At 44.2% G+C, this 211,207-nt stretch overlaps 1 protein-coding gene across 3 annotated transcripts; it reads left to right on the top strand.

The window, feature by feature from the left end:
• The first annotated feature begins 36,873 nt into the window (after nt 1–36,873).
• Nucleotides 36,874–210,889, top strand: MCF2 (MCF.2 cell line derived transforming sequence). 3 transcript variants are annotated; one of them, XM_069747026.1, is made up of 30 exons: nt 36,874–37,641; nt 110,726–110,794; nt 112,426–112,540; nt 118,399–118,489; nt 145,549–145,668; nt 154,496–154,612; nt 156,977–157,126; nt 158,386–158,510; nt 162,654–162,768; nt 169,773–169,892; nt 170,175–170,366; nt 172,707–172,898; nt 173,397–173,568; nt 175,539–175,627; nt 178,805–178,893; nt 179,810–179,876; nt 181,477–181,592; nt 186,261–186,330; nt 187,735–187,827; nt 190,138–190,230; nt 190,969–191,094; nt 195,172–195,393; nt 195,487–195,579; nt 200,556–200,634; nt 200,733–200,796; nt 202,164–202,267; nt 204,219–204,331; nt 204,654–204,766; nt 206,290–206,390; nt 210,303–210,889. In XM_069747026.1, the coding sequence occupies exons 1-30, from the start codon at nt 37,545–37,547 to the stop codon at nt 210,341–210,343; spliced, it is 3,348 nt and encodes a 1,115-aa protein (XP_069603127.1). In that variant the 5' UTR covers nt 36,874–37,544; the 3' UTR covers nt 210,344–210,889. The 3 variants fall into 3 exon arrangements, with proteins under 3 accessions (XP_069603127.1, XP_069603128.1, XP_069603129.1); XM_069747027.1 differs by having other exon boundaries at nt 37,412–37,641; nt 200,736–200,796; nt 210,303–210,482; XM_069747028.1 differs by lacking the exons at nt 36,874–37,641; nt 110,726–110,794; nt 112,426–112,540; nt 118,399–118,489 and adding an exon at nt 139,958–140,363.
• The last annotated feature ends 318 nt before the right edge of the window (nt 210,890–211,207 follow it).

Here is a 211,207-nt window from a genome sequence, read left to right as displayed (position 1 = left end):
GCTAAACCAAGCAGTTATATTACCAAGTTCTTAAAGAAGCATACTATATCCCCCACCTATTTATAATTATTCTTTCTTCTATATAAACTACAATATAAGTATACGATCAAGGAGGCTGAACTGCCGTCTTCAACATTATATCCGAGTGACAGGAGCTGTGCAATCATCATCACTACCTGTGATAGGAGTTTCTTCTCCACCCTTTGTAGTGATATTTATTGGGGGACTAGTGACTGTCCTGCAGCACTACTTTAACTGTATACTGTTGGTCATAGACACTGCATAAAATTTGCCATCCATTATACCTGTACCAAACAGCATTTTTATTACTCTAAAAACCATGCAACTGTGTAAGGCATACGCTGCCGGAAGGTCAGTTTATCAATAGAAAGGTTTCAGCATGATTTCTCAACAGATTTGATACGACTATTTTTGTGATATGTTTAACAGTCACTATTATCCTATATGTCCGTTAGATTTTAGGCAAAATACCACTGTGAACCTTGGTTTTGGCTGGCTGCTTACCATGCTTTCTTACGGTTGATTCACTCTACAGTCGTGCTGGCGGCAATGGCCTTAGATTGGTTGAAGCCCTTTGCTGAACCATTCTAGATAATAAAGTTGAACAGTATAGAAAGATCCGGTCTGTCCTGTCTTACACTGCCTATGGATTTGAATGGGTGCCGTGTAAGGTTTAATTTTCTGGAGTGGTGCCTTAGGGAAATTCAACTTTTACTTCTAGATTTCCCAAAATTCCTTGACAATAAGATGATTACAACATGTCATCCTGTTGTTGTCCCTAAAACAAAGGATTTTGCAAACCTCAAAACGCTGTATACTTGAAGAAGACTTTGTCCCAAAACGCGTTGTATTTTGAGACTGTACATTATATTTACATTTCATAAAGAATATCATTTATTTTCCTGGTAACTATTATGCTCCATGTGGGATCCATTTTCCCCTCCATCTGAAGTCTGTGGCCCCCATCGCAGAATATTTCTTTTATGTTTCCTCCTTAGCTGAGAGTGACGACTCTGGGTACAAGGACCTTGGCACAGAATGCGCTCAGTAATAAATTATGCCATGCTGAGCCCTCACTACTATCTCTCTATATCTTCTTTGTCATTATCACCTACTAACCCGAAGTGTTTTTTTTTGTTTAGTTTCTTTTATATCTCTGCTACACACCAAAATAGGAAAAGTAGAAAATAATATTGCCAGACAGTTGCCTAAGTAATAATAATAATTATTATTTTTATTTATATAGCGCCAACATATTCCGCAGCACTTTACAATTAAGCGGGGACATGTACAGACAATAAATTCAGTATAAGTTAAGACAATTTAAACAGTGACATTAGGGGTGAGGTCCCTGCTCACAAGCTTACAATCTACAAGGAAATGGGGGGACACAATAGGTGAAAAGTACTTGTTATTTCAGGTCTGGCAATTGTAATAAATAGGGATTTTCGTATAAAGCTGCATGATCCGGTCATCAGCCCGTGTGTTTAAGTGCAATAGTCAAGTATCGAGTGCAGTTATCGTGTGCATGGAGGGTGTGGAGACAGATGAGTAGTAGGGTGCAGATTCAGAATAATATTTGAAAGGAGTGAACAGGGCAAAGTTAGTTTACTGAGTAGTTGATGTGGTAGGCTTGTTTGAAGAGATGGGTTTTCAAAGCACGCTTGAAAAGGTCGGGGCTAGGTATCAGTCTGATCGTCTGGGGAAGTGCATTCCAGAGAGCTGGCGCAGCACGAGAGAAGTCTTGAAAACGGAGGTGCGAGGTTCGGATTACAGGGGATATTCGTCTTAGGTCATTTGTAGAACGGAGGGCACGTGTAGGGCGATAGACAGAGATGAGAGCGGAGATATAAGGCAGTGCAGAACTGTGGAGAGCTTTGTGGGTGAGAGAGATGAGTTTATATACTGGACCCTGTGACGAATGGGTAGCCAGTGTAATGACTGGCACAAGATGGAGGCATCGGTGGAGCGGCTGGACAAAAATATGACTCTGGCTGCAGCATTCAAGATGGATTGGAGAGGAGAAAGTTTGGTAAGAGGGAGACCGATCAGAAGAGAGTTGCAGTAGTCCAGACGGGAATGAATAAGAGCGACAGTAAGAGTCTTAGCAGTTTCAATGGTGAGAAAAGGTCAGATTCTGAAGATGTTTTTAAGATGCAGGTGACAAAAGCGAGTGAGTGATCAGATATCTTGAGTAAAGGAAAGTTCGGTGTCGAATATGACCCCAAGACAGCGGGCATAATGCTTGGGAGTTATGGTTGAACCCTCCAGGGTAATTTCGATGTTGGGTAGAGTGAGGTTAGTAGAAGGGAGAAACACAAGAAGTTCCGTTTTGGAGAGATTTAGTTTCAGATAGAGGGAGGACATGATGTTAGAGACAGCAGACAGACAATCCTTGGTATTTTGAATTAGGGTAGGGGTGATGTCGGGGGGAAGGAGTGTATACTTCGGTGTCATCAGCATAAAGATGGTACTGGAACCCAAATCTGCTGATTGTTATTCCAATAGGGTCCGTGTAAAGAGAGAAGAGGAGGGGGCCTAGGACTGAGCTTTGCGGAACCCCGATAGTAAGGGGATGAGGAGAGGAAGAGGAGCCGGCAAAAGAAACAGTGAAGGAGCGGTCAGAGAGGTAGGAGGAGAACCAGGAGAGGGCTCTGTCCTTGAGGCCTATGGAGTGGAGCATAGTGAGAAGGAGTTGGTGATCCACAGTATCAAATGCGGCAGATAGATCCAGGAGAATCAGCAGAGAGCAATGACCTTTGGATTTAGCGGTTATTAGATCATTAGAGACTTTAGTGAGGGCAGTTTCAGTGGCGTGTAAAGAGCTGAAACCAGATTGTAAGGGGTCAAGAAGAGAGTTATCCTAGAGATGGCAGATTAGACCTGTGTGGACCAAGCATTCCAGGAGTTTAGAGATGAAGGAAAGGTTAGAGACAGGACTGTAGTTAGCAGTGCAGTTCTGGTCCAGGGATGGCTTTTTAAGTAAAGGGGTTATGATGGCATTTTTAAATGAGGAGGGAAAGATACCTGAAGAAAGAGAGAGGTTAAATATTTTAGTCAGGTGAGTGGTGACCACTGGTGAGAGAGACTGCAGGATATGTGAAGGAATGGGGTCACTGTTGCAGGTTATAGGCCGAGCAGAAGCGAGGAGCTTGGAAACTTCTTCTGAAACAGGCTCAAAGATGTCTAGTGAGCTTGAGGTGCGGCAGGGAAGGGGATCCAGGCACTGATGAGATAGCACTGAGATATTCTGATGGATGTGGTTGATTTTTTTCTAAGAAATAAGTGGCCATATCCTCACCGCTGAGGTTGGTGATGGGGGCCTGTACTTTAGGTTTCAGGAGGGAGTTTAAGGTTTCAAAAAGTTGTTTTGGGTTGTTGGATGGTGAGGTGATGAGGGTGGCGAAGTACAGCCATGGACAAAAATTTTGAGAATGAGACAAATATTAATTTTTCCAAAGTCTACTGCTTCATTTTTTCTAATGGCAATTTGCATATACTCCTAAATGTCAGAGTGATCAGCTTAACAGCAATTTCTGTACTTGCAAAGTCAATATTTGCCCAGAAAATGAACTTTAACCCCCAAAACACATTTCAACATCATTGCAGTCCTGCCTTAAAAGGAGCAGCTGACATTGTTTTAGTGATTGATCCATTAACACAGGTGTGGGTGTTGATGAGGACAGGGCTGGCGATCAATCAGTCATGATTGAGTAAGAATGACATAACTGGACACTTTAAAAGGAGGCTGGTGCTAGGTATCATTGTTTCTCTTCAGTTAACCATGGTTATCTCTAAAGAAACACGTGCAGCCATCATTGCACTGCACAAAAATGGCCTAACAGGGAAGAGTATAGCAGCTACAAAGATTGCACCTCAGTCAACAATCTATCGCATCATCAAGAACTTCAAGGAGAGAGCTTCCATTGTTGTCAAAATGGCTCCAGGGCGCCCAACAAAGACCAGCAAGCGCCAGGACCGTATCTTAAAACTGTTTCAGCTGCGGGATCGGACTACCAGCAGTGCCGAGCTTGCTCAGGAATGGCAGCAGGCTGGTGTGAGTGCTTCTGCACGCACTGTGAGGCGGAGACTCTTTGAGCAAGGCCTGGTTTCAAGGAGGGCAGCAAAGAAGCCACTTCTCTCCAGAAAAAACATCAGGGACCGACTTATATTCTGCAAAAGATACAGGGAGTGGACTTCTGAGGACTGGGGCAAAGTGATTTTCTCTGATGAATCCCCTTTTCGATTGTTTGGGACATCTGGAAAACAGCTTATTTGGAGAAGAGGTGAGCGCTACCACCAGTCTTGTCTCATGCCAACTGTAAAGCATCCTGAAACCATTCATGTGTGGGGTTGCTTCTCAGCCAAGGGAATCGGCTCACTCACAGTCTTGCCTAAAAACACAGCCATGAATAAAGAATGGTACCAGAATGTTCTCCAAGAGCAACTTCTCCCAACCGTCCAAGAGCAGTTTGGCGCCCAACAATGCCTTTTCCAGCATGATGGAGCACCTTGCCAAAAAGCAAAGGTGATAACTAAATGGCTCATGGAACAAAACATAGAGATTTTGGGTCCATGGCCTGTCAACTCCCCAGATCTTAATCCCATTGAGAACTTGTGGTCAATCATCAAGAGACGGGTGGACAAATAAAAACCAACAAATTCTGGCAAAATGCAAGCATTGATTATGCAAGAATGGACTGCTATCATAGTAACATAGTAACATAGTTAGTAAGGCCGAAAAAAGACATTTGTCCATCCAGTTCAGCCTATATTCCATCATAATAAATCCCCAGATCTACGTCCTTCTACAGAACCTAATAATTGTATGATACAATATTGTTCTGCTCCAGGAAGACATCCAGGCCTCTCTTGAACCCCTCGACTGAGTTCGCCATCACCACCTCCTCAGGCAAGCAATTCCAGATTCTCACTGCCCTAACAGTAAAGAATCCTCTTCTATATTGGTGGAAAAACCTTCTCTCCTCCAGACGCAAAGAATGCCCCCTTGTGCCCGTCACCTTCCTTGGTATAAACAGATCCTCAGCGAGATATTTGTATTGTCCCCTTATATACTTATACATGGTTATTAGATCGCCCCTCAGTCGTCTTTTTTCTAGACTAAATAATCCTAATTTCGCTAATCTATCTGGGTATTGTAGTTCTCCCATCCCCTTTATTAATTTTGTTGCCCTCCTTTGTACTCTCTCTAGTTCCATTATATCCTTCCTGAGCACCGGTGCCCAAAACTGGACACAGTACTCCATGTGCGGTCTAACTAGGGATTTGTACAGAGGCAGTATAATGCTCTCATCATGTGTATCCAGACCTCTTTTAATGCACCCCATGATCCTGTTTGCCTTGGCAGCTGCTGCCTGGCACTGGCTGCTCCAGGTAAGTTTATCATTAACTAGGATCCCCAAGTCCTTCTCCCTGTCAGATTTACCCAGTGGTTTCCCGTTCAGTGTGTAATGGTGATATTGATTCCCTCTTCCCATGTGTATAACCTTACATTTATCATTGTTAAACCTCATCTGCCACCTTTCAGCCCAAGTTTCCAACTTATCCAGATCCATCTGTAGCAGAATACTATCTTCTCTTGTATTAACTGCTTTACATAGTTTTGTATCATCTGCAAATATCGATATTTTACTGTGTAAACCTTCTACCAGATCATTAATGAATATGTTGAAGAGAACAGGTCCCAATACCGACCCCTGCGGTACCCCACTGGTCACAGCGACCCAGTTAGAGACTATACCATTTATAACCACCCTCTGCTTTCTATCACTAAGCCAGTTACTAACCCATTTACACACAATTTCCCCCAGACCAAGCATTCTCATTTTGTGTACCAACCTCTTGTGCGGCACGGTATCAAACGCTTTGGAAAAATCGAGATATACCACGTCCAATGACTCACCGTGGTCCAGTCTATAGCTTACCTCTTCATAAAAACTGATTAGATTGGTTTGACAGGAGCGATTTCTCATAAACCCATGCTGATATGGAGTTAAACAGTTATTCTCATTGAGATAATCCAGAATAACATCCCTCAGAAACCCTTCAAATATTTTACCAACAATAGAGGTTAGACTTACTGGCCTATAATTTCCAGGTTCACTTTTAGAGCCCTTTTTGAATATTAGCACCACATTTGCTATGCGCCAGTCCTGCGGAACAGACCCTGTCGCTATAGAGTCACTAAAAATAAGAAATAATGGTTTATCTATTACATTACTTAGTTCTCTTAGTACTCGTGGGTGTATGCCATCCGGACCCGGAGATTTATCTATTGTAATCTTATTTAGCCGGTTTCGCACCTCTTCTTGGGTTAGATTGGTGACTCTTAATATAGGGTTTTCATTGTTTCTTGGGATTTCACCTAGCATTTCATTTTCCACCGTGAATACCGTGGAGAAGAAGGTGTTTAATATGTTAGCTTTTTCCTCGTCATCTACAACCATTCTTTCCTCACTATTTTTTAAGGGGCCTACATTTTCAGTTTTTATTCTTTTACTATTGATATAGTTGAAGAACAGTTTGGGATTAGTTTTACTCTCCTTAGCAATGTGCTTCTCTGTTTCCTTTTTGGCAGCTTTAATTAGTTTTTTAGATAAAGTATTTTTCTCCCTATAGTTTTTTAGAGCTTCAATGGTGCCATCCTGCTTTAGTAGTCAGGATTTGGTCCAGAAGTTGATTGAGAGCATGCCAGGGCGAATTGCGGAGGTCTTGAAGAAGAAGGGTCAATACTGCAAATATTGACTTGCTGCATTAACTCATTCTAACTGTCAATATAACCTATTGGCACTCATAATATGATTGCAATTATATTTCTGTATGTGATATAAACATCAGACAAACACTAACAAAAACCAGAGAGCAGCAGATCATGTGAAAATATAATTTTGGTGTAATTCTCAAAAATTTTGGCCATTACTGTAGAATTGTTTGGCCAGATAAAGGGCAGAGTTATAGGTTTTGAGCATGAACTTATAGTGGATGAAGTCTTCTGCTAAGAGAGATTTTCTCCACTGCCGCTCTGCACACCTTGAGCAACGCTGAAAAAAGCGTGTTTGCATAGTGTGCCAGGACTGCCGTTGTCTTTGTCGGGTCTTTCTGCATGTAGAAGGTGCTGCTTCATCTAGGGCATTCTTCAGTGTATTATTGAAGTGTGACAATGCTAAGTCTGGACAGGAGAGGGAGGAGATGGGGGTTAGAGATGTGTGGAGATTGTCCATAAGCTGCTGGGTATTAATGGTACGTGTATTCTGATAAGTGTGGTAAGTGGGGGTGTCCCGGGTGAGGAGACAATTCTTGACAGAAGGAAAGAAGGTTGTGGTCCGAGAGCAGGAGAGGGGCGTTAGTAAAGTCGTGCAGCGAGCCGGGACGGGAGAAAACCAGGTCCAGAGTATTCCCGTCCTCATGCGTAGGAGAATTAGTAAACTGTGAGGCCGAATGAAGAAGTTAGTAAAAGATGAGAGGCAGATTGGGAGAGGGGATTATTGATGGGGATGTTAAAGTCTCCCATGATGAGGGCGGGGATGTCACAGGATAGAAAGAGAGTAAGCCAGGTGGCCAAGTGGTCTGGAAACTGGCGGGAGGCGCCTGGAGGGCGATAAACAACCGCCACTCATAAGGAGAAGGGCTTAAAGAGTCTGATGGGGTGGACTTCAAAGGAAGGAAATGTGAGTGAGGGAACTGGGGAGTTTTCACATAAACAGCAATGCAGGAAATAATGGTAATAGAACAAATAAGCAAGCGTGAGGCATTGCAGTTATACATAGCTTTCTGGCAGCAGAGGATAAATGTCCACTTACGTTTGCCAATTTACATATATATTGGTCTTTGTCCTGCTATTAGGACAAACCACAGAACACATTAAAAGTGCAGAAAAAAAAGTTGATGTTCCCTGGATAATTATAGTCATCAAGCGTTGCGTAGAAGGATCATCTTTATTCTCAGTTGCACAATGAAACACTAGAAGCAATGGGATGAAACTGAAAGGGAGAAGATGCAGATTAGATATTAGAAAAAGCTTTTTGACAGTGAGGGTGATCAATGAGGCTGCCAGGAGAGGTGGTGAGTTCTCCTTCAATGGAAGTCTTCAGAGACTGGACAGACATCTGTCTGAGATGGTCTAGTGAATCCTGTGTTGAGGAGGAGGTTGGACATGATGACCCTGGAGGTTCCTTCCAACTCTAACATTCTATGATTCTATAAAATCTTTTCATTTACTGTAGTCCAAATTAAAATGATCCTGCCATTACTCTCCTATTCTTGTCTCTTTACCTTCTTTGTAGACACATACGGTTTATGGCATAAATTAGGCACATAGCTGAGGAGACCAGGTGGGTGGGCTGAGTCTCACAGACGTGTGGAACCGACCTGAGGCAATTTTACATCTGCAGAACTTGCATTTCAGATTTGATCATTGTGATCATTACATTTGGGGGCCACATCATAGGACTGATGACTCTTTATTTCATAATGCTTAACTTAGTCTAAGTCCACATCTGTGTCACTGAGATATGCGCCTGATGGTGGACACAGTCAGGATGAGTGCCGAGGGATCTGTCCACCAAGTGGCCTACTGTAATGAATCAGATACTGCAGTATATGCGTTTCTTTGCAGTGGCCCTATATACGGGTGAGCGCAGTCCGCTGTGCTTTTCTATACAATTAAACAAAAGGTATGCATTTGCATACCAGTCAGAGGTCACAATTTTAGCCTCTGTCTCACTAATGGCGACATTACAATATGTGTCAGGAAAAGCTCTTGTGCTGTAGACACAGTGTGCACCTAGCCTAAAGGTACCGTCACACTGAACGATATTGCTAGCGATCTGTGACGTTGCAGCGTCCTGGATAGCGATATCGTTCAGTTTGACACGCAGCAGCGATCAGGATCCTGCTGTGCCATCGTTGGTCGCTGCAGAAAGTCCAGAACTTTATTTCGTCGCTGGACTCCCTGCAGACATCGCTGAATCGGCGTGTGTGACGCCGATTCAGCGATGTCTTCACTGGTAACCAGGGTAAACATCGGGTTACTAAGCGCAGGGCCGCGCTTAGTAACCCGATGTTTACCCTGGTTACCAGCGCAAAAGTTTAAAAAAAACAAACACTACATACTTACCTTCGCTGTCTGTCCCCGGCGCTCTGCTTCTCTGCACTGGCTGTGAGCACAGCGGCCGGAAAGCAGAGCGGTGACGTCACCGTTCTGTTTTCCGGCCGCTGTGCTCACAGTCAGTGCAGGAAAGCAGAGCGCCGGGGACAGACACCGGAATGTAAGTATGTAGTGTTTGTTTTTTTTAACTTTTACGATGGTAACCAGGGTAAACATCGGGTTACTAAGCGCGGCCCTGCGCTTAGTAACCCAATGTTTACCCTGGTTACCGGCATCGTTGGTCGCTGTGGAACTGTCTGTGTGACAGCTTTCCAGCGACCAAACAGCGACGCTGCAGCGATCGACATCGTTGTCGGTATCGCTGCAGTGTCGCTTAGTGTGAAGGTACCTTTAGTAAGGTAATTATGGTTTTCCTACTGCATTTTGGCGCACACTCACCATAGGCTGAGATTTATTGTTTTCTTTAGATTACAGCTTTGCTGTGTAGACTGAGACAAAACAGCAGAGTAATAGCATTACTATTAAAAACAAATGGCTGCAACTAGTGATGAGCGAACGTGCTGGAATAAGGTGTTTTCCGAGCATGCTCGTGTGCTAACCAAGTGTCTTCGGCGTGATAGAATAACATGTTTGAGTCCCCGCGGCTGCATGTCTCACGGCTGTTCGACAGTCACAACACATGCAAGGATTGGTTAACAAACAGGCGATCCCTGCATGTGTTGTGGCTGTCGAACAGCCGTGAGACATGCAGCCGCGGGGACTCAAACATGTTTTTGAAGGACGCCGAAGTCACTCAGTTAGCACATGAGCATGCTCGGAAAACCCCTTATTCCAGCATGTGTGTTCATCACTAGTTGCAGCCATTTATTTTTAATGGTAATGCTATTACTCTGCTGTTTTGTCTCAGTCTACACAGCGAAGCTGTAAAATCTGGAGAAAGCATTAAATCTCACCTCAACACCTAACACCTGCTAATTGATTTTCTCATTTGTCTTCCCTGATTAAAAAAAACGCTTGGAACTAAATGCATACAAATAGAAGGAACACCTGTCCGTCAAGGAACAAATATTATTCCAGGCTAAATAAATAATATACTCTGCGACAGGTAAAAAGGAGACATTTATATTCTACGTTCAGCAAAACCAAATATATAGCAGAAAATAAAGAGATCAGAAAAACATTCATGTCCTCTTTAAGAAAAACGTAACGCCACGCCAGCTTCTTAAGGGCTTTCATTTGTGACTCGCTCCAAATTACTCCTGGACTCATTTACTGACTTTGAACTATCTCCAGAATTGGAGGAAAACCTACTTAAGAGATTATTGCATTAGATAAATGTATATACTTTCAGTGTCACATTGATTTAATTGATTCTATTCGCGGCGCTGTTTAATTAAAGTGGCGCGGCTAAATGTTCTCTGTCTTTGATGCTTCATATAATCAGCTTAGAATCACCAGACACAAAAATGGGACTATTTTTGGTTTCTCTAAGGAGTATATGTAGTAAGGATTTACAATGTACAGTAACGTTTCCTGTATCTCCGTTTAATATTTAAGGCATTGTCGCGTCTGAAAAGTATGAACTCAATGGTCTGCGCCTACTTTGTTGCAGCACTGAGGTCTTTGGTTCGGTCAAGACAACGTCAGCATGGAGTTGAGGACATACTGGTCCAATGTCAGTTGCCAGCATATGGCGCAGTCTCAGGAGCTGAGTCTGCAACATATCCAGAGGATGTCATCTGTGTAGCACAGCCAGCATCCGCCTCTGATAGCTGATAACTTCTTAAAGGAAACTTGTGAGATGGGAAAACGCTATTAACCAGCAAATTTATGGGTAATCTGCAGGTTAATAGCATTAGAAATGTGCACGAAAAAATTAACTTTATTTCACAATTATCCATTTTGAAGTATATGGGGGGGGGAGGGGTTCAGTGATTTTTCTTCTTTTGTCTTGTGTTATTCGTTGCTATTTTCTGCACCAAATTCTTCAACATGTTGCATGCAGCTTGCTGAATTTTGCACCGAATCAAAGATGTTCTTTAAGGTTTTCTTTTGCCTTTTTACCTGATCTACTCCCGCCTTACCCATTACCTCTCTACTCACTCCCTCCTAGACCCTTCACAGTCCGGCTTCCGCCCCCTACATTCGACAGAAACTGCACTTATCAAGGTGACCAATGACCTTCTGACAGCAAAATGTAATGGTGACCACTCTCTGCTCATTCTTCTCGATCTTTCTGCAGCTTTTGACACTGTTGACCACCCTCTCCTTCTCTCTAGGCTCCAGTCACTTGGCATTAAGGACACAGCTCTTTCCTGGTTCTCCTCCTATCTTTCTGACCGCTCCTTCAGTGTTCTGTTCTCTGGCTCCACTTCATCTCCTCTTCCTCTCGCTGTCGGGGTACCTCAGGGCTCAGTCCTTGGCCCCCTTCTTTTCTCCCTCTACACGGCCCCAATTGGAGAGACCATCAGCAGATTTGGCTTTCAGTACCATCTTTACGCTGATGACACACAAGTATACACATTATCCCCTGACCTTACTCCCGCTGTACTACAGAACACCAGTGACTGTCTGTCCGCAGTCTCCAACATCATGTCTGCTCTCTATCTGAAACTCAACCTCTCCAAAACTGAACTTCTGCTCCTGCCATCTACTAACCTCCCTAAATCTGACATTTCCCTCTCCGTGGATGGCACCATAATAACACCCCGGCAGCAGGCGCGCTGTCTGGGTGTTATGTTTGACACCGATCTCTCCTTCACATCCCATATACAGTCTCTTGCCTACTCGTGCCGCTTACACCTAAAGAACATCTCTAGAATCTGTCCTTTTCTCACCATGGAAACAACGAAAAAACCCTCCCTGTCGCCCTGATCCACTCCCGCCTGGACTACTGTAATGCTCTATTAACTGGCCTCCCCCTCACTCAACTTTCCCTTCTCCAGTCTATCCTTAATGCAGCAGCCAGGGTCGTCGATCTAGCTAATCATTACTCGGACGTCTCCGCTCTTCGCCAGTCGTTACACTGGCTACCCATTCATTATAGAATCCAATTCAAAGTACTTGTTCTCACCCACAAAGCTCTTCACAACGCAGCACTCCCTTTCACCTCCCCCCTCATTTCGGTCTATCAACCTAACCGACTGCTGCGCTCTGCAAATTACTTTCGACTAACCTCTGCACTAATCCATACCTCCCACTCCCGACTCCAAGACTTCTCCCGTGCTGCGCCAATCCTCTGGAATGCTCTACCCCAAGATATTAGGACCATCCACAATTTGCATAGTTTTAGGCGCTCCCTCAAAAGACATTTGTTCTGAGCGGCCTATCACGTTCCCTGATCAAAGTCATTTTATGTTTGTGTGTAGCCCATTCACTATCCCATCTATTCCCCAACCCCTGAAGATGGCTGGACCATCATTGTAAATACATCATTGTAAATATTCACCTGTACTTTGTATCTCCCCCACCTCATTGTAGATTGTAAGCTCTCACGAGCAGGGTAATCTTATTTCGCTTTAATTATTGTATTGTTAACATTGTTACTTATGACTGTTGTGTTTGAAACTGTTAAACTGTAAAGCGCTGCGGAATATGTTGGCGCTACATAAAGATTATTATTATTATTTAGAGCAAACAGTCGCACAATCCTTTAAAATGTTGCACGTGAGTCCTCAATGGTGGAAAAATAAAATTAGACAGATGTTGTACTTGTTAGGTAGATGTTTTGATGTTGTAGATGTTAGGATCAGGAGAACAATTTTGCAAAACATTTGCAGCATGTCAAAAAGTTGCAGATGATTCTACAACATCTGGATAAGGAAAGTCCCATCCACCTATTGAACAAAAAATAAAACACAGACCAAAACCAAGTGAAGTTAACTTAAGTGTTGTCCACTACTCGGACAACTGCTTCTTAAATACTTGTAAAATTAAAAAAAAGTTATATTCACCTTCTGTAGCGGCACAGTGATGTCAGTGCCCAGTCCCCTGAGGCTCGCATGACATTATTATGTCTTGTGAGCCCTGCAGCCAATCAGCCGCTTCTAATGGGCTGCAGGGCTCATACCCTCTCAGGACATTCAAGGTTCATCCAAAGTGAAAGGCTATGTGCACACGCTGCGGATTTTGCTGCGGATCTGCAGCTGTTTTCCATGAGTTTACAGTACCATGTAAACCTATGGAAAACAAAATCCGCAGTGCACATGCTGCAGAAAAAAACGCACGGAAACGCAGCGGTTTATATTCCGCAGCATGTCAATTCTTTGTGCAGATTCCGCAGCGGTTTGCACCTGCTCCTCAATAGGAATCTGCAGGTGTAAAACCGCAGGTGGAATCCACACAAAAACCGCAGTAAATCCATGGTAATTCTGCAGTAAATCTGCAGTAAATCCGCAGTGCGCTTTTCCTGCCGATTTACCAAAATCAGTGCGGAAAAATCCGCACACCATTTTGCAGCGTGTGCACATACCCTAACCGGAGCAGTTAAACAGCAGCCACTGACTAGCTGCAGGGCTCACGTGACATAATAATGTTATGCAAGCCCCGGGGAACCTGGCACCAGTTTGGGAGGGGAATTGTTGTTGTTGTTATTTTTAACAAGGTGGACTATAGTATTTAAGATGGGGTTGCCTGGGTAGTGGACAACCCCTTTAAAAAATCACATAAATTAAATAATGCATAAAGTGCAAGCATAAAAGTCACTTTTAGAACCATTTTTACTCCAGAAAAAAAGTTGCAAAAACAGAGATGAATCCAGGCCTTCGAATTTTCCCAGTTTTGACCAATGTTTGTAAATTACTCTATTACAGATTTACATTACTCTCCAAATATTGGACATCTCATCAGTCCTGCTTCTATCTACTATGGATAGAAATTATTTTTCACCATTCCATTAAATAAAATATTCCATTTAAAGTTCATCTTTACAAGAAAATAGCGGGGGGGAGGGGTTATACTCTACTTCATTTATTATGGCTCAAAAACGAATCGCCAGAGGCCACAGTGTTAGGGTACCTTCACACTGAGCGACTTTAGAACGATAGCGATCCGTGATGTTGCAGCGTCCTGGATAGCGATATCGTTGTGTTTGACACGCAGCAGCGATCAGGATCCTGCTGTGAGATCGCTGGTCGGAGCTGAAAGGCCAGAACTTTATTTGGTCGCTGATCACCCGCTGACATCGCTGAATCGGCGTGTGTGATGCCGATTCAGCGATGTCTTCACTGGTGACCAGGGTAAACATCGGGTTACTAAGCGCAGGGCCGCGCTTAGTAACCCGATGTTTACCCTGGTTACCATTGTAAATGTAAAAAATAACAAACACTACATACTTACATTCCGGTGTCTGTCGCGTCCCCCGCCGTCCGCTTCCTTGCACTCCTTCTGCATCCTGTGTCAGCGCCGGCCGTAAAGCAGAGCACAGCGGTGACGTCACTGCTCTGCTTTACGGTCGGCGCTTACACAGTGCAGGGAAGGTGACGGCGAGGGACGCGACAGACACTGGAATGTAAGTATGTAGTGTTTGTTATTTTTTACATTTACAATGGTAACCCTGCGCTTAGTAACCCGATGTTTACCCTGGTTACCAGGGGACTTGTGACAGCTCTCCAGGGACCACACAACGACGAAACAGCGATGCTGCAGCGATCGGCATCGTTGCCTATATCGCTGCAGCGTCGCTTAATGTGACGGTACCTTTACTTTTATATCAGAGGCAGATATAAGGACAGGTCAGCTCTACAGAGTGTGTACCCCACTAAATCCTCCAGATCTCACCTGGTAGCACAGGGGGAGGTGATGTTAATGAGTCTTCACTGTGTCATGGCTGTCATTCCTTGGGCTCGTCTTATGCGCTGTCCTAAGCTACTTGTGAGTCAGATGAAGTGCACTTATATCTGGGAGGAGGTGATGCATGATGGCGATCTTCAGGGATAAATCTGCTAAAAATAAATACTATGGGCTTGTAGACAGTCAGTAACACTGGAGGGAGAATGAGGTGTTAGATTCTACACCTGTCACTTACAGTGACTGAATTCAGTTTGCATCCTTATTATGTCCCTGCCTATAGAGCACTTAGCTCCTTATGTCAGGTTATTACAAAGGAGACGGACAGATTTTTATCACTTTTATGCAGACAGCACAGTTAGACTTAATTGTGACAATGAACTTCATTATTAACTGTGATGGCATCATGTACAAACTAGAGCCCCCATGTTTCCAATGACTTTAATGGTGTTTCCTACAAACAATTATCCAGGTCCATATTTTACACATTTACATTGCCCAAATTTAACCCCATCACCTAGTACGGCATGGAGCAATAATAAAAATTGTTATTTTAATTTTGAAATCTGTTCCTCCTTTGTCCCAAAAGAGAACATTATTGTAATATGCAAATTAGCATTCTTAGTTGCCCTTGGTGTAGCTAAACGCCTTGGCGCACAATTACACCCACATATTTAGCATGCTGCCTCCTCCGTGAATGTTGATTGACAGCACTGACTTGCCAAGATTCAGTGCCATCTGAGAATAAATCTCCATTATGCGCTCACTATTGCTGTGCTGGAGTGAGAAGACACATCACTCTCTCCTCTCTGCTGACATTACTCTTATGCTATCGCTTCAGTGCACATATAAGAAACATCATTCTCTCCACTCTCTCCTCATTGCTTACATCGCTCGTCTCTTGTGTTATCACTTCAGTGCAGGAGCGAGCACACACATTGTTTTCTCCACTTTGTTGGCATCACTTTGTTATAACTTCAGTGCAAGAGCGAGAACACATCTCTCTCCCCTCTGCTGGCGGATCCCCTCTGCTATCACTTCAGTACAGGAAGGAGCACACACATCACTATCTCAACTCTGCTGGCATCCCTGGTCTTCTCTGCTATCACTTCAGTGCAGAAGCGAGCACACACATCACTCTCTCCACTCTGCAGGCATCGCTGGCCTTTTCTGCTATCACTTCTGTGCAGGACCAAGCACAGACATCTCTCTTCACTCTGCTGCCATCACTTGTCTTCTCTGCTATCACTTCATTGCAGAAGCGAGCACACACATCACTCTCTCCACTCTGCTGGCATTGCTCAGCTCCTCTGCTATCACTTCAGTGCAGGAATGAGCACAGACATCTCTCTCTTCACTCTGCAGGCTTCGCTCTTCTTTTTTGCTATCACTTCAGTTCATAAGTGAGAACACACATCTCTTTGCTGGCGTCACTTGTCCCCTCTGCTATCATTTGAGGGCAGAAGCGAGCACATACATTGCTATCTCTACTTTGCTGGCTTCACTCGTCTTCTCTATCACTTCAGTGTAGAAGCAAGCACATATATTACCCTCTCCTCTTGTCTGATATTGCTTACCTCAAAACTACTTTGAAGTATAGCTGTGTAGCAAGCGATGTCAGCAGAGCTGAGAGTCAAGTGATGTGTGTGCTCTCTCCTATACAGGGACAGTTGGAGGTTTACTTTATCTTCAGTCAGCACTAGCTTTGAGAAAACTAGTGCTATCAATCAACATAGAAGAGGAGGCAACAAGCTCAATTCTAAAAAATTAAAAAAACAGTCCTGTCCGGAGAAAAATAGAAGGTGATCATTACTAATTTTCTTATAAGTTTTTTTTTTTTTTAAATAATATAATATTGTGACATATAATTAGGACTTTTTTGTATATAAAAGCTCTTGTAGGGTTACATTGCCGCATAGCATCTACACCGTGAACCTCTTGTAAATGAGAAGCCGCAGGGATATAAGGGCAGCAAAATTTACCACTGCAAATATCATTGTGAAGGAGGAGCCGTGGAGACATAGATTGCACCATTTGCACCTTCACCTGCTCCATAAACAGACATGCTGCGGAGCTCAAACCTGCTGCTCTTGTCAGTTTGTGTGTGGATATATTTTTCAGCGTGTGCAGGATGTTTCTTACGTTCCACTGTTTAGGTACATCAGGGGGTCTCCAAACACGATAGCCAATTTTGCGCTCAAAAAGTCAAATGGTGCTTCCTCCCTTCTGAGCTCTGCCGTGCGCCCAAACAGTGGGTTACCCCCACATATGGGGCATCAGCGTACTCGGGATAAATTGGACAACAACTTCTGGGGTCCAATTTCTCTTGTTACCCTTGAGAAAATAAAAACTTGGGGGCTACAAAATCTTTTTTGTGGAAAAATATATATATATATATTTTTTTTATGACTCTGCATTATAAATTTCTGTGAAGCACTTGGGCATTCAAGGTTCTCACCACACATCTATATAAGTTCCTTGGGGGGTCTAGTTTCCAAAACAAGGTTACTTGTGGGGGGTTACTACTGTTTAGGTACATCAGGGGCTCTGCAAACGCAACATAATGCCCACAGACCATTCTATCTAAGTCTGCATTCCAAAACGGCGCTCCTTCCCTTCCGAGCTCTGCCGTGCGCCCAAACAGTGGTTTACCCCCACATATGGGGCATCAGCATACTCAGGATAAATTGGACAACAACTTTAGTGGTCCAATTTCTCCTGTTACCCTTGTGAAAATAAAAACTTGGGGGCTACAATATCTTTTTTGTGAAAAAAAAATAAAATTATTTTCACGACTCTGCATTCTAAACATCTGTGAAGCACTTGGGCATTCAAAGTTCTCACCACACATCTAGATAAGTTCCTTGGGGGGTCTAGTTTCCAAAATGGGGTCACTTTTGGGGGGTTACTACAGTTTAGGTACATCAGGGGCTTTGCAATCACAACATAATGCCCACAGACCATTCTATCAAAGTCTGCATTCCAAAAAGGCGCTCCTTCCCTTCCGAGCTCTGCCGTGTGCCCAAACAGTGGTTTACCCCCACATATGGCACATCAGCGTACTCGGGATAAATTGGACAACAACTATTGCAGTCCAATTTCTCCTGTTACCCTTGTGAAAATAAAAACTTGGGGGCTACAATATTTTTTATTTTCACGACTCTGCATTCTAAACTTCTGTGAAGCACTTGGGCATTCAAAGTTCTCACCACACATCTAGATAAGTTCCTTGGGGGGTCTAGTTTCCAAAATGGGGTCACTTGTGGAGGGTTTCTACTGGTTAGGTACATCAGGGGCTCTGCAAACGTAACATAATGCCCGCAGACCATTCTATCAAAGTCTGCATTCCAAAACGGCGCTCCTTCTTTCCGAGCTCTGCCGTGCGCCCAAACAGTGGTTTACCCCCACATATGGGGTACCAGCATACTCAGGACAAATTGGACAACAACTTTTGGGGTCCAATTTCTCTTGTTACCCTTGTGAAAATAAAAACTTGGGGGCTAAAAAATCTTTTTTGTGGAAAAAAAAAATATTTTTTATTTTCACGGCTCTATGTTATAAACTTCTGTGAAGCACATGGGGGTTCAAAGTGCTCACCACACATCTAGATAAGTTCCTTAAGGGGTCTAGTTTCCAAAATGGTGTCACTTGTGGGGGGTTTCTACTGTTTAGGCACATCAGGGGCTCTCCAAACGCGACATGGCGTCCAATCTCAATTCCAGCCAATTCTACATTGAAAAAGTAAAACGGCACTCCTTCTCTTCCAAGCTCTGCGGTCCGCCCAAACAGTGGTTTACCCCCACATATTGGGTATCAGCGTACTCAGGAGAAATTGCACAACAACTTTTGTGGTCTAATTTCTCCTGTTACCCTTGTGAAAATAAAAATTTGTGGGCAAAAAGATCATTTTTGTAGAAAAAATTCAATTTTTTTTTTCACGGCTCTACATTATAAACTTCTGTGAAGCACATGGGGGTTCAAAGTGCTCGCCACACATCTAGATAAGTTCCTTAAGGGGTCTAGTTTCCAAAATGGGGTCACTTGTGGGGGGGTTTCCACTGTTTATTAAAACGGCACTCCTTCTCTTCCAAGCTCTGCGGTGCGCCCTAACAGTGGTTTACCCCCACATATTGGGTATCGGCGTACTCAGGAGAAATCGCATAACAACTTTTGTGGTCTAATTTCTCCTGTTACCCTTGTGAAAATAAGAATTTTTTGAGCGAAAAGATAATTTTTGTGTAAACAAAAGCGATTTTTTATTTTCACGGCTCTACATTATAAACCTCTGTGAAGCACATGGGGGTTCAAAGTGCTCACCACACATCTAGATAAGTTCCTTAAGGGGTCTAGTTTCCAAAATGGTGTCACTTGTGGGGATTTCAATGTTTAGGCACATCAGGGGCTCTCTAAACGTGACATGGCGTCCGATCTCAATTCCAGCCAATTCTGCATTGAAGAAGTCAAACGGCGCTCCTTCACTTCCAAGTTCTGCGGTGTGCCCAAAAAGTGGTTTACCCCCACATATGGGGTATTGGTTTATTCAGGAGAAATTACATAACAAAATTTATGGTTACATTTCTGTTTTTACACTTGTGAAAATAAAAAAATGGTTCAGAATTAAGATGTTTGCAAAAAAAAGTTAAATGTTCATTTTTTCCTTCCACATTGTTTCAGTTCCTGTGAAGCACGTAAAGGGTTAATAAACTTCTTGAATGTGGTTTTGAGAACCTTGCGGGGTGTAGTTTTTAGAATGGTGTCACACTTGGTTATTTTCTATCATATAGACCCCTCAAAATGACTTCAAATGTGATGTGGTCCCTAAAAAAAATGGTGTTGTAAAAATGAGAAATTGCTGGTCAACTTTTAACCCTTATAACTCCCTAACAAAAAAAAATTTTGTTTCCAAAATTGTGCTGATGTAAAGTAGACATGTGAGTAATGTTATTTATTAACTATTTTTCGTGACATATCTCTCTAATTTAAGGGCATAAAAATACAAAGTTTGAAAATTGCAAAATTTTAAAAATTTTCGCCATATTTCCGTTTTTTTCATAAATAATCGCAAGTAATATCGAAGAAATGTTACCACTAACATGAAGTACAATATGTCACGAAAAAACAATCTCAGAATCAGCGGGATCCGTTGAAGCGTTCCAGGGTTATAACCTCATAAAGTGACAGTGGTCAGAATTGCAAAAATTGGCCTGGTCATTAAGTACCAAATTGGCTCTGTCACTAAGGGGCTAGTCCTATTCCTCTGTCTGTTTATATCTGTCTTGGTTTGCCTTTTCTGCTCTGTTCGTCACTGTCTGTGGCTTTGCTCTCTGCTCTGCACTCTGACCTTGCTTCGCACTCTGTGGCTTTGCTCTGTGGCTTCGCTCTTTGCGGTTCTATCTGGCTCCGCTCTTTGCGATTCTTCCTTGCTCCGCCTCCTGCATTTCTGCACTTGGCTCCATCTCCGCTCTTGGCTCCGCCTCCAGCGTCTCCGCTCTTGGCTCCGCCTCCAGCGTCTCAGCTCTTGGCTCCGCCTCCAGCATCTCCGCTCTTGGCTCCGCCTCCAGCGTCTCCGCTCTTGGCTCCGCCTCCAGCATCTCTGCTCTTGGCTCCGCCTCCAGCGTCTCCGCTCTTGGCCCCGCCTCCAGCATCTCCGCTCTTGGCTCCGCCTCCAGCGTCTCCGCTCTTGGCTCCGCCTCCAGCATCTCTGCTCTTGGCTCCGCCTCCAGCATCTCCGCTCTTGGCTCCGCCTCCAGCATCTCCGCTCTTGGCTCCGTCTCCAGCATCTCTGCTCTTGGCTCCGCCTCCAGCGTCTCTGCTCTTGGCTCCGCCTCCAGCATCTCCGCTCTTGGCTCCGCCTCCAGCATCTCTGCTCTTGGCTCCGCCTCCAGCGTCTCTGCTCTTGGCTCCGCCTCCAGCGTCTCCGCTCTTGGCCCCGCCTCCAGCATCTCCGCTCTTGGCTCCGCCTCCAGCGTCTCCGCTCTTGGCTCCGCCTCCAGCATCTCTGCTCTTGGCTCCGCCTCTTGCGGCTCCGTCCTTGGCTCTGCCTTCTCCTTCTCTTCTCTTTGCTCCACCTTCTACTCGTACTCAGCCTCCTGCGTTTCTGTTCTTGGTTCTAGCTCTTGTGCTTTCGCTCTGCATCCGCTCTTGCAGTCTTTCTCTACTTGTTACTTAGTCCTCCTGTCTGAACAGGTTCCAACCTGTTTCACATACCTGCCTGCAGACCGGTCCCTACCGGTTCTTCCTATGTTCTAGCCGTACCCGCCTGCCTACCAGAGACCCAGCCGTGTCCGTCTGCCCGCCAGTGTCTCTGTTGTACCCGTCTGCCTGCCTGTGTCCCAGCCATGCCCGCCTGTCAGCCAGAGTGCCAGCCATGCCCGCTCCTTTCCTTAGTGGGATCAGCAGCCACAGCCAGACATCACCCTGGAGTGGCACCTGGTAGCTTCATATTGCACAAGTCTGACCTCACCATCAGAGGTTCCAGCGAACACCTAGGAAGCTACTTAGTTACGCCCCTTCCAGGGAAGTTTGGTATGTGGTCCAGTGGGGCCACACCCCCGTATGCCCGCGCCAACCAGTCTGGGCGCGTGCGTGACACTGGTGAGTGGAGACTAGCTGCAATGATTTCTCTCATGCTCACTGTGCCCGGAGCCCAAGGAAGACCTGGAGGGGCGTAACTAGGAGCCTACCCTAATCTGACCACAGATACGCAGCAGCATACGATACTGAAATCTGAGGAGAGATAAGGGAGGTGGTTCAGGTGCTATTCCAAGACCGATCTTGGGTAGGTGGCAGCTGACCCCCTAGGAACAGGAAGCTTGAGCGGCCTGAGTGAATGTCCAACAGAAGTAGGAAGACAAAGTAAGAGGACAGGAACCATGGATACAAACTCGACCGGCTTATGGCGAACTGGCCACTAGCAAATGCAACTGGACCAGGTGATGTAGAGATGAGCACTGGCAGGTGCCACAGGACTGGCTGAAATTGAGATGTGAACTGGCAGGTGTAGCTGAACAGGCTGATGTTGAGATGAGCAATGGCAGATGTGGTGGGAGCGGCTGACGTAGAGCAGAGCACTGGCAGGTGCAGTGGGACTGGCTGATGTTGAGATGAGCACTGGTAGGTGCAGCAGGAACAGCTGAGGTGGAGATGAGCACTGGCAGGTGCAACAGAAACAGCTGATGTTAAGATAAGGACTGGCAGGTGCAGCATACAGGGACCTGAGGAGTCACAAGAGTGTTAGGAAACAAGCTCACAACATTGCACAAACACGTCCATATTGGAGGAGGTGCCTAAAATAGTAATTGTCCTCCAGCTATTGGCTTGGGACACCATAGGGGGACATACGCAGCCCTTTAAGAAAGGGGAAGTGTGTGCGTGCATGCCCTAAGCACAGGGACCTTTGTGCAATGCATGCACCCTGGGCACCTGCAGACCCAGACGGAGGAGACGGAGTAGGACGGGCCGTGGCGGTGAGTACGCTGGCATCTCTGCAGGGGGAGGGATCGAACGCAGAGATGCCAGTGCAGCGCCCCAGAGTCCTGGTCGTTGCAGTAATGTCGCTCTGCCACTGAGGGGAGTGATGTTATGTCTGATTGCACTAAAGGAGTTCACCTGACCAGGTATCACAGTCACACACTACACTTCACACTCCGGCCACCAGGGGGAACAAAAGGCACTATTAGGCCACTCCTCACACTTTGGTAAAACTGGGGGTTGGACAGGAAGTTAGACAGAACGCAGCCTGGGAGAGCTCCAGTGAGGACCTGTCAGGGGTGGGTTCCTGGCAGGCACCTAGCAAAAAGGACAGACAGTTATGGAGCCGCGCCTGCACTACCTTGCGGCGGCATCCTAAGGAAGGACACGAAGTGAAGGGTATTGTGGAGAAGTGAGAAACGAAATCGCAGCACAAGGAGATAAACCAGTAGGAGTCGTGCCCCGAGATCGTCAATATCCTACTGAGGCGCGTAGCCGGTGGCCGGAATGCTGAGGAAGTAACAGACTTCAAGCATTACTTCAAACAGCGGCAGGACAGTTGATTATAGGTTGGATGTCTACCTTACATCACCTAAGCAGACATAGGGGGCAAAGTTGGAGAGGGGCATCTCTAGGGTCCCAGAATAGCTCCGAGCTACCCGTCATACGGGTGCGTCATAGCCAGATAAACTTGGGGGACGGAGAAGAGAAAGAACGAACACAAAAGTTGTGAGGACTATCCCGAATGCTCAGCAGGGAAGGACTACAACATACAGGCGCTAGTTGATAGGCACTGATTTCCACCTACAAAGGGAACTCTGGATGTGCCTTCGGACCGGCCGGACTCAGCCAGCCCAGTTAGCAGTGCTAACTGAGCGCAGAGCCGACAGCGGTGAAGAAGTGGAAGTCGGAGCTGTGCAGGAAGGTCGCACTGGAAGAACCGTGGTCCGTGCCGCAGCCGACTCCAGCGTCCTCATCAGCGGAACAGATCGCCATCGGTGGAACCACATCAGACGTAGTACCAAAAACGACCCTGCCCCACCGATCGACCCAGCTTCAATGACCGCACCCCATCCTGTCTATGAACGGTCTTCCGCTGCCGAGATTGTGGTGGCCGCCCTTTACGCCATGAAGGGGATACTGCCCCGATAGACGTGAGTCACGAGGGGGTGATCTTTGAATGGGATGCTCCAAGGATCCAACCAGACGGGTCCAGACAGGAGGGCCTCTACGTCATCGGGCTTACCTGGGAGCAGTATAAACGATGCTTAGTTTCACAATGGGAAGACCGGGGGCGAACAGAACAGACTGCCCGATCAGGGGTACAAACGCTCCTCTTCAACTGCTGCCCTGAGAGTGCAGTGAAACAAGGGATAGTACTAGCCTTTCACCTGAGAAGGGGTTGTGCTTTATACTGGAGCCAGGGCTGCCGACTGAAGTCTTTGTTACTAGCTGTAATGTGGAAGCCCAGTTCCACAGCGTACTGCCTACACCAAAAACTTGCCCAGAGGGGACCATGTGACCTACACCCGCCACTGGAGTGAGCGAGGACAGGGCCGCCATCAGGGCATTACAGCCGTGACTGGCGTATGGGGCCCGGTGAGCAGAGGGGGCCCGCATCGGGCCCCTCTTACCTGCTCACCGGGCCCCTACCGGCAGCCGCAGGCTGAACCGGGCCCTTAGCGACGGCCGGCGCTACTGCTGTACGCTATTGACGTGCGGGCCCGCGCCCGCACGTCAATAGTTAACAGCCGCCAGTCGCAGCGTGCAGGTCGCCGGCGTCTGACGTCATTGTCAGTCGCCGGCGAGTGCACGGTGCAGCTGCGTGGAGAGAGGAGCGCGGCAGGTAAGTAGAACTTTTTTTTTTTTTTGAGAGAGGCGATGGGGGGGGCCCAGGGCAGTAAAGCTAGACACAGGGTGGGGGCCGGGGGGCAGTAAAGCTGGACACAGGGTGGGGGCCCGGGGGCAGTAAAGCTGGACACAGGGTGGGGGCCGGGGGGCAGTAAAGCTGGACACAGGGTGGGGGCCCGGGGGCAGTAAAGCTGGACACAGGGTGGGGGCCGGGGGGCAGTAAAGCTGGACACAGGGTGGGGGCCCGGGGGCAGTAAAGCTGGACACAGGGTGGGGGCCGGGGGGCAGTAAAGCTGGACACAGGGTGGGGGCCCAGGGCAGTAAAGCTAGACACAGGGTGGGGGCCCGGGGGCAGTAAAGCTGGACACAGGGTGGGGGCCGGGGGTCAGTAAAGCTGGACACAGGGTGGGGGCCCGGGGGCAGTAAAGCTGGACACAGGGTGGGGGCCCGGGGGCAGTAAAGCTGGACACAGGGTGGGGGCCCAGGGCAGTAAAGCTGGACACAGGGTGGGGGCCAGGAGGCAGTAAAGCTGGACACAGGGTGGGGGCCGGGGGGCAGTAAAGCTGGACACAGGGTGGGGGCCGGGAGGCAGTAAAGCTGGACACAGGGTGGGGGCCGGGGGGCAGTAAAGCTGGACACAGGGTGGGGGCCGGGGGGCAGTAAAGCTGGACACAGGGTGGGGGCCCGGGGGCAGTAAAGCTGGACACAGGGTGGGGGCCGGGGGGCAGTAAAGCTGGACACAGGGTGGGGGCCCGGGGGCAGTAAAGCTGGACACAGGGTGGGGGCCGGGGGGCAGTAAAGCTGGACACAGGGTGGGGGCCGGGGGGCAGTAAAGCTGGACACAGGGTGGGGGCCCGGGGGCAGTAAAGCTGGACACAGGGTGGGGGCTGGGGGGCAGTAAAGCTGGACACAGGGTGGGGGCTGGGGGGCAGTAAAGCTGGACACAGGGTGGGGGCCGGGGGGCAGTAAAGCTGGACACAGGGTGGGGGCTCGGGGGCAGTAAAGCTGGACACAGGGTGGGGGCCCGGGGGCAGTAAAGCTGGACACAGGGTGGGGGCCGGGGGGCAGTAAAGCTGGACACAGGGTGGGGGCCCAGGGCAGTAAAGCTGGACACAGGGTGGGGGCCGGGGGGCAGTAAAGCTGGACACAGGGTGGGGGCCGGGGGGCAGTAAAGCTGCACACGGGGGGGCAGAGTGCTGGGCAGAGTGCTGGACAGAGATGGGGCAGAGTGCTGGACAGAGATGGGGCAGAGTGCTGGACAGAGATGGGGCAGAGTGTTGAACAGAGATGGGGCAGAGTGCTGAACAGAGATGGGGCAGAGTGCTGGACAGAGATGGGGCAGAGTGCTGGACAGAGATGGGGCAGAGTGCTGGACAGAGATGGGGCAGAGTGCTGGACAGAGATGGGGCAGAGTGCTGGACAGAGATGGGGCAGAGTGCTGGACAGAGATGGGGCAGAGTGCTGGACAGAGATGGGGCAGAGTGCTGGACAGAGATGGGGCAGAGTGCTGGACAGAGATGGGGCAGAGTGCTGAGCAGAGTGCTGGGCAGAGATGGGGCAGAGTGCTGGGCAGAGATGGGGCAGAGTGCTGGGCAGAGATGGGGCAGAGTGCTGGGCAGAGATGGGGCAGAGTGCTGGGCAGAGATGGGGCAGAGTGCTGGGCAGAGATGGGGCAGAGTGCTGGACAGAGATGGGGCAGAGTGCTGGGCAGAGATGGGGCAGAGTGCTGGGCAGAGATGAGGCAGAGTGCTGGGCAGAGTGCTGGACAGAGATGGGGCAGAGTGCTGGACAGAGATGGGGCAGAGTGCTGGACAGAGATGGGGCAGAGTGCTGGACAGAGATGGGGCAGAGTGCTGGACAGAGATGGGGCAGAGTGCTGGACAGAGATGGGGCAGAGTGCTGGACAGAGATGGGGCAGAGTGCTGGACAGAGATGGGGCAGAGTGCTGGACAATGATGGGGCAGAGTGCTGGACAGAGATGGGGCAGAGTGCTGAACAGAGATGGGGCAGAGTGCTGGACAGAGATGGGGCAGAGTGCTGGACAGAGATGGGGCAGAGTGCTGGACAGAGATTGGGCAGAGTGCTGGACAGAGATGGGGCAGAGTGCTGGACAGAGATGGGGCAGAGTGCTGGACAGAGATGGGGCAGAGTGCTGGACAGAGATGGGGCATAGTGCTGGACAGAGATGGGGCAGAGTGCTGGGCAGAGATGGGGCAGAGTGCTGGGCAGAGATGGGGCGGAGTGCTGGGCAGAGATGGGGCAGAGTGCTGGGCAGAGATGGGGCGGAGTGCTGGGCAGAGATGGGGCAGAGTGCTGGGCAGAGATGGGGCAGAGTGCTGGGCAGAGATGGGGCAGAGTGCTGGGCAGAGATGGGGCAGAGTGCTGGGCAGAGATGGGGCAGAGTGCTGGGCAGAGATGAGGCAGAGTGCTGGGCAGAGTGCTGGACAGAGATGGGGCAGAGTGCTGGACATAGATGGGGCAGAGTGCTGGACAGAGATGGGGCAGAGTGCTGGACAGAGATGGGGCAGAGTGCTGGACAGAGATGGGGCAGAGTGCTGGACAGAGATGGGGCAGAGTGCTGGACAGAGATGGGGCAGAGTGCTGGACACTGATGGGGCAGAGTGCTGGACAGAGATGGGGCAGAGTGCTGGACAGAGATGGGGCAGAGTGCTGGACAGAGATGGGGCAGAGTGCTGGACAGAGATGGGGCAGAGTGCTGGACAGAGATGGGGCAGAGTGCTGGACAGAGATGGGGCAGAGTGCTGGACAGAGATGGGGCAGAGTGCTGGACACTGATGGGGCAGAGTGCTGGACAGAGATGGGGCAGATTGCTGGGCAGAGATGGGGCAGAGTGCTGGGCAGAGATGGGGCAGAGTGCTGGGCAGAGATGGGGCAGAGTGCTGGACAGAGATGGGGCAGAGTGCTGGACAGAGATGGGGCAGAGTGCTGGACAGAGATGGGGCAGAGTGCTGGACAGAGATGGGGCAGAGTGCTGGACAGAGATGGGGCAGAGTGCTGGACACTGATGGGGCAGAGTGCTGGACACTGATGGGGCAGAATGCTGGACACTGATGGGGCAGTGTTATGAAGGCAATCCAGTAACACAGTGTGCCAGTAATCAGAGCACATACAGTGATTTGACAAAAACCCCAAAACAATAGAACGAGCTCTGAGACGTGGAATCTCTGTAGACCGCAATACCTGAACCTATCCTACACACAACTAAAGGCAGCTGTGGATTGCGCCTGACACTACCTATGCAACTCGGCACAGCCTGAGGAACTGACTAGCCTGAAGATAGAAATACAAGCCTGACTTGCCTCAGAGAAATACCCCAAAGGAAAAGGCAGCCCCCCACATATAATGACTGTTAGCAAGATGAAAAGACAAAACATAGGGATGAAATAGATTCAGCAAAGTGAGGCCCGATATTCTAGATAGAGCGAGGATAGCAAAGAGAACTTTGCAGTCTACAAAAAACCCTAAAGCAAAAAACCACGCAAAGGGGGCAAAAAGACCCACCGTGCCGAACTAACGGCACGGCGGTACACCCTTTGCGTCTCAGAGCTTCCAGCAAAAACGAAAAGACAAGCTGGACAGAAAAAACAGCAACAAAAGCAAAGAAGCACTTATCTAAGCAGAGCAGCAGGCCACAGGAAAGATCCAGAAGCTCAGATCCAACACTGGAACATAGACAAGGAGCAAGGAAGACAGAATCAGGTGGAGTTAAATAACAAGGCAGCCAACGAGCTCACCAGAACACCTGAGGGAGGAAGCCCAGAAGCTGCAGTACCACTTGTGACCACAGGAGTGAATTCAGCCACAGAATTCACAACAGTACCCCCCCCTTGAGGAGGGGTCACCGAACCCTCACCAGAGCCCCCAGGCCGACCAGGATGAGCCACATGAAAGGCACGAACAAGATCTGGAGCATGGACATCAGAGGCAAAAACCCAGGAATTATCTTCCTGAGCATAACCCTTCCATTTAACCAGATACTGGAGTTTCCGTCTAGAGACACGAGAATCCAAAATTTTCTCCACAATATACTCCAATTCCCCCTCCACCAAAACAGGGGCAGGAGGCTCAACAGATGGAACCATAGGTGCCACGTATCTCCGCAACAACGACCTATGGAATACATTATGTATGGAAAAGGAGTCCGGGAGGGTCAGACGAAAGGACACAGGATTGAGAATCTCAGAAATCCTATACGGACCAATAAAACGAGGTTTAAATTTAGGAGAGGAAACCTTCATAGGAATATGACGAGAAGATAACCAAACCAGATCCCCAACACGAAGTCGGGGACCCACACGGCGTCTGCGATTAGCGAAAAGTTGAGCCTTCTCCTGGGACAAGGTCAAATTGGCCACTACCTGAGTCCAGATCTGCTGCAACCTGTCCACCACAGAATCCACACCAGGACAGTCCGAAGACTCAACCTGTCCTGAAGAGAAACGAGGATGGAACCCAGAATTGCAGAAAAATGGAGAGACCAAGGTAGCCGAGCTGGCCCGATTATTAAGGGCGAACTCAGCCAACGGCAAAAAGGACACCCAATCATCCTGGTCTGCAGAAACAAAACATCTCAGATATGTTTCCAAGGTCTGATTGGTTCGTTCGGTCTGGCCATTAGTCTGAGGATGGAAAGCCGAGGAAAAAGATAGGTCAATGCCCATCCTACCACAAAAAGCTCGCCAGAACCTTGAAACAAACTGGGAACCTCTGTCAGAAACAATATTCTCAGGAATGCCATGCAAACGAACCACACGCTGGAAGAACAAAGGCACCAAATCAGAGGAGGAAGGCAATTTAACCAAGGGCACCAGATGGACCATTTTAGAAAAGCGATCACAGACCACCCAAATGACTGACATCTTTTGAGAAACGGGAAGGTCAGAAATGAAATCCATCGAAATATGTGTCCAAGGCCTCTTCGGGACCGGCAAGGGCAAAAGCAACCCACTGGCACGTGAACAGCAGGGCTTAGCCCGAGCACAAATCCCACAGGACTGCACAAAAGTACGTACATCCCGTGACAGAGATGGCCACCAGAAGGATCTAGCCACTAACTCTCTGGTACCAAAGATTCCTGGATGACCAGCCAACACCGAACAATGAAGTTCAGAGATAACTTTACTAGTCCACCTATCAGGGACGAACAGTTTCTCGGCCGGACAACGATCAGGTTTATTAGCCTGAAATTTTTGCAACACTCGCCGCAAATCAGGGGAGATGGCAGACACAATGACTCCTTCCTTGAGGATACTCGCCGGCTCAGATAAACCCGGAGAGTCGGGCACAAAACTCCTAGACAGAGCATCCGCCTTCACATTTTTAGAGCCCGGAAGGTACGAAATCACAAAATCGAAGCGAGCAAAAAATAACGACCAACGGGCCTGTCTAGGATTCAAGCGCTTGGCAGACTCGAGATAAGTAAGGTTCTTATGATCAGTCAATACCACCACGCGATGCTTAGCTCCTTCAAGCCAATGACGCCACTCCTCGAATGCCCACTTCATGGCCAGCAACTCTCGGTTGCCCACATCATAATTACGCTCAGCAGCAGAAAACTTCCTGGAAAAGAACGCACATGGTTTCAACACTGAGCAACCAGAACCTCTCTGTGACAAAACCGCCCCTGCTCCAATCTCAGAAGCATCAACCTCGACCTGGAACGGAAGAGAAACATCTGGTTGACACAACACAGGGGCAGAACAAAAACGACGCTTCAATTCCTGAAAAGCTTCCACAGCAGCAGAAGACCAATTAACCAAATCAGCACCCTTCTTGGTCAAATCGGTCAATGGTTTGGCAATGCTAGAAAAATTACAGATGAAGCGACGATAAAAATTAGCAAAGCCCAGGAACTTTTGCAGACTTTTCAGAGATGTCGGCTGAGTCCAATCCTGGATGGCTTGGACCTTAACCGGATCCATCTCGTTAGTAGAAGGGGAAAAGATGAACCCCAAAAATGAAACTTTCTGCACACCGAAGAGACACTTAGATCCCTTCACGAACAAAGAATTAGCACGCAGGACCTGGAAAACCATTCTGACCTGCTTCACATGAGACTCCCAATCATCTGAGAAGATCAAAATGTCATCCAAGTAAACAATCAGGAATTTATCCAGATACTCACGGAAGATGTCATGCATAAAAGACTGAAAAACAGATGGAGCATTGGCAAGTCCGAACGGCATCACTAGATACTCAAAATGACCCTCGGGCGTATTAAATGCCGTTTTCCATTCATCTCCTTGCCTGATTCTCACCAGATTATACGCACCACGAAGATCTATCTTAGTGAACCAACTAGCCCCCTTAATCCGAGCAAACAAGTCAGATAACAATGGCAAGGGATACTGAAACTTAACAGTGATCTTATTAAGAAGGCGGTAATCAATACACGGTCTCAGCGAACCATCCTTCTTGGCTACAAAAAAGAACCCTGCTCCCAGTGGTGATGACGATGGGCGAATATGTCCCTTCTCCAGGGATTCCTTCACATAACTGCGCATAGCGGTGTGTTCAGGCACGGATAAATTAAATAAACGTCCTTTAGGGAATTTACTACCAGGAATCAAATTGATAGCACAATCACAATTCCTATGCGGAGGTAGGGCATCGGACTTGGGCTCTTCAAATACATCCTGATAATCAGACAAGAACTCTGGGACCTCAGAAGGAGTGGATGACGAAATAGACAAAAATGGAACATCACCATGTACCCCCTGACAACCCCAGCTGGATACCGACATAGAGTTCCAATCCAATACTGGATTATGGGTTTGTAGCCATGGCAACCCCAACACGACCACATCATGCAGATTATGTAGCACCAGAAAGCGAATAACTTCCTGATGTGCAGGAGCCATGCACATGGTCAGCTGGGCCCAGTACTGAGGCTTATTCTTGGCCAAAGGTGTAGCATCAATTCCTCTCAACGGAATAGGACACCGCAAAGGCTCCAAGAAAAACCCACAACGTTCAGCATAATCCAAATCCATCAGATTCAGGGCAGCGCCTGAATCCACAAACGCCATGACAGAATACGATGACAAAGAGCATATCAAGGTAATGGACAGAAGGAATTTGGATTGTACAGTACCAATGACGGCAGACCTATCGAACCGCTTAGTGCGCTTAGGACAATCAGAAATAGCATGAGTGGAATCACCACAGTAGAAACACAGACCATTCAGACGTCTGTGTTCTTGCCGTTCAACTCTGGTCATAGTCCTATCGCACTGCATAGGCTCAGGTTTAATCTCAGACAATACCGCCAGATGGTGCACAGATTTACGCTCGCGCAAGCGACGACCGATCTGAATGGCCAAAGACATAGACTCATTCAAACCAGCAGTCATAGGAAAACCCACCATGACATCCTTAAGAGCCTCAGAGAGACCCTTTCTGAACAAAGCTGCCAGCGCAGATTCATTCCACAGAGTGAGTACTGACCACTTCCTAAATTTCTGACAATATACTTCTATATCATCCTGACCCTGGCACAAAGCCAGCAAATTTTTCTCAGCCTGATCCACTGAATTAGGCTCATCGTACAGCAATCCGAGCGCCAGGAAAAACGCATCGACACCACTCAATGCAGGGTCTCCTGGCGCAAGAGAAAATGCCCAGTCCTGAGGGTCGCCGCGCAAAAAAGAAATAATAGTCAAAACCTGTTGAACTGAATTACCAGAAGAATGAGGTTTCAAGGCCAGAAATAGCTTACAATTATTTTTGAAGCTCAGAAACTTAGTTCTATCACCAAAAAACAAATCAGGAATAGGAATTCTTGGTTCTAGCATAGATTTCTGATCAATTGTATCTTGAATCTTTTGTACATTTATAACGAGATTATCCATTGAAGAGCACAGAGCCTGAATATCCATGTCCACAGCTGTGTCCTGAAGCACCCTAATGTCTAGGGGAAAAAAAAGACTGAACACAGAGCTGAGAAAAAAAAATGATGTCAGAACTGCTTTTTTCCCTCTATTGAGAATCATTAGTTTTGGCTCCTTGTACTGTTATGAAGGCAATCCAGTAACACAGTGTGCCAGTAATCAGAGCACATACAGTGATTTGACAAAAACCCAAAAACAATAGAACGAGCTCTGAGACGTGGAATCTCTGTAGACCGCAATACCTGAACCTATCCTACACACAACTAAAGGCAGCTGTGGATTGCGCCTGACACTACCTATGCAACTCGGCACAGCCTGAGGAACTGACTAGCCTGAAGATAGAAATACAAGCCTGACTTGCCTCAGAGAAATACCCCAAAGGAAAAGGCAGCCCCCCACATATAATGACTGTTAGCAAGATGAAAAGACAAAACGTAGGGATGAAATAGATTCAGCAAAGTGAGGCCCGATATTCTAGATAGAGCGAGGATAGCAAAGAGAACTTTGCAGTCTACAAAAAACCCTAAAGCAAAAAACCACGCAAAGGGGGCAAAAAGACCCACCGTGCCGAACTAACGGCACGGCGGTACACCCTTTGCATCTCAGAGCTTCCAGCAAAAACGAAAAGACAAGCTGGACAGAAAAAACAGCAACAAAAGCAAAGAAGCACTTATCTAAGCAGAGCAGCAGGCCACAGGAAAGATCCAGAAGCTCAGATCCAACACTGGAACATAGACAAGGAGCAAGGAAGACAGAATCAGGTGGAGTTAAATAACAAGGCAGCCAACGAGCTCACCAGAACACCTGAGGAAGGAAGCCCAGAAGCTGCAGTACCACTTGTGACCACAGGAGTGAATTCAGCCACAGAATTCACAACAGGGCAGAGTGCTGGACAGAGATGGGGCAGAGTGCTGGACAGAGATGGGGCAGAGTGCTGGACAGAGATGGGGCAGAGTGCTGGACAAAGATGGGGCAGAGTGCTGGACAGAGATGGGGCAGAGTGCTTGACAGAGATGAGGCAGGATTGGAAACAGACGGGGCAGAGTGCTGGACACAGATGGGGCAGGATTGCACACAGACTGGGCAGAGTGCTGGACACAGATGGGGCAGGATTGGACACAGATGGGGCAGAGTGCTGGACACAGATGGGGCAGGATTGGAAACAGATGGGGCAGAATGGAGACAGATGGGGCAAGATTGGAGACAGATGGGGCAGGATGGATACGATGGAGACAGATGGGGCAGGATGGGGAAATCATATGGGGCAGAATGGATACCCATGAGGGCAGGATGGGAGAACATATGGCTGGAGCCTGGAATGAGACACACGGGGGCTAGGATGGCGAACATTACCATAGGGGCTAATTAAGGGATATTATTATTGCAGTGATGTATTTATTTTATTTTTTGAGTATACTGTTTTAAATGGGGGGGAGGTCCTGTTACTGTGTAGAGTGATACTATGTTGCCTTCTTCATGTGGTGTAATGTAGAAGTTGGGAAAATTAAGTAATGTGTTCTACAAGCGGAACTCGAAATAACTGTTTTATTTCCTGCAGAGACGAGTCCTGGCTGGATGAAGTGATGGCGGTCTGTGCTGGATGAAAGATGAAGGACTTCACCTAGAGACGTCACTGGTGAGTCAGTGTTACCTATACACTGACACTATACACTGTATACTATATACAGAGGTCCTGTGTACAATGTCACCAGTGATCACTGTATTACCTATACATTATATACAGAGCTCCTGTGTATAATGTCACCGGTGATCACTGTATTACCTGTACACAGACACTGCTTACTAATTACAGATCTCCTGTGTATAATGGCACTGATGGTGATAGTATTGTGGGGTTTTTTTTATTACTGATCAGTATTGTAGTATTCAGTCATTGGAGGTAATATGCGGTCTGGTCATGGTGTAGCGGAATTTGTACCTTGTATTTTATATTATTCAATCACTGTGGTGGTAATATGTCATCTGGTCATAGTGCTGTGGTATTTGTTCCTTGTATGTGATATTATAGGTCATTTTAAAAATTGAAAAATAAATAAAAATATACCTAAATTGTATTGCATATTTTAACAAATATTTAGTAGGTTACAGTAGAGTAGGGCCCGGCCAAAAGTGTCTACCGTGCTATGGTGGCGGCTTAATAAATCTTTTGGCCAAAACAAAAGCTGCCGGCTATATGTGTGATCTGGTGATGGGAACTGTCAATGTGTGATAGGTGAGAAGTGGAGATTCTCCAAGAGAGAGCGGTGGGACTGTGGACAGTTCGTGGGGTGGAGCCTGGAGGCGGGGCTGGGGTGGAGCCTGGGCGGAGTTTCAAGGGGGCCCCGAAAATTTTGCCAGTATGGGGCCCCAAAATTTCTAGTGGCAGCCCTGAGCGAGGATGGTATGCCAAAAGAGTCAAACGATGTAAGCCTGTGGTAGCGCCATCTACTGTCACGACCGAAACTAGTGACAGTACCCCTCCAGTCCTTGAGTTGTGAGGACTATCCCGAATGCTCAGCAGGGAAGGACTACAACACACAGGCGCTAGTGGTAGGCACTGATTTCCACCTGCAAAGGGAACTCTGGATGTGCCTTCGGACCGGCCGGTCTCAGCCAGCCCTGTTAACCATGCTCTGGATTGCGGATCCTGAAGCCTTCAGTAAAGAGGTAAAGAGACTGCAACCCTGTGTCCTCGCTATTAACTGCGCCTCAGATCATCGCCACCTACACTACTGGGAAGCCCTGGGGATATACTTCACCTGTGGGAAGGTATATCATCTAGCTGCCATTCCATCACCCCAGCGGACCCCCAAGCAGCGTCAGTCACCCTGACCGAAGACCACAGGTGGCATCACGAACCCTTGACAAACTTTCATCACCCCTTTTATTGGACGCCCCTTAGCAGGGTCACGGACTGGGTCCAGCCACCGTGACAACCCCAGGACCGAGACAGAGAGGACCGGTACCGAGTAACCTGCGGCCCTGCGTCTGGGGGCGCTCCACCAGCGCTTCCTCAATGTTACTGGTGGGCCTTAGCCACCCCAGTCAGATGCTGTCTGTAGCACATAGAAGCAGCAGCATGGAGGACATATACAGTAGTACTGTGCTGTGTGAATCCAGCACTGTGGATGTGATAATTAGTTGGTAGAGAACCTCAGACACATATCTATTGTCTGTCCTTGGTCCTCATTTCTCCTTCTCCCTGATTATGATACATATAGTATAGTAGGAGGTGTAATCTATCAACTAACTGTGCTGAGAATCCTTCTAGCATTGATCAAGATGGATTTGATCTCCTTTTCAGACTGGATGGTGAGTTGAAGAGACAAGGGAGAAGTAGATGTGGCTCATAAGTGGAGAAAGAAGTAGATTTATTTGATAAGATGTATTACAAAGTCTCTTTCATCCACATGAACTATTAATTTGTGCAGCGTTTGTAGAAATGACAGAAGCTGTTTAAATTGTCCTGCGCCCCCTGGTGGCGGCTGCAGACAAATGCTATAACTTTGTGCTATGAGTGAAGGGCTCCCTCCCACTAGGATCCAATCTGAATGATCATATATTAAGTGCAAATCATTCAGGAGAGACCAATCAGTAATAATAAGGCACAGTCAGACCGACGTATAAATCAGACCGAGATCGGAGCGCAGCACTTGGACTCTCCAGAGCCGAGCATGACAGCTGCATAGAAATACATGAAGCCGTCACTTTTGGGTTGGGAGAGCCGCCAGCCAGTCCGTCCATTGCGTTCACATTGGGAGAGCCGCCAGCCAGTCCGTCCATTGCGTTCTGATCTCGATCCGATATATACGGCCGTCTAAATGCGTCCTAATAGAATTCTTTTAATCCGTCATCGATGCCATCTGTGCCGTTCTAGATTCTCAGATTTTCTGGATTATCAGATGATAGAAGAGTAACAAAGATTTAATCCGCTCTGTTTATAAATCTCCTTGGTTTAACGAGAAGTTACACGTTTTCCGGTATATTTTGTTCTTCACATCTGTTAAGATCTCCGCTTGCATTCATACACTAGAAACCACCTATACCGGCGGCGGCGGCCATGTGATGGACACAGGTAGAATAGAAATATTCCTGTACATTACGCCGGCACATGCAGATGTAGGACAGCGAGATTTTCATACAATATCACTACTTCATTTTCTTATTCCGCGACTTCTCTCTGCTCCATCTTTGTTCTGGGCTTCATGTAATTACTGCTTTCAATTTTCAGAATTATCTGATGCCAGATTACAGGAAGGTAACTTTATCTCTAAATTGAACGCCGGCCGGTTTCTAGATTTTCTCTGGTTGATCAAATGGGTACAGAAAATGACGACCGGACAGAATATCCGCGTGAAAAAATATCTCCGCATGCACCGATCTCTTCCGTATTTTGGCCCATTCAAAAAAAAGAAATCGGATCACGTACGGATCATCCATGTTGCATTTTTTTAAGGATAAATTGCAATTCTTAACATAAGACGCCGCGTATTGCTTTGTAAATGTTAATAACCGCCGATGTCTAAAATATAAACGGATGAGGATGCAGATGAAAAGTCGCCTGATTTTGGGTGATTTTTTTTTGTGATCTTAGCTGTATCGTTACAATTATCCATTTGTTGGTTCATCTAGACTGTACCATGCTGATACAAAATCTGGAATTCTTCTCCCTTTAAGAATCCGAGCCCCAGTGTGTATGTATGATGCAGAACGACGGTGAAGTGCGCCGCGCGCTGTCGCATTCCTGGCTCTCTATGTAACGCAGCCCTGTGGTGTGGGCATTATTCCTGTTTATGGTGCCGGGGGCCCGGCTGATTGGATGTGACGGGGAAGTTAGCAGCAATTATAGTAGGTTCTGGGCAGGAAAAACTACAGGGAGGAGGGAGGAGTGAACTTGAGCTCTGGCTGCTCACAGCTATCATTAACACTGATGTGATCAACTTGCGTGGACTCAAATAGCTGCTGCTGTCACATTCTGTGCTGGAGAGGCTCGCCACCGACCGGGGGGACGTGTAGGGTCTTTGAAGATTGGGTTTTTTTTCTGGTGGTGGGAGAACGCCTGGTTGGCACCGTGGATTCCTATTTTTTTTCTCAGGCACTGACAGATCTGCAGTCTCACTGCACCTTAGTGGATGTGATGCACCGAGAGCTGGCTTATGGGATGCCCATCACTGATATGTGGCCCTTGCTGAGGCTCGGGTGATCTTTAATTTGGGGACAGGTACTACAAGTGGTCTCCCTGGAAAGTTGGACTAGGATTTCTACCACAAATCACAGTCAACGCACGTTACTTGAGGAGCCCATCCATGAGACATTGCAGTATGACATGGGGGCACATCTGCGCTGACCCTGCCCAGCCTCATTGACCTAGGTTGGACATGGCATCCCTGGAGACAGTCCGGATATCAGAGGTGGAAATGGAGAAGTATTACAGTCTTCAGAAGGCGGCCTCTCTTCTGTACACATTGCTGGAAAGTAAGTACACCTCTGACCTCCTTCCGGAATAGTTTTCCTCCTCCTGCAGTCTAGATACGGCATATAGCATCCTGTACCCGAGCTTCCATGGTGTAACTGCAGTGCTGCGCTAGATCCTCCCTGTCAGCAATGAAAACTTGTATCACTGGAGTCCGAGCTCATTGATGGGACGTCAGGAGAAGCTCACACTAAGGCCACGTTCACACCTTCAGTATTTAGTCAGTATTTGTAGGAACAATCAGAGGAAAAGTATAATAGAAACACGTCACCACTTCTGTATTTATCACCCACTCCTGATTTCGGCTTACAAATACTGAGGTAAAATACTGACCACATACTGAAGGTGTGATCATGGCCTTAAAGGGATATACCAGCAAAAAAAAAGATCAATGATTCACTCAAAACTTAAGAATGGCTTGACTGGGTGGAACAGACCACTGGGTTTGAGAAGTCTGAATTGGGGTCACCCTTTAATAAAAGTCTTTATAATTGTTGCACCTTAGATTCCATATTTCATAGCACTGTATAGAGATTGTCACCATTCACACCAGTCCCTGCCCCACTATGGCTCCCAATCTACCTTACCCAGGCTGCCCCATGGAAATGTCGGAAAGTCCCATAACCGGAGCTGTAGTTGGTTTAATAGGCATTATTCATCTGATTTTCTTTAAGGGCTTGTGCACCCGACCATATTTTTGGCCAAAGTGGTGTCCATTAAATAAATGGATGTCACTCACTGTTATTCAATGAGATAGTACAGATGAATGATTTTTTTTTTTTTTTTTGGCTGACTGAATCTGCATGTGAAAAAAAATGCTCGATTTTCATCTGAAAATTAGATGAGACTCACCCATTCATGTCTATAGGTACGAGAAAAATATTGGATGCCATATGGAGCCACAGTATAGGATCTGATTTTTTTTTTCGATATATTGCAATTCTGTAACATGGGAAACTGTAAATGGTCCTGTAAGTGATCAATAGCTGCTGCCGGAAAAAAAAAAAACAGATTGTATACTAATGACAAGTGAGAAAAAAACTGGATGAAAGTTTTTTTGATACTGTTGTGTGATCCTAGACTCAAGGTTTATTCCCATCATGTCAGTTCAGGAGCACACAGCTCCCCGGCCTCCAGACTTCCTGCTTCCTTGGAGGGGAGTGCTTCCGTGCCTGATTGAAAGTCCGGACAAGCATCATTGTTGCACCACTGGCCAATACTGTGCGCTACTAGATGAGCATGAAAACAGAAAGAAAAAAATAAGAGTATACGTCCACAATTTTTTGATATAAAATTATTTTCAAATTTTATTACAGGGAATAAATACAAAACACATCACATAACAATACCAGTACTACAGAATGATAATGAGGGAAAAACTAGAACAACACTGAAAAAGACAACACACATCCGGGGAGAACCCCCTGGAAATGTCCGTATAAACAAGTAAAGTGCCACTAGTGCATATCATAGAATTGGGCAAGCAGGAAGTTACTGAGAGAGAGTAAGCAAGCTGTGCTAAATACTGTTACCCAAATCAGGGGTTGCCATACAAAGTAACATACTAGATGCTCACAATCCCTATCAGGATCTTACCCATCACTGCCCCCTGATGAAGCCGACGCGAAACGCGCGTTGGGGCTCCGGTAGTAACTCCTGGTGGTCCGGAAAATGGGTAAGATCCTGATAGGGATTGTGAGCATCTAGTATGTTACTTTGTATGGCAACCCCTGATTTGGGTAACAGTATTTAGCACAGCTTGCTTACTCTCTCTCAGTAACTTCCTGCTTGCCCAATTCTATGATATGCACTAGTGGCACTTTACTTGTTTATACGGACATTTCCAGGGGGTTCTCCCCGGATGTGTGTTGTCTTTTTCAGTGTTGTTCTAGTTTTTCCCTCATTATCATTCTGTAGTACTGGTATTGTTATGTGATGTGTTTTGTATTTATTCCATGTAATAAGATTTGAAAATAATTTTATTTCAAAAAATTGTGGACGTATACTCCTATTTTTTTCTTTCGGTTTTCATGATTGTCTCTTGGAGTGTCCAGAGTATTAGCATATATGCAGTCTCTGTTTTTCATGGTATGAACACATGGCTACATGCATGTGTATGAGATCGCATATGTTTTGGTCCACTGTGGGCTGCATTTATTATTGCGCTACTAGATGAGGCAGGTTTGCCTCTGCAGCATCGGAAGAGCAGTATCTCTGTAGTTGGCCGGGATCAGGAGCTAGCAGCACTCTCTCCAGCAGTTCCAGACTCCAATTTTACAAGCAATTTTGCAAATTCCCCCATCTAAGAGCATAAGAATAATCATTCAAGGTTATGCAAACAACCTTTCTTTTTTTTAAAAAAACAACAACATATCATGCAGAACGATGGGGTCCTTTTGCTAAGACCCCACACTGATAATTAAAAAAAAAAAAAACACTCTGAAATGCGTTGCGTTGCAGACAGGAACAGGAGTGCTCCTGCAGAAGCTCAGCACCTCTGCCTGCTGAGGGTTGTTGTTTTTAAACAATGATTGGGGGTCTCAGGACAGGAGCTCAGCGCAGACCAGTGTATGGACTCAATGTAAAGTCCATGAGCCCATGTTCTGTGCACATGGTGATGCAACGCAGACATGTATACATGTATATATACATACATATCCAGGTACTCTGTAAGCATTAAATATCAGTTAGCAAATAATCTAAGCAGAAATATCATTACTCTGTCAGAGCCAGTGGAGCGCTGGCAGGATCTCTCCTGAAATACTTGGATGACTCCTACTGAGGGTCATGTAAAATCCTCTCTTTATTGAATATTTTGAAGAGTTTAATTTTAATTTGAATTCTGAATAAAGGGGGATTTGTTTCATTCCTTTTCACAGTTTATCTCTCTCTATACTTCTGTGTGCTGAAATGCCTATATTGCCTATATAAAATCTATGTTATGGGAAGTAATTCTGCTCATACAAAGCTGCCCCAAAGCTGTGACGGGCTGGTAGGAGGTCGGCCGGCAAGACTCTGGAGCTCACTGTTCACTCTTCATCTCATCCAGCTTCAGTGCCATTGCATGGCTATTGCTGCCTCATGTAGGAGCTTCAGGAGCACCTGCGGGACTATGCTACTGGCCTGAACTGTCACTCAAGCAGAAGCCCAACCTCCCCCAAACAAGCAGGAAGTTAAGTGCGCTCCTGACAAAAAAATCCTTATAGTCGCGCACGCAACATAGGGGTTCACAAGTCAAGCCTCTTTTGTATTTGATAAAACAGAGACCAGCCATGTAGTCACCAATTGTGGTGGACCCAGCATCTCCATGAATGACATTGAGAGTCCACTGATTTTATTGGAACTGTTCAATTCTTGCACTATAGGGGCAGTGAACACTCACTTTCAGATTCCCCCTCACATTACAATTAATCACTGGGTGGGAACGTCTCCTTGGCAGCTTAAGGATGAGGGGGACTCGTCTAATAAAAATGTAATTGTCCAAGGAAGACCATTGGAAAGGAATCCTCTGCCTATGAATGAAATGTTGCCGCTTTATTTCACAATTATATCCCCTTGCAGGTTATACATTTCCCAACAGTCCTTTCTGTTCTTCACTTTTCATCCTGACGTTTCCTTGAAAAACACTTTGCCAGTTAAGTGATGAGCTGCCATTTGCTTACAGGAAGCGCCTATCAATACTAATGCTATAGAGTGGATGGCCCCGGAGCTGGATTATAGGTTGACGAGTCATTAATCTGCTGTGACAGGCTTTTGGCCGAAGCAAACCTTAGACTTATTCCCCGAGAGAGTCGTCGTCATTTGTACAATGAAATATTAGAGTCATTGCTCTAAAGTTTAGTTAATTTCCATTTATCAATTATTGATTGACAATAATAGATTATAACTTTCCAGGGTAATTTGATGGTGGTCAGTCCTGTGACCTGCACCTCTCATCATTTCGCTTGGCTTTTTGCGTTAGTGATGTTTATATAGCACTTGCAATGTATAGCGGGGGTCCCCAACCTGTGTCTCGGGAACCACATGTGGATCACCGGCCCATGATGTGTGGCCAGTGGCTTCCTGCCAGCTTGGTGTATTAGCCCTAGGTCTAGCAAACAGCTATGAAGTGCAGGTTTAAAGATGGTGAATTTTGTTAGTGGTCCTGCACAGAACAGCAAATCTGAATATGGATATTCTGTCCCTTGGGAGTTGGGGGATAATTTAAGTATGGTAAACTGGAGATTGGATGATGCATCAGAGGAGGTGCTTGAAGCTGGATGCAACAGTGCGGTGTGAGTGATTGATGCGAGAATACTAAATGGCGGAATCGTGGGAACCTTTGGATCTTGATATACGGCATTGTTGTGGTTTCTGTGGAAAAGCTTTGGCTGTCATTATACCAATAATATTGGGGGCTCTATGTGTTACTACTGTGAGGTCGGCAGGTGCTGGTTGTGGCTCGCGACTCTCTCTTAGACCTAAATGTGGCTCACAAACCTCTCTCAAACCTGAAAGTGGCTCTCGAGGTCAGAAAGTTTGTTAACCACTGATGTATAGTGATCAGTCAAGCTAATAATTCCAAGAGCCAGAAGCAAGGGCAGTATGACCGTGACTGTCAAGTTCACAAAAAAAAAATCCTTAATAGTTTTGTTCTAGATTTTCATTAGCTCTTCCATCTCTTGTGATAAAGAAGATCTGGTGTACTTAGTTTGAAAATCCAAGTCAGAATGGCTTTATAATCCCAAAATTAAACTGAGCATTTTATGAGTCCAGCTAAAGAGTAAGAGAACTCATGAGTCCAAGTGTATTCACTCTTCAGCCTTACTGCCTTACAGCAGCTTGTACTGAGCAGTGTGAGATCTCAGCAGGGAGCAGGGACACTGAGGAGCTGTCAATCAGGCTAGGTGGACGAGGATTGAGTATAACTTCCATAAAGGATCATGCTGTACAGTAACTCTGACATAAAATTTAACATTTCGTAAACCAGCCTCATCAAGTCTAAGATAGCTATTTAACCCTTTCACCGCAGGGCAAATATTCATTTTAGCACTTTTATTTCTTCCTCTTGTGACTTCTTTTTCCATCAGAATATGAAACCTTTTTTTTTTTTGCAGGACAAGTTGTAGTTTTAAACTACACAATTCACTTTAGCATATATAAAGTACTAAAAAATGTGAAAAAAAAATTCCAGATGGGGTGAAATGGTAAAAAAAAAAGTCTTACAAATCTGCAATTTTTTTGAGGTCTTGCTTTTTACTCAATTTATTATGTAGCAAAAAATAACTTGGCAACACTGAGGTTACGTCATCTAGGTCACTGAGATTCCGATGATGACAAATTTATACTTTTTTATTGCTTTTAAAAAATTCATAAGTTTGTGAAAAAAAAATTGGTTTGTGTCGCCATATTTTAAGACTTACATTTATTCTGCTTTTCTCTCTGAGGAGTTGTATGAGGTCTTGTCTTGATCTATTTTTATGAATTAATTATTCATTAGGAATGATGACCAAAAAAAACACACATTTCTTTTCCGTTCCCTTTACAACGTTTACAGATGCAGCAAAACCGAATATGCTTTTATTTTAACAAACTACTAAAAGGGGGGTGGTTTGAACATTTATTCTCATTTACATTTATTAAATATTTTGTTTAACTTTTTTAACTTGTTTTGTTCACATTTTTATAGCCCCCTAGGTTCTAGTCAATAAAAGAGAACCTGTCAGCACAATTTTGTAAAGTAGAGAAAGGTCATGGCTATAATGGCGCTGTGATACTGATTACATTGATACCTTTGGTAAAGAAACTCGCTTTGTTGTTTTTTTTTAGTTTTCTGCTAATTTAGATTTTAATGCACATGGGCCGGACTGTGCACTGGGTTTTCTCCTCCCTGTCTGTTGTTCCCCAGCTCCTCTACCTGTCTGTGCTTTACACTACAAAATTGTGCTGACAGGTTTTGTTTAACCCCTTCACGACATGTGCAGTACATGTATGGCGCATGTCGGGTCTCCCCCTTTTGATGTGGGCTCTGGCAATGAGCCCGTATCTTTCCCGACACATGCCAGGTAGTTTCATCATGCATGCTGAAAATTGGTAACAGATTATCTTGAACTTCATAGTGGAAATAGATGGAAAACAATTAGGTGGGAACGTGCGCTGAACTGTTTCGCCCCACCAATGGGGTGAAGAGTTCCTGGGCTTGGATTTAATGGTCATGTTGTGTTGATGTGCTTTCTTTAAGGCCTCATTCAAATGTTCGTGTTTAATCATGAACGTGAAAAATGGAACGAGTATAATCAATGTTGTGCATCAGTGTGTCTGGGTTGGCTTTTAATAAGCCGGGGCGTAAAGGCAGCAAATTATCACGGTGGTCTCGCCGGCCAGTTGTGGAAGGGATGCAGAATCCGACCGTCTCAATAAGCCATGTCCAGACCTCAGGTGCCACAGGAAGAAAAACTCACTTTTACTGCAGCAGTTGTTGATAATGATTACAGATCTCCACAGTTATTCATTACACTGAGCCCAAAGCCCCTCATGGTGTGATGACCCCAGCACAGCCACTCATGGTGTGATGACTCCAAGACAGCCACTCATGGTGTGATGACCCCAGCACAGCCCCTCATGGTGTGATGACTCCAGCACAGCCCCTCATGGTGTGATGACTCCAGCACAGCCCCTCATGGTGTGATGACTCCAGCACAGCCACTCATGGTGTGATGACTCCAGCACAGCCACTCATGGTGTGATGACTCCAAGACAGCCACTCATGGTGTGATGACCCCAGCACAGCCCCTCATGGTGTGATGACCCCAGCACAGCCACTCATGGTGTGATGACTCCAAGACAGCCACTCATGGTGTGATGACCCCAGCACAGCCCCTCATGGTGTGATGACTCCAGCACAGCCACTCATGGTGTGATGACCCCAGCACAGCCCCTCATGGTGTGAGGACCCCAGCACAGCCCCTCATGGTGTGATGCCCCCTGCACAGCCCCTCATGGTGTGATGACCCCAGCACAGCCACTCATGGTGTGATGACCCCAGCACAGCCCCTCATGGTGTGATAACCCCAGCACAGCCACTCATGGTGTGATGACCCCAGCACAGCCCCTCATGGTGTGATGACCCCAGCACAGCCCCTCATGGTGTGATGACCCCAGCACAGCCCCTCATGGTGTGATGACCCCAGCACAGCCCCTCATGGTGTGATAACCCCAGCATAGCCCCTCATGGTGTGATGACCCCAGCACAGCCCCTCATGGTGTGATGACCCCAGCACAGCCCCTCATGGTGTGATGACCCCAGCATAGCCCCTCATGGTGTGATGACTCCAGCACAGCCCCTCATGGTGTGATGACCCCAGCACAGCCCCTCATGGTGTGATGACCCCAGCACAGCCCCTCATGGTGTGATGACCCCAGCACAGCCCCTCATGGTGTGATGACCCCAGCACAGCCCCTCAGGGTTTGATGACCCCAGCACAGTCCCTCATGGTGTGATGACCCCTGCTCTTTTCCGGCACTCTGTAGTAGCTCCCCTGAGTGTCAGGACTATTGTGAAGTCTGGTGGGTAGCAGCCCCCCCTGCCCGCAGGAAAAGTACTGAGCCAAGGAGAAGCAACCCTGCACCCCTCAGATTGAGAGGTGCTGGAGACCACCCAGTGCCTTTGCTGTGGTCGCTGTCGGGAATCCAGGGAAATAGGTGCAGCCGCATGGTACATAGTGTCCTGCATGGTTCAAGAGGTACATAACTGCGAGATGACGTGAGTTAGGGATCAGAGGAGAGATGTCTTGATACAATCCTTGGTTGCCAGTGATGGGAAGAGAGCTGAGGTACTTTCTTGTAACCCTGAGGTGTCGTGGATGCCAAGGTCCAGGCTGAGGGGAGACGTTTTAGTGCAGGTAGTGCTATATGCAGCGGGAGTCATTACATGTGTGTGTAAATATGGCTGAAGAGCTGGCTTCTCACACCATCAGCGTTCATAGACATTTGTAATGCCTACTTCGCAGGGCCCCACAAGTATGTCAACATTGTGCTCATTTTTACTATCAATGTGTCATCCATGTTTTTCACAGATGGAGAAAGTAAGAAATTACAAAGCTTCTCTAATAATTTGCTAATATTGAACACAGATGACACATGGAAGCCACCCGTCTGCTGCTCGTGCTTTTCATAGACCCATAGACTTGTATTGGCTCTAGTCATTCGTGTTGCCGGAAATAAACGGACTTGTCTGCGTGTCTTTTGCTCGGTCACATGGTCCCTTGAATAACACAGACATGTGAACACCAGCGTAGGTTATAACTTATAATAGATACTTGTGTTTGTGGAAAACACAGACATGTAAACACCATGTCTATAATTTATGTGTAATTTATAATACACTGCTCAAAAAAATAAAGGGAACACTTAAACAACAGAATATAATTCCAAGTAAATCAAACTTCTGTGAAATCAAACTGTCCACTTAGGAGGCAACACTGTATGACAATCAATTTCACATGCTGTTGTGCAAATGGAATAGACAACAGATGGAAATTATTGGCAATTATCAAGACACCCTCAATAAAGGAGTGGTTCTGCAGGTGGGGACCACAGACCACTTCTCAGTACCAATGCTTTCTGGCTGATGATTTGGTCACTTTTGAATGTTGGTTGTGCTTTCACACTCGTGGTGGCATGAGACGGACTCTACAACCCACACAAGTGGCTCAGGTAGTGCAGCTCATCCAGGATGGCACATCAATGCGAGCTGCGGCAAGAAGGTTTGCTGTGTCTGTCAGCGTAGTGTGCAGAGGCTGGAGGCGATACCAGGAGATAGGTCAGTACACCAGGAGATGTGGAGGGGGACGTAGCAGGGCAAACAACCCAGCAGCAGGACTGGTACCTCAGCCTTTGTGCAAGGAGGAACAGGAGGAGCACTGCCAGAGCCCTGCAAAATGACCTCCAACAGGCCACAAATGTGCATATGTCTGCACAAATGGTTAGAAACCGACACCATGAGGATGATCTGAGGGCCCAACGTCGACAGATGGGGCTGTGCTCACAGCCCAACACCATGCAGGACGCTTGGCATTTGCTACAGCAGGATTGGCAAGTTGGCCATTGGCGCCCTGTGCTCTTCACAGATGAAAGCAGGTTCACACTGAGCACATGTAACAGACATGACAGAGTCTGGAGACGCCATGGAGAGCGATCTGCTGCCTGCAACATCCTTCAGCATGACCAGTTTGGCAGTGTGTCAGTAATGGTGTGGGGTGGCATTTCTTTGGAGGGATGCACAGCCCTCCATGTGCTCGCCAGAGGTAGCCTGACTGCCATTAGGTACCGAGATGAGATCCTCAGACCTCTTGTGACACCATATGATGGTGCGGTTGGCCCTGGGTTCCTCCTAATGCAGGACAATGCCAGACCTCATGTGGCTGGAGTGTGTCAGCAGCTCCTGCAAGATGAAGGCATTGAAAGTATGGACTGGCCCATCTGTTCCCAAGACCTGAATCCGATTGAACACATCTGGGACATCATGTCTCGCTCCATCCACCAACGTCACGTTGCACCACAGACTGTCCAGGAGTTGGCAGATGCTTTAGTCCAGGTCTGGGAGGAGATCCCTCAGGAGACCATCCGCTGCCTCATCAGGAGCATGCCCAAGCGTTGTTGGGAGGTCGCACAGACACGTGGCCACACACACTACTGAGCATCATTTCCTTGTCGTGATGCATTTCCACTGAAGTTGGATCAGCCTGTAATTTGATTTTCCACTTTGATTTTGAGTATCATTCCAAATCCAGACATCCATGGGATATTCATTTTGATTTACATTGATAATTGTTATGTTTTATTGTTCTGAACACATTGCACTATGCAATGAATAAAAATTTGCAACTGGAATATTTCATTCAGAGATATCTAGGATGTGGTATTTCAGTGTTCCCTTTATTTTTTGGAGCAGTGTAGATACTTGCATTTGTGGAAAAAACAGACATGTGAACAGGAGCTTAGATGTAAATGGATACTGGTTGTGAATAAAAATGGATTCAAACAAGTAGGTCTGAATGAGGCCTTAAGATACAATACGTGCCCACAATAATCTACTGTATGTTGCTGTTCACATGTACATTTTTTTACAGCAGAAAGTATGAAAAAGACCAAGTCTAGGGGTCCGTGTAAAGTGTACAGCACACGGATGGCTACATTGTAACGTATAAGAGAAGCTTTGGCATTTATGTAATTTATTCACTTTTCTAGCACCATGCTTTTCTGACATCACCATCGCTGTCCCCATTGGGGCTCACAATCTACATTCCTTATCAGTAAACAAAATAAACAAAAGTTGGCTTAGCCATTAATGGCACTTCCACATTAAATACTATACCTATAAATACATAGGAAGCAGATGCCAAGTAAGATAAAAATGACAAGAATCTTTATTAAACACTGTAGAACAAACACTTTAAAAATATTTTTTTTTATATTTTTCAGTGGGTATACACCAAATGGGTCTGCAAACACAGGAATATTCTTGCCAAAATATATGTGTACAATATTATTTTCTTTTAGATAAGTTGGTCTCTTGTTGCTAAGTTAGGACAGAGGAGGAAAACAGCATTAATAAAATCAAATATTTGAAAAAAATGTTCCTGCGGTTAGTGCTTGTAAAGTTCGACGTAAGTATGTAAATACAGGATTTTCCCTACATCACTAGACTTCTTAAAGCAATAAATTCAAGTGATTTAATGATATTAAAGGGGTCAGTAAGCCATTTGTGCTAGTCTATTCACCAAATAGTTTCCAACAAAACAGGATGAATCACATAGTAGTGAGAGAACCAAAGAACTAAAAGGCGCACTCCTCATACAGAACCTCAGGCACCCGTCACATGATAATAGTGCTGTTTTCAGTGCTTGCTAGTGCTGCATATAGTTCTACGTAGTAGTTATACCAGAGTATAAACAGCGCAGTATACAAGTTTAAGGTGCATAGTGCTATTCAATCATTAGTGACAAAGAGGAGAGAAAAAGTACTAAATAATACATAACCTGGCTGCAGAAGGCTCCCCCGCCTTCAGTATACCCACTGAAAAATATAAAAACATATTTTTAAAGTGTTTGTTCTACAGTGTTTAATAAAGATTCTTGTAATTTTTAACTTACCTGGTATCTGCTTCCTATGTATTTACATTCCCTATCAGTATCTGAGAGGAAACTGAAGAACACGGAGGAAACTCACAGAAACACAGGGAGAACATACAAACTCCTTGTAGATGTTGTCCTTGGGAGGGATTAGAAACCAGGACACAGCGTTACCAGGCTTCAGTGCTAACCACTGAGCCACCGTGCTAACCACTGAGCCACCGTGCTAACCACTGAGCCACCGTGCTAACCACTGAGCCACCGTGCTAACCACTGAGCCACCGTGCTAACCACTGAGCCACCGTGCTAACCACTGAGCCACAGTGCTAACCACTGAGCCACCGTGCTAACCACTGAGCCACCGTGCTAACCACTGAGCCACCGTGCTAACCACTGAGCCACTGTGCTAACCACTGAGCCACCGTGCTAACCACTGAGCCACCGTGCTAACCACTGAGCCACCGTGCTAACCACTGAGCCACCGTGCTAACCACTGAGCCACCGTGCTAACCACTGAGCCACCGTGCTAACCACTGAGCCACTGTGCTAACCACTGAGCCACCGTGCTAACCACTGAGCCACCGTGCCCATTTATCTATTAGTTCATCCATTGTGAGAAGCACCGATGACACACTGATGGAAGACACCGATGACACCAGCACCATTTTCTCACACACGTGTTTAAGAAGTGTGTGAGGCCCAAACTGGTATAATACCAATAGATATATCCAAAACAAACGACGAGAACATTACACATATGTCACAGTAAGTATTTCCATAAATTAGATGTTAGTTGGCCTATACAGGAATCATGACCTCACAGATAATGAGGCGCAGACAATTAGAGGACGTCTGACTCACGTCTGTACTTGGCATGTAAGGTTGTGATCGTGCCTGACATAAGCCAGGGCTAACAGGAGGTTAGCGGTGTTCTGCGGCAGTGATGACACCACCACTTTCACCACTTTCACCACTTATGCTCCTGTAGTTTTTGTCTTGACTTGATTTTGTAAATTGAGGAATGTACATACAAATAATAAAAAGAAGAATAAATCTCATCCACCATTGTGCTGAACACAGGGAAATCATAGGCCTGGCTTAGGTGCAGTCAAGGTTCAGTTTTCCTTCCCAGAGGGTAAAGATTTCGTCTGCTGCCGTACCTCGGTATCTAACGACCCCCCTGCTCAAGTCATTGTGGCTTCTTGGCCCCTCGGTGCAGATATTTGTAGGACAAGGGCAATTCATGACCCTGATCACTAAAAGGGCATAGTCAGTGCTAATTTGCAAGAAATGTGGGTGTTTTGGGCCTTTCCTGGGGTCTTCAATGTGTCTTCAATGTCTTCAAGATTTGGGGCCCCCCGAAGGATTATACCACTTTTTCTACATACCATTAATAAATTAAGCATAATTGCAAAAAATTTTAAAAAAGTATTCCCATCTCTGACTTTCATAGCTGAACCAGGTACAACTGATTGAGGGTCCCGGCCGCCTCCAGAGGTGGGGTACTACAACATCATCTGCAATAGGTTGTTTGCGCAAATGTCATAGAAATGAATGGGGATTACGTAAACTTTACTTCTGCAACTTACGTGTTGCACCAACAGCGCTGCTCGCTTTACTATGCTGTTCCGTAACTCCCATTCATTCATGAAAGTTATGTAATCAGCGAAGCCCAGCTGCACTCCGCTGTTTTTGTAACTCCACCTCTGGTGGTCAGAAACTTAAAGGGTATTCCCATCTCCAAGACCCTATCCCAATATGTAGTAGGTGTAGCAATAATAATAATAATAATATTAGCAAATGCCTCCAATTAGAAATGTAGTATAGTTCTTCTGATTAGTTATATCTCTCACCCCATGTGCAGGGCATCGCAGTAGCTTAGGTATCCACGGTTATTATGACCACTAAAATAATGACATATATATATAGGTATATATATATATGTATATATATATATATAATGTCATTATTTTAGTGGTATATATATATATATATATATATATATATATATATATATATATATATATAATCCCTAATACCTGCCATTGTATTAGTGGTCATAACCTTGGCTATCTAAGCTACTGCAATGCCCTGCACATGGGGTAAGAGATATAACTAATCAGAAGTACTGTGCTACATTTTCTAATTGGAGTTTGGAGGTATGTGCTAATATTATTAGTATTACACCTACTACATGCTGGGATAGGGTCTTTTACATGGGAATACCCTTTTAAGGCATTTATTCCACCTTTGGCTAAAAAAGGCATGGATGGGAATAACCCTTTAATTAAATAGCTATCATTTTATATCTACAGCTCCAATGCAGACCATTGAGTTTCCATGGCAACTGTAGTCATATTGGCATCTATCTCTTACTTAACTAGGTCAAAGTGTGTTAGCAAATAGTAGGGGCAAATAAAAAGAGCATGACTGCACAATCAGAGTGCGCGAGGTCTAATTCTGCTGCATCTATATATATGACAAGTCTGGGTCCGTAGACAATCTTATTGGGCGTAGGCCTGAGTTACTACTTCACAGCTATAATTATAATATTGACAGAACATAAAAACTACATTGTATTTTACTTTTACAAGCTTAGCAGTTGTATTCTTGCATGGCTTCCTGGCTTGGGAATATGTGTCTTTACTAGTATTCTCCTAGGTTGCTTACATTATACTGTGATTTATATTGCTAAAACGAATGTTCATCCTTTATCATCAAAATTTTAGTTCCAGCTTCTTGTACTAATTAATTTCTTATAGCCGATTTGTCACCAGATTTCACAATAAAGACTGCATGCAATGCAAAATAGATCTCTTGGACCTGGAGAGGCTGGCATGCTTACTTTGAAAATCCATTTCAGAATGACTGTATAATGATTTATGAAAATTTTACTTACAGCAATTAGTCTGATAATATCTATAATATAACGCTGGGAGCGTCACTCTGTCCGAAGCCTTTATAGACTGCGCAGGCGCAAGCGCCGGCGCAGTCTGGCCCCCACAGAGTGACGCTCCCAGGAGATCGCGGTATGCATAAGCACTGAACGCATACCGCGATCTCCACCGGAGAGTCAGGGACCGCCAGGAGGGTAAGTATATTCACCTTTCCCCGTTCCAGCGCTGCGTGCGGCTCCGTCTCCCGGCTCCTCTGCTGTGACAGTTCAGAGGGCGCGATGACGCGCTTAATGCGCGCCGGCGCCGCCCTCTGACTTACCAGTCACAGGCAGAGGAGCCGGAGTGTGTCTTCAAGAAAATGGCGCCGGAAAGCGCGGACTGCGCAGGCGCCGATTCCTGCTGCTGGAATCGGCGCCTGCGCAGTCCGCGCTTTCCGGCGCCATTTTCTTGAAGACACACTCCGGCTCCACTGCAGGTGTGTCTTCAAGAAAATGGCGCCGGAAAGCGCGGACTGCGCAGGCGCCGATTCTTGCTGCCAGAATCGGCGCCTGCGCAGTCCGCGCTTTCCGACGCCATTTTTTTGAAGACACACCTGCAGTGGAGCCGGACGATAGGTGAGTATGGTATATTTTTTTTTTATATGGCAGCAGCATACGGGGGCATACACACTGGAGCGTCTTATGGGGGGCATATAATACAATGATGGCGCAGGATGGGAGCAGCACATGACAGAACGGGGGCAGGATGGCAGCAGCACATGACAGAACGGGCGCAGGATGGGAGCAGCACATGACAGAACAGGGGAGCAGGATGGGAGCAGCACATGACAGAACGGGCGCAGGATGGCAGCAGCACATGACAGAACGGGCGCAGGATGAGAGCAGCACATGACAGAACGGGCGCAGAATGTCAGCAGCACATGACAGAACGGGCGCAGGATGAGAGCAGCACATGACAGAACAGGCGCAGGATGTCAGCAGCACATGACAGAACGGGCGCAGGATGGGAGCAGCACATGACAGAACAGGGGAGTAGGATGGGAGCAGCACATGACAGAACGGGCGCAGGATGGGAGCAGCACATGACAGAACGGGCGCAGGATGGCAGCAGCACATGACAGAACGGGCGCAGGATGGCAGCAGCACATGACAGAACGGGCGCAGGATGGGAGCAGCACATGACAGAACGGGCGCAGGATGGCAGCAGCACATGACAGAACGGGCGCAGGATGAGAGCAGCACATGACAGAACAGGGGAGCAGGATGGGAGCAGCACATGACAGAACGGGGGCGCAGGATGGGAGCAGCACATGACAGAACGGGGGCGCAGGATGGGAGCAGCACATGACAGAACGGGGGCGCAGGATGGGTGCAGCACATGACAGGATGGGAGCAGCAAATGACAGAATGGAGGCGCAGGATGGGAGCAGCACATGACAGAATGGGGGCACAGGATGGGAGCAGCACATGACAGAACGGGGGCGCAGGATGGGAGCAGCACATGACAGAATGGGGGCGCAGGATGGGAGCAGCACATGACAGAATGGGGGCGCAGGATGGGAGCAGCACATGACAGGATGGGGATGCAGGATGGAGCAGCACATGACAGAATGGGGGCGCAGGATGGAGCAGCACATGACAGGATGGGGACGCAGGATGGAGCAGCACATACCAGGATGGAGACCATATACCAATATAAATGCTCGCCACCCGGGCGTAGAACGGGTTCTATAGCTAGTATATATATATTAGTGATGAGCAGATTGATTCCGGTCCAGTGTCCTGGTCAGTGACACTTGGCAGCTATGATAGATGACATCACGTCAGACCTTGCAAATTAAAAGCCACACTGGGTACTCCTCTAGAAATCGGTGGGCCTCTCATCTAACTGCCAGGAGCCACTGACCTGGACACTGGACTCTTGCAAATAGATCCACTCCTCACTAACTACCGTATATATATATATATATATATATATATATATACAGTTAGGTCCATATATATTTGGACAGAGACAACATTTTTCAAATTTTGGTTACAGACATTACCACAATGAATTTTAAACAAAACAATTCAGATGCAGTTGAAGTACAGACTTTCAGCTTTCATTTGAGGGTATCCACATTAAAATTGGATCAAGGGTTTAGGAGTTTCAGCTCCTTAACATGTACCACCCCTGTTTTTAAAGGGACCAAAAGTAATTGGACAGATTCAATAATTTTAAATAAAATGTTCATTTTTAGTACTTGGTTGAAAACCCTTTGTTGGCAATGACTGCCCGAAGTCTTGAATTCATGGACATCACCAGACGCGGTGTTTCCTCCTTTTTGATGCTCTGCCAGGCCTTCACTGTGGTGGTTTTCAGTTGCTGTTTGTTTGTGGGCCTTTCTGTCTGAAGTTTAGTCTTTAACAAGTGAAATGAATGCTCAATTGGGTTGAGATCAGATGACTGACTTGGCCATTCAAGCATATTCCACTTCTTTGCTTTAATAAACTCCTGGGTTGCTTTGGCTTTATGTTTTGAGTCATTGTCCATCTGTAGTATGAAACGACGACCAATCAGTTTGGCTGCATTTGGCTGGATCTGAGCACACAGTATGTTTCTGAATACCTCAGAATTAATTTGGCTGCTTCTGTCCTGTGCCACTGGCAGCCATGCATGCCCGCGCCATCACACTGCCTCCGCCGTGTTTTACAGATGATGTGGTATGCTTTGGATCATGAGCTGTACCACGCCTTCACCATACTTTTCTCTTTCCATCATTCTGGTAGAAGTTGATCTTGGTTTCATCTGTCCAAAGAATGTTCTTCCAGAACTGTGCTGGCTTTTTTAGATGTTTTTTTAGCAAAGTCCAGTCTAGCCTTTTTATTCTTGATGCTTATGAGTGGCTTGCACCGTGCAGTGAACCCTCTGTATTTACTTTCATGCAGTCTTGTCTTTATGGTAGATTTGGATATTGATACGCCGACCTCCTGGAGAGTGTTGGTCACTTGGTTGGCTGTTGTGAAGGGGTTTCTCTTCACCATGGAGATTATTCTGTGAGCATCCCCCACTATTGTCTTCCGTGGGCGCTCAGGTCTTCTTGCATTGATGAGTTCACCAGTGCTTTCTTTCTTTCTCAGGATGTACCAAACTGTAGATTTTGCCACTCCTAATATTGTAGCAATTTCTCGGATGGTTTTTTTCTGTTTTCGCAGCTTAAAGATGGCTTGTTTCACCTGCATGGAGAGCTCCTTTGACCTCATGTTTACTTCACAGCAAAACCTTCCAAATGCAAGCACCACACCTCAATTCAACTCCAGGCCTTTTATCTGCTTAATTGAGAATGACATAACAAAGGGATTGCCCACACCTGTCCATGAAATAGCCTTGGAGTCAATTGTCCAATTACTTTTGGTCCCTTTAAAAACAGGGTGGCACGTGTTAAGGAGCTGAAACTCCTAAACCCTTCATCCAATTTTAATGTGGATACCCTCAAATGAAAGCTGAAAGTCTGTACTTCAACTGCATCTGAATTGTTTTGTTTAAAATTCATTGTGGTAATGTCTATAACCAAAATTAGAAAAATGTTGTCTCTGTCCAAATATATATGGACCTAACTGTATGTATAAATGTACTGTATATAACGGGTCTCTGCCAACCGCTATCTCATGTCTATAGCACCTTTAGTACTTAGTATATGTATGCCCATTAGTAACTAGTCTGTAGCGTTCGCTCATGCATTATATCAGCTCCCTGTGTTTATACCATCTAATTAGTCACATTTCTCCTCATACAGAGTAAGCGTGACTAATGGGCTTCTTAGGCTAGTTTCACATTTGCGTTTAAATCCGCAGCGTTTAAAACGCATCCGCAAGTGGTGAAAAAAACGTATGTAAATGCGTACAAACGCTGCGTTTTTTTAGACGCATGCGTTGTCGCATGCGGTTAAAAAAACGCCGCATTTGTACGCGTTTACATGGATTTTTTCCTGCGTTTGCGCTTTTGGTGTGCATGATGAGAAATTTCACAAGAGAAAAATCAAGATCCAGACACCGCCAATGGGACTACAGAGGGCGTGTATTATGACGAACGGTATAAATGGCCCCCCAAAAGAAATTCATGAATAGTTGGTTTTTGTTTATTCTGCTTCACAAAAATCGGAATAAAAAGCGATCAAAAATGTCACGTGCCCAAAAATGTTACTAATAAAAATGTCAACTCATCCAGCAAAAAACAAGACCTCACATGACTCTGTGGACCAAAATTGTAGCTCTCAAAATGTGGTAACGCAAAAAATATTTTTTGGAATAAAAAGCGTCTTTTAGTGTGTGACAGCTGCCAATCATAAAAATCCACTAGAAAACCCCCTATAAATAGAAATCAAACCCCCTTCATCAACTCCTTAGTTAGGGAAAAATAAAAAAATTAAAAAAATGTATTTATTTCCATTTTCCCATTAGGGTTAGGGCTAGGGTTAGGGCTAGGGTTAGGGTTAGGGCTAGGGTTAGGGCTAGGGTTAGTGTTAGGGTTAGGGCTAGGTTTAGGGTTAGGGTTTGGATCGCTTTATCACCTTGATGGTGGCTTAGGGTTAGGGCTAGGGTTAGGGTTAGGGCTACGGTTAGGGTTAGGGTTTGGATCCCTTTATCACCTTGATGGTGGCTTAAGGTTAGGGCTAGGGTTAGGGTTTGGATCCCTTTATCACCTTGATGGTGGCTTAGGGTTAGGGTTAGGGCTAGGGTTAGGGTTAGGGTTAGGGTTTGGATCCCTTTATCACCTTGATGGTGGGGGGTGGCTTATCCGTGTCTAGACTTGTTTTTCTCTATGGAAACGCATGCATTCAAAAACGCAACCAAAAGCATGTGCTTAAAAACGCATGCGTTTATATAGACAGCAATGCGTTTTTTTGACTCAAACCTTGCGCAATCGAACGCACGCGTTTCCTGGCAGCAAATAGACGCCTCTAGAAATTACTACATGTTGCATTTTCGCGCCAAGCCGCAAGCGACGAAAAGACGCATGCGTCATCAAACGCGGCAAAACGCGAACAAAAAAAACGCTTGCGTTTTTAATGTTAAATATAGGTAAACACGACGCATGCATTTATATGCGGTACAAACGCTGCGGCAAAAAACGCAAATGTGAAACCAGCCTTACTGCGTCCGAGAAAGGTCAGGTTCAGCAGTCGGTGACACAGCTCTCTACCACAACAGGGCTTAAAGATGTTTTTTAGTGATGATGAGCGAATATACTCGTTACTTGAGATTTCTCGAGCACGCTTGGGGGTCCTCCGAGTATTTTTTAGTTCTTGAAGTTTTAGTTTTTCTTTCCGCAGCTGAATGATTTACATCTGTTAGCCAGCATAAGTACATGTGGGGGTTGCCTGGTTGCTAGGGAATCCCCACATATACTTATGATGGCTAACAGATGTAAATCATTCAGCTGCGGCAAGAAAAACTAAAACTCCGAGCACTAAAAAATACTCGGAGGTCCCCCGAGCGTGCTTGAGAAATCTCGAGTAACGAGTATATTCGCTCATCACTAATGTTTTTACATTTTTCATAATAAATATAACCTTGATAATCAATTTGCTCATATACATCTTAATCACCAAATTCTGGTTTTTCAGTCAGTGCCATTGACACGGGGGTATAAAATCAAGCCCTGCACCATGGAGAGGTCCCTGTGTAAGAACAATATATGGACGCTTTGCAGTCCAGTAGCTCATTATAATGCACAATTCCACCTGCCTCGGAGATGGATGTGGATCCCCTTACCTCCTTGGTCCTTGTGGGGTTGCACTGCTTGCACCATTGGGATATCCGCCCCAGCATCTGCCTTTACAAACTTGTAAGAGAATGACTCACCCTGTAATTGGACCCCCCAGGGTAATAAATTAGTTAGTGACATTTCCTTTCTTCTAAATATTTCACCATCACTGGTGAAGCTGGTGAATGGAATTATTGAACAGTGGAAGTGTTTAGCAACTCACTCACATAGCAGCAGACCACGTAAAGTTACAGAGTGAGGCAGCCAAGTGCCTGACTCAATAATTGCAAGTTCCAATTTTCTTCTGACATTTACCTCAGAATAAAAACTGTGCCAGGAGCTTCATGGCATTGGATTACAGTGGGAAAAAAAGTATTTAGTCGGCCACCAATTGTGCAAGTTCTCCGACTTAAAAGATGAGAGAGGCCTGTAATTGACATAATAGGTAGACCACAACTATGAGAGTCAAAATGAGAAAACAAATCCAGAATATCACCTTGTCTGATTTAGCAAAATTTATTATGCAAATTATGGTGGAAAATAAGTATTTGGTCACTAACAAAAGTTCATCTCAATATTTTGTGAAATATCCTTTGTTGGCAATGACAGTGGTCAAACGTTTTCTGTGTCTTCACAAGGTTGGCACATATTGTTGGTGGTATGTTGGCCCATTCCTCCATGCAGATCTCCTCTAGAGCAGTGATGTTTTGGGCCTGTACCTGGGCAACACTGGCTTTCAACTCCCTCCAAAGGTTTTCTATGGGGTTGAGATCTGGAGACTGGCTGAGCCACTCCAGGACCTTCATATGCTTCTTACAAAGCCACTCCTTCGTTGCCCTAGTGGTGTACTTGGAATCATTATCATGCTGAAAGATCCATCCATGTTTCATCCTCAATGACCTTGCTGATGGAAGGAGGTTTGCACTCAAAATCTCACGATACATGGTGTTAGGGTTGGTGGAACGCACCGAGTAAATATATATTGAATAGTAGGTGCATTCGCAACCTGGGGTCCACCGTGCAGGAGAGAAACCTGCTGCTAGTAGATGGCGGTACTATATGGCGGTATAAGCGAACTCTGTTACTTCACAGAGATGCTTGAGAAAAGAGAATGCTGTGCCCTGTTAACCTCACAGGGGACCAGCTAGCAAATACAGTCAACAGTGGTCATGCAGTCAGCAAAGCTTACACACAACTCCTCACTGGAGGTGACGGTATTCTAGGGGCTTAATTCAGCCGGGCCCTGAAGCCACTCACACAAAACTCCTCACTGAAGGTGCCGGTATTCTAGGGGCTTATTTCAGCTGGACCCTGAATCCACATGCATAAGAAAACACTGGCGCAGAGCACATAACTTTGTTGATACTAGCGCATGTCCGTGTGGCCATGCAAACCTTTCATAGCTGCAGCAACTTCAGGACCTTCCTAGAGGACCATTGGGAGTTGCTACAGTGCCTGAGCAACTTCAGGACCTTCCTAGAGGACCAATGGCAGCTGCTGCAGTACCTGAGCATGTGATCCCTGACCTCCAATGAGAGGCCTTACCTTGGGCATGCTCAGAAGGGGAAAAGTAGGACTTAGTCCCAGAGACGTCTGCTCGCCGCTGACCAGTACTGGCTACAATGGCTGAGCTTAGAAAGGCAGCAGTAACCATCCACACAGTATCAGGCTGAGTCAGACGCTGGCACCGACGTCTCCCCTGAGCAGGCTCCACTGCGGTTGAAGAAGAATGAGAGACCGCAGCAGAGATGGCCCGAGATTCCCCCTGTGCAGAGGCGGGAACTAGACCACCAACACATGACCCCATTCATTCTTTCATGTACACGGATCAGTTGTCCTTGTCACTTTGCAGAGAAACAGCCTCAAAGCATGATGTTGCCACTCCCATGCTTCACAGTAGGTATGGTGATCTTTGGATGCAACTCAGAATTCTGTCTCCTCCACAATGAATTTTGTTTCTACCAAACAGTTCTACTTTGGTTTCATCAGACCTTAAGACATTCTCCCAATACTCTTCTGGATAATCCAAATGCTCTCTAGCAAACTTCAGACAGGCCCGGACATGTACTGGCTTAAGCAGGGGGACACGTCTGGCACTGCAGGATCTGAGTCCCTGGTGGCGTAGTGTGCTACTGAAGGTAGCCTTTGTTATGGTGGTCACAGCTCTATGCAGGTCATTCAATAGGTCTTCCTGTGTGGTTCGGGGATTTTTTCTCACCGTTCTTGTGATCATTTTAACCCGACAGGGTGAGATCTTGCGTGGAACCCCAGATCAAGGGAGATTATCAGTGGTCTTGTATGTCTTCCATTTTCTTATTATTGCTCCAAGAGTTGATTTCATCACACCAAGCTTGTGTGGCACCCCAAGAGTCCGTTTGCCACAGTGGCATTGCCTCCCTCACAGGGGGTGATATCATGCCTGGAAGCAAGGAGAGGTCCCCTTACCACGTAATACCAGCATCCAAGACCTTCCTGACTCCAGACCAGACCAGAAGGGGAAGCTCTAACACCCGGTTTCAGGGGAGCTTCCCTATACATTCTGGCCTGGAGGTGGAGGCCTGGAGGTGGAGTTAGTTAGCGAGTCTAGTCTGTGAGAGGAGAGGAGAGAAGTCAAGGAGAACCTACGGAGTGGAGCTGTGACCAAGCTCACCCCAGAACAGGGCGCTGACAAAGAGGATACCAGAGTCCTTGGCAGTGTGGGCGCTGTATGCCCCGACAGCTGGATCTGGAGGGCAGGGACATGCAAGCTCCCTGGCCGCACCGAACACCCAGAAGCACCACAGCAGGCCAAGAGCCCGGGGCTGCCAATGAAAAGGCAGTGCCCGTGATAGGCTCACGCTGTCTGCCATACAGGTTAAAAGCAACACGCAGGAAAAGAACTTGAGCAGAGCTTAAAGCAGCAAGAACCTAAGATAAACGCATCCTGAATTGTGGGGAAAAAGCGGTCCATTTATCCCGATACGCCACCCTTGCTAAACTGATCACTGTCAGTAACAACGCAATACAGGCAGTAGAACCCTTGGTCCCATCTGACCAGGCGGAGGACAATAGCTCTGCAGAACAGCTGGAAGATTGGTGTCAGAAGCTGCACATAGGCATTGACTCCACCCATTTGCACCAAAAGCATGGGGCTTACAGGGTGGTCCAAGAATATGAACGGGTCTTTAGCAAACACCCTCTAGACTTTGGGCAGGTAAAAGGGGTCCAACACCACATCCCCACCGGAGATCATCCGCCTATTAAAGAGAGGTACCGGCCTGTACCTCCAGCTCTCTATCAATGTGTCAAGGGTATGTTACGGGAGATGAAGGAGGCTGGGGTGATCAGAGACAGTTATAGCCCCTGGGCAGCTTCGTTAGTCCTCTTTAGAAAGAAAGATGGTACAATGAGGATGTGTGTTGACTACAAGCAGATTAACCGCATTACACATAAGGACGCCTACCCATTACCCAGAATTGAGGAATAATTAGCTGCACTGAAAACCGCTAACTATTTCTCCACCTTAGATCTCACAAGTGGGTATTGGCTTGTTCCCATGGCAGAAGCGGATAGAGAGAAGACAGCATTTCCGACACCAATGAGCCTCTGTGAGTTCAACTGCATGCCATTCGGGCTCTGCACTGCACCAGGATCATTTCAGCGGTTAATGGAATGCTGCCTAAGACATAAAAACTTAAAAACCATTCTGTTGTACCTGGATGACATCATCGTCTTCTCAAAAACCTATGAAGCCCACTTGAAGCACCTGGCCAAGGTGTTCGAAGCCCTGACCAACTTTGGCCTGAAAGTGAAGCCATCCAAGTGCCACCTGTTGAAGCCCAAGGTGCAGTACCTAGGTCACGTAGTAAGCACATAAGGCGTGTCACCAGATCCTGACAAAGTCACCGTTATCAGTGACTGACCAAAACCCAACACCATTCATGAATTACAGCAGTTTCTTGGGTTGGTAGGTTACTACCGGAGATTCATCAAGGGCTTCACCAAGATAGCCACACCCCTGCAAGACCTTCTAGTGGGCCAATCCAAGAATGCCTAGAACAAGAATCCTCCATTTGAGTGGAACAGCAGGCTAGAAGAATCCTTCACCCGGTTGAAGTTGGCTCTCATGGGAGATGAAGTCCTGGGATATCCTGACTATGACCGAACATTCATACTTTACACTGATTCCAGCAATGTGGGATTGGGAGCAGTGCTGTCACAAGTGCAGAAAGGCAGAGAGAGAGAGTGACTGCCTACGCCAGCAGGAAGGTTCGTTCCATTGAAAGGAACCCCGATAACTAAAGTTCCTTAAAGTTGGTTTTTCTCGCCATAGTCTGGGCTGTGACAGAGCGATTCAAACACTACCTGGTTACAGCGAACTTTACCGTCTTCATGGACAATAATCTGCTGACTCAATTGGAGACCGCAAGGCTAGGTGCATTGGAACAGCGATGGATGGCCCGGCTGTCCAACTACAAGTTTACCATCACGTCCCGAGCAGGGCATAAGAACGCTAATGCTGATGCGCTGTCCAGGATGCCTAATTTACCAGAGGAGGGAGAAGATCCAGAAAAGCTGGAAGAAATCAAGTTACCAACCTTCCACCGCACCAATACGGCTCAGTGCTTCCATTGTGTGAGAAACAAGCGCTATGTTATGCAAGAGGCCACGTTTAACCTGTTGCCCCACCAAGGATGAGCAGAGACGTAGGATAGCGATCCGAAAGTCCGCCAAGTAAAGGAGTTGCTGACACAAGCTGACTCAAACCTGGCACAGGTGCTCCACAGGAAAAGCAACAGTTGTGGAAGGAGAAGGGCAAGCTGTTCATCTAAGAGGGTAAGCTGTGTCGGATGGAACATCAACTCACGCACACACGAATTGGTCTGGCAAGTGGTATTCCCAAAGCGGGATGGTCTTAGAGGCATACCACGATTGAGCAAGACACTTCGGGTGGAAGAAGCTGGAGGTCCTACTTCGTGAGAGGTTCTACTTGAACTGTTAGCTTTGGATCACATGAAGTTAACCCCGATTAGGACTGGCTACACCTACACTCTAACCATATTGGGCCATTACTCAAGGTTCCTGGTAGTCGTGTCTGTCAAAGACCAAACAGCAAAAGACAGCAGCCAAAGCGTTTCAAGAACATTTTTGTCGAGCACACGGTTACCCTGAACAAGTGCTCACTGACCAAGGCCCAGCCTTTGAGGTAGAAGTGCTCCAGAAGTTCTGTAACCTGTACGGCTGCAAGAAAATCAGGGCTACGCCATACCATCCGCAGACAAAGGGCATGTGCGAGAAAATGAACCAAGTGGTAATTAACCTGTTGAAGACCTTGCCCCTGGAAGAGCATAACCAGTGGCCAGAGAAGTTGCAGGACTTGGTAGATCTATAAAACTCCACCAACTGCACTCCGGCCTACCTGATAAGAGTGAGACCTGGCAAGATACCCATTGACTTTGACATGGGAGTTCTAACACATGAAACGACATCACCAGATGAAGACTGGGACACAGAGCTCAGCAGCAATACCGCAAAGTGCAAGAATGTGTAGAGAAGAGATTGTCCCAAGCAAGACAGAGGCAGGAAAGAAATTATAATCAGCACACCCCTGCAGTTACCTTGTCAGCTGGAGAACAGGTACTCAAAAGGAAGAGATGAGTTCACAAGCTAGATGATCAGTGGGAGGATGAGCCATACACCGTTTTACCTTCAGACTTTGATAACACCAAGGTGTGTCTCATCAGTAAAGATGGAGTAGAAACCTCAGTGGCAGTGTCGAGGGATCATCTAAAACCATGCCCTGACCAACTGAAGGAGAGGATTGAAGACCTAGACATTCCTCAGCCAATAGAAGAAGTGGAGAAAAAGATCACACAGTACTCGGCGAGTTCCCTCCAAATTGGACAAGAGTGAACCAGGCCATAGTCGTGCCCGTTTTGACCTTTCCCAGTTAGTAGTGCCAGAAAGAGATGCGACTCAACACCAGCCTGAAGACCAGCGGGTTCAAGCAGAAGATGCCACACCAGCAGTGGAGCAAGCGAATCCACCACCTGCCAGGGGTGAATCTGTCATGCCCACAGTGAGCAGGAGTAGTCCTAGAAAATCAGGTTTACCTGTGCTACGTAGTGTCACCCATAGCGTAGCCAATAGAGAGCGCACTACACCAGTGGTAGCAAGCACAATGAATCTGGCCAGCTCACTACTAGTGATGAGCGAGTATACTCGTTGCTCGGGTTTTCCTGAGCATGGTCGGGTGATCTCCGAGTATTTGTAAGTGCTTGGAGATTTAGTTTTCCTCACCTCAGCTGAATGATTTGCAGCTGCTACACAGCTTGAATACACGTGGGGATTCCCTAGCAACCAGGCATTCCTCACATGTATTCAGCCTAGCTAGGAGCCGTAAATCATGCAGCTGCGTCAATAAAAACTAAATCTCCGAGCACTTACAAATGTTCGGAGATCACTCGAGCATGCTCGGGAAAACCCGAGCAACGAGTATACTCCCTCATCACTAGTCACTACCAGTACCAGTACTGCGTAGATCAACCCGTAGTACCAGAGGTCAGGTCCCAGCCCGGTATAGGGACTAAAATATAAATGTGTTGATAATGTAAATAAATTAATAGTGTGCAAAATTGCAACTATAAAGCATGAGAGCCTACAGAGACTGAGGGTAACTTTCCACGTTCAGGAAGCGCTGCGTGTTTGACGCTGCATAGAGCGGCAGCGTCAAACACGCAGCGTCCAGATGTTACAGCATAGTAACATCATGAAACATCATGAAATCCCTTCTCCACTATGCGTTAAAAGATGCATGCGGCACACCCGCGTAAACGGACTTGCGTCTTTTCAGAATGCAGCATGTCCTTACAATGCTCAAACAACGCATGAAAAACGCAGGTGACCTGCCAGTGACCTCAGGTGCAGATTTGGTGCAGATTTTACCTGCGTAAAATCCTGACCAAATCCTGATGCAATCCTGAACGTTGACACATACCCTTACTGTATGAACTTTTAAAAATATTCATAATCTGTTGAAGGACAATTGGGCCACATGACTATGTGTGGCCAGGACCTTACTTGTACATAATTACCCCAATTTGGCCTTGAAAATAAGCCGCCGGCGTGACCGAAAACAAGGCCTAACAACAGAGTGCCCTGTACCTACACCCACAAAATGGATTAAGGCGGTTCCCCCCAACCACACTCCAGGGACGTGGACAAAGACAATCCCTGGATGGCAGTGTAAGGACTAGGCGCTGCCGTAACTGTGTTGTTGCTTTTTCTTTTGGGTTTTTGTAATTTTTTTCATTTTTTAAGATTTGGAATTTTTCATTAATTATTGTTATTAATTGTTCACTTATTAATGTTTTATGTTTCCTCAGTCTCGGAGTACTGAATTGCACTGGGGGGAATGTGGCACCCCAGGAGTGCGGTTGCCACAGTGGCATTGCCTCCCTCACAGGGGGTAATGTCATGCCTGGAAGCAAGCAGGGGTCCCCTCACCAGGTAATACCATCATCTAACACCTTCCAGACTCCGGACCAGAAGGGGGAGCTCTAACACCCGGTTTCAGGGGAGCTTCCCTATAAGTTCTGGCCTGGAGGTGGAGTTAGTTAGTGAGTCTAGTCTGTGAGAGGAGGGAAGTCGAGGAGAACCTGGGGAGTGGAGCTGTGACCAAGCTCACCCCAGAACAGAGCGCTGACAAAGAGGACACCAGAGTCTTTGGCTGTGTGGGTGCTGTACGCCCTGACAGGCGAATCTGCAAGCTCCCTGGCCACACTGAACACTCAGAGGCACCACAGCAGGCTAAGAGCCCGGGGCTGCCAGTGAAAAGGCAGTGCCCGTGATAAGCTCACGTTGTCTGCCTTACAGGTTAGAAGCAACACGCAGGAGGAACTTGAGCAGAGCTTAAAGCAGCAAGGACCTAAGAGAATATAGCAGAAGGAAGACCTCCAAACCCACCTGGCTAGGTGGAACCTAAGTTGCTTCCAGGCTGCCTGGACCCCATCATCACTGGTTACCTGTGCCCCATACTGCACCTGCAACTAACAAGTAAAGGTAAAGGAAAGTGCAATCCTTGTGTCCTCCAGTCATTTCATGCACCATCACTCTTGCACCCCATTCTCTACGATCCCTTACCAACTGTTCCGGTAGCCCTGGTGCCCCGCTCCACCTGTGGGGAGCAGAACCATCCCAACTGCGTCACTAGTGGTCCCCTTATGCAGCGTCGGCCATCCACTGCCGAACACAACAGGTGGCGTCACGAACTAACTCCCTATAAACTTTATTTCCCCTTAATTTCATTAATTTTATTGGATGCTCAAGGCCAAAGACCAGTTCACTGCTGCCATGACAACCCCCTGAAGAACTGTCGGCCCCGGCCCGAGTATCCCACGGTCCTAGCAGGCGCTCCACTTGCCTACTGCAGATTCAGTCTTAGAAGATTTACAAACTGGTGATACATCGTTACATTGGATCGCTCAATTCTGGGACTACTCAGCCACTGCTGACACCCCTTATTTATGGACATTTGAGCTGTGATTTGAAAACTCCCCTGATCAATCTCCGGGATTGGAGAGGAAACGCGTAGGGAGGCGTTTTGTACTTCTTATTCCTGCTGGGGGTGTCCATAGTAAGGCTCACTTGGGGCCTGTCCTTCTGAGGACAGGAGTTATTGCTGGGGCATGACAGGGGTTTAGGGAAAGGTCCCCATACCCTCTACCCCACTCCACCGCCTTGGACCCTCCGTGGACTCCACATAACCGGTGTGGGGACCCATTCGTCCATAAATGGTGAGATCAAGCACAGTTTTCGTCATGAGCACTTATATTTGCTATTATGTGTTTAGTTTGTCCATTTTAATTTAACTAGTAAAAGTTATGTTTTAACTATTGGAAAAAAACTCTTCTAGCTGCTATACATTGTTTACCCTGAGAGTTGTACAACAGTTTGGCTATTCTAAGCTGTGGCTGATGATCCAAATTCAGTCTTACCAGCCTGGTGCAGGGCTACAATTTTGTTTCTGGTGTCCTTCGACAGCTCTTTGGTCTTCACCATAGAGGAGTTTGAAGTGTGACTGTTTGAGGTTGTGGACAGGTGTCTTTTATACTGATAACAAGTACAAACAGGTGCCATTACTACAGGTAATAAGTGGAGGACAGAGGAGCTTCTTAAAGAAGAAGTTACAGGTCTGTGAGAGCCAGAAATCTTGCATGTGTTTAGGTGACCAATTACTTATTTTCCATCATAATTTGTTTTCTCATTTTGACTCTCATAGTTGTGGTCTACCTATGATGTCAATTTCAGGCCTCTCTCATCTTTTTATGTGGGAGATCTTGTACAATTGGTGGCTGACTGAATACTTTTTACCCCACTGTATATGGTCAAGCAGTTGCATGTAAGCTTTACATTACCAAGAATTACCGGACATCACAGAATGTCACATATAGTAAAAAGAAAGCCAGCTCACCTAGTACTTAAAGTCCAGTTTGCACGGAACCAGATGGATCCACACCAGATAATGTGCTCAAGGAAAAAAAAGGGTTGTTGTTCCAGCATTTGGTAAAATTAGTTCCTTCTTTATTTTAAATCCATTAAAACTTGTAAAAATTACAATGGTTGCATAGACAAGGCGGGGGAGCAAGACGCATTTCGAACGCTCACCTGAGTTCTGTGATAAAGAACGTAAGAACAACAACACTTTTTTTTTGTCCTTGATCACAGAACATGAGCCTGATACCGGACTCCTAGGAATGAGTCACCTTGTACATATAATTAGGCATTTGCTTCATATAATTGGTTGTCTGTCCTCAAACTAATCATTTTTGTGTGCATGAATCAGTCAGCTTCACTACATTATCAGGCTTTCCATTTATCAGTGTTTATGTGGACTCTTTCACAATATGTTTTCTAATTCAGAGTACAAAGTTTTTATGAAAATATTCACATTCTGAGCCACAAAGTTCACTGACCAGAAACAAAAAACAAAAGTTCCTGCCCCTGCCCCGGTATTCAAAGGCTCTTATGACATGTTCTTCATACAGTAGAGCTGGATAAGGATCCCTGAAACATTCCTTTTCATGTTTTTTGCCTTTAAAATGATGCTGTCACTTTAAAAAATGCTATTTTCCTGCATATATAGGGTTAATCTGTAGGTATATAGCGTTTAATTCATATCTGGTTGCCTTTCTGAAGCAGCAGATACAGGGAGAAAATGATCTTCTATCTTCCCTGTAGCCACTCACTGCCAGTCATCAGGGTGTGCATGGAGTGGTTTACAGTCACCGCTCACTATGCAATGATTGTGCTGTAATCTCTCCCTGCACAGTGATTGACAGCCGGCTCGGCACACACATGCTGCACACACACACTGCAGAGAGAGCTGTCAATCCGAGTGCTGGGGAGTGATTACACCATGCGCACTGTATAGTAACCGGTAACGGTACCCGCTCTCTGCACTGCACTGATGACTGGGTGCGAGTGGCTGCAGGGAGGCTATAGCTTAATTTTCTCCTTGTAGCTGCTGCTCAAATTTTGCAGAAATTTGCGCATCTTACAGAGTTCAATTTAAGGATGCAGAGATGAAAATTAAGGTTAGCGGGCTACCATAACAAAAATAAGAATTGGGCCCCCTAGAACTTTTAACCACATGAGATTATGCTTGTTTGTCCCTATTTTTTTTTGTTTTCCTCACTATTGTTTGCTAACACTGCAAATCCTGCATAAGTTCCCACAGTCAATAAAATAAAGGATATGGGCGACCTGGTCTTTACCCATTGCTCTACGAGGATCTCCTAGCAGTTCCATGGTCACCCGCAGAGGAATATTTTACTCTTTGCCAGATACAATTTGTGAAGACTTTACTTGATTTTTTGCAGTAGGGATAACTTTCCCACTGAGGTGTGCTACAGTCTTTAACACTGTATGTAACTTGCATAGTCAGCCAGCACCTTCTTGAGGTATAGCTCAAGTCTGCCAAGATTTTGTTCCACAGGGATTTACTATCCCCGCTTCTTCATCCAGCTCATTCAGGGCACAGTCTGGTTCTATGATTATGCAAAACAAGGGTAGGTCGAATTTGGGATCCCTGAAATGCCAGACTAAAATTACTGCAAACTGATCAATGGTCCCACCCAACTGGGTAAAATAGTTCCCAGGCAATTTCATGCCCATCAACAACCTTTCCTAGTTCATGAGTTCACTGCTTTGCCACGCTACTCACTTGCATGGGTATTCCTCTCTAAGACACTTGAGTAAGTAATTTGGGCAGACATCAGACTGACGTGCCCAACTTCTACGCACTATGAGTTTAATAATGTGCAACTCTAACTTGGCATCTGAAATCTAGGAATTATTACTGTCATAATGTTGGTGACGGAGCCAAATTTTTGAAATCTGACCAGTGTCACTTTATGTGGTAATAACTCTGCAACACTTCAACAAATCCCAGTGATTTTTCGTGACATATTATACTTTATGGTAATGGTAAATTTAGGTTAATATGTTTTGTGTTTATTTATAAAAAATATCAAAAATTTGAGAAAAATGTTAAAAATTTAGCAATTTTCTAAATTTGAATGATTATCCCTTTAATCCAGATAGTCATACCACAGCAAAACATTAATAAATAACATTTCCCACATGTCGGCTTTACATCAGCACCATTTGTAAAATGTTATTTTATTTTTTTAGCATTTTAGGAGGTTTAAAATTGTAGCAGCAATTTTTCATTTTTTCAAGGAAATTTACTAAATTTTTTTTAGGAACTTATCCATGTTTGAAGTGACTTTAGGGGTCTCATATATTGGGAAACCCCCAAACGTGATGCCATTTTAAAAACAGCACCTCTAGACATATTGAAAACTGCTGTCAGGTAGTTTATTAACCCTTCAGGTGCTTTACAGGAATTAATGCAAAGTGGTATGACAGAAATGAAAATGTGTATTTTTACCACCTAAATGCCTCTAACTTCTGAACAGATTACTATAGCCATCAGACTCTAAGGCCACTATTTGGTCATGAATTGCCATGGCAAACATCAGGATCACACAATCATGATCTGACGGCACCAATTTGGATAAATAGGAAGCCCCCACACTCTGTTAACCATATATAATGATGTAGTCACTATTTACAGCAACATCTAAGGGGTTAAACAGATTTGGACGGTACAAACACTGATTGTGGCTGATGCAGAAAGTTGTCATCTATCATGCACAACCGACAGCTACTGGATTGTTACCTGTATGGGGAGGCTATTCTCTTATATGTAAGGTCAGTTAAAAGGCATATTGGCTGTCATTAAGGGGTTAAGCATCCATTCCAGACACCTCCGCAATGGACAAAACAAGGCCCAAAGCAAAATATAGAAGGAAGAGTATAAGTATAAACATAAATATGATGTTTTCTATTGACCGCCCTGGGTATGTGTCAATCTACCACCTTACACTCCATGGGATCCTGAAGGTAAAACTAAAGTTCTCCTAAATGACGGGGCAAATTCTCAGATGAAAAAAATATGTCACCGGCCAAAAATTAGATATAAGTATTGTTCCCAGAACGCCAGGACAATGGGACTCTCTCATCAAAATTTTATTTTGTCTTTTGTCCTCTTGTAAAACTCATTAAAGTTAATGTCTTATTTAAGATGAGATATGAACTGATGAGTGGATAGACAGGTACGGGGAGGACAAATATTCTACTCGGGGGTTTTGACGCTCTTTTGAAAAGGTTGTGGAAACATCTGTCAGCCATAGTAGGACAAAAGACAACACCTGGTTCTTTGTCAGCATAAAATGATCACATACAGAGACCTCCCCATATATGCCAGCAGCGTAATGGCTCTGGAAAGTATTTCCACTGGAACATCAACACTTGTCATAGCATTTTTGATGGCCATTAAATAATAATAATAATCTTTATTTTTATATAGCGCTAACATATTCCGCAGCGCTTTACAGTTTTGCACACATTATCATCACTGTCCCCGATGGGGCTCACAATCTAGAATCCCTATCAGTAAAAGAAAGCAATACCCCGATCTCATATAATCCTTCATGCAGGTCTCACTGTACAGTGTAGGAGCTGGTTCCCTTACCTAAACATTTTTAGAATGCTTTGGTCCCAGGAGCTAATTTAGGATATATAATTTATATGCAGACACCTCTGTATTTTCCGGTCAGCAATTGTTGTGTCTCAGGTATTTTTAGATGTTAGATATGGATATTTTCTATTAAAACGAGCAGAATGAAGAAAACATTATTCTGTCATTCTTACCTATATATCAGATACTACAGTGCATATTATCTCTGGATTTACTGATGTAAGTGCAGTGTAGAATGATTTACTGAAGAATGAGCTGTAGAATATGTTAATGCTAGAAATGAGTGGATCTTTTGAGATTGAAATTTGACGATTTCGCCAAATTTCCCCCCCCAAAATTGATTTGTAATTAACACTTTTGCTTGAATCTCAGTACTGGAAATCTTGCAATTGCTCAGAAAATACATGTGAAAAAGGACCATGCTGACTATAAGAGTTTACGCTTTACAGAAGAGAGCGACTTTGACTCTGCCATACAGACTGTCGTCTGCTGGTAACCGCTGATCTGTGATGGCCAGGTATTGACCACCACTGTACAAGATATGATAGTCTTCTAGATGTCATATCCGCAGGGTATTATGGACAAGTCAGCACAGCTATGCAAAATTACATTAACCCTCTTTTTATCGGTTCAGCCATACGGGAAATGGTGTCGGGCAAGTTTTTCTTTGTGAACTGGAAATCAAATTTCCAATTGTTCAAATCCTATGAGGATCGGTCTGCTCATCACTTTTTGGTGCTATATAAGTAAGCATAATGAACAAATAATTGCTAATTTCACATAGGTGTCTATGCTGATCTAAGCTTGGTTTAGTAAAACTGGAGGAGTTTTGGGTGTTTTGCTGTATTACTGGATCTAAAATCCAGCCATAGTAAAGCAATGACTTACTGGTCTAACAATACTACTGTCGTCCTGCTAGTGGTTGATTACTGCAGGAGCTGTTATCGGGGTTTAGACTGGTATTCTGATGTAGTGTTTCGCCAAAATCAGCAGTATTTGTTGATGACTTTATTTCAAGAGAACCTGACAAATGAAACAGGACCCCAGCAGCATATACCAGCCACTGTCTGGTTCATTTTTACCAGGAATGTTTTCCTTTGGAACACTGCGGCAGGTGATTAGTCCAAGAGGCTGATCACCGGTGGCTTCACCCTGCCTTATTTACCTTGAGTGAAAGGAATCTGGAAATATACACATATAATGAGAGACCTGTCACTCAAAGAGAGCTAAGCAGAGAGAAGTGACGGGACCAACAATTTGGACTATTCACCTGAGCCAAATAGTCCTAGGACACTTTCAAATCTATGCACTCTTTGAATTACTGCACCATTTCAGGGTAAAACATACACGGCTGATAAGAAGAAAGGTGGGCTATATTACTCTTTGGTGTCAACCACTATGTATAAATTCCATGAAATAAACCTCAACAACGTTTGAGCGTCGTGGTGGTGTTTTGTAACAAGACAAAACAATTAATAGAAATCCAGGTGTGGAGACACGGGGGAGGGGGGTCAGTAGGTGCTCTCGTCCGTTGGCCCGAGACCGCATAGACCATGGATCATCACATTGGATGCCCGCTCTCCTTTTACCGTGGGTATAATACTGCTCAGACAACACAATGTGAGGGTAAAATAGAGTAGCAATACTTTATTGAACCACAAAATAAACAATAACTTATAAAAAATTGACAGAAAATTACCCAAGAGGGTGCAAAGTACAGTCTCATCTTTCGCTGACTTGCCAGGATTAGAGATGCTGTGCCTTAGGGGCTTCAAGGGATGACTACCCCCACCAGTGGCACCACTCATTTGGCAGGCACTCATAGAGAGGAGGTAACGACAAGCTTAGGAAGATACAGAGAGCAGTGAGGCATGTGGCCAGGTACCCTGATTGTCCTAACCTGGATTGTTCAAGACGTCTCTGAGGGTTCAGTGATGTCAATAGAGCAGATCTGTGTTCTTCCACCTGGGGGCTGTGGTCCCCTAAGCTGATATCCTGTAGAATGTTCCTGGCGGTGGTTTTGTAAAGTCTCTCTGATGCCCTTGCTACAGAGGCATATCCCTCTTACATAGTTCACAACTGTTGTGTCATGGTTCTCTGGTTAGGTGGTTTAAGTGTTAATGTGGATGGCCTCTCTTTGGGATCTTGAGAGGGTTTTTACAGCCTCTTTGTGGGGTCATTCTCTGTCGTTTATACTCTAAGCTGAGTGTGTCTGACTCTGCTTTGCCTGTGATTTGTGCCTATCCTTGTATGTCTGCTTGGTTTTTGATCTGGTCTCGTCCCCGTTTAAGTCTTCCGTCTGCTGATTCTGTACCTCGCCGCCCTCTTTGTGTATGACCTTTGGCTACGTCTTGATATTCCTTTGGTTGTCCCTGCTGTACTTCGCCGCCCTCTTTATGTATGACCTTAGGCTACGTCCTGACCTCCCTCTGTTTATTCCTGCTGTACCACACCGCCCTCTCAGTGTATGGTATTATTGCTTTGCTGACCTGACTACTGTTTTCTCCTCTTCACTTTTCTTTCTTGTGCTGCTGTCAGCTCCCAGTGGGGCTTTGCAGTAGCTCCGCCCCTTCTCTGAAGTGCAGTCACGTGACCGCAGGTCTTGTTGGTGCAAAGTACTCCAGAGCACCTCCATTCTCCTCAGGTCCCAGCTCCTGGCCACTGATAGACCTACAATAGACTTCGGACCCTCGACCCGTTGTACCTGCGGGTAAGAGTTTTCTGCATTTCCCTTTCTGCGTCCTCTGTAGCTGGAGTAGTGGTTACCAAAGGTCTTCACCTGACATATTGTCCTTCAAGCCATCATCCAAAGGTCAAAGTTAAAGTGTGATAAGGTTAACTCGAATTGTTAGAGTATTTAATCAATTTGCATAGTTCGTCCTTCTCTGTTTTGCAGGTCAACAAGCCATAGTGACCCCCACAATGGTCAATCTACATATTTAGCAAATACCCATTGTTCAATGACCCTGCATCCCTGCTTTGCAAAGCAAGCAGACAGTAAGCTGTAGAAGCTGATATAAGAGGCAATATGACAACAGTTTATGGTTCTTGACCAACTGAAAATGGATGTCTGGATAATTAAGATTACAACACAACAGGTATAGAAAAGAAATCATGGCCATCACCAAATAATGATAACGTATTATTTTATGGAATTCAGTGGACAAACAGGGTAAAAACAAGGAAAATATGCAGCACTCCGCCTACGGATGTTTTGCATCTTCAGGTCCTTTTTCAAGGCTAAACTGCTTGGCTGGAATGATAAAGCCAGACTCTGCTTCACATGAATCAGCAGTGGATTTTGTTTAAGACTGAAATATGAAACATCAATATTAATATTACCCCCAAAGACTTTGATGTCTAACACTATGGAGCCTTATTCAGAATAGCAGAGGTGAGGATGAAACGTTACCTTACTAGGGCCTCATAGCTACAAATCTACATTCCTGCAGCTGATAATTTCTGCAGCGTGTTACCAGACTATAATTTTTATCCCACACGGGGGACGGAAGGTTTACATTAAGTAATTAGTGATCATAGGATAATGACACAGACTCTAGAATAGAATTCTTTGCTTTACACAAGAATCTTGTACGGCTTTAGTTTTCTGATTAGTTGAAGGCCCAAGCTTCATATCATATTTTTGAGATTATTATTCTTTTATAGTTACAATATAGTTATGTCACATTCCATAAAAAATTAAATTAGTTCTAGTTAGTTATTTTTTCAAAACGTCTTACATAAATTATCCTTGGTGTGGAAATTACCAGGATAGTAGTTTAATAATTTTAACTAGTGATGAGCGAATATACTCATTGCTCGAGATTTCTCAAGCATGCTCAGGAGTCCTCCGAGTATTTTTTAGTGCTCGGAAATTTAGTTTTTATTGCCGCAGCTGACTGATTTACATCTGTTAGCCAGCATGAGTAAATGTGGGGGTTGCCTGGTTGCTAGGGAATCCCCACATGTAATCAAGCTGGCTAACAGATGTAAATCATTCAGCTGCGGCAATAAAAACTAAATTTCTGAGCACTAAAAAATACTCAGAGGACCCCCGAGTGTGCTCGAGAAGTCTCGAGTAACGAGTATATTCGCTCATCACTAATCTTAACCCCCTCCAGACATAGTCATTTTCCATTTTTCCTCTCTTGTTTTTTTCCTCCTCTTCTTCCAACAACCATATCATTTTTACATTTTACCGTCGACATAACCATTTAAGGGGTTGTTTTTGCAAGTCAAGGTGTACTTTTAAATGACACTAATCATTTTATCAAGTGATGTACTGGAAAGTGGAAAAAAATTCCAAGGGCTGTAAAATTACACGCATACACTAAACACGCATAGTTTTTTTTTATTTAAGTGGTAAAAAAAAATTGGAAATTCGTAACAAAAAAAAAAATTCTTATGTGTCGCTATTTTCAGAGACTTGTAGCCTTTTTCATTTTTGGATGTGATGGTTGTAAATTATGAAGTTTCTTCATTTCTGTTAGGCTTTACAATGCTTTAAAAATGTGTGCCCAGAAAATCTCATGAAAGTGGTTGTCCTATGGACAAAGTACATTTTAAGCATTCAATTTTTGAATAATAATTTCCACAACTGGATGTTTTAAAATACATTTTCATGTGCTGAGATAATCTTGTAAATGCTCCTGCTATCTACTTTTACTTGTTGTGTCCGGCCATCTAGATCTGCTGCAGTTAATGGTCGGCACGTACCCCAGCTCCTGGCCTGAGGAAGAAGCATATTAATAATATTATTTCTATCGCCCCAACATATTCCACAACACTTCAGATTTTAGAGGGGACATGTACAAACAATAAAAGACAATACAGAATACCAACTATGATATAAATCAACAGATACCAAGCGGAGTGAGGGCCCTGCTCGCAAGCTTACAATCTATGGATGCATAAGTCCCTCATGATAAGTGAGTACACAGACAAAACAACAGTGGCTAACAGTTGTTACTTTTTCAACTAACACATTTTCCTGCCTGTTTTATCACAGGAGCAAGATTTTTTGCCTGATCTCCGGCCCTCTGAGCTCATTATAAATCTAGTCAGTGATGTTGGATCCTGTTTCCTAAGTGACATCTGTATGCTGTCTGGACATGCTCAATATGATCCGTCACATATGCCATCGAGCAATATATTCACTCCTTCACATATATTCAACTAGAAGAACAGACTGTATCAACAGAACACTGTCACATATAGTACAACATAACACAGGTTTTACATATGCCAGAACAGCCTGCAGTTGTGTACTCAAGGCATATTTACCCTTCTTTCGTAACTGTAAAGACAAAGAGACAAATGCAAAGAAACTATAGATGCAAAATGGTAAAAAAAAAATTACAAAGTTTTATCTTATGGAAAAAAGGTAAATACCTTTAATAAATCCTTTTCACCAGACATAAATAGTAGTTACTTTCCAAGTTGTGCTGGTTGACTTTGAAAAAAAAGCAGATAAACTCTACCCCATTTTGAGACATCTAAGCTCTTGTTATCTAGTAATTGGAAACTACAAATTGCTTTATTTTGCTCCAAATATAAAGCGTAAAATGGGTTTGGACTGGGGCTGGACTGGTCATCTAGTAGTTTAATTGTCAAATTGGTCATTTTCCCATTGGGCTGCCGCGCTCTTCATCTTCCACAGCCGGGTCCACCCCCGAGGAGCACACTCGGCACATCTTGCCCTACACTGCCTCCTATAGCCACTGTAGAGGGATTTTTAGTGTAGTAAGAATAGTATTCATTAGCAAGTGGCCCCAAATCCCTCCTCCAGTGTTTGAGTAGCCCATTAAACAAAATGTATTGATTTTTTTTTTAGGGATTTATAATTTTTTATTAACACTGAGCATAATCTGACCACTTTACAAAAATTATACATACAAAGAATATATTCAGAAGAACTTTGCAAGTTGTAGTTAAATATATGGTATTTGTGTGGTTGTCAGTTTTGTGACAACATAAATAATAAATGATGTTTATGGAAGATATATTATGCGGTAAATTTATCACCCACCATTAGTGTACATCATAGGAAAGATATTATTAGACATCACGGGGATAATTTTATTACAAGGGCACAGTGTCAGCCACAGAGAGCGCAGTAAGGATCTTGTTCTAATGACAAATTTATAGACATTTTATTTGCTATCCTAATGATGCCTGTCAGATGCAGAGACCCGGGAAGTCTGAACAATGACAGGTTCCAACTAAATTAACCACTTAATGACCGGACCTGAATGGACTTCAATAAACAGCTGTTTTTTTTTTCCTTTTTCGCCTCTTTGCCTTTGAGCATCCATATTTTTTATATATTTTTTTCACTGATGTGACTGTAGGAAACCTTCTTTTATGCCAAGCAAATAGTATTTTTTATTCTGTTCGAAGGTACAAATGTACTACATTTTAATGTTACATTTTTCACGCAGATTACATTTCCTTAAATTTATGTCATGTTAGGTGTATGGATCAGTGACAAGAACTGCAGCCACAGTGTGTTACACAGCAAGGGGAAATAAGTTAGGAAAATAAGTATTTGATGCATTGTTGATTTTACGTTTTCTGACCTACAAAGAATGGAGAGGTCTGTAATTTCTATCAACTGTGAGAGACAGAATCTTAAAAAAATCCAGAAAATCACATTGCATCATTTTTACTTACATTATTTTGAATTTTATTCCATGAAAAAAGTATTTAATACAATAGAAAAACAGAACTTAATATTTGGCACAGAAACCTTTGTTTGCAATTACAGAGGTCAGACATTTCCTGTAGTTCTTGACCAAGTTTGCACACACTGCAGCAAGGATTTTGGCCCACTCCTCCATGCAGATCTTCTCCAGATCTTTCAGATTTCAGGGCTGTCGCTGGGCAACATTGAGTTTCAGCTCCATCCTAAGATTTTCTAATGGGTTCAGGTCTGGACACTGGCTAGGCCACTCCAGGACCATAATACACTTCTTATGGAGCCACTCCTTAGTTGCCCTGGCTGTGTGTTTCAGGTCATTGTCATGCTGAAATACCCATCCACGGTCCACCTTCAATGCTCTTACTGAGGGAAGGAGGTTGTTGGCCAAAGTCTTGCGATACATGACCCCATCCATCCTCGCTTCAATATGGTACAGTTGTCCTGTCCCCTTTGCAGAAATGCTCCTGCAAAGTATGATGTTTCCCCCACCATGCTTCAAGGTTGGGATGGCGTTCTTGGGATTGTAGTCATCCTTCTTCTTCCTCCCAACAAGGTGATTGGAGTTGATACCAGAAAGTTCTATTTTGGTCTTATCTGACCACATGACCTTATCCCATGCCTCCTCTGGATCATCCAGATGGTCAACTTCAAATGTTCCTGGACTTGTGCTGGTGTGAGCAGGGGGACCTTGCGTGCCCTGCAGGATATTAATCCACAATGGTGTAGTGTGTTACTAACGGTATTGCTTGAGACTGTAGTCCCAGCTCTCTTCAGGTCATTGACCAGGTCCTCCTGTGCAGTACTGGGCTAATTCCTGACCTTTATCAGAATCAGCTAACATAGAGAAATTCAGAAAAAACATATCATAAGAAAATAGCCTCACCAAAACCTTGTCAAATGAGAAATGCACTAGCAGGATACAGCAGGCCCCCCACTGATAAAGGCAGGGGCAGCAAAGGTGCAAGCTAGTGATAAAAACAGCCACCCACTCACCTGGCAAATTATGGAGGGGTTAGCTGCCTAGTAACAAAAATGCACACAAATAAGTTGATTTTCTGGATTTGTTTTCTCATTTTGACTCTCTTAGTTGTGGTCTACCTATGACGTCAATTACAGGCCTCTCTCATCTTTTTAAGTGGGAGAACTTGCACAATTGGTGGCTGACTAAATACTTTTGTCCCCACTGTAGCCAGGTAATTTTTACCGCATTGTGAATTCTGTAAAAACCAAACCTAAAAAACATTAGTGAAATTATATATTTTTTACTTCATTTTACCACACTTGGAATTTTGTTTCCCATTTTTCAGTAGATTACATGATAAATTGAAGACTATAAAAATGAGCACTGAACCGTTTAGTGGATTTAAAAAAAACAAAACTAGCAAAACAAAAACCCCAGAATGATCAGGAGAGCAAAGAAAAGAAAATAAGAGCCTAACCTGGTCACTTTTGATCTGGAGGTGACAGGTCTTCTTTAACAGAGAACATTTTTTATAAGATCAAAATCGCCAAAGTTGATAGTTTTTATAATAACTTTACAATTTTAACCATTATTAATGCTGAGACTAGTCCCTTAAAATTTCTCTACAGCCAATATCTAGCCATATCATTTATTTTGGCTAAGACAACACTATTAAAAGCACGGAGAAAATTACAACAACAAAAATTCCTAAAAATTGCTGCATGAATGTATCGTTGATTTACTTTTTACAAAATTACGGTGTAAAATATTGGCTACTTTATATATAATTTTATACAGTCATTTTTACAGTCTAAAAGATGGCTTACATTGTTTGCCCCTTGCAAGAAAACAGTTCTCGGTACTACCTACGTGGTGTAGTAGATTGTGTGCACGTGGATGTTTCTTGTGATTTAGAGTATTTTGCTCTTGGTATAGTTTTCCTTCCCATGTAAGGTTTTGTGGTTCCCACCATTAGCAAACACCAACTGCAGTGCACACCTGTCTGCTTCACATGACCGATAGTTCCAGCTTTGATTTGCAGTGTAAACATGTACCTAGGTGGGGAAGCAAGGAATAATTATAATGCAGTCTGCAGTATGACTGCCTGTGTGTTATGGGTAAAATAATATTCTCATTGCTGAATTTAGATCTCTGGATATATAATGTTCATTCTTTTCCTGGGGGGTCTTGACACTTTCTCCTGTGGCATTTCTATTAGTTAAGTGGCTACAAGATGTGTTGTGTCCACTGTATTCACTGTAAAAAACCCTTTCTACAAAGTCATGACCTTTTCAATGTAACCACTCTTATGGTTTGGTCACTGCTTCCTCTAAAATCGGTACAGTCATCTCCTGCTGCTGTGATCCTTCCCACAATTTAATTAAAGGGAACCTGTCATGTAAAATATAAGATATGGGGTTAATCTGAATGTCAATAGCGTCCTGACACTGTGCAGCTGCTGCAGTGAGAGCCCCACTGCCAGGAGGAAATGAACTTTATTCTTTCTGGCTGGCTCGTTCTTTCAGTCACGGGAGCAGCACCGGCGCAGTTTCAGTCACCGCTCTGTGTAAAGTGAGCGATGGCTGTAATCATGGCCCCGGCACTAACTGACAGCCCTCTCATCATCCATATTTTGCACTAGGGCTCATCAGACTCTAGTTATGCCACTGATGGTCAGTCATCGCCTGACACACAATAAATAATACTTATTTCCTAAAATACTCTTAATTACCTCTAAGCTTCCATTTGTCATCATTTTCCTATTCTCATCATGTTGGTCTCTGTCAAAGGTGATCAAGTCGTGTCCTCATTAATATCACCACTTATGTAGACAGGTCACTGCTTCCCACAAATTCATGACAATGACCCTCTGCTGCAGCGGGCATTTTCATTATCCATTTGTGTCTATTTTTATTCACTTCTTGATTATTTGAGATACAGCCCTAAAGCTTTATTTAGATGTCAATTTTCAATATAATTGTTCCATCCATGTTTTTCAGTGATATATCACATGCTAGTATAGTCTATGGTGCTATTAAAAGAGCTGTGTGTCTGAAAATATATCATGGAGACTTGAAGTCACCAGTCAAAAATCACCCTATTCGTAAAAGCTATATGTTACGCTCACGCCCTGACTGGTGGGCGTGAGCTCGGGGGTTTTGTGGCCCCACTGTGCCACAAACCAGACTACCCTGGAAGGGGCGTGACTATGACAGCTGCCTGGGTTTTCACTGGAGCCTCTGATGGTGAGGTCAGGCTTGTGCAGCAGGCAGCTGCCAGGTGCTACTCCAGGGTGGTGTCTGGCTGTGGCTGCTGATCCCACTTGGGAGACAGGAACTCCAGGATTGGTGCGGGCATTAGGCAGGACTGGCAGAAGAGCACGGCTGGAACACAGACGAGTAGGCTGGCACGGCTGAGACAGGGCTGGCAGAGACACGGCAGAGAACACAGGGCTGGCAGAGACACGGCAGGAAACAGGACTGGCTAGGACAGCAGGAACACAGGACTGGAAGGCAGGGCAGGAACGGCAGGACTGGCAGGAACACAGGATTGGGAGGCACGGCAGAGAACACAGGACTGGTTGATGTGGTATATGAAGGAACAGGTAAGGGCCTGTTCACACTGGACGTGCAGGTACAGATACAGTTAGGGCCAGAAATATTTGGACAGTGACACAATTTTCGCGAGTTGGCCTCTGCATGCCACCACATTGGATTTGAAATGAAACCTCTACAACAGAATTCAAGTGCAGATTGTAATGTTTAATTTGAAGGGTTGAACAAAAATATCTGCTAGAAAATGTAGGAATTGTACACATTTCTTTACAAACACTCCACATTTTAGGAGGTCAAAAGTAATTGGACAAATAAACATAACCCAAACAAAATATTTTTATTTTCAATATTTTGTTGCAAATCCTTTGGAGGCAATCACTGCCTTAAGTCTGGAACCCATGGACATCACCAAACGCTGGGTTTCCTCCTTCTTAATGCTTTGCCAGGCCTTTACAGCCGCAGCCTTCAGGTCTTGCTTGTTTGTGGGTCTTTCCGTCTTAAGTCTGGATTTGAGCAAGTGAAATGCATGCTCAATTGGGTTTAGATCTGGAGATTGACTTGGCCATTGCAGAATGTTCCACTTTTTGGCACTCATGAACTCCTGGGTAGCTTTGGATGTATGCTTGGGGTCATTGTCCATCTGTACTATGAAGCGCCGTCCAATCAACTTTGCAGCATTTGGCTGAATCTGGGCTGAAAGTATATCCCGGTACACTTCAGAATTCATCCGGCTACTCTTGTCTGCTCTTATGTCATCAATAAACACAAGTGACCCAGTGCCATTGAAAGCCATGCATGCCCATGCCATCACGTTGCCTCCACCATGTTTTACAGAGGATGTGGTGTGCCTTGGATCATGTGCCGTTCCCTTTCTTCTCCAAACTTTTTTCTTCCCATCATTCTGGTACAGGTTGATCTTTGTCTCATCTGTCCATAGAATACTTTTCCAGAACTGAGTTGGCTTCTTGAGGTGTTTTTCTGCTAATTTAACTCTGGCCTGTCTATTTTTGGTATTGATGAATGGTTTGCATCTAGATGTGAACCCTTTGTATTTACTGTCATGGAGTCTTCTCTTTACTGTTGACTTAGAGACAGATACACCTACTTCACTGAGAGTGTTCTGGACTTCAGTTGATGTTGTGAACGGGTTCTTCTTCACCAAATTAAGTATGCGGCGATCATCCACCACTGTTGTCATCCGTGGACGCCCAGGCCTTTTTGAGTTCCCAAGCTCACCAGTCAATTCCTTTTTTCTAAGAATGTACCCAACTGTTGATTTTGCTACTCCAAGCATGTCTGCTATCTCTCTGATGGATTTTTTTTTTTTTTCAGCCTCAGGATGTTCTGCTTCACCTCAATTGAGAGTTCCTTCCTTTGACCGCATGTTGTCTGCTCACAGCAACAGCTTCCAAATGCAAAACCACACACCTGGAATCCACCCCTGACCTTTTAACTACTTCATTGATTACAGGTTAACGAGGGAAACGCCTTCAGAGTTAATTGCAGCCCTTAGAGTCCATTGTCCAATTACTTTTGGTCCCTTGAAAAAGTGGACGCTATGCATTACAGAGCTATGATTCCTAAACCCTTTCTCCGATTTGGATGTGGAAACTATCATATTGCAGCTGGGAGTGTGCACTTTCAGCCCATATTATATATATAATTGTATTTCTGAACATGTTTTTGTAAACAGCTAAAATAACAAAACTTGTGTCACTGTCCAAATATTTCTGGCCCTAACTGTATGTAGTTTGGAACACAGGGCTGGCAGAGACACGGCAGAGACACGGCAGAGAACACAGGGCTTGCTAGGACGGCAGGAGACACAGGACTGACTTAGGACGGCAGGAGACAGGACTAGCTGATGAGATATTAGAATCAGACTGCACTCAGATGACACCCGAGTGCAGTCCAATTTTGAGTGAGATGAAGGAACAGGTAGGGATATATAGTTTGGAGGAACAGGTAGGGACCTGTTCACACAGGAGAGGAGTGAAAGACTGCAGATAGGAATGGAAAAGCAGCAAGCGGTAGCGTAGCAACAAAAGCTGAGCAGAGCCACAAAGAATGTGGAGAGAAGCTGCAGCAAGAGATACTGCAGAAGCTAAGCAAAGTGGAACCGCAAGGATTGCAGAGGGGAACTGCAGCAAGAGGTTTCTGCAGCAACGGGAGCGGAGCAGAGCAAGACGGAGCAGAACCGCAGAAGTGCGGAGCAGCGGCAAAGCCACCAAGATGCAGAGCAGGCAGAGCCGCAAGAGTGCGGAGTGCAAGCAGACCGAGAACACAAGGAAAGACACAGTAGGGAAGGAAGCCACAGACAAGGAGACCAAGATAAGACTAAGTACAGACAAGGCAATGGAACAAGACACAAGGACAAAGACACAGGGACCAGGATATTCTGCCTCCTGGAGGGCGGACAAAGATCAAGGCAAATGCACAGAGAAAAGCCTCCAGAGAGGGAGCAACACAGAGCTAGACCTGGCAAACTCAGCAGCTAAACACTAACTGAGCTAACACATTGCACAGGCCCAGAGCACAGGGTGGAGCTGCACTATATACAGGAGGCCTCTTGATAATTGGTCAGGAACTGATTGGACAGGTGCACCTGATTCCTATAAGAACCAGAGAGTTCAGGCGCCGGCCCCCTATACACATAGCCATGAAGCATGCACAGAGCAGAGGAACAGACTATGGAGCTGGCATTAAAGAGAAAGCACATCATGGCCTGGAGCAGTGGGTAAGATTGTGTGAGAAATGTGAGGCCATGCTGTGATGCCAGCAGAGATGTTACAGTACCCCCCCCCCCCCTTTACGGCCCCTCCTCTTCAAGCCCGCCAGAACAACCTGTAGAAGAAGGATAGGAGCACACATAGTCATAGCCATCACAACATTCCTCTCGTAGAATGAGGTATTTGAGACATTAGAGATCTCAGGATGCTCAGTCTCTTTGAGTCCAGTACGATCAGCTTCCCACACAGAAGATGCAAGGGCCAGGACTTCTTTCACCTGGTTAATTGAAAGCAGGGACTTGGAAGCTTGCGATTTGACCACAACATAATGTGATTCCTTGGAAACTGAAGACACGTTCACTGGATCCAACTTAAGCCCATCATTACAAGAAAATTGGACCTTCTCCTTTAGACCGGTGGGAAGCAGAGATGAGAACACTTCAGTCTTGGGATCTTCACCAAATAGCCAGATGGAAACTGGAGGCATACATACAGGAAACATCTTCAGCCTGGTGCCCTGAAAAAACTGGACCTCCTCTTCTAGATTAGAGGATGAGTAAGTCTCTGTCTTAGTATCAAGTAGCCACTTGGAAGCAGAAGGCATACATTCAGGGAGCCCCATCAGCTTGTTACTCAGACAAAACTGGACCATCTCTTCCTCCGGACTGGTGAAGAACAGATGCAAGAGCTTCAGCTTCAACTTCTTCATCCACTTGCCACATGGAATCTGAAGGCATCTTTACAGGAAGCATCTTCTTCCCAAAGTTCAGGGAAAATTTTTTAAGTGACAGGGATGTTCCTGGGAACTTGTCACTGGTATTGTCACTGGAGGTGTGCGGAGAGGATGCCACTGTTTCCTTTACTTCAGTGAGGTCAGCACACTGTGACTCAATAGCCAGCTGATTAGGTGGAGAAGATATCAACACTGTAGATTGACCTAGCAGTTTGGGAACAAGAAACTTCTGGAGACTTGATAGTTCCAAATGCAGAACCACGCTGGGTCTTTGGACCGGAACGGGCTGCAGAGTATCCGGTTCAGAACGACCGACGGGCGGACTGGTCAACCAGTGGAAAACAAATCTCTCTGCATACAATGCTCCGATTTGGAGCTGTAGTTGTCCCTTCAGCACTGGACTGTTCATAAGTAGGACTCGGCAATCACCAAACACCTTCACAGGATTCTGGAGCAGTGGAACAGGAATCACACTTAGACTCCGTCTGGTTAGCAGCTTTAACACATCTGCAGGACCGAAGCTCCCACAAGGCACTGGAACAGACTCAGACTTTAGCGGAAGGGAGTCATTCTCACCAAGGGCAGTCTCTCCTACTGGCCCGAGGTTTTGGAGCTTTAGATCCCCTGGACAGAGGTCTTCCAGGTGTTCCTCACAACAGCAGCGACATAGTAAGCCCTTCTTACGACTGCTCTTAGACTGATGCTTTGCCAGTCCACTCTTGACAGTCTTTTTGGGTTCTATTAGAGTAGCTGCTTTAACGGGTAGAGGAACTGGAGGATCACAGACGGTCATGGCTTGACGTGGAGGTTTCCTCACAGGTTTCGCCCGTCTGGAGCGCCTCTCGGATCTAGATGGGGAAGACTTCACAGGAGCAGCAGGACGAGGCTTGTCAAAGACTTTACGGAAGGCCACCAGGAAGGACCCAAGACTCATGACGATAGGATCCCCTGCTTCCCAGAGGGGACAAATCCATAATAAAGCATCTCCTGCTAGGTAGGACATGATGTAGGCCACCTTAATCCGGTCAGAGGGGAAAACAAGCTGCATTCTGCAGGATGTAGCGCAAGCACTGTTCCAGGAAGCTTTGGCATTCCTCAGGATTCCCATAGAACCTAGGTGGGTCTGCTGGGTTGTGCTCTTCCTCATAGGCCCGGAGTTGATCGTAGAGATCGTTAGAAATTATGATTGGGCCCGAGGTCTCCTCAATTGGAACGACACAGGGCGGAACAAATTCTTCAGCTTGCTCATACCGGTAGACAGAAAGTTCATCATGCTCTGAGAGCGGTAGGACATGGGATACAGCGGAGGCCATGGCCTGTGCAAACTGTTACGCTCACGCCCTGACTGGTGGGCGTGAGCTCGGGGGTTTTGTGGCCCAACTGTGCCACAAACCAGACTACCCTGGAAGGGGCGTGACTATGACAGCTGCCTGGGTTTTCACTGGAGCCTCTGATGGTGAGGACAGGCTTGTGCAGCAGGCAGCTGCCAGGTGCTACTCCAGGGTGGTGTCTGGCTATGGCTGCTGATCCCACTTGGGAGACAGGAACACCAGGATTGGTGCGGGCATTAGGCAGGACTGGCAGAAGAGCACGGCTGGAACACAGACGAGTAGGCTGGCACGGCTGAGACAGGGCTGGCAGAGACACGGCAGAGAACACAGGGCTGGCAGAGACACGGCAGGAAACAGGACTGGCTAGGACAGCAGGAACACAGGACTGGAAGGCAGGGCAGGAACGGCAGGACTGGCAGGAACACAGGATTGGGAGGCACAGCAGAGAACACAGGACTGGTTGATGTGGTATATGAAGGAACAGGTAAGGGCCTGTTCACACTGGACGTGCAGGTACAGATATGTAGTTTGGAACACAGGGCTGGCAGAGACACGGCAGAGACACGGCAGAGAACACAGGGCTTGCTAGGACGGCAGGAGACACAGGACTGACTTAGGACGGCAGGAGACAGGACTAGCTGATGAGATATTAGAATCAGACTGCACTCAGATGACACCCGAGTGCAGTCCAATTTTGAGTGAGATGAAGGAACAGGTAGGGATATATAGTTTGGAGGAACAGGTAGGGACCTGTTCACACAGGAGAGGAGTGCAAGACTGCAGATAGGAATGGAAAAGCAGCAAGCGGTAGCGTAGCGACAAAAGCTGAGCAGAGCCACAAAGAATGTGGAGAGAAGCTGCAGCAAGAGATACTGCAGAAGCTAAGCAAAGTGGAACCGCAAGGATTGCAGAGAGGAACTGCAGCAAGAGGTTTCTGCAGCAACGGGAGCGGAGCAGAGCAAGGCGGAGCAGAACCGCAGAAGTGCGGAGCAGCGGCAAAGCCACCAAGAGGCAGAGCAGGCAGAGCCGCAAGAGTGCGGAGTGCAAGCAGACCGAGAACACAAGGAAAGACACAGCAGGGAAGGAAGCCACACACAAGGAGACCGAGATAAGACTAAGTACAGACAAGGCAATGGAACAAGACACAAGGACAAAGACACAGGGACCAGGATATTCTGCCTCCTGGAGGGCGGACAAAGATCAAGGCAAATGCACAGAGAAAAGCCTCCAGAGAGGGAGCAACACAGAGCTAGACCTGGCAAACTCAGCAGCTAAACACTAACTGAGCAAACACATTGCACAGGCCCAGAGCACAGGGTGGAGCTGCACTATATACAGGAGGCCTCTTGGTAATTGGTCAGGAACTGATTGGACAGATGCACCTGATTCCTATAAGAACCAGAGAGTTCAGGCGCCGGCCCCCTATACACATAGCCATGAGGCATGCACAGAGCAGAGGAACAGACTATGGAGCTGGCCAGAAACAGAAACCACATCATGACCTGGAGCAGTGGGTAAGATTGTGTGAGAGATGTGAGGCCATGCTGTGATGCCAGCAGAGATGTTACACTATAACTTCAAAAAAGTGGAATAGAAGGTTTTAAAAGTTGCAAAATTTTGGCCCAAAATTGAAAGTGCGTCAACATTTTGTGACTTTTGGTGTTTTCATGTCATTTTCACCATCAAAATGGGTGGTGCTTAGGTGGGACGGTGGTCGTGACAGGGATACGATGCCATAGCTTGTCTAATTCATGACTATCTGAGGTGTTGAATTTTATGGTGTGATGCACCTCAATAAATCATGAGCCTCTGATTTCACCACACTCCCCACATCAAAACCGGCGAGAAAAACACTTGATAGATCGGGGATTGTGGGTCTTTGAAAATCATGTCATCCATCGTCATTCGTTGTTGTCCTATTAACACTACAGTGAGTAGAACACACCGATGAAACTTCTAAATGAGGCCTAACTCACATAATCAGGAGTAAATGGTTACTGCCTTCTACAAGTTCATCAAACAGGTCTTCTGTAATTGAATGAAATGTAGACCACACGACTTAAGATTCTAATTAAACATATTTCAAGAACTGTTTGCACATTTGAGATGGGTAGAGCGCTCTCCGAGCCTGCTTCAATCCTTATTGTTTTTGAAGGAAACCCTTTCAGTCAGTCATATCACAGATATGTATAGTGTGCCGTGCCGTGAAGTCTGTACAGCATTAATCTTTCAAAGTATGGGAACCGATCTCCCTTATGTGTTTTTATAGAGCTTTCCCTTCCAAATACTCTTTTGTCTAAAATTAATTTTCTACTAGACCATGTGCTTTCCTGCACCTCAATCGCACGTCCAATTTTGATCAAAATGGTAAGTACAAGTTTATTTGGCACCAGTGCTGTCTGTGACCAACATTGTGATGGGTAGAAGAAGGTTTGTAAGTTTACTATGAGAAAATCACTGATGAAACTGATGGTAAAAAATGACAAAACACTGCTGAAAATTGTTCCTTTTTTGCCCACGAGATAAATCACTGATGTCTGAATGCGGCCTGAGGGTACGTGTCCACGTTCAGGATGGCCGGCGCTTTTGATTGAGCTGCGAACTCGCCCCGCCCACAGCTCCGCCCCCTTCTGGAGACGCGATGATGCCGGATGTGTTCATTGCACACATCCAGAATCATCGCACCCCATACATAGGGCCCTGTGTTACACCTTGCGGCGCAGTGTCGCCGCAAGGTAAACGGACATGCTGCGATCTAAAAAGACGCGCCGCATGTCCGTAATCGTAGGGCCGCTGGATGCGTGTTACCATGCATAGTGGAGACGGGATTTAATTAAATCCCCTCCACTATGCAGTAACATCTGGACGCTGAGTGTTTGACGCTGCGTCTCTATGCAGCGTCAAACACGCAGCGTTTCCTGAATGTGGAAACATACCCTTACTCTGCACTTTTTTTTATCTTTGCTAAATTCTTGTTTCTGCAGGGAATAAGAACATTGTTAGTATGTCGTGTTTCCTGGGAACTGAACCAAATAAGTCCCAGCTGATGGAACTTTGCATAGACCTAGAGCTTTGGCCAACAAAATGTCTAAAAATGTGCATTTGACAGTAATAACAGAGTGGTCATAGGATGAATAATGCTTTACTTAGATGAATCTACAAATTAGTTTTCTGTGGAAAGAATTTCAATAATTCTCAGCGGCAGAAGTCAGAATAATGGCTTTTAACACTTTTCTAACATCATATCCTTTCCGTAATGTAGCAAGATTTAACCCCGACACGACACAAGCATGAACTCTATATAAGTTAATAGTGTGTGATCTTCACACCTCCTGACATTCCTTGTATCACAACACATCAACCTATTTCTGTGGCTTTCCATTCGGTCTTGGGTACCAAACTGGTAAGAGATTTGCCAATTGTGTGTAAGGTAGGCAGCCAACAAAGTGTATTGGCAGGATCGCCTTTACGGGGGTTCCTCAGCTTAGGGTTATCCAGAAGGACAAACTAGGCACTAGAGGCAACAGAGAAGTTTACTTCAGGTGAGACAGTTGGAGTTGGGTGGATATTTTGAATTTCAAATTTGCCGTGTTTCACCAAATTTTCCCCAAACATTTGATTTCTGGAAAATAAATTTGCTATGAATCTCAATACTATAAAGCCTCTAATCGCCCAGAAAATTACAGAGTTTAACATTTAGAGGCTTCTGAAGACTGTACTGAATCTCTTTTGAGAAAACACAGCCTTATTAATGTCCAAGTGACCTCAACCTGTGTGGCTAGAGGGAGACGGATGGTGTTCGTGTGGCACGTATGGGTCTAATATTGGCCTATTACATCAAGAAAGTGCTGAAAAGAAATGTATTCTTGCAACATGCACGCTGTGTGCGGTAGACAGGTATGGTTAATTTTTTGGATTGAGTAGAATAATTTTGTGTTAAAAAAAAAATTATGACTTGCCCGCTTTACTGTTCCCCCAGATATAATTGTTTTTTGTTAAATGTGTTATCTTGGTTTGCCGCCATCTGCTGGACAGTAATTGTTTACCTCTGTTTTGTTCCGATTCATTTGGTTAAAACTGGGCGTGGCTTCACACGGCAGTTAATGGGTCACTTACGCTAAGCAGCCATTTTATAGACCAACTGGCTGTGTGACAGGGACCAATTGTTCTGGGCTTGTGAAGTTATCAACCTCTGACCAGCAACAACCGACGTCAGCTGCTTCAAAGAAAGTTACAGTATTGTACCGACAAGTATCATTTCTGCATCCGGGTTTAAATAAACCAAGACTTGAATTGTGCCCACCGTGTAGTTCTACACTTGAGTCTACGGACGCTGAGTCTGCACTGGTTCTATCTGCTCCTCAACTTGGATACGGAGATAGGAAAAATCTCACAGCACCTTATCAGTCAGCTACATCAAATAGCTTTTTGTGGAGACAGAACACACGCCTCTTAATGCAGGATGGACATTGTATGTTACATACAAGTCTTAGTTTCAGGATTTTTTTTCAGAAACAAAATTAGCACAGAGGAGTATTAATCTGCCCTCCTTGATTACAGTATTAAGGGACTGTTAGTGCAGAATAGATCATTCACTGCACATTCTCACTGAGTGACTATAAGGATACAGCACCTCACTGTCACACTGAGTGACTATACAGATACAGCACCTCACTGTCACACTGAGTGACTATTCAGATACAGCACCTCACTGTCACACTGAGTGACTATACAGATAGAGCACCTCACTGTCACACTGAGTGACTATACAGATACAGCACCTCACTGTCACACTGAGTGACTATTCAGATACAGCACCTCACTGTCACACTGAGTGACTATACAGATACAGCACCTCACTGTCACACTGAGTGACTATACAGATACAGCACCTCACTGTCACACTGAGTGACTATACAGATACAGCACCTCACTGTCACACTGATTGACTATACAGATAGAGCACCTCACTGTCACACTGAGTGACTATACAGATACAGCACCTCACTGTCACACTGAGTGACTATACAGATACAGCACCTCACTGTCACACTGAGTGACTATACAGATACAGCACCTCACTGCACACTGACTGACTAGTCAGATACAGCACCTCACTGTCACACTGAGTGACTATCCAGATACAGCACCTCACTCTCACAATGAGTGACTATACAGATACAGCACCTCACTGCACACTGAGTGACTATACAGAAACAGCACCTCTCTGCACACTGAGTGACTATACAGATACAATACCTCACTGTCACACTGAGTGACTATACAAATACAGCACCTCATTGTCACACTGAGTGACCATACAGATACAGCACCTCACTGTCACAATGAGTGACTATACAGATACAGCACCTCACTGTCACACTGAGTGACTATACAGATACAGCACCTCACTGTCACACTGAGTGACTATACAGATACAGCACCTCACTGTCATACTGAGTGACCATAGAGATACAGCACCTCACTGTCACAATGAGTGACTATCCAGATACAGCACCTTACTGTCACACTGAGTGAATATCCAGATACAGCACCTCACTGTCACACTGAGTGACTATCCAGATACAGCACCTCACTGTCACACTGAGTGACTATCCAGATACAGCACCTCACTGCACACTGAGTGACTATACAGATACAGCACCTCACTGTCACACTGAGTGACCATACAGATACAGCACCTCACTGTCACAATGAGTGACTATACAGATACAGCACCTCACTGTCACACTGAGTGACTATACAGATACAGCACCTCACTGCACACTGAGTGACTATACAGATACAGCACCTCACTGTCACACTGAGTGACTATGCAGATACAGCACCTCACTGTCACACTGAGTGACTATACAGATACAGCACCTCACTGTCACACTGAGTGAATATACAGATACTGCACCTCACTGCACACTGAGTGACTATACAGATACAGCACCTCACTGTCACACTGAGTGACTATACAGATACAGCACCTCACTGTCACACTGAGTGACTATACAGATACAGCACCTCACTGTCACACTGAGTGACTATACAGATACAGCACCTCACTGTCACACTGAGTGACTATACAGATACAGCACCTCACTGTCACAGTGAGTGACTATACAGATACAGCACCTCACTGTCACACTGATTGACTATACAGATACAGCACCTCACTGTCACACTGAGTGACTATACAGATACAGCACCTCACTGTCACACTGAGTGACTATACAGATACAGCACCTCACTGTCACACTGAGTGACTATACAGATACAGCACCTCACTGCACACTGACTGACTAGTCAGATACAGCACCTCACTGTCACACTGAGTGACTATCCAGATACAGCACCTTACTCTCACAATGAGTGACTATACAGATACAGCACCTCACTGCACACTGAGTGACTATACAGATACAGCACCTCACTGCACACTGAGTGACTATACAGATACAACACCTCACTGTCACACTGAGTGACTATACAGATACAGCACCTCACTGTCACACTGAGTGACCATACAGATACAGCACCTCACTGTCACATTGAGTGACTATACAGATACAGCACCTCACTGTCACACTGAGTGACTATACAGATACAGCACCTCACTGTCATACTGAGTGACCATAGAGATACAGCACCTCACTGTCACAATGAGTGACTATACAGATACAGCACCTCACTGTCACACTGAGTGACTATCCAGATACAGCACCTCACTGTCACAATGAGTGACCATACAGATACAGCACCTCACTGTCACAATGAGTGACTATACAGATACAGCACCTCACTGTCATACTGAGTGACTATCCAGATACAGCACCTCACTCTCACAATGAGTGACTATACAGATACAGCACCTCACTGCACACTGAGTGACTATACAGAAACAGCACCTCACTGCACACTGAGTGACTATACAGATACAGCACCTCACTGCACACTGAGTGACTATACAGATACAACACCTCACTGTCACACTGAGTGACCATACAGATACAGCACCTCACTGTCACAATGAGTGACTATACAGGTACAGCACCTCACTGTCACACTGAGTGACCATACAGATACAGCACCTCACTGTCACAATGAGTGACTATACAGATACAGCACCTCACTGTCACAATGAGTGACTATACAGATACAGCACCTCACTGTCACAATGAGTGACTATCCAGATACAGCACCTTACTGTCACACTGAGTGACTATCCAGATACAGCACCTCACTGTCACACTGAGTGACTATCCAGATACAGCACCTCACTGTCACACTGAGTGACTATACAGATACAACACCTCACTGTCACACTGAGTGACTATACAGATACAGCACCTCACTGCACACTGACTGACTAGTCAGATACAGCACCTCACTGTCACACTGAGTGACTATCCAGATACAGCACCTTACTCTCACAATGAGTGACTATACAGATACAGCACCTCACTGCACACTGAGTGACTATACAGATACAGCACCTCACTGCACACTGAGTGACTATACAGATACAACACCTCACTGTCACACTGAGTGACTATACAGATACAGCACCTCACTGTCACACTGAGTGACCATACAGATACAGCACCTCACTGTCACAATGAGTGACTATACAGATACAGCACCTCACTGTCACACTGAGTGACTATACAGATACAGCACCTCACTGTCATACTGAGTGACCATAGAGATACAGGACCTCACTGTCACAATGAGTGACTATCCAGATACAGCACCTCACTGTCACACTGAGTGACTATCCAGATACAGCACCTTACTGTCACACTGAGTGACTATCCAGATACAGCACCTTACTGTCACACTGAGTGACTATCCAGATACAGCACCTCACTGTCACACTGAGTGACTATACAGATACAGCACCTCACTGCACACTGAGTGACTATACAGATACAGCATCTCACTGTCACACTGAGTGACTATACAGATACAGCACCTCACTGTCACACTGAGTGACTATACAGATACAGCACCTCACTGTCACACTGAGTGACTATACAGATACTGCACCTCACTGTCACACTGAGTGACTATACAGATACAGCACCTCACTGTCACACTGAGTGACTATACAGATACAGCACCTCACTGTCACACTGATTGACTATACAGATACAGCACCTCACTGTCACACTGAGTGACTATACAGATACAGCACCTCACTGTCACACTGAGTGACTATACAGATACTGCACCTCACTGTCACACTGAGTGACTATACAGATACAGCACCTCACTGTCACACTGAGTGACTATACAGATACAGCACCTCACTGTCACACTGATTGACTATACAGATACAGCACCTCACTGTCACACTGAGTGACTATACAGATACAGCACCTCACTGTCACACTGAGTGACTATACAGATACAGCACCTCACTGTCACACTGAGTGACTATACAGATACAGCACCTCACTGTCACACTGAGTGACTATACAGATACAGCACCTCACTGTCACACTGAGTGACTATACAGATACAGCACCTCACTGCACACTGACTGACTAGTCAGATACAGCACCTCACTGTCACACTGAGTGACTATTCAGATTCAGCACCTCACTGCACACTGAGTGACTATTCAGATACAGCACCTCACTGTCACACTGAGTGACTATGCAGATAGAGCACCTCACTGTCACACTGAGTGACTATACAGATACAGCACCTCACTGTCACACTGATTGACTATACAGATACAGCACCTCACTGTCACACTGAGTGACTATACAGATACAGCACCTCACTATCACACTGAGTGACTATACAGATACAGCACCTCACTGTCACACTGAGTGACTATACAGATACAGCACCTCACTGCACACTGACTGACTAGTCAGATACAGCACCTCACTGTCACACTGAGTGACTATCCAGATACAGCACCTCACTCTCACAATGAGTGACTATACAGATATAGCACCTCACTGCACACTGAGTGACTATACAGATACAGCACCTCACTGCACACTGAGTGACTATACAGATACAGCACCTCACTGCACACTGAGTGACTATACAGATACAACACCTCACTGTCACAATGAGTGACTATACAGGTACAGCACCTCACTGTCACACTGAGTGACCATACAGATACAGCACCTCACTGTCACAATGAGTGACTATACAGATACAGCACCTCACTGTCACAATGAGTGACTATACAAATATAGCACCTCACTGTCACAATGAGTGACTATCCAGATACAGCACATTACTGTCACACTGAGTGACTATCCAGATACAGCACCTCACTGTCACACTGAGTGACTATCCAGATACAGCACCTCACTGTCACACTGAGTGACTATACAGATACAACACCTCACTGTCACACTGAGTGACTATACAGATACAGCACCTCACTGTCACACTGAGTGACCATACAGATACAGCACCTCACTGTCACAATGAGTGACTATACAGATACAGCACCTCACTGTCACACTGAGTGACTATACAGATACAGCACCTCACTGTCACACTGAGTGACTATACAGATACAGCACCTCACTGTCACACTGAGTGACTATACAGATACAGCACCTCACTGTCACAATGAGTGACTATACAGATACAGCACCTCACTGTCACACTGAGTGACTATACAGATACAGCACCTCACTGTCATACTGAGTGACCATAGAGATACAGCACCTCACTGTCACAATGAGTGACTATCCAGATACAGCACCTTACTGTCACACTGAGTGACTATCCAGATACAGCACCTCACTGTCACACTGAGTGACTATCCAGATACAGCACCTCACTGTCACACTGAGTGACTATACAGATATAGCACTTCTTTATATATCACTTGAATCTGTCTTTTATTATTCACAGACTGAGACTACCACTCCCATTTTCAGTGTGATTCACATCTGCAGTAGTACATACAAGTCAGATTTAGGCCTTTTTTCTCTCCATGTTGAATGAGCTGTATTGTCAGGACACCTATCACTTGACTTTAAATGCCTAAAATGGTGCTGCTTGAGCCGTTATATATTATAGAGGCTGTGATAGTTCCCCCTGATTGGCTGTGCTAGACCATGTGATTTGATAGCTCGAGGACATTACAGGAAGCCAATCTGCTCATCTCCCATAGTTTTTGAATATTACAACATTAAACTTCCCACAGTCCCAAGTATCCACGTCATATGTCAGTCCTCTTCTTGCCTTTAATACTAATCCAGCTCATATTATTCCACAGTTACTGTGTGCAGTGATTTCCATCCACTAGTAAAGGTAACTACTGCTATTTATCCTCCCTTTAGGTCGATTATTAGGGTTGAGCGACCTTGACCTTTTTAGAGTCGAGCCGTGTTTCGCGAAACCCGACTATCTTAGAAGTCGAGTCGAGTGGAATCGGCCGATTATCGCGAAAAGTCGGGTATCGCCCGAAACACGAAACCCAATGCAAGTCAATGGGGGAGCATAGTCGGCAGTGAGTGGAGGCCAGGAAAACACCTACACTGCCCATTTTAATGGCAAAAACATCCATTCTTGTTACAGAAGCTTGTCAATCGTAATTTAGCTTATAATAATTGGAAGGCATTTGAAATTGGGGGTCATTTGGCTAAAGTTGTGGGGAGTAGGGCTGGTTCAAGTAATTAGTGGGCCCAGTAAATCTGGACCACGTCACGGCAGTGGAGCAGGGAGAGGTAAGTATTTCAACTTTGCAAGTGCTGTGATCCTGAGCAAGCAGGGGGGGCCCACTCGTTGGCATTGGCACTGGCACAGGGCCCCTCAAAGTACAGCGGTGTGTTTGTTTGCACGGCGGGGGCGCCTCCCACCGGCAGCAACACTTTTGCGTACTATGAGAGGCCCTGTGCCAGTGACGTCGCCAACTAGTATTCCTCCCCCCACCTGATGAAGGAACCTGCACTTTCATCTGCACTTTCCTCTTTGTCCCCGTGTAAGGTGGTATGGTATGCGGGAAGAGGAACCTGACTTTCAGCAGGGTCACAATCTTGCTGTGTAGCGTGCACGGGGAATTTTGCGTTATGGGTCAATGTACCAGCAGACTCATCTATCACTGGCTGGGCAATGGGCAGGATGAGGAGGAAACACAGATATAGGCCCAAAGAATAAAGTTGGCTAAATGCAGTTCAAAATTGGTAATACAGGACTAACCAGGGGGCATTGCAGTGGAGGACAACTGGAATGAGAGGCTGACACAGAGAGTAGGCCCAAATCAGTAAGTAGTCGAAATGCAGTTCAAAATTGGCAACCGTAGTAAACAGGCGGCACAGCTTTGTTCAGTGTAGGAGAACAGCAAGGAGTGGCAGACACCGATAGTAGGCCCCAACCCAACTAGTAGGCCAAATGCAGTCTAACATTAACAACTACTTAACGAGAGCCTGAAAATGGAATTTCAGGACAGGAAACCAGGAGAACAGCAAGGAGTGGCAGACACCGATAGTAGGCCCCAAACCAACTAGTACGCCAAATGCAGTTGTTCCGTTTAACCATAATTTAATGAGAGCCTGAAGATAGAAGTTCAGGAAAGGCAACCTGGAGAACACCTTGGAGTGGAACACACCATCTCTCTACACCCCATACCCAATTTGTAGGCCTAATGCAGCGTAGTTTCCAACAACTACTAAACGAGAGCCGGAAGATCGAAGCTCAGGAAAGGCAACCTGGAGAACACCTTGGAGTGGAAAACACCATCTCTCTACACCCCATACCCAATTTGTAGGCCTAATGCAGTGTAGTTTCCAAGAACTACTAAACGAGAGCCGGAAGATCGAAGCTCAGGAAAGGCAACCTGGAGAACACCTTGGAGTGGAACACACCATCTCTCTACATCCCATACCCAATTTGTAGGCCTAATGCAGTGTAGTTTCCAAGAACTACTAAACGAGAGCCGGAAGATCGAAGCTCAGGAAAGGCAACCTGGAGAACACCTTGGAGTGGAACACACCATCTCTCTACACCCCATACCCAATTTGTAGGCCTAATGCAGTGTAGTTTCCAAGAACTACTAAACGAGAGCATGAAGATCGAAGCATTGGCGAGGAAACCTGGGGAACACCTTGGAGTGGAACACACCATCTCTCTACACCCCATACCCAATTTGTAGGCCTAATGCAGTGTAGTTTCCAAGAACTACTAAACGAGAGCCGGAAGATCGAAGCTCAGGAAAGGCAACCTGGAGAACACCTTGGAGTGGAACACACCATCTCTCTACACTTCATACCCAATTTGTAGGCCTAATGCAGTGTAGTTTCCAACAACTACTAAACGAGAGCATTAAGATCGAAGCAATGGCGAGGAAACCTGGGGCACACCTTGGGGAGGCAGACACCGTTAGTAGGCCCTACCAAAGTTGTACCCCCAATGCAGTTTTAAAATTCCTAGAGGCTGAAAACAAGACTATTGACGCTCAGCTTTTTTCAAAGGAACACAGCTGAATTGAGTGGCGCAAACAGACACAGGTAGTAGGACTTAACCCAAAAATGTGGCTCACTGCAGCTTAAAAAAGTTACAGGGGTACACAAGCAGCAGTGCTCTGGGCAGTGGAGGACAATTTCAATAGTGGACCGCAGACAGACTTTGTACGCCTACTATTAAAAAAAGGATGCTCTATGCAATTAAAAATAGGTTCCAGGGGTCCACGGGCAGCAGTGGTGTGGTCAGTGGACGAGTATTGGAAGGAGGGACCGCAGACAGGCGTAGTAGGCCTAACATAACAAAAGTTAGGCTGTAGACACTGTAAAATTGGTTCCAGGGGTACACGGGCAGCAGTGGTGTGGTCAGCGGAGGAAAATTGGAATTAGGGACTGCAGACAGACTTTGTAGGCTGTCCCCTGTGGACCATGCATCCAACACATTAACCCAGTGCGCCGTAATGGACACGTAACTTTTTGTGGACATGCCTACTGGTCCATGCGTCTTTTGTCAGGTGCACCTTTCTACTGTTTGATTGCCTGAGTGCTATGACAATGCAGACTTTTTCATGCCGGAGGAGGGCTGGGATGGCTTTTCTCGCAAAAGAAATGTCGACTGGGTAGCTTGAACCGTTGCACAGCGTAGTTCATCTGGGCATTCTAAATATAAAACAAAGAAAAAAAGGAGGCTACATGCACTTTCAGCTGGGTTCCAGGGGTACACGGCCAGCATTGGTCTGGTCAGTGGAGAACTATTGGAAGGAGTGACCGCAAACAGGCATCGAAGCCCTAACATAATAACACATTGCTGTTGGCAATTTTAAATTGGTTCCAGGGGAACACGGGCAGCAGTGGTGTGGTCAGTGGAGGCCTAGTGGAAGGAGTGACCGCAGACAGGCATCGAAGGCCTAAAATAATAACACATGGCTGTAGGCAATTTTAAATTGGTTCCAGGGGTACACGGGCAGCAGTGGTGTGGTCAGTGGAGGCCTAGTGGAAGGAGTGACCGCAGACAGGCATCGAAGGCCTAAAATAATAACACATGGCTGTAGGCAATTTTAAATTGGTTCCAGGGGTACACGGGCAGCAGTGGTGTGGTCAGTGGAGGCCTAGTGGAAGGAGTGACCGCAGACAGGCATCGAAGGCCTAAAATAATAACACATGGCTGTAGGCAATTTTAAATTGGTTCCAGGGGTACACGGGCAGCAGTGGTGTGGTCAGTGGAGGCCTAGTGGAAGGAGTGACCGCAGACAGGCATCGAAGGCCTAAAATAATAACACATGGCTGTAGGCAATTTTAAATTGGTTCCAGGGGTACATGGGCAGCAGTGGTGTGGTCAGTGGAGGCCTAGTGGAAGGAGTGACCGCAGACAGGCATCGAAGGCCTAAAATAATAACACATGGCTGTAGGCAATTTTAAATTGGTTCCAGGGGTACACGGGCAGCAGTGGTGTGGTCAGTGGAGGCCTAGTGGAAGGAGTGCCCGCAGACAGGCATCGAAGGCCTAAAATAAAAAAACTGGGCTGGCTGTAGGCAATTTTAAATTGGTTCCAGGGGTACACGGGCAGCAGTGGTGTGGTCAGTGGAGGCATATTGTAAGGAGTGACCGCAGACAGGCATCGAAGGCCTAAAATAATAACACATGGCTGTTGGCAATTTTAAATTGGTTCCAGGGGAACACGGGCAGCAGTGGTGTGGTCCGTGGAGGCCTAGTGGAAGGAGTGACCGCAGACAGGCATCGAAGGCCTAAAATAATAACACATGGCTGTAGGCAATTTTAAATTGGTTCCAGGGGTACACGGGCAGCAGTGGTGTGGTCAGTGGAGGCCTAGTGGAAGGAGTGACCGCAGACAGGCATCGAAGGCCTAAAATAATAACACATGGCTGTAGGCAATTTTAAATTGGTTCCAGGGGTACACGGGCAGCAGTGGTGTGGTCAGTGGAGGCCTAGTGGAAGGAGTGACCGCAGACAGGCATCGAAGGCCTAAAATAATAACACATGGCTGTAGGCAATTTTAAATTGGTTCCAGGGGTACACGGGCAGCAGTGGTGTGGTCAGTGGAGGCCTAGTGGAAGGAGTGACCGCAGACAGGCATCGAAGGCCTAAAATAATAACACATGGCTGTAGGCAATTTTAAATTGGTTCCAGGGGTACACGGGCAGCAGTGGTGTGGTCAGTGGAGGCCTAGTGGAAGGAGTGACCGCAGACAGGCATCGAAGGCCTAAAATAAAATAATTGGGCTGGCTGTAGGCAATTTTAAATTGGTTCCAGGGGTACACGGGCAGCAGTGGTGTGGTCAGTGGAGGCCTAGTGGAAGGAGTGACCGCAGACAGGCATCGAAGGCCTAAAATAATAACACATGGCTGTTGGCAATTTTAAATTGGTTCCAGGGGAACACGGGCAGCAGTGGTGTGGTCAGTGGAGGCCTAGTGGAAGGAGTGACCGCAGACAGGCATCGAAGGCCTAAAATAATAACACATGGCTGTAGGCAATTTTAAATTGGTTCCAGGGGTACACGGGCAGCAGTGGTGTGGTCAGTGGAGGCCTAGTGGAAGGAGTGACCGCAGACAGGCATCGAAGGCCTAAAATAATAACACATGGCTGTAGGCAATTTTAAATTGGTTCCAGGGGTACACGGGCAGCAGTGGTGTGGTCAGTGGAGGCCTAGTGGAAGGAGTGACCGCAGACAGGCATCGAAGGCCTAAAATAATAACACATGGCTGTAGGCAATTTTAAATTGGTTCCAGGGGTACACGGGAAGCAGTGGTGTGGTCAGTGGAGGCCTAGTGGAAGGAGTGACCGCAGACAGGCATCGAAGGCCTAAAATAATAACACATGGCTGTAGGCAATTTTAAATTGGTTCCAGGGGTACACGGGCAGCAGTGGTGTGGTCAGTGGAGGCCTAGTGGAAGGAGTGACCGCAGACAGGCATCGAAGGCCTAAAATAATAACACATGGCTGTAGGCAATTTTAAATTGGTTCCAGGGGTACACGGGCAGCAGTGGTGTGGTCAGTGGAGGCCTAGTGGAAGGAGTGACCACAGACAGGCATCGAAGGCCTAAAATAATAACACATGGCTGTAGGCAATTTTAAATTGGTTCTAGGGGTACACGGGCAGCAGTGGTGTGGTCAGTGGAGGCATAGTGGAAGGAGTGACCGCAGACAGGCTTCGAAGGCCTAACATAACAAAAATTACAATACAATGGTATTGTCAGTGGCAGGCATTGAAGGATGTCAGCACATAGACTAAACATTGGTGGAGCTGTGAGATAATTTTGCAAGTGGTAGAGCACTGTTTGAGCTGGGGGGGGGAACTGTCTTGTGGCCGGCGGTACAGGCCCAGGGCCCCTCATATTACAACGGTGTGTCTGACGTTGGGTGCGCACCACCACCGCCAGATACACTTTATTGTACTAGGAGGGACCCAGTGGCAGTGCCGTCGACCAAAAGCGGGCACACCCACCTCTTCAGACAAACAGCACTCTCACGGGTGCTGTCGCCAAGTGTCGATACCACGGCCCCGTGTGGGGAGTTTGGCCATTTAGTGAGGTGTAAACATGTCGTATGCTGGACAATCAGGTGCAGAAAATTACGAGATTGGAAAAGGCATTCAGAATAGTCCACAGGCAAGACCTTTTCATAGGAAAGCTAGGTGTCAGCCGGGCAAGGTGGGGCAAAAGATTTCGAAATCCAGTTGTGGTTCATTTTAATGAAGGTTAGATCATCTACATTTTGGGTAGCCAGACGAGTCCTTTTTTCTGTTAGTATTGAACCTGCAGCACTGAATACTCTTTCTGATAGGACACTAGCTGCCGGGCAAGCAAGCTCCTGCAATGCATATTCTGCCAATTCTGGCCAGGTGTCTAATTTGGATGCCCAGTAATCAAATGGGAATGACGGTTGAGGGAGAACATCGATAAGGGATGAAAAATAGTTTGTAACCATACTGGACAAATGTTGTCTCCTGTCACTTTGAATTGATGCTGCAGTACCTGTCCTGTCTGCGGTCATAGCAAAATCACTCCACAACCTGGTCAGAAAACCCCTCTGGCCAACGCCACTTCTGATTTCTGCCCCTCTAACTCCTCTGGTCTGCTGGCCCCTGCAGCTCGTGTGAGAACGATCACGGGCGCTGTGTGCAGGGAATGCCAGAAGCAAACGGTCAACAAGAGTTGATTGTTTGGTTGCTAATATTAGTTCCAAGTTCTCATGTGGCATTATATTTTGCAATTTGCCTTTATAGCGAGGATCAAGGAGGCAGGCCAACCAGTAATCGTCATCGTTCATCATTTTAGTTATGCGTGTGTCCCTTTTGAGGATACGTAAGGCATAATCCGCCATGTGGGCCAAAGTTCCAGTTCTCAAATCTGCGGTTGTGCTTGGTTGAGGGGCAGTTTCAGGCAAATCCACGTCACTTGTGTCCCTCCAAAAACCAGAACCCGGCCTTGCCGCGCCACCTATTTCCAGTGGCCCCGGAAAAGCTTCCTCATTAAAAATATAATCATCCCCATCATCCTCCTCGTCCTCCTCCTCCTCTTCGCCCGCTAACTCGTCCTGTACACTGCCCTGGCCAGACAATGGCTGACTGTCATCAAGGCTTTCCTCTTCCTCAGCTGCAGACGCCTGATCCTTTATGTGCGTCAAACTTTGCATCAGCAGACGCATTAGGGGGATGCTCATGCTTATTATGGCGTTGTCTGCACTAACCAGCCGTGTGCATTCCTCAAAACACTGAAGGACTTGACACATGTCTTGAATCTTCGACCACTGCACACCTGACAACTCCATGTCTGCCATCCTACTGCCTGCCCGTGTATGTGTATCCTCCCACAAAAACATAACAGCCCGCCTCTGTTCGCACAGTCTCTGAAGCATGTGCAGTGTTGAGTTCCACCTTGTTGCAACGTCTATGATTAGGCGATGCTGGGGAAGGTTCAAAGAACGCTGATAGGTCTGCATACGGCTGGAGTGTACGGGCGAACGGCGGATATGTGCGCAAAGTCCACGCACTTTGAGGAGCAGGTCGGATAACCCCGGATAACTTTTCAGGAAGCACTGCACCACCAGGTTTAAGGTGTGAGCCAGGCAAGGAATGTGTTTCAGTTGGGAAAGGGAGATGGCAGCCATGAAATTCCTTCCGTTATCACTCACTACCTTGCCTGCCTCAAGATCTACAGTGCCCAGCCACGACTGCGTTTCTTTCTGCAAGAACTCGGACAGAACTTCCGCGGTGTGTCTGTTGTCGCCCAAACACTTCATAGCCAATACAGCCTGCTGACGTTTGCCAGTAGCTGCCCCATAATGGGAGACCTGGTGTGCAACAGTGGCAGCTGCGGATGGAGTGGTTGTGCGACTGCGGTCTGTGGACGAGCTCTCGCTTCTGCAGGAGGACGAAGAGGAGGAGGAGGGGGTGCGAACGGCTACAGCCAACTGTTTCCTAGACCGTGGGCTAGGCAGAACTGTACCAAATTTGCTGTCCCCTGTGGACCCTGCATCCACAACATTCACCCAGTGTGCCGTGATGGACACGTAACGTCCCTGGCCATGCCTACTGGTCCATGCATCTGTTGTCAGGTGCACCTTTGTGCTCACAGATTGCCTGAGTGCATGGACGATGCGCTCTTTAACATGCTGGTGGAGGGCTGGGATGGCTTTTCTGGAAAAAAGTGTCGACTGGGTAGCTCGTAGTGTGGTACAGCGTAGTCCATCAGGGCTTTGAAAGCTTCGCTTTCAACTAACCGGTAGGGCATCATCTCTAACGAGATTAGTCTAGCTATGTGGGCGTTCAAACCCTGTGTATGCGGATGCGAGGCTAAGTACTTCCTTTTTCTAACCATAGTCTCATGTAGGGTGAGCTGGACTGGAGAGCTGGAGATCGTGGAACTAGCGGGGGTGCCGGTGGACATGGCAGACTGAGAGACGGTGGGAGATGGTATTGTTGCCGCCTGTGCCCTAGATGCAGTGTTTCCTACTACGAAACTGGTGATTCCCTGACCCTGACTGCTTTGGCCTGGCAAAGAAACCTGCACAGATACTGCAGGTGGTGCGGAAAATGGTGGCCCTACACTGCCGGAAGGGATGTTGCGTTGCTGACTAGCTTCATTGGCCGAGGGTGCTACAACCTTAAGGGACGTTTGGTAGTTAGTCCAGGCTTGCAAATGCATGGTGGTTAAATGTCTATGCATGCAACTTGTATTGAGACTTTTCAGATTCTGTCCTCTGCTTAAGGTAGTTGAACATTTTTGACAGATGACTTTGCGCTGATCAATTGGATGTTGTTTAAAAAAATGCCAGACTGCACTCTTTCTAGCATCGGATACCTTTTCAGGCATTGCAGACTGAGCTTTAACCGGATGGCCACGCTGTCCTCCAACAGGTTTTGGCTTTGCCACGCATTTTGGGCAAGATACGGGCCCGGCAGATGGAACCTGTTGCGACGTTGATGCCTGCTGCGGCCCCTCATCCTCCGCTTCAGAACTGCTACCGCCTGCACCCTGTTCCCCCAATGGCTGCCAATCGGGGTCAAGAACTGGGTCATCTATTACCTCTTCTTGTAGCTCGTGTGCAACTTCGTCTGTGTCACCGTGTCGGTCGGTGGTATAGCGTTCGTGATGGGGCAACATAGTCTCATCAGGGTCTGATTCTTGATCATTACCCTGCGAGGGCAATGTTGTGGTCTGAGTCAAAGGACCAGCATAGTAGTCTGGCTGTGGCTGTGCATCAGTGCACTCCATGTCAGATTCAACTTGTAATGGGCATGGACTGTTAACTGCTTCACTTTCTAAGCCAGGGACGGTATGTGTAAAGAGCTCCATGGAGTAACCCGTTGTGTCGCCTGCTGCATTCTTCTCTGTTGTTGTTTTTGCTGAAGAGGACAAGGAAGCGACTTGTCCCTGACCGTGAACATCCACTTACGGCGCGCTGCTTTGACATTTACCAGTTTCACGAGAGGAGGCAAAAGAGCTAGAGGCTGAGTCAGCAAGATAAGCCAAAACTTGCTCTTGCTGCTCCGGCTTTAAAAGCGGTTTTCCTACTCCCAGAAAAGGGAGCGTTCGAGGCCTTGTGTAGCCAGACGACGAACCTGGCTCCACAGCTCCAGACTTAGGTGCAATATTTTTTTTCCCACGACCAGCTGATGCTCCACCACTACCACTACCCTCATTACCAGCTGACAATGAACGCCCCCGGCCACGACCTCTTCCACCAGACTTCCTCATTGTTTTAAAAACATAAACAAACTAACGGTATTTGTTGCTGTCACACAACTTACACGGTGAGCTATAACTTCAGTATGATTTAGCTACCCCTTTACAGGTGAGTGAGACCACAACGAAAATCAGGCACAATGTTACACACTCTGTTGTTGGTGGCAACAAATGAGAGAGATGCCACACACGCAGGACTGTCACTGAAGCACAAATGTAAATATTAATCTCCCACTGATTTGTTTTTTTGTTTTTTTTCAGGGAGACTTTAGGAAAAAAAAATAATAGAATAAAATGATTTTTTCCGGAAGAATTTAGAAACCAAATAAAATAAAATGATTTTTTCAGGGAGAATTTAGAAAACAAATAAAACAAAAAAAGGCTTTCTATGGCCCACTGAGTGAGAGATGACGCACACAGGAGTCAGGAGTGGCACACAAGCCCAGAGGCCAATATTTATCTCCCACTGATTGATGTAGTGATTTTTTCAGGTAGATTTTGGAACCCAAATCAAGCTAAAAAAAATAATAGGCTTTCTATGGCCCACAATTGGAGAGAGAGAGAGAGATGGCACACCCAGGAGTCAAGACTGGCACACAAGCAGAAAGGGCAATATTAATCTCCCACTGATTTGTTTTTTTTTTTTTTTTCAGGGAGACTTTAGGAAAAAAAAAAATAGAATAAAATGATTTTTTCAGGAAGAATTTAGAAACCAAATAAAATAAAATGATTTTTTCAGGGAGAATTTAGAAAACAAATAAAACAAAAAAAGGCTTTCTATGGCCCACTGAGTGAGAGATGATGCACACAGGAGTCAGGAGTGGCACACAAGCCCAGAGGCCAATATTTATCTCCCACTGATTGATGTAGTGATTTTTTCAGGTAGATTTTGGAACCCAAATCAAGCTAAAAAAAATAATAGGCTTTCTATGGCCCACAATTGGAGAGAGAGAGAGAGAGATGGCACACCCAGGAGTCAAGACTGGCACACAAGCAGAAGGGGCAATATTAATCTCCCACTGATTTGTTTGGTTTTTTTTTTCAGGGAGACTTTAGGAAAAAAAAATAATAGAATAAAATGATTTTTTCAGGAAGAATTTAGAAACCAAATAAAATAAAATGATTTTTTCAGGGAGAATTTAGAAAACAAATAAAACAAAAAAAGGCTTTCTATGGCCCACTGAGTGAGAGATGACGCACACAGGAGTCAGGAGTGGCACACAAGCCCAGAGGCCAATATTTATCTCCCACTGATTGATGTAGTGATTTTTTCAGGTAGATTTTGGAACCCAAATCAAGCTAAAAAAAATAATAGGCTTTCTATGGCCCACAATTGGAGAGAGAGAGAGAGAGATGGCACACCCAGGAGTCAAGACTGGCACACAAGCAGAAAGGGCAATATTAATCTCCCACTGATTTTTTTTTTTTTTTTTTTCAGGGAGACTTTAGGAAAAAAAAAAATAGAATAAAATGATTTTTTCAGGAAGAATTTAGAAACCAAATAAAATAAAATGATTTTTTCAGGGACAATTTAGAAAACAAATAAAACAAAAAAAGGCTTTCTATGGCCCACTGAGTGAGAGATGACGCACACAGGAGTCAGGAGTGGCACACAAGCCCAGAGGCCAATATTTATCTCCCACTGATTGATTTATTGATTTTTTCAGGTAGAATTTAGAACCCAAATCAACCAAAAACATAAATAGGCTTTCTATGGCCCACTATTTGTGAGAGAGATGGCACGCTCAGGACTGGCACACAAGCCCAGAGGCCAATATTAATCTCCCACTTTTTATTTTTTTTCAGGGAAAATTTATAAACCCAATAAAAAAAAAAAATAGGCTTTCTATGGCCCACTATCTGAGAGAGAGAGATGGCACGCTTAGGACTGGCACACAAGCCCAAAGGCCAATATTAATCTCCCTTTTTTTTTTCAGGGAGAATTTATAAAACCAAAAAAAAATAAATAAATAGGCTTTCTATGGCCCACTATTTGTGAGAGAGATGGCACGCTCAGGACTGGCACACAAGCCCAGAGGCCAATATTAATCTCCCACTTTTTTTTTTTTTGTTCCAGGGAAAATTTATAAACCCAATAAAAAAAATAATAAATAGGCTTTCTATGGCCCACTATCTGAGAGAGAGAGATGGCACGCTTAGGACTGGCACACAAGCCCAAAGGCCAATATTAATCTCCCACTGATTGATTTATTGATTTTTTCAGGTTGAATTTAGAACCCAAATAAAGCAAAAAAAAAAAGAAATGGGCTTTCTATGGCCCACTGAGTGAGTGATGATGCACACAGGAGTCAGGAGTGGCACACAAGCCCTGAGGCCAATATTTTTCTCCCACTGATTGATGTAGTGATTTTTTCAGGTAGATTTTATAACCCAAATCAAGCAAAAAAATAAATAGGCTTTCTATGGCCCACTGAGTGAGAGATGGCACACACAGGTATGGCACTCTAGCAGAAATGTCAATCTTAATCTCCCACAAAAAAAAAAAAAAAAAAAACAGGGAGTGTCCAACAATTACTATCTCCCTGCAGTAATCTCAGCCAGGTATGGCAGGCAGCAATAAGGAGTGGACTGATGCACAAATTAAATAAAAAGTGTGGACAAACAAAAAAGATAGCTGTGCAGAAAGGAAGGAACAAGAGGATTTGTGCTTTGAAAAAAGCAGTTGGTTTGCACAGCGGCGTACACACAGCAATGCAGCTATCAGGGAGCCTTCTAGGGCAGCCCAATGAGCTACAGCGCTGAGGGAAAAAAAAAAAAAATGTAGCTTCCACTGTCCCTGCACACCGAAGGTGGTGTTGGGCAGTGGAAATCGCTACAGCACAAGCGGTTTGGTGGTTAATGGACCCTGCCTAACGCTATCCCTGCTTCTGACGAAGCGGCAGCAACCTCTCCCTAAGCTCAGATCAGCAGCAGTAACATGGCGGTCGGCGGGAACGCCCCTTTATAGCCCCTGTGACGCCGCAGACAGCAAGCCAATCACTGCAATGCCCTTCTCTAAGATGGTGGGGACCAGGACCTATGTCATCACGCTGCCCACACTCTGCATTTACCTTCATTGGCTGAGAAATGGCGCTTTTCGCGCCTTTGAAACGCGACTTTGGCGCGAAAGTTGTGTACCGCATGGCCGACCCCGCACAGGGGTCGGATCGGGTTTCATGAAACCCGACTTTGCCAAAAGTCGGCGACTTTTGAAAATGAACGACCCGTTTCGCTCAACCCTATCGATTATTATTATTATACATTTTTATAGCACCATTTATTCCATGGCGCTTTATATGTGAAAGGGGCAAATATAGACAGGTACAATAAACATGAGCAAAACAAGGCACACACAAGTACAGAAGGAGAGAGGCCCCTGCCCGCGAGGGCTCACAGTCTACAGGGAATGGGTGGGGATACATTAGGAGAGGGTAGAGCTGGTGTTGCGGCGGTTCAGCAGACTAAGGATCAATGCAGGCTGCAGGCTTGCCGGAAGAGTTGGGTCTTCAGGTTCTTTTTGAAGAATTCTGTAGTAGGCGAGAGTCTGATGTGTTGGGGTAGAGAGTTCCAGAGTATGGGGATCCACGGGAGAAGTCATGTATGCTGTTGTGGGAAGAAGAGATACGAGGGGAGAAGAGAAGGAGATCTTGAGAGGTTCGAAGGTTGCATGTGGGTAAGTACCGGGAGACCATGTCACAGATGTATGGAGGAGACAGGTTGTGGATGGCTTTGTATGTCATAGTTAGGGTTTTGAACTGGAGTCTTTGGTCAATAGGAAGCCAGTGAAGGGCTGGGCAGAGAGGAGAGGCTGGGGAATAATGGGGAGACAGGAGGATTAGTCAGGCAGCAGAGTGTAAGATGGATTGGAGAGGTGCCAGAGTGCTAGAGGGGAAGCCAGAGAGTAGATGGTTGCAGTAGCTGAGGCGGGAGATGATAAGGGCATGCACTGGCGTTTTAGTTTTTTCATGGTCAAGGAATGCACGCATCCGGGAAATATTTTTGAGTTTGAGTCAGCAGGAGGAGGCTAGGGCTTGGCTATGTGGCTTGAAAAAGAGGGCAGAGTCAAGGGTTACCCTGAGGCACCGAGCATGTGGGACTGGGGAAAGTGAGCTGCCATGGACATTGATGGATAGGTCTCGTGGAGAGGTAGAGTGAGATGGGGAATGATGATGAATTCTGTTTTGTCCACGTTCAGTTTTAGAAAGCGAGCAGAAACGAAGGCTGAAATAGCAGACATTGTGAGATTTTGGTCAGTAAGGAAGTGAGGTCAAGTCCAAAAAGGTAGATCTGCATGTCGTCGGCGTAGAGATTATACTGTAAACCATGGGATTCTATGAGCTGTCCCAGGCCAAAGGTGTAGATGAAGAAGAGCAGGGGCCCTAGGACTGAGCCTTGGGGAACACCGACAGACAGGGCTGAGGTGAGGAGGTGGTGTAGGAAAGGGAGACACTCAATGGTCGGTCTGTTAGATATGTAAATATGATATGTATATAAAATTCCACCCATTGTTTCCCCCATCTGTGATAGATGGAAAATAGCTTAGAGGATGTCCCAATAATAAAACTTAACTTTTAATGATAAATATAGAACCAGACAAACAACTTATAAATAACCAAAAAAGTGCTCATGTGAACCAGTGCTCAAAAGATAAAAATTGGTTGGATCTCATCAATAATAGCAGAGTAGTATGCCTCTCCAATAGTAGAGGGCATGTAATCACAGTGGTGCGTCTCTCTATATCCTCGGTTGAGGGTCCGCTGTTCAAACATAGGGCTAGAGGCTGGGGGTACGGTGATTTCTCTTTTTCTCTGTTAAACCCATTCAAACTCCAGTCCTCACAAGGACAGGCCCCAAGTGGTCCTTAACTATGGACCCCACCAACAATTGGACAAACTTGGAATTTCTCCCAACACGTTTCATATCCAATAGCGGAGACTCATCAGGGGAGCACAGTTGCCAACAAGGCATTAATAACAGTCCAATACAAAGTCCGTTAGTAGGTAGAGCCCTGCAGTGGCTAGGTGCCCACAGGCCACAATCGGCCGTCCGTATTGACGGAATAGATCCTCTAAGCTATTTTCCATAGATTATCCCGAGGTTAATGTGAGAGTGCTGACTTGATCGCACTATAGCTGATTGTACCCCATCTGTGATAGCACTTCTCCTCACTGTCTGGAATCATTATACCTTGGGTAATCCGCCTTACGCACTTTACTTTGGTTGTATGCACCATTGCCAGGAGGCTCCCTGTTTGCTGTCCCCTTTTCCCTATGGTGGGGTATAGCTTCCTTCTGTGTTCTATTTCTCTTTGTCACACAGCGAATCTTTACAGCTTTAGGGGCAGTTCTTCTACTTTATTATTTGTTTATTATGCATTGCTTACATAGCACTATCATATTCCGCAGCGCTTTACAGTCTCTTTAGTGTCTCACAATCTAAATTCCCTATCTTTATGTCTTTGGCGTGTGGAAGGACCAGAGAACCTGCTCTATATTTATGAAAAGGAAATTAAAGTCATAGGGTTCACATACTTTGACCTTATCTGTTAAACGTGTGTTTTTAACGTGTGTTTTACAGAGTCGGCAGCTCCCATCTGTGCAAAGGACATCGTGGATCAGTTGATGAAAGAATTTGCCTTTCTCTCAGGTAAGCGGAGCGCTCCTCTCTGTGCGATCTTGTAATTAAATCCTCGGCATGAACTTGCGGACTGTTTGGCAAAGTGATACCCTGCATATTATCCTGTAGTCTGTAATGCCACGCAGGCATACTTAATAAAACATTATGGGGATTTGGAACATATAAGGTTTCTGTGGAGAGATAATGAAGTCACAGACCATTTGTGACCGCAGCTCTGATAGATATATTCCGTTATATAAGTGTAGAAATTCAGCAAGAGAACTGTGTGTCACTAGTCCCTGATCACACCGACGTCATGGCCTCTAGTTATACTGGATCTGCAAAGCAAAGGTTGGACACGTGGGGCTACAAAGTGTTGTGATTCAGCATCCAGACCTGAGAATGTGGGTTACCTCTTCATTCATTCCTTGCAGCATGTAGTGTTGCCCTATTCTTCAGATAGATGGGTTTCCCAGCATTGAGACCCTCATCTGCCAGACATTTATGTACCAGATGGGGCAGGAGTCCCCCCCTTTAATGGGGTTCTGTGCAAGAACTCCTATAGACATCACTAGGAGAGAGAGAGTTTTGCTTTTCTATCTCTGTGTGAGACAAACACGAGCAGCAGCAGCATGGAGAACATCATACAGTTGTACTGAGCAGTGTAGATGTTCATCCAGCACTGGTGGTGAGAGAAATTATTTGCTAGAGAAGCTTCATCAGGATTTGGTTCTCTGCCTGTGCAAGTACCTCTCCCACCTCTTCTTCTCTCCATAAAGTATAATAAGACGCATACCCTGACATTTCAGGAGGCAGGGTTCAGGGTAGGAAGTGGCTCATAACGCTATTAAAGGTTTGCTCCAATCTTCATAAATGTATAATGTTGGATAGTGTTTGTAAGTACAAGCAATTTTGTTCTTCAGATGTTAACATTTTTCCCTCTGTTTACAGGTCATTTCCTTGGAGATCGACCACCGCTGCTAGACAGCAGAACATGCACTGTACTTGCAAATGCTTTTCTCTTGAGCTTGTAAGCGCTGTTTTGAAAATGGCTATGATCTCTGGAGAGCACTGTTACCCCCTAATATTGGCCAGATTCAGCGTAGTGCTTACAAGCTAGACAGTAGAAGTGGTCGGTTTCCTAGGCAATTAGCTGTAAACAAAAGAAAAGTGTTGTTATGTCAAGAAAGGCTTCAAATTTTAATAAGCAGTAAAATGCAAAAGTGCTTGTTTTTACAAGCTCTATCCAACAAGAAGATGGAAATAACCATTTAATATATCTTACTAAGTTTCTTATATTTGCTTATACTGTTGATTTATGCATAATTTGTTGAAATGACTGTGACCATCTGACTATACAGAAAATATTCTTGGAGATGAAACAGCGCCACCCTCTGTACAGGGGCCTTGCCTGGTATTACCGTCCGGCACTATTCATTTGTATAGAGCTAAACTTCAGTACCGGACATGGTAATAAAGTGGCGCTTTTTCTAGGGTAACAAAAAAGGTTGAGCAACGGCACCCCAATATTTCTTTATAATTAAACTTCACAATTACTTGTAAGACTTTCTGTAGGATTTAGCCCGGCCTTACCTGTAAGTATTTCTAGATGTCCCAGCTTTCAAGATATATTTATGTGATATGTCACTTACTTTCCGTAGGTGGTCGGGGGAAGGATAACGGCTGGATCATCACGCTTCCCGAAAACGCCACATTCCATGAAGTCCCGGAGGACGTGCTCAGGACCGTGCTGACATATTTAACCTCTGTTCCAGGGTACGGCTTTAGACACGGATCTGACATAAGCCATTTTGTAAACATAACTTTTTAGCTTCAAGGGGGTGTAAAGTTACCGTGAAAGGTCAAACAGTGAAATCATATTCATCAACTCTCATAAGTAAATGTTTAGACGCCGCGGTCTGCCAGATGTCATCCATGACAGTAATAATGTAATATTTACCTGCACTTACAGGACAACTCCACCTGTAAGTCACACTAGCTCCATAGACATCAAAAGGAAAGTCCAACGATTCGATGAAATATCTCTGTTATATCTCAATTTATTTAGCTGCTATTCGTGTATTTATGACTTTCATGTGAATTATTGCCCGAGTGAATATCTAGGACATATCCACCCACAAATATTCATTTATAAAACTTCTGGAACAGTTATTTTTGTTTCTCACTTTAATGCATTTATTTAGGTGTAAAAATAATTTTTGCAATTGGGCTTCATTAATAAAGTTGCTCCTCTCTCCTTCTATAGTCAGTCTATCTGAGAATCTGTCCAAGTCTTACAAAGTGTTTGTAACTTTGTTATTTGTCTTTTCCTGAGCACCTCTCAGCTGATTTTTGACCACAGACCACTTCAAGCAAGAAGAAGAGAAGAAGCAATAAAAGCCAAATGGTTCAAATTTTTTAATGAAATCCAAATGCAAAAATCATTTTTAGACCAAACAAAATGCATTTAAGTACAAATCAAAAAGTGTCCCTAAAAGTGGACATTGGGCAACCCTACTTGCATTGGGTAATTATATGAAATTGTGGAACAACTGCTATAATAATATGTATTGAAAGTTGCTATGATAACTTCTACCTGAACTAGAAATAGTCTAAAGCTGGCCACACACATTAGATGGCTATCGACTGAACGATGCTTGGGCCGATCATTCGGCCCACAGTCAATTGTCCCATACACATGAGCACACTTCTGATCAGCTGTTATCAGCTCTGGCCACAGTCGAGTGTAAACAGTGTATGGAGCGCAGCTGAAAAGCATTGCACACTGTATAGTGGCGGCTGCCAGGCATTGCTGCTCCTATTGAAGAGAATAGGAGCTGACCTGAATGACCTGGAAGAAGCCATTAAAAAGTGTATAAAGCTGTGCTGTTCAACCCCAGGCACTGTTCACGCAGTTGATGGTGGTACCATATGTTGGATCCATCCAATCTTAAACTGATTAACTATACTAAAGATAGACGAGCAATATAAAAGTAGTTTGCAACCCAGTTAAAAAAGGAACTGTTACTTTCTAAAAAAAAATGTAGTTAATACTTTGTAAAAATCCCTAAGCTCCCTTGATGATGACATTTGTTTCTGTTGTGCGCTGCATCACTCCAGTGTAGAGATATTCACATTCCAGTGTAGAGATATTCACATTAGTTACTTCTGGAGTGCTGTATGTGAAATCTCTGCTGCAGTTCAACTGAGCATTTCTTCAGAGTCTTCTCTGGGGGCGTGTGCTTTTACCCCTCCCTGCCAGACGTGGCCAATCACAGCTCGGCAGCTGATCAAGCAGAGAACCAGTCTCTGAGGCTGCCGAACTGTGATTGGCAGTGTCTGTCAAAGAGGAGTGAAAGCACACGCCCCCAGAGAAAACTCGAGCGATAAATATGAATGTTTCTACAATGGAGTGATGCATCACAAAATGGAAACAAGTGGCAGAGTCAGGGGGACTCAGGAATTTTTACAATGTATTAAGTCAATTTTTTTGAGCAAATTACAGGTCCTTTTTTAAAGCTGAATACTCAGTTTTTCTGTTGTATAGTTCCAACAAATATCTTAGCCAATTGTAGACAATTGAATTTTTTCAGTAATGTTCAGCGGGTACTTGGACCAGTGACTCCTGAGAATAAATAGCAAAGAATATTGAACCAATGTTAACTAAAATAAGGATCTGTAAATAACATTTACACATTTATCAGCTGCAGAGTTTCATTTTTACATAATATTAACTATAGTGATCTATGTTATTTGCTTCATCCATTGTGCAAAACTGGCATCAACCAAACTAACACCTAATACGATCTCTTGTATCATCTGCACCATAGACATTGCACATCAGACGGGCAGATTATCGCTTCCTGAAGTATACTGAATGGAGTAGAATTTGTAGATCGCTATTCTTATAAATGGGGAAGTCTAGACTGACTTTTCTATAGAGATTCACTGGAAACAGTTTGGGATTTCAAAATGCAAATATAGTAAAATATGAACCTTTGCAAAGACAAACGCTGTATTTGTATGCTGCTATCTCGCCTTATAAACTGAAATGCTGCATGCAATTTAATTACGTCTATTGAAAAGAATTTTCCAAAATCTTTCCAAAAGCAGGGAATGTCATAAAATAAAAATAAATAAAAAATATTTCATATCTATGACTGTGGCCTAAAAATGTTACTAGTACAATAAATATTAATGCTGGTCTTAATCACCATCTAGTGGCCATTGGTGGTATTGTTATATGTGTGTACTGATAATATTAATTATTATTGCTATGCTTGATGTTTATGTCATAAATATATTCATTTATTTAGATATTGCCACAGTTAGGTAAAGGGGTGACATTAAGGTACCTTCACACTGAACAACTTTAGAACGATAACGATAGCGATCCGTGACGTTGCAGCGTCCTGGATAGCGATATCGTTGTGTTTGACACGCAGCAGCGATCAGCATCCTGCTGTGACATCGCTGGTCTGAGCTAGAAGGCCAGAGCTTTATTTCGTCGCTGGACTCCCGCAGACATCGCTGAATCAGCGTGTGTGACGCCGATCCAGCAATGTCTTCACTTGTAACCAGGGTAAATATCGGGTTACTATGCGCTGGGCCGCACTTAGTAACCTGATGTTTACCCTGGTTACCATTGTAAATGTAAAAAAAAAACAACACTGCATACTTACATTCCGGTGTCTGTCGCGTCCCTCGCCGTCAGCTTCCCGCACTGACTGTGAGCGCCGGCCGGCCATAAAGCACAGCGGTGACGTCACCGATGTGCTCTGCTTTACGGCCGGCGCTCACAGTCAGTGCGGGAAGCTGACGGCGAGGGACGCGACAGACACCGGAATGTAAGTATGTAGTGTTTGGTTTTTTTTACATTTACAATGGTAACCAGGGTAAATTTCGGGTTACTAAGCGCGGCCCTGCGCTTAGTAACCCAATGTTTACCCTGGTTACCCAGGGACTTCGGCATCGTTGGTCGCTGGAGAGCTGTCTATGTGACAGCTCTCCAGCGACCACACAATGACTAAACAGCGACGCTGCAGCTATCGACATCGTTGTCTATATCGCTGCAGCGTCGCTAAATGTAAAGGTACCTTTACTGTTTGGTTCAAACTACTCTTGTGCCATCAGGTCTGCTTTTTTTTCCGCAACACCTTTAATTACTGTGCATTTGCTCTGACTAAACCACAGATCTTAAATGGTCACTGATTACCAACTTAGGGGCAGATCAGCCTTTTTTAGACAGGCCAATTGCACATCCAGTTTTACAGAACAATCGTTCAGTGACCATAGTACTTGGCAGCATATGTATTGTTTAGGCTACGTTCACATTAGCGTTCTGCCGGGCTGCGTCGGGCGCAGCCGCGGTGACGCATGCGCCATGCGCCCCTATATTTAACATGGGGGCGCATGGACATGCGTTTGCATGCGTTTTGCGATGCACGCGTCTTTTTTGCCGCAAGCGTTAGGGCGCAGAGGACGCAGCAAGATGCATTTTTTTGCGTCCAAAATCCGGCAAAAAAAGGACGCATGCGTCGCAAAACTATGCATTTTGCATGCGTTCTTGTTTGCATTGTGCGTTGCGTCGCCGACGCAGCAGCACACAACGCAAATGTGAACGTAGCCTTACACAGAACAATGTGCTGTCGAGAACGATAATGTTTAATTACCGTAGTTAGTTAAATGGCAGCTTTTTTTTACACTGGCCGATTAACGGGAGGGGAACGTTCCTAGGAATGTTCATTCCCAATAATTTTCTGGTGTGAATGCACACTCATTAAACCTCAGTTATTCACATTTTCTGACATTTAATCCTAGTGCACATTCCCTTTCTTAGGCTACTTAAGCTCACTACTATGTTCCAGGATGTCAGATGTCAGAATAAGGGTTTATTTCAGTATTTATCTCTTTAATCCTATTCTCAGTGCCTCATAAGTTCATATACACGTGGTTGGGGTTTGGTATTATCTCTAAATTGTTTAGTTTTGACCCACTTGTGACCGAACTGGTGTAAGTGGGTCTGGTTTGTAGGCCTACTTGCTCACACTCACTTTTTAAAGTTATGAACACACATTTTTTGGCCAGCACTGTAATGGCCCCTCCATTATCTTCTTTTTGCTGTCATCAGATTAAACTATTACCATTACAGACGTGTGATAGTTAGGGGGCTTGTTGGAAGCTTCACATAGCGGCCAACAAGCTTCAAGTTACGCCACGGCCTTTTTGGCCAATGACGAGTTGGTGCTTTAGTATCTCCACAAAACTTCCCCTGCTCCTAAAATACACCCCTCACCAAGCTGCTGCAAGTCTCCCCATTGTGGCTGAACAGTTCCGTTTTTCTTTAATCAGATGATTTTACATTTTTACAAAGAGTAAGACCTTTGCCCCCATGGACAGTTGCAAACCACCCCATTGCTTTTTTATTGCAATTTAGATCAGTGGCTTCTTACTTTCAGATTACAGTGGGTACGGAAAGTATTCAGACCCCTTTACATTTTTCACTCTTTGTTTCATTGCAGCCATTTGGTAAATTCAAAAAAGTTCATTTTTTTCTCATTAATGTACACTCTGTACCCCATCTTGACTGAAAAAACATAAATGTAGAAATTTTTGCAAATTTATTAAAAAAGAAAAACTGAAATATCACATGGTCATAAGTATTCAGACCCTTTGCTCGGACGCTGTCCATTTCTCTGTGATCCTCCTTCAGATGGTTCTGCACTCCTGCTAATCTGCTCTTGCTCAGCTAGTTTGTTTCCCATTACTGACCTTGGCCCATGTTTTGACTACTCTACCGCTTGCCAACTTGTTCTGCTTCTATCCTGACTTCTTGGTATGAACCTAGCTTCCTGACCATTTTCTGCCAGCCTGCTTCACCGGCCAGCAGCCAATCGATGGACTCAACACATGGATGCCCCAACATAGATCCAGATCACTGATTAGGTGTGGTGACGGCCAAGGACCTGCTAGATGGAGTGGCTAGTATAAAGCCTGTCCATGGAAACTGTTTTTAGTGCCCCCAGCCTTCCACTGCCAGGACACCATTAAAATGGTCAACTCGGTGTATGTAAACTTCTGATCCACTTGAATTTTGACGTAGTGAATTCTAAATGAAAGGATCTGTACATTGATATTTTTGGGATAAATTTCTTGGGTCATGTACAAAATAAACATCCCATACCACTTGATAATACCTGTGTTTGTCGATCTGGAATGTGTGGAGAGGAAAAAAAATGGTCTTAGGACCTCATTCTAAGGGCTCCTTCTCACTTGCGAGAAATACGTCTGAGTCTCGCAGGTTAAAACCAAGCTGTGGTGCCGGCACTTGGGAGCGGAGCGTGCGGCTCCATGTATTGCTGTGCAGCCGCATGCTCTGCTCCCAAGTGCCGGCGCCACAGCTTGGTTTTCACATGCGAGACTCGGACGTTTATCTCGCAAGTGGAAAGGAGCCCTTAGTGTGTAAAAACCATTTTGTGTGCTGGGACTGGTTCAACCATCCCTTCATTGTTTGCTCATTCCCCCTACTTACAGTACGTAGGCAGCCTCAGAGGTACAAATATGCCCCGAATACGGTAAAATGTGGATCGCAAATGATTATAGTAATGTGGTGGTTTTTCCCTTACCTCTTTTAGTAAAGAAGAAGATGACATTAAATTCATTGTTATATTGGACAGAAGATTGGATACATGGACGTCTGTAAAATTAACACTGCAGAAATTATCAGTAAGTCACATCCGTAATATTGACTTCGGCAGAGATAAAATATGGGAAAGCTTATTAAAAATTGCCAATATAGGCAACATTTTCTTATTTAGTCATGATTATAAAAGCTCATATCACTGCTTGTTTAGTTTATTTTATGTGACAAGATAAAACTACTCTATTCTGCAAAGTATGAACAAATCAAGACAAAAAGGAGAAGATGAATCCTTAATTATTTATTACACCTGCTTATATGGTGCCACCATATACCATAACACATTATCATCTCTGTCCCCAATGGGGCTCACAATCTACATTCCCTATCAGTATGTCTTTGGAGTGTAGGAGGAAACCAGAGAACCCAACGTAACCCACCAAACACGGGAGAACATCCAAACTCCTTACAGATGTTGTCCTTGGTGCTATATTAATGGAAAGTAGACATGGCATTTCTGGTGGATGGTGCACGAGTAGGAACCAATCTCATATGTAGATATATGGTGATTGATGGTGGTCTGGTTGAAAATACCAAGGTATTGCCAAAAACGGGTTGAAGGGTTGATTGTGTTTTCGCTGGGCAAGGGAGTATTTTCTGTTATGCTTCCATACAAAGGCGGCTTATTCAACCTTCAGCATTGATTGAGTAAGAGTTCTACTGTATATCTTGGGTTACAGCAAAATACTTGTTGGTGTCTGTCTTGTATATAAGATTTGAGTTGTCAAATTTCCAATCAATGGTAGTTGAACTGTAGTGGGTGTTGGTCTTGCCTATTCTCAGGGTTGTGAAATGTCTGAGGGTTGTTTGACCAGTCTCCAACACACCTGATCTCCGAGTAGTAGTAGTGATATGATAACCGGACACTTAATATTTAATGTCAGATCTTGTCTAGTGGACAAGTATTTGAGATGTGCTACTAATGGAGGTATGAGGCAGACCTAAGTATTGGTCCTGGAATATTTGGGATAAAACCTCTGATGACAATGGTACTTTGTACTCCTCTGAAACTGAGGAATTTAGGTGACTCTTGTGAGTGATACGTTTTCTTCTCTCAGCTGTTATCTGAAACTGGTGAGCTCTAATTTTCATGTAATGGGCGGGAAAGCACCTTCATTCAGAAACTGTTTTTTTTTTTTGGGGGGGGGGGGGCTGATATAGAGCCATCATATTCCATATTGTTGCTAACAATGTAAATTCCCTATCAGTGTGTCTTTGGAGTGTGGGAGGAAAGCGGAGAACCCGGAGGAAACCCATGCAAAGTCCTTGCAGATGTTGTCCTTGGTGGGATTTGAACCCAGGAGCCCAGTGCTGCAAGGCTGCAGTGCTACCCACTGAGCCACCATGCCGCCCGAAACTTAATTGAGACAAGTTGTTTCTGTTACAACAGATCCATCCATCGCTTCTTCAGCCTTGTACTATATAGCGAGGAGAGCTGTCCGCCTTGTCTCTTCACGCTGAGTTGCTGTTGCATTATTCTCCTCACGTGATGACCAGATAATGTAATTGGCCTCCACAGCGTCGGCAATAACATTTGTTATCAGCTATTTTTCTAAAACGTCCGAATCTGGAAAGATAGGTGAAATATTGGTTCACAGACTGGTATGCATGTTGGTTAGTACCATGGATTGTTTCAAAACGAACAAATTGTAACTTATTGTAACTCTAATTTATTTCCCACAGTAGCCGCCGGCTTTCAGTCATGCTGGCATGCCTGGAGCAATTACAGTCACTATTTAGAGCACTGATAGCTGGAACTGTGAAAATACTGTGGCACTGACTGCCAGGACTGAACAGGGCACTGTAGAGCCAGCTGTTAGCCAGTGCTTGGGGTGGGCTTACAATCCATGCTCTTAGTGCTGTGAGTAGTAACTGTAGTTGCTCTGAGTACGTCTGCATCACTGAAAGCCAGCGGCTCCCAGGTGAAGTAAAGTTACATTTTTTCATGGGTGCTGCATTTTCCGTACTGTGGCCGGGCAACTTTATAATGCTATTAACCGGCACACTAATGCTATATCTGCAGACTAATAGCATTATCGGACCTGAAAGCATTATCAGACCTTTAGCCTTATCGGACCTAATAGCATTATTGGACCTTTAAGTCCATATTATTAGCATCACATGGCTGCTATTTCTCCTATTAATACCTATTAAAGCAGAAAAGATGTACATAATTTTTCACGCACTGCCTTATCATGACTGGCTGCTTTTCGAGGTTGTATTTACCTTATTTTAAGACATTCTAAGGACCATTTTTTTTATTTTGTCCTGATGTGTAAATTCATAGAACTCAAAGAGGGTGTTCTTCATTTTTCTTGTGACTGTATGTACAATGAGTATATAAGTGCCTTGCGAAAGTATTCGGCTCCCTGGAACTTTTCAACCTTTTCCCCCATATCATGCTTAAAGCATAAAGATACCAAATGTAAATTTTTGGTGAAGAATCAACAACAAGTGGAACACAATTGTGAAGTTTAACAAAATGTATTGGTTATTTTACATTTTTGTGGAAATTCAAAAACTGAAAAGTGGGGCGTGCAATATTATTCGGCCCCTTTACTTTCAGTGCAGCAAACTCACTCCAGAAGTTCATTGTGGATCTCTGAATGATCCAATGCTGTCCTAAATGCCTAATGATGATAAATATATTCCACCTGTGTGTAATCAAGTCTCCGTATAAATGCAACTACTCTGTGATAGTCTCAGGGTTCTGTTTGAAGCACAGAGAGCATCGTGAAGACCAAGGAACACAACAGGCAGGTCCGTGATACTGTTGTGGGGAAGTTTAAAGCTGGATTTGGATACAAAATGATTTCCAAAACTTTAAACATCCCAAGGAGCACTGTGCAAGCGATCATATTGAAATGGAAGGAGTATCATACCACTGCAAATCTACCAAGACCCGGCCGTCCCTCTAAACTTTCATCTCAAACAAGGAGAAGACTGATCAGAGATGCAGCCAAGAGGCCCATGATCACTCTGTATGAACTGCAGAGATCTACAGCTGAGGTGGGACAGTCTGTCCATAAGACAACAATCAGTTGTACACTGTACAAATCTGGCCTTTATGGAAGAGTGGCAAGAAGAAAGACATTTCTCAAAGATATCCATAAAAAGTGTTGTTTAAAGTTTGCAACAAGCCACCTGGGAGACACACCAAACATGTGGAAGAAGGTGCTCTGCTCAGATGAAACCAAAATCAAACTTTTTGGCAACAATGCCAAACGATATGTTTTGCGTAAAGGCAATACAGCTCATCAACCTGAACACACCATCCCCACTGTCAATCATGGTGGTGGCAGCATCATGGTTTGGGCTGCTTTTCTTCAGCAGGGACAGGGAAGATGGTTAAAATTGATGGGAAGATGGGTGGAGCCAAATACAGGACCATTCTTGAAGAAAACCTGTTGGAGTCTGCAAAAGACCTGAGAATGGGACGGAGATTTGTCTTCCAAAAAGACAATGATACCAAACATAAAGCAAAATCTACAATGGAATGGTTCACAAATAAACATATCCAGATGTTAGAATGGCCAGTCAAAGTTCAGACTTCAGATCAATCGAGAATCTGTGGAAAGAGCTGAAAACTTCTGTTCACAAACGATCTCCATCAAACCTCACTGCCCCCTCTCCATACTATGCACCCTGCTCGCACTATCCCCTCTCACACATCTCCCTCCTCTACATAGTGTCTCCAAAATGATACCCCTTTGGAGACACAGCTCATCTATTTCTCTCATGTGGATTCAGCCACACACTGTTTGACTTACTGCTAACAGCTCTTTATATAACCTTCCATAGTCTATGGTCCTACAGAGGCATCTTGTGGCAGCAGTTATTATTGCAGACATAAATTTCTGCATTGATTTATATACAGGCAAAATGAAAAAAAAGCCAGTGAACACAGTTGCATAAGCATACATGCAGTGGGGAAAGTAAGAATTTGATATACTGCCAATTTTGCAAGTTTTTTCACCTACAAAGAATGGAGAGGTCTATAATTTTTATCGGAGATACAATTCAACTGTGAGAGACAGAATCAAAAAATAAAAAACTGAATATCACATTGTATGATTTTTATATAATTAATTAGCATTTTATTGCATGAAATAAGTATTTGATCACCTGCCGAACAGCACAAATTCTGCCTCTCATAGACCTGTTAGTTTTTCTTTAAGAAGCTCTCCTACTCTGCACTCATTAGCTGTATTAATTGTACCTATTTGAACCTGTTACCAGTATAAAAGACATCTGTTCACACAATCAGCCACCTCCAACCTCTCCACCATGGCCAAGACCAAAGAGCTGTCTAAGGACACCAGGGACAATATTGTAGACCTGTACAAGGCTGGGATGGGTTACAGACCAATAGGCAAGTGGCTTGGTGAGAAGGCAACAACTGCTGGCACAATTATCAGGCCGGCGTCACACTAGCGAGTTTTACGGACGTATGAGAGGTGCAGAAAATACGGCTTGCATACGGTACAATTATTCTCTATGCCCCTGCTCCTATCTGCCGTATTTTACTGATCCGTATTATACGGTCTTCTACGGCCATAGAAAATCGCAGCATGCTGCGTGTGTCACCGTATTGCGCAAAAAATATGCCAGTGAAAGTCTATGGGGCCGAGAAAGTTACGGATTACACATGGACCAGCAGTGAGACTTGCGAGAAATACGCAGCGGTGTTCTATAGAAAAGCCGGTAATTCAGTGCGGTGTACAGTAAAACCACACTGACAGGTTAGAATAGAATAGCTAAGATATATGTCTACACATAGTATAGGGGTATATATATATATATATATATATATATATCAGTGAGACACATATATGTATATATATTAATATTTCATACAGCGCTAGATAGCTTAAAAGACGGTAATTCAATTGCTGGCTTTTGCCGTCTCCTTCTCAAACCCGACATGATATGAGACATGGTTTACATACAGTAAACCATCTCATATCCCTTTTTTTTGCATATTCCACACTACTAAAGTTAGTAGTGTGTATGAGCAAAATTTGGGCGCTCTAGCTATTAAATTAAAGGGTTAAATCGTGGAAAAAATTGGCGTGGGCTCCCGTGCAATTTTCTCCGCCAGAATGGTAAAGCCAGTGACTGAGGGCAGATATTAATAGCCTGGAGAGGGTCCATGGTCATTGCCCCCCCCCTGGCTAAAAACATCTGCCCCCAGCCACCCCAGAAAAGGAAGATGCGCCTATTCTGGCACTTGGCCACTCTCTTCCCATTCCCGTGTAGCGGTGGGATATGGGGTAATGAAGGGTTAATGTCACCTTGCTATTGTAAAGTGACATTAAGCCAGATTAATAATGGAGAGGCGTCAATTATGACACCTATCCATTATTAATCCAATAGTATGAAATGGTTAAAAAACACACGCACATTATTACAAAGTATTTTAATGAAAATATTCTGAAAAGTTCCCAGGCTTGAGTTCATATGAGGACATCCAGCAGAGGGCGCATCACTGCGACTCGAGGTAACTACAGGTCATTCATCTATATTCCATTCATTTGTCGGGTTTTTACAGGCAGGGGCGGCTGCATTAGCAGGCTTCTGCTTGTAATAATAATAATAATAATCTTTATTTTTTTATATAGCGCTAACATATTCCGCAGCACTTTACAGTTTTGCACACATTATCATCGCTGTCCCAGATGGGGCTCACAATCTAAATTCCCTATCAGTATGTCTTTGGAATGTGGGAGGAAACCGGAGTGCCCGGAGGAAACCCACGCAAACACGGTGAGAACATACAAACTCTTTGCAGATGTTGTCCTTGGTGGGGTTCGAACCCAGTACTCCAGCGCTGCAAGGCTGCAGTGCTAACCACTGAGCCACCGTGCCGCCCTAATTGTAAAATTAGTTAACCCTTTCAGATGGATTTACAGCGTGGGGCGAGACTGATCGTCGGAAGGTATGAAATATTGTTGTTTGTTTTGTTTACATTTGTTTCAGGTGACAAGGGTCTTCAGGTGGATTACCAGTATAATAAAATATTACAACAACCTGTATATTTATTTCATTAAAATACTTTGTAATAATGTGTGTGTGTTTTTTAACCATTTCATACTATTGGATTAATAATGGATAGGTGTCATAATTGACGCCTCTCCATTATTAATCTGGCTTAATGTCACCTTACAATAGCAAGGTGACATTAACCCTTCATTACCCCATATCCCACCGCTACACGGGAATGGGAAGAGAGTGGCCAAGTGGCTTGAGAAAGGATAACACATCCGAAACGTTGCCATGCCGTTCAGGCATTAAAGTTCACTTTTTTCAATTCTTTTGTGCTGCTTTTCTTTTTTGGAACCTATATATATATATATATACAGTGGGGCAAAAAAGTATTTAGTCAGTCAGCAATAGTGCAAGTTCCACCACTTAAAAAGATGAGAGGCGTCTGTAATCTACATCATAGGTAGACCTCAACTATGGGAGACAAACTGAGAAAAAAAAATCCAGAAAATCACATTGTCTGTTTTTTTATCATTTTTTTTGCATATTATGGTGGAAAATAAGTATTTGGTCAGAAACAAACAATCAAGATTTCTGGCTCTCACAGACCTGTAACTTCTTCTTTAAGAGTCTCCTCTTTCCTCCACTCATTACCTGTAGTAATGGCACCTGTTTAAACTTGTTATCAGTATAAAAAGACACCTGTGCACACCCTCAAACAGTCTGACTCCAAACTCCACTATGGTGAAGACCAAAGAGCTGTCAAAGGACACCAGAAACAAAATTGTAGCCCTAGACCAGGCTGGGAAGACTGAATCTGCAATAGCCAACCAGCTTGGAGTGAAGAAATCAACAGTGGGAGCAATAATTAGAAAATGGAAGACATACAAGACCACTGATAATCTCCCTCGATCTGGGGCTCCACGCAAAATCCCACCCCGTGGGGTCAGAATGATCACAAGAACGGTGAGCAAAAATCCCAGAACCACGCGGGGGGACCTAGTGAATAAACTGCAGAGAGCTGGGACCAATGTAACAAGGCCTACCATAAGTAACACACTACGCCACCATGGACTCAGATCCTGCAGTGCCAGACGTGTCCCACTGCTTAAGCCAGTACATGTCTGGGCCCGTCTGAAGTTTGCTAGAGAGCATTTGGATGATCCAGAGGAGTTTTGGGAGAATGTCCTATGGTCTGATGAAACCAAACTGGAACTGTTTGGTAGAAACACAACTTGTCGTGTTTGGAGGAAAAAGAATACTGAGTTGCATCCATCAAACACCATACCTACTGTAAAGCATGGTGGTGGAAACATCATGCTTTGGGGCTGTTTCTCTGCAAAGGGGCCTGGACGACTGATCCAGGTACATGAAAGAATGAATGGGGCCATGTATCGTGAGATTTTGAGTGCAAACCTCCTTCCATCAGCAAGAGCATTGAAGATAAAACGTGGCTGGGTCTTTCAACATGACAATGATCCAAAGCACACCGCCAGGGCAACGAAGGAGTGGCTTCATAAGAAGCATTTCAAGGTCCTGGAGTGGCCTAGCCAGTCTCCAGATCTCAACCCTATAGAAAACCTTTGGAGGGAGTTGAAAGTCCGTGTTGCCAAGCGAAAAGCCAAAAACATCACTGCTCTAGAGGAGATCTGCATGGAGGAATGGGCCAACATACCAACAACAGTGTGTGGCAACCTTGTGAAGACTTACAGAAAACGTTTGACCTCTGTCATTGCCAACAAGGGATATATTACAAAGTATTGAGAAGAAATTTTGTTTCAGACCAAATACTTATTTTCCACCATAATATGCAAATAAAATGTTAAAAAAACAGACAATGTGATTTTCTGGATTTTTTTTTCTCAGTTTGTCTCCCATAGTTGAGGTCTACCTATGATGTAAATTACAGACGCCTCACATCTTTTTAAGTGGTGGAACTTGCACTATTACTGACTGACTAAATACTTTTTTGCCCCACTGTATATATATATATATACATATATATATATATATATATATATATATATATATATAGACAGTTTATATGTTTTTACGATTATTTGAGCCCATGGATCCATTGTAAGTCCTCATTGCAAGCCTGCGAGAAAATCTCGCAGTACGGATGCCATACGGATTACATACGGAGGATGCCATGCGCAAAATACGCTGACACACCCTGCCTACGGATGACATACGGATCACTATTTTGGGGACTTTTCTGCGTATTACGGCCGTAAATAACGGACCGTATTTTCATACGCTGAGTGTGACGCCGGCCTTAGAAAAAGAAAGAAATGCAAAAATGACTGTCAATCTTCCTCTGTCTTGGGCTCCATGCAAGATTTCGCCTCGTGGAGTAAGAATGATTCTGAGAAAGGTCAGGAATCAGCCCAGAACTGCATGTGAGGATCTTGTCAATAACCTGAAGGGAGGTGAGACCACAGTCTCAAACAATATTGTTAGTAACACACTATGTCGTCATGGATTAAAATCCTGGAGGGCATTCAAGGTCCCCCTGTTTACATCAGAACATGTCCAGGCTCTTTTGAAGTTCACCAATGACCATCTGGATGATCCTGAGGAGGCATGGGAGAAGGTCATGTATTTAGATGAGACCAAAATAGAACTTTTTTGTGTCAAGACAACTCACCATGTTTGGAGAAAGAAGGATGAATGCAACCTTAAGAACATTGTCCCACCCATGAAGCGTAGTGAGAGAAACAGCAAACTTTGGGGGTGCTTTTCTGCAAAGGCGACAGGACAACTGTACTGTATTGAAGGGAGGATGTATGGGGTCATGTATTGCAAGCTTTTGTCCAACAACCTCCTTCCCACAGTAAGATCATTGAAGATGGTAAGCATGACAATGACCCGAAAAACACAACTGGGGCAACTAAGGAGTGGCTCCGTTAGAAGCATTTCAAGGTCCTGGAATGTCCTAGCCAGTCTCCAGACCTGATCCCAATAGAAAATCTTTGGAAGGACCTGAAACTCAATGTTGCCCAGTGCCAGAACCTGAAGGATCTGGAGAACATCTGTTTGGAGGTATGGGCTGAAATCCCTGCTGCAGTGAGTGCAACCATGGTCAAAAGCTATAGAAAACGTCTGACCTCTGTAATTGCAAACAAAGGTTTCTGTACTAAATATTAAATTCTGTTTTTCTATTGTATTAACTATATATTTCATGCAATAAAATGCAAATTAATTATGTAAAAGTCATACAATTTTCTGGATTTTTTTAGATTCTGTCTCTCACATTTTAATTGTGCCTACGATAAAAATTATAGCCCTCTCTTTTCTTTGTAGGTGGGAAAACTTGCAAAATCGGCAGTGTATCAAATACTTATTTTTCCCACTGAATATGTATATAACTAGATGGTGGCTCGATTCTAACGCATCGGGTATTCTAGAATATGCATGTCCACGTAGTATATTGCTCAGCCATGTAGTATATTGCCCAGTCACGTAGTATATTGCCCAGCCACGTAGTATATTGCCCAGTGACGTAGTATATTGCCCAGCCACGTAGTATATTGCCCAGCCACGTAGTATATTGCCCAGCCACGTAGTATATTGCCCAGCGACGTAGTATATTGCCCAGCCACGTAGTATATTGCCCAGCGACGTAGTATATTGCCCAGCCACGTAGTATATTGCTCAGCCATGTAGTATATTGCCCAGTCATGTAGTATATTGCCCAGCGACGTAGTATATTGCCCAGCCACATAGTATATTGCCCAGCCACGTAGTATATTGCCCAGCCACGTAGTATATTGCCCAGCCACGTAGTATATTGCCCAGCCACGTAGTATATTTCCCAGCCACATAGTATATTGCCCAGCTACGTAGTATACAGCACAGAGCCACGTAGTATATTGCCCAGTCACGTAGTATATTCCCCAGTGAGGTAGTTTTATTTTGGCCAGTGACGTAGTATATTGCCCAGCCACGTAGTATATTGCCCAGTCACGTAGTATATTGCCCAGTCACGTAGTATATTTCCCAGCCACATAGTATATTGCCCAGCTACGTAGTATACAGCACAGAGCCACGTAGTATATTGCCCAGCCAAGTAGTATATTGCCCAGCCACGTAGTATATTACCCAGTGACGTAGTATATTGGCCAGTGGCGTAGTATATTGCCCAGCCACGTAGTATATTGCCCAGTCACGTAGTATATTGCCCAGTCACGTAGTATATTGCCCAGCCACGTAGTATATTGCCCTGCTACGTATTATACAGCACAGAGCCACGTAGTATATTGCCCAGCCACATAGTATAGTGCCCAGTCACGTAGTATATTGCCCAGCGACATAGTATATTGCACAGCAACGTAGTATACAGCACAGAGCCACGTAGTATGCAGCACAGACACGTAGTATACAGCACAGACATGTAGTATATTGGCCAGTCAGGTAGTATATTGCCCAGCTACATATGTAACAGGTTGAAAATAAAAAATAAACATACTCACCTTCCGAGGGCCCCTTGTAGTCCTGTCGCTTGTATGCGGTGCATGCGGCAGCTTACGGTCCCAGGGTTGGTATGAGCGCAGGACCTGTGATGACATCGCAGTCACATGACCGTGACATCATGGAGGGTCATTCTCGCATAGCATCCTTAGCACCGGAACCTGCCGCTTGCACTGCCGAGGACTGGACGACACGTCGGAGGGTGAGAATAACTTTTTTTTTTAATTATTATTATTTGTAACAGTAGATTGTTGTACTATTGATGCTGCATACGCATCATCAATAGTAAAAAGTTGGTCACACAGGGTTAATAGCTGCGTTACCCCGTGCTCCGGTAACGCTGGCATTAACCCTGTGTGAGGGCTGACTGGAGGGGAGTATGGAGCGGGCACTGACTGCGGGGAGGAAGGAGCGGCCATATTGTCGCCGGACTGCGCCTGTCGCTGATTGGTCGTGGCAATGGTCATGGGCGTTTTGCCACGACCAATCAGCGACTTGGATTTCCACGACAGACAGAGGCCTCGACCAATGAATATCCGTGACAGAAAGACAGAAAGACAGACAGAAAGACGGAAGTGACCCTTAGACAATTATATAGTAGATAGCTAAAGAATAGAAACATGTAACCGTTTTTGTAACAAATATGTCTGCACTTCCTGTTTGAAACTTTTCAGATATTGCCTGAATGGGTGGACACTGGAGTACATATACAGTCTTGGTGAGGCATAATATCATGCAGGTGCCATTGCATGAAATCAGAATAATATAGAGATATATCGTCCTAAGATACAGTATATCTTATCGCTGCATATTACTGACCTGGAGGTTGTAAAAAGCAAAAAAAAAACCTGTGAGATGTGACTGTGGCCTAAAACACCAATGTGCTTTTTCTGCAGAAATTGAAATGACCAGAATAATGACAATTGTACATGGGAGGCTTGGTCTCATTGCTTGTAACTTTGAGCTGTGACAACAATGATTGAATTTGGGACAGAGCACTGATGCTGCTACAGAATGCTGTAGATAAGCCCCTGATGCCGGTGGGCTTAGCTCACCTTCGATTTTGGGGGTGACAGGTTCCCTTTAACCTAACAGACATGGCACCACGTGGTGCTGAAAAGTGTAATTCAACACCCAACTTACCATGTTCAATGGCTTTTGTGGTGTTAAGGGTCTAGTTCGGGTTTTGGCCATTATGATACTTTTCTGCAAGGCGGAATAACTTGACTTGTTGTGTTGTGCTAACAAATGCCTTATCTGAATGTGCTAAACTGGCGGAGAATGGTAAACAGGCCTAAACTACAACTCCAACTCACAATGAAAAAAATCACTTCTTCATTCCAATCTGTAAAAAGTATATCGAATTCTTTTCTGTTTCAGGGTCAGTCAATATGGAGGCAAGTACAGAACCTAAAGGCACAGTCACAGATCTGTCTATGTGTAAAACAGCTGAAACTACCTATGCGAGTAGTCTTTCCAGAGAGGAAGATAACAGAAACCCTAGGGCCACCTATTGGAGGTAGCAATCCTAAAAGTCAATATCAACACTTTAAAGGGCTTTAGTCCACATCAAGTAGACCAAGGAGTCGCACCAGAAATTCCATTTGCAGACAAGTGTTTTGGGGTCGATGTTAATTTTTGAGATTGCTACTTCCAGCAGATGCCCCTCATCAGTGCAAAGCATTGGAGCTGACTCAGATACATGAGAGGCTAGAGGAAGTGGATATAAGGGTTCAAGATATTTCTTGAGGAGAGTTGCAAGTCAGCCTAAGGAGACATATAAGCCATGAAATGCTCCTCTTTGAATTTAAATCTGCATTTATGGTAAATATGTGAAGAGGCTACTTGCACATTCAAATTCCCAGAGGAGCATTGCATGGCTTATAAGTCTCCCTACTCCAATTTGGCATTCTCTTGAAAGAGTAGCTTTACATCTTAAACCACCAGTCAGGGGCCTCTCACGCAGCCAAACCAGTTATCCTGCTTTGCACTAATGAGGGGCAAATATCCCGAAGCACATGTCTGCAAATAGAATTTCTGGTGTTACTTCTTATCCTAATTCATGTGCAAGACTCTTAACAGAATCAATATTGGCTTTTATGACTTCTACTCCAACACGTGGCACTGTTCCTTTCCTCTTCCTCTCTGGAAAGGTTATTTGCATACTTAAATTTTAAGATTGAAGAAATCTAGGAGCAAAAATAAGCCCAAATATTGTCTAATCCGGATAAATAAAATTAAATTTTAAACAATGTTATGCTAACCTGATACGTAAAGACATAGAGGAAATAGCTGCTGCAGGTCCACGGCCCTTCGACCAGACTTATATGAATTTGGAGTAAAATTGTTGATTTTCCGCGCTGCTCTCGAATGATCTAAATCTGGTTCACATCATGAAAGTGTTACAATTTTTGTTGGTTTAAAGCCATCACATTTGGAAGTTATTCCAAACTTCTTCTTCTGGACAATAACCATATGTTTAACCTCGTAACCCCCGAAGCTTTTTTCGGTTTTGCGTTTTTCGTTTTTTGCTCCTCTCCTTCCCAGAGCCATAACTTTTTTATTTGTCCGTCAATATGGCCATGTGATGGCTTATTTTTTGCGGGACTAGTTGTACTTTTGAACGACACCATTGGTTTTACCATGTCATGTACTAGAAAACAAGAAAAAAATTGCAAGTGCGGTGACATTGCAAAAAAAGTAAAATCCCACACTTGTTTTTTGTTTGGCTTTTTTGCTAGGTTCACTACATGCTAAAACTATCCTGCAATTTTGATTCTCCAGGTCATTACAAGTTCAGAGACACCAAACATGTCTAGGTTCTATTTTGTCTAAGTGGTGAAAAAAAATTCCAAACTTTGCTAAAAAAAAAAGGGGCTATTTTACGATACCAGTAGCGTCTCCATTTTCCATGATCTGGGTTCGGGTGAGGGCTTATTTTTTGTGTGCTGAGCTGATGTTTTTAATGATACCATTTTGGTGCAGATATGTTCTTTTGTTAGCCCGTTAATGCAATGTCGTGGCGACCAAAAAATATGTAATTATGGCGTTTTGACTTTTTTTATTGCTACACTGTTAGCGATCAGGTTTATCTTTTTTTTATTGATAGGTCGGGCAATTCTTAACGCGGCGATACCAAATATGTGTAGGTTTGATTTTTTCTTTTATTGTTTTATTTTGAATGGGGAAAAAGGGGGGTGATTTGAACTTTTTTATTTTTTTAATATTTTTAAAAACATTTTTTTTAACTTTTGGCATGCTTCAATAGCTTCCATGCTAGGCAAGAAGCTGCCACAAGTTGATCGGTTGTGCTACATAGAGGCGATGCTCAGATCGCCTCTATGTAGCAGAGTTACAGACTTGCTATGAGCGCCGACCACTGGGTGGTGCTCATAGCAATCCAGCATCAACAACCATAGAGGTCTTCAATGATACGTCTGGTTGTCATGCCGATGCACCGATGACCCCCGATCACATGACGGGGGTCAGCGGTGCGCTTATTTCCGGCCAGATAGCCAGAAGTGCTTGTTAAATGCCGCTGTCAGCATTTGACAAAGGCATTTAACTGGGTAATAGGCACGGGTGGATCACGATTCCACCCGCGTCTATTGCGGGCACATGTCAGCTGTTCAAAAAGCGGGGGATACTGCCATAGGACGTACTATTCCGTCCGATGGCAGTAAGGGGTTAAAAAAACATTTTTTTTGGTGGAAGTGCAGCGCCCCAGAGATCTGGTCGTTGCAATATGACACTCTGCCACTAAGGGGAGTGATGGTACGTCTGATGGCACTGAAGGAATTCTACTGACCAGGTATCACCAGCACACATTACACTTCACACTTCCACCACTAGGGGGAGCAAAAGGCTTTATTTATTGGGCCACTCCTCACACTGGTAAAACTAGGGGTTGGATAGGAAGTTAGTCAGAAGCTGACTGGGTTGGATTCAGGCAACATCCCCTGGCAGGGGGTGTTGCAGGGAGAAGACACAGGGGGGTCCCTGTCAGGCGTGGGAACCTGGCAGATGCCTAGCGAACAGAGCAGAACGTTATGGAACCGCGCCTGCACACCCCGCGGCGGTATCCTAAGAAAGAGACACGAAGGGAAGGATATTGTGGAACAGTGAGAAGCGAGATCAAGCACAAAGGAGAACCAGTAGGAGTCGTGCCGTGAGACCGAGGCAACATCCTACTGAGGCGCGTAGCCGGTGGCCGGAACACCGCGGAAGTAACTGACTCTAGGCCTTACTTCGAACTCCGCAGGACAGTTAATTATAGGTTGGCTGTCTACCTTAAATTTCCTACGAAGACATAGGGGGCAACGCGTGGAGAGGGGTGTCTCTAGGGTCCCGGAAGAGCTCCGAGCCTTCCCGTCATACGGGTGCGTCCTAGCCATAACATACTGGGGGATGAGAAACTAGTAACATCGGGAACAAGCGAGAGAGAATTAGAAAGAACGAACGAACGAGAACAGAAGTTGTGAGGACTATTCCGAATGCTCAGCAGGGTAGCAATACAATACACAGGCGCTAGTGGTAGGCACTGATTTCCACCTGCAAAGGGAACTCTGGATGTGCCCATCGGACCGGCCGGTCACAGATAGCCCTGTTAAGTGTGCTCTGGATTGAGGATCCTGAAGTCTTCAGTAAAGAGGTAAAGAGACTACAACCCTGTGTCCTCGTTATTGACTGCACCTCACACCATCACCATCCACCTTACTGGGAAGCCCTGGGGACATACTTCACCTGTGGGAAGGTATACCATCCAGCTGCCAATCCATCACCCCAGCGGACCCCATAGCAGCGTCGGTCACCCTGACCGAACACCACAGGTGGCGTCACGAATCCCTAACAGACTGTACCACCTTTATTGGACGCCCCTTAGCAGGGTCGCGGACTGGGTCTAGCCACCGTGACAGCCTCAGAACCGAATCAGAGAGGCCCGGTACCGAGAACTCGTGGCCCTGTGTCTGGGGGCGTTCCAACTTGGCGTCACGAACAGGATCGTACTTAAGCCTGAGAAGCAGGTCATGTGTGCCTTGGAATTGTGATTGAAACGTGTTTGGACTGTGATTTATTGCAAGGACTGTGTATTGCTGATTGTCGCATGATTCCCGCCAAAACCGCCGCCATTATAGCAAACAAGAACAAGCGTATGCACAAAAATTGGGATCACCACAGTATAGCTTACAGTTGAAAAAATCTTTATTCAAAGAACAACGTGTACAAAAACATTTAAAAGCATTTAAAAACAAAGAGACATGAAGGGTCCACCAATATAATAGATAAATGCTGACAAAAACATGCACTTTACACAGCTAATATAAATGTTCTAGCATCCTTTAGCATAAAACACAACTGATTCTGACAATGTGCCCTGAACACATATGCACACCCTGGAGACCAATAATCCAAGGTGCTGGGCAAGTAGATTGGAAATGAGGGCCACAGTTTAATCCTGGTCCCATATATGAACCGTTACCTAGTGGGGGATATATTGAAAAGAGTCTCAATACTCAAATACTCAGGTAACGAGCCCACTAGATCCACCTCAAAAGTCCCACAATGATTCTTACCCAGCCCTAGTGCAGGCACCCATAAAGATAATCCTAGCCAGCAAGCATGTCAGATCAGTGCAGCTGTGTGGGTGCCCAGACCCACGCGTATCGACGCTCAAGGCGTCTTCCTCAAGGTCAGTATAGTGCTACTCACGTTGTTCCCTGGTATTTGTAGTAGAAGATAATAAAGGGAGCGCCTGTCAGCTGTGCAGGGGCATGGCGGCGTCGGAGATTCCACACGGCGTTATGGCAGATACACTGCCCACACTAGTGGGCTCGTTACCTGAGTATTTGAGTATTGAGACTCTTTTCAATATATCCCCCACTAGGTAACGGTTCATATATGGGACCAGGATTAAACTGTGGCCCTCAGTTCCAATCTACTTGCCCAGCACCTTGGATTATTGGTCTCCAGGGTGTGCATATGTGTTCAGGGCACATTGTCAGAATCAGTTGTGTTTTATGCTAAAGGATGCTAGAACATTTATATTAGCTGTGTAAAGTGCATGTTTTTGTCAGCATTTATCTATTATATTGGTGGACCCTTCATGTCTCTTTGTTTTTAAATGCTTTTAAATGTTTTTGTAGAATGTTTGGATGGTGCCCGCTCAAATACAAGTGTTCAAAACCGCCGCCATTGCCGCACCACGAGGAGCGCAGGAGAAGAAGGAGGGCGTGTCATGGGAGGAGATCGAGAAAATGGCGCAAACAGCAGCATCCACCCCCTCCGACTACGGCTGCAGGATGACGAGCTCAGGAATGGAGGAGCTCAGACCCCAGAAAATGGCGGAGCCTCGTGTGTGTGCCACTGCAGACCAGGAGGAAGAGCTGACGACAAGCGGGTACCTGGACGACGACGAAGTAACCCGGGATCACCGCAGCCCAGCGGAGCCGAACCAGGGCTTGCCGCCACAGGGGGATCCAGACTCCCTGGAGTTGCCAGAGGAGGCACCAAACCACCCGACTCCAGACAGGGGGGGGGTCAGCGACGGCGAGGGAATGGAAGTCGGAGCTGTGCTGGAAGATCGCACAAGGGGAGCCGGGGTCAGGGCCGCAGCGGACTCCAGCGTCCTTGTCAGTGGAGCCGACCGAAATCGGTGGAACCACATCAGACGCAGGTATCAAAAGCAACCCTGCCCCACTGACCGATCCAGCTCCAGTGACCGCTCCCCAACCCATTGATGACTGGTCCCCCGCTACCGAGATTGTAGTGGTGGCCCTTTACGCCATGAAGGGGATCCTACCCCCGATGCCGACACCTCTGGGTACACCAATAGACATGAGCCCCAGGGGGGTGGTCTTTGAGTGGAATGCTCCCCGGTTCCAACCAGACGGGTCCCGACAGGAGGGCTCCTACGTCATCAGGCTCACCTGGGACCAGTATAGGCGAAGCTTGATTTCACAATGGGAAGACCGGGAACGAATGGAGCAGACTGTCCGACTGGAGGAACGGGTGCCTCTCGTCAATTGCTGTCCTGAGAGTTTGGTGAAACAGGGGATTGTGCTGGCCTTCCACCGGGGGAGGGGTTGTGGCTTCATATTAGAGCCAGGGCTGCTGACCGAGGTCTTTGTGACTAGCTGCAATGTGGAACCCCCAGTCCCGCAGTTTACCTGCACTCCGAACTTTGTACAGAGGGGACCATGTGACCTACACCCGTCACTGGAGTGAGCGAGGGTGGTATGCTAAGAGAGTCAAACGCTGTGCGCTAGTGGTCGCGCCATCTACGATCACGACTGAAACTGGTGGCGGTACTCCACTGACCCCTGACCCCACAGGACCCAGCACTACTACCCCGGCGAGTGGTGTCCCACCTGCAGAGTCTGCCACCGGCACCACCATTTGTGCCCAGACCACTGCTGGTTTGATGAAGACGGGGCTAGACAACAACGCCGAGCCAGGCCCTCCCCAGCCGGGAAGTAGTCATTACCGGCTGATGTCTTGTCACCTGCTATAGAAATAAACCTCGAAGAACCGAGTATGTACATAGCTATTTAACTGTTTCCTGTTTTGCTGCTTTAAACCCGTCCAGGGTTATTTCTTTAAGGGATCCCTTTGTTGACCCGGAATCCCTATTGTTTTCATTTCTTTTTCTATTTTTGCACAAGTTCATCATTGTTTAAAAGACTGAACAGTGATTCAAAAACTGCTTTGTATATAGTTTGCACCTTCTTAAAGGTGCTCCCTACTGGTTTTACAAAAGAAAGAAGACTTTGCGAAGATAATGCTTCTGGACATGACGCAGAAGGTCTTGCTTTCATTGGACTTGCAGACAGAGAGAATCTGCACTACCTCCAGGAGACTCGGCTCCCTCTTAAAGGGAATGTTTACATGTTGCCTTAGGAAAGGTTGAAATGTTGATAATGTTGAAATTTAGAATAGTTTGATAATGTTGATAGAGATTGAGGACAGGAAAGATTGAAAGTGAACCCGTAGGGGTTAGAGGGGGAGTCTTCCTGAGAACCGTAGAATGACAGTTGGTTGCTGAAAGAGAGACAATGACAGTAGGCCCGGCCCAGGAGCTAGGCGGTCCTGCATTGGTGAAGCTAGAAAGGAAAGACAAGTTGAGTTATTTTATAGTATTTTGTAGTAGGCCTTTAGTGGGTTCAGCTTATACGCCCTTAAAGGAAAAGTTAACTTATTGTTCAGAATTTGCACTGAGTAGAATACCCGGTTGGGTGAAAAGAGTTATTTATAGTCATAATGTTATTTAAAAATATTTAATCCTGTTTTTGTTTGTAACGTTCAAGTGTCCTCACCTCCCACAAAGGGAAGCATTGTTCTATTTACTTGTTTTAAGCATTTCAAAAATTTTGTATGTCTTTTGCTGAAATGTATTGTTGTTCTTCTTCCCAGTCCAGGAGTACTGGATTTAACCGGGGGGGGGGGGCGGGGGGGGGGGGGTGAAGTGCAGCGCCCCAGAGATCTGGTCCTTGCAGTATGACACTCTGCCACTAAGGGGAGTGATGGTACGTCTGATGGCACTGAAGGAATTCTACTGACCAGGTATCACCAGCACACATTACACTTCACACTTCCACCACTAGGGGGAGCAAAAGGCTTTATTTATTGGGCCACTCCTCACACTGGTAAAACTAGGGGTTGGATAGGAAGTTAGTCAGAAGCTGACTGGGTTGGATTCAGGCAACATCCCGTGGCAGGGGGTGTTGCAGGGAGAAGACACAGGGGGGTCCCTGTCAGGCATGGTAACCTGGCAGGTGCCTAGCGAACAGAGCAGAACGTTACGGAACCGCGCCTGCACACCCCGCGGCGGTATCCTAAGAAAGAGACACGAAGGGAAGGATATTGTGGAACAGTGAGAAACGAGATCAAGCACAAAGGAGAACCAGTAGGAGTCGTGCCGTGAGACCGAGGCAACATCCTACTGAGGCGCGTAGCCGGTGGCCGGAACACCGCGGAAGTAACTGACTCTAGGTCTTACTTTGAACTCCGCAGGACAGTTAATTATAGGTTGGCTGTCTACCTTAAATTTCCTACGAAGACATAGGGGGCAACGCGTGGAGAGGGACGTCTCTAGGGTCCCGGAAGAGCTCCGAGCCTTCCCGTCATACGGGTGCGTCCTAGCCATAACATACTGGGGGACGAGAAACTAGTAACATCTGGAACAAGCGAGAGAGAATTAGAAAGAACGAACGAATGAGAACAGAAGTTGTGAGGACTATTCCGAATGCTCAGCAGGGTAGCACTACAACACACAGGCGCTAGTGGTAGGCACTGATTTCCACCTGCAAAGGGAACTCTGGATGTGCCCATCGGACCGGCTGGTCTCAGTTAGCCCTGTTAAGTGTGCTCTGGATTGAGGATCCTGAAGTCTTCAGTAAAGAGACTACAACCATGTGTCCTCGTTATTGACTGCACCTCACACCATCACCATCCACCTTACTGGGAAGCCCTGGGGATATACTTCACCTGTGGGAAGGTATACCATCCAGCTGCCATTCCATCACCCCAGCGGACCCCATAGCAGTGTCGGTCACCCTGACCGAACACCACAGGTGGCGTCACGAATCCCTGACAGACTGTACCACCTTTATTGGACGCTCCTTAGCAGGGTTGCGGACCGGGTCTAGCCACCGTGACAGCCTCAGAACCGAATCAGAGAGGCCCGGTACCGAGAACTCGTGGCCCTGTGTCTGGGGGCACTCCAGAAGGAATGTACTTTTGTGTAACTAAGAAATTTTGCTCTTCAGGAGTCTGAGAAAGCAGGACCTAGTTCTATGTACCTGAGGTAGGAATACGTAGGAAATGTCTGAAGAGAAATATTTAGGAATTTTACTCTTAGTACAATATGGGGCTCTGTGATCAAAGAAGCACTCCTGCCATAAAATTTGTTATCTTCTTAATATATTGCAGCCATTATATTATATAGCACTGTATACTTACAATTGCTCTTTTTGCCTTTCTACCCAGCTAAATCTTCTCTTTTCCTTTAGGTTTATGACATCATGTGATTAAAAGCTGACTAGCTGAATCTTTCTAAGGAGGCCAATTTTCCCTGCATGAGTCATAAGTACCTGGCAGGAGGGAAAAGGGAGGCAGATGGGTCAGGAGTTGAGCAGGGGAATCATTTTTGCAGGTACAAAACGTCATGTTTCTACAAAGAGCAGAGAAAAGAGAAGAATTTAGGTGGGTAGAAAGGCAAAATGAGCAATAAGAGGATAAAAACTTTGATGGGAGGAGGGCTTCATTATCTAGGCTTTCATAATAATTATTTGGGCTCAATTCATCATTGCATTTGCACCTTCTTTTTGTCTAGTTTTGGCGTTTTTCACCTTTTTTCATTTTCGCCTTATTCTTTTAATTTGAAAATGTTTCAGTCTGTCTGATATGTGTTTCTCTGTTTTATTTTCTTTTATGGTTATAATTGTGGGTTACGTTTGAGGGTTCCAGCGCTTTCCTCCAATCACGACAGTCTAAAGTCTCACAAGTTTTGCGCAATTGCACTCCAATCTCCCTCCTAAAATTTTTGCTTCTTTTTTTTTGTGCTATTTGGCAGAATATGCTACTTTTTTTTCCCTAAAAAGGTGCAAAACAGATTGAAGACAAAAAAATACCGCGCATTTTTTATGCTGCGAAAAATGTATGAACCACTTGAGCCATGTTGAAGAAATTAGCAGAAAATATGTCAACTAATGTCGCAAGACAAAAGAAGAGTGACTTTAAAAAAAAGTGCAAAGGATGAATTGGGTCCTTTGTGTTAGAGTAGAAATGATCACGACTCCATAGTCCATAACGTGGTACAGATGCATAGAACTTTGCCGCAACTTCCCCAGTGTACCCTAATGGGGCAAATTCAGCAGCTCCCCTCTATCCTATTGTGATAAAAGTGTGATCCATCTGGTCAGACCCAGAATTTCGGCTTGGATCCATATAAAACCACCAAACCTTCCTCTACTTCTCATCCCACTGAGATCCACTCCTGGTTTTGGCTCGAGACTAAGACTCCTCTACTTGCTGTGACTGCAGAGTCATAGTGGAATCGCCTCTGTGCGTCCCATCTGGCATGTTAGAGGTTAACGGCTCCCCTTGCCATCCCGTCACATGCGGGGGACAGGTGTGCTGGCTGGTCCGGGCTGTGTGCGCAGAGGATGAGAGCCAGTGAATGAGTGTCTGCCGGAGATTAACATGAATGCTGGCGAATCAATGCAAGGCTCCGAGCAGTTGTGTAGTTTTCGCAGTGCTGTGCTAATAGAAACGTCTGCAGCCGCAGCAGCACGGCTTCAGCTCATCATCGGCTGCAGTCACTTAGCCATATCATAATCATATATCACCAATGCTGCCCTGGTAATAGCACAAGGAGAATAATCATCGGAGGACATGGCGGAAGGAAACCCCCCGAGAGGGATGATGAGGTTCCGAAGGAATGCGGTAAGGGCTCTGACTGCAGTCTGTGCAGCACATCCCAAGTTCAGAGGCTTCAGTGCTGCAGCACAAACTGCTGATGAACACCACATACATAATGCAGATCCCACTCTGCAGACACATAGCCAAGTGTCTTCCAGCATTACACATCCAGAGCACTTCAGGTCACCGCTGTCCAGAAGCATGCTGCCCGGCATCCCGGGGCCGGCGCTGGCTACACTGGGCCTAGATCTGGGATCTTGTGATTACTTATATTCATCATCAGATGGGGCCTTTCTTAACTAATGCACAAGAAAGATAAAACCGCATAAAGTTAACTCTTACTGCAACACAAGCCATTGACTTCATACAGCTAGGAGCTGACAGCCAAGTTACACTTCTCTGCATCTTTGTCATTTTACGAAACACTTTCTGACATTGGATCGTTATGTATAAAACGTGTCACTAATATATATATATATTTTTTTTTTGGGCTCAAATATCAAATTCAATATACGTGTAAGTTTGTCAGGTATGTTGGTGCTAAGTCTCTCAACTCCGATAATAATATTAGATTTGGCTACAGATGATAAGTTCAGCTCCGCTACCTTTACACATCTGCTTTACTTTGGAAATGAAATAATCCGAATCAATAAAATAAATGGAACCATAGAACTAAATGTTTAGACTTTAAATATTTGAGTAAAAACGAAATATCCGATCGGCTGGCAGCATATTCTGGGACAGGTAGTTCTACTGCAGGTACAAGGTCAGCAGACATAATAACTAGATTATTTGGTTTCGAAACTTTATTTCCATTCTTGTGTAACTTTATTGACCAGAAAGAATGTGCTGGTGACATCTACGTCCTAAGAGTGCACAAACAAAATGAGCTGGTTTGATCATCCTGAAACCAATAGTACTGATTGTAGTTTCCATCACTTAGTGAGGAAGCATGTGCTGGAGCTTGTAGTTCCTTGGTGGGTATAAGGCTACTTTCACACTAGCGTTAACTGCAATCCGTCACAATGCGTCGTTTTGCAGAAAAAACGCATCCTGCAAAAGTGCTTGCAGGATGCGTTTTTTCCCCATAGACTTGTATTGACGACGCATTGCGACGGATTGCAACACGTCGCATCCGTCGTGCGACGGATGCGTCGTGCTTTGGCGGACCGTCGGGAGCAAAAAACGCTACATGTAACGTTTTTTGCTCCTGACGGACCGCTTTTTCCGACCGCGCATGCGTGGCCGGAACTCTGCCCCCACCTCCCCGCACCTCACAATGGGGCAGCGGATGCGCCGGAGAAATGCATCCGCTGCCTCCGTTGTGCAATGCGTTAAACGCTAGCGTCGGAATCTCTGCCCAATGCATTGCGACGGGGAGATTCTGACGCTAGTGTGAAAGTAGCCTAACTCTACTAAACAAGAGTAAAGTAATTAAATGATGCAAATGAAAGAGGGAGAAGTTGAAGTATATATTAGAGGTAGCATGATAGTTTTGTAGTATGTAAACTATTTTTTATGTTGTGTTGTCTAAACTGAAAAATTACCCATTGTGTTGTGTACAAAGCTCCTATGCAGACCAATGTGTTCATATAGTTACTACTACACACAAACTTGTGTATGCATTCAAATCATGCTGTGATTATCTCTGGTAGAAGATGGAAGATCTTTCATTCTGTAAGCAGTGGTTTCTTGTAGTCTTAAAACTGGTTATCCGGCCATAGGGTACAAGTCTGCAGTCACTCTGCCTGACTGCAGACTTGCCGTAATTCTCCGGTGGCATCGCTGGGAGGAGCGTATGTGTTTTGCATAGATGCAGTCACATGCCGACTAGACATGTGCAGCTTCACTCAATTCAAGTGTATTGTGCGAGACCAGACAGTCTAGTCTGAATGTGGCAGGAAGTATGCAAATCACATACTTGCGATCACATGACCACCCACTCCAGGCACCAAACAATCCTGACAGTGCCCAGATCCCACAGACTTGTACCCCGAGGCTGAGCAACTCCTTTATCCATGGAGACACCTAGGTTTGCATAGGAGCTGTATACCCCCAAAAGCAGAACATTTGTAGACTATTTGCATTACTTTTGCAATAAAAACATACCCTTTAAGTATTACGACTGCTAAATGTTGTGCTTGGAAATGACAAAACATGTAGTAAGGAATTGTGCCTTGCTGTTCGGAGCCATTCTGGTTGGCATGTATGATCTCTTGTAATACACCAAAGTCCTAACATCCCACAGGCTCATTCCTAGGATTCCCACTGTCTCTGCTGTCCAAGGTGCTGAAGTGATATACGACCATACTAAGTGTGCTGGAGCTTATTGACTTCTCCACTAAAGTCTCCAGATAAGGTCATTCATTACTTTGTAGGAAATCTTTATAGCTTCTGGTTATATTTGTATCCCAAAAACTCGGGTTACCGTCTCAAAAGTGTCTTATAAGACTCCTTGACTGAATATTAGATTTCACAGCGACCTTGGAGTGTTCATGTGACACAGAACAGTGTGACGTATGAACTCTTTTCTCTAGATATCGCACATTTTGATACTAAAGTGTCACCTTTAAGTTAATAGAGAACTCCATTCGAAGGAATTCACTAGCATTGGGTCATTGAACTCCTTAATACATCGCATGTTTCAAACCTTGGCAGAAGAAATGGTCGGAACGATCCGCAGAGGAAAAAAAACACTTTGAGATTCGATTCACAATTTGCATATAAAAAATTAAATTGCGTAGCACAATATCCCACAGCATCAGAGAACAGACAAATGTTATATGGCACGGCTGATCCCTCTCTCTCTTTATATCCCTCTTTCCTTTCTTTCCTTTCTCTCTTTCCAGTACTGAGATCTGCACAAATCGATTCACTGCAGATTAAATTTTTGGGAAAATTCAGCAAAGCCGGTGAATTCTAATTTTAAAAGATCTGCTCATCTCTACTAAGCAGTTTATTTCATTGTTCATTGTCACATTTCAGGATCCATGACTTTTTTTTCTTAATAATTTTATGGTCAATACACAGGTGCTTCTCACAAAATTAGAATATCATCAAAAAGTTAATTTATTTCAGTTCTTTAATGCAAAAAGTGAAACTCATATATTATATAGAGTCATTACAGAGTGATCTATTTCAAGTGTTTATTTCTGTTAATGTTGATGATTATGACTTACAGCCAGTGAAAAGCCAAAAAACATTATCTCAGTAAATTAGAATAATTAACTAAAAGCACCTGCAAAGGTTTCTTAAGCATTTAAAAAGGTCCCTTAGTCTATTTCAGTAGGCTCCACAATCATGGTGAAGACTGCTGACTTGTCAGATGTCCAGAAGGTAATCATTGACACACACCACAAGGAGGGTATGCCACAAAAGGTCATTGCTAAAGAAGCTGGCTGTTCACAGAGTGCTGTATCGAAGCATATTAATGGAAAGTTGAGTGGAAGGAAAAATTGTGGTAGAAAAAGGTGCACAAGCAACCGGGATAGCCACAGCTTTGAAAGGATTGTTAAATCCCATTACTTGCCAGATAAGCAATTTTCATTTTTTTTTAAAATGACAGATTTTTAATGATTTGGGGTCCTAAAGAATGAGAAACATAATTTGCCAAGAAAGGAAAGGGCATCCCAATATTCAATTAAAAATGACAATGACATGATTTCCTGTTTTGAAAACATTCATTTTACAAACACAACACAAAAAATTGGACCTAATTATAAAAATTATTAAATCTTAGTTACTAGAAGAAAAAGATTAGGCGTCCCTAAAAAAAGACATTGGTAGATAAAGGGTTAAGAAAAGGCCATACAAAAATTTGGGGGAGATTCACAAGGAGTGGCCTGCTGCTGGAGTCATTGCTTCAAGACCCCCACAGACAGACGTTTCCAGGACATGGGCTACAAGTGTCGCATTCCTTGTGTCAAGCCACTCATGACCAATAGACAATCCCAGAACTGTCTTACCGAGGCCAGGGAGAAAAAGAACTGGACTGTTGCTCAGTGGTCCATGGTGTTGTTTTCAGATGAAAGTGAATTTTTCATTTAATTTTGAAATCAAGGTCCCAGCGTCTGGAGGAAGAATGAAGAGGCCACAATCCAAGCTGCTTGAGGTCTAGTGTGAAGTTTCGACAATCAGTGATGGTTTGGGGAGCCATGTCATCTGCTGGTGTAGGTACACTGTGTTTTATCAAGACCAAAGTCAGCGCAGCTGTCTACCAGGAAATTTTAGAACACTTCATGCTTCATTCTGCCTACATGCTTTTTGGAGGTGGAAATTTCATTCTCCAGCAGGACTTGGCACCTGTCCACACTGCCAAAAGTACCAATACCTGGTTTACAACCAACACTATCACTGTGCTTGATTGGCAGCAAACTCCCCTGACATTAACCCCATAGAGAATCTATGGGGTATTGTCAAGCGGAAGATGAGACACCAGACCCAACAATGCAGGTGAGCTGAAGGCTGCTATCAAAGCTACCTGAGCTTCCATAACACCTCAGCAGTGCCACAGGCTGATCGCCTCCATGCCACGCCGCATTAATGCAGTAACTGATGCAAAAGGAACCCTGACCAAGTTTTGAGTTCACTTATTAAACATACATTTCAGTATGCCAACATTTCAGATTTTAACATTATTTTTCAAGATGATGTTATAATTTATTTTAATTTACTGAGATAAGTTGTAAAATGCAAAGTATACCGCTGTAGTGGCGCTTTAACAAATAACAAACAATTTTTTTTGGCGTTGTTGTTTTATTGCTTCTAAACTTTTCGTAATATTGTTGCCCTCTTAGCAGACTTGACTGTCTGTGACTGCCTCTAGCTACTCCCTCCCCCTCCACCCTTCTCTCTCTATAGAACTTTATGAGCATCAATCATTTCCTATCTCAGTAATGGAAGAGTCTGCTTTCACTGATTTTACTTTCAAATTTATTCAGAATGAAAGATCAGTCCCAGAGGTGAAAAATGCTGATTTCTCTGAAAAGATACATTGCAAAGTTTCGGATTTACAGCATGTGAAACCTTTACTTATTCCTATTCAGGTATATGCAGATATTAGTAATGTCCAATACTTTCAGGTCCTTGTGTCGGTCACAAAGCCTCCACAACTGTCTACACTTTAGGCTCAGGCTGGACGGATATAGACAATGTTGTAATGTTGTGTTCTTGCATGCAGCCATTAACTAGCTGTTGTACTTGTCTTTAGCACTCATTTCCTGGGAACCTGCATCTAGTTTTGGTCTTAAGACCTACAGGATTTTTTCAGCGGACCTTCACGGACATTGGATTTCGCTTCAGCCAGGAGGACTTTATATTGAAGCTTCCGGTAATATTTTACAGTATTCAAAAGTCACATCCGAAATCTTATCGTTTGTTCGTTAGTTCGTTGGTTCAGTAAATATAAGCTGTATTAATTGTTAGGTGTCGAGTTCCCGCTTCTGCACAAGGGGAATCTCGAGCCATCTCCGCTGCGGTCTCCCATTCTTATCCAGCCGCAGTGGAGTCTGCTCAGCAGAGACGTCGGTCCCAGCATCTTGCTCAGTCTCACTCTGTACAAAGAGTTACTGCTGCTTTTCCTGCTTCTGCCATTGAAGTCAGTGTTTGGCAGCGGCGAGCAGATGCTTTTGGGGCTAAGTCCTGCTTTTCTCTTTCTGAGCATGCCCAGGGCAAGATCTCCCATTGGAGATCGAGGGTCACATGCTCAGGTACTGCAGCACATCTCATTGGTCCTCCAGGAAGGTCCTGAAAGGGCAAAACTTTGGTAGCAGCTTCCCATTGGTCCTTTATTGGAAGGTCCTGAACGTGCTGCAACTATATAAGCTGCGCATGACCGCACGGCCATGCGCTAGTGTACATTTGTAAATGTGTGTGTGTTGTGAGTGAAAGTCGCTCTTTAAATAACCCTCCCTATTGGATGACTGTTCGCGGAAGGTGTATGTTTGCTATCTAGCGCCCGACTTAGCCATCAGCACGTAAACACACAATACAGCGTCTTATTGCTGTGACCGCCAGTGCGGCGCCTTGTGCTTTCACAGCGCTTTCCTGACCCAAGCCTGGGTGGAGAGTGGCATTCGCCAGTGCGGCACTGCATGCACTCTCGTGCTTCTATTGCTGTCACTCTGACACCTCAGTAGCGGTGTCGAGCGCATGAGGTCTATGTACTCAAATCCTGTGTCTTGGGATTGAGTTCTGAGACTCGTTGCTTGCGCTCTTGGTGCGGTACCACGGCCCTGTGACATAACAGGGTTCGCTTCCTTCACACAGGGTGAGGTTAGCCTATGTGTGTATTCACTTTGTACCGCCATATAGTCCGTCATTACTTGGCAGCAGGTTCCATCTCTGCACGGTGGACCCCAGGCTGCGAACGCAACATACTCTATCTGTTTTATTATTTGGTGCGTTCCGCTAGCCCTAACATTACACTAGCGCCAGGGTCTGGCTAGTAATGACGGACAAACAGCAATCCTTGCGGTATATCCAGCAGCTGGAGGGTAGGTTGGCGGCTCTCGAGAGCTCAACCTCAGCTGTGGATGTTACCGCAGTTGCTGTACAGGCTGCTAGCGTGGCTGCAGCAACCTTGTCCATTGCCACCCCTGTTCCGACATTATCTCGCCTCCCGCTGCCAGAAAAATTTTCTGGTGATAGCAAATTTTGTAGGGGATTCGTGAGTCAGTGCTCTATTCACCTCGAGCTCCTGGCGGCACGTTTTCCCACAGAGCGGGCTAAGGTGGGATTTATAGTGTCTCTCTTGTCGGACAGGGCGTTGGAATGGGCTACGCCGCTGTGGGAGCGTGGCGATCATGTGGTGCAGAGTGCTCCGCTGTTTCTGAGCACTCTGAAACAGGTCTTTTTAGGACCTCAAGTCACCCATGATACTGCGCTCCAACTGCTGGCATTAACTCAGGGTGAGTCCTTGGTCAGTCATTTTGCCGTCCAATTCCGCACTTTAGCTTCTGAGCTGGACTGGTCGGATAAAGCCCTTATCCCCATATTTTGGAGGGGCCTGGCTGATCACGTTAAGGACGCTCTGGCCACTAGGGAGATTCCTGCCACACTGGAGGAGTTAATAACTGTCTCCACTCGAATTGACCTCCGTTTTAACGAGCGGAGGTTAGAGCGAGCCCAGTGTAGGCAGAGGTTTTGACTGGCTCCTACCTTCGCCAAACCTCTGGAATCTCCGGTCCTGGTTCCTGAGTCACATGAGGCCATGGAAGTGTCACAAGCGGGATCTAAGTCCCGGACCGCTTGTGCACTCAAGGTCTGTCATGTTTGCCAGCAGTCAGGACATCTAGCCACCAGATGTCCTCAGCGGTCGAGGAAACGTCAGCGTCTAGTGGTAGTAGGTGGAGGTACACTAGACACGGCGACGTTTGCCTCTAAATTGTCCTTTAAGGGGACAATTATTATAGGCTCATTCTCCCACTCGGTAGAGCTCTGCGTGGATTCTGGGGCGGAGGGCAATTTTATGTCTTCTGCCTTCGCCCAACGTCACGCAATACCCCTGGTTATGCTAGCTCAACCAGTAACGGTACGAGAGGTGAATGGGTCGACACTGCCCTCACAGATAACACACCAGACCATCCCTTTTACTCTGTCCATGTCGCCATCTCATCAGGAGATTATATCTCTGCTCGTCATTCCTGAGGGAATTGATGAGGTCCTGTTGGGAATACCTTGGCTACAGTACCACTCTCCTCATATCGAGTGGTCCTCAGGCAGAATTCTGGGATGGGGCGAATCTTGTGGGGGTAGGTGTCAGAGGGAGTGCGTTCAGGTTGCTACTACAGAGGTACCCGCAGATCTATCCTCTCTCCCCAAGCAGTATTGGTCTTATGCAGACGTGTTCTCCAAAAAGGCGGCGGAGATCCTTCCGCCCCATCGCCCCTATGACTGTCCTATTGATCTCTTGCCTGGTGCTGAGCCTCCCCGGGGTCGAGTCTATCCATTATCTCTCCCGTAGACGGAGGAAATGTCACAGTACATCCAGGAAAATCTGGCAAGAGGATTCATTAGGAAGTCAGTGTCACCTGCTGGTGCAGGGTTCTTCTTCGTGCAGAAGAAGAATGGGGAATTGCGTCCATGCATAGACTACAGGGGTCTTAACGCCATCACCGTTAAGAATAAGTATCCTTTGCCCTTGATATCTGAGCACTTCGATAGGCTTCGGGGAGCAAGGGTATTTACTAAATTAGATCTGCGGGGTGCTTACAACCTGATTCGCATCCGTGAGGGGGACGAATGGAAGACGGCTTTTAACACCAGGGATGGGCACTATGAATATCTGGTGATGCCCTTCGGGCTCTGTAATGCCCCAGCCGTTTTCCAAGACTTTGTGAACGACATCTTCCGGGATATGCTTTCCACCTCGGTCGTAGTCTATCTGGATGATATTCTCATCTACTCTCCAGATATTGACTCCCACCGGAGAGATGTTTGCAAAGTCTTCGACCTCCTATGGGCAAACTCCCTCTATGCCAAGTTGGAGAAGTGTATGTTCGAGCAGGAGTCCTTACCTTTCCTAGGCTACATCATCTCTGCCCAGGGATTGGCTATGGATCCTGCCAAACTACAGGCTGTGATGGACTGGCAGGACCCCCATTCTCTTAAAGCGGTGCAGCGCATTAAGGGGTTCATTAATTATTATCGCCAGTTCATTCCACACTTCTCAACTTTGGTAGCTCCCTTGGTTGCCCTCACCAAGAAGGGGGCAAATCCCAAATTGTGGTCTGAGGAGGTCTCCAAGGCCTTTAACTCCATAAAGTCACACTTCGCTAGCGCTCCCATCCTACATCGCCCCGATGTTGATAAGCTATTTATCATGGAGGTGGATGCCTCTTCTGCTGGTGCTGGAGCAGTCCTCTTCCAAAAGGATGCTCAAGGTCGGAAGCATCCTTGCTTCTTCTTTTCTAAGACCTTCTCACCAGCAGAGAGGAATTATTCCATCGGGGACAGGGAGTTGCTAGCCATGAAGTTGGCTTTCTCAGAGTGGAGACATCTCTTGGAGGGAGCACGTTTTCCCTTCCAAGTCTTCACAGACCATAAAAATTTGGTGTACCTGCAGACAGCCCAGCGGTTGAATTCTCGCCAGGCCAGATGGTCCTTATTCTTCTCCCGGTTTCATTTCACCCTCCATTTTCTTTCTGGGGAGAAGAACATTCGGGCCGACGCTCTCTCTCGCTCCGTTGTGTCATCTGCGGAGGAGGAAGAGGAGCCTCGGCTTATTGTCCCCACCGAGATCTTGAGAACTGTGGCCCCGGTTTCGCTAGAGTCTGTGCCTCCGGGCAAGACTTTTGTACCATCCAGTTTGCGACCGGAGATTCTGTCTTGGGCACACTCGTCCAGGGTGGGTGGACATTTTGGTTCCAAAAGGACATCTGAGTTACTGGCGAGGACATACTGGTGGCCGCATATGGCTCGTGATGTCGCAGAATATGTTCGGGCGTGTGTCTCTTGCGCCAAGAACAAGTCCCCTCGGCAACGGCCAGCTGGTTTGCTTTACCCTCTGCCGGTGGCGGACAGGCCCTGGGAGATGGTCGGGATGGACTTTGTGGTGGGCTTACCCAAGTCTCGTAACTGCACCATTATCTGGGTGATCACTGACCATTTTTCCAAAATGGTGCACTTGGTGCCTCTTCCACGGCTACCTTCTGCACGGGCATTGGCTGTCTTGTTCATCAAACATATCTTTCGCCTACACGGTATGCCAGACAAAATTGTTAGTGACCGGGGTCCCCAGTTTGCGTCTCGATTCTGGAGAGAGCTTTGTCGTCTACTCAGTATTGAGTTGAATCTCTCTTCGGCATATCATCCCGAGACGAATGGGTTAGTAGAGAGGGCCAACCAGACCTTGGTCTCATATTTACGACATTTTGTTTCTGCCAGGCAGGATGACTGGGCATCCTTGCTACCGTGGGCAGAGTTTGCGCTTAACAATGCCGTAGCCGACTCCACCGATCAGACTCCATTCCTCCTAAATTACGGCCAGCATCCGCGTGTCCCTGTGCCCATGCCTGTGTCTTCTGCTGACTCCAGGGTGGCAGACTGGGCTGTGGAGGCACAGGACATTTGGGACCGCACTCAGGATGCCATTCGGGCCTCCAAGGAGAGAATGAGGTCCTCTGCCGATGCTCATCGGCGTCCCACTCCGACCTTTGCTCCTGGCGACTTAGTGTGGCTCTCCGCCCGTAACATCAGGCTGCGTGTTGAGTCCACTAAGTTTGCACCTCGCTACTTGGGTCCCTTCAAGGTCCTTGAACAGGTTAACCCTGTGGTCTACCGTCTGGCCCTTCCTCCACGCTTGGGTATCACCGACACCTTTCATGTGTCCCTCTTGAAACCTGTATACATGTCCCGGTTCTCCGAGTCATCTGCCGGGACATCGGGTTCGTCTACGGACGATTACGAGGTGAATGCTATTTTGGGGTGCAAGGTGGTACATGGCAAAAAGTTCTATCTGGTGGATTGGAAGGGTTATGGCCCAGAGGACAGGTCCTGGGAGCCTGCTGAAAACATTCGGGCCCCACAGCTCATTGCTGCCTTCGAGCGTAGCGAGGCCCAAGGAGGGGGGGTTTCTAGGAGGGGGGGTAATGTTAGGTGTCGAGTTCCCGCTTCTGCACAAGGGGAATCTCGAGCCATCTCCGCTGCGGTCTCCCATTCTTATCCAGCCGCAGTGGAGTCTGCTCAGCAGAGACGTCGGTCCCAGCGTCTTGCTCAGTCTCACTCTGTACAAAGAGTTACTGCTGCTTTTCCTGCTTCTGCCATTGAAGTCAGTGTTTGGCAGCGGCGAGCAGATGCTTTTGGGGCTAAGTCCTGCTTTTCTCTTTCTGAGCATGCCCAGGGCAAGATCTCCCATTGGAGATCGAGGGTCACATGCTCAGGTACTGCAGCACATCCCATTGGTCCTCCAGGAAGGTCCTGAAAGGGCAAAACTTTGGTAGCAGCTTCCCATTGGTCCTTTATTGGAAGGTCCTGAACGTGCTGCAACTATATAAGCTGCACATGACCGCACGGCCATGCGCTAGTGTACATTTGTAAATGTGTGTGTGTTGTGAGTGAAAGTCGCTCTTTAAATAACCCTCCCTATTGGATGACTGTTCGCGGAAGGTGTATGTTTGCTATCTAGCGCCCGACTTAGCCATCAGCACGTAAACACACAATACAGCGTCTTATTGCTGTGACCGCCAGTGCGGCGCCTTGTGCTTTCACAGCGCTTTCCTGACCCAAGCCTGGGTGGTTAGTGGCGTTCGCCAGTGCGGCACTGCATGCACTCTCGTGCTTCTATTGCTGTCACTCTGACACCTCAGTAGCGGTGTCGAGCGCATGAGGTCTATGTACTCAAATCCTGTGTCTTGGGATTGAGTTCTGAGACTCGTTGCTTGCGCTCTTGGTGCGGTACCACGGCCCTGTGACGTAACAGGGTTCGCTTCCTTCACACAGGGTGAGGTTAGCCCATGTGTGTATTCACTTTGTACCGCCATATAGTCCGTCATTACTTGGCAGCAGGTTCCATCTCTGCACGGTGGAGCCCGGGTTGCGAACGCACCATACTCTATCTGTCTTATTATTTGGTGCGTTCCGCTAGCCCTAACAATTAATAGTATTTTCTGAGATTCATGTAAGGTTTTTGAAGGCGTTCCCAGTGTAAATACAGTCTGGAAAATGACGCCTTCTTTCTTCACTGTGGGACACTTCTAAGTAGTGGTGTGATTGGTTTTTATGGGCTTCCTAAGGATAGACAGTACTATGCAAATGTTTTTGGTGGGGATGGAAAAAATGCTGGAAAGTAATAAAGATTTTTGAAATACTCGTGAGAAAAGTTCATTTTTATCAGTCAAGTAAATACAAAGTGAATGAACAGGTCAGAAATCTAGATCAAATCACTACTTGGTGACCGCCCTTTGCCTTCAAGACAGAATCAATTCTTTTTAGGCACATTTGCACACAGGATTTGAAGGAAGTTGGCTGGGAGGTTGTTCCAAACATCTTGGAAAACAGATCACTGATCCTCTGTGGATGTAGGTTTGTGTAAATCCTTCTGTCTCTTCATGTAATCTCAGACAGACCCGATGACATTGCGATCAGGGCTTTGTGGGGGCCATATCATCGCTTTCAGGACCCATCGTTCTTAATGCTGCAGATAGTTTTTAATTACATGGACTGTATGTTTGGGGTCGTTATCCTGCTGCAGAACACATTTTGAGCCCATCAGATGCCTCCCTGATGATATTGTATGAAGGTATCTGCCTACGTTTCTCAGCACTGAGGACAACATTAATCTTTACTGTAACAAACAACCATGTATTTCACATTTTGACTCATCAATCCAGAACATCTGCTGTGATTTTTTTGGTGCACCCTAGTTCCTATGTTTTCAAGTATACTTGAGTCTCTCTGATGTGATTTCATGTCTAAGATATTGGTCACAATTCATTCAGGAAAATCAGTTCTGGCCAGACTAGACCAACAGTAGCTGGGTCCCAATGGTTACTGCCCGTTCTGACCTGGTGGCACTGCTGGAAATGTTCAGATTTCTGAAGGAAGTACCGTAAGTATGATGTGTCTTTCTTCTGCACTTAGTTTCCTTGGTCGACCATTGCATTTCAGGTCCTCAAAGTTGCCCACTTGGCGTCCTTACTGCTGAGAAATACAGGCAGATATTTATCCATCATGCAATTCCATCAGGGAGGCGTCTTACTGGCTCCAAAATTCTGAATTTATTGCATAAATTTCTGCATTTATTTGTAAGCTATTGGACTGTAATTAGCCCATTACAGAAGGATTTAAACAAGCCCACATCCACAAAAGATCTGTGGTTAGTTCTCCAAGATGTTTGGACCAACCTCTCTGTTGAGTTCCTTCAAGAACTTTGCTAACGGTAACTAGACAAATTTATGATGTTTTGAAGGCAGAAGGCAGTCACAAAATATTGATTTCATTTAGATTTCTCTCTTGTTCATTCAATTTGAATTGTTAATTAATAAAAATATTCTATTAGCTCTTCTATGTTTGAGAGTATTCTTGATTTGCAGTATTTTTTCTGCACCTGCCTAAAACTTTTGAACAATCTTATATATGTTAATTACGGTAAATGCCATAACAGCCTATGAGTAATGCTAAAAATGGCCGTTATCTCTCTAAAGCTGCTTTCACATTACATTGAACTCACTTCTCAGTTTTTTTTGTTTAAAGTGAATGTGTGTTTCAGACATAGCTTCTGCTGTATGCATTAAATGGAAGGTGTGATGGGTAGGCTATGGCACCTATGTGTGGATATGTCATGAAACAGTCATGAACATATATCTAAGATGTTAAATGGTGGCGATTTTAGTCTATGGGTGACACTGTTAGGCATCTGCCACTGCTAACACCTAGGCCACATTCACATGGTCAGTATTTGGACAGTATTTTATATCAGCATTAGTAAGCCAAAACCAGGAGTAGAACAGTATAACAGAAACATGTCACCACTTCTGTATTTATCACCCACTCCTGGTGGTTTTGGCTTAAAAATACTGATGTAAAATACTGAACAAATACTGAACGTGTGAACGTGGCCTTAATATATACAATCTAGACATTGAAGATGAGATGTGAATGAGGCCTTAAAGAGATATTAGCATTTTTATGTTTTTTTTGGGGCAGCCATTTTTGCAAAACTAATGTTGTGCAGTCTCATATTTTACAGAGCTTCTCTGGATTTAACAGTGAAACTGTCACGTTTATCTATTGTTATTGACTAACGAGTTGCCTGGGCCTATTATATTGATGTCCTATCTGTGGATAGAGCATCAGTATCAGAAAAGTGGGGGTTCAACACCTAATCAGCTGTTATTAGCTCCTGTGGCTGCTGGATGAAAACTTTGAACAGGAATAAAGAGTTTTGCTCAATGTGTAGCAGCTGCTGCCGTGTACTGCAGATCACATCACATTTTGGAAAATATGAGTTGATCTGTAGCATAAGTTTGTAGCCACGCAGTGGTCTGTGATCACATCTGGCCGGCACTGGAGCTAATTACAGATGATTAGATGATATTGAGAACCAATCCTGTGGATAATCCAGCAATATCACATGCTAAGACAACCCTTTTAACCATGCCGACAAAATAATAGACTACTGTCATCTGCTGTGGAGCTCATGTTCTTCATGTCTCTAGGTGGTTATGCTCAGTTCTGCATCAGATTTACTTAAATACATAGATGAAAAGCAACTGACAGCAGAATTCGGAGGCACGCTGGAATATCGCCACCGGGACTGGGTCGTCTTCAGAACAGTATGTTGTGTTTTTTTACACTTAAAAGAAAAAACTTAACCCTGGTTATCCTGACAAATGTTTCTGGGGAGGCGCATCTATAGGTGAGAAGCCCACAAGTATCCTGCTTCTGGCCTTGCGTACATGACTTGGCATGTACTACCCTTCATTCTTCCTTCTCGAGATCCGTTGGAAGGTTTATGGCATCACAAATCATCCATTCTCACTTGGTCACAAAACAGACTTCTCAATTTCTTATTTTAACAGCAAAGTTAGCGATAGCCCATGCTTGGAAAAAAGGCACATTCATTCCCTCAATTCTCAGCTTGTGTAGAGAACTTTATGCCCAATGAACTAATTAGAAGTGTCTTGAATGGCACTCAATCAAAACTCAAAATATGGATCTCGTGGAAAGCGGAGACTCATCTGCATCTATCCTAGGCTACTTGTGTACCATAACGCACCATATCTCTATCAACGCATGGTCCTCTCTTCTCATCTTACATGCCCCCTTTCCTATCTTGTCCGTTATTGCCTTCACCTCTAATAATACTGTTGATGTTAAATGCCATTCTTTTCTTTCGTGCTCTCTGTACGACGGCTTGTAGAAATCACACCGTAGACAAGTCATATCGTGTTGATTTTTCTTTCTTTTTTTAAACTGAATCATATTGATAAAACATAATAAGATATGTAATTGAGGAAAGAAAAAATTCACTTATTTTTTCTTCAGTCACCACAGTTTTCCATTTTCATAGAGCTCCATTTTTTTATGTTCAATCTACAGTGTCAAATTAGAAAACCTTGGCCCCAATGGAGGAAATGATGCTGATTTTATAGTGAACATATTCGGTTTAATTGCATTATAATTTTTTTTTTTTACTTTACACACATGGGACATATCATCAAAATATGATTTTCCTAAAATGGCAAGTTATCCCCTATCTGAACCCTGCGAATGGGGTTTTGCAGAAACTGGTCTAGAATGGAGTGGACTGTGCATATTCGGCCTCGACATCTTTCATTGTCTATGGAGCAGAGGCTGGACATATCGTAGCTCCAGTGTCAAGATGGCTGAGGGTCCAAGCGATAGGGGATACCTTATGATTTTGGGAAAACTTCTTTAAGATCTAACAATTCATATGTGAATAATCCCAGAAATAGATCTTATTGGAAAGCGATTGGCTTCAAAGTAATCTCAAGATCAGGGATGTCTTAAATTTCAGAGATAGCTTCATTAATTCTCTGAGCATTTGGTCCATTAGTGATCAGCTGCGTTTCGTGGAGGAAACAAATAGGATAAAATCTCTTTTTCTATAACAAATTGAAAAGCGTTAGCCCAACTTTGTAATGCTCAGACATTTTAGATCCTTATGGCCACATCTTCCATTTCTATCTCCTCTGTTATTTTCCTATGTAAAAAGCCATCTTCTCGGTCAGCTGGTCTACATAAAATGGTCTAATTTATAATACCCGCCTCTACAGCATGGATAATAAAGGCCGTCATGACTACAAATGTTGATGGTACATGTTCCAATATCAATCCATTATTAGGCACATTCAATAAGAGCTGTATCCAAGGGAATCACTGTTTATGGAAATCAAATTTGTCGAAAAAAACTAAGATGTCCATGCTGGAGTGTGGAGCCATATTCTCATTTCTCTTTGTGAAAAAAAAATTGCTGTCATCAGCATTTGGTACCAGTGAGCAATATCATACTACTGTATAAGAAAAGGTTATGGTGGATCGATATAGTTACTATGATGCTGTAACCACATTTTGAGAAAACTCCATTATTACAGATGCAATAATTCTATACTAGTCACAGAAGCTCCTGGATTCTTCCATAGTTCATAAATGTGAATGAATTGCAGATTAAATGACCTTTCAAGGTCAGAAACTAATTAGCAAAACATGAGAGGGGTTCTACCACCTATAATAAAATTTGCTCAAAGGCAATTAATGTTCTTAAATAATAGATGAAGCTAAACGCAATGGTTCTATTCCCTATACGGTCCTCGAGAACGGCCAGTCCATGGTCTCAATTTGGACCAAAAGTGATGATGTCTTGTTATTTGGTCACCCACCGCTTTGCGGCAGGGTCAACTGTGTGACGAACAGTAAGTTATCACTTGCCAATCTGGCTGAGACCACCCATGGTGAAGCGACGTGGGAGCTGAAACCGTGATATCAAAGCAAATCTGAATAATACAGTTGTGCAATGATAGAACATTTCTAACACAATAGAACACATCCAGGTTTCTATGAGAAAATGACATTGACTTTCTTTGTCATAGCTGGAAAAGTTGAATAAACAAGTATTGTAAAACCTTAGTGTAATATTTGCTGTGTTTTCATGTCATTCCTCTGTATTCCTCAACCAGGCCATCGAGGGTTTTGCATTGACAGTGAAGGAAATTGCTCAGATGCTCCAGGCCTTTGGTACCGAATTGGCTGAGACAGAATTACCGAGCGATGTGTATTCAATTGAGCATATTCTAGCAAACCGCACTGAAAAGTACTGCCAGCTGAAGGTAGGTCTAATTGGATTTCATGAAGATAGATTGTTGCAAGACATGAAGGAGCAGCACTTTTACTTTTAACACTTTTGCCGTGCTAGAAAATACGAAAGCTAAGGTTCAAGTGACTGTAACGTCCATTTCTGCGTTTCCAGTGGTTTTCTATGATTGTTAGCGCATCTACTTGGTGATCATGGACAGCATTTCAGACTTGGTTGTTGATATCTGCAGATGCTCATTTTTTCATGGAGTAACATCCAAGCTAAGATGTTTTCTGCTTGTGCTGCGTATACGACTTTCAATGAAATGTTAGATTTTAAAAGCAATTGGTTTACTATAAGGAGACTCCAGAGTCACTGGGAAACGGATGATTTGTAATAATTTATGACTAGGGATGAGTGGACCATGGATGTTTGGGTTTGTCATGTTCAAGCGAACTTTAGTCCAAAGTTCGGTTCATGTACCAGAACTCTGCCAAAACTTGAACCTGAGCCCCATAGAAGTCAATGGGAACCCCAACTTTAGTGCTGTAAAATGGTCGTAATAAGAGCTGCAAAAAGCTCCTCTCTCTTGCCCCTCTTCTTTTCTCTTTCTCTCTCTCTAGCCCCTTTTTCTTCCTCTCTCTTTCCCCTTTCCCCTTTCTTCCCGGATGATGAGAATTCAGTATATAGTATATGAAGTAATTATCAGATGTTGTAAATGGATCAATGCTTACCCATTGATCCATTTACAACATCTGATAATTACTTTACGCACGTCGGGGCGTTCCTGGGCAGCGGTACACAACTATGGGTAATCATTAATCCATTTACAACATCTGATAATTACTTTATATACTATATACTGAATTCTCATCATCCGGGAACAATATATGTATGACTACCTTAAAGGATGTCTCTGGGAATCTTATATGGGACTTATACCAATCATAGTGTGTTTTAATGCTTAAAGTGATATGGCTAGATGTGGTACTTCCGCTGCACATGGAATTTTGACTAATTCTCTTTGACAAAACTCACATGGTATTATGTATACTTTTTTAATTTGTTCTCAATAAACTTTATGGATTTTATGGCATTTGTGATATAGTGGTCTGTGGGTACTTGGTACTCATCTTGTGGTAGTTATACGTATTTGTCTACTAATCTTTACTTGGTTGGTTACTATTGATGGAGAAGCAAGTACAAGAATGCTTCTGGCTGAGATTGGTTATTTCTGCCTTTTGAATCTGTATTTTGATAAAAGTACAATAAATGCATCACTTCTATTTGCAGAAGGACATTACCTCAGTAACACAAGAAGGAGGTTTACTGCTCAACAGTTTTGAAGAACCAAGCACAAGTTTAGTTACGGAGCAGGAAACCAGTGAAAAACATGGAGATTGGGAAACTGTGAACAGGTAGAGAACATACAGTTTATGATAACACATACTGTATATCAGGGGTGTCAAACTGCATTCCTCGAGGGCTGCAAACAGGTCATGTTTTCAGGATTTCCTTGTACTGCACAGGTGATAATTTAATCACCTACACAAATAATGAGTTGGTGATTAAATTATCACCTGTGCAGTACAAGGAAATCCTGAAAACATGACCTGTTTGCAGCCCTCGAGGAATGCAGTTTGACACCCCTGCTGTACATAGTTTGGTTTTTTTAGCGCATGATACCTTAGACATTTTTCCCCCTTTTGAAACCTACAAAGACGAAAAATACAGAGTGTTTGATATTTGCCTTTTTCGGACTGTATTTCAATATGATTCTGTCTATAAGACCTAATTTTCTATTTTATAAACTTAATACAAGTCTAAGTGCCTTGTACAATCCTTCCCAGCTGGAGGAGTTATAGCACCATATCAACAGTAAAGGCACAGAAGAGGTGTCATGATCAGAGAGTATGAATTGGTGTCCAGCACCTGAATTTAAAGTGTTTTTCTGAGCTCAAAAACACTTCTGCGTGCACCCTGTGACTGCAGATTGCCGAATAGTGACCGTGTCTAATATGCACACTGTCAGGACTCCCCTCTATTTTCCTTCTATTCAGAAAAGCAGATGAGAATTTAGTAGATACATGACCATAAGTATGTAGGTTACACACTTGCTATCATTTGGTTGCCCAATTGCACTGGAAATACAGGGGCATCCTGACAGTGTGCACATTGCACACTGTCACGATTTGGCAATCTGCAGTGTGACTGCAGAAATGTTCTGTTCAGCCAAGAAAACCAAAAAATGTATTAATACACAGTGGTTACAATGCTTTTATACTTGTTTCATTATTTCGGTGTTATTATAAAATGTAAAATAAAATGCAGTTTAATAAAGCCCATAAAAGTTAAATTAATCCTATATACTGTCAAGTGACAATGTTAAAAAATTGAATTTTATCATTTGCATATAAAGAAAGATATGTTACTACCTTTTTAAACAGCTGCTGAAGGTTTTTTTTTTTTTTTTTTTTTTTAAATAAAACAAGTGTTATTTTACCACTCTGAATCCGCCATGGTCCAGCATTGCTGATTCATTGGTTTCCATTGGGACTGGAAGTAATGACATCTTGTCCATTCAGTTGTCTGACCGCTGAGACCACTGACTTCCTACAGGGTCAGTTGACTGAATGGACGGGATGTCATCACTTCCTGTGAGATGACTGACCTCTAGTGGCCATTGCAGGTTGCCAGAATATGATCTTTTAGATGTATATACAGTGGATTTGCTGCCTTATATTAGAAGAAAAGAGCCCCCTGACCCAATAAGGATAAAGCAAAGGGAGTCTGGAGTCTGTCAGCCCAAACTGATGGTAGAAAGCAAGTATACTGACTTTATAACGGCAGTCTCACACGTCCAGATAATTCCGGTACCGGAAAAAATCGGTACCGGAATTATCCGTGTCCGTGTGCCCCTACGTTTTTGTGGCACATCAGTGTGGCACACGTGCGGCACATGTGTGCTGCCCGTGTGCCCACTGGGTACCACACGCACCGTGCTGGGTACCACACATACCAGCATCTGGTGCTGAAGCCCCATTCATATCTTCCCTGCAGCTGCGTTTGCTGCAGAGAAGATATGAATAATAGTGTTTAAAATAAAGATCTATGTGCCCCCCGCCCTCCCACCCCCTGTGCGCCCCCCCGCTGTTCTGAAAATACTCACCCGGCTCCCTCGTTGGCTGTCGCTGCTTCCTGTTCTGGCCGCATCTTCTCCTGTATGCAGTCACGTGGGGCCGCCGATTACAGTCATGAATATGCGGCTCCACCCCTATGGGAGGTGGAGCCGCATATTCATTACTGTAAATGAGTGGCCCCACGTGACCACATACAGGAGAAGATGCGGCCAGGAGAGGAAGCAGCGCCGGCGAGGGAGCGAGCTGGGTGAGTATTTTTAGAACAGCGGGGGGGGCGCACAGGGGGTGGGGGGGGCGCACAGGGGGTGGGAGGCCGGGTTGAAGATAGATCTTTATTTTAAACACACTTATTCATATCTTCTCTGCAGCAAACGCTGCTGCAGGGAAGATATGAATCGCGGCTTCAGCACCAGTGGGGGGGACAGCGCTTAATCTAGCGCTGTCTCCTGCACAGCACACGGACTGCACACGGACAACGTCCGTGTGCGGTATGTGTTTTACACGGACCCATTGACTTTAATGGGTCCGTGTAATACGTGCGCTTCCACGAACACTGACATGTCTCTGTGTTTGGCACACGGAGACACGGTCCGCAAAAAATCAATGACATCTGAACAGATGCATTGATTTTTATGTGTCTACATGTGTCAGTGGCTCCGGTACGTGAGGAAACTGTCACCTCACGTACCGGAGCCACTGACGTGTGAAACCGGCCTTATAGGGAATATAGCTCTTTATAAAAATCACACCTATATTGTTCTAATGCGTACAATATAGCCATAGTTATTAAGGTTGAAGGAAGACTATAAGTCCATCTAGTTCAACCCATAGCAATATGCAGAATTGGATATTCTAATTAGGCTGCCTGGTACGCCCTGGGTGTGGTCAAGAAGCTTATGGAACCATTTCACCCAGTATTTCTTGTTGTGCAGCTGCAATGCAGGCTTGTGTGCGCTCTACCTGTTGGCAGCAGAGCGGAGGAGGGATTGCACACTCCCAGGGTAGGCCTGCACTGCAGCAGCCAAAGCTACCACCAGGTGGCAGCAAAAACGTCCAAAGCTGGGTCAGCAACAAGCAGTCATATGAAGTACCAGAGGTCTAAGCAAGCACGTGGTCAGAAACAAGCCAATAGGTCAAAACCAGGCGGGCATGCGGTACCGGGGGGAAAAATGGAAGGGTAATCAGAGACAAGCCAGGGGATCAGAAACCGGAGCAAGCAAAACAGTACCAAAACGGAGAACAGAACCTCAGGTCAAGGAACAAGTCAGGTCAGACACAAAACAGCGGGTATGCATAAAGAGAAGCACGATTACTAGCAGAATAACCTAGGTCAGCTGCTCTAGCCGAGGGACCAGAACTATCACAGACGCCAGACCTAGGTCATATGGCAGCTAAATAGCCACCCTAACACCAGAGAGAGCCAGATACAATTAACCACTGTCTGACCAGGATGGGATAAAGACAAAACCCAGTCCTGCATCATGACATTTCTCTACTCCACCACCTACTTCAATAGTGATTGACCACAATGGCTTCTCTAGAGCAGGGAAACTAAGAAAAGCTTACTGTCAATCACCATTAGGGGGGCATGCAAAACCAGTGGGTGCAACCATGCACTGAGCATCATGGCCACACCAGGGGTGCACTGAGCCCCCTATTCAGCATATCTGATTAAACGTCAGTTTCTACACAACAAAGGCAGGGAATAGACCACTAAAGCCGAGGTCACACGACTGTAGATTCTCTCATCTGAGAGAATAGGCTCAATTATGCTAATGACACTCTGATCCTAGTGTGCTCAGAGTGTCAGTATAGCGGGTTCCAATTCTTTCAGATGAGAGAACAGTAGCACAGGTCAGTTGAAGATGATGAGCAACATTTCTCCATCTTCTCCATTCTGTGAGTCCTTGGATATCGAATTGCACTCAAATGTCATCCAAGTGCAATCCGATGTTTTCCATGCACCCCTACACTTCTTTTTGTGCATTTGAATGGGTGAGTGGCATCCAAGTTCAAACTGAAATCGCAGCATGCTGCAATTGTTTTTCAAGGACAGATTCTGTCATTCCAAAAAATTGGTCATGAACAGTGCCCCACTGAATATCAGCGATAAAAATTCAGATAACAATTGTCCGATATCTACAGCGGTGTGAGCTAGTCCTAAAGGTGTGAATGTCATAGGAACAGTATGTGCTACAAACCTATGTACTTGGTGATTCTGGTCAGCTTGGTCTTACATACTGCCATTAATATGTTATTTAGCAGAGATGTGTGAATGTAAATATAACAGGGGAGCATTCACTTTAAATATTGCACTCACAATTCTACTATGAGCATAGACTATGTGATATTGGAATTTGTGGTGACATCTAATGCCCTGTTCTGGGAGCTATGAACTAGTCACAAGTCTCTGTTTTTAAGGTTGCTGGCACAGTTACATGAGATGGAAAGCGCTTTCGATGGTTTTTGGGAGAAACACCAGCTAAAAATGGAGCAATATTTAGAACTGCTTAAATTTGAACAGCATTTCCAAGAGGTACAGTATAAGTGCACATAATACATTATCGGATTAGTCAATGAAATGTCACATATCGTATTATTATTGGAATTAGATTTTACCCCACTTTAACCTAATTTTCAGATCCAACCCACCTTAGTTTCATCTCAGTATCACACAATTTTATACATTAGATCACCATAAAGAGATTCATCTTTTACAGACACTCACTTACCTAAAATACTTATAATAATCTATCAACCACCAACAACAGATGGAGCCAACAAACAGAGTCAAAATTGTAACTTATAAATTATCCCCAATGAATATCAAACACATTTCCGATAAAAATATACAATATATATATATATATATATATATATATATATATATATATTGTACTAGTGCATAAATGCGATAAATACAAGAAAGATGAACAATAACCCCAAGATATAAAATAAATAAATGCCTTAAAAACAGCAGGAATCCCCCTCCTGCACACAGCGTCGGACTGGAGCACCTTGGGTCCACCAGAGAAAATTATTCTCGGGACTCACTATGTAGCTAAATGGAAATCAGTACAGGACCCCCAGTTGTGCGGTAAAACACACTAATATCAGGGTGTAATATAAGGTAGTACACTTCCTAATGTTACAGAAAGATATGGCGCCACATTTTGATACAAACCCAATGATAAATGTCCCCTGATGTGTATTATTATTATTATTATTATACATTTTTATAGCGCCATTTATTCCATGGCGCTTTACATGTGAATACGGGGCAAATATAGACAAATACATTAAACATGAGCAGATAACAAGGCACACGAGTACATAAGGAGGGAGGACCCTGCCCGCGAGGGCTCACAGTCTGCAGGGGGTGGGTGAGGATACACTAGGAGAGGGTAGGGCAGGTTGCGCGGCTGTTCAGTAGGTTGAGGATCACTGCAGGCTGTAGGCTTAAATCAATGTTTATAGCACCAGTGTGGTGGATGAGGTTTTATGACATCTCATTTATACACTGAGAAAGTCCACGGTGTGAATTGACCAATGCAGATTTGACATGAACAATGTGTAAATTTATGCTGCGGATATTCACCACCAATTTCATCCTTTGGAAAACAAAGGATTAGGTCAGTGGTAAAGGTGCGACATTACATAGTAGTAAACTGAGCAATACCTGCACAATATCTGTACAATATCTGTGTGGATATTTCCGCTGTTATTTTGCAGTGGGATGTCCATTGTAGAAATTCTGCAGAAAATACGTTCTGTGAATTTACTCACTAATAGCGGTGGGGGTCCTACACTGGAGACATCGGAGTGATATCAAAACAGATATTCCCCCCATACACTTTTTATGGAAATCTTTCTGGCACCTTTAAGGCCATAACTTTATGAAGAGCCTCATTTTGTTGGTATTGGAGGAAAAGAACTTTTAGTCAATCGGGGGTGATGCAGGGAGAGGGGGCTCAGCGAGTGCTCAATCAGCTATGGGTGATATGGGGATAGAGGGCTCAGTCAGGAGGGATGCAGGAGGAAGGGGCTCAATCAGGGGTGATACAGGGAAGGGTGTGCAGTGTGGGATAATAAAGAGGAAGGGGCTCAGTCAGGGCTGATAATAATAATAATAATAATCTTTATTTATATAGCGCCAACATATTCCGCAGCGCTTTACAGTTTAACAGTTTCAAACACAAAAGTCATAAGTAACAACGTTAACAATACAATAATTAAAGCAAAATAAGATGACCCTGCTCGTGAGAGCTTACAATCTACAATGAGGTGGGGGAGATACAAAGTACAGGTGTGTATTTACAATGATGTATTTACAATCATGGTCCAGCCATCTTCAGGGGTTGGGGAATAGATGGGGATAGTGAATGGGCTACACACAAACATAACATAACTTTGATTAGTGAACGTGATAGGCCGCTCTGAACAAATGTGTTTTGAGCGAGCGCCTAAAACTATGCAAATTATGGATGGTCCTAATATCTTGGGGTAGAGCATTCCAGAGGATTGGCGCAGCATGGGAGAAGTCTTGGAGTCGGGAGTGGGAGGTACGGATTAGTGCAGAGGTTAGCCGAAAGTCATTTGCAGAGCGCAGTGGTCTGTTAGGCTGATAGACAGAAATGAGGGAGGAGATGTAAGGGGGTGCCGCACTGTGGAGAGCTTTGTGGGTGAGAACAAGTACTTTGAATTGTATCCTGTAATGAATGGGCAGCCAGTGTAACGACTGGCGAAGAGCGGACGCGTCCGAGTAACGATTAGCCAGATGGACGACCCTGGCTGCTGCATTAAGGATGGACTGGAGAGGGGAAAGTCGAGTGAGGGGGAGGCCAATTAATAGAGCGTTACAGTAGTCCAGGCGGGAGTGGATCAGGGCGACCGTGAGGGTTTTAGCTGATAGGAGTAGGTGGCTCAGTAAGGGGCGATACAGGAGAGGGAATTCAGCTGTTGAGGATATAAGGGAAAAGGGCTCAGTCAGGGTTGATACAGGAGAGAGAGTGCCTTCAGATAATACAGGGGAAGGGGCTCAGTCAGGGGTGATACAGGAGAGAGAGTGCCTTCAGATAATACAGGGGAAGGGGCTCAGTCAGGGGTGATACAGGAGAGAGAGTGCCTTCAGATAATACAGGGGAAGGGGCTCAGTCAGGGGTGATACAGGGGGAGAGGGCACAGTCAGGGATGATGCAGGGGGGGGTCGCACTCACAGGTAATGCAGGGGGAGGGGGCTCGGTCAGGGATAATACAGGGGTAGGGGGTGCAGATGGGGTGATGCATGAGGAGAGGTGGCTTAGTCAGGGTGACATGGGGAGATGGGGTTCAGCCAGTCAGAGGTGATACAGGGGAAGGGGGTTCAGTCAGTCCGGGGTGATATGTGGAAAGAGGGCTCAGTCAGAGGTGATGCAGGGGGAGCAGATGTGGTCAGTCATGGGTGATACAGTAGAAAGGGGCTCAATCAGGGAAGATACTGGCCAGGGAGTGCAGTCAGGGATGATATAGAGGGAAGGGGATCAGTCAGGGGTAACATGGGGAAGGGGCTCAATCAGGGGTGATACAGGGAAGGGGGTGCAGTGTGGGATAATAAAGAGGAAGGGGCTCAGTCAGGGCTGATAGGAGTAGGTGGCTCAGTAAGGTGCGATACAGGAGAGGGGATTCAGCTGTTGAGGATATAAGGGAAAAGTGCTCAGTCAGGGTTGATACAGGAGAGAGAGTGCCGTCAGATAATACAGGGGAAGGGGCTCAGTCAGGGGTGATATAGGGGATAGGGTGCAATCAGGGGTGATTCAGGGAGATTGGGCTCATTTAGGGGTGATACAGGGGGGTGCAGTCAGGAGTGATACAGGTGGAGGGGGCTCAGTCAGGTGTGAAACTGGGATGGAGCTCAGTCAGGAGTGATATGGGAAAGGGGGTGCAGTCAGTCAGGGGTGAAAGGAAAAATGAGGGAATGGGGCCCTCATTCATACATTCATGAATTAGCCTCGTCCCCTTCTATCACCCCTGACTAAATCCCCCCCCATTTGCACTTACTCAGTGTTAGGCTCCGTTAGTCATTGCTGCTGTAGCTGGAAGCCTATAATAAGCCCAAACTAAAGAAGATCATATGAAGTTTCTGCACCATGCTCACAACCCTAAATAGGGGAGCCCAATACAGAAAGAAGCCACTACCGGTAATGTGTAGGACACTCCCAAAACTACATTATATAAAGCAAAAAAACTGGAGTAATTGTCCATAAAAACTCAATTTTATTGAAAATCCAAAAATAATACACAATGTCAACAACACAATAAATATTAGTACATGAACAAGGTATGAAAGACAGATAAATGGCTATGGTAGCACAGATAGAAAACAGCGCGGGGTAAGACTGGTGCCAATTATCATTCTCATAAAGTGCATAATGCTAAAGATTCACTCAGGAGGAAAGGAGGCTGGGTATATCTGCTCTGAATAATTGCATAAATTACGTCCATGTGGACAGGTAACGGAGCCCTGTACACAGACTCCCACCACTAAGCAGTATACTAAACAGTCATGAAAAAACCCTGGATCCTTACCCCTCAGAGATGGCACACAGAGAGACACCACGCTGTAGCCCCAACGCGCGTTTCGCGTTAGCTTCGTCAGGGGGCGTCTGGAAGCCGTCTCCTTCTACTCCATACATTGTGCCTGCAATGATGAGGGGGAGGAGAGGACACAAACAAAGCTAATCAGTGTTAGCTTTATCAATGGCAGCACCTATCTCCCAGCTTGTTCAATGCAGGGGAGAGCGTTGATTAGAAGACAGAGATGGAACAGCGCTCTGTTCCTTATACATAGTTAGCTAGTCTGCAGCAGATGATGGTGCCAGCAGGGATGCGCACACTGCTTTCCCAGGTTGTCTAACACTGGGAGGAGTAGTAACATACTGCTCGTCACTCCTCCCAGAGTTAGACAAACCAGGAGAGCAGTGCGTGAGTTACTGCTGACATGATCGTCTGCTATAGGCTACTTTCACACATCAGAGAGAGAGATAGAGAGAGACTGACCGACTCTCCAGAATTGAAAATGCAGGAACGGGGCATAATCCGATTATCGCTGGAACTGTCGCTGGGCGTTTTTTCACCAGACAGAAAAAACGTTCATATGGACCTTTTCTCTGTCCTCCAAAAAATATATTTTTGATGGATTCGGCAAAGAACGGACAAAACGTGTGGCCATCAAGCACAATCCGGTGTTAATAGAACTCTATGAGAAAAAAACGGATCCAGCGGATTATGCCTGACAGCAAATACCTGATGTGTGATAGTAGCCATAGACTGCTTCTCACCATTTGTAAGAAAAACAACGCTGTTGCACCCTGATGGCTTATCGTGTCAATGCTTCTCCCATAGTTAGGCAACCCAGGAGAGTGGTCAGCATAGACATCACTGGCACACGTCTTATGTTCACTGTGTCAGCAGGTGTCAGTGCCTAGGCCCACTGGAAAATCCTCCAGTCCTCCATTTGGCCAGTCTGACCCTGCCTGCAATATATTATGTATAATCCATAATGACATCCACAGGATAAAATTATTACATAACTCAATACAGGATAAGCAGCATCATAATACACAATGACTCACAAATTCAGTACAAATCATATGTCCCAAATAGTACTTAATGTTTACCTGTAGACATGGTCAGACAACTATACGGCTAGCCACACAAAGCACCTGTCACGGAGTGACTAGGGACTGTGGGCACCTACCCAATCCCTCAAACTAGTGGCGCCCTAGTCTATCTCTGTCTCCCAGACTACTCCTGAAGGTGGACACGCCAGATTCACCTGCCTTGCATTTCTCCTGTATTAACCCTGATCTGTTCCCTCCCCCAGTCAGAGAGGTTTGAGACTAAAGTGTATAGGATAATACTAACCAGACAAAGAATGGAATACAGACCGTGATAAAATAAAATTACAATCATGCAAAATACACTCGCCAAACAACAGAGTGAAACACAGTGGAGATATATGAAGGAGAAACCAAATAGAGAATGAGGATGTTCACACAAACAAACTCCATGCAACTATCACCTGACCAACTTTCCAAATTCCTTCTCCAAACACGAACTTCCCCTCCAACTCCTAACTAGGTAGTAAGAACTATCACTAGCATTTCCCAAGTGCCAGCAGTGAGCATATATAGCAGAGGGGAGTGGTCAACACTGAACAGCTGAGACAATCCAGGTTGTCAATTGACCCGATTAAGACTTGCACTGCCAGCAAGGAAAAAGCCTGCACTGTTTAATAAGATGTTTAAGACGTGCACTGCCAGCAAGGAAAAAACCTGCACTGTTTAATAAGATATTGAAGCAGTTTTAACCAGTTCAGGAGTTCAGCTAACCACACGATCTGCTGTCCCCTGTAGTATCCCTGTGAAAGCACCCCAACATGCATTTCATATTTCATGTATTCCTTCCGCCTTCAACGCAAAAATATTTCACGGATCCGTACATTCCTAAACCAAGAATCTGCAAAAACCCTAGTCCATGCCCTCATCATCTCTCGCCTCGACTACTGTAACCTCCTGCTCTGTGGCCTCCCCTCGAACACTCTCGCACCCCTCCAATCTATTCTAAACTCAGCTGCCCGACTAATCCACCTGTCTCCCCCGCTATTCCCCGGCCTCTCCCCTCTGTCAATCCCTTCACTGGCTCCCCATCACCCAGAGACTCCAGTACAAAACCCTAACCATGACGTACAAAGCCATCCACAACCTGTCTCCTCCAAACATCTGTGACCTCGTCTCCCGGTACTTACCTGCATGCAACCTCCGATCCTCACAAGATCTCCTTCTCTACTCCCCTCTTATCTCCTCTTACCACAATCGCATACAAGATTTCTCCCATGCATTCCCCTACTTTGGAACTCTCTACCACAACATGTCAGACTCTCACCTACCATCGAAACCTTCAAAAAGAACCTGAAGACCCACCTCTTCCAACAAGCCTACAACCTGCAGTAACCACCGATCGACTAAACCACTGCATGACCAGCTCTACCCTCACCTACTGTATCCTCACCCATCCCTTGTAGATTGTGAGCCCTCGCGGGCAGGGTCCTCTCTCCTCCTGTACCAGTTATGACTTGTATTGTTCAAGATTATTGTACTTGTTTTTATGTATACCCCTCCTCACATGCAAAGCGCCATGGAATAAATGGCGCTATAATAATAATAATAAATAATAATAATATATCTATCTGAAGGTGGTTTTAAGGGTTTTATTTTTGTATTGTCTTGGTGGTTATATTGTTTGTCTTTATTATATTTATGCACTAGAGTAGATATATGGATTAACATAAGTATATTTTCTATTAGTACTGGGCTAGATATTTATTGTTACACACTCGTCTAACAACTGCATAGAGGATATTCCATGTAGCTGACAAAGGACCGATACAAATAGAACATATAAAATGATACTGAAAGGTAATAATAAAAAGAGCATGAAATAAATAGTGTGTCATATTCCCTGAATGTAATATACTGTATACATACTATGTTATTATTATAGCTGAAGAATGCTACTGACTTTTTGATGGCACAACAAACCGGTGTTCCTGATACAGGAGAGAATATATCTGAGGTCAAGCAGAGAATAGTAGAACTGGGTAACATTGAAGAGAGGTCAAAGGTATGACTGCTCATCTATACCATGTCTTCTATAAAGCTCTTCATAATAATCTTCTATACCAAGGCTAAGCTTCACTTCACTTGAACCTAAAATTTAGTTCCCAACCCTCATCCTGTGTTTAAATACCTGACCGAGCCAACATTGATTGTGGCACCCAACTCCTGTGGCATGTGCCCTGGTTGTACCCTACACAAAAGATTTTGAAAATGGTCAAGAATTAAAAAGTTATATCTTATGTAAGTTTGGTCAATACTTTGAATGTAACCCATTGTTATCTCACAGGAATTAATGGGACGGTCACAAATGGTGATTTTACATGGACACCAGCTTGCAGCAAATCATCATTATGCACTAAACCTAATCTGCCAGCAATGCAATGAGCTAAGGCATGCATCAGACATCTTATCTGAGGAGATAAGAAGAAAGCTGTCTCATCTATCTACCACACATGAACTACATGTTCGACTGCAGCAGGTAACAGTAAATCTTCCAATATTTCAATGCCAGGTATAGTAATGTCAAAAGTACTCGAATTCACCTGTAGAAAGTACTCACCTATAAAAATGATCACTTGTGGATCTACTCACTTATAGAAATAATCATCTGTGGATTTACTCACCTATAAGAATAACGCCATGCAGAAAGTGTTCTCCCTTTAAAATAATGACCTGCAGAAAGTACTTTTTTTCTGCATTTGCACTTTAATGAATATTTAGGAATAACTTACAAAAGTCTAGTTCTCATTTTGAAGCACATAGTCACTTTAGAAGAAAGGGAATCGCTATTTAGGTATTTCTGGAGTGAGGCAGACTTTATAGAGGGCATTTTTTAAGGCACAGTCCCTCCCCATTGCCTGCATTCAGTTGAGCCATGAGCTGTCTCTCTCTCTCACCTGTATACATAAATATTCATGCTGAGAGATAACCGAGAATCTATAAAAGGCCATATTTATACAAGTGACATGTCAATTTATGACACCATTTATGCAGCATCTCTTGGGAATTCTATCCTTTTATTACTCCAGGTAGAATAGATTTTGGAGGGTGGGAAATGTCTAACACAACAGTATTTTCAATTTTGAGATTTTTATATTTAGGGATATAATTCAGCACTGGTCTACTACCAATAAAAAATATATCAGGAATTTGCTCTAAGAAATATACCGTATTTTTCGGACTATAAGACACACCGTACCATAAGACGCACCCCAAATTTGGGGTGAAAATTGCAGAAAAAAAGATTTTTTCTAAGATGGGGGTCTGTCTTATTGTCCGAATTTAAGATCTCTTACCTGAGGGCAGGCAGTGGCAGAGCAGGGTCACAGGAGGCATGGTGGGGGCAGAGGTGAGGTGATGCTGAGCTGCGGTGGGCGGAACGGTGTGTACCTGAGCAGGATCCCATCCTGCTTAGGTGGGCGACGCCATGGCCTGATGTCCATGGGGAGGTTGGGGCAGTGCTGTGGCGGCGGCAGATGTGCGGTCACTTCCTCAGGTAGCGGCGGCCAGGGTCCCTTCCACATTTGAGGTGACGCTGCGGGCTGGTATTGAAGGAGAGCAGCAGAGCTGGGTGAGTTACAGATTTCCCGGTGGCGGCGGCCATCTTCCTGAGGCCGCGCGTGCACAGATTCAGTACTCCGCTTCCTGGGGCTTCAGGAAAATGGCCGCGGGAGGCCACGCGTGCGCAGATGCAGATCGCGGTGGCCATTTTCCTGAAGCCGAGATCTCAATCTGCGAACTCAGCTTCAGGAAAATGACCGCCACGATCTCAATCTGCGCACGTGTGGCCTCCCGCGGCCATTTTCCTGAAGCCCCAGGAAGCATAAAACTCAATCTGCGCACGCGCGGCCTCAGGAAGATGGCCGCCGCCACCGGGAAATCCGTAACTCACCCAGCTCTGCTGCTCTCCTTCAATACCGGGCCACGGCGTCACCTCAAATGTGGAAGGGACCCTGCTCACAACATACCGCTCACCACGCCACATCATCCCGACACCTCTGTCGCCACCACAATGCCAGTAAGCCTGCATTCCAACTATAAGACGCACCCCCCATTTTCCTCACAATTTTTTGGGGAAAAAGTGCGTCTTATAGTTGGAAAAATACGATACCCATAAGTGAAAAGTGCCATACCAAGAACTTCTAGTTCTACAAACTGTCCAGCTCATCCTTTAACATGTCTACATAACATGCCAGCAGATAATTTTAGGTGGATTTTTTTTTATTATGGTAATTTCTGTTGAGTAATTAAAAATGTAGGTTCTGTAAAAATATTATTTTTCTTAGTTATTGTTAGAGTCACTTATTTGGTAGGGACAATGGTGGATTAAGCCGTGTATGCAAACACTTTAGCGTTATTTCTCTTTCACTTAGTTGCCATGATGAACAGATTTTATGTCCACCGCTCTCCCATATGTGTCATGCTAAGGGCTCACCGCCAAATGGCTCCCATAAAGTTGTGTGTATGTTTCTGATTTCGTACAGAGGCATATGACATTTGATGTACTACAGTTACGCACAAAACACAAAGAAGAAAAATGATACCAACGCGTATGAGTGTAGATGTTCTCCTACATGGTGCTTGCTTTTAGAGGAGACTATCTGATGGCCTCCATAGCTCCATACTAAAGAAGCACTGCTGGGCAGGCATTGTGCTAGTGTCCATAAGCTTTTATACTTGGTCAGAGGTTTCCTCTTTGTTTAGGTCTAGTTTTATACTTACTAAGTTTTCAGGATGAAGTTTTCAATATCTGTCATTAGAAGCTTCTTCACATTTTTTTATATCCTTAAAAAAGTTCATATATGCTGTTTTATTCCAGGCTCTTGAAAGCTGTGATAAAGGAGCTTACTTTCTAGCTAACCAGCAAATGGACAAGTGCCAGTCAAGAGAAGGGGCTCAGAGAGCGTTACAAGATGTCGAGAAGTTTCTAGACAGCTCTGAACTGGATTTAAGTTTTGATCCACAGTCCTTACAATATGATTTTGAGTCCATTCTGACGGAAGAGTTGAAGGTAGCAATTATCATTTGTTATGTTGTATTATGTTTGTTAGGCAGTCCCCACATGTATGCAGGCTGCAAATCATGCAGCTGCGTCGACATAAACTAAATCTCTCAGCATGCCGAAATACTCGGAGACCACCGAGTATCATCACTAGTCTTCAGTAAAAAAAAAAACTAATTGTCCATGTGAAAAGTTTCAAAATATTATTGAAAACGTCCTTAGACTCATCTAAGAAGAGCAACTGGGCCAATATTTTTTTAATTGTGGCTTTTTATTTGATCACTTGGATTTTCTTTTATAACTTTGACCTAAATAATAAATATTTTGCCTTCCAGAAAGACTGTGTTAATGAAGAATAGTCTGATCTGGTCTATTTCCAGCTTCCTGGAATTCTTTACAGAATTTGACTTATTATTGCTGCTTTTGACAATTTCTTGACAGTATTTCATTATAATTCGTGGCAGTTTAGGAGCCTCCATAAATGTTTGTATTTCTCTGATTTATTAGGCTCAAATTCAAGCTGTCCAAGCCAAGATTGAGAACGTCAGAGAACTCTTTGAAAACCGGCAAAGTTGTCTCAAGAAGTTGGCTGATAAGCAAGTGCGGCCAGTCCAATTAGTAGCTCCTCGTCCTGAGAATCCCCCTAGAGCTAGATCACCTCTTTTTTCTCCAAAGCATGGTAAATTGTTTATATAATGTCTGAACTTCGTATAGAATTAGATCCTGAATCTGCACGTTCTAAAGATGTTTCCAGTATATAATGTATCTGCACAAACAGAATATAAATTAGTATATTAACAGCAGGGTTCTACCTCCTTACCAGATAGACACAAGGTCTATTCCCCTAAATGTATTTGTACTACTCTCTGTTCATGCACCCTACTTGTTACTGATGTCTCTTTGATAAGGTATATTGCTAACTTACAGGCAGAAACGATTAGGCTAATTACCTTTCTGTAGGTTGAAAATTAGGCTGGGGATACATGACATCTTTTGCTGTGACACCTTTCACATTACCAAAGTCTGCTAGGTGCTGCTGCTACATCCCAGCAAAATACAAGTGAATGGGTCACCTTGAAACCCTGAGGATACTGCAGCCACAACTTGCTTGTCACAGTACGCCCAGGGTAGCAATGTGACCCCATTCTCTTGCATGTTGCTGCTATGTAGTAGCGACACCTGACGAACTTTGGTCATGTGACAAGTGTCGACGCCAAAGTCATCGTGTAACCCCAGCTTATATGTCTTCTCCTCTTTGGCATAAAAAGAACCTTGGCTTTATCTATTAGTAGTAAGTCAATGGCAATAATTCACCACTACCTCTATGCTAGTGTTCTTTCATAAAGAGTTGCTAATTGTGGCACATCCTGTATTTGTGTCTTTTTTGCTGCTCATGGCACTTTTCTTAAAGAAGACATTTCCCCAAATGGTTCTTGTTAACCTGGACACACCATGTAATTGTGGCTGCAGAGCTGAACAAAACATTTTTTTTTATTTTACCTCTCCATTGTGGAGATATTAACAATCAAATATTTGACACTTAATGACTTAACTTTAGTAAAGTGCAAGTGGGTGTAATTAGATGTTTTTCACTGGGGGCATGTACTTCTGCCTTCTTTATGTTGCTGACCAATCATAAGCAGGAAGCAATGTAGAAGTACTGAAGGACCTGTGAGGATGTCATCATGGTCACAAGACCTGAGTCCACAGGTTCAACCAGCCAGAATGTGCAGCTTAAATAAGCACTGGAGATATATTACAAACACAGAAGTGTGGAGCTAATAATTCCAGTTAATATTTCCATAACTTCTGTGCTGTGTAATATATTTCAAGTTCTTATTTAGACTGCACACTCTGGCTGGTAGAATTTGTGGACTCAGGTCATGTGACCCTGATGACATCATCACAGGTCTTTCTGCACTTCTACATTCCTGCCTGCTCATGATTGGTCAGCATCATATAGGAGGCAGAAGTACACGCCCCCAGTAAAAGCTATCTGATAACACCCACATGGACTTAACTCATTAGGTGCCACATATTTGATTGCTAATATCTCTGCAAAGGAGAGGTGAAATAAAAAAGCAAAAATGTTTTATTCCACTCTGCAGAAACTATTACATCACGTGTCCAATTCAACATTAACAATTTGGTGAAAGGTCATCTTTAATAGTTTATAGGAAGAGGGAGGCACACACAGTCTTACAAAGTTGCTATAATTTACTCTAGAAAGTGTTGTAAATGATTGTGCAGATTCAGGCTTGCGTATGTCTAATTTCCTGGTGCAGGAACAGCAAGCACAACTAGGCACATATCATTCAAGCATGATTTTTAGTAATACCGGAATAAATAATGCAGATCTTAATAAATTCCACCCAATCACTGCTCCAAAATGTTTATATTTTGAATCATGAATGCTGCAATGCCATTCCTTAGTTTAATTTGCTCATATTCATTGGGAATAGTAATTGTAATTGTAACCTTTATATAATTTTACATCACATAACATGAATGTAAAGATGAATAAACATTAAACTGTACTTTTTTGCTCATTCACGTTTTGATTCTGCATTCTTATATTGGGAATGCTGTAATTTTTTGCTTCTAATCACCAGACAACTGTAATAAAGTTTACTTTATTTTGAAATAAAGGTATGGATTTCAATTCAAGTCTGAAGTTTTCATTTGACATAACATTGCCTGGAAAAAGGACCACGAGAAAAATGCAAACTTCTCGCAAGGTAACAAAATTCACATGTCGAGAATCTATATAAAGCAAACAAATCCTAGAGAAAATATCAAATTATTTTGCAAAGTGCACAAACTTTTTACTATTCCAGTGGAATTGGAATACAATGTTGTAGTTAATCTTGATCTACTGGTTTACCAGAGCACAGACCAGGATGGAGGGGGATACATAGCATGGTCATGTACAAAGATGTCATGGCTGTGGAGCAAATGCAGTCATTCACTACAAGCACCTATGAGATGGCTGTAGGGTTGCTTGGCTTATAGCTATGTTTCCAGACTTTTCCACACACTGCAGAGGGTTCATATGTTCTCTATGGGGACAGCGGAGCAAGCTCCTGACAGATATCTCTGGCAGTAGATCTACCTGGAGAACAAAATGATTGGGCATTTGGGGGCCATACACCTAATATGGTTGATCAATCCAACCAAAACTGTCAGGTTCCACCCTCATTAATCTAATGTGCATTGAGGTCTTATAGGGGTGTTCTCAAGTTTCAAAATTATCTACCATTCAAAGGATAGGGGATAACTTTCTGATTGCTGAGGTCTGACTGAAGTGGCCCCCAAGCAATCCCGAGAACTGGGGCTCTGAAGAGCCCGGGCTGCACGGAACAGAGGTCGATCATGTGCACTGACTGTTCATTCTGATCGGAGTGCCGAAAATCATCCGAGCGCTTCGCCACTGCAATTAAGAATGAATGGAGCGGTAATGGTTAACCGCCGTTTCATTCAGCATTCAGCCAGAGCTCTTGAAAGCCCCAGGTCTCAGGATCGGTGGGTGCCATGGCGGTCAGAGGCAATTAGAAAGATATTCTCTATTCTGAGAATACGGGATAACTTTTAAACTCGAGAACACTTCTTTAAATGCAGCTGATACCACTATTATGGGGTCCTGAAGAAACTTAAACAGGCATGTGCCAAAAATTTGCAATAAAGTTCTCTGCTCAGCACATATGTATGTTCCCGATTCCCTGCTCTTTCATTATAGCTAGGGCTCCATAAAATGTAAATTCATATAAATAAAGTTTTGCCACTTCCACTCTAAACCGTACAAACTTTGTACCTATCAAATACATTTAATAGATAAATTATCATTCCTGAAATTACGGTATTTATTATTCAATTATTTGATTTTTTAAAACATTTCTTGTCTAATATTTCCCCCCAATTTTAATAACACTTTAGCAGGTGTCAGGTTTTGCTGTCTTTTTGGTGCAGAGACCTTAAGGAAGTTGTCATCATGATTTTTTGGGGGGCACTCAACTTTATCAGCATGCACAAGAGACAACAAAAGCACAGCAAAAAAGCCAGCAAAACCGGCCTTTTTTTTGTAGCATCTTCGAGAAGGTTTTGCCTGCAGAAAAAAATGCATCAAAAATACATCGTGTGAACATAGCATAAAAAACCTACTGCAGATTAATTTCCCCAGCTACACAAACATTGTAAAACTAGTTTTACTTTTCTATAATTGAGACTATGTATGAAAGTTTCTGAGTCCAAACACAATTGGGAATAACGCATCACAGTCCTGTCCCTGTTTAGTGCAAATAAGATATTTCCAACAGGATCTTATAAAATGCTATTACACTCCAGAGTATGTTCTAGTTACAAGGAATTAAAGAGGTTGTCCATTAAATTTTCATTGAGCAGCTCTACAATCGAGCAGTTGCGGCCACCGCCGCAGTCACCGAGTACAGCTGATAGGTGGGGGTGTCAGGTGTCGGACCCTGACCAATCAAACATTTATGACCTATCCTACGGATAGATCATCAATGCAAAAGAAGTGGATAACCTCTTTAATAATAATAATAATAATAATAATAATAAAAAATAATTTAATGGTCAACAACTGAATATTTGTAGATTTTATTGAGGTAAGTATAACATTTTCAGACAGATACCAAATATACATAGTTAAAACCAAGGATTTGTACAAAAGGTGCTAGTCTATGACAAGCAGTTTTCATCCATCATAGATATAATTATGTAACTTTCCATATTATCTGGATTCCATAAGGGAGAATGATGAATTGTGGGAATAGAACTCTCAGGAAAACATTCACTCCTGTGCTATTACCAGGAAATCCATTTTTTTAATAAGAAATATATGTTTCATGTACATCGTGTATCAGGATGCTAGCAGCCAAATTGCATGGTTGATAAGTTAGGGAAGTGGTTAAGTGACCAAAAACACTCAGAGTATTGATTGATTATGACATCAAAATACTTTTTAGGGTGTGTTCACACTTGGTTTTGCAACATTAAACAATCATCAATTGGTCATTATTTACCAATCAGTGGTCGTTCAATAACCTGTTGATAAAGGTAGACTGCGCCACTTATCCACGCTGAATGATCTTTAATAGTTTGTTAAGCGATCATAGGCTGCCTTTGTTTTCAGCAGCAGGACACAGGACGACGCGCTGCTAAGAACGATGATGTTTTGTTCAGCACAAAAAATCATTCCACCCAATAGAAAAGCACTTTGCTCATTCTTCAGGTGATCGGCAGCTTGATTAGATTGCAAGATTATAGTGAAATCGAAGGAATCTTCCAGTCTAAGTGGACCTTGAGGTCACTGTTCATGCTTTAATACTTGTTCCATCCTACCCAAAACTCTTATTGAGAGCTAAAGAAAAAAAATAGTTATTTACTTCATTCACCTACTATCCACGCACTCTGTTTGTTCCCGGTGTGAATACAACCTCTTCTCTACTGGATGACATTGTGCGTTATCTTCTTCAGTAATGATTTTGTTGGCTATTGATGTGTTGAACTTCCATCCATGGTGTTTGCTAACATACTTCATGGCATACTCATTGCTAGTCCTTGCTGGCCCGTTTGATAGATCTTTTTTTTCATGATTTGTTTACAACCTTATGGCAAAACCATATCTGATTTTTTATGATCCCATGGGAAAACAATCTTATTCAGAGTCTGCTGCTCTGATCCTACTATTTGGGGGGCAAAATTAATTTCATAAAAGTTTCTGAAATGCGTCACATACTCTAGAACATATCATAATAGAGCCAAAACCAAGTTATTGTCAAATGTGGATTGTAACTATTGGTTACTATAGGTAACTATAGGTTTTGTATACATTGATATAGTAAATGTGAACAATGTTCTATTTTTCGTATTATTTTTTTTTTCCTCTGTCGTTTCAGATCGAAGTGATGCATGACTATCAAGAGAAAAGAAACTCGTTGCAATTTTTTATATCAGAAAGCGAGGATAGTTTGGATATACTTAAAGGGTAATTGTTGCGTCCTTTTTCTATAAAGAATTTCACAATCTAACGATCAACCAACTTCAACCCAGTTATACTAAACAATTTGGATCAGTACTACGTAAAATTAAAAGTAAAGACTGAGTGGCAGAAGACGAGTGAGGCTAAAAAGGAATTTGCTCATAGTGAGGTCAACATTGACCAAAATGAGGTGTTCATTGCCAGAGAGGGAATGAAGTTAAGCACACTCCTGCAATGATTCGGTAGTTTCTAATAATTATTATTATTATTTATTGTTATAGCGCCATTTATTCCATGGCGCTTTACATGTGAGGAGGGGTATACATAATAAAAACAAGTACAATAATCTTAAACAATACAAGCCATAACTGGTACAGGAGGAGAGAGGACCCTGCCCGCGAAGGCTCACAATCTACAAGGGATGGGTGAGGATACAGTAGGCGAGGGTAGAGCTGGTCATGCAGCGGTTTGGTCGATCGGTGGTTACTGCAGGTTGTAGGCTTGTCATAAAAAATGATTTGTAGGGATGTAAGATGCAGACATTATCTACTGACCTTGTGAATATTTGTAAGACGTAAAGATCTAGGTTGACTTATGCAGCCTGACCCTAATTATATGTATGGCAAGGTCACCACTGCAAAATCAAACATAGAATTTGGAAGAATAAGGAAATTTCAAAAATCTAAATTCTTTTAAGCCCAAACAATCAAAATAATTTATGGATATTTATCTAAAATAAGATAAATAAAAAGAAAAGGTCAGACTAAATCTATTGTACTGGAATAAAATATATACTTTATGAAATGTGTCAAAGAAACTTTTACATTCCCGCCTTTGTTCTACACTTCCCTGCACTGGAAATGTTTTATTTATAGATTGTATGCAAATATAAGAGATTTTATCTGATTTTGTTTTGTTTCAGACACGTCATCCATGAGTTAGTAGAGACTGAGAGGATTTATGTGGAAGAGCTTTACACTATTTTATTGGTATGTAACCAGCGACTTTCTGGTGCTGTTTTAGGGGTCATGTGGTTTCCTGGGATTGGTATGAGCTGGAATTGCACTATTACTTTGCATTGTATTTGCAAGTACTAATTTTAAGAGGTCAAAAGGGCTGATACAGTTATGTGACACTTTGATATTTGTAAAATGAACATTTAAAAAAAAATTGCAGTAGTGCACAATGGGAGATGCATAGTCTCCTCATTGTTTCCTATTTATAATAGTTCAGATTGTTGCAGGCCATATTGGAGTTAAGCAGAACTTTTAGTTTGGTTAACATCCAGCACCATCTAGAATGTCTTGTAAAATGGCTCCTTGGTTAATTGCATTGTCATTTTGGATCTGTTGTCAATCCAGGCACCGAATGGTTGCCTAGGAGTACTCTTAACTAGAGATAAGTGGATTGATCCACAAAGTTTCGACTTTGAGCAAAATTTAGAAAAATTGGTAGGTCCACCCAAATTTGAACACTCTGCAGGATCATCAAAAGAAAATGCCTGCACCATTTCACACAGTGCTGAATATTTAGTGAGTGGGCTAATAACATCAATCATGGCCAAGCGGCTTCTTCATAATGCCTTGCAGCTATGTCACATCACATGGTCTAGCAGATCCAATCAAGGTGGACTATTTTAGCAAGTTTAAAATATGGAGGCAGTGCCTATTTAGCCTTTTCCAGGATAGAGGGAGGAGGAAAGAGTGCATAGTTTATACTACATTGAGGTAGATTATGGTGTGCCACTTCAGTGGTGAATCAGTTTCAAAATGGGAGTCGTACTCTGTTGTGAATAATAAACCAAAGATTCATTTGATGCAGAGAAGTGCAGTACCTGCATAGTCACGTAACGTGATCGTGAATTGATTGATCTGCATATATTGCAGTAACAAGCACGTTAATAACAAACTTTTTTATTCTTCATACGCTGCAAACAAGGAGGGCAATATTAAACCCCTCAGTGCTAATTTTACTACTAAACCAAAATCCTAGAACCAAGACTTGTGTGTGTGACAAAAAGTGTGCTTCCTGACCTGTGAGACGGGCAATTCTTTTTTTTTTAGCTAAATGAAAAAAAAAATCTCCATAGTCCAGAAATTTAAACAACTCTATCAACCTCGTAAAGTGTGTGTTGTAAAAAAAATGTTTTTTTCACACACTTCTTTGATGTAATAGTTCAATATTAGGCCACAAAAATACCACTGTTGATACCACAAGTTACCATTCGTTTTCCCTTAACCAGATAAGCTGAGGTCACTTAGACATTAATAAAGTTGTGTTTGTATTAAATAGGTCAAAATGGGTTCAATTCACAGTCGGGTGTATTATTCACATATTTTCTGGTTAATTAGAGGATTTTCAGTATTGGGATTTGTTGCAAATTTAATTGCTGTAAATCAATAAATCATATTTTTGGTGCAAAATTAGGCAAAGCTGGTGAATCCAAATTTCAAATGATCTACCCAGCTCTACTCTTAACCTTTTCCATCCAGGGTTTCTTAACGTTGACAAGGAGGACCTAAGTAGTAGATTGTAGAAACTTATTTTTTTTGCTATTGAAATATTAAAATATTCTGTTTCTTCCTGAAGGGATATAGATCTGAGATGGAAAACCCAGAAATGTTCAATTTTTTGCCATTAACCTTGAGGAACACAAAGAATATTCTATTTGGAAATATGCCACAGATATATGATTTCCATAACAAGTAAGATTGTTTGGATCATAATATATTTAACAATATTGTCTTCATGGCTGCACATTTTGATCTCACCTTTGTTTTCTTGGTTAGACTTTAAAAAATAATCTTTCCATAATTATTGCATCTGGTTCATACTTTACGAGAAAGTATTTTAATCATAAATTACTTACCAGGAGGACTAATTATCAGGTTGGGTATTAGCCATTTTGATGGATCCAGTGGAACAAGCACACAACACTGGCCTATTGGTAGCGGTCCATCTGTAACCTGCCTACCCAATAACTCGGCTTCAAATCCATTCAGCTGGGTGCATTGTTTTCATGTTATGATTGCATATGTATGTGCAGGAACAAGATTGAGTTGTAATAGCAGCTTCATGATTTTGATGGACCAGGAATTATTATTTATTTAGTATTAGTTGTTGGTGGTGCAGTGTAGTCAACTGCTATCGACAGCACATAATGACATAATGATATGTATGAAATTACTAGATGACTGTTTCTGATGTGGAGCACTATCCCAAATAAAAGCTAGTAGTAGTCAAATATTTGAAACTCACTGTAGAGGTAACTTGATCGATACCTCAAACAGTCATAATAAGTTTCAGCAAATATCTAAAGCTTGCTGCATAGATACAGTAACATAATCAAGTTCCCTACAAAGATTTGATTCAAAATGACTAATTTAGTGCAGAACAAAACTTACTATGAAGATATAGTAACTGATCCAAGCTCACTAAAAAGATACAGTGTCAGTAAGGGAACAAAATCAAAATGCAAAGAAACTTGTAAAGTGTTGGGAAAAATAGTATGCAAATACAGTAAAATAACCAAACTTACTACATAGATGTAGTAACAGAGCCTAGCATACTGTGTAGATTTGGTTACAAACACAAGTGCAAGATAGAGATATGGTTACAGAAACAAGTTTACTACATAGATACTGTAACTGAATTATGCTTAGTACATAGATCCGGTAACAGAACCAATCTTTCTACACGGTTAATAATGGAGGGGCGTCAATAAGACGCCTATCCATTATTAATCCTATTATAGTGAAAGAGTTAAAAAAAAGACATAGCCAGAAAAAAGTATTTTAATATTCTTAATTTCACCAACCTTACAACAACACCTGCAACGCCCTTGATCGCCTGCAAAAAATTAAAAATAATAAACCAACCATATACTCCCTGTCTGATGCAGTCCAATTAATAGCAAGTGTCCCACGACGATCTCCCCTATAGAGCTGTCACATCAGGAGATGTGACAGCTCTATAGACCTTCAGTGACACACTGACAGGAGACAATGGCTCCTGCAGTGCATCACTGAAGAGGTTACCTGAAGTTCATTGCTCTCACTTTATGGCAATGCTTCGTGGGAATTTTCCCACGCAACAGTGCCGCAAGTGAGAGTATGAACTATACTCACAGTGGCGGAGTGATACAGTGCGGAAGAATACCTTCCGTCATTGTATCCCGGAGCCCCTGGAGAGCGGTCACATCAGCTGATGTGGCAGCTCTCCTCGGGAGATCATCGTGGGACCCTCATATTAATTGGATTTCTGCAGATCAGGGAGTATATTATTGGTTTAATATTTCAATATTCTTTTACAGGAGATCAATGGCTTCGGGATGAAGGTGATTGTGAGTATGTACTCTATGTTGTATGTACTGTATGTTGTGTGCACTGTATGTACTGTATGTTGTATGCACTGTATGTACTGTATGTTGTATGCACTGTATGTTGCATGTACTGTATGCACTGTATGTTGTATGCACTGTATGTACTGTATGTTGTATGCACTCTATGTTGTATGTACTGTATGTACTGTATGTTGTATGTACTGTATGTTGTATGCATTGTATGCTGTATGTACTGTGTTTACTGTATGTTTGTATGTACTGTATGATGTATGCACTGTATGTTGTATGCACTGTATGTACTGTATGGTGTATGTACTGTATGTTGTATGTACTGTATGTTGTATGTACTGCATGTAGAATGTACTGTATGTAGTATGTACTGTATGTAGTGTATGTGGTATGTACTGTATGTAGTTTGCACTTTATGTACTGTATGTAGTATGTACTGTATGTACTGTATGTTGTATGTACTGTATGTAGTATGTACTGTATGTAGTATGTACTGTATATGCGTGTTTGTTTTTTTTACATTCAACAACTTAGCCGGATGATGGGACTACTACTGTCCCATCATTGGCTAATGTGTCAATCACTGTCACTGTAGCAGGCATAGCCAGATGGGACTTGTAGTCCCATTGGACGATGCCTGTACACACACACACACCCCAAAGACTCCCCAGACAGCCCGCAGACCCCCAGACAGCGCCACAGAGCCCCAGACAGCACCGCAGACCCCCAGACTGCGCCGCAGACCCCTGGACAGCACCGCACAGCATCAGACAGCGCCACAGACCCCCGGAGACCCACAGACAGCCTGCAGACCCTGCCCACACACACAGACACGCACACAGTCACCGCCCACACTCCGCCCACACACTTCCCTCCTCCCGATCTGCAGTGTTTCATCTGCAGCTAAACCGCAGATCTTTTTTACATCAGCGGTTTTGCTGTGGATGTGCCTGACTCAATGAATGGGTGCAGAAACGCTACAGATCCGCACAAAGAATTGACATGTTGCGGAAAAAACACCGCTGTGTTTCAGCGCTTTTTTTTTCCGCAGCATGTGCATAGCGGATGGAAAACTGCTACAGATCTGCAGCGTCAAAAACGCGGATCCGCGGGAAAATCTGCATCGTGTGCACATAGCCTGAATCCCGCGCCGCTCAAAGCCATGCGGCACTGCTCATTGGCTGAGCTCCCTGCCGGCTGAGCCAATGAGCGGTGCCACACGGGATTTGAATCCCCTGCCAAGGCTCAGCCAGCGGGTGGCTCAGCCAATGAGCAGAGCCGCGCGGGTTTGGCAGGGGATTTGAATCCTGTGCCGCTCAGTGGCTGAGGCCAGAGGCACTCAGCCAATAAATGGTGCCACGCAGCTTGGCTGGGGATTCAAATCTCATGCTGCAACGCTCATTGGCTCAGCCGGCAGGGGAGGGGATTTGAATCCCACGCCGCTCATTGGCTGAGCGCCAGCGCCTCTCAGCCAATGATTGGTGCTGCCCAGCTTTACGGGGGATATGAATCCCGGCTGCCATATCGGAATACTCATAACTTGGGTGTTCCAATATGGTGGTTGGCGTAGTTCCAATGCGAGCAGCCAGGAAATGAGCGTCTGGCGCCGCTCATCTCCCGGCTGCATCACCGCTGACCTTCCTGCAGCGGGAGATGAGCCGCTGATCTCCTGACAGAATAGCAGTGCCTTTTTAGTCAGTTGTGGAGGCGCAGTTTGAGGCCTTACGGCCACGGTGGATTGTGGGATAGCGACACAATCACCGGAAGCTGTGACAGAGCTGATTGGTAATTATATATTAGATGGGTATTATGGAGCCATGGAGCAGTAGTTGTACTATAAATATATATTTATTAGTAATTTTATGTCCTCTAAAGAGACACCCAGAAACTGAGGGTTCTTCTCAGACACAGCCCCTCTGGTCGGCAGCTAGGATCATCCTTCCCCTCCTGTTGTCTAACATATAGAGGATGCTAAGGCTACATGTGTACCCCATTTTACTTACTGTCTGGAGGAGAGGTGGCCACTCTTTTGAGCCATTGTTTCTGGCATGCACATTCCCTCCCTCGTTTAACAGTAATAAACTTTTATATAAAGCCAATATATTGAGCAGCAGGTTACAGTTTAGCGGGTACATGTATCCTCTTTTTGTGCACATCTTACTGTTGCTGTGATATGCAAAGAGGAGAAGGGATAACAAGCCCTCTAAAGTGTAGCTCATTATCTAACCTCTGCTGGTGAAAGAACATTGCCCTGCCTCCCCCATGCTAACAGTAACTGTGGCCGCTGCTGCCCCCCTTTGAGGACACATAGTTGGCAGTGTGGGTGGCCATCTGATTCCAAGCAGGTTTAGTCACCAGGCAGTTCCCCACTTTTCTCATTTTATAGTCAGCCTTTCTGGCCCTAAAAGCTAATAGGAAACTGTCCCTGGGGGCATTGGCCCACCGCCAGGCCGCAACTGCCCCTAGTTAGCCAAGTTTTCTAGTCATCCTGAAATTGGTCCTTCATGGACGTGCATATAGTATGAAGAGATGATATTTAGCTGTTATCACTGATTGTATTAGCACTGAACATGCAGAAAACTTGCCAAGGCAATGTGTATTTCTATTACAAATGCTGGTGGTCCAGTTGCTTCATAAATCCCACTATATGTAGTGTTTTCAGACCAGTTGCTGGGTAAGTCAGACAGAAGACTTGGCTAATAGGATGGCATTGCTGTAGGAACTGTCCAAATAGAGAAAATATAATATAATTATAGTAAAAAGAAAGGTTAATGATATTCAGAGATCAGGAATGTAACATTTTGTGAAAAGTATTGATTGTCTGGGAAAAGCAGCAACAATTTTATGTGATGTCCAACAAGTGAAATATAACAGCAGTTTGTTCTGCTACCCAATCCTTTGTTCTGAGGAATGACTTATGTGAACAGAGCTCGATTACCAAATACAAGAAAACGGGCTTAGAATTGGATAGTTGATAAAAGTCTCCTCATTTAATATCCATTTTTTGCTTGATTTTAAACAGAGTTTTTCTTCTGAACCTTGAGAGCTGCATCGGAGCGCCGGAAAGAGTTGGTTATTGTTTTTTAGAAAGGGTAAGTAAAGAATTTATTAAGAGAAGTATATAAGTGCATCAAGATTTAATCATCTACGTTCAGCCCTCAGAACAAATAAACTAGAATGACTTTATGTATCTTAGCCTCATTCTTCCACTGCCTTTTTCTCACTCTCTCATTTCACTTTTTATGTGCAAATAAATATCCTATAAATATACTTTTCAGCTATTGTAGATGCACACGATAGTAAGGTGAACATTGCCAGTGTCTCTTTAAAGGATAACGTAATATCGGTGAAACCTCTGGGGATACTTTTTTTTCTGGTTGTAAGTCAGTTTTAACATTAAAACAACTTGAGAGAGAAGTGTGTGTAAGGGCAACCGGTGAAGCAGCTAACAAAGTCCCCGCAGGGTGCACAAACATAGAGTTCAGATTCACCCAGAGAACTTTTTCCTTCGTGATAAAAGAAAAGACCTGAACTGCAATTTTGTACCCACTCCTTATTTTGGGACAATGCCCTGAAATAATTTGGCCATAGAATGGGGAGACTTAATATTGGTAGACCTACGTACTGTATATCTTAATTTTGATACAAAATACAACCAAAATCATACTACAACATTCCAACAACTTCTAGACTTTATTAGCTCTCCTTCTGGAGGAACTATATTATTACAAGTTGCAAACACATACATTTGCTCAAATTTTTTTATGGAAATTCGATTAGCATAAAATCCATTCGATGCATTATGGAGTGTGTTCCGATGTCAATAAAAGACATTTCTTATGCTCCAATGTCACTCCAGACCCAAGAACTTAATAAAAAAAAAGGAGTAAAAAAGTAAAAAATAAAAGTTTTATACTCACCATGCCGCTTACATGTCCCACTGTGGCAGCTGCACTGGCTCTCTTCAGCTCCAGTCTTCTCTCCAGTCTTCGCTGGTCAGGGTCGCTGGCGCTCCCTAGGCCTCATGTGATGCTGAATCTCCACATGACATCATGACTTCTGGGCAGACTCATGTCTTGACGTTGAGTGAGGCCTGCTCAGCACCAGAGGCACAGAAGAAGAGAAGTACAGAGTCGGAGAGAGGTTGTCAGTGCAGGACCATGCATGGAGCTGCCGTAGCTGTATAGGTGACAGACAAGGCAAATACATATATTCATATATTTTTAAAGCCCTTCTCAGGCTTTGAAAGATTTTTGCTAAATTTGAGCAAATCAAATGCTACAATTTTCAAGATTTTTTTTTTAACAATTCAAAACAAATTCAATATGCTTTGAATCAATTTGTTCATTTCCACTAAACACCCACTCATATAGACAAGCCAAAAAAAAAGAGAAAAACACATTTATGGTGATTTTACACTGTCTTTGTGTGAATCTTAAGAAATCATGGTTGATTAAAATTTGGATCTAATGCTAATAAAGCTTTTTTTCATGCAGAGAGAAGATTTCCAGATGTATGAAAAGTATTGTCAGAATAAGCCCCGGTCAGACTCTCTCTGGCGGCAGTTTTCCGACAGTGCTTTCTTTCAGGTATCTAAGACTAGATTTTTGTCCAGATCTCTTTTCACATAATATATATATATATATATATATATATATATATATATATATACATATATATATATATCAGATATACTAGTTATTTGTATGCAGGTTACCAATTTACAGATAATTTTGTAAATTCTGGCTTTATACACGTGGGGTACAGTTTAACTGGAAAAGCATCCTGACCTAGTATTACATCATTAAAACTCTTAAGTGAATTAATGCGTACTTTTGTTAGATCTTATTTTTCCTTATAGCAAGAGGATACAAAGAATTAATGAATCTCCATATCAAAAGTCCTAATTGCCTCCCAGCCCCAGCGAAGTAAGCAGGGTCATGGCACAGTCTAACTTTTCAAGACAGTCAGAGGGATATACAGTATATATTAAGACAAAAACACAGAAATTGTGCCTATATTGAAGCCCCATAATGTTCTCACCCACTAAAATACCCTTTTCTTGACCCCCACACTTTGTCCCCACAGTACCCACCACAAGTGCAATTGTCAAGATCCATTTTGGATTTGTGGCAGGTCTGGTTTCTTTAACTTAAAACTTTTTTCCTTTCAGGCCATCGGGAGTTAATGTCAGTTTCACCCCGCTGGCCTGCTGGTGTAATTGCATTGCTGCTGGTCAGCTGATGTGGGTGGTGACCACTCGCACTATCCTTTAAAAGGCAACCTGATGCATCAGCTGACTGTTGGTGTTAGAGCAAACTGCAGTGACCAAGCTGGAGTAAAGGAGCTCTCTAGGTGCAGTGGTGCTTCAGCTCAATACGTTGATCTGGTGTTTTTATCCTGCTGTGCAGTGCTTAGCAGCAGAAAGCTAAGTGTTATATTTTTGCTACCTCCTCCCCTCGGTGTCTGTCCCTTCCCTGAGTGTCTTACCTGCAGTAGGTGCGGCTAGTGACCGTCACCCGCAGGAGCACTAGCTAGGGCAGTTATAGGTGACATTTAGGAATGAGGTATCCTGACGGCGGCAGGGGGAAGGACCTACATTGGGTGTTAGGTGAGATCAGGGACAGGCTCAGGTCTGAGCTCAGGAGGTGAACGTCCCTGATTCCCTAGTGTCAGGGCCTTCCTCTCCCCTATTCCATCAGCGTTGTGTTGTTGTGTCGTTTGGTGACCGACCTACCGTTCGGTCATGTCACTCTGGGTCAATCACTCCGTTACTGCAATATGATGACCCCACAGTGCCCCTAGCAAAGTATCGTCCTTCCATAATGCCCCAAACAGTATAATGAACATAGTATGATTCCTCCACAGCTACCCCTGCAAAGAATGTTCCCCCTCACACACTTTGATGTCCCATGGCCACCCCACATGGTATGCTTGACCCCACTCCCCCCATACAAAGTATGATGGCCCCCACAACTCCTCCCACAGGACCTTCACAGCCCTCAATATAATGTCTTCACATCTTCACACATTATGATACCCCCACAGTCCCCCTACATTGTATAATACCAACCATGCTTGCCCCATCACACAGCATGTTTTTCCCCACAGACCTTTCAACTATATGATTACTCCCATAGTTCCCCCAACACATTATGATGGCTCCACAGTTTCCTCACACAGTACTGACTGACAAAATGTAAAAAGTAAAATTACTCACCTAGCTCCGTTGTCCTGATGTTCCTCTCTGTGTATTGCATGGATGTAGGAATCACACAGCAGGAGCGATCTCATAGCTGCTGCACTGAGACTGTAATGTACAGGCTGAATGGTGGAACAGGAAGCTGTCAGCCCCTGGTTCCACCACTGAATTCAGCTATGTCTGCATGTTGAGGATACCAAAACTAGAAAAAATGCAAGCCAACTAAATCACAGGAAGATTTGTATTATTAATATAAAATAAATTAAATACAATTATAGACAAAAAGAGGAATGGGACACCACAGGTAATGGAAATAAGAGGGGAACATCAAAATAGCAAAAATTAATTCATAGTAAAAACCTTGCTAAGTAGATGATAAATGAAACAAAAAAGGGTGTACATACTACAAAAAAACAGTTATCTGTTATACGACAATAGATAGAAAGGAAGGTTAGTAAATTAGAGTGTAGGGCAAGTAAACAGTTGTCAAAGTAAGACTCCCCAAAAGACCCCTACATCTATATTAATATCTATGCTGTATGGCGAACAGTCACAATAAATACACACATGGCTCCAAAAGTAAAAAAGCAAAGTAGAGGGTGAAGTCCCACCACACCCGACGCGCGTTTCTCAGTAAATGCTTCATCCTGGAAGTTTTGTTATTATTAATTGACCATTGACACCTTTATTGATTCAGGAATGCCAGAAGAAATTGGAGCACAAGCTTGCACTGGACTCTTATCTTTTGAAACCAATACAACGTCTTACAAAATACCAGCTGCTATTGAAGGTAATGGTCAGCAATGTCTTCGGGAACAAAAATAAAAAATATATTTATTCATGACCAACAAATAGTACCACAACATTGAACTAGACATATTGTAGGGTGAAAAGTACTTACTGTTTGTGAACGTATTAAAAAAATGTATTCAGAGACAGTGACCTCCCTACCTTTGACTTACCATGAAGCCGAAATGTACTGTAATATACTGTAGATTACAATGTATATGATCTATTTCCTTTGTGAATGTGAAGAATTTACCGTATGTGTATAGAAGGCTGGGCATGATTATATTATATTGTACTGTTAGTATATGGCCATGTCAAATACGTAATGTGCATACGGCTCATAAGTTAGGAATCAGGAACACTTCCTGACCTGCACAATTCCACTTGCTCTGAGGGTGGACCTGGGCTCTGTTTACCTCTTGGACCCTTGTGTGGCTGCACAGGCTACACCAGTAGTATGTCCTCCCCCGTTCATTAGGTAACTGGAGTCATACGAGGAAGTAGATTTATAGGGTTGTGTCATGTAATAATATTTCTAGAAATAGTGACATTTATGATCAATATACTATGCAAACATTTTATTTTTATATTTGTTAACCCTCAGAATTCAACAAACAAGCTAATTTTAAAATAAATCATCTAGCGGTAAAAATTAAAAATAAAGTTTCTTGGTAACTTAAGATAATTGTAGATATTATGCACTAAGAACTGCTTTTCTGACAATATTGTATATTGGCAGGAATTACTGAAGTATAGTATTAATTCAGAAGGCTTCCAAGAATTACAAGAAGCTCTGGTTTCTATGCTGGACTTGTTAAAATCAGTCAACGACTCCATGCATCAGATTGCTATAACAGGGTATAATGTAAGTATGGATGCGTAGTGATTCCATCTGTAGATTAGAGCTGTTATTTGTATTTGGTATATATATACAGTGGGGCAAAAAAGTATTTAGTCAGTCAGCAATAGTGCAAGTTCCACCACTTAAAAAGATGAGAGGCGTCTGTAATTTACATCATAGGTAGACCTCAACTATGGGAGACAAACTGAGAAAAAAAAATCCAGAAAATCACATTGTCTGTTTTTTTAACATTTTATTTGCATATTATGGTGGAAAATAAGTATTTGGTCAGAAACAAAATTTCATCTCAATACTTTGTAATATATCCTTTGTTGGCAATGACAGAGGTCAAACGTTTTTTGTAAGTCTTCACAAGGTTGCCACACACTGTTGTTGGTATGTTGGCCCATTCCTCCATGCAGATCTCCTCTAGAGCAGTGATGTTTTTGGCTTTTCGCTTGGCAACACGGACTTTCAACTTCCTCCAAAGGTTTTCTATAGGGTTGAGATCTGGAGACTGGCTAGGCCACTCCAGGACCTTGAAATGCTTCTTACGAAGCCACTCCTTCGTTGCCCTGGCAGTGTGCTTTGGATCATTGTCATGTTGAAAGACTCAGCCACGTTTCATCTTCAATGCCCTTGCTGATGGAAGGAGGTTTGCACTCAAAATCTCATGATACATGGCCCCATTCATTCTTTCATGTACCCGGATCAGTCGTCCTGGCCCCTTTGCAGAGAAACAGCCCCAAAGCATGATGTTTCCACCACCATGCTTTACAGTAGGTATGGTGTTTGATGGATGCAACTCAGTATTCTTTTTCCTCCAAACACGACAAGTTGTGTTTCTACCAAACAGTTCCAGTTTGGTTTCATCAGACCATAGGACATTCTCCCAAAACTCCTCTGGATCATCCAAATGCTCTCTAGCAAACTTCAGACGGGCCCGGACATGTACTGGCTTAAGCAGTGGGACACGTCTGGCACTGCAGGATCTGAGTCCATGGTGGCATAGTGTGTTACTTATGGTAGGCCTTGTTACATTGGTCCCAGCTCTCTGCAGTTCATTCACTAGGTCCCCCCGCGTGGTTCTGGGATTTTTGCTCACTGTTCTTGTGATCATTCTGACCCCACGGGGTGGGATTTTGCGTGGAGCCCCAGATCGAGGGAGATTATCAGTGGTCTTGTATGTCTTCCATTTTCTAATTATTGCTCCCACTGTTGATTTCTTCACTCCAAGCTGGTTGGCTATTGCAGATTCAGTCTTCCCAGCCTGGTGCAGGGCTACAATTTTGTTTCTGGTGTCCTTTGACAGCTCTTTGGTCTTCACCATAGTGGAGTTTGGAGTCAGACTGTTTGAGGGTGTGCACAGGTGTCTTTTTATACTGATAACAAGTTTAAACAGATGCCATTACTACAGGTAATGAGTGGAGGAAAGAGGAGACTCTTAAAGAAGAAGTTACAGGTCTGTGAGAGCCAGAAATCTTGATTGTTTGTTTCTGACCAAATACTTATTTTCCACCATAATATGCAAAAAAAATGATAAAAAAACAGACAATGTGATTTTCTGGATTTTTTTTTCTCAGTTTGTCTCCCATAGTTGAGGTCTACCTATGATGTAAATTACAGACGCCTCTCATCTTTTTAAGTGGTGGAACTTGCACTATTGCTGACTGACTAAATACTTTTTTGCCCCACTGTATATATATATATATATATATATATATATATATATATATATATATATATAATGGCATGTAAAAGTATTTGCCACCCCTGGTCAAAATCATTGTTATTGTGAACAGTTAAGCAAGTTGAAGATGAAATGATCCCTTTTAAGGCCTAAAGTTTGATATGACAGATTTCCTTTGTATTTTAGGCAAAAGTATATATTTCCATGTTTTACATTTTAAAAATTACAAAAAAACGAAAACGATCTGATGCAAAAGTTTGGACACCCTTGGAGATTTGTGCGCACATGTAACTTTGAGCAATGTTTCAGACCTTAATTAGCCTGTTAGGGTTATGGCTTGTTCACTATCACTATCATCGTTAGGAAAGGCCAGGTGATGCAAATTTCTCAGCTTTATAAAAACTCAGCCTCCTCTAACCTTGTGCCAAAAAACAGCAGCCATGGGATTTTCTAAGCAACTGCCTAGCTCTCTGAAAATGAAAATGGTGGAGGCCTGCAAAGCAGGAGAAGCTATAGGAAGATAGCAAAGCATTTTCAAGTTGCCCTTTCCTCAGTTCATAATTTAATTAAGAAATGGCACTTAACAGGAACAGTGGGGTCAAGATAAGGTCTGGAATACCAAGCAAAATTTCAGTGAGAGCTGCTCATAGGATTGCTGTAGAGGTAAATCAAAAACCCCGCTTGAATGCAAAAGACCTTCAGAAAGACTTAGCAGACTCTGGAGTTGTAGAACATTGTTTTACTGTTCAGAGACACCTGCACAAATATGGCCTTCATGGAAGAGTCATCAGAAGAAAATCTCTCTTGCGTCCTCATCGTAAAATTCAGGCTCAGAAGTATGCAAAAGAACATCCAAACACACCTGATGCATTTTGAAAACAAGTCCTTTGGACCGATGAGGTTTACATAGAACTATTTGGCCACAATGATCAAAGATATATGTGGAGGAAAAAGGGCACAGGATTTCAGGAAAGGAACATCTCTCCAACCATTAAGCACAGGGCTGGATCAATCATGCTTTGGAGTTGTGTAGCAGCCAATTGCACGTGGAACATTTTATTGGTAGAAAGAAGAATTAATTCAATGACATTTCAACAAATTCTTGATGCAAACATAACACCATCTGAAAAAAAGCTGAAGTTGAAAAGAAGATGGCTTCTACAAATGGATAATGATCCTAAACACGTCAAAATCCACAATAGAAGACCTCAAAAGGCGCAAGCTGAAGGTTTTACAATGGCCCTCACTGTCGTCTGATCTGAACATCATTTTAAATCTGTGGCTAGACCTTACAATAGCAATGCATGCAAGTCGACTGGAATATCACAGAACTGGAAGAATTTTCCAAGGAAGAATAGATGAAAATTACTCAAACAAAAATTGTAAGACTTTTCGCTACTACAAAAAGAATTTACAAGCTGTGATACTTTCAAAAGGGGATGTTACTAGATACTAACCATGCAGGGTGCCCAAAATTTTGCATCTGCCAATTTTTCTTTTTGTAACTTTTAAGATGTAAAAGAAGATATATATATATATATACTGTATATATATATATATACTTTTTTTTGCAAAAAATACAAAGACCTTTTAGAGATCATTTCATCTTCAACTTGCTTAACTGTTCACAATAACATTAACTTTGAACAGGGGTGCCCAATCTTTTACATGCCACTGTACATATTGGGTGTACCTTGCAGGGCTGGGGTCGAGTGCTCAAGTCCAACCAAGAGGTTTCCTCTCGCTTCGTTGGTTTTGCATCCCTCACGAAAAACGTATAAATAGATTGGCTTCCTATAAATGCTGACCCCAAATAACAGGCAGTGGACAGCAAGCATCTTCCTTTTTTGTCTTGCAGTAATAGTTGCCGAATTTAACTGAATTAAAGTAAAATAAGGGCTTTTTTTCCTGTTTTGAACTGCTTTTGTGACTTATGGTGCAACCAAATACTCCAAAATACCGGTGTACTTGAAAATACACCAGGGGAGACTGGATGAAATTGCTCCAAATTTTGCTACTTTTTAAAAAATTGCAATCGATGAATCAGGGGAAAACATTTGGAATTACTAGATTCCGCCAAAGGGGAAAAAAAAGACGAGCATATATAAAATAAACTTTAAAAAAGACGCTAATAAAATAATGAATTGGGTGCAAATAAAAAAAAGGTGCAAAACACATAAAAGAAGACAAAAACAAGCCCAAAGACAATGATGAATCACTGGAGTGATTTTTCAGGGTTAATATAATATATATTTTTAATTCCTGTGATTTGCAGATTGCCTATATATTACGTTGCCTGTAAAGTTGTCTTAATATACAGTGACCATATAAAATAATAAAATACAGCAGTTGTAAAGATAGTGATTTTTACGCATTTTATTTTTGTTACAACTTTTGTTTTTGCCACTCAGGGAGACATAAATGATCTGGGCCGGATATTTATGCAAGGTTCTTTTAGCGTGTGGATCACTCATAAAAAGGGACCTACAAAGATGAAGGAACTTGCCCGCTTTAAACCAATGCAGAGACATCTCTTCCTCTATGAAAGAGCAATAGTTTTCTGCAAAAGGAGGGAAGAGCATGGAGATGGACATGACAAAACCCCGTCGTACAGTTTCAAGCACTTCCTGAAGGTTAGTGCATATCTGCCATATATGCATCATGCTGAACGCTTAGGACTGGGTGGTGCCAAGCACAGGTGTCATCTTCCTCTCGTGTCCTTTTAGATGAATGCTGTTGGAATCACTGAAAATGTCAAAGGCGATAATCGCAAGTTTGAAATCTGGTACAGCGGCCGAGAAGAGGTTTATGTTGTACAGGTTTGTGTTTTCCTTTAATAAAATGGGTATTTACAATGGTAATCCACTACTTGGATATTCGCCTAAATATTAAATATTTTATTCCCCAATGTAGGATAAAGTCTTTATACTCGCCCCCTGCTCCGGTGCTTTTCCAGCAATGTCGCCACCGGGTCTCCCAGTGCTCGCATGACATGGTTATGTCATGAAAGCACTGCAGCCAGTCAGTGGACGCTAATGGGGGCAGCAGTTTTCACACTTTGTTCAATCATCTAACGAAATGTGAATGAAGTGGACCATTAGCGGCCTCCGATTGACTTCAGTACTTACGTGGCATACCTACGTCACGTGAGCCCTGGGACGCGGAATAGATGTCACTGGAAAGGTGCCGCTGTAGGAGGTGAGTATGAGTTATTTTTTTTATTTTACAGTATTTAAGAAGGGATTGTTCACTTTAAAGGGTCTATTGTGTACCATTCCTTAATGGTGAAGTGGCATCAGCTCTATATATTAAATGCTAAACAAACCCTCATCTCTAATCTTAGAGAGAACCTGTCATCAGTTCAAAAGTGTCATCTTTTGCTCTAACTTTATTCTCACTGATCTCTTGTTTTATATTGGAAATATGCAAATATTCTTTATCAAGGAAGCATTGCTCAAAAGATAATTATTAAAGTGTCCTGAAAACATGCCCCCCAAAGAATCCTATGAGACACACTCCCTTAGTAAAGACCATAAATAGTAGCATATTGATTGCATTAAATATAAAGGCCAAGTCTCTGAAACTGTATGGTGGATATTTAAAAAAGAAAAAATGAGCACTCAGGGGAGCAGCGGGAATAAAATAAAAGCAAAATCTGACCACTTTAATCTGGCCACACTGTACAAGTTGCCAATCAGTGGTGGGGGTGTGATTATAGAGATTAGCCTGACTAGTGTGCACAAGAGATGTAGTCCAGGAGTGATAATCTCCTGCTGATAAAATACTGATTATATTTAAACTACAGCACACAGCCTAATAAGTGACACATCCCTGTAATAAGGATCTTATGACCTATATTATGGTGTGCGCAGATTTTATATCAAAAGCCCGTTGACAGATTCCCTTTAAACTGTAGCAGGCTTCTGGTTGGGGTCAATGGTAGTCAGCTCTTAAGTGATTGTTGAGAACTAAGCCCATTTGTTGAGGGCACCCACCGGATTATAACGTCACTTTCTCAATCCTACTGCTACTAATATAATGCAGAAAGGTATGAATAAAATACTTTCCATCTAGCTTTTCTGGCAATTTTCCTATCAATGGATAAACCCTGTTATGTTTGCTAATGACAGGTGTTATGAAGGCAATCCAGAAACACAGTGTGCTTAGCGATCAGAGCGCACACAGTGATCTGACAAATACCCAAAAATACAAGAACGAGCTCTGAGACGTGGAAACTCTGTAGACTGCACACCTGATCCTATCCTAAACACAACTAAAAGCGGCTGTGGATTGCGCCTAACAACTACCTAGGCAACTCGGCACAGCCTAAGAAACTAGCTAGCCTGAAGATAGAAAAATAGGCCTGACTTGCCCCAGAGAAATTCCCCAAAGGAAAAGGCAGCCCCCCACATATAATGACTGTGAGTAAGATGAAAAGACAAAACGTAGGGATGAAATAGATTCAGCAAAGTGGAGCCCGATATTCTAGGACAGAGCGAGGACAGTAAAGCGAACTTTGCAGTCTACAAAAAACCCTAAAGCAAAACCACGCAAAGGGGGCAAAAAAAACCCACCGTGCCGAACTAACGGCACGGCGGTACACCCTTTGCGTCTCAGAGCTTCCAGCAAAACAAAAGACAAGCTGGACAGAAAAAAAGCAACAAAAAAGCAAAAGCACTTAGCTATACAGAGCAGCAGGTCACAGGAACAATCAGGAGAAGCTCAGATCCAACACTGAAACATTGACAAGGAGCAAGGATAGCAGCATCAGGCGGAGTTAAGTAATGAAGCAGTTAACGAGCTCACCAGAACACCTGAGGGAGGAAGCTCAGAAGCTGCAGTACCACTTGTGACCACAGGAGTGAATTCAGCCACAGAATTCACAACAAAACCCTACCTTTCGTCTCAGACTTTTTACCAAACCATCCTCAAAACAGCATCTGAAAAAGAAAGAATAATTTATACATTGAACATCCCCCCAACCCCAAGCATAACTGCTCTCCAATAATTTCTTTTAAGATGAGAAATGGGGCATGAGAAAATCCTGAAGGTCAGATTAATTGTCAGCACCATGCTGATGTGCATTGGCATACTGATAGGGTTACATACGATGATGATACAGCTCTGGCAAAAATTAAGAGACCACCACATCAAAACCCCGTCATGGGCAGCCCAATCTCCAGACCTGAACCCCATTGAAAACCTCTGGAATGTAATCATGAGCATGATGAATAGTCACAAGCCATCAAACAAAGAAGAACTGCTTACATTTTTGAGCCAGAAGCAGTGTGAAAGACTGGTGGAAAGCATGCCAAGACACATGAAAGTTGTGATTAAAAATCATGGTTATTCCACAAAATATTGATTTCTGAACTCTAGTATTTTAATATTTTCTTATTAGGGCCGAATATGTCAAATCTTTAACTGGTTCTGAGGATAAAACAAATCCAACAATCCAACATGTAGCATTGTATAGTCCAGTGCCTGTTAATGAATTATATTAAGTAATTGGCAGACTAGATTCCTGATTGCTGCCAGTGTGGACAGCCAACCTCTGACGGCCTACAAATAGATGGACACTTACCACAGTGGATATATAGATAGTACAAGTAATAACAGCTTACTGCAGAGTACTAACTTAGTGGATATAATGAGTAATCAGTCATAGCAACATGTCAGAAGTTTGGATCAGAAGAGGTCAAAGCGTCCAACGGGGCGCTGCTGTTGTCTCAGACTGACGACAGGCTCGAAGACCATCTACTGAGCGCATATTGTGTCTGGGAGATGAGCAATGTTTGGCTCCTTTGTTTCAACATTTCATGTAAACATTTTTTGGAATGATTGCAACCCTTTAAAGCAATTGTCCAATGAAAACAAGTTACTACCTTTCCACTCAACAGGTAATAACTGACCTGTGCTCCATTCACTCCGTAAGGTGGGCTGTTATGATCTGGTGGTTTAGGAGCAACATGGGACAAGCTCTGAAGGAAGTGGTACCTGTACTGACCGCAGTCCCTAAGCTCAACACAACACTAGAAGTAGCCGTGGGATGCTCCTAACACTCCCTAGGCATCTCGTCACAGCCTGAGAACGAACTACCCCTAAAGATAGAAACAGGAAAACTATCTTGCCTCAGAGAAAATCCCCAAAGGATAGATAGCCCCCCACAAGTAATGACTGTGAGTGGAGAAAGGAAAAGACATACACAGAATGAAACCAGGATGTAGCACAGGAAGCCAGTCTAGCTAGATAGATAGGACAGGAGGGAATACTGTGCGGTCAGTATAAAACACTACAAAAAATCCACACAGAGTTTACAAAAATCTCCACACCTGACTAAAAGTGTGGAAGGTAAATCTGCTTCCCAGAGCTTCCAGCTGCACTGAATTAATTTATACTGACAAGCTGGACAAAACATAGAAAGCACAGAACGGATAAGTCCACAACCTGTGGACAGAAAAGAGCAAGCAAGGACTTAACTTTGCTGAACTGGTGAGGATAACAGGGAAATCCAAAAGAGATGTGAATCCAACCAGGAACCATTGACAAGTGGCACAAGCTGAAGGAAAGAGCCAGGCTAAATAGCCGAGCAGAATAGACAATCAGTGGAAGCAGCTGCTGACTGGTAAATCCAAGGAGCAGCCATACCACTTAAAACCACCGGAGGGAGCCCAAGAGCAGAACTCACAAAAGTGCCACTTAGAACCACCGGAGGGAGCCCAAGAGCGGAATTCACAACAGTGGGCACAACGCTAGTCTTTTTTTCCAGTAGCCCTAAAGAGAATGAATGGAGCAGTAGTCGAGCGTTCAACCTGCCATGACATTTTGTAACTTGTATAAAAGTTTCCTGCTGGGGATTAATAATCCCTGATCTGCAATCAATGCAGGTTTGGGTGGTGGGACAACCACCATCACTGCAGATAGGTTGATCACTTGTTCTTCACGAGACAACAATTTCAGCAAACATCCAGCTAATGGGTTTATTGCTGAGATGAACCATGTGGCCATATTAACAGCACCTTAGGTTTAAAGGAGTCTGAGTTGAGACCACATAGGCCCCTTTGACTAATAATCCAAAACATTTCAGGTAAAGGTGAGTGATGTTCTGTTAGTGCTACAGTACCCAATCAGTTCTCCTATCTAGGGCATCAAAAAAGTCGTAGGGCTCATTCACATATGCAATTTTTCCACATACAAAAAAATGGACCAATTATTCCGGTCAGCCTTTGATCAGAGTTTGAAGAGTTTGGTCCATGTGTAATTCGTTTGTCTCCTATGTGGAGAAATCAAAATAAAAGTTTTGCCACTTCCTCCATTCTGACTGTCGAGTGAAAATCAGACCGCACTCCATTGTCATCCGAGTGTGGTCTGATTTTTTTCATGGATCCATTGACTTGCATTGCCGATTTTTCTCCGACCTTGGAATCAAAATAGTACATGTGTTTGCAACTTTCCGCAGACCTCTCAGTCCATGAAAAATTACGGACATACAGTATGACTGTCCCCATAGACAATCACAGATACAAGTGCTATTTGTGAAAAACACGGGTAGTACAAGTTCGTGAAAATCGGTCGTCTGAATGAGGCTTTACAAAGATTATTTTTGGTTGAACAAAATTAATAATTAGCCTGACCATGTGTTCTATTCAGGAGGACTTGCTAGATTGTAGCCTGTTTAATTCATAAAGACTTTAGATGGCACAAATCATTTCTTTCTGGACCTTTCTAAAGCCAAGTGTCGCACAGCTAAATTGCATAATACGTGTCTTCATAAAAAGACTTTTTTGCGATCTAGGCCCAGACCTCAGATCAGAAGGCGGCATGGCTGAGTGAAATCCGGAAGATTTTGACCAGACAGCGAGAACTTATAAAAGGTATTGATACTTTCACAATGTCTGTATTCTCCTATGCACATACAGTATATTATACAGATAAGCTATTTATTAGATATACTGTTCATTTTTGGTTACAGTAGAGAAACTGAAGCAAAATTCCTTTTCCGACCAGGTTGTTCTATCACCACAAATGAATGAGGGGTAAGTGATCATTTACTCAGCATTGGGTCCTTTCTTTGTAAAAATTACCAAATATCCGAAAAATATTAATACCAATCACATCAGAGCAGTAAATATTTTACGCAGTTTTTGCAATAATATGGCAATCATCACTATACGATTGCAGAGGTCTGTCTACCAGGACTGAGGAGCCTGAAATTCTAGGGTCCTAACTGTTAAGTTAGCGTCCCATTCAAGTCAGCTCTCACAGGTCCCAGCTATGTAGGGGGTGTTAGCACAGTGGTCTTACTTTCTCAGGATCAGTGACATTCCTGGGATCTGGCCTCCCATTGACCATAAAGTGATGGCACATCTTAGCAATGTGCGCTCCCTTTAAAAAAAAAAATGGATTAACGCTAAAATATTTGTTTAACCCCTTTCGGAGCTGCCAATTTTTTGTTTTTGCGTACATTTTTTTCCTCCTCTTCTTTCCTTTCAAGAGCCATAACGTTGTGAACATTTCCTGTCCATATAGTCATATGAAACTTGTTTTTGTCAGATGAGTTGTAGTTTTGAATGACGCAATTCATTTTACCATATCATGTATTGAAAAACGGAAAAAAAATCCAATTGGGGAGAAAATGTGAGATAAACTGAAATTCTGACATGGTAATTTGAGTTTTGTTTTTGTGGCAAACAATCTGCAGTAAAAATGACCTGGAAACATAATTCTCCAGGTCAGTATGATTATGGCAATATCATACTTGTATAGTTTTTTAACATTTTAGTGCTGATTTTGAATACTGTATACCATTATTGGATTATATCTTGATTACGTGTTATTCCATTTTGGGGGCATCTGCAGGGTTTGAGATATTTGTAAATCTACCATTTTAATTTTTTCCTTTGTTGTTCAATGAATGTTTAATGTTTTGATAGACCAGATTTTTACGGACACGGAGACACTAAATATATTTTTTTTATTTTATTTTAAAACTGGGAAATGGGGGTTGATTTAAACTTTTATATCATTGTAATTTTGTAAAACTTTTTTTAGTTATTTATTTTAGTCTTCCTTGAGCACGTTAACCTGGAATTGTTTCATCACTTATATTGTATAATTCAATACCAAAATATTGCAGTTTATATTATAAATTGTGGTCTTTGTTAGAACTCCGCCTATAGCTGACCTTCAGAGGAGGACCAATGTGCCATGGTAACACATTATACCCCCACAATTGCATCTCACGGAACTAGTGGGTGTCTATTTGAGTGATTGGCAGTAGAATTTAAATAGGTAAACAGCAGCAGTCGCGGCAGATGCCAGCTGCATATTTCTAATTATTATCATGTCAATACTTATATGGATTTGAGATAGTTTTAATACCTTTTCTTCTTTCTTTTTAAAGAAAATTACAGAGGGCTTCCGTGAGTTCAGAAGAGAACGACTCGGAAAACTCCAGTCCTATGCTAGAAAGTTTAAACATCTCCCCTCATCATAAACCGCATAGAGGTATACAAATAATAAAGACATTAAATCTAGAGAAATGTAAAAATGATAAATAGGATTGTGGTGGGCCACTGAGAAGGCGCCAGATCTTGCAGAAGGGCCACCTGGGGCATGTAGTCCCACTGGCAGCAGATAGTGATGTCACGGTAGCTCTAGTGGGTCGCTGGACCCCTCAACACTTCCCTCGTGTCCACCACAATTGTCAAAAGCGGGAGGTGGCACTTGTGGATGGCATAGAACCCCCTGGGGGCACTCCTGTAGCGGTGGTGTCTGGGTGCAGGTATTGGAGCACCCGTGTTGTTTGTGCAGCCAGACACGCAGGTGAACTTGTAAACATAACAGTTTTACTGAAAGAGGTAACGGGGTACAGTCTCTCTCTTAAAGGCAAAGTTCACAGTATACTGTGCATGTGAAAGTAATGGTTCTCTCCTCATTAGACAAGCGAGGTTATGGTCTCTCAGGATGGCTGGAGCAGAGTTCTCTTCACTTGCTATTAGAGGAAGTGCTATGCGCAGTCCAAGAAATATTACACTGATGGAGGGACCTTCACAGATTGGCTCTCTGTGGAAACACACTAACGTGTGGAAGTAATCACAGTTTTGAGCCTACCGTTCCCTTTCACAGGGGGTAGGTTAAGCAAAGTTGGTGGCGTGGAAGCCACGTGGATCTGGTCCTGGCTAGAAGCAAACAGGATAACCAGCATGCAGGAGAGCACACGTGCAGCTTTATCTCTTCTGACAGGATGAGGCTTCACTCCTTTGTATGAGGAGAAAAATGTCCCCCCAGCATGGACTTGCATGGAAAACTATGCTGGGAGCAGTAGTATTCGCTCCCTCAGGCAGCTTGAACCGCCCAGAACAGGAAGTTACCTCAGGAAATGTGTGATACCTGAGCTGGGAGGCTCCTTCCAGCTGTTTCTATGGCAGATTGTTGTGAGGAGAATAATCACTTAACTGTCATATACACACATTGGCCAGTAGATGGCAGCAAAGTACATTTATGAGTCGGCGGTAAACAATGCAATGTATTACATCTCCAACTCACAGTGCCCAAACTAATCCTGACACACTGGAGCAAATCTACTGCCACACTACAACTGTCTCATTCAGCAGCAGTAGTATGGGTACCGGGATACCACAAAACTGTCCGTTCAGATCACGTTGTGGGTAGTAAATTTATGTTGCATTTTTCATCCAACTTCAATGAGCAGACAATACAATTATCTTTGCTGCACCATGAAGAAGAAGACAACATTAGAACAAGGAAACCTTGTGTTGGAAGATGTAGATCAGTAGATCTTTTACAGTTGGCCTAAGAACTAACAGTCAGGTAATCACCTGTCTGTTCTGCCCAGCTGAGAACTCTACTAGCACAGAGAGATCAGCGACTGCTCCTGCCAGCAATTTTGTGGCTTCCGCTGATGTCACGTCGATAGAGCAGCAACTTCTCTTCCGCTCTGTTGATGGTGATTGACTGTCAATATCATGCTGATCAACAAACAGCTCCTCACTGCCTAACTGCAGCAAGTCCCCACAAATTGACATGCTGCGGATTTGAAATACACACCGCAGGTCAGTTTATGCTGCATAATTAAAAAGCTCTGTGGGCAGGAGTTTTCTATTAATCCCATTCACTTTTCTGGAACTATAAGATGCTGCAATTTTTGCTAAGTGAAAATACGCAATGTCAAAAACTACCCAAAACTCATCTTCGGACCTTAACCTAAAAGAGGTGTTTTTATATTGACTTCCACACAACTTGACCATGAGGATGTAGCCTTTTTAGTCATTGTAAATAAAATATTTATGGCTCCACCACTTTGTATAGTTTACAGTTTTGTGTCTTCCATTAGCTTTCTCTATGCCTTTATATAACAATGCACAGAGCTGTCACCAACAGAATAAATTGTGTCTGTAGTTTCATGTCATTGATTTGTATTGACTTTTTACTACAGGTTGGCATGGGATGTCACAGTCCTTAGAAATCTGTGAAGGTCTCGAAGGATGGTCAAGTCATCACTGTACATGTCCTTGTTCGGACACAGAAGACGAGGACACGTTGCAGTTGGTTGGTATTCTCTCTTATTACCACTTTATCTGAATCCCGTGGTTTACACTTGAAAACACTTGAAACACTTACGTGGTTTACATGTGAAATGAAACCTACTTGGGGTTTGGTACCAAGTAAACGTTTTGAGCTCCCATGCAGACTAGAGAGTATCCGGTGGATGGTCATTTAGGCCCCATATTTGCCTGAACCCATAGTAGTTAAACCACCTGTATTGCACTGCATGGGAATGATATAATTTTATATCTCTGACAGCATTCTTATCGATTTTAAATGACGGTCTCCGATGTGTGTTGTAACCTAATTATGTGCTATATGACAGTCTCCTGGAAAATACAAGGCACTGGCTGACTGCAAGAAGAGAGGCTCTGACGACGTACTGGTGAAAAATGGAGACGTTATCCAATTATTACAGGAAGACGCTGAGGGACAGTGGTACGACCCCCATTCTTCATGCACAGTATCATTCTTCAATTTAAGCAGAAACATGATAGGTCATCATATGTAAAATATTAATCATAGACATGATAGGTCATCAATTATGAAATATTGATTTCTGTATGTTGTTTTTATACTATGACAACTTTGGGGTCAACTTCTGTGATAGAAGGGACTTTTACTCAAGCATTGTTGATTAGGTTTAAAACTGGCCACAACCATCTTTATTATTTTTATACACCCCAAAGTAAGTACATCACAGTACAAGAATCATTCAGTCACAAACTAAACCCTTCCTCTGCTCTTCACTACAAGGTTGCCAACTCATTTTTTCTAAAAATCACAGACATCGAACATTTTTTATGGACATATGGGAAAACCATATGTCTACTGCCTATAATTCTGATATGACGGCATTCAATGTGAACTCTAAAATGATGATGATCATCATCCTAATTATCTCTTCAAATTTCTACAACCTTAAAAAAAATCACGGACACATCACAATTTTTTTTTACGTTCAGGGAACAAAACTGCCCTATTTTTATGGACTGTCTGGAAATTTCTGAATGGTTGGTAACCCAGCCACACTAATAGTGACATCCAAGCCTACTGCCGAGCACCAAAGAAGACATCACAACTAGTGATGAGCGCAAGTACTCGTTACTCAAGCTTGCTGAGGGTGCTCGGGTTTGCACTGAGTATCGCGGGTGCTTGAATGAGATGTTCTTGTCCCGGCGGCCTCATGTTTTGAGGCTCCGTGTTTGTCAGGCAATCCCTGCATGTTTTGTGGCTGTCTAACAGCCACGAAACATCCGGTTGCAGGGATGCGAATATCTTACTTGAGCACCCACAATACTTAGTGCAAACTCAGCAAACTTAGAGCAGCCTCAGCAAACCCGAGTAACGAGCACTTGCGCTCATCACTAATTAGCACACATTGTCCATACCTCAAGCTTTTATGAGGGTTGCTCCAGCGTACCTTGGCACCAACTGTTCTGCTTCTGCAGACAGGGAGTCATATCCTTCCCAAGACATTGCTCAAAAGTAAATATAACTTTTTAAGGACGGGTTTACACTTGTTTTTGTGCCTTAATTGTTTTCAAAATTTAGGAAAATTGTGGGGAAAAACCCATCATTTAAAGAGTACTTGTGTGTTCCATTTATGATTGTTTCCCATTATTTCTCCCAAATACCACTCTAAATAAGTGCTGTAAATTGCACTGCTTAGCAGGTGGAGGGCCACGTGCTATGAGCTCCGCTATGTGCCCACGCGCATACAAAAGCTCAACACTACTGCCTGCTGGGCCACAAGCTTCACAGCAGTGTTTATTAGCAATCAACAGAATTTCCCAGGACTTGGACTCGCCATGATCTGCAGGACATGGAACAAAAGTAAATTATATATATAATCACTTGCAAAAATTTTGGGATTATGTAAAACCATTTACCAATTTTATTACTTTGTGATTGTAAACTGTGCAATTTGAAATTTTGCATTGTGCTTCTTTCATCTGCAGGCTGGTGAAGAATCTGAACAGAAAAAAAGAGGGATGGATTCATGGAAATAACTTACAATTCATCATTGGTGAATGTAGGATGCGGGCATCCAAAATAACAGGTAACACTCGGAAGGGCACGAGTCATCTGTATGTGCACATCCTACACCTTCAACTGTCGTTTCCAATTTATAGGAATTTTTGGACCCCATAATTATCAATATTCAACTTTAATTCTTGTGTGAATAGATGTGATTGCTACTTATAGTGCCTAGTGGGTGCTTGGGTGGGTACTCATGAGTACACACTTCTAAGGTTATGTTCACTCAAGCGTATTTCACATTCCGTATACTGAATATGGGACTCCCGACTTGAACCTATAGCCTCATATGTGTCTATTAGTTCAGGTCAGAAGATTCTGTGATTGACATTTTAAAGGATATATTGAAAAAGTTAACCGCATCTTACCAGGTAAGGGTCATTTTATTGCAGTTATCATGCGCAAATGGAGATCTTAGCGCTGATCTCAATCTGCGCATGCGACACCCCCGGCAGCCATTTTCCCGGAGTCCACAGCACAGTAAACCAAGTTCGGGGGCTCTGGGTTTTCCCAAAATATCGGCAGAGCCCTGCAGCACCGAACACCCGCAGCAGAGCGCCGCACATCCGAACACCCCTTCATCTCAGCCTGCAGCTTGCAGCAACGCTCCACTCTTGCCTCCTCCAATAGCGACACTAGGACCCCACTTCACCCCCGGTAAGCAATAAGACGCATGGATTGTAAGAAGCACCACCATTTTATTAAATTTTTTTTTCCTATTTTTCTCCTCAAAAATTGGGGTGCGTCTTATAATCCACAAGATACGGTATTTGGACATTAACAAAAGTTCATCTCAATATTTTGTTTTATATCCTTTGTTGGAAATGACAGAAGTCAAACGTTTTCTGTAAGTCTTCATAAGGTTGGCACTCACTGCTGGTGGTATGTCGGTACATTCATCCATGCAAATCTCCTCTAGAGCAGTGATGTTTTAGGCCTGTCGCTGGGCCACAGGGACTTTCAACTCCCTCCAAAGGTTTTCTATGAGGTTGAAATTTGGAGACTGGCTAGGCCACTCCAGGACCTTCATATTCTTCTTATGAAGCCACTCTTCATGATTATTATCATGCTGAAAGACCCATCCACATTTCATCTTCAATACCCTTGTGATGGAAGGAGGTTTGCACTCAAAATCTCAGAATACCTTGCCCCATTCATTCTTTCCTGTACACGCATCAGTCGTCCTGGTCCCTTTGCAGATAAACAGCCCCAAAGCATGATGTTGCCACTCCCTTGCTTCACAGCAGGTATGGTGTTCTTTGAATGTAACTCAACATTCTGTCTCCTCCAAACGTGACGAGTTTTCTTTCTACCAAACAGTTCTACATTGGTTTCATCAGATCATATGACATTCTCCCAATACTCTTCTGGATAATCCAAATGCTCTCTAGCAAATTTCAGACGGACCCGGACATGTACTGGCTTAAGCAGCGGGACACGTCTGGCACTGCAGGATCTGAGTCCCTGGCGGCGTAGGGTGTTACTGATAGTAGCCTTTATTACGGTGGTGCCAGCTTTATGCAGGTCATTCACTAGGTCCTCCCGTGTTGTTCTGGGATTTTTGCTTACCGTTCTTGTGATTATTTTGACCCCACAGGGTGAGATCTTGCATAGAGCTCCAGATCAAGGGAGATTATCAGTGGTCTTGTATGTCTTCCATTTTCTTATTATTGCTCCCACAGTTGATTTCATCACACCAAGCTGCTTGCCTATTCAGCCTTCCCAGCCTGGTGCAGGGCTACAATTTAGTTTCTGGTGTCCTTCGACAGCTCTTTAGTCTTCACGATAGTGGAGTTTGGAGTGTCACTGTTTGAGGTTGTGGACAGGTGTCTTTTATACTGATAACAAGTCCAAACAGGTGCCATTGGTACAGGTAATGAGTGAAGGACAGAGGAGCCTCTTAAAGACGAAGTTACAGGTCTGTGAGAGACAGAAATCTTGCATGTTTTTATGTGACCAAATACTTATTTTCCACCATAATTTGCTAAATCAATCTCCCCAACTCACACAATGTGATTTTCTGAATTTGTTTTCTCATTTTGACTCTCATAGTTGTGGTCTGTCTATGATATCAATTACAGGCCTCTCTCATCTTTTAAGTGGGAGAACTTGCACAATTGGTGGCCGACTAAATACTTTTTTCCCCACTGTATCAGAGTGTTTATGTGTATCACAGTGTGTATATGTGTTTGTTACTCAGTGTATATATTTGTGTATATGTATCATATTTTGAATATATGTGTGTGTTAGAGTGTGTGTGCATGTTATTAGTGTATGCATGTACTACGCCAGTGTGTATACAGTACTGTATGTTCATGGCTGGAAAACCTCTCCATACAAAATGTCGCTTACACCAGAGAGTTATTTCAATATAAAATGTCATATATGTAATAGCTGGTAGACTCATAAGGATTCATAACAATGGCAATCCATATATCACTCACTTAAGAGCTCAGTTATTGCATCCAGGCTCTCCTCCCTCTAAGCTAACATTACACACATTACACACATTACGTACAGTATCGGTCTCTTGGAGATTAGTCTGGGTGCAGTTTTGGTTTCTGTGCTTCTCTGCTCTAAGGGGAAACCTTGTATCCTGATTAGAAGTCAACCGCACGGAGTTGTGCTACTCACACAGATTAAGCCCTTTACCTTGAAGCCTTTATTATAAAACATGAAAAGTCAAATTTTAACTGAGTCAGGTCTCCATTCCTGCATAGCTTCTATTTTCAATAGCCCTCCTTCATTCCAGTGTATAAAGGTCTATTCACACTGTATGTGCAGTGCCAGTGACATTTAAAAGCAAGGTGTCAGCAGATTTTAAGACAACAAAGTAAGATAATCACAGTAAAGTACCTGTAATGGTGATTACTTCCATTTCTTTATATTACAAATCCTTTTCTCTCTTGTCTTGTAATCTATAGTTTTATGCAAATGAGCTCCCAAGTGCAAGTGCTTAGACTAAACTAACACCTCTTGGACCTATTTTTCCTTCCAGCTCCAGTCATTCCTGCCAGCGATTAACTGGCCACTCTTCTTTGTGTATCTGCATCCAGCACCGGTCATCTCACGCAGGTGTCTCCATTCATTGGTGGTGCATGCACAGTAATGTCCTGATGATTTTGTGAGTGCCGGTCTATCCACCTGCACAAACAACCCACACAATCCCTTTACACAGTATTATGTCCCCACACACCCCCTTGCGAAATATAATGTCCCCTTACAGCCCTCTTGCACAGTAGTAAGTCCCCACACAGCCCCCTTGTACAGTATTATGTCCACATTCAGCCGCCTTGCAGAATATTATGTTTTCATACAGTCCTATTGCACAGTATTATGACCCCACACAGCCCCCTTGCAAAGTATTATTTCTCTATACAGCCCTCTTGCACAGTATTAGGTCTCTACACAGCTCTCTTGCACAGTATTATGTTCCTACATTTTCCCAAAAAGTAATGTCAATTAAAAATAAAATGAATAAAGTTACTCACCTAACCCTGTTCCCCCTCTGCTCTACTCTGCGCTGTGTAGTGAGGCACAGCTGGCGCAATGTAGTGAAGTCATCGCACTTGCTGCGCTCTCAGATACATAGCCTCAATGGTGAAAGGGGATGCAGATACCCTTGAAAGTGAGACGCTAGGTGGACGGCAACTGCGCGGTGCAGGACGCTGATACCAGAACAAGCAAAGGGCCGCATGGGTCTGATTTAGAGTATTTGTTTCCTCAAATGTAAGTGATATACTCAGTGCCTTAGTTCAAGTCGGTGGGTGGTATATGTAGCACATTGCAGTAGAGTATAACATTTCTAATGGTTCTAGGGTCTATATATAAAAAAGATAATATCGCTATGGGCAGATCAGTGGGTCAAGTGATGAAGACTATAATGATAAACTCAGCTGCACACACCTTTGACCTTTGATCCTTTTTTTTCCAGACGCTGCTTTGTGTAGCACAAGGAAGCTGAGCTCCCCCTGAAGTAGCCTACGACTGTGACTGCAGCTGTGATCCATGGATGTTGCTGAAGCACTGTTGTCAGACTCACTGTTACATGTTAAAATCGCATCCAATCTTATCCTGCAACATCGTCTGTGACCATCCTCTACAGCTCAGACACCTTTTTCACGTGGACAAACGGCACTTTTAAAAACCTCATTTTGTAAAAAGGTTGTTGTACATTGGAAAATTCCATTTTTACCATGCTCCTTAGTATCATCATTACCTTATTTTTCATCGTGGCTAACGAAATGTTTTTAACTTAATGTAAATATGGAATTGCTGACATTTGTAGAAAATCCATTCCAAGCTTTATACATGTTTTACCGTTTTCGAGTAAAACGTCTGCACTTTATTCACCTTGGCTTTACGTGTCTTGATGAGGCTTCTCATGGAGACCACAGCTTGAAGTTGGCCTTCTTTCTATGGACTGGACTGGTTGATCTTGAACATTCGACATTGTTGCCACTACCTGCTTTAATGGTGTAATGTGACAAACTGCAATAAAGAATCTTGTTCTTCCCTAACAAAAAAACAAATGAAGCAGTAATCGCTTGGTCCTGTAGACAGATAATTGATGGAATGTTGTACGGCTCTTGCTGTTAAGAACATCATCCACCAAAAAGAGGAGAAAGTATTCTTATCATTCTCACAATATTTAACAATTTTTCCATTTAACGCTTTATTTTACAGATTAAGTGACACTTAAACTATTGATCTCAGTATTAACCTGATGCTCTGATTGCATTGCTACATATATGTTCATCTTTCTTAGGGGTGCTGAAGTTCTTCTTGTGCTTTTTCTGGAGGACAGCCAGGACATAATACTTCTAACATAGTAGCGAG

This window comes from Ranitomeya imitator, chromosome 2, assembly GCF_032444005.1.
Source record: "Ranitomeya imitator isolate aRanImi1 chromosome 2, aRanImi1.pri, whole genome shotgun sequence".
NCBI lineage: Eukaryota > Metazoa > Chordata > Amphibia > Anura > Dendrobatidae > Ranitomeya > Ranitomeya imitator.
Note: the sequence above shows the minus strand (reverse complement) of the source record. Positions and strands in the feature narration are given on the sequence as shown.

Excerpts from the sequence above, each read along its gene's own strand:
- MCF2 (XM_069747026.1), top strand. The coding sequence starts at position 37,545 with ATGGCATCCCTGGAGACAGTCCGGATATCAGAGGTGGAAATGGAGAAG. Across the intron at positions 190,231-190,968 it reads AATACCAGCTGCTATTGAAG|GAATTACTGAAGTATAGTAT; the intron begins GTAATGGTCAGC and ends GTATATTGGCAG. Across the intron at positions 204,332-204,653 it reads ACGAGGACACGTTGCAGTTG|TCTCCTGGAAAATACAAGGC; the intron begins GTTGGTATTCTC and ends GCTATATGACAG.